Source organism: Lithobates pipiens, unplaced genomic scaffold (assembly GCF_037356315.1).
Source record: "Lithobates pipiens isolate NorthernLeopardFrog02 unplaced genomic scaffold, aLitPip1_a1.2 Scaffold_30, whole genome shotgun sequence".
NCBI lineage: Eukaryota > Metazoa > Chordata > Amphibia > Anura > Ranidae > Lithobates > Lithobates pipiens.
Genome location: NW_027507791.1, coordinates 69,441,468 through 69,729,825, shown reverse-complemented (window position 1 = coordinate 69,729,825; position 288,358 = coordinate 69,441,468). Strand labels below are relative to the sequence as shown.

General features: G+C 43.7%; 2 protein-coding genes across 6 annotated transcripts in view; one reads left to right on the top strand and one right to left on the bottom strand.

The window, feature by feature from the left end:
* Positions 1-14,712, bottom strand: part of RTN1 (reticulon 1) — a 279,807-nt gene extending 265,095 nt beyond the window's left edge. The window contains exon 1 of the mRNA XM_077464393.1: positions 14,404-14,712. Coding sequence (XP_077320519.1) covers positions 14,404-14,563 — 160 coding nt within the window. The 5' untranslated portion in view covers positions 14,564-14,712. The remainder of the gene's footprint in view (positions 1-14,403) is intronic.
* Positions 14,713-75,004: 60,292 nt separating this feature from the next.
* Positions 75,005-287,079, top strand: LRRC9 (leucine rich repeat containing 9). 5 transcript variants are annotated; one of them, XM_077464390.1, is made up of 34 exons: positions 75,009-75,185; positions 89,620-89,708; positions 95,163-95,253; positions 99,414-99,632; positions 107,148-107,288; positions 134,054-134,117; positions 139,254-139,324; positions 139,619-139,801; positions 144,608-144,763; positions 146,183-146,385; positions 155,689-155,820; positions 158,194-158,370; positions 159,157-159,268; positions 161,909-162,026; positions 164,181-164,327; positions 166,607-166,728; positions 175,304-175,468; positions 180,417-180,536; positions 183,021-183,212; positions 193,810-193,935; positions 211,433-211,573; positions 218,584-218,761; positions 221,850-222,070; positions 234,241-234,363; positions 235,473-235,603; positions 240,725-240,833; positions 247,825-247,958; positions 251,871-252,007; positions 256,239-256,456; positions 257,776-257,844; positions 266,983-267,108; positions 273,451-273,634; positions 283,907-284,054; positions 286,891-287,079. In XM_077464390.1, exons 3-34 carry the CDS (start codon positions 95,200-95,202, stop codon positions 286,928-286,930), a joined length of 4,461 nt encoding a protein of 1,486 aa, XP_077320516.1. In that variant the 5' UTR covers positions 75,009-75,185; positions 89,620-89,708; positions 95,163-95,199; the 3' UTR covers positions 286,931-287,079. The 5 variants fall into 5 exon arrangements, 4 of the variants coding, with proteins under 4 accessions (XP_077320518.1, XP_077320516.1, XP_077320517.1 ...); XR_013264863.1 differs by lacking the exons at positions 89,620-89,708; positions 283,907-284,054; positions 286,891-287,079 and adding exons at positions 275,989-277,854; positions 277,989-278,307 and having other exon boundaries at positions 75,005-75,185; XM_077464391.1 differs by lacking the exon at positions 89,620-89,708 and having other exon boundaries at positions 161,909-162,023.
* The last annotated feature ends 1,279 nt before the right edge of the window (positions 287,080-288,358 follow it).

Below are 288,358 nucleotides of genomic sequence, written 5' to 3'. Positions count from 1 at the left end.
TTGCCTACTGGGCACTTAAACCCCCTTACTGCCCAGGCCAATTTTCAGTTTTCAGCACTGTCACACTTTGAACGACAATTGTGCAGTCATGCAACACTGTACCCAATTTATATTTTATCATTTTTGTCACACAAATAGAGCTTTATTTTGGTGGTATTTAATCACCGCTGGGGTTTTTCATGTTTGCTAAACAAACAAAAAAGACCAAAAATTTGAGAAAAAAAATCCTAAAACCGTTTTCATAGTTTGTTATAAAATTTTGCAAATAGGTTATTTTTCTTCTTCATTGACGTGCGCTGATGAGGCTGTACTGATGGGCACTGATAATCTGCACTGATGGGCACTGATAAGGCGGCACCGATGAGGCGGCACTGATAGGTGGCATTAATGGGTGGCACTGATGGGCAGCTCTGAAGGGCGGCACTGATGGGCATTGGTAGATGACACTAAAAGGCAACAATGATGATGAGGCACTGATTGGCAGCACTGAGCGGCACTGATAGGTGGCACTGATTGGGCACTGGCAGGTGGCACTGGTGAGAACAGATGAGGCGGCAGTGGCTCTCTGTTCAGGACCGATGTCTCTGACAGAAGCCGATGATCAGGTTTTGTTTTTTTCCTTACACCTGTACTGGCTCTGTTTAAATCACATGACCAGCTGTCACTGGCTGGCAGCTGATAACGTGGTAAGGGGTCGGGATCAGCCCCTTATCAGCCGAGTCTAATCACAGAGCGCGCCGTGCGCTCATGTATGGGAGGTTATACATGGACGCCCTCCTGCAAATTTAGCCCCACGCTGTAGCCGTCTTTCGGCTATAGCACGGGCACAAAGGGGTTAACAGGAGGGAGTATGCTCGCTAGGCACTGCCGCTATTCACTGAACAGGCATTCTCTGATTGGATGAGGTGGTGAGGTGACATCATGATCTCCATGGCTGGAGGAAGCCTGCTGGAGTGTGGGATAAGGTAAGTATATCTTCTTATAACTGCACCCCTACACATAACGAATATTTACAGTGTATGTTACCCTAAATATTTCTTTGTTTTCCATGTGTGTGTTAACATATGTATGTTTTATAAATCATAGTCTATCACTGTCATGTACATCTTTCACCTGAAGTACCTGGTTGATCCTGTCAGTCACCTTTCTTGTTCAAAATGGAACACACAAAGCTGAGCTGCTCTTGTATGGTCAGTTTTCATCCTTTAGCTGGCCATTCAGAGGTACAGGACACTGTGCAGACACACAGCATTCCTGTATTGGGGTTTTTTGTTCACCCCCCTGATCAATCACAGCCTGCCCCTGCACACTCCCCCCTTCCAATCACATCCTGCCTCTGGCACACTCCCCCCTTCAAATCGCAGCCTACCTCTGACACACTCCCCCCTTCCAATCACAGCCTGCCTCTGGCACACTCCCCCCTTCCAATCACAGCCTACCTCTTGAACTCCTGCTCAATCACAGTCTGCATCTTGCCTGCATTACAGCCTGAACAGACTATGTAATACAGCAGCGGTCCCCAACCTCCTCTGCACCAGGGACCGGCCTCAGCTATTACAACCCTTTCACGGACCAGGGTTGGTTTGGTGCTGCCTGTTACATCTGGGGGAGGTGTGCCCCCTGCTACCTCAGGGGAAGGGGGGCGTGCGGAGGGGGGTTGTGCAGTCTGTCACCCGGAGGGGGGGAATGTAACCTGCCATCTCCGGAGGGTGAGGGCGTATGCAGCCTGTAAGCCTGCTGGCAAGCCCAACTCTCCTCCCTCTTCTTCTCCCCTTTCCTCTCCATAGGTAAGGTGACCACACAGAGGCAAGGTAGTAGTGATGCAAGGAGACAGGGAGTGGGCACTCTCTAGTGGTGGGAGGATGGCAGTGCAGGTTGTACTGGCTAGCTTGCCTGCTGCCCATCCCCAGCCATGCAGCCCAACCCCAACAAGCCACAGCTACAGTACTAACCCTTGTAGGGCAGTATAGATTTTTTTCCATTTTTTTTACTCAGTCTTTAATAATTATCAATGATACAGGAAGTGACAAGGACACTGCATTTCTGACAAAGTCAACAGGTTTCTGTACTAGCTAAAAATGTTCTTTGCATGAAAAATTAAAACAAATGCAGGCACCGCATCTAAGGACTGGTAAACAGCAATATATTACATATATAATCTTAGAGAAAAAAAAAAAGGTACCATAAAGTGGTGCCAGCAGCTGCATTGAACTCTCTTTTCGTATCTTTAGATGTCTGATACATTCATTTTAAAAACTGGAAGAGAAGCTCTATTAAAAGGCCAAGGGCTGACAACTATAAACTGTATTAAAATGTATGTGTCTTCAGTTATGAATACTATCAGCAAGTGGTCTAGAGAACATTTACTTTGTGCTTAGTGGCCCTCTGAAGAATGTACAGGAATGTGAAATGCAATGCTTTGATTACTCAGCTTATATCGAAAAGAAAAGTGAATTAAATGTAACTAATCAGAAATGTATTTTACGGGCTAATAAAAGCTGAAAACACTTTTATATTGCTGAATACTTTGACAGTTTTGCATACTGCCATAATAAAATGTTCAATTTAAACACAAACATTTTTCTTTCAATCAGATTATATTTGTGGTCCTTGTGTGATGTACGTATTAAAATGCATATTTAACATTCTTTTAGTATTTGTTCAATTTAAAGCACTTGTAAAGGCTAAAATATTTTTTTCTAAAACACTTACCTACTGTGTGCAATGGTATGGCACAGAGCCAACCTGATTCTCCTCTTCGGGGGTCCCCCGCCAGTGATCCTGGCCCCTCCTCTTCTGTGTCTGCCCCCATAGAAAGCCGCTTGCTATGGTGGCACACCTGCAGGCTCGCTCTTGGGCCGGGCTGTGTGTGTCCATAGAACATACAGCACAGCTCAGACCTGCCCCCCTCACATGATTTCATTGACAGCAGCAGGGGGCCAATGGAACCCGCTTTAGGCAGTCACATGTGTCCTGTGATTGGCTAAAGCCTTGTACACACGATGAGATTATCGGACGAATGATCATCTGTTTTTGTTGCATGCTAGACTCATATCGAAAATTAAGAGGTTACTCAACATACAAAATTTTCGTACGACAGAATACAGTGATATAATGTGTTGAATTGTTTTATAATGTATTCTTTCATTTCCGAGCATGCGTAGTCTTGATCTGACTTTTTTTTCAGACGAAAACTGTACTAACAACAACAATTCGGACATTGTGTTCACCTACAAATTTTTTTTTATAGCATGTGCCTTCAGGTTTTGTCATCCTGAAAGTCGGAAGCACTATACTAACGATCAGATAATCGACCGATTGTTCATCGTCCGAAATTTTACTTCTGATTATCTTATCATGTGTATGGGTCTTAACCACCTCCCGCCCACCATATAGCAAAATGAAGTGTGCAAAGTGGTTGTTATCCTGACTGGGCATCCTATGATGTCCAGCAGCATAATCTGCGATCGCACGCTCGCAAAAACTGATCTCGGTAAAGAGCCTCTGAGGTAAGCTCTTTACTATGTGATCAGCTGTGTCCAATTACAGCTGATCACAACATAAACAGGAAGAGCTGCTGACAGACGCGAGTAGAGGAGAGCTGATCGGCTGCTCTCCTCAAAGGGGGGGTCTGCGCCCACCCAGAATCACCAAGGATGCCCACCCAGGGCCACAAAGTATGCCAATCAGTGCCCAATAGAGGTCCCCATCAGTAATGCCTGCCAGTGCCTCCTCATCTTTGCTGCCTATCAGAGCCATGAATCAGTGCCACCCATCAGTGCTGCCTATCAGTGGTGCCTATAAGTGCCCATCAGTGCGGCCTTTCAGTGCCCATCAGTGTCACCTATCAGTGCTGCCTATCAGTGCTGCATATTATTGCCTCATCATCAGTACCCATCAGTTCAACCTCATTAATTCCACCTCATCAGTGCCCATCAGTGCTGCCTCATCAGTGCCCATCAGTGAAGGAGAAAACTTACTTATTTACAAAATTTTATAACAAACATTTATTTGTTTAGCAAAAAATAAAAACCCAGTGGTGATCCAATAGCACCAAAAGAAAGCTCTATTTGTGGGAACAAAATGAAACAAAATTAGTTTGGGTACAGTGTTGCATGACGGAACATTTGCCGTTTAACCTCCCTGGCGGTATTCTCAAGTGTGGTCGGGGTGAATTTTCAGTACCAAAAGCGATAACTCTGAGCCACACTCAGGATCGCATCTCAGGATCCACGTAAAATGTTACTTACCTTGTCCCCAGGATCCTGCGATGTCTCCCCGCTGTGTGTGCGGGCTGTGTCCTCCACTCCATCTATCACAATGCCGAGCTCTGTTTCCTGTGAGCGTCCCGACGTGCGGGGACGGAGTACGGCACCAAATTCAAAACGTGAAAAACGGTAATCTTACTGTATCACATTTTTTCACATCCCTTTTGTCCCTAATGCTTTGTCCAATGTCCTGCATACACTTTTATATTATATATACTATTATTTCTGCCTGGAAACTGGAGATTGTCCATAGCAACCAAAAAGTGTCTCTTTACATCAAAATCGGTTTTAGACCAGCTAGAAAACAGCGATAATAAATTAGAATCACTTGCGGAATTTAGCAATAGTGATTCGTGGGGAGATTCGTCATCAAACACTGAAACTAATGACAGCGACAATTCTGCAAATTAGCAAATTTCTGTGTTTTTGATTTGATTACATTATGGAATACATTTTATTATTATTATTATTATTATTATTATTATTATATTTGTTATAATTATTTATAGTTATTTATGATTTCATGTTTCAAACGTTATCATACCCGGGATGTCTACTAGACTCTTGTTTGGACAGATTTAAGTGAGTTATTTATAAGAATTGCAGGCCTACAATATAAAACGCCAAATTTTTATGCAAAATAATGTACCCATATGAGCATCAAAAAATTGACATAATCATACCGCCAGGGAGGTTAAAATGCGACAGCGCTGAAAGCTGAAAATTGGCCCGAGCAGGAAGGGGGAATGTGCCCTGTATTGAAGTGGTTAAACATCTATAAACAGGCCTAAACAAGTGTTCATCCTAAGGACGTTTAGCGCTTGAGCATTAATTCATTTCAATGACCAGAAAAAAAACAGAAAAACTTTCTAGCAAATAAACATCCGGAGCGGACAAGCCTTTAAAATGATATTACAAGAGATGTCTCACAAGATTTCTGGGGGGGGGTCTTATCTTCCCAGCTCTCTCAGTGAGTGCGATACTAAATGTTTTTCACCAGACAGGACCTGATATGCGTCTAAATAAATTGTAATGGGAAAAGTTGTATACAAAACTATATGATTTAAGGGTTTGTGAGGATACCATACTGATGTGGGCTTGTATGTGCCGTGTGTGTGAATGTGTGTGTGTATGGTGTGTTGTGGATCTTCGGGCATATATATCTATGCAGGCTGATTCGACATTCTATGACTTGACTTGACTTGTATGTACTGAAGGTCTGTAACGCTTTTTTTACCTTCATATATAGAATGTTTTTACATCCACTTTAACTACAGCAGGGAGCAGCCATCTACCAACCATGACTGTGTAAATATCAAACCCTTTGGCTGGACAAAAAGGACAAATCCATTGACAGGTTAAATAAATCCCATACATGCATTCAATGTGTGTTTAGCTGTCTGCCTAGAGGTGAACTTAGAACAAACCTGACATCACATTGCACAATGTGTCGGCTTTTGTGCATTCTAGCCATGTTTTTGTGTTATCAATGGTCTTGCAATGCATGCTAAATGTTTTCTGTATTGGTAAGTATCCATAAGTAGATCACCAGTGTAACATTTTGAAATATTGTTAGCAAAGAAACTACAAAGAAACGTGCGTACTTCAAACGTTTATTGCAACATACTTTTCAAGTAGAACTCCTATTTGCTCAAATGGAATATGTTACCATTTATTCAGGTAGTTGTAAAGCAGGATGTGCGCTGTGCATTCTTTTGCAACTGCTGAGCTTCCCCCTGATCTAAGGGGCAAAAGGATATACTGAGAATACAAGCTCTGTAAAAGCAGGACTTATATATATTCACATTGCTTTAGGCTGCACAGCACTAGACTAATTAATGCCTGCCAGATCTGCCCATCCCAAATGTTATTAAGCCATTGCCAGACGCAAAGCTGCACCACTTTAAGGAAAATATCTTAGCGTTCTTTCACACTGTGGCCAGAGGGCAGTAAAAACAGGTGCCTGAGCCACGGTTTTACTACCCCTCATAATTCTGACATTGCAGCCTTACAGGGCTGTACACATGCATATACATATATCATGGCTGCAGCAGCTTATAACTTCAGAGTCTGATAGATGGCACCACCTGCCAAACTCACCCATTGTGATCAATAGGGCCGTTATGCAACCATGAGCCGACTCCAATGCTTGCCTGACAGTTATGCCATGTACACACAATTGGGCATTCTGACAACAAAACCGTGGATTTGTGTCTGACGGATGTTGGCTCAAACTTGTCTTCCATACACACAGTCACACAAATGTTGTCGGAAATTCCGAACATCAAGAACGTGGTGACGTACAACACTTACCAACGAGCCGAGAAAAATGAAGTTCAATAGCCAGTGCGGCTCTTCTGCTCGATTCCGAGCATGCGTGGAGTTTTGTGCGTCGTAATTGTGTACACGCGATCGGAATTTCCGATAAGTCTTCTTGTCGGAAAATTTGAGAACCTGCTCTCAAACAGTTGTCAGAAATTCCGACAGCAAATGTCCTATGGAGCATACACACAGTCGGACTTTTCAACAACAAGCTCACATCGAACATTTGTTGTCAGAAAATCCTATCGGCCCATTATGGTTCAGTATTGCAATGCAAAATTGTCATTCAACAATTTTAAAAAAAAGTAGATAAACCTAAAGAAACAGGCATCAGGAGGCAGCAGTAGTGCCTCAGGAATGACTGCCCGCCACTGCTATACCGCCCTCTGAAAAGTCATTCACCCTGGATCACTTTTCAGAAGGTGGTAGTATTACCGCCAGTGTAAAAGAGCCCTTAGGGCCTGTTGTTATAATTGCGCTGTGGTAATCCAAGTGTTACGTGCCTTGATGTGATGCAGCCTCATTCCTTCTGAATGGCACAACATTGCGCCTTTCCAGCGCACTTGCAGTGCAACACAAAGTGCATTGCAATGTACTGCTGAAAAAGATGCATGTGGAATTTCTGGTTTCTTATGAAGCATTAGTCAAATATGTGGGCACATTAAAATGTTTGTAATCCTCAGACATAAGATATGAACAAAGCATATCCTTCTATAGTGTGTACTTGTCTCAGTCCAGAGCACTAAGTGTCATTTCTGTCTGTTGCTTTGTTCCTTTCCAAGAGAAAAATGGTGTCAGGAAAAGGCACAGCTTGTGATTGGCAGCCTCAGCCCTCTTCCTGTGTGCTGTGTGAAAGGGGGGGGGGGGTGTCCCTTTCCTCCAATCAGCTCTCAGAGCTCTCCTCACTGATGTAACTTCAGCTCTCCGCCCCCTGCTCTTCAAAGCTGAGAGATCCTGTGTAAATCCCTGACTTTGCACGAGAAGAGAATACTGCAGATACACAGGTACAACATATATATGAGGATTTGTTTCATCTCTGTGTATCACCTGAGGCCAGTCATGTCACTGGGTATATGTAAGGCTTTACAACCACTTTAACGCACGTGCTGTTTTTACTGTGGACCAGGCTCGTGTGATTGGACACTTATAAAAACAGCAATTTGATGCAATGTAACGTAACTGTTTCTAAAGTCAGAAAGTTTACTCAAATTACATGAGTCCTGTGCAATCCCCTATAACATAATCACACACATCTATACAACATTGGTATTCGCAGCCTATTGCATTAGGGTGTGCACCCCAGAACACAAACACACATGCGTGTATATCAGCAGTGTCAGTAGGGCAGAGATTGGTGTCAGTAGGGCAGAGTCAGTAGTTTTTATTGCTATTATTTTAGTAATTGATTTTTACAATTTTATTTATTTATTTTTTTTACAATATTTTTTATTTTATTTTTTATTTTAGGAGCCCTGTTGGGGAGCTTTAGTGATGTCACCGCAGCTCTGGCCACTCACACAGAAGGAATCCATGGTGACGTTGTGCCTCTGGAGGGCTTTGTTTTAACCACTTCACCCCCGCAAGGATTTACCCCCTTCCTGACCAGATTCAGCACTGCATCGCTTTAACTGACAATTGTGCGGTCGTGTGACGTAGCTCCCAAACAAAATTGGCGTCCTTTTTTTCCCACAAATAGAGCTTTCTTTTGGTGGTATTTGATCACCCCTGAAGTTTTTATTTTTTGTGCTATAAACAAAAAAAAAAAAAGAGCGACAACTTTGAAAAAAAAACTCATTATTTTTTACATTTTGCTATAATAAATATCCCCCAAAAATATATAAAAAAACATTTTTTTCCTCAGTTTAGGCCGATACGTATTCTTCTACATATTTTTGGTCAAAAAAAAAAAATCGCAATAAGCGTGTATTGACTGGTTTGCGCAAATGTTATAGCGTTTACAAAATAGGGGATAGTTTTATGGCATTTTTATTAATTCATTTTTTTTACTAGTAATGGCGGCGATTAGCGATTTTTATCGTGACTACGACATTATGGCGGACACATTTTTGGGACCATTGTCATTTAATGCAGCAATCAGTGCTATACAAATGCACAGATTTCTGTGTAAATGACACTGGCAGAGAAGGGTTTAACCACTAGGGGGCAGTGTAAGGGTTAAATGTGTCCTGGGGAGTGTTTCTAACTGTGGGGGGTGTGGCTATACGTGACACGTCACTGATCTCTGCTGAGCAGAGATCAGCGACACGGTCACTTGGCAGGACAGGGAGATGCTTGTTTACATTAGCATCTCCCTGTTCTTCCTCTCCGTGAGACGATCGCGGGTATCCCCGCGGCGATCGAGATGGCAGGACCCGCGACCTGACTAACGGAGCTTGTCACCTCTTAAAGGGCAACGTACAGGTACGTTAGTTTGCCTATACGAGCCCTTCTGCTGGCATATATTGGCGTGAGGCCGTCTGCAAGTGGTTAAGGGTTTAAACGGAGAAAAAGGAACTGAGGACAGAGCTTCTGCAGTCACTTTCTCTGCAGCCTCAGCTGCACTGAACAGTAGACGAATGGGAAGTGCTCTGTGCGGCTTCCTGTTCATTCACAAACGGAAGTATAGTAAACATAGTTTACTATGCTTCAGTTAGGAATGAACACAGGAGCAATTGATACAGATCACTTACTTTGTTCATTCATTCACCCATCCTGAATTATCCCCCACAGCAGCAGGTGGGAGACGAGGGAAGCTGGCAGCACTGCAGGGGGGAGACAGGGGGCACCAGGAAGCAGGTGGAATCAGCACTGCACAGGGTGATTACAGTGTGCCCAGGCACACCATGGTCAATACAATACCAGTAGGTGGGCACTGGGAGTGTACTTCTTGCTGTCTTGCTGTCTATGCTGTAAAAAGTTTTTCCCCCTTAATTTCTACATTACCAAGTTCTGTACATTCAAACTTCCGAGGCAGGTTTGAACGTAAATGTTGGCTGTGAGCAACTTCTTAGTACTGCCAGCAGCAGGGAAGGTATTCCAGCATTACCAAAAGATGTGATCCAGGATCACTAGACATGGATGGACATGGGATAGAGGGGACTGTTGCAATTTACAGTATCTATCTAAAAAACTGAACTTCACAGCGGGTGGGCTATGCTTCTTTTATACATTTCAAAGTTCAATGATCAATTTTGCCCGGATTGTACCTTTAGCTAAGTCTGTTAGCAGCAAGATTAAACATTTATGACTATGAGCAAAGCCATAGTACCTTCTAACTTTTAAAAGACAAGAAAGAGGCGCATAATTTAGCACCACCAGACACAAGACATGGGCAAACGCCCAACCATTTCATATAGCCAGGGACGGGAAATCAATATTTAACAACAGCTACATATCTTCATGTGTTTACACAGCAATAGTTTTCTAAATAAATAACAACCCAAAAGTAGCAATCACTTAAATAAACAATAACTTTCTCCAGAAAAAAAAAAAAAAAAACACATTCTCAACCATTGCTGCAAAACTATATAAATATCTATATCTATCCATCTATCTATCTATATTATATTATATTATATTATAATATATATATATATATATATATATATATATATATATATATATATATATATACACATTTTTTTTTTCAAAAAATAAAACTATTTAGTTCTACGGACATCTCTACAACCTCACCTAATTTTTCAAAATCCACAGACTAAGTACTGCCAGCAAATCAGGAATGGTAACAACTGAACCCAAATGTTTTTATTCATATCCAAACGTCATCCAAAAAAGTGCTCCGAAAAAGTCTGATCCCTCCAAAACAGAGGAGCTGTGCGCTACCCGCAGTAAGTTGTGTTTTATCACACCTTTGTACATACCTTCACAAACATATCCAGAAACAACATTTGCCTCATTCTACAGACTGATCCTTCCTACTCTACATTACTTATCCAACTCAGCTTTCTGAATGGCAGTGTTATTTAAACGTATGACACAAGTTCATCTTTAATAGCACTAAGCCACCACTCCTGATATTTTTTATTGTTGCCGTACCATAATTTCTAAATTCTCTCTGCAACTAAATTACCCAAATTATCAGCACTACTCAACTGACAGTTCGAAGACAACCAGGGTGACAATTTGACAGGCTGTGTTCCACAATGACTGTGATTTGCTTTCTTGTATTTTTGGCACTGAACATTCCATACTAAATAGCTGGTTTAAAATATTAGCAGTAAAAAGAAAGAAAAAAAAGACGGTAGAAGCTGATACCGTCTAAGACCTCTTATCTGCATTTAAGGTAGTACAGTGGTAGTTAGCACTTCTACCTTGTAGCACTGGGGTTCCTGGATTGAATTCGGACAATCCCAACAGAACATTATCTGCATGGAGTTTGCATGTTCTCCCTGTGCTTGTGTGGGTCCAAAGACATGCTGGTGGTCTCCTGTCTAAATTGGCCCCAGTATATGAGATACAGACCTTGATCTGACCATACACTAATCTAATTAAACAATTTCCTTTAAATCTATCAAAACTATGTGATATGAGGACAAATCTAATTTATCATATTCAATTTGTATCAAATCAAGCAGGATTTTACACACCGTATAGATCAGGGGTAAGCAACCTCGGTACAATCTACTTTAGATTTACCAAAACTATGTAATATGAAAGTAAACCTAAACAATTCATTGCATTAGTATCAAATCAGGCAGGTCTTTGTACTACATAGCTGATGGTAGATCTAGAGAAGAGTGTACAATCAGATTGTATAGTGCAGTCTTTCTCAATCGCTTTACCACGGTGGAACCGCTAAAATAATTTTCTGGTCTTGGGGGAACCCTACTGAAACCAGTGTATTGGGGGTCAATGGCAAAAACGTCCCTTAGTGGTCACTAGGATTAATGAAATCCTTAGACTGCTTTCAACGCTGGTAAAGAGCCTCTCCTGTGTCTCCCAGTGTGAAAGCCTGAGTGCTTTCACACAGGAGCGGTGCGCTTGCAGGAAGGTAAAAAAAGTCCTGCAAGCAGCATCTTTGCAGCAGTTTAGGAGCAGTGTATACACCACTGCGAAAGCGCCCCTGCCCATTGAAATCAATGGGGCAGCGCTGCCAAACCGCTGGCAATGTGTCACTGCAACGGCCCTTTGCGGGCTCTTTTAACCCTCTTTCGGCCACTAACAGGGGTTAAAAGTGCCCCGCTAGTGTCCGAATAGCATCGCTAAAACAATGGTAAATCGCTGCTAAAAATAGTGCCACTTTACCGCCGACGCCAGCCCGCCACAGTGTGAAAGTAGCCGTAGACCCCTTTCACACTTAGGTGCTTTTCAGGCGCTTTCACACTAAAAAAAGAGCCTGAAAAGCTCACAAAGAACAGTTTTTATTAAAATCAATGAATGCTTTTATGATGGGGAGGTGCACTGGCAGGGTGGTGAAAAAAACGCCCCCGCGCTTCAAAAGTGCCTAAAAAGGTCATCAAAAGCGCCTGAAAAGCTCTTCGAAAGTGCTCAGTGTTTTACTGGCAGCGCCTCAGTGTGAAAGGGGCCTTAGAGTGGTGGTCACAATGTCACCTTTAGGCTGGGTTCACACCTATGTGAATTGGATGTGGGTTTCCATTTCAGGGCCAAATTCAGGCAAACATTTGTCCCTGATTTGTCCCTGAAACGTAGAACAGTGACGCATAGCGTTCCTGTGCGACCCATGGCCGGTTTAGGTGTAAACTAAGCCTTACAGATGTTTAAAAAAAAAATAAACACTGAGGTCATGCCACTGGCCCTGTCAAGTAGTGGTGGACTAAGAATTATCCAGGCAGATGGGAGGTCAGTCAACTACAGCTCAAGGAACCCCAAGCAACCTCTGGTGGAATCTAAGGCTCGGTTCACACTGGAACCGGCTGTGGATCACACAGGAACGCTGTGCATGCCCATTCTCCATTTCAGGGACAAATCATGGCCAAATCTTTGCCTGAATTCGGCCCTGAAACTGAGCCAAATCCGCACTGTGCAGCGTGCGCCGCAGCCACCCCAGAGATATGTGAACCAGCTCCATAGAGAGCCAATAACATTCTCCTGCTATGCGAACTGAATGCGGGGAAACCCACATTCAATTCGCATAGGTGTGAACCCAGCCTTAGAGTTCTATGGAACCCTGCTTAAGAATGGCTGGCCTGGTATAGTGTATAGCAGCTTTTTTCAACCTCTTTAATGCAAAGGATCCCTTGAAATAATTTTCCAGGTTCAGTGTATGGGTAATTGGGAAGCATCCTCCCTTACAGAGAACTAAAAAGGTTAATTGTTGCCAGTTTCTTCTCATCTGAGTGGCAGAAGTTATTCTTGCTCAAGGAACCCCAAGCAACTTTTGGAGGAACCCTGGTTAAGAATGGCTGGTATAGTGTATGGTAGCTTTTTCAAACTGTTTAATATGGACAAACCCTTGAAATAACTTTCTAGGCTTTCTAATGGTCAATGGGAAGCATCCTCCCTTACAGAGAACTAAAAGGGTAATTTGTTGTCAGTGGTTACTCATCTGAGAGGTAGACGCTGATCACTGGTCAAGGAACCCCCAGCAACCTTTGAAGGAACCTTAGTGTTCCTTGGATTCCTGGGTGAGAAAGGCTGCTGTATGGTCAGGAGATTGTATAGTCAGCTTTAGATTGTAAGCTTTTTGAGGGCAGGGACTGATATGAATGTATAGTTTATAAACAGCTGAATAAATTGTTGGATGGAGATATATATGTATATATACACAGCAGTGATTCTCAACCCAAAGGTTCCTCCAGAGGTTGCTAGGGGTTCCTTCAGCATTGGGCCATTTCTGCCTCTCGGATAATTTCCCACCAACACCATTGATCTTTTTAGCTACCCTGTTTCCCCTAAAATAAGACCTAGTGTGATTGTCGGTGATAGCTGCAATAAAAGCCCTACCCCCCAAATAAGCCCTAGTTAAAGTCCTTGTAGGTCTTCTTTTCAGGGTAGGGCTTATTTTTGAGGAAACAGAGTAGGGCTTATTTGGGTGGTAGGACTTATATTGCAGCCAACACCGACAATCACGCTAGGTCTTATTTTAGGGGAAACAGGGTATCTGTAAGGAGGTTATTCTTCCCAATGACCACAAGTGTAAGGACCATTCTTCCCAGTGACCATCACACCAATATATCATGAGTTGTAGATTCCCCGAGACTGGAGAACTATTTGAGAAAGGTTGATATATAGTATAGTAAATGTACATTATGTAAAGAGTTGCGTAAATTGCTGCCGCTGTATAAATACAATGAATTGCCATGTATAAACTGCTTTCCAAAACAAACAATACTCTACAAGTTACCCATTGATCCGTCATCATTTTTGTACCATTTTCTATGGATCTATTCTGGATGGTGGTACACCTGTGTATCTACAGTCCCTGGTAACGTGTTCAATGTAACAAGTTATTAACAAGGCACCTCCGTCAAGTGGCACTGGACTGTAAGGGGGATTTATTGGTTTCCAATTGGCTTCTAGATTTCATTTTCAAAGCTTAACTGAACAAGCTAAAGCTTGACACTGATTGGTTGCCATGTTTTAGTAACCCCTCTGTATGTGTAACAAGGCAAAGAGTTACAAGTAAAGCGCTGTAACCGATAGCAACCAGCAGACGATCGCCTTCAATTATTCTGATTTCTGTCTCACTTCCTCCATCCCTGATGACTGATCATAGCCTTCTTTGATGACCAACTTAATAGGAAGAGCTGCATCAATAGCCCCCCAGGTCAGCTATCAAGGAGGAACTTGCCCTTAGTCCTGGGGAGAAGGTGTGCCCTGGTCCCCCCCTTACCTGTGGATGTTGTCTCCATGGCAACCGATGGATGCCCTGCCAGCTGAGCTTTGATGGTCCCTCTCTGGTCCAGGGAGCCCCAGGCGCCTCCTGCTGATTCCCCGTCCTCCTGAGCCGCATCCCCTTCCATCCATCCGCTCAGCTCCGGATTAGCGGCCATGGCTCGGTGTCTGGCGGCTTGTGTATGGGCAGATATAGGGGGGAGGAGGAGGAGGAGGGAGGGGACCGGTCAGTGCTGCAGTGTCTCCGGGAAGATGCCACAACCACTGGAGCGTTACGCAGGTGGAAATGGCTTGTGTAGTTTCCACTAGTTCCACCCCTACGTCACGGCCCGGGCCGGCCAATCACACGCCGGGGTTTAGCATGCCTAGCTACCGCCCTGCAACCCTTCCAGCGCTGGAAAGATGCGCAAGATGCGCGCCGGGTGCTGGCGGAGGGGGCGTGGCCGGGCTCTCGGGGGTTATGTGCTGGCAGCCCGCACCATCAAACGTGTGAAATATCGCTTCATTAGCGGAGAAACCGTCTGTGTCTGTTACATGCCAAGTCATGGGAACAATAGGAGGCTGGAATGTCTCTATTCACATCGTTCTGTCTTCAGAATCTCAGGGTGTCTGTAGAGAAACATCATTATCACTATAGGCTGTCCCTTTAACGTGGAGGAACCCTTACACTGTGAAAATCAAGAAAAAACTATGGTTAAAAAAATTAATAAATAACTTTCTGGTCTCAGGAAACCCTTCTATTAAAGTGATTGTAAACTCTCAAAAACAAAACAAAAAAAACCCCTGCAAAACAAAGGAATAATGAGCTAGTATGCATGGCATACTAGCTCATTATGAAATACATTAGATCGAGGCTGTTGCAGCAATCCCCATACACCTCTGTGCCCGGTGTCATGTCTCCCCGACAGGGGCATTGCTAGGTCTACAAAAGATCTGGGGCTAGAGCCCATAGCAGCGTGGTAAAGAAAGTCATATGCTTGGCATACACATGTATATAGAGTAATATACGTGTATATATCCCAAGCGAGCCCCCCTTGCATCAGGGTCCCCAGAGAGCCCCCCTTACATTAGGGTCCCCAGAGAGCCCCCCTTACATCAGGGTCCCCAGAGAGCCCCCCCCCTTACATCAGGGTCGTCAGAGAGCCCCCACCTTACATCAGGGATGCCAGAGAGCCTCCTCCTTACATCAGAGTCCCCAGAGAGCCCCCCCCCCTTACATCAGGGTCGTCAGAGAGCACCCACCTTACATCAGAGTCCCCAGAGAGCCTCCTCCTTACATCAGAGTCCCCAGAGAGCCTCCTCCTTACATCAGAGTCCCCAGAGAGCCTCCCCCTTGCATCAGGGTCCCCAGAGAGCCTCTGCCATAAATTAGGGTCCCCAGAGAGCCTCCCCCTTAAATCAGGGTCCCCAGAGAGCTTCTCCTTTAAAATCAGGGTCCCTAGAGAGAGCCTCCTCCTTACATCAGAGTCCCCAGAGAGCCCCCCCCCTTACATCAGGGTCGTCAGAGAGCACCCACCTTACATCAGAGTCCCCAGAGAGCCTCCTCCTTACATCAGAGTCCCCAGAGAGCCTCCTCCTTACATCAGAGTCCCCAGAGAGCCTCCTCCTTACATCAGAGTCCCCAGAGAGCCTCCTCCTTACATCAGAGTCCCCAGAGAGCCTCCTCCTTACATCAGAGTCCCCAGAGAGCCTCCCCCTTGCATCAGGGTCCCCAGAGAGCCTCCGCCATAAATTAGGGTCCCCAGAGAGCCTCCCCCTTAAATCAGGGTCCCCAGAGAGCTTCTCCTTTAAAATCAGGGTCCCTAGAGAGAGCCTCCCCCTTGCATCAGGGTCCCCAGAGAGCCCCCCTTACATTAGGGTCCACAGAGAGCCTCCCCCTTACATTAGGGTCCGTGGCACTTGGTCCGATCAAAATTCTCTACACATGATCGGAGTATGTCCGATCGGACCAGTTTGTCGGAAAATATTTCCAACAAGTTGGAAAATTGGGTCCGACGGATATTCCAACGGAATCAGTCCGATGCATACCACACACAGTCGGATTATCCGACAACGCGGTCCGATAGGACACATTCCGACGGATTCTCCGACCGTGTGTACAAGGGCTTTAGAGCTTTGGAGAGAGACAAGTAAACACAGCAGATATATGTGCTTTGCTCAAATTCAATGACTGAGGTGTACAACCACTTGAAGGGAACCCCCATGCCATTTTTCCTCTTTTATCCTTGGCACCTTTGCTTACATGGCCGGGGATCTCTGGCTATGTAAATTAATGGGGCCGGTGATGTCACTTTGTCAGGATGCACATGCCAGCAAACAAGATAACTACTCTAGACAAACTTCTGCGCACAGGCATATTCCCTTTCGCTCTTGCAAGAATTGGGCACTGGCTAATAAACATGCGCATGTGCGAAATCGTGTGCAAACACGAGCTGTCGCACATTCTCGTGCACGCCGGCGCTTGCGTGCACCTGTGACAGATGCTGGCGCCAAACAGAATAAACTCAGCCATTGCTCAGGATCACTGCTTCTTTGTCTTCTGTCTCCTGTGTACCTGTGATCCTGTGAACCTGTATCCTGCTTCCAGTTGCTGACCCGGCTTGTCTTGACCAATCTCTTAACTCCACCTGCATCAACCTTGGCTTGTCACCTGACCTCCGTTTCTGTCTGCTCCTTTGGCTCTTGTTCCACTGATCGGTTCTAGACCCGGCTTGTCTCCTGACCATGTTCCTGTCTGTGCCCTGTACCCAATCCATCCTGTCTGTGTATGACCAGGCCTGCATGACCTTTCTACTCTGCCTGCTTTCACCAGCACCAGCTGCCTGCCTGCTTGCTGAAGCCATCTGACGACTTCTCCTGTCTAGTAAGGACACCTGCCCTGCTGCTAGCAAGACTTACAGGCACTTGTGCCACTCTGTACTTCTGCAACTCCTGTCTATTCTATCAGGGGCCCCGAATCAGAGGTGTAAGAGAGGCCTCCCTCATCATATCAGGATCTGCTACCAGGTATGTGACACACTGGTTGTTAAGGTTGCAGTGACTGCACCAGTAAAGCTATTATACATGTCATTCAGCTTAAACTGAACGGATAAATGTTTGGGTGCTCGTCTGAACGCCAAAACATTTAAAGCGGAGGTCCACCCTAAAATGGACCTCCGCTCATCTGATCCCTCCCCCCCTCCGGCGCCACAATCGGCACCTTTCAGGGGGGAGGGGGGTGCAGTTACCTGGATAATCCAGGTAACTGCACCCACTTCCGGGCTAGCTGTCTGCGGAACGAGCGTAGGTTACGCCCCCGTTCCGCAATGCCCCGCCCCCTTCAGCAAGTGCCCCGCTGCCTGCTGGGAAACACACAGCTCCCAGAGGCAGCGGGGACCGTCCGGATTGCGCCGCGCGGCTCGCGCATGCGCAGTAGGGAACCGGGAAATGAAGCCGAAAGGCTCCATTTCCTGATTCCCATACCCAAGATGGCGGCGGGACCCGGCAGCCGAGCGAGCGATCGGCTTCGGGTGCCGACATCGCGGGCGCGCTGGACAGGTAAGTGTCACTATTTAAAAGTCAGCAGCTGCAGTATTTGTAGCTGCTGGCTTTTAAAAAAAAAAAAAAAAAACGCGGAGTCCCGGTGGACTCCCGCTTTAAGGTTCATACCAAATTTGTGTTTGGACTAAACTTTGAGCTTATCCATAGTGACAATCTCTGCAGATACTCCATCCTCCTTACGTCAGTTATACTTTCTGAGCCATGCTCCTACGCTGCCTCCCTGCAGCAACAGAGCCCTAGTTAAGAAAGTGGGGCTTCTAGGTTTGAGGGTCTCCACTGGGAGCAATTATTTGCCATTGTGCAAAAAACACTAGTAGGTCTCAGGTTGACAGCAGCCAAATGTAATAAGGAATATGTCAATAAAATGATCCTAAAATCGCACCAAAGTCCTTAAAGCAGCTCCTCCACAGAAACAGGGATATCTGAAATACAGCAGAAGAACACAAGAGGGCGCTTCTAAGTGCAACAGAAAACAAATTTATTAATAAAAGAGTAAATAGTGATTCACATTAGTACAAAAAAAAAAGCGCATGTCAAGTAACCCAAAAGCCATCATCTGTGGTCCCAGGCAGTGTGGAAGAACATCCAGCTAAGCGTAACGCTGAACCGCTTTGGAGAGTGTAAGCCAAGACATGGAAGTCAAACTGCCAAATGTTTGGCAGCGTAGGAACCTGGCCAATGATGTCAGATGACGGGGTGTGTAGGGATGTGGCGTTTCAACGTGCTAACACCTCTTTCTCAAGCCTGTTTATCCCTGCATCCTCTTCCTCTTTATGCACCCTGCCAAACGTTTAAGGAGTGCGGCTTCCATGCCTTGGCTTACACTGTCCACAGAGGTTCAGTTTTCTGCTTAGCTGGATGTCCTACCACACTGCCTGGAACCACAGATTATGGTTTTTGGGTTACAATGACATGCATTTTATTATTTATACTCATGCAAGTGGATATTTACTCTTTTATTAATACATTTTACTAAGCTCTGCTCTGGAGCAGTTGCACTCCGAGTCCTATTTGACTCTAGTAAATCAACATCACTGCGTCCCAGGGACAGAATTGCAGTAATTGTGTAGTGTTGCTTTCCATTCTGAGGCTCAAACTGACCTGCTTTGCATTTTTTTCGGATGATATTGAGGTCTGTTCACACTGAAGGTAAAGGGGTGGATTTACTAAAGGCAAATAGACTGTGCACTTTGCAAGTGCAGTTGGACTCTACAGGTGCAGTTGCTCCAGAACTTAGTAAATGGGGCAAAGCTTCACTTTGCAAAGAATACCCAATTTTTTGTTTGCACATGATTAGATGATGGAAATCAGCAGAGCTTCCCCTCATTTACTAAGCACTGGAGCAACAGTCTTTAGTAAATCCACTCATCTGCATGTCAAATACAGCCCTTGCTGCATCAGTCACTTTAAGGGCTCGTGCAAAGACATGCATGTAATTGAATTCCTGCATTTAGGGGATATGGTCTAAAACTTGGACTGACCTGAATGCAAGTACCATTCAGAAGTGTGTATAACCGCGTCCAGCAGTCACGTATTTCACCCTGTCGTTGATTTTAACAAGGCTGCTGGCAGTGGGCTTTTTGCTACATCTGTGCTGCTGTAGTAATAAGCCCAGTTTTACACTATATGGGCAAAGGGCGCCTATGTGCATGTGCAATAACTGTGTAGTGTGGATGATATGCAACAGGTTCCACTGAGATCTGTTATTGTTGAAAGCAAAGTAGATCAATTGCTGCCTTTGTTGCATCAAAGGTGCTTTAACCACTTGACCTCCACAAGGTTTACCCCCCTTCATGACCAGGCCATTTTTGTGAAATGGCAAACTGCGCTATTTTAACTGACAATTGCACGGTCATGCGACACTCTACCCAAATAAAATATATGTATTTTTTTCCACAAAAATAGAGCTTTCTTTTGGTGGTATTTGATCCCCTTTGCGCTATAGATGAGAAAAAAAAAACTGCGCTATAGACAAAAAATGTCCGATAATTTTGAAAAAAAAAATATTTTTTACTTTCTGCCATAAAAATGTATCCAACAAAAAAATGTAAAAAAAAATTGAATTTCTTCATCAATTTAGGCTAAAGTGTATTCTGCTATACATACTTTTGGTTCAAAAATCCCAATAAAGGTATATTGATTGGTTTGCACAAAAGTTGTAGTGTCTACCAACTCTGGGATATTTTTATTTATGTTCTTTTTTTTTTTTACTAGAAATGGTGGCAAATAGCAACTTATAGTGGGACTGCGATATTGCGGGCAGGCAGCCTAACTTTCACTGACACAGTGACACTAATACAGTGATCAGTGCTAAAAATATGCACTATCACTGTACTATTAACACTGGCTGTGAAGGGGTTAAACATCTAGGATGATCAAAGCGTTTAGTGTGTTCCTAGCCAGTGTTTTTGTGTACTGTGGCAAGTGCTTTTACTAGGGGAAGGCATGAATCTGTGTCCCTGCTTTGCAGAAACACAGGATCCATGCCTTCCTTCCTGTCAGAAAGGTGATCTGCCTTGTTTACATAGGAAGACCGCCATTCCGTCTCTGTGCCAGATGATTGGAGGGTGCCGGTGGACATCGAGTCAACGGTACCCAGAGTTGAGCACTGTCTGTGTTTAATCACAGTGAGAGCGGGCTGCCGGAGGGGCACATGCACGCCCCCTACCTGGAGGGTACGTGATCTGGTGTCACCTTGCCGCCGTATATTTAACCACTTGCCGGCCAGCTCACATACATTTACTGCAGCAGGTCGGCTCTCCTGCACAAACCAATGTACCTGTACGTGGGTCTGTGCAAGGAGGATAGCGTGCGTGCTGCAGGAGCGTGCCTGCGGATCACGTGGACTCAATGTTCGCCGGCAACTTGCGATCGCTGTGTACAGAGACAGAACAGGGAACTGCCTGTGTTCGCAGTGATTTGGAACAGTGATCTCTGTCATGTCCCAGTGAGCCCATCCCCCTACAGTTAGAACACACCCAGGGAACACACTTAACCCCTTGATTAACCCCCAGTGTTAACCCCTTCCCTGCCAGTGCCATTTTTACATTGATCAGTTCATTTTTATAGCACTGATCAATGTCATAATGTCACTGGTCCCCAAAAAAGTGTAATTTGGGGTCAGATTTGTCTGCTGCAATGTCGCAGTCCCACTAAAAATTGCAGATCACAGCCATTACCAGTAAAAACAATAATAAAAAAATATATCCCATAGTTTGTAAGTGAGATAACTTTTGCGCAAACCAATCAATATACACCTATTGCAATTTTTTTTTACCAAAAATATGTAGAAGAATATATATCGGCCTAAACTGAGGAAGAAATTTGTTTTTTATATTTTTTTTGCCGATGTATTTTAGTAGAAAGCAAAAAAAAATGTTTTCACAATTGTCGGTCTTTTTTTGTTTATAGCGTAAAAAAAAAAAAAAACACAGAGGTGATCAAATACCACCCAAAAAGAGCTCTATTTGTGGGGAAAAAGGTAAATCAATTTTGTTTGCGTACAACGTCGCACGACCACGCAATTGTCAGTTAAAGCAACACAGTGCCGTATCGCAAAAAATGGTCTGGTCATTAAGGGGGCAAATCCTTCTAGAGCTGAAGTGTTTAAGTTATATGGTCGGCAAGTGGTTATGGCTCATAGCTAACACAGTTGCCCCTTTGAAAAATGAATCCACGGTGGATTGCTTTTCATAGTCATTTTATGGACAGTAAGAAGCAATATGGTGCCTTTTTACCACCTGTTGTAACCCTCAAAATACCACAGAGCCACATTTATTGCATGCGGTTGCAAAGTGGTTGCAGTGCAGCCCCTTTCACTTGAATGGATGGTGCTCAGAGGCGGTACTGCTGGTAAACAGCCACATGCCATTTAATATTTGCTGTGGCTATAAAGCAAGGCATCGCAGCCAAGGCATGTGTACAGTCCTGAGCGGCTGCATATCCTTGTTTAGTTGTCAACACAGCTACAGCTCAACTGCTTGATTTTGATGCCCTTTAGCTGCTTGTGTGAATGAGCCTTAATTATGTAGCATGAATGACCATATTAAGGCTGTGTTTAACTGCCTCCCGTCTGTTGTATAGACAAATGACGGCACAGCAGGTGGGATCCCCTCTTGTTCTAGGCTGACAACATATGTCGTCGCCCAGTCTCTCCACGATCGCTCGCCCACGGGGAAGCGCAGCAAAGCGATCACAGACTCCCTGTGTTCCTGGGACATGGCGCGACCCTGATCTCAGTAAGGAGCCGCAGCTGTGGCTCTTTACCCATGTGATCAGCTGTGTCCAATCACCGCTGCTCACATGTAAACAAGAAGATGCCATTTATCAGCTCTCCTCATACTGACAGAGTGGGAGGTGAGGAGAGCTGATCAACAGCATCTACAGTTAGGGCCATAAATATTTGGACAGTGACACAAGTTTTGTTATTTTAGCTGTTTACAAAAACATGTTCAGAAATACAATTATATATATAATATGGGCTGAAAGGGTTTAGGAATCATAGCTCTGTAATGCATAGCCTCCTCTTTTTCAAGGGACCAAAAGTAATTGGACAATGGACTCTAAGGGCTGCAATTAACTCTGAAGGCGTCTCCCTCGTTAACCTGTAATCAATGAAGTAGTTAAAAGGTCTGGGGTTGATTCCAGGTGTGTGGTTTTGCATTTGGAAGCTGTTGCTGTGACCAGACAACATGCGGTCAAAGGAACTCTCAATTGAGGTGAAGCAGAACATCCTGAGGCTGAAAAAAAAGAAAAAATCCATCAGAGAGATAGCAGACATGCTTGGAGTAGCAAAATCAACAGTCGGGTACATTCTGAGAAAAAAGGAATTGACTGGTGAGCTTGGGAACTCAAAAAGGGCTGGGCGTCCACGGAAGACAACAGTGGTGGATGATCGCCGCATACTTTCTTTGGTGAAGAAGAACCCGTTCACAACATCAACTGAAGTCCAGAACACTCTCAGGGAAGTAGGTGTATCTGTCTCTAAGTCAACAGTAAAGAGAAGACTCCATGAAAGTAAATACAAAGGGTTCACATGTAGATGCAAACCATTCATCAATTCCAAAAATAGACAGGCCAGAGTTAAATTTGCCCAAAAACACCTCAAGAAGCCAGCTCAGTTCTGGAAAAGTATTCTATGGACAGATGAGACAAAGATCAACCTGTACCAGAATGATGGGAAGAAAAAAGTTTGGAGAAGAAAGGGAACGGCACATGATCCAAGGCACACCACATCCTCTGTAAAACATGGTGGAGGCAACGTGATGGCATGGGCATGCATGGCTTTCAATGGCACTGGGTCACTTGTGTTTATTGATGACATAACAGCAGACAAGAGTAGCCGGATGAATTATGAAGTGTACCGGGATATACTTTCAGCCCAGATTCAGCCAAATGGTGCAAAGTTGATCGGACGGCGCTTCATAGTACAGATGGACAATGACCCCAAGCATACAGCCAAAGCTACCCAGGAGTTCATGAGTGCAAAAAAGTGGAACATTCTGCAATGGCCAAGTCAATCACCAGATCTTAACCCAATTGAGCATGCATTTCACTTGCTCAAATCCAGACTTAAGACGGAAAGACCCACAAACAAGCAAGACCTGAAGGCTGCGGCTGGAAAGGCCTGGCAAAGCATTAAGAAGGAGGAAACCCAGCGTTTGGTGATGTCCATGGGTTCCAGACTTAAGGCAGTGATTGCCTCCAAAGGATTTGCAACAAAATATTGAATAAATAAATATTTTGTTTGGGTTATGTTTATTTGTCCAATTACTTTTGAGCTCCTAAAATGTGGAGTGTTTGTAAAGAAATGTGTACAATTCCTACATTTTCTATCAGGTATTTTTGTTCAACCCTTCAAATTAAATGTTACAATCTGCACTTGAATTCTGTTGTAGAGGTTTCATTTCAAATCCAATGCGGTGGCATGCAGAGCCCAACTTGCGAAAATTTTGTCACTGTCCAAATATTTATGGCCCTAACTGTACTTACTGGAGAGACGTGTACAAGTAATCAGGGCACTGATCATCAGTGCCTTGATTACAGTGCAGCCCCAACAGTGATTCCACTCTGCACTCTGTGCCCACCTGTGATTCCAACCTGAACCCATCAGTGACACCAATCTGTGCCCATCAGTGATGCCAATCAGTGCCGTCTATCCGTGCCACCTATCAGTGCTCATCATTGCTGCATATCCTGTCAGTAGCCTTCAGTGCCACCTGATCAGTGCCACCATCGTGCCCATCAATGCACCCTCATCAATGTACATTAGTGAAGGTGAAAAATTACTTATTTAGAACATTTTCAAACAGAAACAAAGAAAAACTTTTTTCTTTCTAAATTTTGGGTCTTTTTTAATAAATTTTTTTCTTATAAAAAATGAAAAACCCAGCATTGATTAAATACCACTAAAAGAAAGTTCTATTTGTGGGAAGGAAATGATAAAAAGGTTCATATGGGTACAGAGTTGCATGACTGTGCAATTGTCATTCAAAATGTGACAGCTGAAAATTGGCCTGGGCAGGCAGGCGATATAAGTGGTGTGTTCAATATTGAATTGGTTAACCTGCTTTGAGTTTCTTCAGACACAGCAGGTTCTACGGAGTTCGGTTTGTGGTGACAGCAAAATAGGTCAAACGCGGCCCCTGCTCCATTTTGCATTAACACTCATGCATACTGCCCTACATTTTGAGATGGGAATAAGGGACACCTACTAAAAAACATATGTAGGCATAGGAAACGCCCCCTGCCACACCCCCTTAAAGGAGAATTAACCAAAAAAAATGTTAATTAAATCCACAAGGACTTTTTTTTTTACCAGTGCTATTCCTTTATATTTGCTTTTAAAACGTACACATGCAGCAATTTAGAAATTGGATGAAAGGTTTAGCACTGGGAAACACTATTTGAAAGATAAAAAGTGCGATTTATATTAGGGTTGTTAAATTAAAATTTTCATGTACGATTAATCGTTTTTTGTTTTTTTTTATCGATTAATCAACTAATTTTGATTAATTATAACGCACATACAGATCCAACTACTTTTAGCTGATCTCCTTGCATTGCAACTCTGCATTAGTCAGTGGTAAATGTTGTATACACTATATACAATCACCCGACAATAGTTAGTTTCCACAATCTATGACTTAACTTCACAGTTCACACAAATACGTTTTAAATTCAAACTGTAGCATTGATGTAAGTAATTTTTTTTCCCACAGCAGCGGGAGAATCCCTCCACCTCCAGTCTAACTAATCACTCTCACCTTATGGCATGGACCCCTGTGCAAACGGGTGGTCATGCAAGCGGGCATCAAAAGGGTTAACACGGATCATAAACTTCTCTCACGTCTCCTTAGATCTCAGCAAGGATGCCAGGTCATGGGTAGAAAGAAAAGATCTAAGGGCTCACCGCTCAAGTATAACATTTAATTTTTGTGTTCAAACACAAACTACTCACATAAAGATGATAAAAACACAACATGTAAAGCCGACAATCGTGTTAGTTCCTTAGGGCAGCAGCAGGTGATGTCATGTGTAGCTCCTCCCCCGTACGCATTACTTTCAATCAGAACTTCGCTGCCACCGGACTCCTCCCCCCTTCCCTTCGTTAGCAGACGGAGGCACTTGGGGAAGGGGGGAGGAGTCCGGTGGCGGCTAAGTTCTAATTGAAAGTAATGCATACGGGGGAGGAGCTACGCATGATGTCACCTGCTGCTGCCCTAAGGAACTAACACGATTGTCGGCCCTCCCCCCTTCCCTTCGTTAGCAGACGGAGGCACTTGGGGAAGGGGGGAGGAGTCCGGTGACGTCGATGTCAATGATGTCACCAGATCTCCGACAGAAATCCCTGAAGACCCGGAAGCCGGCAGAGAGGTTTGTACTGATCAAAAGAATTTTGATCGATCAAAAAAATTAATCGATGAATCAAGGAATTAATATTTAATTTCCACAGCTCTAATTTATATACAACTATATAGATCATACCAAAATGAGGGAAAAATGAGGAGCAATCAAGGACAGAGGGACATTTCTCCAAATGAAGGACAGTCCTTCGAAATCAGGGACAGTGTGGAGCTATGCTCATGCATTTGAGCAGCACTCCAGTGTTCATAGACAAACCAGTTATCGGTCCCACTGTTCCCACTCAAGTTAATGAGTGACAGTTTATTGGAGTAGAGTGTAAAGCCCCATACACACTATTAGATTTTCTGCTGATTTTTGTCTTCGATTTACCAAAACCATATCATTTCAGGTCAAACCTTAAAGAGGAAGTAAACTCTCCCACTCTGATGCTTCTTTTCATTTAGTCCATTATAATAAGTAATTATCAGACTATAGCCACTGTAATCCAGCCCAAATCACATATTACTTACTGTTTAAAGAAACTTTAAAAAAACTTGTTTCCAGGGGTTAGGCAGCGCCATCTTAAGTATTGTTTTCTGAGTCCACAGTGGAGTGTATTTCCGCCCTTACATTGAGCACTTCCTGTACTGTTAACCAAGCCTCCTTCTCAATCCAACATTTCTATGGCAACCCTGCTTCCCTGTTCATAGCTGACTTGTTTATTTCATAGTATTTACTTGTGCCAATGTCTAATGTTTGCCTTTGTCAGACTTATCAGCTTCAACTGATAAGACTGCAGTAATGGCGAAGTTTAGACTGTATGTGAGGTCACACGGTGTGTAGGAGGAAGCTCTGAGTGATTAGCAGAGTTCAGTGGTGTGCCATAGAAAGTCCTGATAACAGATAGATAAGCACATAGAGAGTGTGCTATAAATCAGGGGAGATCTGGGGATGCTCAGTGACTTCATTCTAAAGAACAAAAAGGATTACAACAATACTAAGCAAGTAAGGAGATATCTACAAGTAGTGTTCATTAGGGTTTTTTATGCTGACATAAAACCCATACATGGGACAAAGTTGTAGGGGAGGGTTTACAACCACTTTAAGAGTTTCAATTTGTATGCAATCAGGCAGGCTCTTGTACCACATGGTTTTGGTAAATCTGAAGACAAAAATCTGCAGAAAATCTAATAGTGTGTATGGGCTTAAGTCACTAATTTGGCCTGTTTATCTGTATCAAGACTCTGTGTATGGCCAACATTATTTGTTTTTTCCCACATACCATCTGAGCCCTTTATTGTCTGCATGGCTTCAGTGTTGTCTTGATGACAAAGCTAGGCTAATAGCAACAGGGTGACAAGTTAAAGCTTTGGCTAGACAATCAGTCTGCAGTATTATGTGTGGGCCACTGTGCAGAAACAGCCAGAGAAAGCAGCGGGGTGGAATCAGCCAAAAAGCAAATGAATACATATCCTCAGACACTGTGCCTGCCAATGTGTTCAGCACGTTATGTTTTAATGAGTATAACCATCTGGCTTCTAGCGTCTAGAAATATTGGATTAGTAACATATTTTTATGTCAGTGTTATGGCCTATTTCGATCTTGGAGTCCTGGGGCGTTAGCACGCGTTTTCGCATTTTAACATTTCTAAACGAGAAAAGAAAAAACGCGATAGGTCCCAAATATTCAACAGTGTGAAGGAGCTAGCACTATACTTAAATACACAGTACTCAAAAATAAGTATTCAAAAAGAAGTGCAGAGATAAGAATCACTCCATGATGATGATAAATAGTATACTATATGAGTATACACATTACACATGTGAAAATAAACATGATCACTCCCACCACAATAAAAATACACAAAGCTACTAATATCAACATGATGATAATAGTAGTAGTAGTAATAATAATATGCAAATTAAATAGATAAATAAGTACCAATGAAAGGCCAAGGGGAAAGGTGAGTCTCATAAAGAAAATCAAAGAGATAAGTGTGGGTCTTAAAAGCCTTCAGAACGCAAAAAGGACAGCACTGGGCACCACACTAGTGTAACAGGTGTTCAAACAGCACTTTATACATTCCACACAATATGGTCTGTTCACTATGGCAGTATCCAGCTTGTAAACAGTGTTGTCTCCACAAACTTTCCCTTTCAGAATGGATCCAACTCACACAAGAACCAAATTTCAATAAACAGGCATCATAGAAGAAAAGAAAGACTGCCCATAGTGAAAAAAACGTAGCATAGAAAAGATTTATTTGGTATATGCACTTACATTGACAAGAGGTAAACCAGCGCTCAATGTATACAAAGGAATTACTAATGCCGGAATCCAAGATGCCATGGCAATTCACGCATTTGGGGTAGCATGTGTTTTGGCTCCGCCCTATGTGTTTCATCATAAGTGACGTCATCAGGGGCATGTTAACATATGTCGCATTGAATGAGTCAAATGAATGGACTGGCAATGCCCCAAATTGTCTGAAAAACAGACATGCACAATTTTTGCCAACGCAGTGCATCACAGCGCACAAAGTGAATTTCTGGGTGTTGTGGTGTGCTGCAATGTATGTGTATTATAGCTGTATTGCCTTAGTGCATTGAGTTGCCATTTGAAAACAAATGGCACTACAATGCGCTTGCACGCAGAACGCAGCAAAAGTGAGTGCTTTGACTCCAAATGTTTTTGTATGAGGATGTGTAATTAAATGCAGTTTTAAATAGAAAAGTGTTTACTAATTAACAACTTCAGTACAGGGTACTTTCACCCCCTTCCTGCCCAATCCAATTTTCAGGTTTCAGCACTGTCGAATTTTGAATGACAATTGCGTGGCCATGCAACACTGTACCCAAACAAAATTTTTATAATTTTTTTCTCCACAAATAGAGATTTATTTTGGTGGTATTTGATCACCACTGGGCTTTTTATTTTTTGAGCTACAAATAAAAAAAAATGTCTTCGTTTCTGCGATAAAACTTTGTAAATAAGTAAGTTTTCTCCTTCACTGATGAGGCTGCACTGATGAGGTGGCAATGATGAGGCAATTATATGCAGCACTGATGGGCATTGATAGGTGGCACTGATATGCAGCACTGATAGGTGGCACTGATGGGCAATCTTAGGCGGCACTGATGGAGACTCATAGGTGGCACTGGTGGGCACTGATAGGCAGCACTGATGGGCACTCAAAGGTGGCACTGATGGGCATGGATTGGCAGCACTGATAGGCAGCACTGATTAGGAGGCACTGATTGGCATCCCTGGTGGGCTCTAGTGGGCACCCTTGATGTGTCTGCACTGATAATCAATGCACTGATCATCAGCGCAGACCCTCTGTCAGGAAAGCAGCTGATCGGCTGTCCTTTACTCACGCCTGTCAGCCCCAGTAGAGGAAAAGCCGAGAAACGGCACTTCCTGGTTACCAGGTGATGAGCTACTATTGGATACAGCTGATCACATGGTAAAGAGCCTACGTCATAGGCTCTTTACCAGGAGCGGAGATGCGGAGATGACAGACTGACACACCACACCTCAGATAGCCGCGATGGGCGCCTCCCACAAGCACGATAGCGGCTTATCCTACTGGATGTCATATGATGCATAGTCAGCATAATACAACCACTTTCTGGCCATCATTCTGCTATATGGCAGGTGGGAAGTGGTTAAAGCATAACAACTTGATTAAAAATATTGTTCTTTAGCAAGGAGCATACATTCCACATTAATAATTCTGCTATCTAAATTAGTGTGTGGTGTAAATTGCCTCCAGCATTGTTCCTGTTTCTTTTTGCCAAAGGCTGCAATTTTGCTGAAGCCCAGAGCCCCTGAGCAACAGTAAATCTTTAGGCTGTCAGCAAATTGGTCTCTAGTGACTTTAATTTTCAGCGCAATGCCAAACATGGAGAGCATCTCAGCATGTCCGGAGCATGGTGAGACAGTATATTACTGGATTTTTCAAACAATATAGGCACTTTTAAAAAAAAAAGAGAAGTATGGGCGTTTTTTTGTTTTTATTTTTAGAATCATGCTTACCTAGATGGATGCAGCATTGGTCCAATCCTGCATCTGTTCCCTGCCGGTGCACTTGCGTAGTACGGAGGACAAAGGAGACGCCGAATGTCTCAGAAGATGCACAGCTGATCGTCAGCTCTACATGGCGCCTGCGCACTTAATACTACATTCTGCCCTGAGTCCAGGTTCAAGCCCCACCATCCAAATGGACATGGACACTAATGGGTATGGGTCTCCTATGTTCTTACTGTCACTAAGATTGTCTATTCTAAATGGGTATAGATTTAAAGTTGATATCTTGGAATATTAGAGGGTTGAATGACAGGGTGAAAAGATCTTTGTTGTTTAAGTTTCTGCAGTCTCATAAACCTCACATTTTGTTTCTTCAAGAAACTCATCTAATGGGCAGCAAAATACTAGCGCTCAAGCAGGCGTGGGTAAAACAAGGGTTCCGTGCCACATACTCCTCCTATGTGTGGGGGGGGGGCGTGACTATTCTGCTTAACAAGTCACTTCCCTGCTCGGTAGAACAGGTTTTCATTGATCCAAGGGGAAGATACCTCATTTGAATTCTTGAAATGTATACCCAACGCTGGGTGATAGTCAATGTGTATATCCCTCCTTCGTTTGACTCCTCCATCCTGTATACTATCCTTACAAAAATAGCCCCCCTCCAGGTTCACAATATTATAGTTGCCGGGGACTTTAACGCCATCCTAGATCACACAAATGACACAACTAATCCCCTTAGATCTACCCCCCCCCCCCCCATTTAGATTTAGCCCTCTGCGCAGACACTTTTGGTCTTAAGGATAGGACTTATTCACCTATATCAGCATCGCATAGATCAGGGTCTCGCATAGACTGACTGTTTGGGTCTGCTTTTGCTCTGTCTCAGGCGGTCTCCTATCTCCCGGCATGTCTTTAAAGCCACTCACCGCTGGAGCTGGGCTTGACTCTTGGTATCTCCCATGAGCCGAGATGCTGGAGGTTAGCATCCCATTGGATAGACAATCCTCAAATCCAGAAGCTGGTGGTGCCCAAACTTTCAGAATGCTGGACGCTTAATGAGGGGTCATCTTCCCTTGATGTGGTATGGGAGGCAGGCAACGCTCATGCCCGAGGGGATTATGTCTCCTCTATCCAGGCAGTGAGATCCGGCTTTGTGTCACAGACCACTCAGTTGGAACAGTGTGAAAGGATGGCATTGGAACTTTTCACGGAGCATCCAACACCTGAAAATTATTTTAATCAGGGGACAAGAATGGCAAACTACATGCCAAACTGGTGGAAGAACCCACGCTCCAAACAATAATTTCTGGAATTCAGACTTCCACTGGTTGCCAAGTTACAGATATACTGAAAGAATTTAATCTCTTTTCTAGCAAATTGTACAATGATCCATCTAACCCAGTTGAAGCCATGTTGGAGGAATTAGGGGGAATCACCTTGCCCCGTCTTTCTGAGGAGGACAGGGATGTTCTAGATAAGCCCTTGACACAACAAGAGATAGAAGTTTCAATTTATTTCTTGCCTTACAACAAATCCCCGGGCCCCCGATGATTTACCTGGGGAATGGTACAAAACCCACGTTGCTTTACTGACCCCCAAGCTAACTCCCAAGCTGATCCCCAAGCTAACTCAGTGATTTGCAGATTACTTGGAATCCAAGAGGTTGCCAGCTAGTATGTATCAGTCACACATAGTGCTGCTGCCCAAACCAGGGAAGGACCTCACTTGCTGCTCAACCTATAGACCCATTTTATTGCTGAATTACGACCTTAAGATACTTGCCAAAGTACTAGCCAATAGATTAATGAAGGTTCTACCATCCCTTGTCAATATAGACCAGACCGGCTTCATGCCTGGCAAGTCCACGGACATAAAGCTTAGATGAGTTTTCATCCATCTCCATCTCCCACCTGAAGAGAATGTCTCCTGGGTCTTGGTATCCCTTGACATTGAGAAGGCTTTCGATACAGTTAGATGGTCCTATATGATGCAGGTTCTGGAAGACTTTGGCCCAATTTTCCAGAAATGGATTGACTTACTATACAAGACCCCCTCGCCCCATATTAAACTAAATGGTATGCTCTCGTCCTCCTTTCCAATTAGGAGGGGGGCAAGGCAGGGGTGTCCACTTCCCCCTGCGTTGTTTGCCCTGGTGATGGAGCATTTGGCTGAGGCCTTGTGGAAATCAAGTGGGGTGTCTGGAATCCGGGTCGGCTCAGTAATCGAGAAACTAGCATTGTATGCTGATGATCTAATTCTCTTCTTGCAGGACCCTGGTCCCTCACTCTCCGAGGCGCTCCGGCTTCTGGGCCACTTTGCAACTCTCTCTGGCCTCCAAATAGGGTTGCCACATCATACCATTAATCCAGGACATACATTAATTACACAGGTTCTGTGGCTGATTAAGGTAATAATTAAACTCACTTGGTGCCTTATGTGCATTAAATCTGCCTCAGAACCTGTGTAATTAATATGTGTCCTGGAATAAAAGGATGATGTGGCAACCCTACCTCCAAACCAATTGGAGTAAATCACTTATTCTACCTATAGATCCCAGGGCAAAGAGGCTGAGTGATCCTGCTTCACTTCTACAATGGGCAAGCACCATTAGATACCTAGGGATCAATAATTCTTCCAATACCCCAGACTTTAGCAAACGTAATTTATCCCCAGTGTTGCAGTGGTGTAAACTGAAGTTGAAGGCCTGGTCAAACCTCGCATTCTCTTATAGGGAAAATGAATTTAATAAAAATGAAAACACTTCCGATGTTGTATATTTTACGACACTCCTCGGTTTGGATACCCAAGACTCTTTTCTGTCAGTTGGACTCCACAGTGGTCTACTTCTTGTGGCAATTACATCTGGCTAGATTCAGTGGGAAAATCTTGCGTAGGCCCAGGACACAGGGGGGACTTGCCTGCCAGTACTTTCATACCTACTATTTGGTGGCAATGCTCACTCATGCACATAACTGTCTGGTCTCGGACGACACTAGAGCATCAGTCGTCCTGGATACAACACATTTGGGATGCTTTGAAACTCTTCGCAACGCCCTCTATAGGGGGTTGAGGGGGGTTCTCCAGTACTTTTAACACTGGCTATGAAAGTGGTTATTAAGGCATGGAGCACGGTAGTGATTAAATCTAATTTAGTAAAAGTCAGATGGTCCCCTAATACACCATTCTGGTGTAATCCAAAGTTACGGGAATTAGACTGTCTACAAGACCCATGCTTGTGGGCCAGTAGGGATATCAAGTATTTGAGGGATATTTGTGATGATTCTGGGATATTTACATTTGATAGGCTGAAAAAACTAATTCCAATGTCTAAACTCTTCTTTTTCGGATTCCTACAGCTCCAACACACCTTTGATTCATAATTTAAATCAGTCCAGCTTCTGCTGGAACATGACCTGGAGACCCTGTCAAATTAATAAAACAATTTAAAATAATCAAAGCAATGTTAGGGATTTGCTGCCCTCTGCTGTTAGCGGCTAATATCACAGTGTTATGTCATTTTATTTATTAGCACTTCCTGTCTCTGGGGGTTGGCTTAAATCCGCTGAAGGAGGAAATGGAGAGAGAGGAGCATTTCCTCATACAGGAGGTACATTACTGCAAAACTGTATTTTATCCAGATCAGAAGCAGAGACTATTAGGTAATTGTTCCTATTTTCTGGCTGTTTAACTGTTGCTGCCCATAATATCTTAATTGGAATCCTAGTGACAGACAAGTCTCTGTTCTTTTCATTATTATCTCACATACCAGCTGCAGATAGCTAGGTCAGTGCTACCATATGTATGTAGTGGTCACCTTCCAGTATATTAGTCGGTGATTCTGTTTATTGCAATAGAGTTTATACACAGCTCCTGTTGTTTTAGCTAACCCTGTTGCTTCTGGTCTGGGATTCTATAGCTAGTTTTAGCTTAGGGCTCTATAACGAGCATAGGCTAGAGCCAGGTTAGGCGTCCCACAGGCACGTCTGATAGCTCGGTAGTTTGAGGTCCAGTTGCTTATCAGATTAAAAACCACTAGGAGAGGACTTAAACACAGAGTAGATGGGCTGCCTCTAAGTTCCAGGGCCACACTACAGTTTGACAATAAAAAGCTGCATTGCAGGCTGGTTGGACCCAGAGGCGGAACTAGAACCTTCAGGGCTCCTGCCCCCCCTTCCATCCAAGCCCCGAGCTTCTAATTTGGTAAGGTTGTCCATGGACATCCTTGCAGAACCCTGCCTCCTGCATGCCCCCTGAGACATGCATCCAACAAAATCACAGCTGCCCTTTACCATGTGATCAGTTGATCACATGTAAACAGACTTGCTAGTTATCTGTAGCCCTTTCCTCCCACGCTGTGTCTGTGTGAGGAAATGACTACCGTTAACCACCAAGAATGTCAGTAAATTATTTACATTGATAATCGGTGCCCCAATCATCTGTGCCACCTATCAGTGCTCATCAATGCCACCTATTAGTGACCATCTAGCCTGCCTATCAGTGTGCATCAATGCCGCCTATCAGTGCCCATCAGATCTGCCTACAAGTATTACCTATCAGTGCTCATCAATGCTGGCTATTCGTTCCCATCAATTCTGCCTATCAGCACCACCTATCAGTGCTGATAGGCAGAATTGATGAGCACTGACAGGATGAGCCCCCACCCCTTCAACCTCTGCAGCAATGCTGGCAGCACTCATATGTCTATTTCCCAAAGACAACCTCCGTATATGATGCTGAGCATGTGCACTCAACTTCTTTGGTCAGCCATGGCAAGGCCTGAGTGGAAGCTGTCCTGGTAAACTGCTATCCGGTCTTGACCACCTTTCTGCAGCTCAGTTTCAGGGTCTTGGCAATCTTCTTATATCCTAGGCCATCTTTATGTAGAGCAACAATTATTTTTTTCAGCGATAACACCAAATTTAACAAACCTGCTCCCCATTCACACTTGAAACCTTGTAACACTAATGAGTCACATGACACCGGGGAGGGAAAAAGTGCTAATTAGACCCAATTTGGACATTTTCACTTAGGGGTGAACTCACTTTTGTTACCAGCGGTTTAGACATTAATGACTGTGTGTTGAGTTATTTTGAGGGGACAGGAAATTTACACTGTTATACAAACTGTACACTCACTATTTTACATTGTAGTAAAGTGTAATTTCTTCAGTGTTGACACATGAAGAGATAGAATAAAATAAGATACGGTAATCTTAATATGGTCCCAGATAATAGAGCAGAGCAGTGTTGAATACATAATCCACATAGAGCCAAGCGGCATAGAATATGTAGAGTTTAGTAAAGTGTATACTGTAAGTGGTATAAGTTGTATAAGTGTGCCCCCCAATAAAGAGGACCTGTCACCAGCCATCAAAGAACCTGTCATCACCCGTCACAGCCCATCTGAGTAACCGAGTACCTGTCCCAGCCCATCTGAGTACCCGAGTACCTGTCCCAGCCCATCTGAGTACCCCAGTACCTGTCGCAGCCCATCTGAGTACCCGAGTACTTGAGTACCTGTCCCAGCCCATCTGAGTACTTGAGTACCTGTCCCAGCCCATCTGATTAACCGAGCACCTGAGTACCTGTCCCAGCCCATCTGAGTACCCAAGTATCTCAGTACCTGTCACAGTCCATATGAGTACCCGAGTACCTGTCACAGTCCATCTGAGTACCTGAGTACCTGTCACAGTCCACCTGAGTACCCGAGTAACTGTCACAGTCCATCTGAGTACCTGAGTACCTGTCACAGTCCATCTGAGTACACGAGTACCTGAGTACCTGTCACAGTCCATCTGAGTATCCGAGTACCTGTCACAGTCCATCTGAGTGCCTGAGTACCTGTCACAGTCCATCTGAGTACCAGAGTACCTGTCACAGCCCATCTGAGTACCCGAGTACCTATCACAGTCCATCTGAGTATCTGAGTACCTGTTACAGCCCATCTGAGTACCCGAATACCTAAGTACCTGTCACAGTCCATATGAGTACCCGTCACAGTCCATCTGAGTACCTGAGTACCTGTCACAGCCCATCTGAGTACCTGTCACAGTTCATCTGAATACCCAAGTACCTGTCCAAGCCCATCTGAGTACCTGAGTAGCCAAGTACCTGTCACAGTACATGAATATTCATCTGAGTACATGAATATCTGTCACAGTCCATCTGAGTACCCAAGTACCTGTCACCAGCCCATCGGAGTATCCGAGTACCTGTCACCAGCCCATCAGAGTAACCGAGTACCTGTCTCCAGCCCATCGGAGTACCCGAATACCTATTTGCAGCCCATGCCTCATAGAATACACGTTGGGGTGTTTGCTTTCCAAAATGGGGTAATTTTGGGGGTAATTCCATTGTTCTGGTGCTCCAAGACCTTCAAAAGTGTGAAATGAGATGTGTAATTTAGGCTCCTAGAACGCCTGAAGGTACTACTTCAATGTTGGGCCTCTGTATATGGCCAGGCTGTGTAAAAGTCTCACACATGTGGTATCGTCATGCTCAGGAGGAGTAGCAGAATGTGTTTTGGGGTGTAATTTTTGCTATATACATGCAATGTGTATCTCATAAATGGATAACACATGCTTTGAGTTAGAAATAACTGACCACTTTGTGTAAAAAAAAAAAATGTTTTCATTTTCTTTCCACGTTTTCCGAAGACTTGTTCAAAAGACTCATTATGCCTCATAGAATAGACGTTGGGGTGTTTTCTTTCCAAAATGGGATCATTTTGTGGGTAATTCCATTGTCCTGGTGCTCCAGGGCCTTCAAAAGTGTAATAGGTCGTTAGGAAATTATAGGTGTCATTTATGCTCCTAGAACCCCTCACAGTGTTCCCTGCATGTTGGACCTCTCTGTGTGACCAGGCTGTGTAAAAGTCCCACACATGTGGTATCACCATACTCGGGAGGAGTTGCAGAATGTGTTTTGGGGTGTAATTAGAAGTATGCTTGTGCTCTGTGCGAGAAATAACTTGTTATGACAATTTTGTAAAAAAATAAAATATTCTTCTTTTTCCCAAGAATTGTGGGAAAAAATTACAACTTCAAAAAACTCACCATGCCTCTTACTTAGACTGTCTACTTTTCAAAAAGGGGTTATTTGTGGGGTATTTTGTACTTTCCTGACATTTCAGAGCCTCAAGAAATGAGAAAGGCCATCAGTGCATCAGGTATGATCAGATGTGATCAATTTTCAATGATTTGCACCATAGCTTGTAGACTCTAATGCCGCGTACACACGAGCGGACTTTTCAACATCCAAAGTCCGACGGACTGAGTCCGTCAGACTATTCGATCGTGTGTGGGCTGCAACGGACTTTTGACTCGCCAAAGTCCGAAGGACTTTAGAATATGGAACATGCTTCAAATTTTTCCGAAGGAACTCCGCCGGACCCGGTCCCTTCGAAAAATTCGCTCGTGTGTATGCTACTCCGACGGACTAAAACCGACGCTAGGGCAGCTATTGGCTACTGGCTATGAACTTCCTTATTCGAATCCAGTCGTACGTCATCACGTTCGAATCCGTCGGAGTTTAGTGTGATTGTGTGTGGCCAAGTCCGCTCAGCCGAAAAGTCTGTCAGAACTCCGTCGGAATTCCAGCAGAACTCCGACGGAACTCCTTCGGAAGTCTGTCGGACATAAGTCCTCTCGTGTGTACGGGGCTTAACAGTCACTCTTTAGTCTGAAAGAGACTAAATATTATCCACTAATTTAGGTTATTTTTACCAAAGAGATGCAGCAGTATAAATTTTGGCCCAAATTTATGAACAAAAATTACTTATTTGCAAAATTTTATCATAGCAACTATAAAAAAAAGTGTATTTTTTTTTCAAAATTTTCGCTCTTTTTTCACTTATGTCGGAAAAAAAAAACCCAGTGGTGATAAAATACCACCAAAAGAAAGCTCTATTTGTATGAAAAAAATGATAAAAATTTTGTTTGGTACAGTGTTGCATGACTGAGTAATTGGCATTCAAAGTGTGAGAGCACTGAAATCTAAAAATTGGTCTGGGAAGGAAGGGTGTATAAATGCCCTGTATTGAAGTGGTTAAAGTTTTACTAAACCCACAACAGTAAAATCAGTCTGTATATTGTATATATACTATACGACCAAAAGTATTGGTACACCCGCCTATACACGCACATGAACTTTAAAGGCATCCCAGTCTTCGTCCGTAGGGTTCAGCATTGAGTTGACACACCCTTTGCAGCTACAGTGCATCCAGAAAGCATTCACAGGGCTTCACTTTTTTCCACATATCGTTATGTTACAGCCTTATTGGATTAAATTCATTATTTTCCACAAAAATCTACAAACAATACCCCATAAGGACAACAGGAAAGAAGTTTGTTTGAAATCCTTGCAAATTTATTAAAAATAAAAACGAAAAAAAAAATTACATGGACATAAGTAGTCACAGCCTTTGCCATGACACACAAAATTGAACTCAGGTGCATCCTGTTTCCACTTATCATCTTGTGGTAAATTAAGTTGATTTGACATGATTTGGAAAGGCACACACCTGTCTATATAAGGTCCCACAGTTATCAGAGCACAAACCAAGCCATTAAGTCCAAGGAATTGTCTGTAGACCTCCATGATAGGATTGTATCGAGGCACAGATCTCGAGAAGGATACAGAAATAATTCTGCCGCATTGAAGGTCCCAATGAGCTCAGTGGCCTCCATCATCCATAAATAGAAGAAGTTTGCAACCACCAGGACTCTTCCTAGAGCGGGTCGTCCAGCCAAACTGAGTGATCTCAGGAGATGGACCTTAGTCAGGGAGCTGACCAAAAACCCAATGGTCACACAGAGCTCCAGCATTTCTCTGTGGAGAGAGGAAAACCTTCCTTAATAATTTAATAGAAACAGTATAGGTAAAATAGAAATGTTTCCAATTGTTTTTAATTTCAACCTTAATTTATCTTTTTAAAATTTATTTTTCAGAATCTTTCCCATTCAGGGCCCCTCTCTTCCTAGTCCGTATATCCCACCCTGGACCCTTAAGGTCTTTCACAAACAAAGTAAGTAGAGATATAATTAGATATAGCCAAATTGAGTTTTTTTTAGTGGGGGCGTGACCGGATGTCAGGGTGAGAGGTCGCGGCGGGCTCAGACCTACCGCTCGCTCCAGAGACTAATGCTGCCAAGGTAGTGTGGAGGAGGAGGAGGGAAGGAGAAGCCGAGCGTTGAGGTGCCGAAACGAGGGGACGCTGTGAAGCTGTGACACCACGAAAGCGAGAGTAACGGCACACTCGGTTGACCGAACGGCGCAACAGTGGAGATATGTGGAGGTCGCCACAGGAAGCTCTCCCATAGAGGAACACCGATCCCCACGTAAGAAACCCTGTGAGAGAGGGAATCAAAGCGAAGGGAGGGATTGAGCGATACCCCCCCCCCCCGGTGGAAGAGACGTAAGACCCGAAGGTATGACTAGGAAAAGGGGGGTGGAGGAGGCGACCACACATAATGGATCACAAACACTACGTAGTTCCAAAGATAAGGCTGGCCACTCGACCGGGCTGACAGGCGTTGCTGCTGCTGCCGCCGCTTCTAAACTGGAGCGATATGCCCATACGCCTAATCAGACCCCAAACCAAACACCTAAAAAGAACGTGCAAGTCGGAGAGGGGCGGCCGCAGAGTACTGCAGCCGTGCAAACGGTCGGAAGGAAAAGCCAGGGCTTGACGACCGAAATAGAGCCGACAAGTTTAAATAAAGCAATATGTATGGCAGTCCGGTCGGACACTACGGGTGTAATGGGTGGAATATCGGAAGCACAAGCGTCCGTGAGCAATCTCTCCTTGGAGAGGGGGACTGGACGGGACACTGAGATAAGTACAGAAGGAGAAATTTGGGCAAAAGGTAAAGAACCATCACTAAAAGAAATTCTTTCTGCGGTGAATACATGTAAATTATCATTGGATGATGTATCAGACCAATTAAAGCAGATAAGAGAAGACGGGATAAATCTTAAAAATGAAGTACAGAAAACTGCGGCCCGTATATCAGATATGGAGGAGAGAGTCAGCCAGGTGGAGGATGATGTACTCCCGCTGAAACAGGAGATGCAAATGATGAAGGGCCAGTTAAATTTGTGTATGGCTAAAATGGATAATATGGAAAATATTATACGCAGGAAAAATATCAGAGTTTTAGGTGTCCCGGAGAAAAGTGAAGGCAATAATCTTGCTGAATTTATGGAAATATGGATAAAGGATAAAGTAGGGAGTGAGCAGCTATCAAGATTTTTTGCAATTGAAAGGGCGTATAGAATTCCGTTTAGGATGGTGGAAGGAAGAAGTCATCCTAGACCCATAATCATCCAATTGCTGTCCTATAGAGATAAAGTTGTTATCCTTCAAAGAGCAAGAGAACTGTGTAACCTTGAATATAATGGGGTAAAGATTTCATTGTACCCGGATTTTTCCCCAGAGCTGCAAGGACAGAGAGCAAAGTTTATAGAGTGCAAAAAGAAATTGCAGAGTCTTAAAGTGAACTATGCATTGCTTTATCCGGCAAAGTTGAGGGTATCAGCATTTGGGGAAAACACATTTTTTAATAGTCCAGAAGAAGTTAAGTCGTGGTTGGAGGAAAATAAATGTCTGCTGCAACAGAGGGGAATGCTGTAATATGAAAACAGAAAGAAAATGGACATTTTTTTTATTAATTTTTTTTTTTTTTCCTTTTTTTTTTTTTTTTTCCTTTTTTTTTTTTTTTTTCCTTTTTTTTTTTTTTTCTGGACTAAGAGGGAATGCCCCCATATTGCTCTGTTTGTCTCCCTCCCTCTCTTCTTCCCCCCTTCCCCTTTTTTTTTTTTTGGTAGTAATGTGGACTATTTTTTGTTATAGAAATAAGAGTTATGGGAGTGGGCGGGTAGGGCGAGTAGGTGGGGAGGATATATCACCCTGGGAGGTAAAAACGGTCATGTTGGAAGCCCCTTAGAAGGGCCCCAAGTGGGGTATGGGAGGGTTGGGGAGGGGAAAGAAAAAAGGGATGGGGAGTATGAATGGATGAATGATAGCGAGAGAAAGGAGGTTGAAAGGATAGGTAGGCATGGTAAAGGATTATTAATTGCACAAAAAAAAAAAAAAATATTTAAGTATAAAGTTGATGGGTGAAATTGCATTGAATACGGTGGTCAGGGAAAAAGGGCACAAGAAAATGAAATTAAGAGAGGCACAAGGAAAGAATATTGCTCAATTTATATAAAATGTGTGTAAAATGTGCATAAGAAATATGGTAAATATGAGATACAAAATATGTGTGGGATTAAAATTTTGGAGCACAAGGAAAAAAGAAAAAAGCAAGGGGGAGATCACGTGTGAAAACACAGAGAAAGCACGTAGAATGGAGAATAAAAGTATGATATTGTGGTTTAGGTTTTAAATATGGGAGTAAGCAGTAAGGTAGGGAACTTCACTAAAAAGGTTAAAATTTGTTCTTGGAATATACGGGGGGTGAAGGAACAGCTGAAGAGACGTGCGTTATTTTCCATGGGGAATATGGGTAATTATGGGATGCTCTGTTTGCAGGAGACCCACCTGGACCATGATACAATCAGTGTGCTAAGACACAGAAAATATAGGATACAATATCATTCTACATACACTTCCTACTCAAGGGGAGTGAGTGTCTTAATAGATCCTGGGTCGGGCCTAACCTGCAGGCAGAGCATCGTAGATGTTAAAGGGAGATATGTGTTCCTTTTTTGTGGTATAGAAGATAGAGTATGTGTGATAGCAACTGTGTATATCCCACCACCATTTAATGCAGAAATATTACATGAACTGCTGAAGTTTATAAAGGATAAGCCTGGAATCCCAGTTATAATAGCAGGGGACTTCAATATGATAATGGATCAAAAAATAGATAGGTTCCCACAGAAGGTCGGTAGTAGGGAGGGACCTAATGGGTTGTTATTTCAATTCTGTGAAGAAACGGGTTTTGTGGATATATGGAGATGGTGGAACCCCTTAAAAAAACAGTATTCTTGTCACTCTAAGACGTACTCCACCTTGTCCAGGATCGATATGGTGCTGTGTAATGAAGAGGCGCTGGGGATGGTGGAGAAAGTAGAGTACGAGCCAAGGGGAATTTTGGACCATTCACCGGTAATGTTTTTAATGACAATAGGGAGAGGATGTAGTAGAAGGGAATGGAAGATAAACCCATTTTGGTTAGAACTAATGGATAACATGGAGGGGGTAAAAGAAAATCTAAAAGAATTTTTGAGCATAAATGTGGGATCTACGCCCCTGGGAATAATGTGGGATACCTTGAAAGCCTTCTTAAGGGGGGAACTAATAAAAAAGATATCACAGATTAAGAAGAATGGGGTAGCAAAGGAAATAGAAGTAAAAGAAAGGGTAAGGAGGTCAGAAGAGAGGTATATAAGGGCCCCCTCAGAAGAAAGTTCCAAGGAATGGGAGAAAAATCAGGTAGAATATAAAAGACTTATATGGGAGAAAGAAGAGAAGAAAAGGCAGTTCCAGAGGCAGTCCTTCTTTGGAGAAGGGGAACAAGTGGGGAGGGTATTGTCAATGATTGCTAAATCAAATAGTTCGTCCCCAATAATACCGGCGATATTGGACAGGGAGGGAGGTATGAGGAAGTCAACACCTGAAATAGTGGAAGAGTTTAGAAAATATTATGAGGAACTATATAAAGTTTCAAACTCTGAAGTAGAGGGGGAGATGCAGGAATTTTTTGGGAAAATAACATTACCCAGGCTGTCGGAGGAAGATAGGGAGGGCTTGGAAGCACCACTGACCCTGGAGGAGCTGCAAAAAGTAACAGCAGAAATGACAAATCAGAAAGCACCAGGTCCGGATGGACTGCCAATAGAGATTTATAAAAAATTTGGGGAGATACTTTTACCGGCTCTCCTACAGGTGTTCAATGGTGCTTTTGAAGCGGGACAGCTGCCGCAATCAATGATGGAGGCCACAGTGGTGGTCCTAGCAAAAGAAGGGAAAAACCAATTGGAGACCGCATCATATAGACCTATATCGTTATTGTGTTCAGATGTTAAAATTTTGGCAAAAGTACTTGCAACAAGGGTAAAAAACATAATACCAAAACTAATACATCAGGACCAAACTGGGTTTATCCCAGGGCGGTCCACAAATATGAATGTGAGACGCACCTATTTAAACATTCAGATCCCTTCAGAAAACAAAGGGAATAGAGCAGTTATGTCCTTAGATGCAAAAAAAGCCTTCGATAGTGTGGAGTGGCATTATTTGAGGAGGGTGTTGGCGGAATTTCAATTTGGTCCGAGATTTATGCAATGGATAAGAGTACTGTATACAGGCCCTAGGGCGAAAGTGAGAATAAATGGGGAATGTTCAGAGGGGTTCCATTTGGAGAGGGGGACAAGACAGAGGTGCCCTTTGTCGCCCCTGCTTTTCGCCCTCTCGATGGAGCCTCTGGCTATAGCCTTGAGAGAGGCGAAGGATATCCGGGGGTTTAAAAGAGGGAACGAAGAGGAAAAGGTTGCCTTGTATGCAGACGATGTATTGCTGTTATTAGGGGACACGGGGCCCTCATTGGTGGCGGCAATGACCCTGATAAAAGAATTCGGGTATTTCTCTGGACTTGAAATTAACTGGGAAAAATCTGCCCTCCTACCAGTGGATCCCCTCGATACCCCACTGCCAGTACAGGTATCCCAAATAGAAATAGTTAAACAAATGAAGTACTTGGGAGTGAATATAACGGCAGACCCAAGGCAGTATATAGCAGGGAATTTAGTTCCACTTATGTCAAAATTAAAACGTAAAATTAGAATATGGAAGAACCTCCCCTTGTCAGTAGCCGGTAGGTGCAACTTAATTAAGATGGTGTGGATGCCTCAAATATTATATGTTATACAAAACTCACCGGTTTGGATTCCAAAATATTGGTTTAAAAAAATGGAAAGTTTGTTTAGAGAGGTGATATGGAAGAACAGTGTGGCAAGAATTAGCTTACAAGTACTACAGAGACCAAGGGAAATGGGTGGGATGGCACTACCTAATATGAGATACTACTTTCTGGCTGCCCAATTACAGTATATGAGGGGAGGTAATCTGGTGGCAGTGACAGGAAGGGGGGGGGGACCCCTGGGGAGGGATACTCCACATAATACGGTCGCGGAAGCCGTGGAAGCCGACTCATTTAGGACCAGCTGCCCCACAGTCCAACTGATGGTAAAGTGTTGGGAGGAGGTAAAAGTAATATTGGGGTACAGAGGATATACAGAATTCTCACCAATATGGGAAAATAAAAACTTAGAGGAAATTAAGAAAATGGGGAGATTAGTAGAATGGGATCGGAGGGGCATACACTTCTTAGTACAACTATATAAGGACGGGAGACTGAAAACATTTCAGGAACTAAGGGATGAATATGGGTTACCGGCTTATTACCTCCTTAATTATATACAAATTAAACATGCGTTAGAGGCACAATTTAGAAACAGGAAGTTGGAATGGAGTAAGATGCCTGCACTCAGGAGAATCATAAGCTATAATATATCGAAAGGAGGTATTTCTGAGATCTATAGGTATCTAAAGGGAACAGAACAAGAAGGGGTAATAGAGGAGAAAAAAAAGGCAAAATGGGAAAGAGAGGTGGGCCCAATATCGGTAGAACAGTGGGAAAAGGTTCTGGCATTGGGGGCGAAAGTTTCCTTATCTCCATCAAATAGTATATCTCAAATGTATTTAATCCATAGGGTATATTACACTCCTCTTAAATTGTTTAGATTTGGGAGTAGACAGGATGCAGAATGCCAAAGGTGTGGGGACCGAAGAGGAGATTTAATACATATGATTTGGCGATGCCCAAGATTATATAGATATTGGGTAGGAATAATAGGGAAAATTAATAAAGTGTTTGGGTTATCATTGGAAGTAGAAGCCAAAATCTGTATAATGGGATTGATAGAAGAAGAGGAGGTACGAAGGGATATCCACACAGCGGTCATTAGATGCCTTTTTCAGGGGAGGAAATTAATTGCGTTTAAATGGCAGAGGAGGGAAGCGCCTACAGTAAAGGAATGGATGGAAAGGGTGAAAGATAACATAAAAAAGGAGGAATACATATATAGGAAAAGAGGTAATTATGGGAAGTTTGTTAAAATATGGGGAAAGTGGGGTGAGCAATGAGAAAGGGTGAGTAAGTTGTAAGAGTGATGGATGAAGGAGGGAATGAATGAGAGGTGGGGAGGGGGATGGGAGAAGGGAATGAGTAATTTGTTTAAGCTTGATGTTATTTAAAAATTTTTTTTTTTTTTGTATAAATTGTGAATGGAATATTATTGGCGGAGGGAATGGGAGGGGGTTGATAGGGGGGAGGGAGGATGGGAGGGGGGGATAAGGGAAATTTGTCTGTAAGGGGAATTATTGTATGTGATTACTTTGTGGTAATATTTGTAAATTTGAATTTAAAGTAAATAAAATAAAAAAGTTTAAAGATTAAAAAAAAAAAGATATAGCCAAATTATAGTTACATTATCCTATCAATTTTACAGACATCAATGAGACTTATCCCTAATACGTGTAAGAACAGCAATTTCTTCTATTCTGATTATTATTATTATTATTACTTCTTCTTTATATTTATTTCTATTTTTATTTTTTATTATTATTTTTATTTTTATTATTATTATTTTTTATTATTTTTATTTTTTATTTTTATTATTCGTATTATTTTTATTATTTTGTATTCATATTTATTTGTTTTTGGATTTATCTTTAGTTTTCATTATTATTTTAATTTTTTAGTTTTCTCCATTATTATTATTCCCTTTTCATCCATGGTCTCCTTACTATGGCATTCAGTGTCCCATTTCATGCCAAAGGCACCATCTTATATTCTCACAATCTTTTTATATTATTTTTATACCATTCGATCGTCCTTTTTATATTATCCGATTGTTAAGCCCACGTCAATTCCCTTATTGCTTTCCATGCTCAAGCAGATTTAGCAGCAATATTCATGTATGCCTTTTTTCTGTTTTATATTTATATACATATTCATGATTATTATGCCATGGCTGTGTTTTCTCCCTCCCCTCTCATGCATGAGGTACAATTCAGAGTTCTTTTTTTCACCCCAATCCGTAAGGTCACTAGGACCCAGGAACTCTGGCAACACAGCATATAACCCCTCAACCAAAATGGCCCCCGTCAGGCCTGAAGGAGAGCATGCTCCGCAAACGCGTCCTCTACATACTGACATTCTGTCCGAACGGAAGTGAAGTCATCCTCCGGCATTCCATGTGACAGAGGACCAGAAAACACCGGCATCCACCGGCTCAACCCGTTTTTCGGCATCCACACTCTGCCCCTGATGGACTTCCTCCTGGATGGCTGATCTCCCTTTCTTCACATTACTATTTTATACATACTCTTAAGTATAATGCATCCTAAATAAATTGTTTTGATCTACTGCACTTAGAGAACAGAGCAACAGAGAACATAGACCTGAAGTGTGCCAGGGTCACGTGGTCAGTATGCCTAAAAGGGGGCAAAAATAAACAGAGTAGGATGAAAGCTTAACAACCAGATTTATTACACACTGAATAAACATATAACATGCCAAATTTGACAAACGCTGGTGGTATCTCGAAAAGTGGCTCAGGGACATACCCAGAGAAACAAGATGACCTCCACCAACCCAAAAAAACAAATCAGGGCCAGGGCCCCCTGGTGCAAAGACACAGAAGCTACTCCTATCCTGAATGAATAGCCAAAGTATGCATTAGGGACCAGACCCTGATTGTCCAAAAAAAGGGGGCGTCAATGAAGTATGCATTGAGCTGCGGAGAGGAGAGCGCTAGGAAAAGGCAAACAGAGGACCATCCCTGGGTTTGACAGATGTAGCACTGACAAACTGAAACCAACAAATGTCAGAAAAAGGTTTAGTGTTTAAGTGGTTAAACTTTTTTCACTTGCACACAAAGTCTATTCCATTGACAAATTGATATAATGTTTATACTTAAGTTCAACTGATAAAGAATGTTTTGATTCTTGGCAGACTGCCCAGTTTTTCTCTTCCTTTCTTTTGACTGCTGTGGCTTCAGAAGAGCAAAGAGATTTCTTTGCATAGAAAGAATTGTGAAACACTTTAGTCAAGATCGCGATAACGTAATTGTGCAGCTCTACTGGTAACCAACGCAAAAAAGGAGACCTTGAGAGCATGTCAGATATGTCACGAAAAATATGACCCACCACGGGAAGTCTGCTGAGCACAGCAGGAGGGCTACTTGTCTGGATCCCTGAAGATTACTTGAATAGAGTGCGCAGAAAATAAAGAAAACCTGCTGAGTCTTAGCCAGATACGCCTCGAAAATGCTGTGGGCCGATATGAGTTGGAAGAGGCAAAAAGAAGAAAAGCAAATAGGAACTGGATGTTAACCATCAGGACTAGGAAATCTTGACAGGAAAGCCTAGAAAACATCCCAAGCAGTTTCATGAGCCTTCCTGGCATTCAAAATAAAGATTTAATGATCAAGGCTGCTGCGTCAGCCAGACGGAAACCCAATTTATCACAAATACTGGAAACTGAAAAGAAGGCGTGACGCCGGCATCTGCGTCCGAGACCTGGGCCTACTGGTACCGGCCTAGGCACAGAGAGGGTTCCGGAACGACTAAAGCCCCTGAGCCAGTAGAAGCTGCCGGAGCTGCAATGGCTGACTTACCAATAGTTCCATACTATTACGCCACTCCTGGCCGGACATAGATAGGAAATTAAAAGGTAGTGTGAATTTGGGACAGGGAAGAAATGACAGTCCGCAGGGTAACCTGCTCCGTGCTCGATGTGCAAGAGAACAGTAACCTAAATAGCTGGGCTTTCCGAGCCGAAACCGGGAAAGGGATCCCCCCTGCGTGTGAACAATGAAGCCTTGGGATGGTCCAGGTTCTGAGAGAGGGTGAGCTACCGAGCTCCGACCCCCCCCCCCCACCCCAGCTGGAGAAGGAGGGATAGAAGCAAAGTCCCCAATATCCGCTGCTTGAGACATGGGAAACGAGAGTAACACGGGAAAATATGAGAGGCATGGGAAAACAAGAGAGACCCGGGGAAACAAGAGAAACATGAAAACGTGAGTTGGCATAGAAAACAAAAAATTGCATGAGAAACATAAATTGCATGAGAAACGTAAATTGCAGGAGAAACATAAATTGCATGAGAAACATAAATTGCATGAGAAACGTGAGCTTGAACTAAATATGTAAGCAGCGTAAGAACAGATGAGAAGACTTGCCACCGAACAAGCCAATTAAAAACGATCACCTCAATCTGTTAAACCCATAGACGTGAAGAAATATGAGAAACATGAAAACAGGGGAAACATGAGAAACATGAGAAACGTGAGAATCTTAAGAAACACAGGAAACGTAAGAAACACGAGAAAGGTAAGAAACACGAGAAACGTAAGAAACATGAGAATTGGCATGAGAAGTGAAACATTGCATGAGAAACTGTAAACTGCATGAGAAACCGGAAACGTAAATTGCAGGAGAACCGTAAATTGCATGAGAACCGTAAATTGCGTGAGAATGTAAAATGAATGAGAACCGTAAATTGCATGAGAACTGTAAATTGCATGAGAACGTAAATTGCATGAGAACCGTAAATTGCATGAGCACTTAAATTGCATGAGAATGAAAAATTGCATGAGAACGAAAATTGCATGGGAAACCCCCAAAGAACATAACGAAAATGAAAGGCGACGAGCAAATGTCATGTAATCTCCACAGCCTGAATTAACCCCTGAAGACCCACACTATTGACCATGTGGAGCGCAGGGGAGGGGACCCCATGCAGAGCTCAGAAGGGGGGGGGAGACCCACCATGTGGAGCTCAGGAGGGGGGGGACCCACCACATGGAGCTCAGGAGGACGTGGTCAGTCCTTTTATTTTTGTATAGGATATGCATAACGGAGGCCAAGGTTTCTATACTATTCTTTCCTCTTGCAACAAAGAAGCAACAGAATGGAATAGTTAAGTAATTTGCAGTGAAGATCAAGACCCCAACATTAGTTAAATAGTGTTCAATGACATGCATCAAGAAATTTTAGACTTAAATGTATTTGACCACCAGCTCCTAAGTAACCTGCACACGTGCACCAGAGACACACGCCATAATAACCTCAGCCCTGATGATGTCAGAACTGACACTGGGAAGCCGGCGGGGCTCTGATCCTGGACCCTGAATGGGGAGAGTAGCAGCATGCCAGTAGATGCCCGGGATAGTCCAGATGGGGGTGGCTGCCCGCCCTGTGCCCCCTGACCAAACCTGTATCCTGCCAGTGGAGACTCGGAGCCCCCCTTGCAGCTGCACATCTTCCTAGCCGAGACGAAAACCCGGAAGTGACATCAGACAGGTTGCACCAGAAATTACGCTATACACGAGAGCCTACGACCAAGAGGGAAGGAGGCAAAGGAGGGCAGGCTTTATGCAGCCTGACTCCTCCTACAAATACAGGCTGACCTGCGGTCAGCCTTACACTTATCTTGTTATCTTGCAAATATGTATGTTGCCATTTATATACCAAGGTGTGTGATAGACAGGTGGATTCCCACCAAGGTTGATGCTAGCGCCAACTTCTTTCTTTACGAGAACCTTCCTTAAGAGTTTCCTTCACTGGAACTAAGGGGCCAAGCCCAACCCCTGAAAAAACAACCCCATACCATAATCCCCCCTCCACAAAATAATTTTAACCAGTGCACAAAGCAAGGTCCATAAAGACATGGATGAGCAAGTTTGGGGTGGGGGAATTTGACTGGCCTGCACAGAGTCCTGACACCATACCAGCATAGTGAACACTGCACACAACAGCACACACCATGCTCGGCACAAAGTGCAGTGCTCAACAGATACAGCTCCACATATGAGCACACAGCACACCAACTGGATCTGTTGAGCAGTGCCCTTTGTGCTGAGTATGGTGTGTATAATGATTTGTATGCTGGGTATGGTGTGTGCTGTTGTGTGCAGTGTTCAATATGCTGGGTATAGTGTGCGCTGTTGTGTGCAGTGCAGTGGCGGCTGGTGCTAAAATACATTTTTGGCGCAAACAAATGGAAAGATTCTGAAAGAAAACATCAATTGCAGCCTCACTGTGTCATCATCAACTGTGCCCATCATATGCAGTGCCTGGCCCATCATATGCAGCCACTGTGCTGTCATCATATGCAGCCTCTGTGTCCATAATATGCAACCTGTGTCCATTATATGTAGCCTGTGCCCATCATATGTAACCTCTGCATTTATCATAGGCAGCACATGCCCATCATATGCAGCCCCTGCCTATTATATGCAGCCTCTGAGCCCATCATATGTAGCCTCTGGGCCCATCATATGCAACTTGCGAGCCCATTATATGTAGCCGATCATGTCACAGATCAGCTGCGGAGCTGATCTGTGTCTTACCTTTACTGCTGTGGGTTGGCTGGCACCTGTTGTACCACTAGCTTGTGTTCAGCTCTGCTGCACTCTGCAGCTATGGGTGTCGCCGGCTCCACCTGTTGCTTAATTATATAATTTCTTCCTGCTACTTCCTGTCCAGTCCCCCATGTGCGTCTCTATTTAAATTCCTTTCATACCAGCATCTGATTGTTTGAGCAACACTTGTTTCTGAGCCCCTTTGTGTAACCTGCTTTAAACCTGATCGCTCGTGAACTGATCTCTTGTGTACCGACTTGGCTTTTCCTGATTACGTTGTCTGCAGCCCACCCTGACCTTGGCTCGCTATCCTTTGCTTCATCCATCCATCCTTGTCTGAGCAAGGTGAACCCAGGGGCTGTGACCTGGGGTCAGCACGCAGCTAAGCCCAAACTCTCATGAGGGGGTCCCTGGCAGAATACCGGCTGGCCCTTAGACTCCACGCCCTGGGGGATCCCGTGTCAACTACTCGCCTGTGGGCTCACTGTAGTAGTACCGTGACAGTTTGGTCAAGTCATGAGTGCCTCTGAGAATCGGCCACTGACTGAGGATCAAATTCAACATTTAGTTCAGAGGCTTAACTCCCAGCAAGCAAATCAAGAGCAACAGATCGCACCAAAGTTGCGTATATCATCTCTCTTCTCTCTGGTGATGCTCTAGCTTGGGCCTCCTCATTCTTGGAATCACACGATTCTATCACCTCCGACCTCCAGCTCTTTTTGGATACATTCCGGAAAACTTTTGATGAGTCCAGCAGAGTCTTCGGCTGCTGGGGCCCTCCTTTGTCTTCTTCAGCAAGGAATGACAGTCGGCCAATACGCAGTTCAATTCTGTACGTGGCCGGTGAACTCAAATGGAATGATGAGGCCCTTACTGCTACCTTCTGGCAAGATCTATCTGAGCGCATCTAAGATGAACTCACTGGATGCACCATTCCTACCACATTGGATGATTTAATCGCATTGAGCATTCAAATAGACATTCGCTTCCAGGAGTGGGTCCTGGAGAAATCCAGATCCACTCATCCCCCTGCTGGCCATCCAGCGCAGGTAGTCCAAAGGTCTGTGAAACCCTCTCCATCTTCAACCTCTCACACGTTGGAAGAACCTATGCAGCTTGGGCGAACTCGCCTCACTCCCGCGAAACGTGCCCGACGCATGGGATTGGGCATGTGCCTTTATTGTGGCGATAAAAGACCTCTTTTGAACTCTTGTCCAGTCCGTCTGGGAAACTCCAGGGTCTAGGTCACTCAGAGGCAGGTGATCTAGACCGATCCTTTAATCTTGTCCACTTCCCTTGTTTCACCCTTCCCGTGGCTATCCACTAGGCTCAAAATGCCTATCAACACTCCGCATACGTGGAATCTGGTGCTGCCGGGAAATTCATTGAAGAATCTTTAGCTTCCGAGTTGGGCATTGCCTTGGCTAAACCCTTTTCTGCGACCGCAGTAGATGGCTCCTTCTTGTCTATGAGCCCCATCCGGTTTAAAAAAACCCTCCTATTGTCTTACGCATTGGAGTTTTGCATGCTGAGATCTCTTTCCTAATTCTGCCTAAATCCTCCAGTCCCATCATCCTGGGCCTTCCATGGTTGCAGAAACACTCCCTGCATCTAGACTGGAATTCTGGACAAGTATTGGTTTGGGGTCCTCCGTGTCAGCAATGATGTATTTCCAAGGTGCTACCTCCTCTTTCCATTCCACTGGCTCCACAACTTCCTTGTTGCCTTCCCAATATCAGTCTTTCCGAGATGTTTTCTGCAAAAAGTCTGCTGATTGCCTTCCTCCTCACAGAGACTATGACTGCTCCATTTATCTGTTACCTGGGACCTCCCCGAGGCCGAGTCTACCCTCTACCTATCTTTGAGACGAATCACCTAGATCCTGGTCCTATCATCCCTCTGAATTGTATTCTAGCCACTACTCAGCTCCGGTCTACGCAGCCTCCTCCAGGTAAAACTTTTGTAGTTCCCGCACTTCGTCCCAGACTCCTTGCTTGGGCACATGACTCCAAGTTCCCTGGACATCCTGGCATACTTCGTACTTGTGACCTTCTTCAGCTTCATTACTGGTGGCCTTCTCTTTGTAAGGATGTTAAGGAATACGTTCAAGCTTGTACAGTTTGCGTACTATCCAAATCTTCCACATCCACCCCTGCTGGGTTGCTTTTGCCCTTACCAGTTCCCAATATACCTTGGCATTGTATTTCCATGGATTTTATCTCAGATCTACCCCCCTCTACAGGTTCTACAGTCATCTGGGTAGTGGTGGATCGGTTCTCCAAAATGTGTCACTTGATTCCTCTCCCAGGCCTACCTTCTGCTCCCAGTCTTGCCACAACTTTCATTAAGGAGACTTTCGCCTTCATGGGATGCCTTCACATATCATCTCTGACAGAGGAGTTAAATTTACTGCTCGGTTTTTAGAGAGCCTTGGCCAGCTCCTTTGGGATTAAATTGGATTTTTAATCTGCCTTTCATCCCCAGTCCAATGGGCAAACGGAACGTGTCAATCAAAATGTAGAACGTTTTCTCCATGCCTTCATCTCAGCTCAGCAAGATGACTGGGTGGATCTTTTGCCCTGGGCAGAGTTTGCCTTAAACCATTACTCCAATGCCAGTTCTGGAAAATCTCATTGGCAGCATCCATGTGTTCCCTTTCCTGTTTCCATTTCTCCTCTTGTACCAGCAGCAGCTGAAACCCAAAAGTCTTTCAACTCAATCTAGAAAGAATCTTCATCTAGCTGCTTCCAGACATAAAACGGCAGTAGATCGTCATCGCCGTCCAGCTCCTAAGTTCCTGCCTGGCGATAGAGTTTGGCTCTCTACTAAGCACATCCGACACCGGTTGCCCCCAATGAAATTCACCCCTCGCTTCATTGGTCCATTTCTTATTCTCCATCAGATCAATCCAGTTGCTTTCAAGCTCCGTCTGCCCTCTCATCTCAGGACACCCAACGCCTTCCATGTCTCCCTGCTCAGGCCACTGGTCCTCAATCGCTTCTCTCACCAATGTCTCAGCCCCACGTTTGATGACCAGATGCCATTGGAAACTTCCCTCCAAGCCAGCCCCCAGATGTGTAGGGGGACCTGGTAAGCTGCGGAGCTGATCTGTGTCTTACCTTTACTGCTGTGGGTTGGTTGGCACCTGTTGTTCCACTAGCTTGTGTGCAGCTCTGGGTGTCACCGGCTCCACCTGTTGCTTAATTATATCATTCCTTCCTGCTACTTCCTGTCCAGCCCCATATGCTTCTCTATTTAAATTCCTTCCAGATCAGCTTGAGCAATGCTTGTTTCTGAGCCCCCTTCGTATAACCTGCTTTAAAGTTGACCTCTCGTAAACTGATCTCTTGTGTACCGTTTCGGCTTGTCCTGATTACGTTGTCTGCAGCTCGCCCTGAGCTTGGCTCGCTATCCGCCTCTCCTTTGCTTCATCCATCCACCCATCCTTGTCTGACTGTGTCTTCTGGTACTCCCCAAGCAAGCAGGGTGAACCCGGGGGTCGTGACCTGGGGTCAGCATGCAGCTAAGCCCAAACCCTCGTGAGGGGGTCCCTGGCAGAATACCGGCTGGCCCTTAAAGCCATGCGCTGGGGGATCCCGTGTCACCTGCTCGCCTGTGGGCTCACTGTAGTAGTACCGCGACACATCATATGTAGCCCCTGTGCCCATCATATGTAGCATTTGTGACCTGTGCCTTCAGCCAATCAGGTACCAGGAATTAGATACGCCCCTCCTGATTGGCTGAGAAGCGGTTCAGTGTTAGCAAAGCAAATATTAATTTGCTTTGTAACCCACCTATTTTGAAGCCTATGCTTTGTGCTCACAGTTTCACAGTTCACCTATTTTGAAGCCTATTAGTGCCTATGGCTCTAATCAGGTGCTTCAAAAACACCCCCCTGCCGCTGGAATTCAGGCGCCCAGCATCCAAAAAGGGGCCAGGCACCTGAATAGGGGGTGTCTACAGTGGCCATGAATAGATTTGTGCAATGCATGAATCTATCCATTATACACAGAGGTGGGTGGCTGGAGAGAGGGGGCAGCGCCCGTGCGCCCTTATACGCACCACCACTGGTGCAGCGTTCACTATGTTGGGTATAGTGTATGCCGTTGTGATCAGTGTTTGCTATGCTGTGTATAGGGCATGCTGTTGTGTGTAGTGTTCACTATGCTGGGTATGCTGTGTGCTGTTGTGTGCAGTGCTCACTATACTGGGTATGGTGTGTGCTGTTGGGTGCAGTGTTCACTACGCTGGGTATGGTGGGTGCTGTTATGTGCAGTGTTCACTATCTTGGGTATGGTGTGTGCTGTTGTGTGCAGTGTTCACTATGCTGGGTATGTTGTATGCAGTGTTCACTATGTTAGATATGTTGTGTACTGTTGTGCGCAGTGTTCACTTTGCTGGGTATGGTGTGTGCTGTTGTAAGCAGTGTTCACTATGCTGAGTATGGTGTGTGCTGTTGTGTGCAGTGTTCACTATCCACGTGGGTGCTGTTATGTGCAGTGTTCACTATGTTGGGTATGGTGTGTGCTGTTGTGTGCAGTGTTCACTATGCTGGGTATGTTGAATGCTGTTGTATGCAGTGTTCACTATGTTAGATATGGTGTGTGCTGTTGTGTGCAGTGTTCACTATGCTGGGTATGGTGTGTGCTGTTGTAAGCAGTGTTCACTATGCTGGGTATGGTGTGTGCTGTTGTAAGCAGTGTTCACTATGCTGAGTATGGTGTGTGCTGTTGTGTGCAGTGTTCACTATGTTAGATATGGTGTGTGCTGTTGTGTGCAGTGTTCACTATGCTAAGTAAGATGTATGCTGTTGTGTGCAGTGTTCACTATGCTGGCTATGGTCTGTGCTGTTGTAAGCAGTGTTCATTATGCTGGGTATGGTGTGTGCTGTTGTGTGCAGTGTTCACTATGCTAAGTAGGGTGCATGCTGTTGTGTGCAGTGTTCACTATGCTGGGTATGGTGTGTGCTGTTGTATGCAGTGTTCACTATGCTGGGTAGGGTGTATGCTGTTGTTTGCAGTGTTCACTATGCTGGGTATGGTGTGTGCTGTTGTGTGCAGTGTTCACTATGCTGGGTATGGTGTGTGCTGTTGTGTGCAGTGTTCACTATGCTGGGTATGGTGTGTGCTGTTGTGTGCAGTGTTCACTATGCTAAGTATGGTGTGTGCTGTTGTATGCAATGTTCACTATGCTGGGTATGGTGTGTGCTGCTGTGTGCAGTGTTCACTATGCTGAGTATGGTGTGTGCTGTTGTATGCAATGTTCACTATGTAGGGTATGGTGTGAGTGTGCTGTTGTATGCAGTGTTCACTAAGCACTATCAGGTGCATGTGTTGCAGAGAGATACCAGAGAGCAGCATGGAGGGTAAGTCACAAAAGTTATGTGTGTGCTGCTGTGCCCCCTGTGCTAACAAGCTGGCATGATTGAGTTGAATTGTGGAAAATGGATGAGGATGACTTATGTAACTCATCCCCACCCAGAGTCATCCATTTTCACAATGCAACTCAATCACCTTCATCCCCACCCAGCACCAACCATTCATCCATCCATCCCTCTCCACCATGCATCCTCATTCAAGCCCAGCACCATCCATCCATCCCTCTCCACCATGCATCCCTATCCACATCCAGCACCATCTATCCATCCCTCTCCACCATGTACCTCCATCCACGCCCAGCACCATCCATCCCTCTCCCCCATGCATCCCCATCCACGCCCAGCACCATCCATCCCTCTCCACCATGCATCCCCGTCCACGCCCAGCACCATCCATCCCTCTCCACCATGCATCCCCATCCACACCCAGCACCATCCATCCATCCCTCTTCACAATGCATCCCCATCCACGCCCAGCACCATCCATCCACCCATCCCTCTCCACCATGCATCCCCATCCACACCCAGCACCATCCATCCATCCCTCTTCACAATGCTTCCCCATACACGTCCAGCACCATCCATTCATCCCTCTCCACCATGCATCCCCATCCACGCCCAGCACCATCCATCCATCCCTCTCCACCATGCATCTCCATCCACGCCCAGCACCATCCATCCATCTCTCTCCACCATGCATCCCCATCCACGCCCAGCACCATCCATCCATCCCTCTCCACCATGCATCCCCATCCACGCCCAGCGCCACCCATCCCTCTCCACCATGCATCCCCATCCACGTCCAGCACCATCCACCCATCCCTCTCCACAATACATGCATTGCATGAATCTATCTATTGTCGCCGCTGCCGCCCCCTATTCAGGTGTCCGGCCCCTTGTCGAGGACCGGGCATCTGAATTACAGCGGCGGGGTTTCTTTGGAACTGCCTGATTAGAGCTGTCGGCTCTGATAGGTGCCGTGAGCTCTAATCGGCTTCCAAAAGGGTAAACAGCAGGCGCACTGCTGTGCATTCGCTGTTTATACAGTTTTCTGTAAGCCCTTGTACACACGGTCGGAGAATCTGTCAGAATGAGTCTTATCGGACCGCGTCGTCAGATAATCCGACTGTGTGTGGTATGCATCGGACTGATTCCGTCCGAATCTCCGTCCGATCCAAATTTCCAACATGTTGGAAATATTTCCCGACCAACTGGGCCGGACGGACCTAATCCGATCATGTGTAGAGCATTTTGATCGGACCAAGTGCCACACATGCTCAGATCAAATTCCTACATCAAAGCTATTGGCTACTAGCCTGAATGTAGTCCCATCATAACGAAATTACGTCATCACGTTCTGAAAGATCGGATTTTTCGCCAACTTGGCCCGACCGTGTGTATGCAACAGTTTCGGACACAATCCGTCAGACTAAATCCGACGGGCAAAATCCAACGGATTTGGTTGGCAAAATCTCCGACCGTGTGTACGTGGGCTTAGAGAAGCAAATACATCGCTTCCCTAACACTGACCCGCCTCTCAGCCAATCAGGTTGCCGGGTCTGTGTTGCATGTCACCTGATCGGCTGAAATCACGGGTGCTGTGATTGGACACCTACCAGGCGTCCAATCATTGCAGAAGATGAGAAGAGGAGCACAGGAGAAGACATCAGGGTAGGATTTGGAGGACACCGGACACCACTCGCCGCTTGCTGCCATCACCCGCTGCACAGTAGAGACAAGGTAAGTGCCGGGCACAGTGGCAGCACACAAGGGACACAGTGGCATCACATAAGGGGCACAGTGGCAGCACACAAGGGACACAGTGGCATCACATAAGGGGCACAGTGGCAGCACACAAGGGGCACAGTGGCAGCACACAAGGGGCACAGTGGCAGCACACACGGGGCACAGTGGCAGCACACATGGGGCACAGTGGCAGCACATACAGGCCACAGTGGCAGCACACGGGCACAGTGGCAACAATTGGGGCACAGTGACAGCATTTGAGGCACAGTGGCAGCATTTGATGGGCATAGTGGCTACATTTGATGGGCAAAGTGAGGCTGCAATTGATGGGGTTTTTTTTGTTTGCGCCCCCCCCCCCCAAATTTTTGAGCACTAGCCACCACTGGTGCTGGGTGTTCACTATGCTGGGTATAATGTGTGATGTGTGTGCTGGGCTGTATGTGCTGCTCAGTGACATATATACTGGGTAAAATGAATGATTGTGCCCAAATCCCTTCCTATGTGTGGCCCTCCTCAGTCAGTGTCTGTCTAGGAGGATGGCGGGGGGGGGGGGGGGGGGGACAAAGACAGGAAATAATCTGCGCTGCCCCTTAAAATAGACTAAGGAAATTGAAAAGAAAATTTCATTTTTCTTCTACAAATAAAATGGCAGTTTAATTTTATACCTGTAGGAAATAAAAATAGACATTGACATTCAACAATTCACTGATTGGATTGTATAAAAAATGATAGCGCAAAATTTAGCATGTATAGACTATAATGTATAATTCAGTGAGTCACCATTTAGAATAATCATCTGCTGCGTCTATGCTTAGAATAATATAGAAAGCCCCCAATTCCTTAGCGATTTCTACTATGAGGTGAAATTTAAAGCAGAACGCCATGATTTAAAAGTGAGTTCTTGGAAGATATAATAAACACAAATATATACAGCTTGGTAACATTAAAATATCATTAGCTGTATTCTTTCAAAAACAAGCAGTGTAAGTACCTGTCTTTGACTTGGTATCAGCCTCTTGCAGTCTACTGTATGGCAATACAGGGCACAAAGCAGGACAAGGAGCCAATCAGTTTGTGCGCTGACAAGCATGCTGATAGAGGAAGAATAGAGTGACCTATAGAGAAGCTCATCGGTGTGCTTGTGCCTTCAATGTCCAATCACAAGTTAGGGCGGATCCAAGACAGTCTGGGCTTAGAGGAAGTGGCTTGAATGATGCTAGCCATCAGACTGAGGACATCTTGTGGTGTAAAAGAAGTACTAAGGGAACGGTTCTGTTTTTAAAGGGGGAAAAAAATACTTTTCTAATTAAGAAAAATGATGTAACATATATACCGTAACTGCTGCACGTCTTGTTATTAATATGACCTATCATTTTCCAACTGTTTGTCTGACAGCTGGCCACCCATTCATCAGTTCTATTGTTGGTTACCTGATTGTTGTCAGTCAGTCATCTGACAACCAACAAACCTTCTTGTTTCTTGTCTGCTAGCAGTCAACTGTTGGACAACAGCCTGGTGCTCATCCCTCTGTTGTGCAGTCACTCCTTATTTGCTTCTATGTGGCTGACTTAGCCTTTATTCCCGCTGCTTCCTCCTTTAGATTTTCTAAGAAAGGTGCTCTATTCCCATAGATATATCGAATCTTGGCCAGTCCCTGCTGAGCCGGTCAAGATTTAATCCATCAATGGCTTGCTTTAGTTTCTGGTTCACATCAGAATTGCACAGGAAAGCGCACTGCGTTCCTGTGCGATTCAGTGCGATGTGACATTCAGCCCATTTATTTTAATGGGATGGGATTGCACTGGATCACACTAAAAGTCCACTCCTCTCCATCTCAATAAGGCTAAAGCCATACCCTGTGGTTGGTACTTTTACTGTGCTAGACACAGCTCCTGTGCCCCTCCAAAAGTGACAGTGCAGCAGCCTGATGATTGGCTGCTCAGACACTGAACACTGCATTACGGGGCAAGAGGAGCACTACTATGTGTTCCATACTCAGAAGTAATGGACTTTTCACAGTTAGTACAGTACAGATCAGGGCAGCAACCAGGACATGAAGGGTAAGCAAAGGCACTGGAAGGTAAGGCTGAGCTGTAGCCTTCCCTTCAGTCTTGCTCAGTTGTATAGGCTCCTTTTCTGTACTGAAAATGTTTACTTTGATTTCACTGAACACTGTGAGCTTTCCACAGTGTGCATTAGACTATACAGCAATTAAAGCGGTTGGAAACCTCTGACAGGAAAAACGAACAAAGCATATCCTTCTATAGCATGATTTCTGTCTGTAGTCTTGTTCCTCTGCTCTCTGCATGAGTCATTTATGACACCGAAGATCAAGGGGGACGGGGAAGGGAAGCTCCAGCACACAGCATGTGACTGACAACCTCAGCTGTGTATAGGGCTGCTGATAGAAATCACGGGGCCCCATACAACCTACCTGATGGGGCTCCCCTTCTCCGTAAATATCAAATTATATTTTTGCCAAAATGCTAATGCCTGCCATGCTATGCTTATCGGTACTGATCACTGTGTTCATTCAGGGCGATGTGTTCATTCAGGACAGTGAGCCCCCCCCCCCCCCCCCCACTCACCATCCTGAAATAACCTGCCTGTGTGCCTTCAGCAGCTGCCAGCAGGAGAGAGGGGAAATTGTCAGTAATGCGGGGGGAAAGGGGCACCCGGCAGGGGGAAGGGGGCGCAGATATTAGAATTGCTCCTCCTACAGTGCAGCCGGAGGTAGAAAAGAAAAATAGAAGCCAGCAGCACTGCACAAAAGTCACAGCATCAAAAAGTGTGCTTGGCTGGTGCCCGGGCCCCCCTTTTGAACTTATAAGGCCTGGGCCTACTACAGGTGGGCTGGCTGTACTGTCTTATCAGCAGCCTTGGCTGTGCCTGTTTCCCTGTGAGATTGTGTAGAGAGAGGTGTGCCCCTTCCCTTCATTCTTAGATTACACTGAGTTTTCCTCTCTGAGCTGTGCAGAGTGTGACATCAGATCTCCAAACCTTGTCCCTGAAAGCTTAGAAAAGCTCAGAAAAGCTGTGTACATACTAAACTTTAAATGGATATAGAGAAAAGAGGGCTGCAGGTAAACAACCTATGTACAAGGATTTGTTTCATCTTTGTGTATCACTTGAACCTAGTCACTTCACTGGGCAGTACTGGAAAAGGGTCATCTAGGCCCAGGGCAAGGATTCAGAGCGGTGCTAGTGAGAGCTGACAGGCAGGGGGGGAGAGGATGGGGGAGAGGACAGAGGAGAGCTGTGGATGATGGAGACACGTAAAATGACCACAGTGTCAGGGCTCAGCAGTCATGATAAATAAATAGGTGCCAAATGGTACACCCATTCCTCTGTATACAGTCGGGAAGAGAACTACAAGCCCCAGGGAGATACCATGGCTAGCGGGCACCATAGAGCTGCTGATCACCACCCACCTCCCCCAGGTGGGGTGTCCAGAGATGTGCTTGGGGTTAGAGGTACACAGCAGAGACCAGCCAGGTACAAGGGAACCCCTGAAAGGGGGGACAGCTGTCTGGGGACCCTGATGTAAGCAGGGGCTCTCTGGGGGCCCTGATGTAATGGGGGGCTCTCTGGGGATCCTAATGTAAGGAAGGGGCTCTCTGGGAACCCTGATGCAATGGGGTGCTCTCTGGGGACCCTGATGTAAGGGGGGGCTCCCTGGGGACCCGATGTAAGGGGGGTTCTCTGGGGACCCTAATGTAAGGAATAGCTCTCTGGGGACCCTGATGTAAGGAAGGGGCTCTCTGGGAACCCTGATGTAAAGTGGGGGCTCTCTGGGGACTCTGATGTAAGGAGAGGCTGTCTGGGGACTCTGATGTAAGGAAGGGGCTCTCTGGGAACCCTGATGTAAACTGAGGGCTCTCTGTGGACCCTGATGTAAGGGGGGCTCTCTGGGGACCTTGATGTAAGAAGGGTCTCTCTGGGGACCCTGATGTAAGGGGGCTCTCTGGGGACCCTGCTGTAAGGGAGGGGGGCTCTCTGGGGACCCTGATGTAAAGAGGGACTCTCTGGGGACCCTGATTTAAAGGGGAGGCTCTCTGGGCACCCTGATGTAAGGGGGCTCTCTGGGGACCCTGATATAAAGGGGAGGCTCTCTGGGGACCCTGATGAAAGGGGGGACTCTCTATGGACCCTGATTTTAAGGGGGGGCTCTTGGGGACCCTGATATAAGGGGGGCTCTCTGGGGCCACTTATGTAAGGAGGGGCTCTCTGGGGCCCCTTATGTAAGGAGGGGCTCTCTAGGGACCCTGATGTATGGGGAGGCTCTCTGGGGACCCTGATGTAAGGGGAGGCTCTCTGGGGACCCTGATGTAAGTGGAGGCTCTCTGTGGACCCTGATGTAATGAGGGGGTCTGGGGACCCTGATATAAGTGGGGGATCGGCACTCAGATATGTAACGATTATATATATATAAATATATATATGTAGGAAGGCCAGTATGGTAGCCTGAATTTATGGGAGGAGCCCGGGGGGTATTTAACCAGCCCGTTCGCCTGTGGTAGTTGTCGGTTTCCGGTGCGCAATATCACGTCACTAGGCCGACAGCTCGTGTTGATCACCATTGATTACCATTCGGATAGACGTCTCTCTTCTAGAAAGTCTCGTGGTTCTCGTGTTCCGTCCGGTTTTGTACAACGTCGCTGGCTCGACTGCCACAGGTAGGGGTCTCGATTGACCTTCCTTTCTATTTTTGTTTGAGTGTCGTTAAAACCTGAAAATATCGTGTCGTTCGTTATGATACCGGGTTGTTATCACTCAAACGCACCATGTTCGCAAACGCCATTCATTTCACGGGCGTCGTTCGGTAGATATTGCTTGTAAATGCACTGTTTAGTAGCTGGTTGTATAATCTTGTTATTCGTGTTCCGCAGTCAAATCGTTGCCAGTCGTATCTCACGGCACAACGGCTCGTACCTCTGCCACAAGCTGGCTCACGTAGGTCATTCCTTCATTTCACCTGTCACTTACTGCGCTCCGATTCGAATCCAGTCGCATCCGCTAAATGCGCCGATTCGTTCCGGTGTGCCCCTAGTTGCTCGGCCTCATTTCGGTACATGCTCCAGAGCCCGCTCGTTCCTAACCGTCCGGGTCTCTGTCATGGGAATCATTTCACGTCACCTACTACGTTCGAATCGATACCAGTCGCGGTTTCAAAAATCGCACAGGTTCGATCGACGTATCCCAGTTATCTTGGCCCCATTTCGGTACATGCTCCAGAGCCCGTTCGTTACCAATCAACCCGGGTCTCTGTCATGGGAGTCATTTCACGTCACCTATTACGTTAGAATCGATGCCAGTCGCTTTGTCAAAACGCACAGGTTCGATCGACGTGTCCCAGTCACGTTGGCCTCATTTCAGTACATGCGCTAGAGCCCGTTCGTTGACGGTCACAGGTCGCGTCCTCTCCGAGTCGCAGCTCTATCATGGGAAACATTTCATCCTCATCTAGTACGCCCAGTTCGAATCCGGTTGCATCCACATGCATCGATTCGTCCGGACGGTCCCAGGTTTTTGTTGGGTTTTTTCGGCCTCATTTCAGTGCATGCTCCAGAAGACCGGGTCGGTTCCAGCCTCAGTCTGTGGCCGGCCGTCCCAGGCCTCTGTCATGACAGTAGTTCTTCAGTTCATTTCACTGTCACGTTCCGCGTTCCGGTTCGAATCCAGTCGCACGGTCACATGCACCGATTCGTTCCGGTTCGCCCCAGGTTATTTCCCACATTTCAGTACGTGCTCCAGAGTCCATTCTGTTGTCAGTCGCACTTGCGACACGACCAGTTGTGCCTCTGTCACGGCAATCATGCTTCATTTCACGGTCACTTATAGCGCTCCGACTCGAATCCAGTAGCATCCACGATGCATCGATTCGGTTCGGCGTGCCCCAGAGGGAACAGCCACATTTCATTCGTTTTTCTCCACAGGTTGCCTGGTCGTACGGCCACAGTTACAACACTTACTTATGCTCCCGCATTGGACATGAGTCGTCCCACGCTTCGTCCTTTACGCAATAAAAACTTCGGATTGGGACCAAAAAATATATAAAAAAAAAAAAACGGCCAAAGGAAAAGACAGGGAAAATGAGGGAAGTAGAGGCGTGATGATTTAGAAGTTGTGGCGAAGAAATATCTACTCACCGGTGCACTTCGGTTGTATTAGCCAGCCGCTTACATCGCTTGTCAGTTTACTTGTTAGGCTCCTCAACAATTGTCATCTGTTGTTTCTCTCTCCAGGTCAGTCAAGTTTAGTAGGTTCACCCTGCACCAGCTTGGACGTTATCTCCCAGGTAAAAAAAAAAAAAAAAGAAGAGGGGTAGGAGTGGAAAAGGCGGCAGCAAACCGGACTGGTACACATATATACGTACGCTAAGGCACGCGCCAATATATATTTATGTGTATACACGTTCGCTCCCGCCTTAGTACCCAGCAACAGGTGGGTTCGCTTGGAAAATAGAGAAACAGTCTTGACTTTGTCGTCCTCTATAGGTTCCGGTCGTCCATCTGTCTTCCCCAAAGAGATAGGACATCACTCCTAGGGCGCGATTCACCGGGAGCCATGTCCCAACTCGGCAGCGAAGACCTTACTGCCCCCTTGTCGCCTCGCCCACCTTCAGTGAGCGACAGCGTACAGTCTTTCAGGGGCTGGACTATCCCTAGGCTGACAGCGGAGCTCAGACGCAGGGGCATTCCCTTCCCAGCCACAGCTAGGAAGGCAGAGCTTTTTAGGCTCCTCTCTACCCCCCCAGCTACCGCCGGGCCTAGTACCCCGCCTCAGGCTACTCTTCAGTCCATCTCAACGGCTATAGGCCAGCTGCATGCTATGGTGTCGTCCCTATCCAGCTCGGTCACGGATGTCCAAACCAGAGTGACCCTCTTAGAAACACTCCCAGCCACAGCCACCCCTGTTCCGGCCTCAGTCCCGTCTCCACTACCAACAGGTATCGAAGGAACATGTCCCGTGGTCTGTCCAGCACATCTGGTGCCGGCCGGCATTAGGAAGGACATCTTGGACGGCAAGGATGTTAACCTTGCCTCCCTGCTTATTTCAGTACACGACCTGGCAGAGAACAAGGCTTACACCTGGGGGGATGTATCCGTGGTCCTCAAAGCTAAGGACCCCAGGCTGAATCGTAAACTTTCCATCCCAGAGTTTACCCTAGCCTTTGGGATGCTGAGAGACGTCGTTTGCTCAGCTTCCCCTGCCAGGAGGGAAGAACTAGATTTGTATCTCCACACGGTGGTGGACCTAGGGTACAAGTACGGTGGCTTTGCATTTTACGATTACCATCGTTCCTTCTCAGCTAAGGCAGCCGCCAAACTGGCACAGTTCCAGTCACCCACAGACTGGAGCCTTATGGATACTGAACTATTCTGCCGGCATTTTGCCGGCCTTCGTTCACCCCTGTGTGCCATCTGCCAGTCCTCCACCCATACCGCTCCCTAGGCCCATCAGGCCCTGCACCTAAGAACCAAGTGGACAACCGAACCGTAGGGGGTGCGGCCATCTGCAATAACTACAACTATGGTTCTTGCAATTACAGCCAATGCCGCCTACTGCACATCTGTGTTATATGTCACAGAGCGCACCCCAGAAATTTGTGCGAGGTCAAAGCACACAAAGGCTCATGACTAAGTCGTATAGACGTCCTATGCCTGGGCTTCTATCTCAATACGCACCCCACTCCTTCACTAGCCACCTTCCTCATCGGTGGCTTCACGACAGGTTTCCACACCGGCCTCATCTCCCTACCCCACCAAACCCACGAGTGCAGAAACCTCCGCTCAGCAGCCTCTGACGAACAGGCCATCGACCTACTGCTGCAGAACGAGGTGGAACGAGGCTTCGTCATAGGCCCCTTCACTCAGCCCCCCTTCAATATGTGGAGAGTTAGCCCTATTGGGCTTGTCAAGGGCAAGTTTTCCAATAAAAATCGTTTAGTGTACGACCTGTCTGCGCCTCGTTCTTCTCACATTCCCAGCTTAAACTCCTTGATTCCTTCCGAAGAGTTCTCCTTAAAATACTCCTCCGTGGACATGGCAATTCAGGCCATCCTTAAAGTAGGCACAGGTGCGTGGCTGGCCAAAGCGGACATATCCGACGCCTTTAAACTGTTGCCTATCCACCGTCCCTCTGGTGCTGGCACGGGATTAAGTGGAAGGATCAATATTACTTCGCCACGAAGTTGATGTTCGGCTCCAAAAGCAGCCCGTGGCTGTTCGACATATTCGCTCAGTCTCTCGAGTGGATTCTCCTGCACAAGGTCGGCTGTCAGCAAGTTATCCACTACCTAGATGACTTCTTGTTGATTGAACAGCCAGGCACACCTCCTAGGGATCTCGACAAATTAAAGACCGTCTTTGGGAACCTCAATGTTCCCATCGCTGAACATAAGGTGGACGGGCCCGCACATTCAGTCACCTTCCTCGGAGTGAATCTAGACACCAGCTCCATGAAGGCCAGCCTGCCCCTTGACAAACTAACCCGCATCAGGGCGGTGCTCCATGAGTTCACTCGGACCAAGGGATGTACAAGGAGACAGCTACAGTCGCTGTTGGGCATGCTCAACTATGCCATGCGCATTATTCCACAAGGCCGCTCCTTTGTCTCACGCCTGTTGGTCTACCTTTCTCAGGCACAAGACCCGGATCAAATCCTCTGCCTAGATACCGCAGCTTTAGCAGACCTAGCAATGTGGGACGAGTTCCTGTCCGCCTGGAATGGTATCTCTCTCTTCATCCCGTGCATCTCACCTCTCTCACCACAGGTAGTCACAGATGCCGCGGCCTCTACAGGGTTTGCAGCAATTTTTGGCCACCATTGGTTCGCCGGACCCTGGCCTTCTCAAATACTTAGGATCCCGGGGTTTAGTCAATCCTCATCACTCTTCGAGCTCTACCCCATGGTAGCAGCCGCCCAGCTCTGGGGCCCTACCTGGTCAGGACAAACGGTAGGCTTCACCACCGACAATCAGGCCACAGCCGAAATTGTCAATAAAGGCAGGTCTAAATCTCCCTCCGTGATGTCCTTCCTACGCAGGCTGGTGCAGCTGTCTCTACAGCACCAGTTTAACGTTGTCTGCATGTTTATCCCAGGGAAATATAACCTTGCAGCTGACGCCCTGTCCCGCTTTAATTTCCGGTCCTTCTTTCAACAGGTTCCCAGTGCAGATACCGCGTCAGCTCCTATCCCGCATTGGTCGCAGTTGACCCTGGACTAGAGCCGCATCTACTGGGAGCCACGCAGCTCATCAACCGTTCTCTATCGGACAATACTCTGAAAGCCTACCGGGTAGCCTGGAAGGCCTTCAATACATTTCTGGTTGCCCCCACAGTAGGCACCCCCACAGATGCTAGGCACATACTAGCCTTCACCTCGTACTGCCACAACCAACTGGCCTTGTCTTTTAACACCATCCGCTTATACTTAGCTGGCGTACAACACTTCCTCTCAATTCAGGATCCTACCAAACCCTCTATTTTTTCGTCCCACGCAGTCCGAGCCATCCTACGCGGCATCCAGAAGCAACAGCCGCCAGTGAAAGTGCTTCACTCGGTACATCCCTAACCCACAGGTAGAGATGTCTCGGGCATTCACTCAACTGGCCCAATAAAGATTAACCAGGAAACAATAAAACTCTCTTATCCCTACCTGAGTGTTTTGCCCCCTTATTTTGGTATACCGTACATTAGACCAGGGCACACTTTCAGGTCCATTTCATATAAGGTGTCTCATGATAAGTTTGTATTGTTCGGATACGTATCGGCCATAGGGCTCCAGCCATAAGTAGGAAGTCCAGTATGGTGGCCTGAATTTATGGGAGGAGCCCGGGGGGTATTTAACCAGCCCGTTCGCCTGTGGTAGTTGTCGGTTTCCGGTGCGCAATACCCTCCCTCCCATCCCCTTTTTTAGGGCATTTATCAAAAACATTTCTCTTCAATCACATTCATTCTAATTACTGGGTATGCCCCCTTATTTTGGTATACCGTCCATTAGACCAGGGCACACTTTCAGGTCCATTTCATATAAGGTGTCTCATGATAAGTTTGTATTGTTCGGATACGTATCGGCCATAGGGCTCCAGCCATAAATATATATATATATATATATATATATATATATATATATATTCACACACACACACACACACACACACACACATATATATTATATACATGTGTATGCTCGTCCAAAAGTATGGCTTTCTTTACTTTGCTGCTATGGGCTCTAGCCCGAGATCTTTTGTAGACCTAGCAACGCCCCTGGTGGAGGCCCTCCATGGTTTCTTGCACCAGGGCCCTGAAGATTATAGTTACATATCTGTCACATACAGCACATACAAGCACGTGGGCTGGATATGAGAGGTGGATCAGCAGGATGAGTGTGCCAGGACAGGTAGATGTGTCTCATCCCTGTTTCCTTTCACCACTCTACATATCATGCATATTATAGATGAGAAGAGGGTACAGCGGTGGAGCAGATGTGCAGGAGGGTACAGTGTGGGGAAAATGAGCAGAGAGGGACACTGGTGGAAGAGATGAGAAGGGGGTTCAGCAGTGGGACAGATGACCAGGGGGGTACAGTGATGGGCCAGATGAGCAGGGGGGGCATAGTGATGGGCCATATGAGCAGGGGAGTTCAATGTTGGGGCAGAAAAGAAGGGGGGTAGAGCAGTGAGGCAGATGTGAAAGGAGGTGTATTGGTGGGGCAGATTAGCAGAAGTTTACAGTGGTGGGGCAGGAGAGCAGGGGGTACAGAATGGGGCAGAAGAGTAGGGGGTACAGAGGTGAGACAGATGTGCAGGGGGTACATTGGTGGGGCAGATGAGAAAGCAGGTTACAGTAGTGCAGCATATGAGCAGATGGGTTCAGTGTTAGGACATATGAGAAGGTGATTCATTAGTGAGACAGTAGAGCATGGTGATATGTCGGTGGAGCAGATGTGCAGGGAGGTACAGTGGTGGGGCAGATGAGAAAAGGGGTACATTGATGGGACAGATGAGCAGGGGGGTTACAGTGGTGGGACAGAAGATCAAGGGGGTACAGTGGTGGGGCAGATGTGCAGGAGGTACAGTGTTGGGGGGGGGTGAGAAGGGGCACAGCGGTGGGACAGAAAAGCAGGGGGTACAGTGATGGGCCAGATTAGCAGGGGGTTACAGTGATGGGGCAGATTAGCAGGGGGTTACAGTGGTGGGACACATGAGCAGGGGGTTACAGTGGTGGGAACGATGAGCAGGTGGGTTCAGTGTTGGGGCATAGGAGAAAGGAGGTACATTGGTGGGACAGAAGAGCAGGGGGTTACAGTGGTGGGACAGATGAGAAGGGGGATTTACAGTGGTGGGGCAGATGAGCAGATAAGTTCAGTGTTAGGACAGAAATCAGAAGATGGTTCAGTGGTGGGGCAGGTGTGCATGGAGGTACAGTGGTGGGGTAGATGAGAAAGGGAGAACATTGGCGGGGCAGATGAGCAGGGGGTTACAGTGGTGGGACAGAAGAGCAGGGTGGTACGGTGGTGGGGCAGATGTACAGGGGGTTACAGTGGTGGGACAGAAGAGCAGGGTGGTACGGTGGTGGGACAGAAGAGCAGGGTGGTACGGTGGTGGGACAGAAGAGCAGGGTGGTACGGTGGTGGGGCAGATGTACAGGGGGTTACAGTGGTGGGGCAGATGAGCAGGGGGGACAGTGATGTGAGGTGTGAAGGTGCAGGAATTGGGGCTGATCTGAGGCGTGAGAGTGCAGGATGTTAATTTCTCCCTACAAAAGTAGTTTACAGCATTTACATTATTAAAAAAATATTTTCTCTGATTGAGTGTGTGAAGTTGACATTTGTTTTGTTATAAAATCGTCGTGCTCAATTTCTTTGAAAATATTTTTCAGCACACTTTGATCAAAAGGTTGCCTACCCCTGCCTTAGAGAGCAGTATAGAAGATTACTTCTTGCTACTAACTTGCAGTAATAGGCTTAGGTGTCATAATCTGATTTGTTACTAGCTAATGATCATCTAGTGTAACATGCAACATTGTTGTTTCATAACATGGCTGGATAGCAAGAACTTGTGTAGGTACAGTTTGCCTTAGGCCCCTTTCACACGGATGTTTTTCCTGCATTTTTATCTTGCAAGAAAAATGCAAGAAAAATGTTTCCCTTTAAAGACTATGGGACTTTTCACACCACTGTGCTGTGGGTGCAGGGTGTTTAGAAAAGTCCTGCCTCATCTTCAGTTTGAAAACCGCACCAAAATCGCAGTGTCCCATTGAAATTAATGGAAAACATGGCTAAATCATGGTAAAGATGGAATAAAACATAGCGCGATTTGCATTTTTTGAGTCACATGTCCATTTTTCACAGGCAAAGGCAATCAAAAAGCACACCAGAAACAAATAGGAAAGCATCTAAAACACAGCAATATCATGGTAAAAACGCATATGCATTTTTACCAAAATTCTGCTACAGAGCAATGTGAAAGGGCTCTTAGGATGCATAGATGGAACATGTAGTAACTTGAATCTACCCAAGGTTGGAGCAGAAGACATATTTGTAAAGTTTCTCTATTTCAGTGGGAAATCCATGATTTTATGAGTCTAATAGGGATAATGCTAAATAAAGCGGTTACGGGTTTGTCCAAATATAACAATTGGTTATTGATTTCTAATAAGGCCAGTGTCTTTGTTTTGTACTCCATCTCTGCCTCCATCTTGGCTTTCTCGCTGGGGGTCTTTTACTCTTCTGTTTTAGCCTGTTTTATGAAAACCTAACTAGGGAGGTGCAATGGAAGAAGATTATCAGTAATCATGAGCATGTTCTATGTCTCCAGGACCAGTGGTTCTCAACCAGTGGTGGCTCATCCATTAGGAGCGCATGGGCACTGCCTCCTATCCATGTGTCCGGCCCTCTAATCTACATTCAGGGCACCAAATGCATGGATTCCAATGTATCTATCACTCTCAGTGCCATCATGGAGTCCCCATGGGCTCAATGACCAGCTGCTTTGGGGAAAGTGTAGGAGCTCCCCATGCAGCTGGGGCCCCTGGGCAGTGCCCAGGTGTGCCCACTCATTAAGACAGCCCTGCCCATTTCCTGTCACAGAGCTGCCCGTAACCTAGATGGGGTAAGTGCTGGATGACTGACCATGTGACCCGCCCGAGTGGGGGCGGGGGGGGGGGGGCTTGGTTATTTGCCACCCCCTCAAAAAGAAGGAAACACCAGCCGCCACTGTTCTCAACCTAACTGGGACCATTGGAAAAATTCTTCCAAAGCTTCCTGTGCCCCCAAAAGTTAAAAAAATAATACTCACACAATTGTAGCATACCCTCCCACCTATAATGTTACTAAAATATATTAATTTGTTATATTTCTTGCATGTCTTTGGTCAGCTCTGGGCACATTTGTGTCAATCCAACAGCATAACTGAAGCTGTAGGGATGGATAGTCCCCTGTAGTCACAAGACTCCTTGTAGATCTAGTAGCAAACAACAAGTTTCTCTCTCTCTTGCTCTTCCTGCATGCTGTAAAATGATATGATGTACAATAAATAATGACAAGATAATGTGGATAATCTCTAGACAAGGCAAACTGCATCCTTCATCAAACAACATATAATGGTTCAGTTTACAGAATTATAATCTCATTTCATGGCTGGTAACAAATGAAGAGGGATTTATATGGAAAAAAGCAAATGAGCAAAAAAGGGGGGGAGGATTTAAATCCTCTGGTGCAGGTTAGAAAATAGTTATGTTTCTTAGAACAAATTTCCTTGAGTAAGTTATAAAATGAAAGAATTATTAAGCCATTCATCAGTTTTCATGCTTGATTTAGAAAATAAATAATATACATAGGCATGCGCACAGGGTGTGACGGATGTGCCTGGGCGCACAGGGTGTGCTGGATGTGCCTGGCCACACCCTAATCACCCCATGCTGTGCTGCTTCCCATCTCCCCCATGCCGTGCTGCCAGCTTCCCTCCTCTCCTCTCAGGAGTGGGAAAGGGGCTGCTGAATTGTTCATTAACCTCCCTGCGGTATGATTAATTCTGGTTTTAGGTGCTGAAAGCGGTACAATTATTTTGCATGGAAATTTGGCATGTTATATTGTAGGCCTGCAATTCTTAGGAATAACTCTCTTATATCTGTTCAAACCAGAGTCTAGCAGACATCCCGGGTATGATAAAATGTATAATATAATAAATAATGATAATAAATAATAATACAAATTATTCAATAATGTAGTCAAATCCAAAAACACAGAAATTTGCTCATTTGCAGAATTGTCGCTGTCATTAGATTTAGTGTTTGATGATGAATTTCCCCACAAATCGCTATCGCTCAATTCTGCAAGTGATTCTAATTTATTATCACTGTTTTCTAGTTGGTCTAAAATCACTTTTGACATAAAGGGACAGTTTTTGGTTGCTATGCACAATCTCCAAATTCCAGGCAGAAAAAACAGTATTTATAATATAAAAGTGCATGCAGGGCACTGCACAGACCACTAGGGACAAAGGAGGTGTGTATTTTTTTTTATACAGTACCGTAATCTGTAAGATTACAGTTCTGTATGTGTATTGTGTGTTTTTACTTTTTTTGAATTTGGCGCCGATCTCCGCTCTGATGCGTCGTAACGTTGCAGGGAACGGAGCTCAGCGGCACTAGGCACTGTGTGAATTGAGCGGAGGACAGCTCGCACACACAGCGGGGAGGACATCGCTGGATCCAGGGGACAAGATAAGTAACCTCTCCCTGTATCCTCCCTGTATCCAGCGATGCGATCCCGAGTCTGGCTCGGGGTTACCTCCCGTGGTACTGAAATCCCAGCCCGAGCCAGACTCGGGATCACCACTAGGGAGGTTAACCACCCTTCCTTTTCTGAATGAGCACAGTGAGTGATCTGAACCGATCGCTCTCGTCTTCATTCTTAACCGAAGGATGGTAAACTACAGTATGTTTACAGCAGGCTGCAGAGAACGGGACTGAGTAATCTCTGTCCTCAGTTTCTTTCTCTGTCCCAAAAGTGAGACATCTGTTTTTTTTTTTAGACCCTTGATATTTCACCAAAGCCCCATAATGGGGCTCCTAAAAAAAATAGTAAAAAAAATTAATAAAGAATAAGATTGTAAATTTTTTAAAAAAAATACTGACACCAATCTTTGCTCTACTGACACCGCCCACTGCTCTGCTGATATACAGGCATGTGTGTTTGTGTTCTGGGGTGCTCAGACTAATGCAATTGGCAGTGCACGGCAATGATAATATATTTTTTTGCATTTAAAAATTGTGTTTAAAACCCCACACCAGGCTCAATCCCCAGTCCCCAAACGATCCCTCAGGGGGTGAGTCTATGACAAGCTACACTCCTAGCATGTTTTCAGCCTTTTGACATTGGTTATCATTGAACCTGGAAGACCAAAGCTGGCCATAAACTAGTAGAATTTTAGTTGAAACTTTTCATTTTGAGAACGTTCATTTTATTTTACAATCATTGGTCGGGTCAAATTGACGTTTGTTTTCAGCTACAGTGATAAAAATGTTCAAAGGTGCAGGATGGAAAGTTTTTCTTGAATGAATACGGGTGGGGGGGGGGTGTACCTGAAGGGCAGTTTTGAAATGTGGTCACCCTAGTTCCTGATCATGTGACCACTGTGATTGGCATGAGATCACATGGTTGGAAACCATTCGGAGCGTGCTCTCATAGCACAACAATGGAGCCCCATAGACACAAATGTGTTAAAAATCCACCAATCATGCTGCCACAAGTGATGCCTGCAGGGACAGGTTAAAAAAAAAAAAGCAAACACTGAAATGTGTTTTAACAATACATTGCAGCACACAGCAATCACACTGCACACCAGTGCAAACACATTATGTGTACAATGATGCAATCTGTGGTTACAATTATTATTATTATTCAGGATTTATATAGCGCCAACAGTTTGTGCAGTGCTTTACAGCATGGGGGCAGACAGTACAGTTACAATACAATTCAGTACATTGGCGATCAGAGGGCCCTGCTCGTTAGAGCTTACAATCTATAAATGAGCCCTGGCAGATGTTTTATCCCTTCCATTGATTTGGCTATAGATGTCATTTAGAAGGATCTGTTACATGGCTTTTGGTCTCCAGGTAGGCCTGGTTCACACCTATGCATTTTCTTGGTGCTTTTTTTGCAGAAAGGCACTGCAGTTCATTTAACATGGCTTCCTATGGGACACGTTCACATCTATGATTTTTTTCAGCAGCTGCATTTTTGGAAAGAATGTAAAAATAAACAATCAGCGCACACTATAATCGAATATACATACAAACAAATTGCAAGCTGAACACCACAAGGCAAATCACAAATCCTTAGAAATAAATATGAAACAAACAAAAAAGTGCAGCGCAATAAATATGTATTCAATTCATTGGTGGGGAATTTACCACTAAGACAATATAACACAAAATTGTGGTGTGCAGCGGGTGTCTATCTACAGTACTATCCAGCTTCTCATCAGCCTATGAACTGTATGAATTGTACTTATTGTGCGACAAGTTTTCTGCACTGGGTGTTTATCCATAGCGTCTTCTGGCATCTCATCAGTTTATGAACTTTATGAATTGAATGAATTTTATTTATTGCGCTGCACTTTTCTGTTTGTTTTGTGTTTTTGGAAAGAGCCAGGGACTTGTTTTAGCCCCTGTTCACATTGACTGTGGCTTTGAAATCGTGTGAAATCGTGTGACTTCATCTGAAATGGCCCAATTTCAAAGCTGCATGTCAGTGCGACTTCGGGTGCAACTTGAAAGACATCTGCTCTGATTCATGTACAGATGTCTATGCGAGTCGCACCCGAAATCGCCAAGGAACTACTTTTTTCAAACCGATGCATTGCACCGATTTGAACAGTGCGATTTCCGGGCTGCAATAGACTTCAATGGAGAAGTTGCAGAAAGGTATTTAGTGCATTTTTGCTGGCATTTTGCCACGATTTTACCACAATTTGCATTTTGTGTTTTTTAATCCACCCAACAAAAAATTGGCCAAAAAGAAAGCATAAAAAATGAAAAACGCATCAAAAAAATGTGTCAAAAATGCACTGCAAAAATCATTGTAGAAATGGATCAAAAGCAAGCTGTATAGGTGTGAACCGAGCCGTATTATACCATCACAAGACATCTGCAATCCCCAGCCACAGCTATAGGGATGCGGGGATACCGCACTGTGTGTCATGGCTATAGGGATGCGGGGATACCGCACTTTGTGTCACGGCTATAGGGATGCGGGGATACCGCACTGTGTGTCACGGCTATAGGGATGCGGGGATACCGCACTGTGTGTCACGGCTATAGGGATGCGGGGATACCGCACTGTGTGTCACGGCTATAGGGATGCGGGGATAACGCACTGTGTGTCACGGCTATAGGGATGCAGTCTTGTGTGTGTCACAGCCCCGGTGGAGAGGGCAATATCTATAGAACAGTTGTTATTCTTTTATACCACGCCCCCTTTTCCCAGTCTCAATTGTATTCTATCCTGGGAAACGGTTGCTGTGACAACACCGCCCTCCTATGGCGAGTGACAGAGAAATGCACCAATGGAAGTTAGAATATTAGTTTTCCGTGATTGGTTAGGAGGGATTCCAGGAGAGAACGTCTGACAAGCTATAGGCTCTGCCGCTTGCCCATTAAAGTGGGCGGGCGGTGTTGTCTCGGCAACTGTGTCCAGGGCAACGAACGCAACCTGTGCCCGGAGGTGTGACGGGTGTGTGAGCCCGGGAGAGGGACACCCGAGATGCTGAGTGACTGGCCCGGGATACCAGAGCAGGTGAGGCGGCTTCCGGAAACTTCCCACAGGCGACCTGTGGCTTCTCTGTGCCTCCTCCAGCCGTGGCCGGGGGTGTGCGGTGCAGCTGGCAGCAGTGCGGTGTGCAATGCATAGGCGGGGTGTGTAGCGCTGACATAGGAGTGGAGGAGTATGGTGCTCAGCTGTAGAGTTTATGGCACTTCCCCGAGCACTGACCGCCATTAATACACCTACCGCGGGGGAGGAGTGCAATATGGGTGCTAAGGGGGCGCTGATTGGGCGAAAAGTAGGCGTTACTGGGGCGCAAGGTGACGCTAAGGAAGTCCAGTGAAGTCACAATGGAACAGATGTCAATGGCAACCAATCAGCTTCCATCTCTAATTTTCAAACCGAGCAGAGCTGACTACCAAAAAGAAATAAAAGCATATTGACTGTTTATTGTAGAAGAGACACATAGAGAGGGGCTCATTTACTAAAACCTGGAGAGAGCAAAATCTGGTGCAGCTGTGCATGGTAGCCAATCAGCTTCCAGATTTTTTTTTTTTGGCAAATCTTAATTGAACAAGCTGATTGGCTACCATGCACAGCTGCACCAGATTTTTCTCTCTCCGGTTATAGTAAATCAACCCTTTGTCTCTTTTGTACTCTGCAAGTTGAGATGCTCTAGCACTTAGTAAATGAGGAGGAGCTCTCTTGACTTCCATCATCCAATCATGTGTAGTCAACAAATGCTGTTTTTTTCTTCTTCTTCTTCCTTGCACGTGATTGGATATTCTTTGCAAAGTGAAGCTTCATTTCATTTACTAAGCTCTGGAGCCACTGCACTTGAAAAATGCAAATTTATTATCCTTTAGTAAATCTACTCCATGACCGTCTGCAATAAAATCCACCTACCTGCCTGCTCACAATCCCCTGTAGAAGGTACACTGTGCTGGGTGCGTTTACGTCAGTACTGTGCTGGAATGAAAGACTTGCATGGGAGTGATCATCATCCCACACCGGCCAATCAGGACATCCGAGGACCAGTACCCAGAAGATGCCATAGAGAAGATGCCAACACAACCATACAGATGTTGGATCATTGGTGAGTATTTGTGGCTTTAGTTCTTAATTTGTTCTCATTTGCTTTGGTCTCTGGAGAGCGATCTGAGTGTGGATGTTTTGACAGGCAGTGAGGAAACGTTGTATCATCTTCTCACCACTGGCTATTTTGTTTTTTATTTAACTCAAAGAAGTCATTTTATTGAAAGAATTAACAAATACAAATCAGATATTCACTCCAGAGAAGATACAACATACATAAAGGTATCACAATACCATATCCCTGCGATGTCCCTACCGTACTCATTCAACTACGCAGTCAGTTTTTGGTACCAGTATATATGGTACATGCCCAGCTTGTGTTATATTCATAATTATACCACACATGAAACTTCATTCACAAAATTCTGTCTAAAATTAAATCGACAGGTGATAATCCAGGTGTGTCCAGCCAGGGAAACCACACCGCTTGGAATTTGAAGAGAAGAAATCTGGACAGCCGCACTCCAATATGAACGCCTTTATTGTGAGAAATATCAAAAGTTCATGACAGCAGCAGGGTACAGGATAAGTACTGATGCGTTTCACACTCTCAATAGTGCTTAATCATAACGTACTGGAGGGCACAAATGGATAGAACATTTGTTATTCTTATATACCTCGCCCCCTTTTCCAATTCTCCCATTCATCATAGCTATGATTAAGCACTATTGAGAGTGTGAAACGCGTCAGTTATTTATCCTGTACCCTTCTGCTGTCATGAACTTTTGATATTTTTAACAATAAAGACATTCATATTGGAGTGCGGCTGTCCTTCATTATCACATGTTGAGCCTGCACCTGCTACTTCCACCTTGAGGAGGGTGTTACCTTCAAGACACCTACCTGCAGCGGTAAAAATCTTTCTTACCACTTGGAATTTGTTTGGGTATCCCCTATGCTGGAAGATATATTTTTCTAGATGTAATGTATCTCTCATTGTGGCCACCCACTCTTTCCACGAGGGAGAATCAGCTGCCTTCCAGTGTCAGAGAATTTGTTTCCTGGCCTGGAACAAAGTCCAGACCAATGCCTGTTTGGTAACATCCTCCACTGGAAGATCATCCAAGACACCCAGGAGACATGGTTTAGGGTCTCCTCTAATGGTGACTTGAAATACCCTATTTAGGGTATCCAGGAATTTCCCCCAGTAGAGATGTAATTTGGGGCATCTCCATAATACGTGGATGAGGTCACCACGGTCCTTAGAGCATCTGGAGCAGATAGGGTCCTCTCTTACCCCCATTTTGTGTATTTTCTGTAGAGATGATATACAATGTAACTTTTCAGCAGTTCCTCGTTTTGTCATGCCAGCAGAAGAATTTGGATTTATATTTAGAAGGCAGTTAACCAGCTCTGGTCATCCCATCACACATACTAAGATTCGATACGGTATAAAGAGACAGGGTTTAGAGCAGTGATGGTGAACCTTGGCACCCCAGATGTTTTGGAACTACATTTCCCATGATGCTCATGCACTCTGCAGTGTAGCTGAGCATCATGGGAAATGTAGTTCCAAAACATCTGGGGTGCCAAGGTTCGCCATCACTGGTTTAGAGTCTCGTCTAATGGTGACTCGAAATACCCTATTTAGGGTATACAGGACTTTCCCCCAGTAGAGTTGTAATTTGGGGCATATCCATAATACGTGGATGAGGTCACCATGGTCCGTAGAGCATCTGGAGCAGATAGGGTCTTCTCTTACCCCCATTTTGAAGAGTCTTGCTGGGGTAAAATGAGTCCTAAAAAGGATGTACAACTGTGACAATCTTTTGTACAGCCTGTAGAGCCTCCTCCCATTGTTCCTCCTCAAATTCCCCCACATCACGTTCCCATCTGGCCTCAGTCCTCCAAGGGAAATCCTTCAAGAAGATGAGCAGTAACATATAATAGGATCGTTATATGAAGCCCTTATAGACTTCAACCTCAGACATATAATTAAAAATGGGTGTCGGAGACTGTACCCAGGGTTCAGAGCCGGTCTGCACATTAACAGCGCCCTGGAGCTGAATATAATAAATGTACATATTCTGTGGAATTTAGCCTGTGGAGTGGAAAAGGAGCACAATTTGCCATTTTCAAGATATGGGAAAAGAGCGTAATCACCACTGGCTTTAATTCCTCGATGACTGCACTAGCATACCACAACCACATGGATTGCACACAGTTGCAGGGCACTTGCTGAGCAGCTCAATTCATTTAAATGGGTTGCATTCAGTGTGCTCTACAAAAGCTAAAGGGGAGCAGTTGGGGGGAGGTAAAAATGCAGATCAACCATGGGGTTTTACTAAACCCTTAAATCCTTGTGTGAATGAGCCCTAATAGAAAAAGCTGAGGATAAAAGCTGATTGTTTGTTTGCCATGCACAGCTGCTCCAGATTCTGTCTTCTCTCTAGGCTTGATAAATTCCCTACAAAGTGGCCACCAACATGGGTGCAGAGTATGCGTTAATAGTGTGGAAAGTAGGCACTAACAAAGCACAAAGTGAGCAATAATGAGGTACAAGGTAAGTGCTAACTAAGCGCAAAGTGGGCGCTGATGAAGGGCATGGTGGGCACTAATGGAACTCAAGGTGGGTGCTAATCGAGGGCTAGGTGGATGCTAATGAGGGTCAAAGTGGGTGCGAAAAAGTTGCAAAGGGCACCGATGGGTTGCATAGTTGGCACAAAAGAAGATGTAAGGTAGATTTTTTTTTTTAACACGGGAAGAGGGGAACTTAAAATAATCATCATAAATAACGAAAATTCCACTTTAGTGATGGATTCCTTAAAGTCATGACATTTTATTTTCTGTAGAGATGATATACAATGTAACTTTTCAGCAGTTCCCCGTTCTGCTTTTGTCATGCCAGCAGAAGAAGTTGGATTTATATTTAGAAGGCCGTTAACCAGCTCTGGTCATCCCATCACACATACTAAGATTTGATACGGTATAAAGAGAGATTTTCCAATCATATGCTGCTTTTATGTGAACAGTGGAAGCCTGTTGAAGAGGATGGCACAGAGAAGCCCGGGCCAATCAGCCGCTATCAAAGGATCTGCAGAGAAAGAGGAACAGGATTTCAGCGGGTTTCTGGAAAGCTCCAAAAGCACAGGCGGTCCCTTAGATATTTCCCCCCCCCCCCACAAAATCCCCATTGGGATTGAAGGGAAAAAAAACTGATGTTCAGGTGGTGGCAGGACCATCTCCTGAACACCCGCTAATTGTTGATATGCAACTCTCTGAAAAGCAATCCAGTGCTGTGCACATCTCCAGGAGCTCTTCTCCCCTCTCTCCTGTCTCACAGGCTAGGCTGAGAGTAGCGGGAGTCACACAAGTGCCCCCATAGCCAGCGGCTTACTATGGGGCACTCAGCAGGAGGGAGAAGCCAGGAGCGTTGGTGAGGGACCCGAGAAGAAGAGAATTGGGTCCGCTCTGTGTAAAACCACATGTTTCTTATTTTAATGAGAGATAATTACTTTAAAGCGGAGTTCCACCCAAAAGGGAAAGCTCCGCTTGTCTGCCTCCCCCCCCGCTTCCACATTTGGAACCTTTTGGGGGGGGGGGGTGCGGGTACCTGGTTTTGACGCTCCCACTTCTGGCTGAGTTTGCTGCAGTGAAGTGAGTTGGAAGTTCGGCCCCCTCTTTCCTAGTATTTGTAACTGCTGACTTTTTATTTTTGGAGGGGGGGGGGGGGCGGAACTCCTCTTTAAGGCTGTAATGAAGCTGGTGAATTCTAACAGCATGCAAACAGGTGGCTGTTTTTAACAAATATTTAAGACCAAATGCGGCATCACAACCATCCGTTCCCAGAAAACAATCAGCCACACTGCTAATGTAAAACTTATATTATTTATTAAATAGAATATGAGGCAACATAACATCGTAACCCCTAAAGACCATTGAAAATTCCTTATGATTCACACAGAAGTCCATTCAAAATGTAGATATCAGTTGAAGTTGGTGTATAAATCAACAAGCGCATAAAAAGAGAATTTTTATTGTGGTTGTGATAACATGTAAATTGATTGATTTTGTAAACTCCAAATGGTGCTTTGCAAGGGCACCTACCTAGGAAGAACCTGGGTGCTTTAAAGCAGGGGTCTCCCGGGCCTGTTGATGACCGGGCCGCACAGCGGGGGGTGAACGGCGACTGCAGTCTGCACAATACTATCACAGATTGCGGTCGCCGCTCACCAGATGCTGTGCGGCCGTGTCCTCTTTAGGCTCCTCCGCCTTCCCCACCCAACAATGTCATCCTATCAGCAATGCAGGGGGTGGGAGGAGCTTCAAATCGGAATGGAGAGCTCCTCCCTCCCCCTTGCCCTGCTGATAGAATCAGGGCTCGAAACTAGGTGGGGGGGGGCTGCTGCACCTTGAAATTCCCAGAACGGAGTGCAGGTGTTTCCCTGGCCATGCCCGTCCAGCACCAACCTCACCAACACTCCTGCTCCTCCCTCTTAGCCACCAGTGGCTGACCTTCCCATGGTACCACCACTTCCTTCTCCTGGTAGAGCCGGGCCCCTGCGGTGTCACCAAGAACCGGTCACCCTTCTTCTTCGCTGCCAGATATGTTAGATCAGTCTGAAGTAGGCCACCATCATGTTTAGGCAGTGCGACCTCTACTTATGTGAGCTGTGCCGCCAAAACTGACATTATTCCCGGAGACCACTGGCTAAACACCATTTGCTACCACCTGCCCAGGGCTAGGTGACCAGAGACACAGCTCCCTTAAGATTTCCACCTGTACTGACCATGAGCAATAACAACTACAGCATGTACTGTACTGTGTCCAGTACAATACTCCCATGATTAGTCACAGCAGAAGCGGATCAGGGGGTGTCGGCCAATGGATGACCGCTGGCACCTGCTAATCTGTAAGGAGATAGCCTATGTAAATCAGGCAGAGCTCTGCCCTGTCAGCAGGGATGTGGGGTGGATTTTGTTTTCCTGCAGAGCAGGGAATAAAATCCAGCACATTCCTTAGTAAAAGCACCACATAGTAAAAACAGAAACACTGGTAAGGCACACACTTAACCCATTCATCACCCTAGAAGTTTAACCCCTTCCCAGCTAGTGTCATTAGCGCAGTAAATGTGGTAAAGCTTCTTGTTGTAAAGAATATCAAATCAGGTGCAAGGAAAGTAATAAAAAAATGATTGGATGATGGACATCAGCAGAGCTTTACCACATTTACTAAGCACTTGGAAAAATGAGTGCAATTGCACTTGTAAAGTGCATAGTCTCCCACACTCCAAAGACATGCTGGTAGGTTAATTGGCTCCTGTCTAAATTGGCCCTAGTATCTATATGTATGAATATGAGTTAGGGACTAGATTGTAAGCTCCTTGAGGGCAAGGACTAATAGGAATGTTATATGTGTGTGTGTGTGTGTGTGTGTGTGTGTGTGTGTGTGTGTGTGTGTGTGTATGTGTGTGTGTGTGTGTGTGTGTGTGTGTGTGACACTGCATAAATTGTCAGTGGTATGTAAGTACCTATAATAAATAAGTACATTTGCGTTTAGTAACTCTACCCCATTATGTACGGCTGTCGGTTACATTCTGGTAAAGATAAACCAAGCTCTTTATCACACACAGTTTTTGAATGTGTTGGCAATTCCCAGTATAACTAAGGCTCCATTCACACTTGATTTGGAATCGTGGAGGAGATGATCTGATTCCGAATCGTGTGGCAATTGCCACAATACAAGTGTTTGGGTGCCATTCATTCTAAAATGCACCCCAAATGCGGTGCAATTTTGCTGTGATTGTCATGAGGAAATTGTGGAAAAACACCTCTTTAAAAATCACGTGAAGTTTGTCACCCAAAAAGGAGCTGGAGCTTCTTTTTCTCGAGTGACAAACACATATAGGGGAAGCCCATTGAAGCGAATAGGTTGCTCCATGTGTGACATGCAGAATTTAGTGAAAATCGCCCACACAAAACCGCAAGCTGGCACGCAAGTTCCTGCTGTGTATAGAGTGAATAGGGTCTAAACATCTCCTTTCATAAAGAACCCTTTAGCAAACGTGCAAAGAAGATCGCTGTGGGCTCCCATACATGGCGGTGCAAATGAAGACAGATCTCTGTATAACTGCCCACCACTTTGGCCAGACTTAGGGCCATGCCATATGGGAGCTTTTATCAATGAGGATAACTCACCAGCAATAGGATCTCTAGGTTACCACTTACCTGTTTTAACGGCTCCCTTACTATTTGGAACCTTGAGATGTTCATCCCTCCTGAGCGAGGTACCTTTTAACTGTGTTCCAGGCCAGTAAGGGAGCGATTCCAAAAACGCTCTTTTTTTGAGGCACAGATTGGCACAAACGCGGCACAAACAAATGGTATCATTTTAATCAGGTTTTACAAAAATGGGGTGCCAACTTCACACAGCTGCAGATTCCCTGTGGCATCCACCTTAGTTTCCAGCCGTCAGTTCTGTTTTTGTATGTAGTATGTAGATGTGACAAAACAAGGCAAAATAAAAGAAACAATTAAAAGATACATTTCTAAATCTTATGTGTCAATGCTGGGCAAAGTCACTCTGTATCCATTCGGTGAAATCATTCCCTATGTGGCCATTGTACAGCAAAACCTTCTCATGGTAACAGAATTTGATGACACCTTTTTGACCAAAAAAATGAAAGCATGATCTAGAACAGGGGTCTCCAAACTTTCTAAACAAAGGGCCAGTATACTGTTATTTGGGGGGCCGTAGTGTAGCCAGTGGGAGTAGAAAATATCCTGGCATCAATGGGAGTAAACAGTGCCCCATCTTTAGTATTAGAGAGAGAAATGGTGCCCCATCATTGGTGTCAGTGAGAAGAATATTGCCCCATCAGTGTCAGTGGGAGGAATAGTGCCCCATCATTGGTGTCAGTGGGAGGAATAGTGCCCCATCATTGGTGTCAGTGGGAAGAATAGTGCCCCATCATTGGTGTTAGTGGGAAGAATAGTGCCCCATCAGTGTCAGTGGGGGGAATAGTGCCCCGTCAGTGTCAGTGGGAGGAATAGTGCCCCATCATTGGTGTTAGTGGGAGGAATAGTGCCCCATCATTGGTGTTAGTGGGAGGAATAGTGCCCCATCATTGGTGTTAGTGGGAAGAATAGTGCCCCATCAGTGTCAGTGGGAGGAATATTGCCCCATCATTGGTGTCAGTGGGAGGAATAGTGCCCCATCATTGGTGTCAGTGGGAAGAATAGTGCCCCATTCTTGTCAGTGGGAGGAATAGTGCCCCATCATTGGTGTCAGTGGGAAGAATAGTGCCCCATCAGTGTCAGTGGGAGGAATAGTGCCCCATCATTGGTGTCAGTGGGAAGAATAGTGCCCCATCAGTGTCAGTGGGAGGAAAAGTGCCCCAAGGGCCAGCTAAGGGCCACAGTTTGGAGACCCCTGGTATAGAACATGGTGTAAAAAAAGAAGGAATCCTGTAAAAACATTTGATTGACATTATTATTCTACTGGATTTATGCAGCACCAACACCCAACTTCGATGTAATGTAACTGAATGGAATTTAGTTTGATAAAGCATTATTACATCAGTGTTGCATCTTAGCACCACTTATCTCCTGCAGCCTTTTACAGCTACTTCCTTTGTACATGTACTCCAGAGATGGCTACATGGAATTTCTTGGGGCGGATTTCCTAATGGAGACAATATTGGATCATGGCTATGCATTGAGTGTTGAAATGGCCACTTGTAGTCTCCATTGGGGGGAATGACAGGATGACAACACACAAACTGGCAGACAGTAATAGTTGTCCCCTGTAGCAGTACCTTCATGAACAAGTGCCTTTATTTACAGCTCACATGGTATTGATTTAATGAACATTGTTGTATCAAAAATAATGATTTTAAAGCTTATATGAGATTTTAGTTGGACCCTAAATGTATGTTCTAGTGAACTTTAAGGCTGGTTTCGCACTAGTGCCAATTGGATGCACATTTCTCTACATCGAATTCGCATGGCAGGAGATTGTGACTGGGGCTGGTTTACATATTTTTGTTGCGCCTGCGGAGCGGATTTCATAGGAGTCCTGTGTATCTTTGGCTCAGTTTCAGAGCCAAATTCAGGCAAAAATTTGCCTCAGATTCGTCCCTGAAATGAAGAACAGGGACGCACCGGTCCCCTGCTTCAAACCACATTGGGCAGCAGTGTGAACTCAGCCTAAATAATTCCTTTGGCCTAAGCTGGCCCAAGCTACCCATTTCCTTCACTAACACATGCAGTGGCTGTTTGCTCTGTATGAATGCTATGTATCCTCAGCTACATACAATATACAGCATTGTGTTGCAGTAGGTATGTCTGTATGAATGAGGCAAATGAAGGAGAAGCTCCACTTATTTGCGCCCTCCGCTGCCACATTTCGCACCTTTCGGGGGGGGGGGGGGGGGTTGGGGGGAGCAGGTACCTTTTTTTTTTTTTTTTTTTTTTTGACAGGTACCCGCTCCAACTTCCGGCTGACATTGCCGCAGTGAATTAATCTGGAAGTTCTGCCCCCCACCTCCTTCCTCTGCCGCCAGGTCATTTACAAAACACAGCGCACTTTGCGCATGCGCAGTAGGAAACCAGCTGTGAAGCCACAAGGCTTCGCTGCCAGTTCCCCTTACCCGAGATGGTGGCGGCAGCACCCAAGAGCCAATTAAACATCGCCTCAAGTGAAGACACCAATGGATTTGTGGACAGGTAAGTGTCCTAATAATAAAAGTCTACAGCTATAGTATTTGTAGCTGCTGACCTTTAATTTTTTTATAAAGGAGCCTGGAGCTCTGCTTTAGGAGCCAGGTGGAAAATTGTCAGTAAGCAGCACTTGCATCCAATCAAATGCACCCACTGTTCAGGTATTTTTACAGGCTGTCAGAATACAATAGCCAGCAGGGGGGAGATTCCTTTATCTATGCTGTTTAGTGTAGATGGAAGTATCTACTGATTTCTCTCATTCTGCCCACTAAATCGAAGCGTGTATGGCTACCCTAAGACCCCTTTCACACCAGGGCGTTTTGCAGGCGCTATAGCGTTAGAAATAGCGCCTGCAAAACGCCCTAAAGAAGCTGCACCATTGTGTGTAGTGTGAAAGCCCCGAGGGCTTTCACACTACAGCGGTGCGCTGGCTGGACGTCAGAAAAAAGTCCTGCCAGCAGCTTCTTTGGAGCGGTGAAGGAGCGGTGTGTTTACCGCTCCTCCACCACTGCTCCCCATTGAAATCAATGGGGCAGCGCTGTAATGCCGCCGGCAAAACGCCGCTATTGCAGTGTATTGCCGGCGGTTTTAACCCTTTCGCGACCGCTAGCGGGGGGGTAAAAGCGCCGCAAATCCGGCGGTAAAACGCCGCTAAAAATAGCGGCGTTTTACCTCCGACGCAAGGTGTGGTGTGGTGTGAAAGGGGTCTTAAGGCTTCCGTTTTATGGGCTATTCTTCGCTTCAAATAGATTTTGCATTCCCATAAAAGTCTATGGAATTGCAAAACCTGCAGGAAGCAGGCCAAATGATAAATTCACCTTTTGTAAGATGTCGCACCCAAATTTAGGGTGTGACATCTTACAAATGTACCAGCCCCCGCCTCCCCTCCTCGATCCCCTGATTTGGTAGCAAGCGGGGGATCTTCTCCCCCCCACTCACTGCCCCAATCTAAAGAACACACGTGGAGCCCCGCCCAGCCACACCATTCATTCGTTCATTCATGAATTAATGGATTACAACTACCAGCATCCTTAGCAGCTGTTATACCCAAACATAAAGATAATATATTGTGGATTACCAGTTCTTAGATGTGATGTCTGCATTTGTTTTCTGCTGGCTTTTCTCCATTTATTTTATTTATTGGTAATTCGACCAATAAAAGCAACGATACACTATACATGGGATCGAAGGCCGCATAGCCCCTCCTCCCCCAAGCTTACCCCAAATAAAACACTGAGAACAAACATATGGCTTGAATAATGGCTGCAGAACCTTTATTGGTAATAATATACAAACATTTTAACCACTTGACATCCGCGCTATAGATGAATGACGACCACAGCGCGGACCTGAATTTCCGGGAAGCTGTCATATGACGGCCTTCCCTGTGCAAACTCCCTGCGCGCCCCCTGCACGGTGCGCTGTGATCACTGAGTCACTGAGACTCGGGTGATCACCGATCCGTGTAAGGGGGCGGTCCTGGCCCCTTACCATGTGATCAGCTGTCAGCCAATGACAGCTGATCACATGATGTAAACAAAGGCTCGGTAATCATTTTTTTCTTCTCAAGCTGACAGCATGAGGAGAAAGCAAAAAAGCGGATCACTGGCTCATCTGCAAGGGAGATTGGACCCAAAGAGGAAGAGGCAATTATGCCTCATCTGTGCCCACCAGTGCCACCTATCAATGCCCATCAGTGCCACCTAGCAGTACTGCCTATCAGTGTAACCAATCAGTGCCCATCACTGCTACCTATTGGTGCCCATCAGTGCCGCCTCATCAGCGTACATCAATGAAGGAGAAGAATTACCTGTTTTAAAATTTTATAACAAAATATAATAAAAAAATTCAGTCGTTTTACATTTTTTTTTTTTAAACAATAAATAAAAACCACAGAGGTGATCAAATACCACCAAAAGAAATCTCTATTTGTGGGAAAAAAAATGATAAAAATTTCATTTGGGTACAGTGTTGTATGACCGCGCAATTGTTATTCAAAGTGCGACAGCGTTGAAAGCTGAAAATTGTTCTGGGCGGGAGGGAGGTTTAAGTGCCAGCAAGCAAGTGGTTAATCATCAGTTAACTTAACCACACATTGAATGATGAGTACATTTTCAGGAAAAAACCTGCTCAGTCATAGGACTCAAGCAAATATCAAAAAACTTCAACTGTAGTCCTCCCATTGATCCAAAGATGACATACCACAAAAAGTGCGTGCGACAGGGGAGGGTCAGTGTCCAACCAGCAGCAAGAGGCCCGGCTATGTGCAGTCTTATGTACCCGGCCAGGTGTGTTCTAGAATATTCTGCAGGTCACATTTCACCTGGACCTTTCAGGTAACACCTGTACAGGTAACTCAGAAAAAGATTTAGGCTGGGTTCACACTGCTGCGGCTACGTGAACCGGATGTGATTCGCACCGCACTGCAGTGCAAATCACATCCGATCTCTGTGCGATGCGAGTTCAGCCATACAGATAGTATGGCTGAATTTGCATCGCAAACTTGCACAGGACCCTTTTTTTTGGTCCGCAGCAGAATTGGATCGCATGGGTGTTCACACCATGCGATCCGATTCCTGTCCGAGTTTGCAGATCGCACTGCGATATGCGAACTGATCTGGGGGTGTCATTAACATTTCACTGACACTCCCAGCAGTTCGCATAGGGCAGTGTGAACTGCTGCCGGGAGGCATGCGATGCGGGAACCCGTCGCGGATTTGCGGCATTCCTGCACCGCTGCAATGTGAACCTAGTCTTAAAGAGACAGTACCATACATTACAGCGAGCTGTAATATGTATATGTATTTAAACAAAAAGGCAGGGGAGGGGGCAGCGGCCGCAAACCCATGCATGTGGGCACAAATAAATTGCACCCCCTTAGATCATTCTGAATGTACAATCAGCTTTTGATCCAGCATCCACATTGTGGTGCATGGACGTTCAAGATGTGATACTATTGTTTGCCCTCATGTTACATAGTTTTGGTAAAGCTAAATCTGATTGTACGGTGAGCCTACAATCAGATTGTATAGTTTATGGGCAGCTTTAGTATGTTATTTTTGACTTTAACAAACCAAACTATCCAGAAAAAGTGGCAGAGTTGAGGCAAATCATTGAACACTGGCAGGGGTGTTTACAATGATCAGCTTGTATTCATTTATGTAAAACCATTATCCCAAAAGGTAAAAAACCACCTGGTTCTTCCAGGTGTCGGTCTGTGCACATTTTCATTGCCTGGAGTGGAATGATGTCACTCCTGTGCATGTGTGGGGAATGCAGTCATTCCAACACTTAGGCTGGCCATACACTACTGTATACAATTTTCTTATTCAATTTTCTTTCGATTTACCTTCAAATATGTAGTGCAAGGGCCTGCCTGACTGAATACACATTGAAAGTGTTTAGGTTTGACATCATATTATATGGTTTTGGTAAATCTGAAGGAAAATTGAATAAGAAAATTGTATAATGTATGGGCAGCCTTACACACTGAGAAGTCTGCAGAGGATTGTGAATAGGCAGTAGAAGTGTACTTTATTACAAAATAGACAATGGGGTTGATTTACTAAAGGCAAATAGACTGTGCACTCTGCAAGTGCAGTTGCTCCAGAGCTTAGTAAATGAGGTAAAGCTTCCCTTTACAAAGAACACCCAATCACATGCAAGGAAAAAAAAACAGCATTTTTGCTTGCATATGATTGGATGATGGAAGTCAGCAGAGCTTCCCCATCATTTACTAAGCTCTGGAGCAACTGCACTCGCAAAATGCACAGTCTATTTGCCTTTACTAAACCAACGCCATTGCATGTCTCTTTACAAATAAAGAACCTACCTGTTCGCAGTCTTTTTGCTTTTAAATTTAGTTTTAAAAATTTTAGCTGGAGCTCAACTTTGATTTGTTAGTTGAGTTCATCTCAACTGTCTGCTAGTTCATTTAACACTTCCCTCTCCCCTGGCTGACAACGCTACTGTCCAAAGGTGTTTTTGTTGCGCTTCCATCCAGAGTGGGGACACCCTAAAGCAGGGATATGCAATCAGCGGACCTCCAGCTGTTGCAAAACATCAAGTCCCATCATGCCTCTTCCTCTGGGTGTTATGCTTGTGGCTGTCAGAGTTTTGCTATGCTTCATGGGACTTGTAGTTCTGCAACAGCTGGAGGTCCACTAATTGCATATTCCTGCCCTAAAGCCTTGTACACATAGGCGGAATGTTGGGCAGCATCGGCCGGTTCAATAGAAACCGGACAACATTCTGCCCGTATGCTTGGCAGCCGGTCTGACAGAAACCAACCGTTTGAGCATCCCCCTGTCAGAACACAATAGAACAGCAGGGGAGATCACTGTACTAACAATGCATAGTTAGTACAGCAGCTCCTCCTGAGCTGACGGTTTGTTTTTTTGGTTCCACCCTGATGGGTTGACGAAAACAAAAAAACAGTGGTGTGTACCAGGCTTAAGACAGGGAGTGTGTTAGTGGCCAGATTTCCAGGTGAAATTAAAGGGGGGGGGGGCTTAAAAAAAAAGAAAACGAATGCAACCACCACATTTAAGGATTTAGAATTTGCAATATATTACCTTTTTATTTATGCCTTTAATACCTCAGTTTTTATTTTATTTTGGTATAGATTCCTAAAGTTATTTTGTGCAAAGTTTTGGCATTATTGTGCGGTGAAGTATGTTTGTTTTTTTTTTGTTTTTTTTTCTTTTTAAAGTAAGATTCTGAAATGATTGGAGAATATTTTGACAAATTATAGGAGGAGAATATTCACATATTTCCTGAAATCATTGGGACGTCAGTCAGGTATGCTGAATTCTTCTTCTGAGTTGTCCAGAAATAACCCCTTCATGTGTCATTACCTACAGGGAATCAGCCCGATGTGTACATGAAAAGTAAAATGTCTAATCAGTGGTATGGGACCATTCAGAAGTGATAAACCCTGACCAACCTACAAATGACCCAATGTAATCATAGGCAGCTGGTAGGAGCAATGGCTTGTCACATCCCTAAAATGATTACATCTGCTTTTTATTTTTATTATTATTTTTTTTTTTAAGCAGTATTCAACTCACCAAGTTGCAGACAGGCAGGCTGAGCATACATCTATGGCACTCGCTCTGTGCCATATGGATGTGAGTCCTGTGCACATGTGCGAGAGTGACATCATCGCGGCCTGGCTATTCAAAGACAGAACCCGGAAGGAACAGCAGGCAAAGACAGAAGCACATGTGACCAGAGGGAGAAGTGACAGCTCAGTACTGGGGGGCTTTATTTGACAGCTAAATCTGTCATAATGTTCTAATGGACAGTAGATACTAGCTCATCATAGCTCATCATGGCATAAATCAGCAGGGGGCCCATTTAATAATAATAAAAAAAGTTTATTACCACTTTCATATTGTTAAATTCATTTGTAATCAGAATGTCCTTTGTATTTAGGCAAATTACAATTGTGTCTTTCCTATGTGTTATACTTGTGACTCTGAGAAGACCTAGATCTGTACTTCCAATGCTCACATTGCGTATTTTACTTTTTATTTACAAGTATCTGCAAGGACATGCTGTCTCGTGGTCAGTCTTCCCAGGACTGCTCCATTTAAGTCAACCTGATGTTCACTGAGCCTGATGAAAAGCATTGTGGAGTTATTTTTAGTGCAGTCATGTAGCCACCTGGTGTCCAACCGTCTGTACTGCGCCATTACTGTCACTTGCAAAACATTTTGTGCAGTACAGGGAAACGAAGATCTGTGCTGTAGTATACCTTGTACTGTATTATGCTTTTCAAGTTTCCTTTTATATTACACTACTGGAAAAAGACAAAATTTGCATTAATAGTGTGTGTGTGTGTGTGTGTGTGTGTGTGTGTATTTGGGGATTTATCTGATCGCATTTAGAAGTTAAGGGCCCTTTCACAAGGGCTGACCTCCTGTCAGTTTTTCAGGCGGACCTAATTGGACCCTCTGATACCTGGATACCTGGATGATACCTGGATAGCTGGATGCCCGCTGATACCCCCGACCTTCTGATAGTGCCCACAAAAAACAGATGGATGGTGGTCCTATTTTCCATCTGTCTGATGGATCAGATGGAAACACATAAGCGGTCTGGTTCCAACCGATTTTCCATAGAGTAGAGTGGGACTGTGTCCATGTCTGTCCTGCACAACGCAGCAGACACGGACCTGTCATCCACCTGCTCAACAGGGACCAGCAGAGGAGTCCCCCCACTGAGCAAGTGGATTCTGTTAGATGGAGGCACCCGTGTGAATTGTTGCACCCAAAATGGAATAACACCAAATTTTTACATTTGTTACATTTTTTCCCTTTCGCATAGCAGATCTTACTGGGCATTCCTCTTCTGTGTAATGTTAAGAAGAAGGCTGTGGAGTCATGCTTATTATAATTAACCCTGTCTGTATTGTGCTGGCAGAGCCCTTTATCAGTTGTAAACTAGATGTGAAGGACTGCTTGTCCTAACAAAGAATGAAAGATCTTAGGGTTATGTGTGGTACATTTTATGTTAACACATTTGATTGTACAATCATCTGTTATATGAGAAAAAATTTATAAAACTATTAAATAAGAAATAACCCTAAGTTCACATCTCTGCATTTTTGCGGGCAGCATTTGCTCGGGCACGGCAGCCCAATCATTTCAATGGGCTGCCATGCCTGTGTTTCCACAAAAAAAAAAAAAAGAAGATGCATGTGCCGTTTCAAAAACACGGCCACAGAAATCGCATGGTCTTTTCTGTGGTTCCTGCACACGCACTGCGATATTACATGAGTGGGGGTGTCATTCAGAATGAATGGCAGCCCCGTGCGTTTCTGCAGAGCAGTGCATTTTCACTGCAGGTGGTTTTGGGTGCGGTGATTGCTGCGATACCCGCAGCCATGCGCAGACATGAGATTCTAGGGTTAAAGCCGAGTTCACCTTACAAAAACATAGAAAATGTAACGTAACATAAGGCCCCTTTCACACAATGTCAGACTGGGTCCGCCTGTCCATATTTTAGGCGGATCCAATCAGACCCTCCATTCTCCTCTATGGGCATTCACAACAAACTTGTGTCCATTTACACCCAGCTATCGCTGATCCGATCTGACAAAAACAAACGGAAGGGGATCCTTTCCCCTCCATCTGGCCGGATTGGATCGAAGAGAAAGGACAGCTGGTTTGTTTACATCCGATTGCCCATAGAACAGAGTGGTCTGTGTCCATGTCCATTCTGTCGGACGAAACCTCTGTTGATAAAAACGGGATCTGGCTCATGTGGGCCTACGCCATATCAAACACATACTGACAGTGCTTACCCATTAGCTAAGCTTGCCATTTAGTTGAAAATTAAAAATATCTATAAATCTCCTTTTATTGTCATGTGACTACTCTGACTGCCCTCTCTCTCCCCTAGCCCCAAGGCCTGTGGGTAGAGTCTTAAAAGGATGATTGGATCTCAAGAGCTCTTTAACCCAATGGAGACAGACAGAAGCATCCTCCAGGTTGTAGGTGGGGAGAAAGGGCTAAGTGACATCCATTGACACTCCCTGCCTACAGACATGTACAAACTCTCCACGAAAACTGCTGTAAGTCTCCAGCTAGGGTTAGGTTGAGAAGGGCGTCTGTCTATATAGTCACAGGCAGACTATTGGAGTGTACAAGATGATGTACATCCTTACAACATCCTCTACACTGATACTGCAGCACTGCTGGACAGCTCGATGGGAAACCCAAGAAATACTCTGGACATCTTGTTGTTGTCCTTAGGAAGGAAGTTGAAGCTGCTGACAGGATCAGCATGGTAACATAAGGAGAAAGAATGGGCACATATGGAATACTTATAGCTGATAACCAGAAACCATGAAATGAACAAGATGTGCTTTAACTGTAAACTTGCAGCTTTAATTTGAGGGTATTTACATCCAAATCAGGTGAATGGTGTAGGAATTACAACAGTTTGTATATGTACCTCCCACTTTTTAAGGGAACAAAAGTAATGGAACAATTGGCTGCTCAGCTGTTCCATGGCCAAGTGTGTGTTATTCCCTCATTATCTCATTTACAAGGAGCAGATAAAAGGTCCAGAGTTAATTTCAAGTGTGCTATTTGCATTTGGAATCTTTTGCTGTCAACTCTTAATATGAGATCCAAAGAGCTGTCACTATCAGTGAAGCTAGCCATCATTAGGCTGAAAAAAACAAAACAAACCCATCAGTGAGATAGCATTAAACATTAGGTGTGGCCAAATCAACTGTTTGCAACATCCTTAAAAAGAAAGTATGCACCGGTGAGCTCAGCAATACCAAAAGACCCGGAAGACCACGGAAAACAACTGTGGTGGATGAATGAAGAATTCTTTCCCTGGTGAAGAAAACACCCTTCACAACAGTTGGCCAGATCTCCAGGAGGTAGGTGTATGTGTGTCAAAGTCAACAAATAAGAGAAGACTTCACCAGAGTGAATACAGAGGGTTCACCACAAGATGTAAACCATTGGTGAGCCTCAAAAACAGGAAGGCCAGATTAGAGTTTGCCAAGCAACATCTAAAACGGCTTTTATAGTTCTGGAACAACATCCTATGGACAGATGAGACCAAGATCAACTTGTACCAGAGTGATAGGAAGAGAAGAGTATGGAGAAGGAAAAGAACTGCTCATGATCCAAAGCATACCACCTCATCAGTGAAGCATGGTGGTGGTAGTGTCATGGCGTGGACATGTATGGCTGCCAATGGAACTGGTTCTCTTTTGTGATGATGTGACTGCTGACAAAAGAAGCAGGATGAATTCTGAAGTGTTTCCGGCAATATTATCTACTCATATTCAGCAAAATGCTTCAGAACTCATTGGACGGCGCTTCACAGGGGAGATGAGCAATGACCGGAAGCATACTGCGAAAGCAACCAAAGGGTTTTTTAAGGGAAAGAAGTGGAATGTTATGCAATGGCCAAGTCAATCACCTGACCTGAATCCGATTGAGCATGCATTTCACTTGCTGAAGACCAAACTGAAGGAAAAATGCCCCAAGAACAATCAGGAACTGAAGACTGTTGCAGTAGAGGCCTGGCAGAGCATCACTAGGGATGAAACCCAGAGTCTGGTGATGTCTATGCGTTCCAGACTTGAGGCTGTAATTGACTGCAAAGGATTTGCAACCAAGTATTAAAAAGTAAAAGTTTGATGGATGATTGTTAATCCGTCCCGTTATTTGTGGTCCCTTAAAAAGTGTGAGGCACATATACAAACTGTTGTAATTCCTACACCGTTCACCTGATTTGGATGAAAATAGCCTCAAATTAAAGCTGAAAGTCTGCAGTTAAAGCACATCTTGTTTGTTTCATTTGAAATCCATTGTGGTGGTGTATAGAGCCAAAACGATTAGAATTGTGTCGATATCCCAATATTTATGGACCTGACTGTATACCTGCAGAAGGGGCCAGCCTGAAGTGATCTAGCAGCATGTAATTTTCTGACTATGTTTGCGCTTTAATGAAAATTGAAAAAAAACTTTCATATGCAATAACTTAGAATGGACAATAATATTGTGTCCTCCTTGGGCCCCCCCCCCCCCCCGTCTGTCTCTGAGCCGCCTAGATGATAGAACAGACTGACCATTGGAGGAACCGCTCCAACACCTCACAAACAAGCAGTTGCCTATGAGAGCTTGACTTCCCTAACCATGCAAATGCAGTCCACTCTCCGCAGTAGCGGATGAACTCCATATTCAGAGAAAGTGGACTACATGTGCGTGTTAAGTTCTCGTAGCAGAGTGCACGTTTATGAGATCCTGGGGTTGTGCATCCAACAGTAAGATTGAGAGGGGGGGCCCACAGTAAACTCCGCTTCAAAAGGAATGATAATATTAAAAAATGGGGGACAGCATTTTAATGTACAGGCAAAGCTGTACTGCATATCATTTTTGTTTCATTAAAGCTGAACTAACCTTTAAACAAGAACCTTCATGAAAGGATCATAAGAAAATGATGAAAGCTCCAGATTGGAGAAAATTAGTTTTGAAATTGTATTAACAAGGTAAAGCTTGCATGAGACTTTAGCAATTGAGTTTACAAAGGACACATTCTAAATATTTAAGCCATGGGGTCATCAATAGCAACCTCCATGTTTGCACTTATTACTTGCATGCTTGAATAATACTGGTCTTTTAGGAAAATTCACCTGAAAATTGTAAATTCAATTTAGCACCCTTACATTCTGATTATAACAATTCCTGGTGTGCATTTTTTGTTCCCCCTTTTATACAGGGACACACGCATACTATGATCACCAGACATTGATACTATGAAAATGGTCTCCGTTGACAATCAGAATTCAGAAGAAATATTGAAAGAACTGGTAAGAATCTGCATTTTAATTTTACATTTTTGCTGCCTTAAAAGGTGATTTTACAGCATCCACAAATCTGGAAGTACCATAAAAAAATGGTGTACTCTTGAATGTAGCAACTAAAAGTTCATAGGGTGCATTGAGGGACTACAAGGAGATATGTGTGTATATAAAAGTACACTTTAGTTTGCCTGTGTATTTCTAATAACTAATTGGTCAATTTTCAGACTTGCTGCAGATCGGTCTGTGCTTTAAATTGATGGGTTGGTGGATGAAAGAAGTATTTAGGTAGGCTAACTAACATAAGTGTGAGAGCTTACACTTGGCCTTATTGTGCTGATATTCACTGGCAGACTGAGAAGCAGAAAGGAGTTCAGTCATTGGCATGGAGATTGTAGATTTGCAGGCCTAAAGTGATTGTAAATCTATATTATTAAAATAACAAAATATAATACTGACCTGCTCTGTGCAATGGTTCTGGTCCCACCCCCATTCCCAACTCAGTGGCTGTGACTGACAGCAGCGGGAGCCAATGCACTCAGAAGGTTTTTTTACCTTAATGCAGAGGATGCATTAAAGTGGAGGGCCACCCTGGAAAAAAAATGACATTAACATTCACAAAAAATATTTAAAAAAATGTTTTTTACTTAGCAGAAACCCTTGTTGCTAGGCAATCTTCTTAAATTTGCCTCTTCCTATTCTAAGGCACTTCCTCCTCTTCAGCGAGCTGCCCCATTGTCTTATGGGACATGTGTGTGTGTGTCCCCCAGAAAACAACAGGGCCATTCACAAAATGCTGGACGACTCGCGCATACCCAGTAAGAAATGGGCAGTGAAGCCGCAAAGCTCCACTGCCTGTTTCCCCTCGTTAAGATGGCGGCGCCGGCACCCCGATCTGATGGACGGATCGGCCTTGGGCACCCAACATCGCGGGCTCGATGGACAGGTAAGTGTCCTTATTAAAAGTCAGCAGCTACAGTGTTTTGTAGCTGTTGACTTTAAAAAAAAATTAAAATCATTGCCGGAACACCGCTTTAAGGTGAAAAAAAAACTTTGACCTTTAGAACCACTTTGGGTTTTCGAGACTTATGCAGATCAGAACCATTGGCTATGGTTTTGCTAATAGTAGGGACAATGTGAATTGTGTTCATCCAACCATGAGCACCACTAATTATACGATAAGATGTTTAGCTAAAATCATAGTTACTCCCATCACTTTCCTGCATGTTCTTTTACTTTGACATTCCCAACACTGGGGTGAACTACATCAACACTCTTTTTAAGACTTTGCAATACTTTGTTTTAATTTCTGGGTTGCATCAGTTATAAGTGAGGTGCTGTCTCCTCGCACCTTTGCCCTGCCACAACCAACAGGGGGCAGGTGTAAATGGGGCAGACAATAGACTTCCACTGCAGCTGAATTGATCCATAAGATGGGAGTGGCACACATCCAGAGTTACTGCCATTCCCTGCTCCCTTACGCTCATGTAAAGCACTTGAATCTGACAAACCCAGTCCTTATAGCCAATCCCTATCATCAGTTAAAGATCTGACTTTCCTTACATTTATTGTTAAAATTCCAGAAACTATTCTTCTTATAAACATGCTGTGGATTCAGTCACAGCTGTCCCCCAGATTTTCAGAACTGCAACAAGAGCTGCCCAACAAGAGCTGTAAAGCTTTCCAAGGTTATATACACCATTTTTCTTGGGGGGGGGGTGAGTCCATTTCATTGTGCCCTATCTTTCACAAAGCTTCCAATGGCTGTTTCAGGATGGGTTGCTAAACCAGATACCCCAAGAGTGCCAAAAATGTAGATACTTTTTTTTGCAATGTTGATATTACGTAGAAAGTTATCATTTTTGCTTGACCCTTTGTTTCTCCCTCTCCATTATGTTGGCTGTTAAATGGGATAGGCAGACACCCATATTGTATGTGAGGTCATTATTGGCATATTAGCATTCCAAGGGTTTCATAACTCTTGGGCACTCTAAGCCCTTGTACACACGGTCGGACATTCCGACCACAAAATCCGTCTGATTTTTTCCAACGTATTTTGTCCGAAACTGGTGTTGCATACATATGGTCAGACAAAGTTGTTGGAAAATTTGATTGTTCAGAACGTGATGACGTTCATTCGTTACTACGTCCAGGCTAGTAGCCAATAGCTTTGGTCTCGTAATTTGATCTGAGCATGCTTGGCACTTTGTCCAATCGGAATTCTCTGATCGGATCATGTTGTTGGAAAATTTTATATCCAGCTCTCAAACTTTGTTGGTCGGACATTCCGACGGAAAAAGTCTGATGGAGCCCACACACGGTCGGATTATCCGACAATACGGTCCGATCGGACATTTTCCGTCAGAATTTCCGACCATGTGTACAAGGGCTAAGAAAACTAAAGTCTCCTGCAGGTATCACAAGGTGAATAATCTAGGATCCTATCGAAACATTAAGGTGGCTCTAAAGCCCAAAATTTTTTCACCTTAATGCACTAGCTGTTATCTCCATGCCCCTCCCTAAATAGGACCCCAGAAAAGGAGGTAAGAGACCACTCTGTGCAGTGTCCGTGCACAAAGTATGTACATATAACTTTTTTTATTTTAGGAAAACAAAACTGAGACTTTAGTATCACTTGAAGTGCAAGTCACTACAGGTTTGCTTTAAGGGCAAGTTCATTTTTTTTACAGAAACTTACCCATGCAGACAAGGGCCCCAATAGTTGTAAAATACCAATTTTGAAGCAATCCTATGATAATTTGATTTAGTACAAAGCTTTCGGAGCAGAACACGACAATTCATGCAAAATTATTCCAATGGGACAAGCATGCAAATTTACATAACTTCCAAATTTTTATTCTGTGAATTTTCTTAACTTTAGTAACTTATTTGTTTTCAGTATGAGATTAGCAATGCAAAAAAAAAAAAACAGTCGATCATTCGTCCGATAATCTCATTGTGTGTACCAGGCATTCGGGTACACACTGCTGAAATATGACTAAATGACGGTTGACCCCTGTGGGAATAAATACAAATGCAAGGAACCAAACTCCTATAATAAGACTGGTAAATTAATGGAAAAGATGCTAAAAGAAACTAAGAAACCAAAATGTTTTAAAAAGACTAATTGTTTAATAGAATAATTAATAACAAAGCTCTAAAGCCGCGTACACACGGGCGGACTGTCTGGCCAACTAAGTCCGTCAGACAATCCGACAGACAGTCCGTCCTACTTTTGAATGAACGGACTTGACCACACACGATGAACAGACAGTCCGTTGAAAGCTTGCGCGATGACGTGTACAGCACGTACGACGGGACTAGAAATAGGAAGTCCAATACACAGCAATGCAACCTTCCGCCGTGTAAATCCTTTCTGAGCATGCGCCATACTTAGTCCGTCCAACTTGCCTACTCACGAGCGGATTGTCCGCTGAAACCAAAGTTGGACGGACAATATTACGGAAATTCCGAAAGACTTAGTCCGCCAGACAGTCCGCTGAAAAAGTCCGCTGAAGCCCACACACGAGCGGACTGTCTGCTGAAATGTGTTTCAGCGGACTAAGTTGGACAGACAGTCCGCCCGTGTGTACGCGGCCTAAGAAAGCTGTTGCAATAAAACTTATTAGCCACTAGGAAAAAAACAAAACTAAAGTTCACATGAATCGAAATTCCAGCAGTTCAGCAGGGACCAGCTGAATTTCTGTTCATGTATGGGGTAGCTGGGTTTACACAAGTTGATCTATCAATCCAATTGCGTACAACCAGCCTGTAAGATTTTTCCAAAATGATTAGTGCCACTGGCTATAGTTGGCAACCCTAATCATTGTATTCTGCCGATGTAGAAGAATACATCAGCAGAACACATAGCACTGCAGGAGTGATTTCCCCTGATTCATATCAAATGTGTGGATGTGGAAATCATTTTTTTTTTTTTTTTTTTTATCAAACTCTTATGCCGCGTACACACGATCAAACTATCCGGCGGAAAAGTCCGGCAGACCAGAGTCTTTACCCAAAAGTCCGGCGGACTTAGAAAGTAGTTTTGACTCAAAAACTGTCCGCCGGACTCGCAATCCGGCGAGTAGTGAACGGTAGTGAAAACCATATATGTATGTTTTGTATTCATATTGTTATGTTATGAGCATGGTTTGTATCTTTGCTTACAGTGTGCGTGCAATGGCGTCAACTATGAGAAGATTGCACAAGAAGGACCAGCAAATAAAACACTTGAAATGTTCTTTTCTGGTTATCCGAAGATGGTGGGACTCTCTTACTTTCCAAATCTTACAAACCTGACATTAGTTGGACAAAACATAGAAAACATCGCTGGCCTAGAATCGTGTCCACTGCTTCAGAAACTTTGGATTGTAGAGTGTCATTTGACAGTAAGTGAAAAAAGAACAGAGCTCTTTAAAGGTTATTCAAATCAATAAATATATGCAGAAAAATATCTTCTTTGCAATGAAAGGGTAGCTAATCTGCAAATTACCATCTCTAAAATCCATTAGACCCCCACAAACAATGTTTTTTTTCTAACCCAACAAAACCTGTTGCTAGTCGCTTAAAGCTCAATTCAGGGCTGCAAGCTCCTGTGAGCTCCTCCAGCCTAAGCCCCTGTACACACGGTCAGACATTCTGCCAACCAAATCCGTTGGATTTTGTCCGACGGATTGTGTCCGAAACTGTTGCATACACACGGTCGGACCAAGTTGTCGGAAAATCCGATTGTTCAGAACGTGATGACGTTATTTCGTTACGACGGGACTACGTTCAGGCTAGTAGCCAATAGCTTTGGTGTAGGAATTTGATCTGAGCATGCGTGGCGCTTTGTCCGATCAGAATTCTCTACACATGATCGGAGTATGTCCGATCGGACCAGTTTGTCGGGAAAATATTTCCAACAAGTTGGAAAATTGGGTCTGACGGATATTCCGACAGAATCAGTCCGATGCATACCACACACAGTCGGATTATCCAACAACACGGTCCGATAGGACACATTCCGACGGATTCTCTGACCGTGTGTACAAGGGCTGAGACCCTTACCAGCAGTATTTTAGGTAGGGTTTTAATAAGCTCTTGGAATACTGTCTTAAATAGTTTAGGCTAAAGTCCAGGTAACAACTGAATACAGATTCAATGTTTATATACCGTGCATGCAGCTCTGAATGTGACTTCTACCTCTAGTAGCTAGGAAAGAAGCTGATCTAGTAGCAATGGGCAGTTTTATCTGGCCCTTGGGACATTATTTCCCCAACTGTTAGCAACAGTGGGGCATAGTTCCTGCCACTGACACCAACGATGAGGCACTGTTCTTCCCACTGACACCATTGATGGGCCACTGATACCAATTATTACTCCCCCCTAGAACCAATGATGGGGCATTGTTCAATTCCACTGGCGTCAGGACATTTTCTTCTCCCACTGGCCACAGTCCAGCCCCTATAAAACTTGACGGACAGTAAAGTGGGCCTTTGTTTATAACATTTGGAGACCCCTGCTTCAGACCATTTGACCGGAAGGCCTACACAGTAATAGAATGACACAGATTATTCACCTAAAGCTGATATCTTTTACACATTTAGCTTAAAAAAACATTTTATGGGGCCTAATGGTTACATAGTTGGTGAGGTTGAAAAAAGACACAAGTCCATCAAGTCCAACCTTTGTGTGTGCTTTTATGTTAATAGTACATTGTAAATCCCTGTATGTTTGGTCGTTTAGGTGCCCATCTAATAGTTTTTTTTTTTAATTATCGATGCTCCCTGCAGAAACCACTGCTTGTGGGAGAGAATCCTCCCCCAGAGGTTCTCCCCCTACCACTCTTACAGTAAAGATACAGTAAAGAAACCCTCTACGCAGTTTAACCACTTTCAGACCGGACCATTTTGCTGGTAAATGACCAGAGGTCTTTTTACACTTTGGCACTGCGCTGCTTTAACTGGTAATTGCGCGGTCATGCAATGTTGTACCCAAACAAAATTTGCGTCCTTTTCTTCCCACAAATAGAGCTTTCTTTTGATGGTATTTGATTGCCTCTGCGATTTTTATTTTTTGCGATATAAACGTAAAAAGACCGCAAATTTTGAAAAAAAATGATATTTTCTACTTTTTGTTATTAGAAAAATCCAATAAACTCAATTTTAGTCATACATTTAGGCCAAAATGTATTCAGCCACATGTCTTTGGTAAAAAAAAAGTCAATAATTGTATATTTATTTGTTTGCGCAAAAGTTGTCACATCTACAAACTAAGGTACGTTTTCTGGAATTTACGCAGCTTTTAGTTTTTACGACTGCCTATCTCATTTCTTGAGGTGCTAAAATGGCAGGGCAGTACAAAACCCCCCCAAATGACCCCATTTTGGAAAGTAGACCCCCTAAGGAAATTGATAAGAGGCATGTTGAGCCCATTGAATATTTTATTTTTTTGCCTCAAGCGATTGAATAATGACAAAAAAAATTTTTTTTTTTTTTTTTTTTACACAAAGTTGTCACTAAATGATATATTGCTCACACATGCTATGGGCATATGTGAAATGACACCTCAAAATAAATTCTGCTGCTTCTCCTGAGTACGGGGATACCACATATGTGGGACTTTTTGGGAGCCTAGCCGCGTACGGGGCCCCGAAATCCAAGCACCGCCTTCAGGCTTTCTAAGGGCGTAAATTTTTGAGTTCACTTCTCACTACCTATTACAGTTTTGAAGGCCATAAAATGCCAAGATGGCACAAAACCCCCACAAATGACCCCATTTTAGAAAGTAGACACCCCAAGCTATTTGCTGAGAGGCATGTTGAGTTCATGGAATATTTTATATTTTGCCACAAGTTGCGGGAAAATTACAAACTTTTTTTTTTTTTTTTTTTTTTTCACAAAGTTGTCACTAAATGATATATTGCTCATGCATGCCATGAGCATATGTGAAATGACACCCCAAAATAAATTCTGCTGCTTCTCCTGAGTACGGGGATACCACATATGTGGGACTTTTTGGGAGCCTAGCCACGTACGGGGCCCCGAAAACCAAGCACCGCCTTCAGGCTTTCTAAGGGCGTAAATTTTTGAGTTCACTTCTCACTACCTATTACAGTTTTGAAGGCCATAAAATGCCAAGATGGCACAAAACCCCCACAAATGACCCCATTTTAGAAAGTAGACACCCCAAGCTATTTGCTGAGAGGCATGTTGAGTCCATGGAATATTTTATATTTTGCCACAAGTTGCGGGAAAATTACAAACTTTTTTTTTTTTTTTCACAAAGTTGTCACTAAATGATATATTGCTCACGCATGCCATGGGCATATGTGAAATGACACCCCAAAATAAATTCTGCTGCTTCTCCTGAGTACGGGGATACCACATATGTGGGACTTTTTGGGAGCCTAGCCGCGTACAGGGCCCCGAAAACCAAGCACCGCCTTCAGGCTTTCTAAGGGCGTTACAGTTTTGAAGGCCATAAAATGCCAAGATGGCACAACCCCCCCCCCAAATGACCCCATTTTGGAAAGTAGACACCCCTAAATTTAGGGGTACACTAGTGAGACTAGGTAATAAATGGCGGGTGCCCTGAAACTATAAAAAAATAACTAACCAACCAGCGTCACCTGTAACCGTTATATGGTGATCACTGGTGAAAGGGTTAACTAGGGGGCAATCAGGGGGCTTTATGCGGTAGTATATGGGGGTCCCTGGCGCTATAAAAAGCTGCGGCGAACCTAAATACCTACCTGCCTAACTAGCGTCACCTGTGACACTAATACAGCGATCAGAAAAACGATCGCTTATTAGGCTGGGTTCACACTGGAGCGATGCGGGAACGCCACGAATCCGCGGCGGGTTCCCGCATCGCATGCCTCCCGGCGGCAGTTCACACTGCCCTATGCGAACTGCTGGGAGTGTCAGTGAAATGTTAATGACACCCCCAGATCAGTTCGCATATCGCAGTGCGATCTGCAAACTTGGATCGCATGGTGTGAACACCCATGCGATCCGATTCTGCTGCGGACCAAAAAAAGGGTCCCGTGCGAGTTTGCGGCGGGTGCGGCGGGTGCGACACGAATTCAGCCATACTATCTGTATAGCTGAACTCGAATCGCACAGAGATCGGATGTGATTTGCACTGCAGTGCGGTGCGAATCACATTCGTTCTCATAAACCGCTGCAATGTGAACCCAGCCTTAGTGACACTGGCGACGGGGGGTGATCACGGGGTTAAACCTTTATTGGGGGGGTTAGGGGGGTACCTTAGAACTAAAGGGGGCTAACCCTAACTGCCCTAACAGTTATTACAGTCACAAATGACACCCGCCGGGTGATCAGGGGGTTAAACCTTTATTAGGTAATAAATGGCGGGTGCCCTGAAACTATAAAAAAATAACTAACCAAACAGCGTCACCTGTAACAGTTATATGGTGATCACTGGTGAAAGGGTTAACTAGGGGGCAATCAGGGGGCTTTATGCGGTAGTATATGGGGGTCCCTGGCGCTATAAAAAGCTGCGGCGAACCTAAATACCTACCTGCCTAACTAGCGTCACCTGTGACACTAATACGGCGATCAGAAAAATGATCGCTTATTAGGCTGGGTTCACACTGGAGCGATGCGGGAACGCCACGAATCCGCGGCGGGTTCCCGCATCGCATGCCTACCGGCGGCAGTTCACACTGCCCTATGCGAACTGCTGGGAGTGTCAGTGAAATGTTAATGACACCCCCAGATCAGTTCGCATATCGCAGTGCGATCTGCAAACTCGGATCGCATGGTGTGAACACCCATGCGATCCGATTCTGCTGCGGGCCAAAAAAAGGGTCCCGTGCGAATTTGCGGCGGGTGCGGCGAATGGCTGAACTCGAATCGCACAGAGATCGGATGTGATTTGCACTGCAGTGCGGTGCGAATCACATTCGTTCTCATAAACCGCTGCAATGGGGGGTGATCACGGGGTTAAACCTTTATTGGGGGGGTTAGGGGGGTACATTAGAACTAAAGGGGGCTAACTCTAACTGCCCTAACAGTTATTACAGTCACAAATGACACCAATGCAAAAAAAAAAAAAAATGACATTGGTGTCACTGTGACTGGGGGGCAGGGGTAATTGGGGGGGTGATCGGGGGGGTGTGAGTGTGCCTGGCATGTTCTACTGTGTAGTGACGTGTTGGTGCAACTCACCGATCCTCTCTCCTCGGTGTCGGAACGAAAAATACCGACACGGAGGAGAGAATACATCACTTCCTCTCCTGTGTTTACATTACAGGAGAGGAAGTGATGTCACGAACGATTCCTATTCGTCGGAAGCGATCGCGAGGGGGTGGCCATGAACGAATGGCCGCCCCCTCGTCCGGGATCGCTCCCGCACGAAAACCGACCGCCGCAGGCACGCCCATATGCCTGCCCGTGCCATGCTGTCGACGTACATCGTCGTGCGGCGGTCGGGAAGTGGTTAAGGTTAAATTGCCTCTCTTCGAATTTTAGTGAATGGCCACGTGTCTTATTAAATTCCCTTGCATGGAAACGTTTTTTCATCCCTATTGTGGGGTCACCAGTATGGTATTTGTACATAGAAATCATATCCCCTCTCAAGCATCTTTTCTCCAGAGAGAATAAGCTCATTGCTTGCAGTCTTTCCCCATAGCTGAGATCCTCCAGTCTTTTTATTAGCTGTGTTGCCCTTCTCTGGATCCATTCCAGCTGCAGCACTTCCCTCCTGAGGACTGGTGCCTAGAACTGGATGGCATACTCCAGGTGCGGCCGGACCAGAGTCTTGTAGAGTGGGAGAATTTTTGTTTTATCTCTGGTGTTAATCCCCTTTTTAATGGATGACAATATTCTGTTGGCATTGTATGTATCAGCCTGTCATTGCATGCCATTGCAGAGCCTGTCATCTGTCCTAGATTCCCCCAGAGGTTCTCCCCGCAGTGAGTAGATTGCATTCATATTTTTGGCACCCAAATGCATTATTTTACATTTTTCAACATTAAACCTCATTTGACATGTAGTTGCCCACCCCATTAATTTGTTTGGATCTTCTTGCAAGGTTTCCACATCCTGCATAGAAGTTATTGCCCTTCTTAACTTTGTATCTTCCGCAAATACTGAGATTGAGCTGTTTATCCCATCCTCCAGATCGTTTAATTGTAAGCAGATTCCCTTCATCATCCTTTATGGAGCTTATGGGGTTCTTTTTATAAAAACAATTGAAGATTGTAAGTTGAAGGGAGGGACCTTGGTATATTTTCCACTAAAATGTTCTGTGCCAAACACAACACAGCCTAACTTAGAGTGGATCCAATAGTTGAACACCTAGATTGCATGGAACTGATGTGATGTGTTGATGTATGGTTAAACCGTCATTCTCAACCAGGGTTCCGTATTTTTTCACCCAGTTATTTGGCCAGTAACACACTTCCTGCCCCCCCCCCCCCCACTCTGGATGAAGGAGCACAGTAGCACCTTTGTTGGATGTACTAGCGGATTTAGATACACTAACAAATCAAATCCAAACTCCAGCTCACACTTTTTTAAGCAGTTACAGCAACAGCCCTTCCCCCCTTTTTAGGAGCAAGCTTATCATTGTAAGCACGCCTGTCAGTGTTAAATGAATGTAAAATATGTATGTAAAAGAGCTTGTTCTTTTGAAAAACAACAGACTCAATGGCCAGGTTACCAAATGAAAATAAGTGAAAGCCTAAAAAGAATTGGTAGGCTGCAATATAATAAATGCTTGCCCTTGGGTTTAATACTACTTTAATCACTTCTCGCCCCCACTATAGCTGAAAGACGTGCGGGTGGCACGCTCTGCGATTGCTGAGTCCTCTGGACTCAGCTGATCACAAATCAGGGTAAAGGGCCAATCACAGTGGCCTTTTACCACGTGATCAGCTTTGTCCAATGACAGCGGATCACAATGTAAACACAAGCCATTTATCGGCTTTCCTTTTCTCACACTAACACCGTGAGGAGGGGAGAAGAGAGCCGATAACCGGCTTGTTTTAAAGGGACATTGACACAGGGCACCACCGACTTTCAGTGTCCTGATTATCGGTGCAGTCCCAACAGTGCCCACCAGTGCTGCCAATCAGCACCCATCAGTGTCACCTGTCAGTGCTGCATATCGGTACTGCCTATTAGTGCCACCTATCAGTACAGCCTCATCCATTCCTCCTCATCAATGCCCATCAGTGCAGCCTCATCACCACACATCAGTGAAGGAGAAAAATGACTTGTTTGCTAAATTTTATAACAAACTATGAAAAATTATTTTTTTTCTTCTTTTTTTTCAAAAATGTCATGCTTATTTCATTTGTTTAGCAAAAAATAAAAAAATCCAGTGGTGATTAAATACCACCAAAAGAAAGCTCTATTTGTGTGAAAAAAATGATAAAATTCATATGTGTACAGTGTTGCATGACTGCAATTGTCATTCAAAGTGTGATAGTCAGGGGGTAAAAGTGCCCATTGGCAAGTGGTTAAATTGCATGTATAGCCAGTATCTAAGGGGCGCCACAAAGACACAGGAATCAAATTGAAAACGAACACCGGTGCTTATTGGCCAGTACCAGCCAGTTCAAAGGTAACCGGCCGACATTTGGCCTGTGTGTACACCAGCCCTCTCCCAAAGACATCGGCTGAATGGACATGCTGAAAAACCAACATCTGATCAGCACTGACTGACGTGTACTGGCAGGGGGAACACAGTAGCTCAGAGGGGTGATTGCTGTACTAACATCAGATAGTCAGTACAGTGAGTTGCTCTTGAGCTCATTAGACTTTTTTCGTTCAGCCCGCTGTGTTAAATGAAAAAAAAAAAAAAATGATAGAGTGTACCAGGCTTTAGAAATATTTGGGCCAGGTTTACTTTTAATAAAATTATATTGACACTATTTTTTTTCCTTACAGAAAATTGAAGGTCTAGAAACGTGCCTTAATGTGAAAGGGCTTTTCCTTTATTGTAACAGTATTAAGGTCATTGAGTCTTTGGAAAAGCTGACCCAGTTAGAAGTACTCTGGCTAAACGATAATCAGATTGAAGTAATAGAGGTAAGTACAAAAAATTTTAATTTTTCAACTGGATTTCTCTATTTACAATGTATAGTAACAACTAAGGTGTCAGTTTATGAAGCAGGGCGAAAATATTCACTGCTCAGTTCTCCGGCATTCACAGGGGAGATCACTCTCCTCTGGATGCCTGTTTACGAATCGGTGAAGATCACTTCTCCTTTTGAGAAGTGGAGTGATCTACAAATGCTTCGAACAGTGGAGAACGAGAACGCCCCCTGATACTGTAATCTCATGAAACATGGCGAGATTAAAATACCAGAAATTCACTGAAAGTCTCAAGGTTTCCGTTTGTTAAGCAGCGGTAAATTATCACTGCTTAGTACACGGACATTATTAGAGGAGATCGCCCACCTCAAGTATAGGGATGGGCCGAACGGACCCCTGTTCGGTTCGCACCAGAACTTTCGAACACCACGAAAGTTCAGACCCGAATAACGAACCCTATTAAAGTCAGTGGGACCCGAATGTCAAAAATCAAAAGTGCCCACTTTGAAGGCTTATATGCAATAATTGGGCATGCAGTGGTTATCGGGATCCAGGTCCTGCCCTGGGGGATATGTATCAATAATAAAAAAAGTTTGTGAAAAACATAATTTTTAAATGAGCAGTCATTTTATTTTTTATTTTTTTTAAAGTGAAAGCATAAAAATGAAAAATTTCTTCCAATATAGTGGGGTCCCCTTAGTCTATCTGTAAAGTGGCAGATTCAGTTCAGATCTGTACCATGTCTAGAATCTGCTGCAGAAAAAAATGCATTTATAAAGCCAAAAAAAAAAAAAATGTATGAAAGCAAGAATTGGCCTTACTGTAAAAAATTGCAATGATATTGGTCTTTGGGTGTTAATTGTGCCCATGAAACCTATACCAAAAACATGTTTCCAGATGTATTGATTGAACACCCTCAAAGCTAGGCAGTCTCGAAGTCCTGAAAAGATTCTACATCCCAAAAAGACTTAATCAGTGACATTGGGGGCTTCATAGCTGGTAATCCAGGACTGATTCATTTTTATACAAGTCAAACGGTCCACGGAGTCTGTGGACAGACGCAATCTATGTTCAGTAACATAACCTCCTGCAGCACTGAATGCCAATTCTGAAAGCACGCTGGATTCAGGGCAGCCCAACAATTCAATAGAATACTGGGCAAGTTCTGGCCAGTGGCCTATTCTCATGACCCAGTAAGTCAGTGGATTGTCAGCTGGAAAGTTCTCCATCTCTGTTTTGGCCCCCGAGGTAATCGCCCACCATGTGATGCAGACGCTGCCGATGGGATGTGGAAGCTGACAGCCCTAAAAACATCCAGAAATGCCTCACTTAGGCGGATGCCTTCTCCAGCGCTCCTCTCTTGACCAACAGAACACTCAAAACAACATTTTTCACCACACTGTAACCTACTGGAGTCAGAAAAAATGTTCAATCAAATCCTCTTTAAAGTGTCCTCAAGAGATTTTATCTTTTGCGCTCTCTGTGAGGACAGGGAGAGTTCTGAGATCTTCCCCCTTATAACAGTGGTCAAGGAGGGTTGCCAACCAGTAATCATCCTGCTCCTTTATGCAACATATTCTTGGGTCCTTTTGCAGACTTTGAAGCATGAGGTTGCCCATGGGCCTCAAATTTTCTGAGGCTTGAGAAGCAGACTCTCTGGGTCGCTTAGGAGGACAGCATCTGGAACTTCCTCCTCCCAGCTACGTACTACTCCCAAGGGTCCTGGGGTTGGAAAGCCATAGCTTACAGATTGACACATGTCTTCCTCTTCTTTGAAGACAATGAAAGTGCCAGAATCCTCCTCCTCAACCTTCTCTACTCTCTCCTTCTGTGGATTTTGTGACATAGGAATAATGGTGTCTGAATAAAGTGGGCCTTGAGAGGAAAGGAAGTCCTCCTCTTCCTCCTGCTGCTCTGCCTCCAGTGCCCTGTCCATAATGCCAAGCAGAGTCTGCTTCAGTAGGAACACAACAGGGATTGTGTCACTGATGCATGCACTGTCACTGTCAATGCATGCATCCTTAATGATCAACCATTGGCATGGAGAAAAAGCCAAGGCGGCCTGAGCTTGTCGTCGTGTCTTACTGGCACATGTATTCGTTGACGGCCCTCTGCTGCATATATAGCCACTGCAGTATTCCCAAAGTTAAGTTCCACATTGTGGGCATGTCACAAATCAGGCGGTTTACAGGCAGGTGGAATTCCCTCTGAATTTCAGCCAACCGAGCACTGGCTGTGTATGTCTGCCTGAAATGGCTATAGACTCTTTTCCGGGATGTTTTAGTAACATCTTGCAACCCTCGGTACTTAGAAAACTCGGCACCACCAAATTGAGGACATGTGCCAGGTATTGCACATGTGCCAATTTTCCCTGTCTAAGGAGTGGACAGGAGGTTTGAGCCATTATCGGACACCACCATTCCTGGCTCCAGCTGTCATGGTGTGAACCATCTTTGGGCCTGTCCCTGCAGCGCTGCAAGAATCTCTGCTCCGGTGTGGTTCCTGTCCCTTAAATACACCAGCTGAAGCACTGCATGGCACCTTTTAGCCTTACTCTGGGAAAAGCCCTTTGAATGCTTAGCAAGTCTGCAGAGGAGAGCATGGAGGTGGCAGAGGAGGAGGGGTAGAGCTCACAGGTCTGGCATCACCACCAGCTATATGGAGACGTGGGGGCACAACAAGCTGCAGCACCAAGCCCTGTCCTGCATCCTTTCGAGTTGCAAGCAGCGTGTGCTGTGAACAAAATATATCATCCCTGCCCATGCTTGCTGGACCAGGTGTCAGCAGTAAGGAGACTTTTACTGCTGGCTGCCTTGCCCAACGATGTCAGAACATTCCCTTCCATGTGATGGTAGAGAGATGGAATGGCCTTGCGTGAAAAGAAGTAGCAACTGGGAACCTGCCATTGTGGTACAGCACATTGTGCGAATTCATGGAAGGGGGCAGAATCCATCAGGCTGAAAGGCAGAAGTTGCAGAGCCAACTGCTTTGACAAGCTTGCATTCAGACGCTGGGCATGTGGGTGGCAGGGACTGTATTTTATTTTTCCCGCTGCAGAAGATGGGCCAAAGAAATATGTTGGCCATAGTCTACAGCTGGTGGTGTGCTGCTGGCAGATGTGCTGCTAGGACCTGGGACACCCTGTGCTATATCATCTTCCCTGTCAGTGGCAGCTGCTGAAAGGTAATGACTCGGTATTGCAAGGGCAGACTAAAGTGGGTAAGGAGGAGGAGGAGAGACAGATTTGTGCCCCTTTTGTGTGGCTTTTAGGTGCTCTTGCCAATGGGCTGAGTAGTTGGATGTTAAATGGCTTGTTAGGCATGTGGTACCCAAATGGTTGGTGTTTTTGCCATGTTTGATGTGCCTAAGACATAGTTTTTGCAGATAGAAACTGCGATATGCTGCAGATGTGCTGAAAAAGGCTAGACAGCTGAGCTTTGGGGAGTGGGCCTGGAGATAACAACTGCAGAATGTGATGGAATAGGGTCGCTGCTCTCTACTCTTTCTTGATGTCGGCCTCCTTGGGGTTGTGCCGCCTCACCTTCAGTTTCCTCCTCTGCTCTACCTGGCACCCAAGTCGCATCAGTGATCTCATCATCATCATCATCATCATCTCCATCTCCTCTATCTTCATCGTTACCACTGGAGACAACTTGGCAATACACTGTGGCTTGGGGAATATGAATGCCAATTTGTCTACCAGTTTTCCTCCCTCTCTCTAGGGTCATGTTCCTGTCATCCTCATCCTCAGAACCAACATCTGAATCCAGTAATGGCTGGGCATCATCAAGGAGCAAGTGGCTGACGCTGTGGTCTCAAATAACTCAGCTGACTCCTCAATGGCTGATGTTGGGGCTATGGCAGGAATAGATGTGGACAAGGAGGAAGGTTTATCCACTCTGGCAACTGCAGGGGACTGCACACTTGTCTCTGCTTGCGTGACAGAGGATGAGGAAGGTTTAGTAAGCCAGTCCGCCACCTCCTCTGCATGCTGTGGCTGGATAGCACGGGAAAACACACTAAACAGAGGAAATGATGCCCTGCCTGAGGACTGACCACCATATCCACCTTTGCCTGAGCACACATTTGTTGCTGGACCCCTTACAGTGCCAAGGGAACTTCTGTCTTTCCTTGTTGTCTTCCCAGACATTATTGGGAGTGAGGGGGCGGTGCTTATAAGCAAATGTAAAGAAGAAGTTGAAATCTGTACATAGATGCACTTTAATAAATGTCAATCGTCACTACACTGACGCTATCGGAACCGCGTCTACTCTAGCTATACACTAATGTCAAGATTACTGACACGGTCTCACTAAACTACAGTGAAACTATCTGAGCTGTCCCTACTCTGGCTGCACACTATGCAAAGCTGAATGATGGTCCTCCTCACTACACTCACACTCTCCCTAGACTGACACTAAACTAATATTCTACATTGAGAATTGAAGCAAAATAGCACAGTATAGCACACTAACTGATCACACTGAACAGAGCCCTATTCTATCTCTTGCCACGCCAAAATCACACTGAAAATTGTCTGCCATTGAAAAAATACTTTTATACTGTGGGGCAGGAATGAGCCATGATTGGATAAAGTCATGATGACAGTGTCCAATCATGACAGTGCTCTGTGCCCTGATTGGCTGAAGCTTTCACTGCTTCAGCCAGTCAGGGCTTGAAATGTACTGTTCAGCTCCGCAATGCATTTGTGGTCAGTTTGGGGGCCGAACAAACGGTCGAACGACCTGTTTGCTCGGTTGTTGACCGAACAACAAAAGTTCGGCCATCCCTACTCATGTTAATAAAATAATTAGTCCCCCTGCATAATAGAGAGATTTTTATTGGGACCAAAGAGGTCATAATTGTGAAGTGGAAGGAAAATGACAAGTGGTTTTCAAAATTTTTTACAAATATCTGAAACGTGTAGCGTGCATTTGTATTCAGCTGCCTTTACTCTGATACCTAAAATCTAGTGGAACCAATTGCCTTCAGAAGTCACCTAATTATTAAAGTCCACCTGTGTATAATTTATTCTTAGTATAAATACAGTTGTTCTGTGAAGACCTCACAGGTCTGTTAGAGAACCTTACAAACCACATCACAAAGGCCAAGAAACACACCAAACAAGTCAGGGATAAAGTTGTGGAGAGGTTTAAAGCAGGGTTAGGTTATAAAAAAAAATATCCCAGGCTTTGAACATCTCACAGAGCACTGTTCAATTCATCATCTCAAAATGGAGAGAGTATGGTACAACTGCAAACCTACCAAGACATGGCCGTCTACCTAAACTGACGGTCTGGGCAAGGAGGACATTAATCAGAGAAGCAGCCAAGAGGCTCTGGAGGAGTTGCAGAGATCCACAGCTCAGGTGGGAGAATCTGTACACAAGACAACTATTAGTCAAGCACTCCACAAATCTGGCCTTTATGGAAGAGCAGCAAGAAGAAAACCATTGTTGAAAGAAAGCCATAAGAAGTCCCATTTTCAGTTTGCGAGAAGCCATGTGGGGGACTAAGCAAACATGTGGAAAAAGGTGCTCTGGTCAGATGAGACCAAAATTTAACTTTTTGGCCTAAAAGCAAAACTCTTTGTGTGGCGGAAAACTAACACTGCACATCATCCTGAACACACCATCCCCACTGTGAAACATGGTGGTGGCAACATCATGTTGTGTGGGGATGCTTTTCTTCATCAGGGACAGGGAAGATGGTCAGAGTTGATGGGAAGATGGATGGAGCGAAGTACGGGGCAGTCTTAGAAGAAAACCTGTTTGAGTCTGCAAAAGACTTGCGACTGGGGCAGAGGTTCACGTTCCAGGAGTACAACAATCCTAAACATACAGCCAGAGCTACAATAGAACGGTTTAGATCAAAGCATATTCATATGTTAGAATGGCCCAGTCAAAGTCCAGACCTAAATCCAATTGAGAAGACTTGAAAATTGCTGTTCAGATTCTCTCCATCCAATCTGACTGAGCTTGAGCAATTTTGCAAAGAAGAATGGGCAAAAATGTCACTCTGTAGATGTGCAAAGCTGGTAGAGACATCCCCAAAAAAACTTTCAGCTGTAATTGCAGCGAAAGGTGGTTCTAAAAAGTATTGACTCAGGGGGGCTGAATACAATTGCATGCCACACTTTTTTTCACATATTTATTTGTAAAATAATTTGAAAACCATTTATCATTTTCCTTTAATTTCACAATTATGTGCCACTTTGTGTTGGTCTATCACATAAAACCCCAATAAAATACATGTAAGTTTTTGGTTGTAACATGTCATAATCAAGGGGTATGAATGCCTTTTCAAGGGTGTGTGTGTGTGTGTGTGTGTGTGTGTGTGTGTGTGTGTGTGTATAATAAATCTAGCAAGGTCCCAGGCCTCCTTTGGCCTAATGAGAACCTCTAGGGCCAGAGATAGCTGACATCCTTCCGTATATGGTGGGTTGCATAACATAGTGGGTGTAATAAGGAAATCCACCGCTCCAGGCTGATCCACCGGAAAAATGGTTGCTCTTCCTCCAAACAGATAGGGGTCCCAGGTGCAGGCTAATTGCACTAGCCAAATGGAAAAGAACAGAAGAACTCTGGATAGCCGCACTCTGGATCAGATAAAGTGAATTGTGCCTTTTTTGTTTTCCACTAAAAAACCTTCACATCATACAAGTCACAACAGCAAAGGGAAAAAGAATATAGAACAAAAAAATGCTGACGCGTCACTTGAGCTCCTCCAATATTTCATGGTAGTATCTTCCCCAATCTTTACCTCGCCTCTCTGCTGGGTCCCTAGCTTGGCACTCAAGATACTTCTCAAGCTTCACCCCACTGGCCTGCTCGGTCCCTGGCTTGACACACGAGGCTGCTCTGCAAGCGTCACCTCCGCTGGCTGGGTTCCTGGCTTAATACCCACTGAAGTTTCCCGATTCTCCACCATCCCTGGTTTGTGAGAATACTGCTCCAGTACTTACTTTAGCTACTCACTGTGGCCCTTGGTAATAAGGTGGATGGTCCCTTAGTGGCGACAGCTTCCCCTCTACCTCCGACTATGACAGGTTCTCAGGCCGGCAGAACCGTCACTTCTGGTTGGACTGCAAACTACAATCCCAACCCTACGCTGCTCTCTTGCTTCTGGATAGGCCCTCAGACAGCCTAGCAACCAGATGTGCCCAGGATAGGACCAAACTCTGGCCTAGCAGCCCGAGCAATACAACACACGTCCACCCAGACAGCCACCCAGGTGGCACAGAACCCCGATCTGCTGACTCCACCCAAATATATAGGTTCTCCCAGCAGGCCAAGGGATCCAAGAAAACACCTGTCCATTGGCTTGGATGCCCCTTATACCCATAATCTGACCTTGCATTGCCCTTCTAATATCTAATGCCAGCAGGTACATGGCCATCTAGGAGCAGAAGAGAAAAGTGCAGCAAGTATAGACTTAGGGATCAATTGATTTCACTCTAACAATAGACCAAGGTAGCTATACCTGGCAGGTAAATTTAGGCGCAACCCTGCCTAAACACCAAGGTGCTAACACACACACACACACACACACACACACACACATTACAGTATCTCACAAAAATGGGTACACCCCTCACATTTTTGTAAATATTTTATTACATCTTTTCATGTGACAACACTGAAGAAATTACACTTTGCTACAATGTAAAATAGTGAGTGTACAGCTTGTATAACAGTGTAAAGTTGCTGTTCCCTTTAAAATAACTCAACACACAGCCATTAATGTCTAAACCGCAGCAACAAAATGAGTACGCCTCTAAGTGAAAATGTCCAAATTGGGCCCAATTAGCCATTTTCCCTCCCCGATGTCACGTGACTTAGTGTTACAAGGTCTCAAGTGTGAATGGGGAGCAGGTATGTTAAATTTGGTGTTTATCGCTCTCACTCTCTCATACTGGTCACTGGAAGTTCAACATGGCACCTCATGGCAACACTCTGCAGATCTGAAAAAAAGAATTGTTGCTCTATATAAAGATGGCCTAGACTATAAAAAGATTGCCAAGACCCTGAAACTGAGCTGCAGCACAGTGGCCAAGACCATACAGTGGTTTAACAGGACAGGTTCCACTCAGAATAGGCCTCGCCATGGTTGACCAAAGAAGTTGAGTACATATCCTCAGTGTCATATTCAGAGGTTGTCTTTGGGAAATAGGTGTATGAGTGCTGCCAGCATTGCTGCAGAGGTTGAAGGGGTGGAGGGTCAGCCTGTCAGTGCTCAGACCATACGCCACATACTGCATACTGCATCAAGTTGGTCTGCTTGGCTGTTGTCCCAGAAGGATGCCTCTTCTAAAGATGATGCACAAGAAAGCCCCCCAAGCAGTTTGCTGAAGACAAGCAGAATAAGGACATAGATTACTGGAACAATGTCCTGTGGTCTAATGAGACCAAGATAAACTTATTTGGTTCAGATGGTGTCAAACCTGTGCGGCAGCAACCAGGTGAGGAGTACAGAGACAAGCGTATCTTGCCTACAGTCAAGCATGGAGTGTCCTGGTCTGGGGCTGCATGAGTGCTGCCGGCAGTGGGGTGCTACAGTTCATTGAGGGAACCATGAATGCCAACTTGTACTGTGACATACTGAAGCAGAACATGATCCCCTCCCTTCGGACACTGGGCCACATGGCAATATTTCAGCATAACAAGCCCAAACACACCTCCAAGAGGACCACTGCCTTGCTAAAGAATCTGAGGGTAAAGGTGATGGACTGGCCAAGCATGTCTCTGGACCTATACTCTATTGAGCATCTGTGGGGCATCTTCAAACGGAAGGTGGAGGAGCGCAAGGTCTCTAACATCCATCAGCTCCGTGATGTCGTCATGGAGGAGTGGAAGAGGACTCCAGTGGCAACCTTTGAAGCTCTGGCAAACTCCATGCCCAAAAGGGTTAAGGCAGTGCTGGAAAATAATGGGGGCCACACAAAATTTTGACACTTTGGGTCCAATTTGGACATTTTCACTTAGGGGTGTACTCAACTTTGTTGCCAGCGGTTGACATTAATGGCTGTGTTGAGTTATTTTGAGGGGACAGCAAATTTACACTGTTATACAAGCTGTACACTCACTACTTTACATATTTACAAAAATGCGAGGCGTGTACTCACTTTTGTGAGTGTGTGTGTGTGTGTGTGTGTGTATGTATATATAATACACACACACACACACACACACACACACACATAAACATGGTAGGGGGACATGCTTACTGTCTTGGGGAGTCTGCTCGAGGAAGAAGGAAGTCAATAATCTTCCCCGGGATTCTCTCTTCTCTCCCCGATTCACCACTTCTGAGCTGGTGAATTTGGGAGGGTGCATTCTGACAGAGATCGCCAGTGAATCATTGAGATCGCACCTTCATAAACTGGCCATTTCTGTGTCAGTCGGTGACAGCTTTGCAGAAATGATCGGGTGAGAAGGTGTTTTTCCCGATCATCTCTGTTTCATGAACCGTTAATGAACTGAGATCAGCAGTGAAGGGGTAACTCAAGTGCTTGATGCTTCTTTAAACTTTACAGGAATTTCCTATGTAGTATTTTTGTCTTTGCAACCTGCCCTCTTGAGACAAAGAAGGTCTGTGGCCTGGAGTTTGTGAAGGATTCCTTTTCTCTAAATCGCAGGAATTGTAGCAGAGAAAAGAGATCACTATGTGATTGATGGTTCAGTTGGATTTTATTTGTCACAACAGTATGGACAAATAGCCAACACATGATATTAAAAGCACCTTTATATGTTGCCAGCACTGGTTGGCCCCAATGAAAGGCATTCAGTGAAGCCCCCAAAACCTGTTCGCTATTTGTTTATACTGTTGTGATTAATAAAATCTAATAGGACCATCACTCACATTTTTAATGCTCTTTTCTCTCCACTACACTTAATGCTGTTGTTCTAATCTTTTTGGCTCTATACACCACAACAATGGATTTGAAATTAAACGAACAAGAGCTTTAACTGCAGACTTTCAGCTTTAATTTGAGGGTATTTACATCTAAATCAGGTGAACGGTGTAGGAATCGCAACAGTTTGTATATGTGCCTCCCACTTTTTAAGGGACCAAAAGTAATGGGGCAATTGACTGCTCTCAGCTGTTCCATGGCCAGGTGTGTGTTATTCCCTCATTATCCCATTTACAAGGAGCAGATAAAAGGTCCAGAGTTCATTTCAAGTGTGCTATTTGCATTTGGAATCTGGTGCTGTCAACTCTCAATATAAGATCCAAGGAGCTGAAACTACCGGAAGCATACTGCGAAAGCAAACAAAGAGTTTTTTAAGGGAAAGAAGTGGAATGTTATGCAATGGCCAAGTCCATCACCTGACCTGAATCTGACTGAGCATGCATTTCACTTGCTGAAGACAAAACTGAAGGGAAAATGCCCAAAGAACAAGCAGGAACTGAAGACAGTTGCAGTAGAGGCCCAGCAGAGCATCACCAGGGATGAAACCCAGGGATGTCTATGTGTTCTAGACTTCAGGCTGTAATTGACTGCAAAGGATTTGCAACCAAGTATTAAAAAGTGAAAGTTTGATGGATGATTGTTAATCTGTCCCATTACTTTTGGTCCCGTTAAAAAGTGGGAGGCACATATACAACTGTTGTAATTCTTACACCGTTCACCTGATTTGGATGTAAATACCCTTAAATTAAAGCTTAAAATCTGCAGGTAAAGCACATCTTGTTTGTTTCATTTCAAATCCATTGTGGTGGTGTATAGAGCCAAAAAGATTATAATTGTGTCAATGTCCCAATATTTATGGACCTGACTGTATTTGGGCCCATTGGATTACAGAGAGATAAAAAAGTAACAGTACAGCGCAAATAAATAATAATATAAAAAGTCCATAAAATGAAAAATAGATGAATAATAGATGCAGTGATCAAGAAGAATCCGCTTGTGCAGTGTGTCTTCAATCAATATAACAAGTGACGATGTGATCCCTTCACCATTGAACAAGTTGGACTCTCACCTCAACTAATGGACCCCTGATATATCAGACAGGTCAAAAACACATGTTCCCATCAAGGGTAGATCATAAGATTTCAGCAGACCAAACGGAAGTACTCCCAGGAAAGATCCTCCTCCGTGTCATCAGATCAGTATGATTTCATGTATAAATATAAAGAACAAGCAAATCTAGTGCTCTCCGTTGATATAAATTTATTTTAAAAGCAAGTAAAGAGAAATTACACTCACATTTGTAAGCACTGATCTCCAGTGCTGAGTGCTAAGCAAAGAAACGAATACCATGCGTGGATCAGTGTGTTAGCCTGCGGATGACGTCACGGCGCGAGTCACGTGGTCCGTACGCGTTGCGTCCCAAAGAGTAGGCGGGACTTCATCAGCGGTGACAGCATGACGTCGAACGGCCGCTTTTAAGCCAACACACTGATATTAAGCCAATAAGAAGCAGAGTTATGCGCAAGGCAAGTGCCAGGGGAAGCACGTATCAAACGTGACACCGGAACACAGATCTGCGCACAATAACACTGTAAGAGAGAGAGGAAAGATGTATTTAAAAACAATACAGATAAAAAACAAAAAACAAAACCAGAGGTAAGCGCAAGTGTTGCCTACTGAATAGCAACATGCAGCAATCCTCTAGTTGTTCCCACATGAACTATGTGAAGAAAAAATATAAAAAAGTATTATTGCCAAAAAAGCAATGCGATATTATAGCACTGAAATAAGGCCACACATGTGTATATCTCCTAATCAGTCCAACATTACTGGCAATGAAAACATAAAATGTAAAGCAACGTAGCCGCTGATATCATCAGCAAGCTACACTGATCCACGCATGGGTTAATGCAAAATAATGAAAAATAAATAAAATATAAATATAAAAATATAAAAATACAAAAATAATAATAATCATAAGAGAATATATATATATACAAAATATATATAAAGAAATATATATAAAGATATACTAATCAAAAAAATAAAATTTTAAATTAAAAAAGAAAAATTATTATCTGTCCGAAATGAAGCAATTTAAATCAAAATCCACGTTCAAGCCTCTCGGGGCTAGAACCCTTGTTTCATGGATCCAATAAGACTCACGTTTACTTAATTGGCGTATGAAGTTACCTCCACGCCAATGTTTGGTTACCTTCTCAATCCCCCAAAAACTCAAACTCTTAGGCCGCGTACACACGGGCGGACTGTTCGCCCAACCTTGTCCGCTGAACAGTGTTTGGGCGGACAGTCCGCCCGTGTGTGGGCTTTCAGCGGACAGTTTCAGCGGACAGTTGGACGGACAAAGTCTTTCGGAAATTCCGAAAAACTGTCCGCTGAAACTGTGTTTGAGCGAACAGTCCGCCCGTGTGTAGGCTACTTTCGAAATGAGCAAACTGTTCCCGCTCGGAAAGTCCGCCCATTTCGAGCGCGTGTACAGGTAGGCGGGGCCCGCGAAGGAGACGTCGCGGGCTCCGCCACCTGGAATGGGCTTAAAGGGGAACCCCAACGGCGAAAAAAATCGGCGTGGGGGTTCCCCCAAAGTCCACACCAGACCCTTGTCCGAGCACGCTACCCGGCCGGCCAGGAAAGGGGGGCGAGCGAGCGCGCCCCCCTCCTGAGCCGTACCAGGCCGCGTGCCCTCAACATGGGGGGTGCCTTGGGGAAGGGGGGGCCGCGCGGCCCCCCCACCCCAAAGCACCTTGTCCCCATGTTGATGAGGACAAGGGCCTCTTCCCGACAACCCTGGCCGTTGGTTGTCGGGGTCTGCGGGCGGGGGGCTTATCGGAATCCGGGAGCCCCCTTTAAGAAGGGGGCCCCCGGATACCGGCCCCCCACCCTATGTGAATGAGTATGGGGTACAATGTACCCCTACCCATTCACCTGTGAAATAAAGTACAAAAAAAAACACAACACAGGGAAAAAATATTTTATTGCACAGCTCCGGGGGTCTTCCGTCTTCGGGGGTCTTCTCGCCGGACTCCTCCGCTATCTGTGTGTAGCTCTTTTACTAGCGGAGGAGTCCGGCTTTCTTCCTCCCCGCCGCCGGCCTCTTCTCCCGACTTCGGGGGTCTTGTCCCCCTCTTCGGTTCTTCTGCCGGGCCACCGCGCCTTCTTCTAGCTCTTTTACAGGCGGTGGCCCGGTCTTCTGTCGCCGCTGCCTTCCGTTCTTCTGTCGCCGCCTTCGGTTCTTCTGCCGGGCCACCGCGCCTTCTTGTAGCTCTTTTACAGGCGGTGGCCCGGTCTTCTGTCGCCGCTGTCGTCGCCGCCGCCGCCGCCTTCCGTTCTTGTTCTTCTTCTTGTTGTTCTTCTTCTTCTCCTGGAGATGTTGACTCGACGAGCTCTCCGGCCGGAATGCCAGAGCCGCGCTGTGCGGTCACTTATATAGTGACAATGGGGCAGTGTCACATGGTATATGTCACATGGGTTGGTCACATGGTGACCCCGCCCCCTTACGATGTCATAGTCCCCATGTGACATCAACCCATGTGACCAACCCATGTGACATATACCATGTGACACCGCCCCATTGTCACTATATAAGTGACCGCACAGCGCGGCTCTGGCATTCCGGCCGGAGAGCTCGTCGAGTCAACATCTCCAGGAGAAGAAGAAGAAGAACAAGAAGAAGAACAAGAACGGAAGGCGGCGGCGACGACAGCGGCGACAGAAGACCGGGCCACCGCCTGTAAAAGAGCTACAAGAAGGCGCGGTGGCCCGGCAGAAGAACCGAAGGCGGCGACAGAAGAACGGAAGGCAGCGGCGACAGAAGACCGGGCCACCGCCTGTAAAAGAGCTAGAAGAAGGCGCGGTGGCCCGGCAGAAGAACCGAAGAGGGGGACAAGACCCCCGAAGTCGGGAGAAGAGGCCGGCGGCGGGGAGGAAGAAAGCCGGACTCCTCCGCTAGTAAAAGAGCTACACACAGATAGCGGAGGAGTCCGGCGAGAAGACCCCCGAAGACGGAAGACCCCCGGAGCTGTGCAATAAAATATTTTTTCCCTGTGTTGTGTTTTTTTTTGTACTTTATTTCACAGGTGAATGGGTAGGGGTACATTGTACCCCATACTCATTCACATAGGGTGGGGGGCCGGTATCCGGGGGCCCCCTTCTTAAAGGGGGCTCCCGGATTCCGATAAGCCCCCCGCCCGCAGACCCCGACAACCAACGGCCAGGGTTGTCGGGAAGAGGCCCTTGTCCTCATCAACATGGGGACAAGGTGCTTTGGGGTGGGGGGGCCGCGCGGCCCCCCCTTCCCCAAGGCACCCCCCATGTTGAGGGCACGCGGCCTGGTACGGCTCAGAAGGGGGGCGCGCTCGCTCGCCCCCCTTTCCTGGCCGGCCGGGTAGCGTGCTCGGACAAGGGTCTGGTGTGGACTTTGGGGGAACCCCCACGCCGATTTTTTTCGCCGTTGGGGTTTCCCTTTAAGCCCATTCCAGGCGGCGGAGCCCGCGACGTCTCCTTCGCGGGCCCCGCCTACCTGTACACGCGCTCGAAATGGGCGGATTTGCCTCCTCCTTACGTGGGCGAGTCCGTTCATTTCAAAAGTTGAGCGAACTGTTTGGCAAACAGTTCGCTGAAACAGTCCGCTCGTGTGTGGGCAAGTCCGCTCATGCAAATTTTGAGCGGACTGTTTGCCGAAACTGTTTGACGAACAAGGTTGGGCAAACAGTCCGCGCGTGTGTACGCGGCCTTAGGGTTCTGAGAGTGTACCGATTTGAAATGGCGAGACACATTATGAGTCTTGAGACCCTTTTTGATATTATTCACATGTTCGCCCAACCTCACATGTAGGGGTCTAGACGTTCTACCGATATATTGGAGACCGCATCCACATTGTAACATATATACCACCCCTACAGTAGAACAGGTGATAAGTTTGTCAATCTTATATTCCCTGTTATTACTAGTGGCAATAAAAGATTTTCTCCTTTTTATATTGCATCTGGAGTGTCTGCATGCCGTACACCTACCACATGCATAAAAACCAGATAGAAAAGAGAAAAGTCTACTTTCAGTATGCACAGGAGGATCGATAACACTAGGTGCTATCTGGTCACGTAATGAAGGGGCTTTCTTGTATATGAAAGAGGGCCGTGCAGGTAGGAGAGGACCCAACACACGATCCTGTTTCAATATGAACCAGTTTTTAGCAACCACTTTTTCAAACTTTTTGTGCTGTACATTATAATCCAGAACCATTCTGAAGTTAACCCCTTCCACTTTTGATTCTTTTACTTTATCTCCAACTAAGAGAGATCTGTCCATCTGTTGGACCAAAGCTATTTCATGATCAAGGGCAGATCTATCATATCCTTTTTCTTGAAATTTAGAGGATAAGGTATGGGCCTGGAGCATAAAATCATCCACACGAGAACAATTCCGCCTCAGTCTTACATACTGTCCTCTGGGGATATTGCATAACCACGACTTATGGTGGCAGCTCCCCAGAGGAATGTACGAATTCCGATCGGTTGGCTTGAAATGATTTTTTAATACTAGCCCATCATTCGCTTTAATGATCTCCAGATCCAAGAACACCATACGCTCTTGGCTGATGTTCCATGATAACTGGATGTTTTTATCATTAGCGTTCATGGTGCAGATAAATTTATCCAAACCAACCCGATCACAGGGCTGGACTGGGACAGAAAATTGGCCCTGGACTTCATTCAGACCGGCCCACTTTAATTTTGCAAACACGCACAAAAACAGTATGTAAACTATACACAATTGCGCAAAAAAATAAGATAAAATTATTCATCAGTTACTGTGACCAGTGCCATTAAATTATTCATCAGTTACCGTGGCCAGAGCCATTAAATTATACATTAGTTACCGTGGCCAGTGCCATTAAATTATTCATCAGTTACCGTTGCCAGTGCCATTAAATTATTCATCAGTTACCGTGGCCAGTGCCATTAAATTATTCATCAGTTACCGTGGCCAGAGCCATTAAATTATACATTAGTTACCGTGGCCAGTGCCATTAAATTATTCATCAGTTACCGTTGCCAGTGCCATTAAATTATTCATCAGTTACCGTGGCCAGAGCCATTAAATTATTCATCAGTTACCGTGACCAGTGCCATTAAATTATTCATCAGTTACCGTGGCCAGAGCCATTAAATTATTCATCAGTTACCGTGGCCAGAGCCATTAAATTATACATTAGTTACCGTGGCCAGTGCCATTAAATTATTCATCAGTTACCGTGGCCAGAGCCATTAAATTATACATTAGTTACCGTGGCCAGTGCCATTAAATTATTCATCAGTTACCGTTGCCAGTGCCATTAAATTATTCATCAGTTACCGTGGCCAGTGCCATTAAATTATACATCAGTTACCATGGCCAGTGCCATTAAATTATTCATCAGTTACTGTGGCCAGAGCCATTAAATTATTCATCAGTTACCATGGCCAGAGCCATTAAATTATTCATCAGTTACCGTGGCCAGAGCCATTAAATTATTCATCAATTACCGTGGCCAGAGCCAATAAATTATTCATCAGTTACCGTGGCCAGTGCCATTAAATTATTCATCAGTTACCGTTGCCAGTGCCATTAAATTATACATCAGTTACCATAGCCAGTGCCATTAAATTATTCATCAGTTACCATGGCCAGAGCCATTAAATTATTCATCAGTTACCGTGACCAGTGGCATTAAATTATTCCTCAGTTATTGTGGCCAGTGCCATTAAATTATTCATCAGTTAACGTGGCCAGTGCCATTAAATTAATAATTGACCAGTGGCATTAAATAATAATCAGTTACCGTGACCAGTGACATTAATATTAATTTAATGCCACTGGTCAATTATTAATTTAATGTCACTGGTCAATTATTAATTTAATGTCACTGGCCACGGTAACTGATCAATAATTTAATGCCACTGCTCACGGTAATTGATGATCAGTTACTGTAGCCAGTGACATTAAATTAATAATTGACCAGTGGCATTAAATTAATATTAATGCCACTGGTCACGGTAACTGATTATTATTTAATGCCACTGGTCATTCAGGGACAGCCCCCCCCCCCCATAAAAGATGATTTTTTAGCCAATTTTTGGTGCAGGGGCATATGAAATCAGCAAACCTGTGTGCAAGATCAAAAGCGGGCCCTAGGCATTAAGAACAACAACACATGTCTTAAATTGCACTAAATATTGGCTTAAAGGGGGTGTTGTTTAGGGCTGCAACTAACAATTATTTTCAGAATCGATTAGTTGGCCGATTATTGTTTTGATTAATCGGTTAATAACCTTAAAAAAAAAAGTGGGTCAAATTGACGTTTAATAAATAGGGAATGCGGAGTGTATGGTGGTGAGTAATATGTACAGGAGAGGAGTGCGGAGTGTATGGCGGGGGGTGATATGTACAAGAGAGGAGTGTATGGCAGGGGGGTAATATGTACAGGAGAGGAGTGCGGAGTGTATGGCAGGGGGGTAATATGTACAGGGGAGGAGTGTGGAGTGTATGGCAGGGGGGTAATATGTACAGGGGAGGAGTGTGGAGTGTATGGCAGGGGGGTAACATGTACAGGAGAGGAGTGCGGAGTGTATGGCAGGGGGGTAATATGTACAGTGGAGGAGTGTGGAGTGTATGGCAGGGGGGTAATATGTACAGGGGAGGAGTGTGGAGTGTATGGCAGGGGGGTAACATGTACAGGAGAGGAGTGCGGAGTGTATGGCAGGGGGGTAATATGTACAGTGGAGGAGTGCGGAGTGTATGGCAGGGGGGTTATATGTACAGTGGAGGAGTGCGGAGTGTATGGCAGGGGGGTAATATGTACAGGGGAGGAGTGCGGAGTGTATGGCAGGGGGGTAACATGTACAGTGGAGGAGTGCGGAGTGTATGGCAGGGGGGTAACATGTACAGTGGAGGAGTGCGGAGTGTATGGCAGGGGGGTAACATGTACAGTGGAGGAGTGGGGAGTGTATGGCATGGGGGTAACATGTACAGTGGAGGAGTGCGGAGTGTATGGCAGGGGGGTAACATGTACAGTGGAGGAGTGCGGAGTGTATGGCAGGGGGGTAACATGTACAGTGGAGGAGTGCGGAGTGTATGGCAGGGGGGTAACATGTACAGTGGAGGAGTGCGGAGTGTATGGCAGGGGGGTAACATGTACAGGAGAGGAGTGCGGAGTGTATGGCAGGGGGGTAATATGTACAGGGGAGGAGTGCGGAGTGTATGGCAGGGGGGTAACATGTACAGTGGAGGAGTGCGGAGTGTATGGCAGGGGGGTAACATGTACAGTGGAGGAGTGCAGAGTGTATGGCAGGGGGGTAACATGTACAGGAGAGGAGTGCGGAGTGTATGGCAGGGGGGTAACATGTACAGGAGAGGAGTGCGGAGTGTATGGCAGGGGGGTAACATGTACAGTGGAGGAGTGCGGAGTGTATGGCAGGGGGGGTAATATGTACAGGAGAGGAGTGCGGAGTGTATGGCAGGGGGGTAACATGTACAGTGGAGGAGTGCGGAGTGTATGGCAGGGGGGTAACATGTACAGTGGAGGAGTGCGGAGTGTATGGCAGGGGGGTAACATGTACAGTGGAGGAGTGCGGAGTGTATGGCAGGGGGGTAACATGTACAGTGGAGGAGTGCGGAGTGTATGGCAGGGGGGTAATATGTACAGGAGAGGAGTGCGGAGTGTATGGCAGGGGGGTAACATGTACAGTGGAGGAGTGCGGAGTGTATGGCAGGGGGGTAACATGTACAGTGGAGGAGTGCGGAGTGTATGGCAGGGGGGTAACATGTACAGGAGAGGAGTGCGGAGTGTATGGCAGGGGGGTAACATGTACAGGAGAGGAGTGCGGAGTGTATGGCAGGGGGGTAACATGTACAGTGGAGGAGTGCGGAGTGTATGGCAGGGGGGTAATATGTACAGGAGAGGAGTGCGGAGTGTATGGCAGGGGGGTAACATGTACAGTGGAGGAGTGCGGAGTGTATGGCAGGGGGGTAACATGTACAGTGGAGGAGTGCGGAGTGTATGGCAGGGGGGTAACATGTACAGTGGAGGAGTGCGGAGTGTATGGCAGGGGGGTAATATGTACAGGAGAGGAGTGCGGAGTGTATGGCAGGGGGGTAACATGTACAGTGGAGGAGTGCGGAGTGTATGGCAGGGGGGTAACATGTACAGTGGAGGAGTGCGGAGTGTATGGCAGGGGGGTAACATGTACAGTGGAGGAGTGCAGAGTGTATGGCAGGGGGGTAACATGTACAGGAGAGGAGTGCGGAGTGTATGGCAGGGGGGTAACATGTACAGGAGAGGAGTGCGGAGTGTATGGCAGGGGGGTAACATGTACAGTGGAGGAGTGCGGAGTGTATGGCAGGGGGGTAATATGTACAGGAGAGGAGTGCGGAGTGTATGGCAGGGGGGTAACATGTACAGTGGAGGAGTGCGGAGTGTATGGCAGGGGGGTAACATGTACAGTGGAGGAGTGCGGAGTGTATGGCAGGGGGGTAACATGTACAGGAGAGGAGTGCGGAGTGTATGGCAGGGGGGTAACATGTACAGGAGAGGAGTGCGGAGTGTATGGCAGGGGGGTAACATGTACAGGAGAGGAGTGCGGAGTGTATGGCAGGGGGGTAACATGTACAGTGGAGGAGTGCGGAGTGTATGGCAGGGGGGTAATATGTACAGGAGAGGAGTGCGGAGTGTATGGCAGGGGGGTAACATGTACAGTGGAGGAGTGCGGAGTGTATGGCAGGGGGGTAACATGTACAGTGGAGGAGTGCGGAGTGTATGGCAGGGGGGTAACATGTACAGTGGAGGAGTGCGGAGTGTATGGCAGGGGGGTAATATGTACAGGAGAGGAGTGCGGAGTGTATGGCAGGGGGGTAACATGTACAGTGGAGGAGTGCGGAGTGTATGGCAGGGGGGTAACATGTACAGTGGAGGAGTGCGGAGTGTATGGCAGGGGGGTAACATGTACAGGAGAGGAGTGCGGAGTGTATGGCAGGGGGGTAACATGTACAGGAGAGGAGTGCGGAGTGTATGGCAGGGGGGTAACATGTACAGTGGAGGAGTGCGGAGTGTATGGCAGGGGGGTAACATGTACAGTGGAGGAGTGCGGAGTGTATGGCAGGGGGGTAACATGTACAGTGGAGGAGTGGGGAGTGTATGGCAGGGGGGTAATATGTACAGGAGAGGAGTGCGGAGTGTATGGCAGGGGGGTAACATGTACAGGAGAGGAGTGCGGAGTGTATGGCAGGGGGGTAATATGTACAGGAGAGGAGTGCGGAGTGTATGGCAGGGGGGTAACATGTACAGTGGAGGAGTGCGGAGTGTATGGCAGGGGGGTAACATGTACAGTGGAGGAGTGCAGAGTGTATGGCAGGGGGGTAACATGTACAGGAGAGGAGTGCGGAGTGTATGGCAGGGGGGTAACATGTACAGGAGAGGAGTGCGGAGTGTATGGCAGGGGGGTAACATGTACAGTGGAGGAGTGCGGAGTGTATGGCAGGGGGGTAACATGTACAGTGGAGGAGTGCGGAGTGTATGGCAGGGGGGTAACATGTACAGTGGAGGAGTGGGGAGTGTATGGCAGGGGGGTAATATGTACAGGAGAGGAGTGCGGAGTGTATGGCAGGGGGGTAACATGTACAGTGGAGGAGTGCGGAGTGTATGGCAGGGGGGTAACATGTACAGTGGAGGAGTGCGGAGTGTATGGTAGGGGGGTAACATGTACAGTGGAGGAGTGCGGAGTGTATGGTAGGGGGGTAACATGTACAGTGGAGGAGTGCGGAGTGTATGGCAGGGGGGGTAATATGTACAGTGGAGGAGTGTGGAGTGTATGGCAGGGGGGTAACATGTACAGTGGAGGAGTGCGGAGTGTATGGCAGGGGGGTAACATGTACAGGAGAGGAGTGCGGAGTGTATGGCAGGGGGGTAACATGTACAGTGGAGGAGTGCGGAGTGTATGGCAGGGGGGTAACATGTACAGTGGAGGAGTGGGGAGTGTATGGCAGGGGGGTAATATGTACAGGAGAGGAGTGCGGAGTGTATGGCAGGGGGGTAACATGTACAGTGGAGGAGTGCGGAGTGTATGGCAGGGGGGTAACATGTACAGTGGAGGAGTGCGGAGTGTATGGTAGGGGGGTAACATGTACAGTGGAGGAGTGCGGAGTGTATGGCAGGGGGGGTAATATGTACAGTGGAGGAGTGTGGAGTGTATGGCAGGGGGGTAGTTAGTGGAGAGAGGAGGAAGAGGAGTGCACCTCCTGATAGTCTGTCAAAGTTCCAAGGATACCAGACAGTACAATTATCCCCGTGATAGCAGCCAGTTTGTCTTTGAAGATGGGGAAGGGGGCAAGTTGTGAAAGAAGAATACTTGCAGTGATTTGGGGGTATAAGAGCATGCTGGATGTGCTAGGAGGACACACTTTGGGAGGGGAGAGAAATTGTGCAGGAAGGGGGGGGGGGGGGATTGAATAAAAAAATCTGACCCCCCCCCCCCCAGCACAATTTCTCTCCTCTGCTAAAGTGCCTCCTAGCACATACAGCATGCTCTTATCCCCCAAAATCGCTGCAAGTATTCTTTTTTGACAACTTGCCCCCCGTCTCTGTGTCTTCTCCTGCAAGTGCCAAGCACAAACCTCAGATCAGCACATCCCGTCCTGTTGTGTCCGTTCTCCTCCCCCTCCTTCTCCTGTCTGTGAGCCGAGGAAAAGGGGGAGGGGACTTCAGTCCATGTGTTAGTGTGAGGTGGGAGGAAGGGAGAGAAGCCGTGCAGTACACACTGTAATCGCAGTGTGTGGGAACAGAAACACCCCACACAAGCTGCAAGCCAGTCACTGGAGCCAATTGCGGAGGTAAAAGAACCAGCAGTGACTCCCAGCAGCACTAGCGCGGAGGAGGAGGATGTAAAATCCTCCTCCGCATTCAACGCTGGGCTGTGACGTCACTGGTTGCCAGACGCAAGGCGGCTATAGCAACCAGTGATCAGGAGGAGGTGGAGGCGGAGATAGAGCCAGCGCTATGGCAGCTCGGTCCGCCCCTGTTCCCAGATTGTCAATTTCATTCCGGGACAATTTATGCCAGCATCACGAGGGGGTGGTGCTTGTGTGCCGGGTGCAGGAGCGGAGCTGCCGCCGCCAGCCTTATTGTAACACAGGACAGACACGGAGAGTCCAGGGAGAGTGTAGTGATTCAAACACATAACACACTGTCTGACAACCGGCCCACTGAGCCAATCGGCCCACCGGGAAACTCCCGGTAGTCCCGATGGCCAGTACAGGCCTGCCCGATCACCATCCCATATAAAGATCAGGTCATCAATGAATCTATTGTAGCAAATTAGTTCCTTGGGGCGGTTCCGAAAAACAACATCCTCCTCCCAGTGGGCCAATTGAGGTTTGCTCCCAGTGTGGCCAATTTATTCATGGCCCACTGGGAGGAGGATGTTGTTTTTCGGAACCGCCCCAAGGAACTAATTTGCTACAATAGATTCATTGATGACCTGATCTTTATATGGGATGGTGATCGGGTTGGTTTGGATAAATTTATCTGCACCATGAACGCTAATGATAAAAACATCCAGTTATCATGGAACATCAGCCAAGAGCGTATGGTGTTCTTGGATCTGGAGATCATTAAAGCGAATGATGGGCTAGTATTAAAAAATCATTTCAAGCCAACCGATCGGAATTCGTACATTCCTCTGGGGAGCTGCCACCATAAGTCGTGGTTATGCAATATCCCCAGAGGACAGTATGTAAGACTGAGGCGGAATTGTTCTCGTGTGGATGATTTTATGCTCCAGGCCCATACCTTATCCTCTAAATTTCAAGAAAAAGGATATGATAGATCTGCCCTTGATCATGAAATAGCTTTGGTCCAACAGATGGACAGATCTCTCTTAGTTGGAGATAAAGTAAAAGAATCAAAAGTGGAAGGGGTTAACTTCAGAATGGTTCTGGATTATAATGTACAGCACAAAAAGTTTGAAAAAGTGGTTGCTAAAAACTGGTTCATATTGAAACAGGATCGTGTGTTGGGTCCTCTCCTACCTGCACGGCCCTCTTTCATATACAAGAAAGCCCCTTCATTACGTGACCAGATAGCACCTAGTGTTATCGATCCTCCTGTGCATACTGAAAGTAGACTTTTCTCTTTTCTATCTGGTTTTTATGCATGTGGTAGGTGTACGGCATGCAGACACTCCAGATGCAATATAAAAAGGAGAAAATCTTTTATTGCCACTAGTAATAACAGGGAATATAAGATTGACAAACTTATCACCTGTTCTACTGTAGGGGTGGTATATATGTTACAATGTGGATGCGGTCTCCAATATATCGGTAGAACGTCTAGACCCCTACATGTGAGGTTGGGCGAACATGTGAATAATATCAAAAAGGGTCTCAAGACTCATAATGTGTCTCGCCATTTCAAATCGGTACACTCTCAGAACCCTAAGAGTTTGAGTTTTTGGGGGATTGAGAAGGTAACCAAACATTGGCGTGGAGGTAACTTCATACGCCAATTAAGTAAACGTGAGTCTTATTGGATCCATGAAACAAGGGTTCTAGCCCCGAGAGGCTTGAACGTGGATTTTGATTTAAATTGCTTCATTTCGGACAGATAATAATTTTTCTTTTTTAATTTAAAATTTTATTTTTTTGATTAGTATATCTTTATATATATTTCTTTATATATATTTTGTATATATATATTCTCTTATGATTATTATTATTTTTGTATTTTTATATTTTTATATTTATATTTATATTTTATTTATTTTTCATTATTTTGCATTAACCCATGCGTGGATCAGTGTAGCTTGCTGATGATATCAGCGGCTATGTTGCTTTACATTTTATGTTTTCATTGCCAGTAATGTTGGACTGATTAGGAGATATACACATGTGTGGCCTTATTTCAGTGCTATAATATCGCATTGCTTTTTTGGCAATAATACTTTTTTATATTTTTTCTTCACATAGTTCATGTGGGAACAACTAGAGGATTGCTGCATGTTGCTATTCAGTAGGCAACACTTGCGCTTACCTCTGGTTTTGTTTTTTGTTTTTGTTTTTTATCTGTATTGTTTTTAAATACATCTTTCCTCTCTCTCTTACAGTGTTATTGTGCGCAGATCTGTGTTCCGGTGTCACGTTTGATACGTGCTTCCCCTGGCACTTGCCTTGCGCATAACTCTGCTTCTTATTGGCTTAATATCAGTGTGTTGGCTTAAAAGCGGCCGTTCGACGTCATGCTGTCACCGCTGATGAAGTCCCGCCTACTCTTTGGGACGCAACGCGTACGGACCACGTGACTCGCGCCGTGACGTCATCCGCAGGCTAACACACTGATCCACGCATGGTATTCGTTTCTTTGCTTAGCACTCAGCACTGGAGATCAGTGCTTACAAATGTGAGTGTAATTTCTCTTTACTTGCTTTTAAAATAAATTTATATCAACGGAGAGCACTAGATTTGCTTGTTCTTTATATTTATACATGAAATCATACTGATCTGATGACACGGAGGAGGATCTTTCCTGGGAGTACTTCCGTTTGGTCTGCTGAAATCTTATGATCTACCCTTGATGGGAACATGTGTTTTTGACCTGTCTGATATATCAGGGGTCCATTAGTTGAGGTGAGAGTCCAACTTGTTCAATGGTGAAGGGATCACATCGTCACTTGTTATATTGATTGAAGACACACTGCACAAGCGGATTCTTCTTGATCACTGCATCTATTATTCATCTATTTTTCATTTTATGGACTTTTTATATTATTATTTATTTGCGCTGTACTGTTACTTTTTTACTTTGTAATGTGGGATTTGGTATTTTGACCTATAGTATTCTAGCTGCATTTTTTTCACTTTTTTCACTTGTTTTATTGTGTTTAGCGCTGGTTGATTCTTTATTTTAGATTACAGAGAGATGCCTGTGATCACTACAAATAGGATTACCTACTTGTGTAAGGGTCCAATGCATTACCAGTATTTCTTTATTCTCTGAACAGGTCTTGGATGATCAAGCCTGTTATCGTTTTCCAGACTGTAGTCTTAAGTACTTGGAGTAGGGAAGAATTATATTTTTCTTTGTTTTTTGAAGGATAGGGCCCAGTGACCGTAGCCAAAAAGAACAATTAAAATGATTGTAAACAATCGCCTTGTAAAACATCCCAATCGGGTTAAAATAGAAATGAAAGACAAACTATTTCTGTACAAATATAATATAATATAATATCCCCCACCCTCAGCACCAGCCAATCCGCTTGCACTATGGTCCACCCCTCCCCACCAATCCCTGTGTGCAGCTCCAGAGACAAGCAGGGAGGTGAGCAGAGTCCAGCCCACACAGCATGCCACACATCACAATACACACACACCACAAACTCCAGCCCCAACAGCCTCAAGTGTCAAATCTCCACACCCTGAAAGCCCCAAAGGGACACGCATCCCCTGAACCCACCCAGTGAGAAAGCTGTCCCACCCAGCAGCACTGAATGAGACAGCTTCCTGACCCCCAAATTAATCAAATTTTTTTTTTTAAGTTTAAAAAAATGTCTACTAACTTTTTCTTAGGTGGCTCCTAGATTCAAACCAAATTTGTCAAGCCCTGTACTAGTTTAGAGCCACTTTAAGTGTAACTATAGTCAGAAAATAAAGTTTTGCTAGATCACTTCAGGCTGGCCCCGTTTGCTGGTATAGCTATGTAAAACAATAAAAAGAAGTGTCTATACTATGTAAAATCCAGTAATACACTGTCTCACCCTGCTCTGCACATGCTCAGTTGCTCTCCATTTTTAGGCATTTTTAGGAGGTTTGTAGAGGCCGAGCTGCTGACAGCCTTAAAGCTGAATTAAACCCTTCTATCCTTTACAGCCAAGGAAATTGCTTCTGTTTGATCTGTAACTGCCATGGTGCTGCACATGTGATCAGTTATGACACCAGCCATCTGATCGTTTGACAGTTTGGTTGAGGACAAAAGCAAATGTGACAGCAATCTTGGCATTCCAGAAATGTAACTGTTTTTTGAAACTGTTAAATCGATGGGTTTAGTTACGCGTTATAATTTAGTGCTGTTCAGGTGCTCTGGGCTTCAGCACAATGGCAGCCTCCAGCAGGAGGAAACTGGTTTTGGTAGCATAAAAATTAATGTGGAATATATGTTCCTTGCTAAAGAACATTATTTTTTATCACATTGTTATGGGTAAAGTTCCACTTTAAATACATTTTCAAGACTTCAGTGTGACAGTAAAGCAGCCAATCCCCAAGCATCTGAACCATCAGGTGGGAGGGAGGCAAATGAGAAGTATTGGACTTTTTTTCTCCACTTCCAACGATGAGTAACTTCTGTTTATAGTGAACCTTTTTTGTTTGCCCCACGTTGGCAAAGCACAGGTTCATTTTAAGTCATTTAAACAAAAAATAAATAAAAATAAATTATATATATATATATATATATATATATATATATATATATATATATATAATGTATATGTGTGTGTGTGTGTGTTTTATAATGGTTTAAAGATGTTCTAGCTTGGAAGGTTGACAAAAGGGCATTTTTCCTGGTTTTCTAAATAATATACCATAATGGCATCAAGACAGCTGATAATGATGGTGTATTGTACAACGTATCTTCTTTTATGGGAGTTACATAATAGGCGTAGTTATCACCTCTATGCATTTATTCATCGCTGGAGTCATGGGCAATGCTCTGCACATTTTTGGCTGCTTATAAAAAATAATTACTTGCATTGCCTCATATTATTTGCCTGTATTTCATTAGCAGAATAAAAGCCGATGTTGTTTTTCAGGGACTGGAAACTCTACAGAATTTAAAAGAGCTTAATCTGGCTGGGAACCTAATACACTCTGTAGGTATGTAAATATATACTCTGCTAGACTGTGCTCTGTATTCTTATCAATCACCTTTCTAGTGATAATCATCTAATCCATTTAATCCTGCCTCTGGCAGAAGTGTAATTTGGTATGGAACTGAATTAGTAAATGCTATTAGCATTCTATAAAATCACCCTGGTAAATGTAATTTGTGGAGATGTGTCACACATATGCTTTCTCGTATATCGCTGCCTGTGGCCTCCATGGTGGGAAGACCTATTCCTCACTGATGGCAGGAGATAAAATCTGTCCAATGTTACTGTAATCATGCATAGTGTAGTGGTAGACCTCATCTCAAACATTTGCAGATTTTCATTTTATTTTTTTTTATTTTTTTTTGGATTAAGCTTTTAAAATAATCATACTTTTTCCTGGAAATGTAAAGTTTGCATACTCAGATTTTAACCCCATCTCTGGCAAATTCCTTTTCGGGTCCTCACAATAAAAGAAACACTAACTACTATATAAAGAAATGCTACATATCCTTAAAATGCACCCGTGCCCAGACAATTAATAAGTACAATAAAGACAATAAATATGTACAATAAAGATTTTATATATTCTTAACAAGCAGCAAAAAAACTTTAAAAAGCCCTCACAGAGTTATCTAGCTGCATGTACTCTGAATTCATTCTCAAAAAATCCTCAGTGATCAAAATGAAAGACTGTAATACACAGTTTCAGTCAGTTTCTAACAGTTTTAAGACACCTGATATTTGTTTATGCCTGTGTTGTGATTTTAGAAGATTAATTTCTCCATAATGCCTATATCTACAAAGGAAAACGAGGGCTTGTTTTAAAGTGCTTTTACTGTGTGTTCAAATCATGTAAATAATATACCTTTCTCAAAACGTGCAGAGCTTATAGTGAACTGAAAATATCTGTAAAATAGGGATGCACCGATACCATTTTTTAAACACAGAGTACGAGTACCAATACTTTGTTTTAAGTATTCACCGATATCTATCGCCTAGGAAGAGTAGGTAGAGGGGTGGTTTGGAAGGTGGGGTGGGGGTGGGGGGGTGCAGGGCAGCTGAGTGAGGCTGGGCAAGAGCAGGGTGGGGGTGAGGGCTGGTTGGGGGGAGTAGGGGGTGAGGACAGGATGGGGGGGAATAGGGCATAAGTGAGGGCAGGGTCTGGGGATTGCAGATTGTCAGAGACTGCGGACATGGTGCAACCTGCCACGTTGCCTGTCACCAGATGCAGAATGTCACTTGCCACACTGCCTGCCACAAGATGTAGAATGTCACTTGCCAAATCACCTGCCACGCTTAGTGCCAGAAGATGTGGATTGCCACGTTGCCTGTCACCAGATGCAGAATGTCACTTACCACGCTGCCTCCCACAAGATGTAGAATGTCACTTGCCACATCACCTATCACGCTTACTGCCACAAGATGTGGATTGCCACCTGCCACGTTGCCTGTCACCAGATGCAGAATATCACTTGCCACACTGCCTGCCACCAGATGTAGAATGTCACTTTCCACGCCACCTGCCACGTTGCCTGTCACCAGATGCAGAATATCACTTGCCACACTGCCTGCCACAAGATGTAGAATGTCACTTTCCACGCCACGTTGCCTGTCACCAGATGCAGAATATCACTTGCCACACTGCCTGCCACAAGATGTAGAATGTCACTTTCCATGCCACCTGCTACGTTGCCTGTCACCAGATGCAGAATATCACTTGCCACACTGCCTGCCACAAGATGTAGAATGTCACTTTCCACGCCACCTGCTACGTTGCCTGTCACCAGATGCGGAGTGAGTAGAGCGCCTCTTGTGGTATGTCAGGCAGACAGCTAAGGGGTGAACTACAAGTCCCAGCACACATCACCTGTACTCTCACACACAGATCACCTGATGTCACATCTCTGTGGGATGGCCCCTCTGGATGTAGCAGGGTGTCTCCTTCCTCATGCTGCAGCCGGTCTCACCTGGCAGAGGGAGGGTCTGGGACTCCTTCGGCTGTCACTCTCTGCTCTTTGGCTTTCCTGATTAGCTGTCTGGCGTTTCACACAGTGAGGAGCCGTAGGAGAGTGGTGATGCGGGGCAGGCAGTATGAGATGATGTCATCTCTCTGCTCCCCGCCACACCTCCGACACTGAGACAGAGCACTGGCTTTGAGGGCAGAAGAGCGGTGATGCAGGGGGCCGAGAGAGATGATATCATCTCTGCCTTCCCGCCCGCTCGCTTCTTACATCCATCCTGCGCTCTCATGCCGGCAGCCTAGCATTAAAAAAACAGAAGGTATCTGTACATTTCCACGAGTACCGGTACCCTTAAAAATGCTTAGTATCGGTACCGATACTGGTATCGGTGTAACCCTACTGTAAAGTTATGTGTAATTTTCAAAACAAAATAAAAAGGTATTAAAAAATAAAAAATATACTGCGTTACTGACCCTGAGCAGGTGACAAGTTTAAACCTTCTCTGTTTAGTGTTTATTTAAAACATTTTTTTAACCCAGGTATAACTGTATTGTACCAGAGTCCCCTATTCCTTTTTGTATTATGATCTGGGAAACCCTTTTGCTTTCTTGTGTGCCATGCAGGAAAGTTATATTCATACACACTAGCTGCAGGCTCCTTGATATCCCTTTTAAGACAAGCCAGATGTAAGAGTGTTGGTAATGAGGAAATTTCTCACAACCCTATATTCAAACTTGCTTGGGGAGTATAAATCCGATTGGTGATGCAATTGATGGCAAAACTTACAGATAAAAAAGGATTTTTAAAGCACCCTTCAACTGATAATGTGAGGTTGTGTGTAAAAACCTGGTTGCAGCTAATTACAGAAAACCAAGATTATTGTAAACAGAGTGAACTTTCTGAATGGGCCATTTACTGCCTTCCAAGTAACTTCAGTTCTAATTCACAATGATTAAATGTGTGAAGTGACAACATTATTACCCTATTATAAGGAGAGTGCTCATAGTTTAGGCAGTTTCCTTGACCTGCCTCCTTTGTGGGCAGATACATTTGTACAGATTTGCCCATAAAAGTATATACCTATGTTCTAGAACCATATTTTGAGTTCTGGGTTACTTTTGTGGATGAATGAAGCATTATACAATACCTACATGTACAGTACATGCAGATACTTTTTTTGTAGATCTGGATTTTTCATGCAGACAAGAAAATTAAAATATCCATGTGACAAATATGCTTCCGGGATCTCACATTCTTTAGAGATTTTCCAGCTTGCTGGACCATATTCTTATCACCTGTGAACTGAGAGTGATGGTCATTGGGGCAGGTTAACTAAGCAGTTAGGGACGTCCCAGACAGAAAAGTGGCTACAGGGGCAGCAAAAAGACACTACTGTAATCTGAAGTAAGTATACAAAAATATGTTTATTCAATATACAGATAAAAATATGTTAAATAAAATGAAAGTTAATCAATATACATACTAGTTAGACGTTTGTTGAATTCCACACTACGGGAAGAGTGGTGGAACTAACACAATGGACAAACAAACAAATGAGGAAACGAAAAAAACATGTAACATCGTTGGTGATGGTCCTATGATGGTGGCCTGCAGAGCAAAAAATCTCAGGGATATTTTGATTCATTCTGAGTTTACAAAGCACTTAATCCCCACATGGCTTTCAGAATATCCTCGTAGCAAGGGAATGTTCCCCTGCACAAAGTACCAAATCTGCCCCTTTGTTGATAGGACTGATGTCTTCATGGATGCGGCAGGACAGAACAAATTTGAGATCAAGGATTTAATAAATTGTTCGACAACCAGGGTTGTCTATATGATTACCTGTCTCTGCCCTAAGTTCTATATAGGCAAAACCAAGAGATCCTTAAAAATCAGGATAGGAGAACATCTACGTAACCCTAAGAAGGAGAAAGAGAGACCCTTAAAATGGCCAAGAAACATTTTGCCCAGTTCCATGAGGGCAAAACTGATGGCCTAAAGGTGAAGGGGATCTACATCCTAAAGTTGCCACCTAGAAGGGGTGATTTCAACCGTATCCTACTACAAAAAGAGAAGTAGTGGATATTCCCTTTGAAATCTCTTACACCTCAGGGTTTAAATACCGAATTAAATTTGCAGTCTTTCCTCTAGTTCTATATTGGTCCTACCACTGTTTTCCTTCCAGCCCTATTTCTATTTACATTTATTATTTTTTCCTTTACTTTATTCTATATTTATTTTTATTTTTATTTACTTTCATTCTGAAATCTCTTACATCTGCACTTGCACTTTGTTCAATGTATCTTGTGAGTCTGTGACCTCCCTTGTCTTAGTAAACTCCTACCCCTGCATGTGGTATCTGGGACCTGCATGCATGGTGATTCAATACCCCATATATGCATGCCCCTATTATTTAAATATATATATAGAGAAAAAATGTATCTGTTCAGATATGGTTGTTGTTTGATTTAAAAGAAATAGAAAGGGATTTCCCTAGTGGTGGACTTTAGAGTTCGCAACGGCAGGTGGTGTAGCTTCTTTTGGATGGGGAGGAGGCTAGTGCACACCATATCCTTTATCTATTATTGTTTTGTGGACTAGCTCAGTCTCTTTTAAAATCATTATATACAGGGGAAAGGAAAGAAAGTTTCTTCAAAACATTGCATCCATTGTGTATGTATTTTTGTTCCTGGGGTATTAAATCACATTGATAGAATTCATAGGTTATTGTAGAATTAAATCAAACAAAAAAGATGGGTAGAACGGCCAAGTTTAGCGATTTTTGTTGTGCCACATCCAATAATGAAAGAACTTGAAAGGGATTCCCCTAATGGTGGACTGTAGAGGCACGTACACTAGTGAATATAATAAAATACAAAAATGTATTAATTGAATGAATAAAATCATATCATGAAAACATTGGACAAAATATATACGATACAAACAATTGATGAATTAATTATCCATACATAATCCAATCAATCATAGCATTTATTGCCCTTTGCATTAATTGAATCTGGTTGTTTTTGTCACTGACTTGTGACTGTTGGGGGAAATAAAGGTGGCACATTGTTCAGTACTATTTCCCCCATTCTCTGAAGTTTGGGTTCATCAGATCTCTGTTAAGTTCACGGATAAGCACAACATTAAGTTCTTTCTTTGCTTTTTTTTTTTAACAGGACATTGCTTGGATCCAAATGTCAGTCTTGAACGGTTAAACTTGTCGGGTAATAATATTGCTTCTTTTAAGGTATATATAGCCATTTTTGATGCAAATATGTGATTGTTAGCTACGGTACTTAAAACCTGTATGAAGTGTAATTTATCAGATGGTTACTTTCAGTTGGAGGTCTTCTCAGTAGTTGTGTGCAGTAACAAATGTCAACTAATCAGCTTTTGGCTTTCAGTTGCTTAGATATTACCACTATAAACATTTCTCACTTCATTTTAAATAACTTTCTCATTACCTTCTTTATCAAAGATAAAATATTGTATGGCTATGTTTTATGAATGCTTTATTTACCTCTCTCTCATTATTTTTTAGGAACTCACAAATTTAGCACGACTTAAAAATATAAAGGATTTAGGCCTGAATGATCCACAATACACCCCTAATCCAGTGTGCCTTTTCTGCAATTATGCTACCCATGTATTATACCATGTACCACAGCTTCAGAGACTTGACACATATAATGTGTCCCAAAAAACAATCAAGGATTTAGCAGAAGTGAGTTATGTTATTATAAATGGTATACTTTCTCTGGCAAGCATTTGGTCAATTTTTGGTTATATTCCATAGTGGAATTTGTTTTTGTGTAAAATACTCAGACCTAGTTGAAGCTAAACAACTCCAGGCAGATATGAAAGATACAGTGCTTTGAAAAAGTATGCATACCCCTTGAAATTTTCCACATTTTGTCATGTTACAGCCAAAAACGTAAATGTATTTTATTGGGATTTTATGTGACAGGACAGACCAACACAAAGGGGGTTATTTACTAAAGGCAAACCCACTTTGCGCTACAAGTGCACTTGGAAGTGCAGTTGCTGTAGATCTAAGAGGGACATGCAAGGAAAATAAAAAAACAGCATTTTTGCTTGTACATGATTGGGTGATAAAATCAGCAGAGCTCCCCCTCATTTCAGAGCTCCCCCTCAGATCTACAGCGACTGCACTTACAAGTGCACTTGTAGTGCAAAGTGAATTTGCCTTTAGTAGATAAACCCCAGTGGCACATAATTTTGATGTGGAAGGAAAATGATAAATGGTTTTCAATTTTTTTTTTTTTACAAATATCTGAAAAGTGAGGCGTGAATTTGTATTTGTAGAACCACCTTTCGCTGCAATTACAGCTGCAAGTCTTTTTGGGTATGTCTCTACCAGCTTTTCACATCTAGAGAAATTTTTGCCTATTCTTGTTTCTGTCAGAGTGGATGGAGAGCGTCTGTGAACAGCAATTTTCCAGTGTTGCCACAGAATCTCAATTGGATTTAGGTCTGGACTTTAACTGGGTCATTCTAACACATGAATATGCTTTGATCTAAACCATTCCATTGTAGCTCCGGCTGTATGTTTAGGGTCGTTGTCCTGCTGGAAGGTGAACCTCTACCCCAGTCTCAAGTCTTTTTGCAGACTCTAACAGGTTTTCTTCTAAAATTGTCCTGTATTTGGCTTCATCCATCTTCTCTTTAACCCCCCTGGCGGTATTCCCGAGTCTGGCTCGGGGTGGAATTTTCATACCAAAAGCGGTATCCCCGAGCCAGACTCGGGACTGCATCGCTGGATCCAGGAGGAGGTTTACTTACCTTCTCCCTCGGATCCAGCGTTGTCTCCCCGCTGTACGAGCGAGCCGTGTCTCGCTCGATGCATCACATCGCCGATCTCCGTGCCCTACGAGCGTTGCGACGCACGGGGACGGAGAAATCGGCGCCAAATTCAAAAAGTGAAACAAACAGTAAACATACAGTATAATGTAATCTTACAGATTACATTGCTGTATGTAAATATTTCACATCCCCGTTGTCCCTAGTGGTCTGCCCAGTGTCCTGCATGCAGTTTTATGTAATAAAAACTGTTCTTTATGCCTGGAAACTGGAGATTGTCCATAGCAACCAAACTGTCCTTTTACATCAAAAATGGTTTTAGAGCAGCTAGAAAACAGCGATAATAAATTAGAATCACTCGCAGAATTGAGCGATAGCGATTTGTGGGGAGATCCGTCATCAAATATTGAAAAGTAATGACAGCGGCAATTCTGCAACTGAGCAAATCTCAGTGTTTTTGATGTGATTACATTATTGAATAATTTTTATTATTGTTATATTATTATTTGGTACAATTATTTATAATTATTTATTATATTATAATTTATGATTTCATTTTTCAAAATTTTATTATACCCGGGATGTCTGCTAGACTCTGGTTTGGACAGATTTAAGTGAGTTATTCCTAAGAATTGCAGGACTACAATATAAAACGCCAAATTTTCATGCAAAATAATGGTACCGCTTTTAGCACCTAAAATCCGAAATAATCGTACCGCCAGGAAGGTTAACTCTGACCAGCTTCCCTGTCCCTGCTGTAGAAAAGCATCCCCACAACATGATGCTGCCACCATCATGTTTCATGGTGGGGATGGTGAGTTTAGGGTGATGTGCAGTGTTAGTTTTTCGCCACACATAGCGTTTTGGATTGAACGGTGCTCCGTGTTCAAAGCTTTGAATATTTTTTTATAACCTAACCCGGCTTTGAACTTTTCCACAACTTTATCCCTAACCTGTCTGGTGTGTTTCTTGGCCTTCATGATGCTGTGTGTTCACTAAGGTTCTCTAACAAACCTTTCAGGCCTTCACAGAACAGCTGTGTTTATACTGAGAATAAAAGAATAAATTACACACAGGTGGACGCTATTTACTAATAAGGTGACTTCTGAAGGCAATTGGTTCCACTAAATTTTAGTTAGGGGTATCAGAGAAGGGGGCTGAATACAAATGCACACCACACTTTTCAGATGTTTATTTGTAAAAAATTTTGATTTCGATTTTTTTTTTCTTTCACTTCACATTTATGTGCTACTTTTGTGTTGGTCTATCACATAAAAGCTCAATAAAATAAAATACATTTACGTTTTTGGTTGAAAATGTTAAGGGGTATGAATACTTTTTCAAGGCACTGTATAAATGAATGCAGCTGTGTAATCTTTAAAACCGCATTCATTGTAACGTATTTAATTTCAATTTAATAAATACATTAAACGCAATAGGTGTAAGTACTCAAATTTGACCTAGTATCAGCCTCTTGCAGTCAAATCTTCAGTCTGTACACCAGAGCTCAGATAAGGAGAAGGAGAAGCAGCACAAGGAGCCAATTGAGTGTGCTGCAGTGCAAGGAGCATGCTTCTACAGAGAGAGAGCAGATTGAGTGAGCAATGAGCTCATCTATGTGCTGCTTTTCATTTCATTGTCCAGTTACAGGGTGAGGGTGGGGGGTTGGGAGATGACCTGTAAGTGAACATGACGCTAAATCACAGGTGCCCTATCCTACTAAATAGAACTGTGCAGTGTAGCAGAGATGTGTACATCTCAGGACTAGATAAACAGAATAATTTTTTTTGGCAGTTAAAACAGACCCTTTTTGATTATTTAGCTGTTTGCCTGGAGTTCAGCTTTAATAAATGACTTTAAGTGTCTACAGTACCTACATATATATATATATATATATATATATATATATATATATATATATATATATATATATACACTACCGTTCAAAAGTTTGGGGTCACATTGAAATGTCCTTATTTTTGAAGGAAAAGCACTGTACTTTTCAATGAAGCTAACTTTAAACTAGTCCTAACTTTAAACAAATATACTCTATACATTGCTAATGTGGTAAATGACTATTCTAACTGCAAATGTCTAGTTTTTGGTGCAATATCTACATAGGTGTATAGAGGCCCATTTCCAGCAACTATCACTCCAGTGTTCTAATGGTACAATGTGTTTGCTCATTGGCTCAGAAGGCTAATTGATGATTAGCAAACCCTTGTGCAATCATGTTCACACATCTAAAAACAGTCTAGCTCCTTCCAGAAGCTACAAAACTGACCTTCCTGTGAGCAGATTGAGTTTCTGGAGCATCACATTTGTGGGGTCAATTAAACGCTCAAAATGGCCAGAAAAAGAGAACTTTCATCTGAAACTCGACAGTCTATTCTTGTTCTTAGAAATGAAGGCTATTCCATGCGAGAAATTGCAAAGAAATTGAAGATTTCCTACAACGGTGTGTACTACTCCCTTCAGAGCACAGCACAAACAGGCTCTAACCAGAGTAGAAAAAGAAGTGGGAGGCCGCGTTGCACAACTAAGCAAGAAGATAAGCACATTAGAGTCTCTAGTTTGAGAAACAGACGCCTCACAGGTACCCAACTGGCATCTTCATTAAATAGTACCCGCAAAACACCAGTGTCAACATCTACAGTGAAGAGGCGGCTGCGGGATTTTGGGCTTCAGGGCAGAGTGGCAAAGAAAAAGCCATATCTGAGACTGGCCAATAAAAGAAAAAGATTAAGATGGGCAAAAGAACACAGACATTGGACAGAGGAAGACTGGAAAAAAGTGTTGTGGACGGATGAATCCAAGTTTGAGGTGTTTGGATCACAAAGAAGAACGTTTGTGAGACGCAGAACAAATGAAAAGATGCTGGAAGAATGCCTGACGCCATCTGTTAAGCATGGTGGAGGTAATGTGATGGTCTGGGGTTGCTTTGGTGCTGGTAAGGTGGGAGCTTTGTACAGGGTAAAAGGGATTCTGAATAAGGAAGGCTATCACTCCATTTTGCAAGGCCATGCCATACCCAGTGGACAGCGCTTGATTGGAGCCAATTTCATCCTACAACAGGACAATGACCCTAAACACACCTCCAAATTGTGCAAGAACTATTTACAGCAGAAGCAGGCAGCTGGTATTCTATCGGTAATGGAGTGGCCAGCACAGTCACCAGATCTGAACCCCATTGAGCTGTTGTGGGAGCAGCTTGACTGTATGGTACGCCAGAAGTGCCCATCCAACCAATCCAACTTGTGGGAGCTGCTTCTAGAAGCGTGGGGTGCAATTTCTCCAGCTTACCTCAATAAATTAACAGCTAGAATGCCAAAGGTGTGCAATGCTGTAATTGCTGCAAAAGGAGGATTCTTTGACGAAAGCAAAGTTTGATGTAAAAACAATGTTATTTCAAATACAAATCATTATTTCTAACCTTGTCAATGTCTTGACTCTATTTTATATTCATTTCACAACGTATGGTGGTGAATAAGTGTGACTTTTCATGGAAAACACAAAATTGTTTGGGTGACCCCAAACTTTTTAACGGTAGAGTATATATATACATATATATATATATATATATATATATATATAATGTGTGAAGAAAAGATTATAATGCCACTTCCTTTGTTTTTATAAATGTGTTCTATTTATTTTTTCATCTTATTAACCTATGCGATTCTATATTTCTCTCTATATTGCTTAATAGTCTACAGTGATGAAGAAGATTATGTACTACAACATGAGGGTAAAGACTATAAAAAGACATCTAAGGGAAGAATTGGAAATGCTAAAAGAGCAGAAGTGCACATTGGAACAGCTGCCAAGGGAAAGAATGAAACTGCTTCTCTTCCAGGTGAAAAGTGTAAGTATTAGACATTAGGAGTTAATTTACTAAAACTGAATTGTGCAAAATCTGGTGGTGCTGAACTGGCCCACAGCTATATCCGCAAGAGATGGGAGCTGCTGAGCAGGAGGAGTTCAATAGACTGAGTCAGGCAGCACTACACTGGAAACCGTCGCCCAGAGGAGAGACTGTACAGGACATGGCTTCCTCTTGCCATGAGGGAGCCTGGAGAGTGCACATCACTGTCCAGTGTGCACTACCACTGCTGCATATTGGTAGTTTGAGCAGCATCCAGAGTGCTGAGTCCAGATGTGCCAACAGTCAGAGACACCTGGATGCAGAGCAGTGAATGGACTAATCACTTTATGTGACTGGATGGTGAGCTGCAATATTGCTGAGATTGGTGAGCTGCTGTGGGGATTTACTGTTGGCTGCTAGAGAGAATGAGCCGTTTAGGAACTGACCACACAGCCATATAGTAGCCTTATTGCTACCCCCAGGCTCGACTGTGGCTATTCCCATGTGCACCAATAGTACAACTGGGCCCCAACACTAGCCAACTGAAGAGTTAGGAGTAAAGATTTTCCCTTTATAGCTGCTACACTGAGACCTTATATTATTGCTTATGCTAAAAGGTACCTCTCAGGAAACATTGCACCATATCCTAACCATTCTCCTAGAGTGCACTCTATACTAATTCTAGTATTATTATTCACATTGCAGTTAATGCTTACAGTAACTTTCATTCAAGCGGGTGTGTCAGAGAGGCTGTGGTTGTACTTGGAGTTGAGGCGCAGAACAGAGAACCCAAATTACCAAGTAGCTCCTGCAGGGGTAGTGCTACTCATCTTTTTTTAAGAGTAAGCAAAAAGTAATACCAAAGTGAGGGCCTTGGCATGAATATCTTCCCCTCACATTCTGCTTTCTGAGGTAGGGGAACAATATCCATAGTCTCCATAGCTGCCACTTGGGTTACTATCACTACATTTACATCACTGAGCGATCCATGCTTATTGTGCAGAAGGCCTTTCTTCATCGTGCAGTATAACCTATGTTTTTAGGGTATACAACCACACTCAGTGTCCTGATCCCATCTAACCTTAAGCAAGACCCCCTTAATGCTATGGGGCATATATATTAAAACGGGTGCACTCAGAATCTGGTGCAGATGGTAACCAATGGGCTTCTAACTTAAGCTTGTTTAAGCTTCTGCAATAAAACCTGGAAGCTCATTGGTTTCTGTGCAGAGTTGCAGCACCAGTTGCTTCTTTGGTCATAACATGCCATATGAATGTTCTTTACAGTGTTATGATTTATTTTTCCCTTTTAAGACTTGTGTGTTTAGTGTACCTACTTTTTTTTTAGGAAGTATCCACATGTTTTCATATGTCTTCATCCTTAAAATATTTCAGCATGCTCAAATTGTTTTTGTTTTAGTTAGAATGGGACCCACCTCCAGAAAGTCACCAAAATGTTCTGAAATCTCCTGAAAACCGTCATTGCCACACAGATCAGGAAAACTCTGATTTATGGGCAGAAGGGGAGAGCAACAAAGAAGAATCAGACATGGAGGAGGATTTTTCTCAAAAGATTCATGCATTAAAAGAGAGAATACACTTCTGGACATCAAAGATGGATGAGTATGTTAAGCTTCTAAGCAAATACTAAGATCTATACAAAGTTTCTAAACTATGTATGTTGAGTTATTTTTCCATTTATGTGCACACATATCACATCTTTGAACAAGCTGTATCATGTATTTGCACATGTACCTTTGTACTTTCTAGGAACATTTCTCTCTAGCGCTGTTCCCTGCAGAATCTCTGCTGTGTGGTCCAGCACCAGTCCTCTTCCTGGATGAATGATGCTTAATTTCATTCAGCCCACTTGCTGTGATCCAGAGCTTCAAGGATCTTCCCCCTTTAATCAGTTCACCCTGGGCTTATAGAATGTTGCAGAGAATGGTGCCATGCCATTAAAGGAGAAACCCAGCCTAAACCTACTTAGCCTTAAAAATGTCCCCCCCCACCCATTTTAAGCTCAGTCATGTGATCCCCTGTGTCAGCCAGCAGTGGCTGCAGGGAGAAGAGAGCACTCCATAACAGCTGGTAAAGCCTGGAGCAGTAACCTCGCCCATAGACTACCATGGCCCATCAGTTGTCACTGCGCCTTTCTCTCCCCTGCAGCCACTGCTGCCTGACAATGGAGAGCCAGATCACGTGACTGGACCAGTGCAGACGTAAAATAGGTAAGTAAGTATATGCATCTTTTTTGCATCTGTTAGCATAGTTGTTTTGGAGTGGGGTGGGGACATTTTTAAGGCTATTGAGGTTTAAGGAGAAATTCTACTTTAAGTCATACAGTTCCTTGCAGCATTCAGGACCCGCTCATTGTGGGAGAAATAAGACCTGCAAAATCACTTCACTGCAGTGAAGAACAATGTAAAAAAGGCATGTAATTGTACACACACCGTTTTTTATTGTGTGTATGTGTATAGTGTGTGTGTCTATATGTATACATATATGTATGTGTGTATGTGTGTATATATATATATATATATATATATATATATATATACATACATACATACATACATACATACATACACACACACACACACACACACACACACACACACACACACACACACATATATATATATATATATATATATATATATATATATATAGTGGATATAAAAAGTCTACACACCCCTGTCAGGACTTTTTCCACCTTTTTAACGTGACCTACAAACTGTACATCTCAATTGAAAAACTAAAATCTTTTAGGAGGGAAGAAGTAAAAAAATAATGTGGTTGCATAAGTGTGCGCACCCTCTTATAACTGGGGATGTAGCTGTGTTCAGAATTAAGCAATCACATTCAAACTCGTGTTAAATAGGAGTCAGTACACACCTGCCATCATTTAAAGTGCCTCTGATTAACCCCAAATAAAGTTCAGCTGTTCTAGTAGGTCTTTCCTGACATTTTCATAGTCACATCCTACAGCAAAAGCCATGGTCCACAGGAAGCTTCCAAAGCATCAGAGGGATCTCATTGTTAAAAGGTATCAGTCAGGAAAGGGGTACAAAAGAATTTCCATGGCATTAGATATACCATGGAACACAGTGAAGTCATCATCAAGTGGAGAAAATCTGGCACAACAGTGACATTACCAAGAACTGGACGTCTCTCCAAAATTTATGAAAAGACAAGACGAAAAGTGGCAAGAGACTTACAGCAACATTAAAGGAGCTGCAGGAATATCTGGCAAGTACTGTCTGTGTGAGAACAATCTCCAGTATTCTTCATATGTCTAAGCTATGGGGTAGAGTGGTAAGACAGAAGCCTTTTCTTACGAAGAAAAACATTGAAGCCAGGCTAAATTTTGTAAAAACACATCTGAAGTCTCCCAAAAGCATGTGGTATGGTCTGTTGAAACCAAGCTTGAACTTTTTGGCCATAATTTCAAAAGATATGTTTGGCGCAAAAAACAACATTGCACATCACCAAAAGAACACCATACCCACAGTGAAGCATGGTGGTTGCAGCATCATGTTTTGGGGCTGTTTTTCTTCAGCTGGAACAGGGGCCTTAGTCAAGGCAGAGGGAGTTATGAACAGTTCCATATACAGGCAGTCCCCGAGTTACAAACACAATAGGGACTGTAGGTTTGTTTTTAAGTGGAATTTGTGTGTAAGTCAGAACAGTGCATTTTTAAGTGTAACTTCAACCTGTGAAGGGATGAGGGATGTTCCAGGCACTTCTGGGCATGCAGTTATGTCATCTGGGGCTCTTCTGGCCATGCAGTACATGTAGTACTGCAGTGTGGAATGTGTTCGGCGCTGCTAGATAGCTGCTCGGAGGTATCCAGGACCAGCGTGGGGCACAAGCAGCCGGCATTGAGGCCCATTCATAACTTGGGTGTTCGTAACTCAGGGACTGCCTGTGGTAGTCAATATTGGTACAAAACCTTCAGGCTTCTGATAGAAAGCTGAACATTAGGAGGAACTTCATCTTTCAGTGTGACAATGACCCAAAGCATACATCCAAAATCAACAAATGAATGGCTTCACCAGGAGAAAATGAAAGATTTTGAATGGCCCAGCCAGAGCCCAGACCTGAAGAGGGCTGTGCACAGTTAAGGCTGTATTCCTGGGCACTGGTGAGGCTGAGATGTGGGCACAGGTGAGGCTGCTTTCTTGGGCACAGGTGAGACTGCTTTCCTGGGCACTGGCGAGGCTGAGATGTGGGCATTGGTGCGGCTGAGATGTGGGCATTGGTGAGGCTGCATTCCTGGGCACGGGTGAGGCTGCATTGATGGGCAGCGATGAGGCTGCATTTCTGGACACTGGTGAGGCTGCATTTCTGGGCACTTATGCGGCTGCATTTCTGGGCACTGGTGAGGCTGCGATGCTGGGCACTGGTGAGGCTGCGATGCTGGACACTGGTGAGGCTGCTATGCCGGGCATTGGGGGGCTGCATTTCTGGCCACTGGTGAGGCTGCTATTTCTGGGCACTGGTGAGGCTGCATTTCTGGGCACTGGTGAGGCTGCTTCCTGGGCACAGGTGAGGCTGCATTTCAGGGCACAGGTGAGGCTGCATTTCTGGGCACAGGTGAGGCTGCATTTCTGGGCACTGGTGAGGTTGCATTGCTGGGCACTGGCGAGATTGCATTCCTGGGCACTGGTGACCCCTGCATTCTTTATGTAGCACACTCCTGAGCCCTGCATTCTTTATGTAGCGTGCTTCTTAGCCCTGCATTCTTTATGTAGCATGCTTCTTAGCCCTGCATTCTTTATGTAACTCGCTCCTGAGTGGAACTTTACTGGCTTGCAGTCCTATCCTGTCCTGGGCTGGCCACACCTCCCCGGCTCACTGTCTTCTCAGTGGTTGGTTGCTACCAACCAACCACAGTTTTTCTAACTCCGCTCCCTGCCAGTGTGGAACCTTCTCATTTAGACCTGGCTGCTGCCAGTGCCCACCTCCCCCTTCACACATTGTGAATTTAAAGAAGGTAAGAAACTTTAGGAGACTGTCCAGGGGGCCTTCCGTGACTTTTCTGTTGCACTGCTCCCGTCTCCACTCGCTCCCGTTGTTAGCAATCCAGCTTTCAGTCCGGGACTCAACAACCTTAGATTCCTAGCGTTGAAGCTGGTCGATGAGTCACAGACCCGGCACTTCCTCACTAATGGACAATGGAGGAACAGGCAACAGATCCTGGACGACCCAGCCCTGGTGGGGCTCTCTTTTTGAGAAAAAGTACAGTTGTCCTATTGGTGCATTGCCTTCCCTGGCCTCCTTCGGGAGGCAACTGACCTCCTTTGAATTACTAAGCCTGGAGCAGTCTCCAGTGAGGCATGCGATTTCCCTGACATATCAACTACTGATATGCCAACTGCCGGACTTACTTACAGAGAAACAAGTCGATCGGCTCATCCTCTTTTCCCACAAGATTTCTATCCGTGCCAGACACCAGGAGGTGGGATTTAAATTACTGTCCCGATGGTACTACAAACCGGAAAGGATCCACAAGTTGTTCCCTCAGAGCATGGACCTTTGTTGGAGATGTGGGGAGGAGGTTGGAACGCTCCTTCATGTCTTCTGGTCTTGCCGGATCCTACAGCCCTTCTGGATAGAGGTACACCGTAAAGTTCATAAGTTTACAGATCGGGAGTTACCGGCGACCCCCGAGTTCTTCCTTTTGCATCACCACGAGATTCTTAGTAAGATCTATAGGAGATCCATATTGCCTCTCCTGCTCACTGCGGCAAAACGCTTCATCCCCCCGTGCTGGAAGCAAACACAGCCACCGTCAGTGGCCGTCTAGTTGAGGAAAGTTGCGGACATTCACGCAATGGAGGACTTGGTGGCCACGGAAAAAGGCCTAAGTGAGAAATTTTCCAAAAAGCTTGCACGAGTTCATCTACTCTGAGGAGTACAGAAAGCTGGTGGCTTAGCTCCCCTGAAGTGGGACGACCTTGGAGGCTCCCCGGACGGAGTTGGTATGACTGGATGGTGGTACTATCCCTCCCCCCCCTTTTTTTTTTCTCTTTTCTTCTCCTCTCTTTCTTCTTCTTCAATCTTCTTCTTCCTATTTTTCCTACAATTTCAGTATAATGCCCCATACACATGGTCGGACATTCCTACCACAAAATACAGATTTTGGCCAAAACTTGTGTTGCATACACACGGTCGCACAAAGTTGTCAGAAAGTCTGATCGTTGGGAATGAGGTGACGTACAAAACGTACGATGGGACTACGTAGAGACTAGTAGCCAATAGCTTTCATCTCCAATTTTTTTTCTGAGCATGTGTGGCACTTTGTGCGTCGGAATTCTCTACACACAATCGGAAAAAGTCAGATCGGATTTTGTTGTCGGAAAATTTTAGATCCAGCTCTCAAACTTTTTCCATCGGAAATTCCGACAGAAAAAGTCCAATAGAGGAGCCCACACACAATCGGATTTTCTGACAACATAATCCAATCTGACTTTTTGCGTCGGAGTTTCCAACCGTGTGTATGGGACATAAGAGTGCCACGACTTTAGAGCCAGTTGGTATCTGGCTTTAGTCCTATTCCTTAAAAGGGCGACGCTGGGTACAAATGACCATACGGGGTACAGAGGACTCCTGGTCCCTTGAAGCTAAATGTCTCTCTGGGGTCCTGATGTAAGGGGAGGCTCTCTGGGGACCCTGATGTAAGGAAGGGGCTCTCTGGGGACCCTAATGTGAGGAACGGACTCTCTGGGGTCCCGGATGTAACGAGAGGGGGGCTCTGGGAACCCTGATGTAATGAGGGGCCATCTGGGGACCCTGATGTAAGTGGGGGGGTCTGCACTGAGATATGTAACAAGATTTTATATATAATCTCTCTCTCTCTCTCTCTTTCTCTCTCTGTCTCTGTGTGTATATATCTATTTCTATATCTATCTATCTATCTATCTATCTATCTATCTATCTATCTATCTATCTATCTATCTATATAGGTATATGTATAGATAGATAGATACATATATATACACACACAATATCTCACAAAAGTGAGTACACCCCTCCCATTTTTGTAAATTTCATGTGACAACACTGCAGAAATTACACTTTTCTACAATGTAAAATAGTGAGTGAGTGAGTGTACAGCTTGCATAACAGTGTGACTTTGCTGTCCCCGCAAAATAACTTAACACACAGCCTTTAATGTCTAAACCACTGGCAACAAAAGTGAGTACGCTCTTGAAAATGTCCAAATTGGGCCCAAATTGTCAATATTTTGTGTGGCCGCCATTATTTCCCAGCACTACCTTAACCCTCTTGGGCATGGAGTTCACCAGAGCTTCACAGGTTTCCACTGGAGTCCCCTTCCACTCCTCCATCACGACATCATGGAGCTGGTGGATGTTAGAGACCTTGCGCTCCTCCACCTTCCATTTGAGGATGCCCCACAGATGCTCAATATGGTTTAGGTCTGGAGACATGCTTGGCCAGTCCATCACCTTTACCCTTGGCTTCTTTAGCAAGGCAGTCATTGAATTGGGGTGTGTGTTGGGGTCATTATCATGTTGGAATACTGCCCTGCAGCCCAGTCTCCGAAGGTAGGGGATAATTCTCTGCTTCAGTATGCCACAGTACATTTTGGCATTCATGGTTCCCTCAATGAACTGTAGCTCCCCAGTGCCGGCAGCACTCATGCATCCTCAGACCATGACACTCCCACCACCATGCTTTACTGTAGGCAAGACACACTTGTCTCTGTACTCCTCACCTGGTTGTCGCCACACATGCTTGACACCATCTGAACCAAATAAGTTTATCTTGGTCTCATCAGACCACAGGACATGGTTCCAGTAATCCATGTCCTTATTCGTCTTCAGCAAACTGTTTACGGGCTTTCTTGTGCATCATCTCTAGAAGAGGTTTCCTTCTGGGACGGGAAGGTGAAGTTGCACCACTCCTTAAGATCACCAAATAAAGTCCCATACTACTGTCAATTGTCGGGTGCCTGCCTGGTCCGCAACCCAAAGTTTCATGAAGCAGAAAGAAAGGTGGCAGCATTTCCAGCATCAGAAATCCAAGTTTATTAAAATTCTGGACAAGACATACATGAATACTTGCTGTGATGCAATGATTAAGTACAGTGGTGTGAAACACATTTTCTGTTGCTCCTAGAGCTGTGTTTGTGCATATCTTGTCCAGGATTTTATTCAATAAACTTGGACTTCTAATGCTGGAAGTGCCATCACCTTTCTTTTTGCTTCCTTCCAACAGCCATGCAGACCAATTTGATGCAGTGTGCAGTGTATGGTTTGAGCACTGTCAGACTGCCCCCCCCACCCCTTCAACCTCTGCAGCAGTGCTGGCTGCACTCATCCATCTATTTCCCAAAGACAACCTCTGGATATGACGCTAAGCACATGCACTCAACCTCTTTGGTTGACCATGGCGAGGCCTGTTCTGAGTGGAACCTGCCCTGTTGAACCGCTGTATGGTCTTGGCCACCGTGCTGCAGCTTAGTTTTAGGGTCTTGGCAATCTTCTTATAGCCTAGGCCATCTTTATGTAAGTATGTAATATATATATTACATACATGTATATGCCTGCCCAAGCGCTTGACTTTTTTTTACTTCACTGCTATGGGCTCTAGTCCCAGATCTTTTTTAGACCTAGCAATGCCCCTGCAGGGAAGTAGTGTTGCATCTCTTCACATGATAGCAGAAAGTCCAGCCTTATGTCCAACCGGGGTGACCATGTAAGGTGATACATGATATATGCTGACAGGTCCCGCAGTCTGCCAACTGGAGACAGATTCCACAAGCAGTTTGCTGATAACAGAAGGTAACAATGAGAGGGCACCCTGTGACATTGGGGAATGGAGATCCAGGTGTCAACCCGACAGTAAATAAGGCTGAGCTCTGGTGAAGTGAACATTCTCTTATCATGTTTAAACACTTTACTTTCCTGCACTTGTCTTTGGGCTCTGTAGAAAAATAAGGAGAAGGGAGCTGCTGGAGCTCCTAGTGCTCCCCCTGCCTCTACACAGAGAAGCTCTGCCCTGGGCAGGTGCCCCATCCACCCATGCCTTTTACCAGCCCTGGTAAAACATGTTTAGGCATCGTCCTCCCCCCCCCCCTTTTACTTACCTGAGCCCTCATTCTATCCATCACTGTGCAAGTCTGCAGCTCCTCTCTCCCCTCACTACCGGGTCTTGCTGGCTCCAGCTACTGTCAATTGAAGCTGTTGATGAGGAAGTGGAGGGCGGGGCTGAGTGTTTCCATGGGAATCGGCTTCCCATGGGAGCACTGGACAGAGAGGAGGGGCCAGGAGCGCCAGTGGGGGACCCGAGAAGAGGAGGTTCGGGGCTGCTCGGTGCAACTCTATTGCACAGAGTAGGTAAGTATAGAAATGTCTGTTATTAAAAAAAAAAAAATAATAATCTTTACAATCTCTCTTTAAATACATGAAGGGGGTGAATAAGGTTCAGGAGGGCAGTTGTTTTCAATATAAAAACTAAAATCAAGGACACATGGACTATAACCACTTAACGTCCGCAATATAGCAAAATGATGGCGGCAAAGTGGTTTCAATATCCTGACCAGACATCATGCGACATGTTCAGAATATTAAGTCGCTGTGCAACCCCGGGAGCACGCATCGCAGCGATCGTTGTTTTAGTGTGTCAGTCTGACACCACAACCCCGATCTAGGTAAAGAGTCTCTGAAGGAGACTCTTTACCACATGATCAGCCGTGTCCAATCACAGCCGATCACGATGTAAACAGGAAGAGCCGTTGATCAGCTTTTCCTCACTCACTTCTGGGACTAGAGCCCATAGCAGTAAAGTAAAAAAAGTCAAGCGCTTGGGCAGGCATATACATGCTAGTAGAGGAGAGCAGATCGGATGCTCCTCTGTCAGGGGAGGTCTGCGCTAATCAATTATCAGCGTAGCCCCCCGAGGATGCCCACACTTGATCACCAGGAATGCCACCAGACCACCAGGGATGCCCACCACCAGGTATGCCACCCTAGACCATCAGGGATGCCAGTCAGTGCCCACAATGGATGCCAATCAGTGCCCACAATGGGCATCACTGATTGGTAGGCATTATTGTTTGGCATCAGTGCCGATCCATGCCGCTTAGCTGTGCCCATCTGTGCTGACTATCAGTGCCGCATATTAGTGCTCATCATCGGTGCCCATCAATGCCACCTCATCGGTGCCCATCAGTGCCGCCTTATCAGTGACCATCAGTGCAGCCCCAACAGTGCCCTTCAGTGAAGGAGAAAACTTACTTATTTATAAAGTTTTGTAACTGAAACCAAAAAAGTTTTTTTTTTTTTTAATTTTCGGTCATTTTTTTTATTTGTTTAGCAGAAAAAAAAATCCCAGAGGTGATCAAATACCACCAAAAGAAAGCTCTATTTGTGGGAACAAAATGATCCAAATTTAGTTTGGGTACAGTGTAGCATGACCGTGCAATTGTCATTCAAAGTGTGACAGCGCTGAAAGCTGAAAATTGGCCTGGGCAGGAAGGTGTATAAGTGTCCTGTATTGAAGTGGTTAAACTAACTGTAGGAATATTCAAAACTAATCTTAGAAAGTATTATTTTACTAAAAGGGCATTTGATGCGTGGAATAATTTTGTACCGTCACTTTTTTTATGTATCTAAATCTGGACATATTTTTTACTCGTGCTGTACTCAAAAGCCCCATACACACTATCAGATTTTCTGCTGATTTGTGTCTTCAGATTTACCAAAACCATCTAGTACAAGGGCCTGCCTGACTGCATACAAATTGAAACTCCTAAGGTTTGACCTCATATTATATGGTTTTGGTAAATCTGAAGGAAAAAATCAGCAGAAAATCTGTGTGTAGTTCTGGAAGTTGAAAAGATAATGTTAATTTTTCCATGTCTCTCTTTTTTTTTTTTTTCTGTTGATGTATTAGCATAGAGGTTTTTCATGAGAAAGAAGTTGAAAGGACGAAAAAACGCTTTGATCTCTTGGTCCAGTTCTTACAGACAGAACTTGAAACCGTAGGGAATGTTCGCTTTGAAGAAGGCACTCCATCAGATTCATGGTAAGCTAAGTTCATGACAGCATTTAAAGTGGTTGGAAACCCATAAAATAAAAAATAAAAATAAAAAAAAACAACCTGCAAGACAAAGGCATATAGTATGCATCGCATACTCGCTCATTATAAAATACAGGCCTACCCCACTTTTAAGTACACAATGGGGTTTATTTACTAAAGTTGTAAAGTGCAAAATCAGACTCACTTCTGCATAGAAACCAATGAGCTTCCAGGTTTTATGACCAAAGCTTAATTGAACAAACAGGAGTTAGAAGCTCATTGGTTTCTATGCAGAAGTGAGCCTGATTTTACACTTTCCAACTTTAGTAAATAAACCCCATTGTGTACTTAAAAGTGGGTTATGCCTGTACTTACCTTAGATCAAAGCTGGTGCAGCGGTCCCCGTACACTGCTGTGACCTGTGGCATGTCTCTCTGGAGTTATTTCTGGGTTTGTGGGCTCCGGTGCTGTGATTGGCCAGAGCTGGCAGTCTTGGCACAGCAGCTGAAGAAACGGCATGAGCGAGCCATTTCTTCAGTGCGCATGGGCCAATGACATTGGCACATGTGGACACAGTAAATATGTGAATATTGTGAATATCTCCTAAACTTGCACCATTTAGGAGATATTCACGATACCTACAGGTAAGCCTTATTATAGGTTTACCTGAAGTGAAAAGTGGTGTGCAAGGTTTTACAACCACTTTAAGTACTGTAGATAATTGACGCAATGGGGGTTATTTACGAAAGGTAAATCCACTTTGCACGACAAGTGCACTTGGAAGTGCAGTTGCTCTAAATCTAAGGTATAGATCTGAAATGAGTGGAAGCTCTGCTGATTTTATCATCCAATCATGTGCAAGCTAAAATGCTGTTTTTTTTTTCCTCGCATGTCCCCCTCGGATCTACACTGACTTTAGTTCCAAGTGCACTTGCAGTGCAAAGTGGATTTTCCTTTAGTAAATAACCCCCAATATCTCTTGCGAGTGACAGAATGATGCTCTGTGTGATTTTGAAGTTGTATTGCATGTAAATCAGCTTGTGATTGTTTCAGTGTGGGTTTAAAGCCTAAGTTTGGCTACAATTGCCATAAAATATAATAAATAATCAGCACAAGGGAACTTAGTCAGTAGGATGTGTCTGTTGTACTGCTGGCTCCTCTATTAGCTGAAATCCTCCTCTTTCGATTCTCCCCTCCAACCCCGCCGGAATCTTTCATTGCAGCGCGGGCTAAAAGAACCAATGGAGCTATGACAGGCTGTACTATAGCTTCTGTGAACGAAACATGATGGAGGGGGCGACTTTCAATTATCTGCCTATCCTCTATTCATAAATCCTGTTTCATGCAAAGAACAGTATAGAACAGTTTCTATGAATAGAGTAGCTGAGTGAAAAGGGCAGGCATAATCAAACCTTTTGACATGTGCCTGTCACAGCTCCACCTGCACTATTGACTCCAGCCACACCAGAAGATTACGGAAGTAGATGAGGGAAACAATGGAGGAGGATTTCTGCTAATAGTGGAGACAGCAGAAGAAGGGACACAACCTATTGACTGTAAGTAATGTCCCTTGTGCTGTTTTTTTTTTGTCTTCCATTAGTGACTAAACTTAGGCTTTAAAGTCATTCTGTACATACAGGAGATGTTTGATTGATAAAGTTGTTTATGAATTCTCGTGTGGTGAGTTTATGTTATGAGAATCAGGGGATTGATATCCTTTCTGATGTGCAATCCACATACTAGCGAATAGGAACACACAATGATCTTATCTGCTATTGCACATCATTAAACTGTTTGCTAAACTTAGGCCAGCCATAGATGGAATGGGTAGGCTGCTTGTACTCAAGTAGATCTATCTTTTTTTTTTTTTCATACGATTACTGCCTCTGGCTATAGCTGGCAACAGTAATCATTGTATTCTGACGATGGGGAAAGCTCCCACTCTCAGAATACAGTAGCTCACAAAAAAAGAAACATTAAAATGGCTTATAGTATCTTTTTGTGAAAGAGTCTCTGGCCTCTGTCTAGCCCCTACACACAAAGTGGTCTTCGTCCTCTCTTAAGGCCCAGACCATTGCTTTCAGCCATTACTTAGCTCCATGTTTAAGGTACATAGATAAAAATGGACAATAAAGAAAAGAAAACATTTAAACTTTGTTCAGAAGTTGTTAGTCATTGATAATGACCATGTGTGTTTCAACTTTTATTTGGGTAGTAGGTATAGTATTAGGGAGCAAGTACATATTTGGTGATTTCAAATGGACTGGTGGTAGTGGTGGTTTCCCTAGCGTGTAAGACATATTTACTTATTCTGTATTCAGCATATCCTGTTTTGTGCTCAATAATTTATGAAATTACGTTATTTTCTGCACCCACCAGGTTCAAATCCTGCTACGACTTGATTTTATCCCGTTTCTGTGCCTTAAATTTTAAAACATTTGGAATCTCTGGAGTGAAAATAAACAGAATAGTCAGAGTGCACAACAGAATACTTCGATCCAAGTTTGAGGATAGAGTGCAAGACTATTTGGATGGTGAAGACAGTCCTGCCAATGAGTATGTTAGTTTCATCAGTGCAAGTAGTTAGATAAAATGTTTTCTGTATCATCTACTCTACATTTTCATTTGATATATTTTGAAACCGAAAGTTAGGGAGACAGTGTTTTTTTTTATTGTTTTTTTTTTCCCCCTTATTTATTAATAAAGAAATAAAAAACCCGTAGACTAACATACATCACTCTGCATTATTGAAGAGTTGTACTGCATATGTTTTTTTTTTTAATATGTTGCTCAGGTTTACTGCAAAGTACAAGTTAGCTATTCCTGATCTATCATATATTAAATAAAAAAAAAAAACGGGGCTGTAAATACACTTTAAAGGGGGATGGGAACAAGACTATAGGTCAGGGACTGTACTGCTTGTACACCTATACTTGTCTTTTAAATCAGAATGTCAAAAAGTCTAGGCCATAAAATGCACAAGCTTACTTGGATTATCTAGAACAGTGATGGCGAACCTTGGCACCCCAGATGTTTTGGAACTACATTTCCCATGATGCTCATGCACTCTGCAGTGTAGTTGAGCATCATGGGAAATGTAGTTCCAAAACATCTGGGGTGCCAAGGTTCGCCATCACTGATCTAGAATATGTTTTTTGTATAATTCTTTGTGCAGTTGGCTAGGAAGAGCAGTTGTCTTTTAGCTTTTTAATAAATCAATTGGGAGAGCCAAAAACATATGTAACTTGTAAACACACAAATGTCAGGACTGAATTCATCTAGTAATGCCATTGACTGTGCTGTTAGGATTTCAATTGTTTGCTTATATTTTCTATTTCCTAGAAACTACAAGAAGATGTTGGAATATCTTTTTTACACATTTGACACTAATTTTGAGAAGAAAGATCTTTTGCAAATTCTTGAGGATGGCTTTAATTTCACAAAAACGTTTAAGGTATAGATTGCTTTTGCAATCAATGGAACTGTGTGAGATGAACACAAGATGTTCCTCATAAATGTATTTGCTGATTGATTAGTATTTGAAAAATATTGTACCTGACCGACTTAATGCAATAAGTAAAGAACATTATTTTGCTTTGTTTTATATGTTACTCAATATTAAAGGGTCAGTCCAAGCAAAAAAAATATTTCAGTTTATGGTAGATGCTGAAGAGTTAAACAACATGACAACTTCTTACAGGCATACCCCACTTTTAAGTACACAATGGGGTTTATTTACTAAAGCTGGAAAGTGCAAAACCAGACTCACTTCTGCATAGAAACCAATGAGATTCCAGGTTTTATTACCAAAGCTTAAAGCGGGGTTCCACCCTAAAGTGGAACTTCCGCTGATCGGAACCCTCCCCCCCTCCGGTGTCACAATTGGCACCTTTCAGGGGGGAGAGGGGTGGAGATACCTGTCAAAGACAGGTATTTACACCCACTTCCGGGCATAGACTCCAGTGGGAGTCTATGCCTCTTCCTGTCCTGCCGCGCTGTCTGCTGGGACACACACGGGTCCCAGAGACAGCGTGGACAATTCCTGTTGCGCTGCGCGACTCGCGCATGCGCAGTAGGGAAGTGAAGCCTATTCGCTTCACTTTCTGATTCCCTCACCTAGAATGGTGGCGGCAGCAGCCGAGAGCCTAGCGATCGATCGGCCTCGGCTGCCGGCAACGCTGGACCCCGGGACAGGTGAGTGTCCATTTATTAAAAGTCAGCAGCTGTAGTATTTATAGCTGCTGGCTTTTAATATTTTTTTCCCCAGTACAGTCCCGCTTTAATTGAACAATCTGGGGTTAGAAGCTCATTGGTTTCTATGCAGCAGTGAGCCTTATTTTGCACTTTCCAGCTTTAGTAAGTAAACCCCATTGTGTACTTAAAAGTGGGGTACGCCTGTATATCTCTTTGGGAAGTCATTGGTGGCACACCTGGTATGTATGACCACTATGAGGGTTCATACTCTCCCCGTTTCATTTTTTAATGTATTTTACATTATTAAAATTACAATAGGAGGTGCTGGAACACACAATGAAAACCTAAATTCCCTGGTAGACAGGAAGAGGGCCAGGAATTATGGCAGGGAGAGCTCACAGTTTAAATATCTGAGACATTATTATTATTATTATACAGGATTTATATAGCGCAGACCATTTACGCAGCACTTTACAACTTTAGAACTTGAGGGTAGACAGTACAACTACAATACACTTTAATACAGTAGGAATAAGAGAGCCCTGCTTGTTAGAGCTACAATATAAGAGGGAGGGTCAAGAGGTACAAGAGGTAATAACCCTGGGGGATATGCTGATTTGATAAAACAAATGTACAGTTGTTAGGTGGGGGAGAGATAGGCTTCTCTGAGGAAATGAGTTTTCAGGGATCGTCGGAAAGTGGACAAAGTAGGAGATAGTCGGACAGATTGGGGTAGGGCATTCCAGAGGATGGGAGAGGCTCGAGAGAAGTCCTGGAGGCAAGCATGGGATGAGGTGACAAGGGAGCTAGAGAGCAGGAGATCTTGGGAGGAACGAAGAGAACGATTTTGTTGGTATTAGCAGGTTAGTGATGAGACTTAATTATTTCCTTAGTTATTTCAACATTTGCTAATTTTAGTACATTATCCTGCATAATCATTGGACCAGAATTCTTTCCTAAAGTGGAACTCCACTTTTGTTGAGAAAAAAACAACCCTATTGATATCTGTTGTATAGCTATATAGGAGTTCAGCAAACTTCAGTATAGTCTCTGAACTTCTGCTGTCCAAACCTCACATATGATGTCCATCCACTTTATTCTTCACATTATCAGATCTGATGTTAAGAAAAATGCCTAAAAATAAAGTAATCCAATTATATGAGCAGGAAATGGCATTTTATTGGGGAGTTCTGTATACACCCAATGTACAGAATGCTCACAGTTATGGTTAGAAAAAAACAGTTTAGGTGTTTTAAAACATCATAGCTGGGTGTGGAATACCAAGTGAAGATAAATGTTAAAGTGTGTGTCAAGCTAAAAATCTTTTTATAGTTTTGGATGGAGTATGGAAAGATTAGAATACAGGCATACCCCACTTTTAAGTACACAATGGGGTTTATTTACTAAAGCTGGAAAGTGCAAAATCAGGCTCACTTGTGCATAGAAACCAATGAGCTTCTAACCACAGCTTATTCAGTTAAGCTTTGGTAATGAAACCTGGAAGCTCATTGATTTCTATGCAGAAGTGAGTCTGATTTTGCACTTTCCAGCTTTAGTAAATAAACCCTATTGTGTACTTAAAAGTGGGGTATGCCTGTAGTGTTTTTTCTACTACCCAGATCTCCTCTGCTAGAGAGATTTCTGTTCATTTCTTTTGCTGCTGGCAATACTTTCCTCGGACAAGAAGTCAGGGGCAATCTACCACAGGGATATAAACCTGACTGTATTTTTTACTCTTCTTCACTCTACCCAAAACTAACATTGCATTACAAATTAGCTCTTCTTACCATTGCACATATGTTATATGATCATTTTAATGAAAGTGGGGTTACCCTTTAAGCTTCTTTGCTTTGTGCACAATTGTCTTGGTCCTTAAAATGTCATGTTGTGTTTGTCACAGCCGCATGAACAAGAACAAGGCATTCTTCTATCCAACAGTTTGGGATTTCGTGAGACTTTCACATCGGAGCAAGCAACAACGGTGGAGACCAATTATGATCCAGAGCATTTTAAATGTGGTAACCTAATTACAGTGCAATGTAGACAATATAATAAATTACAGATGACAGTTGGGTCTAGCTCTATGTTTGTAGTGATTTAGCGTAACACGCATTGAATGTACCACATTCTAGAGAACTGCTTTGGGAATCATGGCGGAAATCATGGGTATTTCCACACAAGGACATGGTTCAGTGAGCTTATTTAAACTGATAAAATAACACTTTTATCTATTTCCTTGAAACGGGATACTTGCTGTCAATGCCAATTTTTCCATTCATTTATTGCCTGCAGCATTACTCTGACACTAAAATTATCATGAAAAAAATGATTGTGGTGTGATCAGCAGCAATATGCCTTCTCTATCTGGTTGGCTGAACACAGAAGCTGCAGTTTATTATGCCAGCCATACAGGTAATGCTACAATTGTTTGAGTTGAAGCTTAACTGCAAGCAAATATAAGGCACACTGTAACTATTAATACATCATTAAAAGGGAAACTGTCATGAAAGAATAACAGCGGCTGTCACTGCTGACCACTGCATATAAGAATGCTATTTTCATGACCGCCGTATCTAGGCATGCTTGTTCCTGGTCTGTGACTCAAAAATGCTGAAGTGAGACACAGCCATCAAATAGCATTTTCCAGATGAGGCAACTACATGCAGCCCCCATACATTCTCTCATGGCAAAGTCGCTTTAAAATTTAGATTTTTTTTTTTTACTGCAAACAATGCAAGTACCTGAATTCAACTTTGCATTAGCCTCTTGCAGTCCCTGTACAGTATTTCAAGTGTACACTATGTAAGCAAAGCTTAGAGGGAGGTGGGGTGGTAACAGCAGAATGGCCCAGTTAGATGTGCTGCAGTGCAAGGTGCCATCATGATAGGAGGAGAGAACAGAGTGACAGAGAGTGTGCTGCTTCTATCAGTGTACTGCTTCTCCTTTCACTGTCCAATCACAAGGGGTGGGGATGGGGACTGGACCTGTATATGAAAGTAAAACTGCAGCAGAGAAAGGTCAGATTCCTTCCCCTGCTGAACAGATCTTTTGTACATCTAAGGACTGGATAGACAGAAATACAAATACTTTGGCAGGTAAAACATCTCTCATGCATCTATTTAATTTTTTTCCTTGAGTTCATTATGATAAACTAATCATATTTTTCATGTATTGATTGCACTAATTTGGATTTGAATCGACCAATGATTGTTTTGATAAAAACAATCTCGATCTATTGAAACAGAATAAAAACATACTAAAATTTGATCAAATCAATATTTTTTTAATTGATATGGTCAAACAATAAAATTTGATCAAATCAGCATGTTTTAATTGGGTAATGAATGTTTTCAAAGAAAAGATTGTTTTGAAACATTGCAATAAATGACTGATTGTGCATATATTTTTCATTCACAGTGAAGGTGGTGGTGGGGGGGAATTCTCTTGTCTTACAGTATCTAAAGCTGGCCATACACTGATTGAAATTCAGCCGGGGACAGGCCAAATTTCAATCAGTGTTTGGGTTTCCCTACTCAACAGAAGTTGATTTTTTAATCAACTTCTAAAGCCGCGTACACACGGGCGGACTGTATGGCCAACTTAGTCCGTCGAAACACATATCAGTGGACAGTCCGCTCGTGTGTGGGCTTCAGCGGACTTTTTCAGCGTGCAGTCTGGCGTACTAAGTATTTCGGAATTTCCGTAATACTGTCCGTCATACTTTGGTTTCAGCGGACAATCCGCTCGTCAGTAGGCTAGTTCGACGGACTAAGTATGGCGCATGCTCAGAAAGGATTTACACGGCGAAAGGTTGCATTGCTGTGTATTGGACTTCCTATTTCTAGTCCCGTCGTACGTGCTGTACACGTCATCGCGCAAGCTTTCGACTGACTATTTGTGCATCCGTGTGTGGTCAAGTCCGTTCATTCGAAAGTATGACGGACTGTCCGTCGGATTGTATGACGGACTAAGTAGGCCATACAATCCGCCCGTGTGTATGCGGCTTTAGGAACATAATGGAACATTTTCCATTGATGAGTTGCTGGAGCCCGTCAGCTGCAGATCAGTGTATTTTGACAGCGATGGGTTAAGATTGTTATTGAATAAGAAAATGTATATTTGTCTCTTTCATTACATTTTGGTGTTATGTGTTTTTTTTTATATATGCTTAGGTAAATTGATCATTGCTAAAGTTTTCCTGGGCCGTAGTGTTCAAGCCCAAGAAGATCTTGCGATAAATCCAGATACTTACCCTGACGCCAATACTGTATTCAGGCCATTGAAATTTAGGAGGAATTGTGTATATTATTCAAAAAATGGTATGTTGTTCACTTCAATGTTGCATTCTTACTATGTAAAAATACCTATATTCATAAGCTTATGCAATCATATAATCGCCCAGAGAGAGCTCTCCCGATGTGTCGACAGGCCTAGGCCTGTTTTTCCTTGATGTATACTGCAGAGATGTAGGGGATGGTAAAAGGAATCACAGCTTACAGAGGGGAACCAGGCATAAAAAATTACCAGAAGTGTCAAATGCTGAAGATTTTTCAGCCAGTGGGTTTAAAAATAGCAAGAGTTGCTTCAAAGTGGGAAAATAATTATAGGAAAATATGGCAATAGAAATCTATCAGCTTAAAGAGGAAGCATATTAAAGTGTATATCCGTGCAAAAAAAGCCTTAAAGAGTAACCCCACTTTTGAGAATAAAACAGTCCTATCTGGATTATCTATGTCAGAGGCCTTACTAGAAACTTCAGGGTGCCGGTGCAAGAAACCATGAAGGGCTCCCTTGACCACCAACCGGGGCCCTTCCCACTGATCCCAGGGCCCTTTACTCCCATCGTGGGACCTTTTATTATTGTCCCACTAGTTGCAAGTGCAACATTTGTGACCCTGGTAGTTCTGCCACCGATGTCATTAGTTTTTTAGTTTTGTTATTTTATTATTTATAATTTTTATACTATTTTGTTCTATTTCATTTTCTTTACAATTTTCTTTTTTATTTTATACATATTTTTTTAGGACCCCCATTGGGGGCCTTTGGTCAAATATCTGTGGTCTAAACAGACCCCTGATGTCTCACTTTTGAGACCGACAAAGTCTTCAGTCCTTTTTCTCTGCAGTCTTGGCTGCACAGAATGAATGAACAGGAATAGCTCTGTACAGAGCTTCCCGTTCATTCATAAATTAAAGCACAGTTGTTTACTATGCCTCAGCTATGAATGGAAAAAAAAGTTAGTGATCAGTGATATGCATTAAGACAAGAAAGGGGCCAGTGAATGGCTCATTTACCAGCCCCTTTCCCATTCTCCATCCTGACAGATCCAACTCAGCAGCCAGCGGGAGGTGGGAGGGGGTCAAAGACAGCAGGACAGGGCTAGGAAGGGGTTGGGAGTGGCATGTAGAGGAACTGATGCCCTCCATTTCCCTTTTTCAGCCACTGAATGTGTGTGGGAGAGAGAGAGGAGGAGAAGTGGGCATTCACTGGCTACATGGACGGATCGGTTCCTCAACATGGCACCACTCTCCTATCCAGGTGTACAGGGGGGCTGCACAGGCCCCCTGAAGCATGGGGCCAGGTCACAATGGCGACCCCTGTAGGTATGCCCCTTTGTTGCTGATTTCTATCTTTTGTTTTTCTGAAGGAATAGCTGTTTGCCTGTGTCCATGTACAATGTGAATAGGAGTGACTTTATAATTATCAATCAGCTGCTGCACTTGTAGGCTTCTGGTGAGGAAAGGGGCAGGGTCTGAATACATTTAGACATGATTTCCCTTTGGGAGTATTCCACTAAAAACGTTTTATTGCAGTGGATGCTCAAAATCGGACTTCTATCTTTGTGCAGACTTTGTGCGGGGGTGGGGAGGGGGGGCTTCCGTACACCATCTGTGTACAGAATGCCTCCAGGTTGCCATATTCTATTGCATTTTACAGAAAATTACAGCAGTAAAGATTGAAAAAGAAAGGGAATTTTTATTATTATTTAATTACAATATGACTTGTGTAGCAATTGTATATGCTATATATTTTTTTTTCCACTAAAATGGAGTTATCCTTTAACCTAAACAGAATTTTCCTAGATAGTAAACTGCTGATTTATGCACTATTGAGTTCAGCTATGTGAATGCATCCTATATTTCATGAAATTATCTTTTATTAAAGTGGCTGTAAAAGCTGAAGGTTTTTTTACCTTCATGCATTCTATGGGTGAAGGAAAACATTTTCAGTGTGCAGCTCCCCCCTCAGCTTCCCCTAACAATTACCTCATTGGCTCCCGCTGCTGTCAATCACAGCCTGCGAGGGCGGGGCTGAACCTCACTCTGTGCCTTATGGATGCAGAAAGCCAGCTCGGGAGCAAGCACATGAGCGCCCCTACAGCAAGCCGGTTGCTATGGGGGCACTCGGCATGGGGGAGGACCCAGAGCGCCAGCGGGGGACTCGAGAAGATAAGGCTGCTCTGTGCAAAACCATTCCACAGAGCAGGTAAGTATAACGTGTTTGTTATATTTTGTTCAATACAATTTTTTAATGTACAATTACTTTAAGCATATTTATTATGTCATACTGGAAATTTGACTGCTTTGTCTTTTTGCAGAAGCACATTCTTCCGAGGAGCATGGGAACTGTGACTGCAGCCTACACCGGTGTGATTGGTTTGTGTTTGATCCTGAGCTCATCCTGCCAGAGTACATTGTTGAGTTTGAATATATTCCGCTGGTACATATCTTATTACCCTTGTTCATCTTTCTCCAGATATTATTGATTAGGCAGTGATATATTGACACAATTAACATGTAAGGCCTCTTTCACACGGACGGTCTGTTCAGGTCTGCCTGTCAGTTTTTTTTAGGCGGACCTGAACGGATGTTCCATAGACCTCTATGGAGCAACGGATGTCATCGGTGACATGTCCGCTGACATCCGATCCGCTGTGATCCAAAAAAGTATGACGGAGGAAAACCCTATTTTTCCATCCGTTATCGGATGAAAACGGACTCTACGGTCCGTCTTCATCCGATCCCCCATAGAGGAGAGCGGCGCTCCAACAGGTCCAACCCTGCACAGTGTGCAGAGACAGACCTGTCATCTGCCTGCTCAGTGGGGATTGACGGAGCGATCCCCCGCTGAGCAAAGCGGAGCCCGTACAGGTACATGTCCATGTGAAAGGGACCTAACTTTGCTAAAAAGAAAAAATTCATGCAGAAGAGTTACAATATATACATTGTTAAGGGCCACCACATCTAAGGATCTACTTTAAAGTGGTTGTAAAGGCTGAATGCCTTCATGCATTCTATGCTTGAAGATTAAAAACCCTCTGTGTGCTGCTCCCCCACAGCCCCCCTAATACTCACCTGAGCCCATCTCGATCCAGCGATGTGCATAAGAGACTTGGCTGTCCTGGGACTCCCTCTGCTCATTGTCTGAGAGAGCAGTGGCCGTCCATTGGCGCCCACTGCTGTCAATCACAGCGAATGAGCCAATGAGGAGAGAGCTGGAGATGGGGCGGAGCCGTGGCTTTGGGGCTTATAGATGCATAGAGCAGCAACTCGGGAGTGAGCATGCAGCAGTGCCCCCAGGGAAAGAAGCTTTCTCTGGGGTCACTGCTTGAGGGGGGGAGCCAGGAGTGCCTGTGAGGGACCTGAAAAGAAGAGGTTTTGCTCTGTTCAAAACCACTGCACAGAGCAAGTAAGTATAACATGTTTTTGTTCAAAAAAAAAAAGCTTTACTATCACTTTACATGAAGTAGGTTTAAAACCTCTTTTAACAGTTTTTGTGTTCTCATTAGTTAGATTGCTGCTCACTCTTTGTGCAGATGACTGATGTCAAAGAGAATGAGAAGAAAGGGGAAATTTCCTCAATGGGAACAGAGACAACAGTTAAACCCTGATAGAGATTATAGTCAATTTTCCTAAAGATGGGCTTTACATATAGAGCTGGTGATGCCTGAAATTGTACATCAAACTCTGTGCAATGTACTTAGAAAAGCAATGAAACATTCACACAATGCGATTTCAGATTTTTTTGTATAAATAGTAGTTAAAATACATTTGTAGTATCTGCATTAACTGCCAAAAGAATGTGATTTACTTAGCTATGGCTCTGAATCAATAGGGGCTGTGTCAGACCTCTGCAGAGAGGTTACTATTTCCACACAACACAAGGACCGGTTTAGTATTTTTTTTTTCTTACCTTTGTTGAAATGTCAAAGTGACATTTAACTAATTTCTATCAACTGCAGCTTAGCTGTGGTGCATAGAATCAAAACACAGAGCTTGAGGAGCGGTGCAGTGAAATTCAGACATGTTGCATTTTTCCACAATTCTTAGTAGCTGGCGCCTGTGTTCTACTGTGAACAAGACACATAGAAAACAATTGTTTTGTGGTGCAAATAAAAAAATGCTGATCTCTGCATAAGTGTGGACCAGTCCTTAACCCCCCTGGCGGTATTCCCGAGTCTGGCTCGGGGTGGAATTTTCATACCAAAAGCGGTATCCCCGAGCCAGACTTGGGACTGCATCGCTGGATCCAGGAGGACGTTTACTTACCTTCTCCCTCGGATCCAGCGCTGTCTCCCCACTGTACGAGCGAGCCGTGTCTCGCTCGATGCATCACATCGCCGATCTCCGTGCCCTGCGAGCGTTGCGACGCACGGGGACGGAGATCGGCGCCAAATTCAAAAAGTGAAACAAACAGTAAACATACAGTATAATGTAATCTTACAGATTACATTGCTGTATGTAAATATTTCACATCCCCGTTGTCCCTAGTGGTCTGCCCAGTGTCCTGCATGCAGTTTTATGTAATAAAAACTGTTCTTTATGCCTGGAAACTGGAGCTTGTCCATAGCAACCAAAACTGTCCCTTTACATCAAAAATGGTTTTAGTAAAAATCGAAAAACCGCGCTATTCACCACCGGGAGTGGCTTAAGCCAGACAAATAAAGATAAAAATAAATAAAAATAGAAATAAAACCTCTGTATAAATGTAATAAGCCTGTATGTAAGACACTACATAGGCTGCTGCCGCCCGGAGAAAAGAGAATCCCTTAATGGGGTTCCTTTGAGAGTGGATTTGCTGAAATAGTGTTGGCTTAAGTGGCGCTGCCTAAAAACAGGTTTCCATTCCAAAGTGGACTCAAAGAGTATAAATGTATAAAAATAAATACAAATAAGAATAATAATAAAAAACAAGATCTTTTTACCAAGAGCCCAATAGTGTCTATTGGGGCTCCATATTAGTAAACCCAGAAAACTAGAGGGAACCTCAACTTCACCCTAACAAAATTAAAATAAACAGTGGGTGTAATAAATCTATAGGCCACCGGGGACAGTGGACACAAAACCTGGAACTCTAGTATTGAGGACTACTAATCACATCCGTTGCGCATTAAATCTCCAAAACAGCAGGGGTAACAAGAGCTTACGATGTTAGAACAGGTTAAAGTATTATCTTATAGGGGGTAAGACAACACTCAATCTCAAATAAAATATAGCTTTAGCCAAAAAACTGAAAATCACGTGTCGCAAACTACATGTGCAACCTGATGCGATTATGAATCAAGTTGCAACAATACAAAAAATTTTTTTGTTGCTCAATGTTAAACCTACTAACAAAAAGTACCAAAGTACCATAGGTACCCCAACCAATATATAGTAATGGAAGTATCTATGTATATTTGGTATAACATACAGTAATGGTCAAACTAAAATCCCATATGTATACTCAAACAGTGTTAGGTGACAAACATTTTTTTACCAGTGTCTAAGTTGAACCTGTGTGGTGTAACACAGATATATATATATAAACTTAATGATTAATTGTAAAAAATATGTAGACACTTTACATACCAAAAATCGAGACAATTATAAATAAGAAAGAAATGTGTATGTGTTAGTGCACACAAGGGGTGAAAAAACGATAACAAACCCTTTTTGTGATAGAAGGTTTAAAATATATATATATATATGAAAAAGTGCATATACCCGTAAAAAGTGAAAAAAATTATGAAGGAAAATAAAAATAAATAAAAATATAAAAATAAAAATGCAAAAAATTGTACACAAAAAATATATATGTATATATACGTAAAAAATGCAGGACAAAATATATATGTGAACTAAGGTCCCAAATAAATGTTCAATAGTGTTAGTTCAAAAGGTCCTTAAAAAATCCTTAAAGTGACTTTGGTGCTTCCTATGCAGTCTTCACTGTGACTTCTGTGCTCCCCCACCAGGAATCCTACTCACCAAAAGTAAGTACCCCTGCAGGGGTTGTGCGCCTTAAGGATCAATCTCCAGATGTCCCGTTCTTTACTTTGTAGTAGATGACTGAATATGCATCAGTATGGATTCCATAAGTCCTCATGGGAAAAAAATGGAAGCCTCCATAGTGTAATCCGTAAAAAATGATTTATTGACACAATATAAAAAATGTTTTATATAAAACATAAAAAACACAACCCATAAGAGGCAAAAAACAGCACATCAAAAGAAAAAACAAAAGAAAAAACAAAAAATTATTATATTAAAAAATAGCCACAACTCTCGTAAAATGAGTTATACTGCGAGACCACAGTCCATCAGGGGGTTGGTAAAATAATCTCCCCAAAAAGGGGTACCGGGTTGCCCCCAGAAGATACCTTAATAAGTGTATGTTAATGCTATGAACACAGCGTGAATAAAAGGCACTATCTATGGGGATCCGAAAAACAAACCTCCCTATAGGGGTGATGAATCTCAGCTGCGTCCCCCTTGGGATAGAACCATTCCCGTAGTGTTCAAAGCCAGACAGCACAATTGTTCCTCGGGATCCGTGTGGTGTATACGCGGTTTGCGTTCCACCTGCGTGTCAAACACCAGCGGCGACCCGGAAGTGACGTAAAAGCGTAGCTCCGTCGGACGCGTTTCGTCATAGACGTCTTCAGCGGCGGTCGCCGCTGAAGACGTCTATGACGAAACGCGTCCGACGGAGCTACGCTTTTACGTCACTTCCGGGTCGCCGCTGGTGTTTGACACGCAGGTGGAACGCAAACCGCGTATACACCACACGGATCCCGAGGAACAATTGTGCTGTCTGGCTTTGAACACTACGGGAATGGTTCTATCCCAAGGGGGACGCAGCTGAGATTCATCACCCCTATAGGGAGGTTTGTTTTTCGGATCCCCATAGATAGTGCCTTTTATTCACGCTGTGTTCATAGCATTAACATACACTTATTAAGGTATCTTCTGGGGGCAACCCGGTACCCCTTTTTGGGGAGATTATTTTACCAACCCCCTGATGGACTGTGGTCTCGCAGTATAACTCATTTTACGAGAGTTGTGGCTATTTTTTAATATAATAATTTTTTGTTTTTTCTTTTGTTTTTTCTTTTGATGTGCTGTTTTTTGCCTCTTATGGGTTGTGTTTTTTATGTTTTATATAAAACATTTTTTATATTGTGTCAATAAATCATTTTTTACGGATTACACTATGGAGGCTTCCATTTTTTTCCCATGAGGACTTATGGAATCCATACTGATGCATATTCAGTCATCTACTACAAAGTAAAGAACGGGACATCTGGAGATTGATCCTTAAGGCGCACAACCCCTGCAGGGGTACTTACTTTTGGTGAGTAGGATTCCTGGTGGGGGAGCACAGAAGTCACAGTGAAGACTGCATAGGAAGCACCAAAGTCACTTTAAGGATTTTTTAAGGACCTTTTGAACTAACACTATTGAACATTTATTTGGGACCTTAGTTCACATATATATTTTGTCCTGCATTTTTTACGTATATATACATATATATTTTTTGTGTACAATTTTTTGCATTTTTATTTTTATATTTTTATTTATTTTTATTTTCCTTCATAATTTTTTTCACTTTTTACGGGTATATGCACTTTTTCATATATATATATATATTTTAAACCTTCTATCACAAAAAGGGTTTGTTATCGTTTTTTCACCCCTTGTGTGCACTAACACATACACATTTCTTTCTTATTTATAATTGTCTCGATTTTTGGTATGTAAAGTGTCTACATATTTTTTACAATTAATCATTAAGTTTATATATATATATCTGTGTTACACCACACAGGTTCAACTTAGACACTGGTAAAAAAATGTTTGTCACCTAACACTGTTTGAGTATACATATGGGATTTTAGTTTGACCATTACTGTATGTTATACCAAATATACATAGATACTTCCATTACTATATATTGGTTGGGGTACCTATGGTACTTTGGTACTTTTTGTTAGTAGGTTTAACATTGAGCAACAAAAAAATTTTTTGTATTGTTGCAACTTGATTCATAATCGCATCAGGTTGCACATGTAGTTTGCGACACGTGATTTTCAGTTTTTTGGCTAAAGCTATATTTTATTTGAGATTGAGTGTTGTCTTACCCCCTATAAGATAATACTTTAACCTGTTCTAACATCGTAAGCTCTTGTTACCCCTGCTGTTTTGGAGATTTAATGCGCAACGGATGTGATTAGTAGTCCTCAATACTAGAGTTCCAGGTTTTGTGTCCACTGTCCCCGGTGGCCTATAGATTTATTACACCCACTGTTTATTTTAATTTTGTTAGGGTGAAGTTGAGGTTCCCTCTAGTTTTCTGGGTTTACTAATATGGAGCCCCAATAGACACTATTGGGCTCTTGGTAAAAAGATCTTGTTTTTTATTATTATTCTTATTTGTATTTATTTTTATACATTTATACTCTTTGAGTCCACTTTGGAATGGAAACCTGTTTTTAGGCAGCGCCACTTAAGCCAACACTATTTCAGCAAAAATGGTTTTAGACCAGCTAGAAAACAGCGATAATAAATTGGAATCACTCGCAGAAGGGATATCGATTTGTGGGGAGATCTGTCATCAAATACTGAAAAGTAATGACAGTGACAATTCTGCAACTGAGCAAATTTCAGTGTTTTTGATTTGATTACATTATTGAATAATTTTTATTATTGTTATATTATTATTTGGTACAATTATTTATAATTATTTATTATATTATAATTTATGATTTCATTTTTCAAACTTTATTATACCCGGGATGTCTGCTAGACTCTGGTTTGGACAGATTTAAGTGAGTTATTCCTAAGAATTGCAGGACTACAATATAAAACGCCAAATTTTCATGCAAAATAATGGTACCGCTTTTAGCACCTAAAATCCGAAATAATCGTACCGCCAGGGAGGTTAATGAGCTAAATACATTCCACATGCATCAAACAAACGGTACTCACAAATTATAAAAAAACATACAAAAAAAAAACATACTCAAAGTCTTATTGGCCATACACAGGATAGGATTTTTCGACATGGATGTGAGCTTGTTGTCGGAAAGTCCGACCGTGTGTATGCTCCTTAGAACATTTGTTGTCGGAATTTCCGGCAACAAATGTTTGAGAGCAGGTTCTCAAATTTTCCGACCACAATGTGTACACAATTCCGAAGCACAAAAGTTCACGCATCCTCGGAATCGTGCAGAAAAGCCGCACTGGCTATTGAACTTCATTTTTTCCAGCTCGTTGTACGTCACCGCGTTTTTGATGTTCGAAATTTCCAACAACATTTGTGTGACCGTGTGTATGCAAAACAAGTTTGAGCCAACATCCTTCGGAAAAAAATCCACGGTTTTGTTGTATGAAAATCCTATCGTGTGTACATAGCATAACAGTTGTCTTTAGAAAGCAGCTGAATAAAAAAAAAAACCTTGCGCCTTACAGCATGCTGCTGAGAAAGACCCTTTCTTTCTCTCTGTATGGAAGCAGTAGGTTCTCTGTAGCAGTCTGACACTAAAGCTTTCCAATCAACATGGAGTCTAAGCTTTTCTGATTGCGGAGTTATTTTTCGGTGGAATATATCCAGTACATAAAGTATGACATTTTATATAATTACCTGTTTTTTTATCACATTTCCGCATCTGTCCATCTAATGCCAGTGGGTTATAGTGCAAAAAACTCTTTGAATAAAGCATGTTTATCCAATTAACACACAGAAGTTTCAGAGTTGTTAGCAATCATAAATGCAAGTTATGCAAGCTATATTCTCTTTTTACCAGACCTTGATTGCAATGACAACTAGAAAAGCTACAATTTCTGGGGAAATTGTGTGAAGTGTTCTTGCCTCCACCTACTGGAGTGGGCAGAATAACTGGGGGGGTCACGTTTTGGCTGGGCATAATATTTTGGCTGGTCATAATGTTTTGGCTGGTCATAATGTTTTGGCTGGTCATGGGGTTGTCAGCTTTTATCACCTCTCACTCTAGTTTTGAACATTTCGCCATTCATTTCTATGGGATAAATTTTGCCACAAAAACGCTGATATTTTGTGAACCATTCGGCGAAACGTTCCACAAAGTAATAGCACACCAATCGGGAACAGTCTGCACGTTTTGGTAAATTACTGTCTATGTAGTGTAAAAGCTCTGGGATGAGTTAGGGTGGTAAATTTGGCTATAATAATAATAATATATATGTGAGATAACAGTAAGTGCTCTTGCTATGCAAGAACACTTTATAAAGGAAAAACCTTTGAACAGTGTTACTTTAGGTCTTCAAAGATGTGGCTTTTACCCCCATCAGGGGGGCACAGCTGTTACAACTGTAAGGGCCCACCTGGTCCAGAAGAAGGCAGGATGGGTGAAAGGGATCTGTGCTGTGCAGTATAGAAACGATCTCACAGTTTCTGCAGTTCTCGTGTCATTGATTTTAGAGCTCTTATCGAGCTCACTTATATACAGATGTGTGTGTGGGGGGTGTTCTGACATATATAGAGGTGTGTGTGTGTGGGGGGGGGGGGGGCTGCCATATATACAGGTGTGTGTGGAGGGGTCTCTGACATATATACAGGTATGGGGGGGGGGCTGCCATGTATACAGGTGTGTGTGTGAGGGGTGCTGACATGTATACAGGTTTGCAGGGGGCTGATATATATACAGGTGTGAGGGGGCTAACAAATATACAGGTTTGGGGGGGCTGACAAATATACAGGTGTTAGGGGGCTGACATATTTACAGGATTGAGGGGGGGGGCTGACTGCAGGTGAGGTGGCCGTTGTGCGGATTCGGTAGGATGGCCTGTAGGCAAGCCCTGGGGAATGTTGGTGGTCAGGCTTGAGGGGCGGGATGGCCCAGGTCTAAAGCTGTTTAAGGGGCCCTAAAATTTCTGATGGCTTCCCTGCTCCCAGTGCTGAATTCTCCATTTTCAATAGAAGTATCCATCAGAACAAGTATTTTCCATATGTATTTCCTATATATGTTAACTAACATTTATTTCTTTGTTACCAGGTAGAGGCCCCAGCTTCTAGTCTTCACGATAGTGAGGCTGAAATTAAACTGGATGAAGACATTATTTCCAAGCAGCCGACTGTCAAACCTAGGCCCAAAATAATTAGTTTAGATGAAAACACTATCCTATCTGTAGCAAAAGCCAGTGCTTTCAGTCAAATAACAGTAAGTTTTGAAAATCCTGAATGCTGGGACATCATCATACAGTGCCTGGTAGTTCATTTTGTAGATTGTCCTTGAAGGAAAGCATTAAGGTCACATACACACCTACACACAGATAATCAAATAACTGCCAGTATACCTACAGCTGAAACCATTTTTTTTATAGTTTGAATAGAGTAGAGAAGGGTTAGAACCTTTGTTGGAATCCACACTTTTGAGTTGTCACCAGAACTGATAGGGAGGGGAAAACTTCCAATGAAGAACCCTGTTCCTGTCCAATTGGGGAACCGTTGGATATATAGTATTAAACACGCTGACACTAGGTAATTGCTCCCTGCCACTTGTTGTAAATAGGTGTACTTGATGTCCCAATGAACAGAAGCACCTAAGCACCTTAGCTTTGGTTGTTTTGTAAAAGAAAAAGGACTGAAGAACCTGTCCTTGTTTGATGCCACAATCCTGTTCATTTGTAGTTATGGACATCTAGCCCGCCTCCCTAAGCTTAGAAAGTTGTGGTTACATTATATTTTCCAATGTTCCAAGCCATATTTGCAGGCATGCCTTCTGTTTGGGGGGCACTTAAAGCGGAGGTCCACCCTAAAGTGGACCTTCCACTCATTGGAACCCTCCCCCCCTCCGGCGCCACAATTGGCACCTTTCAGGGGGGAGGGGGGTGCAGGTACCTGTACAGTACAGGTATCTGCACCCACTTCCGGCGTAGATTCTGCAGAAGGTACGCCCCTTTCCGCAGAATCTACACCCCTTTCCGAAGGTCCCCCGCTGCCTGCTGGGAAACACACGGATCCTAGAGATAGCGGGGACCATCCTTATTGCGCAGCGCAGTAGGGAACCGGGAAATTAAGCCGAAAGGCTCCACTTCCTGATTCCCATACCCAAGATGGCGGCGGCAGCACCCGAGAGACGATCGAGAGACCGGCTTCGGGTGCCGACATCGCGGGCGCGCTGGGCGGGTAAGTGTCATTATTTTAAAAGTCAGCAGCTACAGTATTTGTAGCTGCTGGCTTTTAAAAAAAAAAACGGCGGACTCCTGCTTTAAGAGATGAGTTTTTGATCAATGTTAAAAAAATAAATAAATAAATATATATATATATATATATACAGTGGTGTGAAAAAGTGTTTGCCCCCTTCCTCATTTCCTGTTCCTTTGCATGTTTGTCACACTTAAGTGTTTCGGAACATCAAACCAATTTAAACAATAGTCAAGGACAACACAAGTAAACACAAAATGCAATTTGTAAATGAAGATATTTATTATTAAAGGTGAAAAAAAATCCAAACCATCATGGCCCTGTGTGAAAAAGTGATTGCCCCCTAAACCTAATAACTGGTTGGGCCACCCTTAGCAGCAACAACTGCAACCAAGCGTTTGCGATAACGTGCAATGAGGCTTTTACAGTGTCCTGGAGGAATTTTGGCCCACTCATCTTTGCAGAATTGTCCTAATTCAGTTACATTAGAGGGTTTTCGAGCATGAACGGCCTTTTTAAGGTCATACCACAACATCTCAATAGGATTCAGGTCAGGACTTTGGCTAGGCCACTCCAAAGTCTTCATTTTGTTTTTCTTCAGCCATTCGGTGGTGGACTTGCTGGTGTGTTTAGGATCATTGTCCTGCTGCAGAACCCAAGTTCGTTTCAGCTTGAGTACACGAACAGATGGTCGGACATTCTCCTTCAGGATCTCTTGGTAGACAGCAGAATTCATAGTTCCTTTTATCATGGCAAGTCTTCCAGGTCCTGAAGCAGCAAAACAGCCCCAGACCATCACACTACCACCACCATATTTTACTGTTGATATAATGTTCTTTTTATGAAATGCAGTGTTCCTTCTACGCCAGATATACTTGGACACACACCTTCCACTTTTGTCTCATCGGTCCACAGAATGTTGTCCCAAAAGTCTTGGGGATCATCAAGATGTGTTGTGGAGAAATTGAGACGAGCGTTGATGTTCTTTTTGCTCAGCAGTGGTTTTCTCCTTGGAACTCTGCCATGCAGGCCATTTTTGCCCAGTCTTTTCCTGATGGTGGAGGCATGAACGCTGACCTTAACTGAGGCAAGTGAGGCCTGTAGTTCCTTGGACGTTGTTGTGGGGTCTTTTGTGACCTCTTGGATGAGTCGTCGCTGCGCTCTTGGGGTAATTTTGGGCGGCCGGCCACTCCTGGGAAGGTTCACCACTGTTCCATGTCTTCGCCATTTGTGGATAATGGCTCTCACTGTGGTTCGCTGGATTCCCAAAGCTTTGGAAATGGCTTTATAACCCTTTCCAGACTGATAGATCTCAATTACTTTCTTTCTCAATTGTTCCTGAATTTCTTTGGGTCTCGGCATGATGTGTAGCTTTTAAGGATCTTCTGGTGGACCTTACTGTGTCAAGCAGCTCCTATTTAAGTGATGCCTTGATTGTGAACAGTTGTGGCAATAATCAGGCCTGGGTGTGGCTAGAGAAATTGAACTCAGGTGTGGACAACCACAGTTATAGTATGTTTTAACAAGGGGGGCAATCACTTTTTCACACAGGGCCATGATGGTTTTGATTTTTTTTCACCTTTAGCAATAAACACCTTCATTTACAAATTGCATTTTGTGTTTACTTGTGTTGTCCTTGACTATTGTTTAAATTGGTTTGATGTTCCGAAACACTTAAGTGTGACAAACATGCAAAGGAACAGGAAATGAGGAAGGGGGCAAACACTTTTTCACACCACTGTATATATATATATATATATATTTATAATATATATAGAAAATATATAGAAAATGTCCATGTATATAAAAAAGAAATGGTGAAGCTGAAGTAGGGATGAATCCCGTATGCCCCGTCACCACTTAGGAGTTTCCCATCAAGGTTGGCAGTTCCCTAAACCTGCTAAAGCTTTACTCGACCTTCCTTTTAAACAAAGGGGTCAAGGTGAGTCGGTGAGTAGGCTGCTTACAATAATTCACCTGGTTATGTGTTTGTGAATTTCTCCTAAGCGGTGACGGGGCATACGGGATTCATCCCTACTTCAGCTTCACCACTTCTTTTTTATATATATGGACATTTTTCTATAAGTTTACTGTTTGAGTTGATTTTATGTATTCAATTTATATTGCAGCATGAATGAATGAATGAAATACTTGTATAGCACACAATGTGAACTGAATCGCCTCTAGGCGCTGGCATGTATTGACTAATAAGATACCTGCGGTACTATTAAGCACCAGAGCACTTTATTGTAGTTATTTAACATTTACTATATTCAGCACCCCCTTATCACTTACAACCCACATGGAACAGGAAGGACCAACCCCAAACTGTTCCCACAAAAATGGAAGCATGAAATTGTCCAAAATGTCTTGGTATGCTGACACCTTAAGAGTTCCCTTTACTGAAACTAAGGGACCAAGCCCAACCCCTGAAAAGCTACCCCACACCATTATCCTCCTTCCACCAAATGGTTTGGAGCAGTGCACAAAGTAAGGTCCGTAAAGACATGGATGAGCAAGTTTAGGGTGGAGGAACTTGACTGGCCTGCACAGAGTCCTGACCTCAACCCGATAGAACAGCTTTGGAATGAATTAGAGCGCAGACTGCGGGCCAAGCCTTCTCATCCACATCTGTGCCTGATCTCACAAATGTGCTTCTGGAAGAATGGTCAAACATTCCCTTAGACACACTACTAAACCTTGTGGACAGCTTTCCTACAAGAGTTGATGTTGTTATAGGTGCAAAGGGTGGGCTAACTCAATAATGAACCCTACGGACTAAGACTGGGGTGCCAGTAAAGTTCATGTGTGTGTAAAGGCTGAAGTCCCAATACTTTTGTAAATATAGTGTGTGTGTAAAACAAATCCAAAAACCACCTGTATTGCGGCGCTTCGGAAGCGCTGTTCATTCATTTTAGGCTGCATTCACACCTGAGCGTAGCGTTTTCAAGCGTTTTTTGCTGCGTTTTTTACCGCGATTCGCTGCGTTTTTTACCACGATTTGCCGCGATTTTGTGCAGGGCAAAAGGTCACCAATGTTAAAAGAAGAAAAACACCCAAATCTGCTAAATTCCAGCGACAGAAAAGGGTCCGGAACTTGTTTGAGCTTCAGGCGTTCGGCTTCAGGCGACATGGAGTGGAGATGTGAACCATCTCCATTGAGAATAATAGAATTTTTCCCCTCTAGCGTTTTGTAGCTTCAAGCTTCAAGCTACAAAACGCTCAGGTGTGAATGGGGTCTTAATGGGCAGGGGCATTTTTGGATTGCTTTTTACAGCGCTCCAAACCCGTCCCAAAGATGCTGCTGTTTTCAGGCGCTTTTCAGATGCTATTTCTAGCGCTAAAATGCCTGAAAACTGCCTCAGTGTGAAAGGGGTCTAAGTGTGGTAGTGTGGTTCGTTCCAGTGGATGGTTTTTCACATTCTAGCTGAAAGCAGAAAACATATTATGCCAAATATACCCAATAAATCATGTAGTATTTAGCCGCAGGTTTCTTTGGATAGTGTATACTATGCCCTAAGTCAGGGATCCTCAAACTACGACCCTCCAGCTGTTGCAAAACTACACATCCCATGAGGCATTGTAAAACTCTGCCATTCACAGACATGACTAGGCATGATGGGAATTGTAGTTCCTCAACAACTGGAGGGCCATAGTTTGAAGACCCATGCCCTAAGTCATAATCAGGATTATCTAAAGTGACCTATAAGGGCTGAAATGGGAAGTGCCACAGTACATTGGGAAAGGCATCTAAGTAGGGAAGGCTACAGGTACCCATTTGGCTATCACCAACATGTCATTCTTAAAGATATATTATTAGGCTTTGATATGTATGCTGATTTTTTAATTACTTTCCTCATGATTATATTTTAGGTTCATTGTCCTATTTTTTTCAGCAAAGAAACTCTCTGATTTAATTATTGCATGTGAAAGTCATACTTAAAGTATTTTTTCGTAAACAGGTCTTGAACTTACATGGTAACAGTTTGAGCAAACTGAAGGAGATTTCCAAACTACGTGGACTTCAAAAGCTTATCTTAAGTTTTAATGAATTCTCAAGTCTAGAAGATGTTTCATGCTTGGTAAGTTAGATTTGCCTTTGGAATATATTCTTGTGACTAGCTACTGCTTCATATTAAGTTGCCTTTAGATTTGAATTTTATGTACAAATGTAGTGGGTGACATTATTAATTGGTAATGGGCATTTATGTTTTTACAGTTCTGTACTTTTTATCCATTACTATAACAAGTTTTACCATAAAAGATAAGTGGATTTTTAATTGCCCAATACAGATTCTGTCCCCACAAGTGGCAACTTTTCAAATAATGTTAAACAACAAACGTTGCTTACACTGCTTGGCCTGCTCAGGGCTACCATGAGTGTTTAACCACTATAATGCTGGGCACTTTGACCCCCTTCCTGCCCAGACAAATGTTTAGCTTCCAACACTGTTGCACTTTGAATCACAAATGCGCAGTCTTGCAACACTGTACCCATATGACATTTTTATCATTTATTTGAGACAGATAGAGCATTTTTTGGTGTGATTTTATCACCACTGGGCTTTTTCAATTTTTGATAAACAAATGAAAAAAGACCGAACATTTTGAAAATAAAAAAAGTTTTCTTAATTTTGGTCATAAAATTTTGCAATTAAGTAATTGTTCTTCACTGATGTGCACTTATGGGAACTGATAGGCTACACTGATGGGCACTGATGGGTGGCACTGATGGGCACCAATAGGTGGCATTGATGGGCACTAATAGGCTGCACTGATTGCCACTGATAATCAGGGCACAGATGAAGCTGCCCTAGGCGGTAGTTCCATAATAGCTTATGCTCAGAAGTGAATTGAATGAAACTTATTATTCAAACCTCAGAACTGGTGGCATCTAGTGGTAGAAATGATTTACTGCGGCTGACAGCTTTGGGTTGAATGTGAGTAAAAGAGCAAAAGACCTTTTTTATTTTTACCATTTCTGAGATATTCATTTTTATTTTTTGATGGAGCTTTGAAATAGTTTAATACCCTCAGCATTTTCAACTTAACACATTGAGCACAATAAAATAAACATTCCCCTGTAAAATATTTGTTCAAATTCTTAATCCTGGTATCAACAACAAAAAGTAAATACCTGAAATATGGACTCAAAAATCACATTACATAAATAACCACTAAGTATACTGTGATTGCTGAGTCTGCATTTCAGGTCTTTGATATCTATCTAAAATCTGATGGGACAGTGAGGTTTTGGAGGACTTGAGTCAGCTCATACCCCTCTTGAGTTTATCATTGCTGAAAATTTCTACTGTACTGTACCAGACTGTAAAATCATCCACTATGAGGACCTTCCAGTATTACAAAGTGAAGGTATGTGTTACTGTATCAAAAACACTCATTTTATTGAGGGTTTCTCATTAATTACGTTGGCCTACAGGTGCATCCTATGTACAAAGTGAGTAGTAACCTCTTACTTTAAGGTTTACTATATGTTTTTGGGGGTCAGTAGGACTAAAAAGACAATTCCTGTGAAGGTGTACCTTTTCATTCTGTTAAAGTAAATTGCCAAAATTAGCTTTGGTTTGGGTAGTCACTGTCAAGTTGAATGGGCAGCTTTTTTTGTGTTCCCACCTTCTACTCTAATCTCATGGGACTGTAATGCTTTCTGTTGGATTTTTGTTTTCAACTTGCTTTATATTACACAGAATACAGACATAAGACTCTCCTTGTTGCAACAGGAGATGCCCAAGGTGGTGGTGGTAATAGAAGTGTGTGAATATCTATAAATTACAGTAGAGAGACATTATTGTTGGAAACTTTAACTGGCCCTACATTGCAGGCTGCAAAAAAAAAAAACCAAAAAACAAACAGATTGCTCCATCCAAACGAGGTGGATCGAGGAATCCTTCCTGCTGGAACATTGTATTCTGACAGTGGGGACTCTCTACTGTCAAAATACACTGTTCAGTGGCTGAAGTCACTGATTGAGACCAGTTTTCCAACATTCCTGCTCAACAGAAGTTGATCCAACGATAAACTTCTATTGAACAGGGATGGCCACACATGGATCAAAATTGATCCGGCCCCCGCTGAACCAGCCGATTTTTCAGTCCATCAATGGCCAGCTTTAGTTTACTAAGTAACTGAACTTGTCAGCATCTACTAATAAACTGAAGCACCAGTTTCAGATAGACTTACCCTTTAAAGCTTTAGAAATAGATTATTTTGTGAATGCAAATACTAAACCTTTGCCAAATGTATCAAAATAAACTTGATTTAATTAATTCAAAACCAACCATAGAATTACCAAAGCAAAAGAATAAATAGTTATTGTGGTATAAATGTATTATTTGTTAATTTTATTAATGTTGGGTATATTGAATAAACATATACAGTACTGCAGTGGTTGGCCTTTATTTAATAAACACCTTGCAATATGCAGTTTGGCTGTCATTCTACTGGGCACTGTGGGCAATACTCGTTACTGTATTATGTTACTAAATTAATTTTCAAACTACCAGAACATTATTCATCATATGACTTCATCTCCAACTTCACTGTAGCCGAATCTGGAATACCTTGATGCCAGCCATAACAATGTGACAACTCTGGAAGGTGTTAAAGGACTGGCAAAACTGAAGCATTTAGATGTGAGCTGGAATCAATTATCAAGAATCAGGGAAGATATGAACATTTTACGAACACAAACTCCACATCTTCTGTCACTGCGTATAGCCTACAATCCCTGGGAAAAGGTTAGTGTGACTAAAGAATCCATTTTCCTGTTGTCAACCATGTAAAAGCACCAATCAGTTCTTTCAACTCTATTCCAAATAAAGAAGTCCCAATGGATCCCATTTTGTTTTGCCCCACCCCATAGTAATTCTACCCTATGTGCCCAACAAGCACATACTTGCTGGCACCTGCTGTCCCTTGCTGAACATGGCACACCACAAAATGAGTCTCAGTTTCCAAGAATTAAAGTGTTACTAAACCCACAACCGTAAAATCAGTCTGTATATGCAGCATAGCATGCTTGCTATACTCACTGTGGATCTTAAGGGGTTAATCCTCTGCATTGTGTAAAAAGGCTGTTTTATCCTGTATGCACAGATCCTACCCTTCCTGCATTGTCTATCTGGGGAAGGCCAGCTAACACAGGCAGAGTAGCCAACCTGCACATGCTCAGTTGTGTCTTTTATGCTGGAGAGAACAGTTTCTTGTTTTCAGAACTAGCCAGGTCACATGATATTGACATCACACATTTAGTGAAAATATCCTCCTTACTGGACTCTCAGCACTGGAGAAACTGTGCAGTTTATCACTGACCATGGTATACAGATCATCCAAAAGGGTATATAGTGGCAGTATTTTAATGTAAAAAGAAGATTTTTAAGCTGTGGGCACTGTAGCGGAGCGGATGAACTATTTTCATATTACTGGGTTTAGTAACACTTTAAAGTGGTAGTATGGTCAATTTTTTAACTTTTACCTACAGGAAAGCCTATAATAAGGCTTACCTGTAGGTAAAAAAAATATCTCCTAAACCTGTACGGTTTAGGAGATATTCCCCTCGGTATGCGCCGCTGACTGCAGCAGCGCATGCGCACAAGGGGGTTCTCTCCGTGAAAATCCGGCAGCGCTCGTGCGGCCGGACTGAAATCTCCCGCGCGCATGCGCGGGAGTGACGATATCGCGGCTCCGGCCACTCACAGCGCCGGAGCCGCGATACCCGGAAGAGACGCAGAGGGAGCATGTCGGCTCCCTCGGCGTGGATCGGGCCAGATGTCGGGGCCTCGTTCTAAGGTAAGTATTTCATAATGAGCTAGTATGCGGTGCATACTAGCTCATTATGCCTTTTGCTTTGCAGGTTTAAAAAAAAAATAAATAAATTGCGGGTTTACTACCGCTTTAATGATGAACTTTGTTTAGGAACAGTATGCTCATAACATCCTTGAAACCAAACAGCTACTGGCTACAGTAAAATTAATCATTGTCCGAATGTATTGTGTGATGTTATTCATATATCACAGTATTGAAAGCAGTGGTAGTGAAGTTTGTAAATACAGTGGGTCTCAATTTGGCCACCAATATGTCCAAAGAGCTGCAAAATGACATTTGTACTGAAAATCAGAGCTGTACGTTTTTTTTCAAGTCAGCATGCACACAATGCACAGATGGTTCATATCTGTGCAGTTTTATACACAAAAAGAAACAGGCGTGTTGTAGTGCATTGTTTACGCACATTGTAGTTTCATTCAAAATGAATAGCACTAGTGCTGTGTGTTGCAGCAGTGCGTGGCAAAATGCACTTTTTAACATGTTACTGCAACTCACTAGTCTGAAAAGGCCCTAATACAGAAGATTGTTTAGGCCAGTGTTGGCGAACCTTGGCACCCCAGATGTTTTGGAACTACATTTCCCATGATGCTCATGCGCTCTGCAGTGTAGGTGAGCATCATGGAAATTGTAGTTTCAAAACATCTGGGGTGCCAAGATTCACCATCACTGGTTTAGGCCAACTTTACAGATATGTATTGTGGACAATTAATCGTGTCTGTGTAGCACCCCAATGCACAGATGGAGACAAAGTTAGTTTTTCCCTCAGCTGCCTTCCAGATAGTTACTTGGAATCATGGTCACTTCTGCAGGTGTGATCTGCAACGGCAGTCTGGAGACTCCTTATCAGTGGGCAGAGAGAGGAAATGACAGGCAGAGCATAGGAATCCACACAATAAGAGTAAGCTACTACCAGTTGTTTGTAATGATGCTGTCAAAATGGTAAAGTAAATTTTAAGAAGAGCTGCATTCACAAAGGGAGCTGCCTCCTTAGCTAGCTGGTGACCATGAACTAAGAACTACCTCACAAGATCAGGCGGTTTGACAGTTAATGCTTTATCATTGCACAGATGTACCACTTCCACCTTTCACCAATTAAAAATAACAACTTTGTCATAAAAGCCACAGTTAGCAGCTGCTCACACACAACAACCGATTCACTGCAAATAGAGGTTGACTTACTAAAACTGGAGAGTGCAAAACCTAGTGCAGCTCAGCATTGAAACCAATCAGCTTCCAGATTTTTTTTTGTCAAAGCTTAACTGAACAAGCTGAAGTTAGAAGCTGATTGGCTACCATGCATAGCTGCACCAGATTTTGCACTCTCCAGTTTTAGTAAATCAACCCCAAAGTATAGCTGGAGGAATGTTTTAGCAAAACGCACATTGAGACAGAAAAGGGGTTCTCATGTGGACCCAGGTCAACCTAGCCATGTAGGACTTGAAACAAGTGGTTACATTTGTCCAATCACCGGTAGTGCTCCCCTGGGGTACTTCTCAAGTAGAACTGGCTATATTGGCTCATTGACTAGCTGCACACAAGAGGTGAGCAGCATCTGTCACTGAGTAGTTTGTATGGGTGGCACTCTGAAAAGTAGAAGAATAGAAGGTGATGGGCAGCAGAACAGAAACAGCTGCTGCAGTTTTTCATTCTAGCTTTCCCCGTTGCCAATATGTCAAACTCTGAAAGACAAATCAACCAGAGCTGAACATATAAAATAAAATAAAAATATATATAGAACTCGTAATTAGATACTGCAGCTTGAATACTATAGGTCAAAATACCAAATCCCACGATAAAAACTAAAATACAACAGTACAGCGCAGATAATAAAACATAATACACAAAATTATAATATAAATAAATAAAACGTAATGCAGAATAGGTGAGGTAAGCATCAAGAGTCCACAAGTACAGGGTGTCTCCTTCCAGCAAAGCAAAGTGATGATGTGATCCCTTCTACCAATGGATAAGATGGACTCTCACCTTAAGCAATGGACCCCTGACAAGTCAGACAGGTCAAAAAGGCATATCCCCACCAGGGGTTAATCACCGACATCAGCATTCAAATACAGGTGCTCCTGGAGTGTAATCCTTCTCATATCCCATATACCAGCATAGTTACGTAATATGTAAAAACATAAGATGACAACATCTAGTGCTCTCCGTATCAAAATTTATTAGAAAAGACAGAATAAAATAATGCACTCACATAATTTGTCACTGCTCTCCAGTGCCAAGTTACAGGCAAAAGTGAAACCAAATCGACACACATCCATGCATGGATCAGCGTTTGAAACAAGCGGGTGACGTCACGGCTAATGTCATGTGGTCCATACGCGTTGAGTCCCCGAAAGTAGGCGGGACTTCATCAGCGGCGACGGCGGGACGTCGAACGGCCGCTTTATACTAATAACGCTGATCGCAATAACCAATAAGAACTACTCCCGTGCGCAGGTCAGATCACAAGGAAAACATTACAAACGTGGCCCCGGAAGTGAGAAATACACGTACGACCAGGCACAGGAGAGAAGAGAGAGGATAATTGGTAAACCTGCCGGAGGTGCATATTATGCTAAAATAGGACACCGCTCCCTACATCCTTATCAATTAGCAAAGCGGGACAAGAAAAGTCTCGAATGGAAGCTGTAAATCAAAAGTACAAACTGCACCTCCAGCATTTCCTGAGGAAAAAATAACTAATAACTATAAAAATATCCCCCAAAAAAAACTTACCTAAAAAGTCAATAATAAATTAAAAAATAAAATTAACATTTAGAAAGTAACAACTTTCTTAAAATCATACATGTATTCACTTAATATAAATTCTACTCAAGGAAATATATATTCCTCATCTGATCCATACCTGAACCCAAGGAGAACTTATACCAAAATAAGTGAATTTTTCTAAAAATACCAAATAAACCAATAACTAATGACGTCACCCGTAGCAACCCTGATCCGTGCATGAGAAAAAAAAAATATATACACACACACACACACATATATATATATATATATATATATATATATATATATATATATATATATTAAATACATAAAAATAAATATAAATCACCTGTCAGATATGAAAACAATTAAAATTGAATTCTACGTTCAGGCCCTGGGGGCCAGAACTTTAGTTTCATGAATTCAATAGGATTCTCTCCGACTCAATTGATGTATAAAGTTACATCCACGCCAATGCTTAATAACTTCTTCTATACCCCAAAAGCTCAAACTTTTCGGACTTTGTGCGTGAACTAATTTAAAATGCCGGGATACATTATGTGTTTTAATGCCTTTTTTGATGTTATTAACATGTTCCCCAAGTCTGACATGGAGGGGCCTAGAAGAAGGCTGCAGCCACACTGGAGCATGTATACGACCCCCACAGTCGCACACGTGATTAATTGATCAATTTTATATTCCCTGTTGTTGGTTGCGGCCACAAAGGACTTTCTCTTTTTGATATTGCATTTAGACTGTTTACATGCTGTGCATCCTCCACATGCATAAAAACCTGACAGGAATGAGAATAGCCTACTCTCTGCCTGTACTGGGGGGTCAATAACACCAGGGGCTAATTGGTCTCGCAATGAAGGCGCTTTTTTATATACAAAGGAAGGACGTTCAGGTAGAAGTGGCCCTAGTACACGGTTCTGTCTTAAAATAAACCAATTTTTTGCCACCAATTTCTCAATTTTTTTATGTTGGACACTGTAGTCTAATACCATCCTAAAATTAGCCCCATCCATGTTAGATTCTTTCACTCTATCAGAGACTAATATGGACCTATCCAGCTGTTGAACCCTAATGATCTCATTATCGAGTTCTAATTTGTTGTAGCCTTTCTCTTGGAATGTAGAAGTCAAACAGTCAGGTTCGAAAAAGAAAAGAGAGAGAGGAAGGAGAGGGGGTAGGAGAATTCAAAAGACAAAGGCCCCAATAGGAGCTGGTATCTATAATTTAAGTGGCTGTTCACTGAATGATAATGAGCTGAAAGTTTTGGATAGGGGACTTAAATTTGCTCCTGCTAGGAATTTTAATAAATTCCATACTTACGTTAACATTCAGAAATTTATTAGAAATTTAAACATGAAAAAATATTTTCTCTCTAATCCAGTAAGACAGGTGAGGACGTTTGAGAATCATCACTAAAATCTTCATAATACATCCACCTTCAATCCCCTGAATACCGATAATAAGTTTTTGGAGGTCTTTAAAAATGTGGTACTGAATGATCTAGATAAAATGAAAATACGTAAAGTTAAAGATCCCCAGTATATCAAACAGGGTATGGAGTCTTTGAAGAACAGGAATGATATTATCATACGTCCTGCCGACAAGGGAGGGGGGTTGGTTATTTTGGTCAAGACTAAATATATGTCTGAAATGAATAGACTTTTAAGTGATGTTGACACCTATCAGGTTTTGAGTAAGGACCCCATGTTAATGTTCAAAGATGAACTGCATTGGTTGATAGAAGAGGGGAAAGGAAAGAATATTCTTAATAAAAAAGAGGGACTATATCTGGATCCTCTGTTTTGTAGGACTACTATTATATATAGCCTACCAAAGATACATAAGGATTGTGTCAACCCCCCGGTAGGCCCATAGTAAATGGGATTGATTCCATTTCCTCCAGGGTGGGTCAATATATTGACAGCTCCCTACAACCGTTAGTGTCTAAAACTGAGGCGTTTCTCAAAGACACTAAACACATTATCCAAATCCTTGAGACTTTGAAATGTTCTAGATCATGTATACTTGTTACTGCTGATGTAGGCTCACTGTACATAATCATTGGGCATAATGATGCTCTTGCTTCCGTACAGTGGGCCATGTCTAAATTCTCTGATCTTTCTGAAGGTCATAAAAGGTATCTTCTCAAGTGTTTAGAATTCTGTTTGACAAGGAATTATTTTTGGTTCAACCAGCAGTTCTATTTGCAGACAAGGGGGGTTGCTATGGGGGCTAGGTTTGCTCCCAGTATGGCCAATTTATTTATGGCCCACTGGGAGAAGGACGTGGTTTTCCATAATCGCCCCTCGGAATTGATCTGTTATAAGAGATTTATCGATGATTTAATAATGGTATGGGAAGGTGATCGAATTAGTTTAGATAGATTTGTGAGCATCATTGACGCTAACACCAAGAATATCCAGCTCTCCTGGAATTTTAGCCAGGATAAGATGGTATTTTTGGACCTTTGAAATTAGGAGGGAAGGTGATAAATTGTGTCTAAACAATCACTTTAAACCAACTGACCGTAACTCTTATATTCCTCTGGGGAGCTGCCATCACAAATCTTGGTTGTGTAACATCCCTAGAGGACAGTTTGTGAGACTTGGACGAAATTGCTCTAATGTTGAGGATTTTATAAGTCAGTCACAAATTTTGTCTTCTAGATTCCAAGAGAAAGGCTACAACAAATTAGAACTCGATAATGAAATTGTTAGGGTTCAACAGCTGGATAGGTCCATATTAGTCTCTGATAGAGTGAAAGAATCTAACATGGATGGCGCTAATTTTAGGATGGTATTAGACTACAGTGTCCAACATAAAAAATGTGAGAAATTGGTGGCAAAAAATTGGTTTATTTTAAGACAGGACCATGTACTAGGGCCACTTCTACCTGAACCTCCTTCCTTTGTATATAAAAAAGCGCCTTTATTGCGAGACCAATTAGCCCCTGGTGTTATTGACCCCCCAGTACAGGCAGAGAGTAGGCTATTCTCATTCCTGTCAGGTTTTTATGCATGTGGAGGATGCACAGCATGTAAACATTCTAAATGCAATATCAAAAAGAGAAAGTCCTTTGTGGCCGCAACCAACAACAGGGAATATAAAATAGATCAATTAATCATGTGTGCGACTGTGGGGGTCGTATACATGCTCCAGTGTGGCTGCGGCTTTCAGTATATAGGTAGGACTTCTAGGCCCCTCCATGTCAGACTTGGGGAACATGTTAATAACATCAAAAAAGGCCTTAAAACACATAATGTATCCCGGCATTTTAAATTAGTTCACGCACAAAGTCCGAAAAGTTTGAGCTTTTGGGGTATAGAAAAAGTTATTAAGCATTGGCGTGGAGGTAACTTTATACCTCAATTGAGTCGGAGAGAATCCTCTTGGATGCATGAAACTAAAGTTCTGGCCCCCGGGGGCCTGAACGTAGAATTCGATTTAAATTTTTTTATATCTGACAGGTGATTTATATTTATTTTTATGTATTTAATTTATTTATATATATATGTATATATATATATTTTTTTTTCTCATGCACGGATCAGGGTTGCTACGGGTGACGTCATTAGTTATTGGTTTATTTGTTATTTTTAGAAAAATTCACTCATTGGTATAAGTTCTCCTTGGGTTCCGGTATGGATCAGCTGAGGAATATATATTCCCTTGAGTAGAATTTATATTAAGTGAATACATGTATGATTTTAAGAAAGTTGTTACTTTCTAAATTGTAGTTTTATTTTTTAATTTATTATTGCCTTTTTAGGTAAGTTTTTTTTGGGGGATATTTTTATAGTTATTAGTTATTTTTTACTAAGGAAATGCTGGAGGTGCAGTTTGTACTTTTGATTTACCGCTTCCATTCGAGGCTTTTCTTGCCCGCTTTGCTAATTGATAAGGATGTAGGGAGCGGTGTCCTATTTTAGCATAATATGCACCTCCGGCAGGTTTACTAATTATGCTCTCTCTTCTCTCCTGTGCCTGGTCGTACGTGTATTTCTCACTTCCGGGGCCACGTTTGTAATGTTTTCCTTGTGATCTGAGCAGCGCACGGGAGTAGTTCTTATTGGTTATTGCGATCAGCGTTATTAGTATAAAGCGGCCGTTCGACGTCACGCCGTCGCTGCTGATGAAGTCCCGCCTGCTTTCGGGGACGCAATGCATACGGACCACGTGACATTAGCTGTGACGTCACCCGCTTGCTTCAAACGCTGATCCATGCATGGATGTGTGTCGATTTGGTTTCGCTTTTGCCTGTAACTTGGCACTGGAGAGCAATGACATATTATGTGAGTGCATTATTTTATTCTGTCTTTTCTAATAAATTTTGATACAGAGAGCACTAGATGTTGTCATCTTATGTTTTTACATATTACGGAACTATGCTGGTATATGGGATATGAGAAGGATTACACTCCAGGAGCACCTGTGTTTGAATGCTGATGTCTGTGATTAACCCCTGGTGGGGATATGCCTTTTTGACCTGTCTGACTTTTCAGGGGTCCATTGCTTAAGGTGACAGTCCATCTTATCCATTGGTAGAAGGGATCACATCATCACTTTGCTTTGCTGGAAGGAGACACCCTGCACTTGTGGACTCTTGATGCTTACCTCACCTATTCTGCATTACGTTTTATTTATTTATATTATAATTTTGTGTATTATGTTTTATTATCTGCGCTGTACTGTTGTATTTTAATACGTCAAACTACCAATGTTTCAGGCAGCTATTACAGCCACAGACACAAAAGGTCCACAGGACATATATTGCCCACTGGCTGTGTGTTGGACACCAGGGGTTTAAAACCTTTATTTAAGGTTTTAAACCTAGCACACATCTCCCATGTAAGGGGATACCGTGGAGGACTCCTTGCTGCGTCTGGAGTTCTTCAGGGAAAACAGAGGTTCATTAGACCCCGCAGAGAGCTAAATCTGCTGGCGTATAAGACCTTGCTCTTTAGGGGGTCCACCAGTTCAGATAAAGGTTCCCCCACACAGAGTGGGGTTTGTTGTTTTTTGATTCGAGGATCTTTCTCCTCCTTCTTGTCTCCTCCCTTTTTCCCTCCTTTGGTGAAGGTGGAAGGATTTGGGATTTTACTACACCTTGGAATTATCTTTTTTCCATGGACTCAATTGTTGTTGTTATTTTTATTACTGTTGATGAAGAGTTTTTCATACAGACTTTCACATACAGATGTTCATTTACTGTTTGTTCACTCAGAATTTGTTTTATTTCAATAGTGCACCTTTTTGTGTTTTTTTTCATTTGTTACACGGGATCACTTACGGTATAAGCTCAACTTATTTGTGTATAATTTTTTGCATTATAGAGTTATTTGATAGATTTTGTTGCAGCTATACATATGTTTGAAACTCTAGTGCAGTATAACTCTACATTTTTTTTCAATGATGCAACATGCATTATACTTACCAACCAATCAAAAATCACCTTTAATTTGTGTAATTGCGTTAAACTGGAAGCTGACATCCTGCTATTTGATGTGAATTACATCAGTGACCTGGATGTCTGTTATTGTTGCTACTGCGGGGCCCTGTTATGAAAGCTGACTGCTATGGGATTGTCTCTTTAACTGTCCTATGTACAACCTTTACGCTATTACAAACCCCCCTTCCCTTTCTTTAACAAATTGAATACTCTCATATAAGTTTCTAATCAATCAATTAATCAAGCTAATGGCATTTAAAGGTAACCAGCAATCGAGTAGCTGTTGCTGATCTCCCTCTGAAAATGGAATGGAATGAATGAAAACAGCTGAATGCCTCAGTTTGTTGCAACCTCTGGGCAGGAGTGTGAAGAGCCGAGTACACAGGACTCCCTATCAGTCTGTACTGGGAAGCACACTAAGGACTTTTCTCTTGTTCACAGTAGAAACCCCTTCAAAATTATTTTAAATAGTTTATTTTTTATGTTAGAAACTATTAGAAAATGTCAGTACAGTGTATTTTAAAAACTGCTCAGAAACTTCACTTCATAATACTGATATGGTTGAGGAACGGTAAATCACCTTAACCTCTTTTACAGCATAAACAGTAAAAATGTATCCCATGTCTTATTTCAGTGATTACTCTTCCTACAGTGTTAGCTGAACAATACTCCATTACATTGGCTGCAATGATTTTAGCCCATAAAACCAAATTACACATGATTATAATTGGCGATATTGTATGTTCTAGCTGGGAATGAAAAGCCGTCAGTTGATGGGCTTGCTAATATCCAACGCTGTTTGTGTGTCTTTTGTTAGTCTGTGTCACAATACAGAGTTCATCAGGCTGTGAACAAAACCTCAATTACTTACCTTCATCTTTTCCCATACCAGTTGCAGAAATCTAGTATACTTTGGAGGCTGATGTTTTTCTTACCACTAGATTTTCAGTCCCTTTACTGTTTTTTTACAAGCTTTTCTAACATCCTTATTGTGCAAAACCCAAGATTGGACATCAAAAAAAAGAAAATTCTGCCTTTTTTTTTTAAACTTTAATAAGGATGTCATCATTTAGCTGAGGCTAACAATTGCAGCATTTCCTTTCAGCAGTTTTCAATGAGCCATCTTGAATACATGACCTAGTTTTCTGACGCCCCTGAGAGCCAGTACAATGCACGTTGTTACTCCTGTGCTTATGTGTAATAAACATTTTCATTACTCTCACTGAACTGCCAGGCCATCCATCATGCAGGAAAATTTTAAAAAAAAAGCCTTATTGACAGAACCCAATAGCTGACATGACTTTCCATTCCTTTCCTAGCCAGCTTCTGTGCGTATGGTAGCGATTGGAAGGTTAAAGTCGCTGATTCATTTGGATGGGGTCCTGAATACGGAAGAGGAAGTTTCACAATCTTCAAAGTTTTTTCCTGAAGGCCGGATTACACAGGTTACATTTCAGTACTTTTTAATAGAGTAAACATTGATGTTGATATATAAATTGTCCAAACACACTGGGGTTCATTTAAAACTGGAGAGTGGATAATCTGGTGCAGTTGTGCATGGTAGCCAATTAGCTTCTAACCTCAGCTTGTTCAGTCACCCTTTGACAAAAAAAGACTAGAAGCAGATTGGGTTCTTTTTGCACGCTCTAGTTTTAGTAAGTCAACCCCACTGTGGGCTTTTTTTAGGCTCCATTCTCACTTTCGCGACCCCACGACTTTGATCCAACTTTACACTCTCTGGATCAAAGTCAAATCAAAGTAGTGCAAACATATTTTCCAAGTCACTGCAACATTAAGTCACACCTATTTAAACGGTTGTAATTAAAAATTATGGGCTACTGATGTCCAAAGTTGCATGACAAGTCGCACAAGTGTGAATGGATCCTAAATAATGCAATATACCTTTATTTTACCCATTACCAATTTTAACCAATCGTGTATATGTCCGAAGCTAAACACAAACATAGGAGAGCAACTGAACTTTTGAGCACAATCTTCAAGGCAGAAAATCTTACTTGGTAAGGATGCAGAGGATAGTAGGACCATGCTGTATCACCAACTGCAATCCAAGATGTTCTTTTGAAGTCAAAGACTGGTTTAAATTTACACAAAATAAGCAAAAGGTCAAAGGATTTAAAGTAGATGTAAACCCAATGACTAAAGGTCCTTTCTAGAGGGAGATTGGATTAAAACGGACCGCAGTCTGTTTTTATCTGATATCATCTGATCTGCCAGACGGATGAAAAATAGGGTCACCATCCATCTGGATTTCACGGACAGGATCGGATCGGATAGCAGTGCGTGTCAGCGGAAATGTCACCGCTGACATCCACTACTCCGTAGGAGTGAATAGATGGTCCAATCAGGTCCACTTAAAAAACTGCCAGGAGGACCTGATCGGAAAGCATGTGTGAAAGGGGCCTAAAGTCTTGTAAAATATTTAGCATCTTAATGTAACTTAAAAAATCCTCATTAATATTTTTAATTCCGCAAACCAAACTTCAAGAGTAATATTTGTTGCACTTACATTGGACCAGCTTGGCTCAATGTAAGTATGCATATCTCATATTTGGAGGGCAGCTGGGTATGTTGTAAATCTCTGTAGCAGTCCACACTACATACAGTGATAGCCGTGATCTTCTGGGTGCTGTGTGAGCAGCTTCCTATCTGCACACTAAAAGCATTGGGTCCCTTGCTCAGCATCTCTGACATTGATAGAATGCATTATGTATTTCAATGAATACAAGGTGCTCTCTGATTGGCCAAGGGGAGATCCACACATCATCGCCCCTTTCTCATCACCTCATCCAGCCAGGGACATCTGGTAATCCTACCATGATGTTCCTTGTTCATGCACGTGCTGTTGTAAGGTGACAAGGCTATCTCCCTGTCTTCCAATTGTTCTCTTGTGTTGTCACCTTGTCACACAGGCTTCTAATGGAGCCTATAAGTGGCTGTCTCAGCATGTCAAACAGGCACAATTCACTGTTGTAAGGAAAGGGATGGTCGGCACTCAGGATGACATTGAAAATAGTATTCCTTTTATTAAATACATGTGCAGAGCTGTAAAACAGTCTACGCGTTTCGGACGTTAGTCTTTTGTCATGGCATGGCACCTATGCGTTTTGGACATTAGTCCTTGGTCATGGCATGGTGTGTAGGCTGTTTTACAGCTCTGTACATATATTTAATAAAGGAATACTATTTTGAATGTCATCCTGAGTGCCGACCATCCCTTTCCTTATTCTGGTACGTTGGAGGTGTCAGCAGCCTCAATGTCTGAGCACCGGGCGGAGCTTTTATGTGGGAAGGTTCCAGCGCCTATACACCTGTTTTCCTTGACAGTTCACTGTTGGCACTTTCAGTAAATCCTCCTTGAGTAATGCCATGCAACCTCTCTGAAGTACATGTCGATATAAAGCAGTGGCAAACACAGCCCCTCCTATCCATACATCCAGCCTCCTAATCTACATACAGGGATGCCGGACCATGGATTCCAATGGAGGGGGGGTGTTTTTTTTAAGCATGTGTGATTAGAGCTAGAGGCTCTAATAGGCTTCATAAAAGGATGGGCTCCGGGCGCAAAGCACTGCACCCGAAGCCCACTCAGTTGTGTGACAATAGCAAATGACAATTTGCTATTTTCACAATAAATCTCATGAGACCCGTTTCCTGATTGGCTGAAAGGAGAAGCAACTTTTTTGGCCCTGGGGGAGGAGGAGTAAGGAGACGCATGGAGGGGAAGGCCAACCCAACAGCTACCACGATGGCTCGCATATAGCGTCTCTCTCTAAAGTGGGGGGGAGTCATTGGTTTGCCACCCCAAATTTTCGAGCATTGGCCACCACTGATGGGAAGTGGCTGCAGGAGATCAGCGGAACAGAAGTTCAGCAAAGGGTGTAAAAAAGGTCAAAATAAGTATTTTACTGCAAAAAAATGTAATTATTTTATATGTGATACATAGGGGTTGATTTACTAATACTGGAGTGCAAAATTTGGTGCAGCTCTGCGTAGAAACAAATCTGCTTACAGGGTTTTTCGTTAAAGGTTTCGTGAACAAGTTGAAGTTAAAACTTATTGGCTACCATGCACAGCGGCACCAGATTTTGAACTCTCCAGTTTTAGTAAATCAACTCTACAGTGTTTTTGCAAATTGTTATTCAGCTATGGTTTAAATCTACTTTTTATTAACTCAGATGCGTACAGAGTTTCAGCAGATACAGTTAGGGCTATATATATACGGACATAGGCACAATTTTCATACTTTTGGCTCTGTATGCCACCAGAATAAAAAGTAAAATGGAACAATCCAAAGTGCAGACTTTCAGCTTTAATTCAAGGGGTTGAACATAAATATCAAGTACAAATTGTAGGAACTGCAACCATTTTTTACACAGTACCCCAGGGGCTCAAATGTAATTGGACAAATGAATATAATCATAAATACAATTTTCATTTTTTATATTTTTTTTTGAGAATCCTTTACTGACAATGACTGCCTGAAGTCTGGAACCCATGGACATTATCAAAGACTGTTTCCTCCTTTCTGATGCTTTGCCAGGCTCTAACTGCAGCTGTCTTCAGTTGTTTTTTGTGGGTCTTTCTGCCTTTAATTTTGCCATCAGCAAGTGAAATGCTTGCGCATTTGGGCTGAGGTCAGGTGATTGACTCCGCCATTGCAGAATATTCCACTTCTTTTCCTTCAAAAGCTCCTGGGTTGTTTTTGCAGTGTGTTTTGGATCATTGTCCATCTTTACTGTGAAGCGCCGTCCAATCAACTTTGCTGAAGTTGGCTGAATCTAGGCTGACAGTATATCTTTAAACACTGCAGAATTCATCCGGCTGCTTCTTTCTACTGTCACATCATCAATAAACACCAATGACCCAGTGCCACTGGAAGCCATGCATACCCATGCTATCACACTGCCTCCACCATTATTTATAGATAACTTTGTGTTCTTTGCATCATGAGCTGTTCCAAGCCTTCTCCATACTTTTTTCTTCCTGTCATTCTGATACAGATTAATCTTAGTTTCATCCATCAAAAGAATGCTTTTCCAGAATTGGTCCAGCTTTTTTAGATGTTTTTTGGCAAAGTCTAATCTGGCTTTTCTATTCTTCAGGCTTATGAAGGGTTTGCACCTTGTGGTGAACCCTCTGTATTTACTTTCACAAATTATTCTCTTGATTGTAGGCTTTGACAATGATACGCCCACCTACTGGAGAGTGTTCTTCACTTGTCTGGATAAAAGAAGCAGACGGAAATTCCATAACATCAAGCGCATTTATTTTCAAGCCTTCACAGTGAGTACAGTCAGCAGCAGACTAGTTTCAGTGATAAGCCTTTTTCACAGCACAGGAGTGCTGTAAACAAGGCTTATCGCCAAAACTAGTCTGCTGCTGACTGTACTCACTGTGAAGGCTTGCAAATAAATATGCTTGATGTTATGGAGTTGCCGGCTGCTTCATTTCTTCGATGACCGCTTGTCTGTTGGAGTGTGGGAGGACACCTCAGCTTGGACACCCTGACTGCAAATCAATGTAAGACTTTGTTTCCCATTGCTCTGAGCCATACAATCTTTGATCAAATCACTTGTCTGGATGTTGTGAATGGGTTTTTCTTTACCATAGAGAGGATCCTGTGATCATCCACCACTGTTGTCTTCTGTGGACGTCCAGGCCTTTATATTGCTGAGCTCACCAGTGCATTTTTCTTTCCTCAGAATGTATGAAACTGTTGATTTGATTTGGCCACTCTTAAAGTTTCTGCTATCCCTCTGATGGATTTGTTTCATTTTTGAAGCCTTACAGTGGCCTGTTTCACTTGCATGGACAGCTCCTTTGAATGCATGATGTAGGTTCACAGCAATAGATTCCAAATGCAAATACCACTTAGAATCAACACCAGACCTTTTACCTGCTTCATTGATGAAGAAATAACACCCACACCTGGCCATGACACTGCTTTTGATTCAATTGTCTAATTACGTTTTGTCCCTTGAAAAGGGAGGGAGGGCTATTCTAAAGAGCTGTAATTTCGAAACCCTTCCTCCAATTTAGATGTACATACCCTCAAATTAAACTCGAGAGTGTGCACTTTCAGCCCATATCCTTTATATAACTATAGCTTGAATAAATACCTGTGTCCAAATATATATGGACCTAACTACATTTCAGCTAACCTCCAGGAAATGCCTATTTGGATAAGCATGCTAGGGAACCTTCCCAGCTCTGTTTTAAACCCTAATTCCAGGAAATATTAACTATTTTAATGTTATGTGTTATTTTGAAACCCAGCAATGAAACCATGAAAACCCACAGTGAAATAATGAAATGCAAAACTAACAGTAAGTTCTTCTTTAGATATGTTTAAAACACTATTCAACCTTAAAATAGAAATAAAAACCCCAAGCGGTCATTGGAATTGTTACAAAAATGTAATATAAATACAACGTTTTCACAAATGTGTCTTTAATAAAGTCTCTTCCACAAGTAAATGTGTAGCTTCTCTGTGTATAATGATTTTCAAACCCCTTCACATATGAACATTTCAAATCCATGCTGCCCCACAACTGTGTTCTTAGACAAACTCACCAGAGGTAAATGGCCTTGCTCAGTTTTCAGGTCTATATGCACCTTGTTTAAAAAATCATCCCATCCACAAATTGATTGCTCTTCCAAGTACTCCATATCTCAGCCAATATTAACCACTTGCCTACTGGGCACTTTTACCCCCTTCTTGCCCATGCCAATTTTCAGCTTTCAGTGCTTTGAGTGACAATTGCGTGGTTATGCAACACTGTACCCATATGAAATTTTTATAATTTTTTTTTCACACAAATCAAGCTTTCTTTTGGTGGTATTTAATCACCACTGGGTTTCTATTCTTTGCTAAACAAATTAAAAAATTAAAACATTTTTAAAAAAAAAGTTAACATTTTTCATAGTTTGTTATCAAATTTTGCAAACAGGTTATTTTTCTACTTCGCTGATGGGCACTGATAGACAGCACTGATGGGCAATAATGAGGCGGCACTGGTGGGTACTGATGAGGCTGCACTGACAGGTGGCACTGATAGGCTCTGATAGGTGGTACTGAGAGGTGGCAGTGATAGGTGATACTGATAGGGGACACTGATAGGCAGCACTGATAGATGACACTGATGGGCACTGATTGGCAGCATTGATAGGAAGCACTGGTGGACAATGATTGGCAGCACTGGTGGTCACAGTTGGGACTGCACTGATTATCAGTGCACATGTCCCTAACACAAACCAGTTACCAGCTTGTGCTTACATCCTGTGATCAGCTGTCATTGGCTGACAGCTGATCAAGTAATAAAGGGGCACTGTGATTGGCCTTTTACTCTGATCTGTGATCAGCTGAGTCCGAAGGACTCGATGATCACAGAGCGTGGGGGCAGCGCGATTATGGGAGGACGTCCATTGGAAGCCCATGCTGTACCTGTCTTTCGGCTATAGCGTGGGCGGCAAGTGGTTAAAATGGGTACAACTCTCCATTGTGTTATACTTTTAAAAACACTTAATGTTATTATAGCCAACAAATTGCACTTATATCCTATAGTGCTACAAACTACACCAGTTATTATCTGTACAGTGCCTTGCGAAAGTATCCCTTGAACTTTTCAACCTTTTGCCACATTTCGGGCTTCAAACATAAAGATATAAATTTTTTATTTTTTGTGAAGAATCACCAACAAGTGGGACACAATTGTGAAGTGGAACGAAATCTATTGGATTTTTTTTTTCAAATATAAATTTTTATTAATTTCAAACAATGCCCAACATGGGCATGGACATAACATATAACATAGAAATGTGATACACAAAGGGGAAGAGAGGGAAAGGGAAATACATATTAAATATATTACCGAAAGCAAGAGGAAGGTAGGTATACAGTACACACTTACATGGCATACTAATCATAGCTCTATGGAAGATCGAATTCAATCTGCCATCCGGTGATTACCGCTTATCCAAGCATAAAATCTCCATTAAGAAGCCAGAAGTGTATCCAAGAGCCTAAGTCCGTTCAGTTCCCTCAGCTCTTGCCCTCGTCAGAATCTCATTACCCCGGCAAAAACCCAGTGCCAGAGGGGAGAGGCCATTGGTAATGGGGGAAAGGGACATTGAAGGGGAGATGATGAGGGAAAGGAAGGGAGAGGGGGAAGAAAAAGAAAAAAAAAAAAGGGAGGGGGGGGGGGGAATTCTGGTTGAATCAGGACTGCCCCAACCCATACGTAGTCTATAACGCTGACCATATTACACGGTCCTTAATGATACTCCTTCGGATGAGAATATGAACTGGTGCCAGAGTGCCCATGTTTTCCTAAATTTTTCCTGCTGTTGCCTCCCCGTAAGCACCAGGTCTTCCAATTTACTAACTTCCTCCACCCTACGAATCCAGGACGCCACCGATGGAGGGGTCTGGCTTTTCCAGTGGAGTGGTATACATGCTCTAGCCGCATTTACTAGGTGACGTAGGATGGATTTCTTGTATCTTTTAGCGGACATGGTATTAACGTGCAGTAGGAAGAAAGCCGGGTCATTGGGGACATTGTATTCCGTAAACTTTTGAATAACGGTCCTGACCGTGGACCAAAAATGAGACAACTTCGAACATGACCAAAATATATGTAACAACGTGCCCTGCTCTTGTCCACATCTCCAACAAAGCGCAGAGACGCTCGGATAGAAGGAGTGTAGAGCCTGAGGGGTTAAGTACCATCTCGTTAGGAGTTTGTAGTTAGTTTCCTGTATGTTCGTGCAGATGGTAGACTTTAGGGCCAATGTTAGAATACTTTGAGTCTGGCTCGGAGTAAATTTACAGTTCAGTTCCCCCTCCCATTTTGTCAGGAAGGTCAAATGAGCGTCGTCCACGGGTGTGATAAGAAGGTTGTACATTGTGGACAGCGTTCGCGGAAGCACCCCGGTACCAGAGCAGTATTCCTCAAAGTCGGTCAACGATTCGTCAAATCGCAGGGGGTTCTGGAGAGCCCTAAGAAAGTGTCTAAGTTGGACCGCGGTCCAAAAGGCTAGTTTATAGGGTCCCGATGTGTTACAGAGCGTCTCTATGGACGGCCAGTCCCCATGCGCCCGGAAGTGTCGTGCTTGTGTGCACTGTCTACTGGACATGGCCTGCAAAAGTTGGGTGTCTAGCCCTGGAGAGAATTGCGGGTTCCCTATAATAGGATATAGCGGAGAAGTAGGTGTGGACAGTGACTCTTTTGAGTATAGCTGTGATCCCACCCGGAGGGTCGTCCCCATCAGGGGATGTCTCTTCATGTGGGCTGGGAGATGTTTATAACACCAGGCAGCTCCCCGTAGTGGCACCTGCGTCTGGGCCTGTTCCAGACGTATCCACAGCTTCAGATCTTGGTGTCGGCACCAGTCTATAATTCTACCAAGATGAACCGCTTGATAGTATTTTTTGACATCCGGAACGGCGAGGCCGCCATAGAGTTTGGGCATGGAGAGTAAATTCCGGGCTAGTCTCGGTTTTCTATGTGCCCAAATAAAGCCGGCGAACAGAGCATGTACCTGTCTAAAAAACATCGTAGGGACCGAAATAGGAAGTGCTTGCAGCAAATATAAAAATTTGGGCAAGATGCACATCTTAAGAAGATTACACCTGCCAAACCAGGAGTGAAGGCCCATACTCCAGGATTCTAATAGGGTCCTGGTTCTGGCCAGCAGGGGAGGGAAGTTAAGTTTAAAAACATGATTTAGATTTGCAGGGATAAAGGTCCCTAGGTATGACAGAGCCGTGGATGTCCATTTAAAATTAAAGTTGGAACGGAGCCCCCGTATGGTCGCTTGCGGCAGTGCTACCCCCATGGCCTCCGATTTAGTGTAGTTAATTTTTAGATTGGAGATCTGCCCGTATTCCTCGAATTCCCTGAGGAGATTTGGTAGGGATATCCCTGGATTGGAGAGGGAAAACAGCAGGTCGTCCGCATATGCAGAGACCTTGAACTGGGCATCACCCGCGACAATGCCGCGGATATCGGGGTTATTCCTAACTTTACATAAAAAGGGTTCTAAGGAGAGGGCAAAAAGGAGGGGTGACAATGGGCAGCCCTGCCTGGTTCCATTTGTAATTGGCAAGGGTTCCGACAGGATCCCATTCACCTTAATTTGTGCCGTTGGGGCAGCATATAATTGGGCTATCCACCTAGTCATTTTCTCACCTAAGCCTATATGGCGGAGGACAGTGAACATATACTCCCAGTTAACCCTATCAAAGGCTTTTTCTGCGTCTGTATTTAAGAAAACGGAAGGGGTCTGAGTCTGGTTCGCGATGTGGATCAAGTTCAATACTTTAGTTGTGCTGTCTCTGGCCTCCCTAGTAGGGATGAACCCCACCTGATCTAAATGGACTAGGGATTGTAAGTGTCCGGTCAATCGGGTTGCTAATATTTTGGTGAATAATTTAAGGTCAGTGTTCAACAACGAGATCGGTCTGTAGCTACTACAGGCCATGGGGTCCTTGCCCTCCTTAGGAATGACCGCGATATGGGCTCGAGTGGTATCGGTGGCGAAGGTGGCTGTGTTCCCTATGTCATTAAAAAAGGTCACCATATGGGAGCTAAGGGTGGGGAATAGGGTCTTATAATACGGGAGAGTAAAGCCATCCGGTCCAGGAGCCCTCCCGGGTTTAGCCGTATTAAGTGCCAACTCTAACTCTTCCGAAGTTATTGGGGCTTCTAACTCGGCTACGCCGTCAGGTGATAATGTAGGGATCTGGCTGGAAGCTACATACGCCTCCATCAGAGGTCGTCCTCCCGGTGGGGGTGGTAGGTTGTAGAGGGTATGGTAGAAGGTTTTGAATTCATCCGCTATCCGATGCGGGAGGCCGACATTCACATTCGCCGCCGACCTAATTTGGGGGACATAGGTCCGTGTCTTAATGTCCTTGACCGCCCGCGCCAGAATACGTCCGCACTTATTTCCGGATTCATAGGCTACCAATCTGCATTTTTGTAACGCTGCCTTGGCTTTGTAGCCAAGGAGGTCATTAACCTGGCTCCTAAGAGAGGAAAGTTCAGCCTCCACGGATGGATCCAGGGAGGCTTTGTGTTGCAGCTCCAAAACCTGGAGTTTGGCCAGGAGCGAGTCCAATTGTTTCCCGGTCGCCTTCTTAATGCGCGAACCGTGTTTAATCAGGACACCTCGAATAACTGTTTTGTGTGCTTCCCATACCGCCCCCGGAGGGGAGTCAGCCGTTGTGTTTGTCTGAAAATAGAAAGTAAGTTCCCTATTCACCTCGTCCAGTATCTCCGGTTTCTGTAACAAACTTTCATTAAGACGCCAGAAGCGTGCCCTCCGGGATAAATCGGCGGACAGCTTGTAGGTCAATATAGTGGGGGCATGGTCCGACCATGTCCTTTGACCTATAGAGGAGGCCTGAACCGCATGCAGTTGTCTATGGGGTATTAGAAAAAAATCTATTCTCGTGTATATTCTATGGGGAGGGGAATAGAACGTATAGTCCCGTTCACCCGGGTGTTGTAAGCGCCAGATATCTACCAGTTGTGACTCATGGAGACACTTGGTGATACGTTTACGGGCACTAATAGGGAAGGAGGACGAACCCGCCGAAGTGTCCACGTCAGGGGCCAGAGGCACGTTCCAGTCCCCCCCCAGTAGCAGTTGGCCCTCCTGAAAGTCAGTCAATTTAGTCAAAACACGTCGCACAAACGCGTCCTGGCCTTCGTTTGGGGCATAGACATTCGCTAGCGTCAACCGCACATCTCCCACTAGACCTTTAAGAAAGACATAACGCCCTTCCGGGTCTATCCTAGAATCCGTAAGAGTCCAGGGCACTTTACAGGAGATGAGGATGGAGGCTCCCCGGGATTTCGTTTTATTAGTGAATGGTATGACAAAGGAAAGAATCTGTTCTTAAGAACTGGCAACCTATCCTCTTTAAAGTGAGTTTCCTGGATATAGGCGATATCAACTTTTGCTCTTTTCAAGTCGTGTATCAACATACGGCGTTTCTCTGGAGTGTTAAGACCTTTCGCATTCAAGGAGTATAGAGTTAGGCTGTCCATCCTCAACCAGAGAGGGAGAGAAAAAAAAAAAAAAAAAAGGGGGGGGGGGGGAAGGAGTTGGAAGGGAAGGTCTGAACAACGGGGGGAAAAGGGAAGGTTAGAAACTAAAGACAAGCAAGATGCTTGTTTGGCAAGTCTCTACCAGAAAAGGCAGAGAGCCTGCCGGCCTAAGTGGGGAAGCGACCTGGAACAGCCAAGGAGGGGAGCCACCGCCTCCCCCCGACCTCCCGGAGCCCGTGGAGATGTATGGGCATGAGCCGCCAGTATCCGCAGGCCCCCCCATCCCATCCCCCCGACCCCAAAACGGGGTGGCAGGGGGGAGGAGGGAGGGCAAACGGCAGGAGCCGCCCACTCCGCCCCAGAAACAGCCAACCATGCCCCCCCATCCCAGGGGTCACTCAGCCGAGACCAACCGGGTCTATGTCATCAGAAAACCTGGAGGACCACGGCAAATTTCCCACCTCTAGCCCCACAGTGAAAAATCCCCCGTTCCAGCAACCGAGAATTCCCCTCTCGGTCTCTCAGCAGGCACGGGGGGGAATAATTTGCAGCGGCGTGGCAGGTACCAGGCGCAACGCACCCGCATCTGCACCTACCACCCCGCTCAGTTGGGCTTACAGCCTGGCGACCAATCCCCCCCAGTCAAATATAGAGCAGTATCCGGTACATTCAGGGTTATAAATATGCGGAATCAGAACCCAATAGAGATCTATAAAAAACAGAGGCAAAACATAGAGGAAAACAATATAACATTAGGCATGTAACAGTAACAATCAGTTAACCAGGGGAACGCCCCAGCCAAAACATCCCCGTCCCCCACCAGCCGGGGGGGGGGGCAGTCATCCCACCCGGAAGGAGGAGGGGGACCAAAAATGGCCCCCCCACCACCCCAGGAGGGCCGCCCCCCCCCAAAGGCAAGAGAGGGGGAACCCGCACCCCCGGCACCCCGCATGAACAGTCACAAAGTCGGGGCAACCCCCATAGTACATCAGCAGGTCCAGCATCCGGAATGTCACCTCAGTTGGACGCAGCCCGGCAGTCCCTCCAAGGCGCCGGAGGCAGTGAGGGGGAACATCCCACGGTCAGGGGGGGGGGCCCACAAGGCAATCCACAGAGCACAGGGGGAGAGGGACTCCCCCCCAGGGGCCCAGGTCCTCCAGGGAGGCGGGGCGGTGGGCGGATGGGGCAGGGGCGATCCACGGCACCCCGCCCTCTCGTGACGGGTAGCTACCCATAGACAGTGGTATCACCCGGCCATCTAAGAAAAAATGTTGAGGAAAGTCTGGAGCCAGCCCCCACCCCCCCCCCCAGCAGTCATACATAGTCAGGACTCCAATGCATCCATGCCGGTATAAATGAAACCATCTGTGGGAAACGTAGACTGGGCTCAAGGGGGACCGAGCCCTATCCCGGCAAGGCTAACACCCGTAGCGAGGGTCCGGTCCGCAACCTAGAGGGAGAATCCCTCACAACTCACGTGTCCCCTCCGGAGTAGCCGCCCGTGACCTCCGGCGCTGCCTCTGAAATCTCGGCTGGATGCCTCCCCGCGCAGGGTGCGAGCCTGAATGCCCCCCCAATGGAGGCAGAAACGCCAGCCAGTTCTGCACTCTGATGGGCTCAATGTCCAGAAAGGTGAATAAAGCCGGCAGGTCCCGCGGCGTCCGGAGATGAAACGACCGTTGATCCCTCCGGAATATAACAGACAGCGGATATCCCCAGCGGTAGGTAGCACCTCTCCGGCGGGCCGCTTCTAGCACCGGGCGGAGCACGGCTCTAGAAACATCAGGTAGAACCTTGACCGTTGCGCCGTCAAAATCCGTCTCCCCGCCTCCCATGCTCTGCGAATAATCAATTCCTTATGCGAGTAGTGATGGAGGCGGCAAATGACATCTCTCGGTCTGCTGGGATCCTGTGACTTCGGACCTAGCGCACGGTGAATCCGATCGAATTCCAGGGTCGGGGGTAGGGGATCACCCGGGAGCGTGCGGAAGATAGCAGTGGCAGAGGCCGCGAGGTCCTCCGGTCCGGTCGCTTCTGGAAGACCACGCAGACGGAGGTTGTTCCGCCTGCTCCTGTCCTCCATCTCTTCCTGGTGCAGCTGGAGCATCGTCGCGGCGTCGATATGGGCATCTTGCAGGCGTTCCAGCGCGCTGACTCTGGTCTCTAGGTCTGCTGCAGTGGCCTCCCCCGCCGCCAGCCTAACAGTCACTGAGCCCAGTTCCTCTCGCACCTCCTGCATGTCCTTGCGGTGCTGTGTCTCAAGGCGGCCGATGAGGGACTCTATGTCAGTCTTTGTGGGGAGAGCCCTGAGAAGCGCCCACATCTTGGCCATACCCTCGGGCTCCAGGGAGCCCGCCCGCGGGGCTCCCGATCCCGATTGCAAGGCAGGGGGGATATCAGTAAAAGAATCCGACTCCACGGAGGCCGCTGGAGATGCCGGCTGACTCCGCCGATCAGCCCCGCCCACTCCACGCGGGTCCGCCATTGTAGGTGCAGCGGGGGGGGTCTGGGATCGCCGCAGAAATTGGTCAAGGGAGCCTCCAGAGTCCCGCAGTCTCACCTGTCCGATCTTCCCCCCCGTTCTCCGCTTCTTAGCTGGCATGCCGTGATCAAAGTCAGTAGTTTAGAGCATGGTAGGCTCCGGTGTTCAGGAGGAGGACGGGAGCTCGAGGCAAAAGCGTCCTCACTCAGCCATGTCCAGGCCACGCCCCCCTCTATTGGATTTTTTAAACTTTTTTAACTAATAAAAAAATGAAAAGTGGGGTGTGCAAAATTATTCGGCCCCCTTGTGTTAATACTTTGTAGAGCCACCTTTTGCTGCAATTACAGCAGCAAGTCGCTTGGGGTATGTCTCTATCAGTTTTGCACATCGAGAGACTGAAATTCTTGCCCATTCTTCCTTGCAAAACAGCTCGAGCTCAGTGAGGTTGGATGGAGAGTGTTTGTGAACAGCAGTTTTTAGCTCTTTCCACAGATTCTTGATTGGATTCAGGTCTGGACTTTGACTTGGCCATTCTAACACCTGGATACGTTTATTTGTGAACCATTCCTTTGTAGATTTTGCTGTATGTTTGGGATCATTGTCTTGTTGGAAGTTTTCATTCAGAATGGTCCTGTATTTGGCTGCATCCATCTTCCCCTCAATTTTAACCATCTTCCCTGTCCCTGCTAAAGAAAAGCAGACCCAAACCATGATGCTGCCACCACCATGTTTGACAGTGGGGATGGTGTGTTGAGGGTGATGAGCTGTGTTGCTTTTACGCCAAACATATCGTTTTGCATTGTGGGCAAAAAGTTGGATTTTGGTTTCATCTGACCAGAGCAACTTCTTCCACATGTTTGGTGTGTCTCCCAGGTGGCTTGTGGCAAACTTTAGACAAGACTTTTTATGGATATCTTTGAGAAATGGCTTTCTTCTTGCCACTCTTCCATAAAGGCCAGATTTGTGCAGTGTACGACTGATTGTTGTCCTATGGACAGACTCTCCCACCTCAGCTGTAGTTCTCTGCAGTTCATCCAGAGTGATCATGGGCCTCTTGGCTGCATCTCTGATCAGTCTTCTCCTTGTCTGAGCTGAAAGTTTAGAGGGACGGCTAGGTCTTGGTAGATTTGCAGTGGTCTGATACTCCTTCCATTTCAAAATGATCGCTTGCACAGTGCTCCTTGGGATGTTTAAAGCTTGGGAAATCTTCTCCACAACAGTATTACGGACCTGCCTGGTGTGTTCCTTGGTCTTCATGATGCTCTCTGCGCTTTCAACAGAACCCTGAGACTATCACAGAGCAGGTGCATTTATACAGACACTTGATTACACACAGGTGGATTCTATTTATCACCATCAGTCATTTAGGACAACATTGGATCATTCAGGCCGCGTACACACGGGCGGACTGTTCGCCCAACCTTGTCCGCTGAACAGTGTTTGGGCGGACAGTCCGCCCGTGTGTGGGCTTTCAGCGGACAGTTTCAGCGGACAGTTGGACGGACAAAGTCTTTCGGAAATTCCGAAAAACTGTCCGCTGAAACTGTGTTTGAGCGAACAGTCCGCCCGTGTGTAGGCTACTTTCGAAATGAGCAAACTGTTCCCGCTCGGAAAGTCCGCCCATTTCGAGCGCGTGTACAGGTAGGCGGGGCCCGCGAAGGAGACGTCGCGGGCTCCGCCGCCTGGAATGGGCTTAAAGGGGAACCCCAACGCCGAAAAAAATCGGCGTGGGGGTTCCCCCAAAGTCCACACCAGACCCTTGTCCGAGCACGCTACCCGGCCGGCCAGGAAAGGGGGGCGAGCGAGCGCGCCCCCCCTCCTGAGCCGTACCAGGCCGCGTGCCCTCAACATGGGGGGTGCCTTGGGGAAGGGGGGGCCGCGCGGCCCCCCCACCCCAAAGCACCTTGTCCCCATGTTGATGAGGACAAGGGCCTCTTCCCGACAACCCTGGCCGTTGGTTGTCGGGGTCTGCGGGCGGGGGGCTTATCGGAATCCGGGAGCCACCTTTAAGAAGGGGGCCCCCGGATACCGGCCCCCCACCCTATGTAAATGAGTATGGGGTACAATGTACCCCTACCCATTCACCTGTGAAATAAAGTACAAAAAAAAACACAACACAGGGAAAAAATATTTTATTGCACAGCTCCGGGGGTCTTCCGTCTTCGGGGGTCTTCTCGCCGGACTCCTCCGCTATCTGTGTGTAGCTCTTTTACTAGCGGAGGAGTCCGGCTTTCTTCCTCCCCGCCGCCGGCCTCTTCTCCCGACTTCGGGGGTCTTGTCCCCCTCTTCGGTTCTTCTGCCGGGCCACCGCGCCTTCTTGTAGCTCTTTTACAGGCGGTGGCCCGGTCTTCTGTCGCCGCTGCCTTCCGTTCTTCTGTCGCCGCCTTCGGTTCTTCTGCCGGGCCACCGCGCCTTCTTGTAGCTCTTTTACAGGCGGTGGCCCGGTCTTCTGTCGCCGCTGTCGCCGTCGCCGCCTTCCGTTCTTGTTCTTCTTCTTGTTCTTCTTGTTCTTCTCCAGGAGATGTTGACACGTCGCTCTCTCCGGCCGGAATGCCAGAGCCGCGCTGTGCGGTCACTTATATAGTGACAATGGGGCGGTGTCACATGGTATATGTCACATGGGTTGGTCACATGGGTTGATGTCACATGGGGACTATGACATCGTAAGGGGGCGGGGTCACCATGTGACCAACCCATGTGACATATACCATGTGACACCGCCCCATTGTCACTATATAAGTGGCAGCGGAGCGTGTCCCTGGCATTCCGGCCGGAGAGCTCGTCGAGTCAACATCTCCAGGAGAAGAAGAAGAAGAAGAAGAACAAGAAGAAGAAGAAGAACAAGAACGGAAGGCGGCGGCGGCGGCGGCGACGACAGCGGCGACAGAAGACCGGGCCACCGCCTGTAAAAGAGCTACAAGAAGGCGCGGTGGCCCGGCAGAAGAACCGAAGAGGGGGACAAGACCCCCGAAGTCGGGAGAAGAGGCCGGCGGCGGGGAGGAAGAAAGCCGGACTCCTCCGCTAGTAAAAGAGCTACACACAGATAGCGGAGGAGTCCGGCGAGAAGACCCCCGAAGACGGAAGACCCCCGGAGCTGTGCAATAAAATATTTTTTCCCTGTGTTGTGTTTTTTTTTGTACTTTATTTCACAGGTGAATGGGTAGGGGTACATTGTACCCCATACTCATTCACATAGGGTGGGGGGCCGGTATCCGGGGGCCCCCTTCTTAAAGGTGGCTCCCGGATTCCGATAAGCCCCCCGCCCGCAGACCCCGACAACCAACGGCCAGGGTTGTCGGGAAGAGGCCCTTGTCCTCATCAACATGGGGACAAGGTGCTTTGGGGTGGGGGGGCCGCGCGGCCCCCCCTTCCCCAAGGCACCCCCCATGTTGAGGGCACGCGGCCTGGTACGGCTCAGGAGGGGGGGCGCGCTCGCTCGCCCCCCTTTCCTGGCCGGCCGGGTAGCGTGCTCGGACAAGGGTCTGGTGTGGACTTTGGGGGAACCCCCACGCCGATTTTTTTCGGCGTTGGGGTTCCCCTTTAAGCCCATTCCAGGCGGCGGAGCCCGCGACTTCTCCTTCACGGGCCCCGCCTACCTGTACACGCGCTCGAAATGGGCGGATTTGCCTCCGCCTTACGTGGGCGAGTCCGTTCATTTCAAAAGTTGAGCGGACTGTTTGGCAAACAGTTCGCTGAAACAGTCCGCTCGTGTGTGGGCAAGTCCGCTCATGCAAATTTTGAGCGGACTGTTTGCCGAAACTGTTTGACGAACAAGGTTGGGCAAACAGTCCGCGCGTGTGTACGCGGCCTCAGAGATCCTCGCTGAACTTCTGGAGTGAGTTTGCTGCACTGAAAGTAAAGGGGTCGAATAATTTTGCACTCACAACCTTTCAGTTTTTTATTTGCTAAAAAAGTTTAAAATATCCAATAGATTTCGTTCCACTTCACAATTGTGTCCCACTTGTTGGTGATTCTTCACAAAAAATAAAAAATGTATATCTTTATGTTTGAAGCCCAAAATGTGGCAAAAGGTTGAAAAGTTCAAGGGGGCCGAATACTTTCGCAAGGCACTGTATATATGTGTAAGAATCTCCTGTCGCTGGCAACATATCGCTATTCATCGTCTCTCACCTGCCCTGTCCTGGGTAAGATGTATTGTCTCCAGCACAATAACCAGCCCTTTAGTGATTCTGTCAAATGTACGAGGGGGGCTTGAGGACCAGTAAGCTGAAATATATACAATTTTTGTTCCTGGTTTATAACATAGTGTGATTTATTTTTTTATTTTTTTTAACATGCATGTCTATTATCTAAGTATGCTATGTCTAAATAAATTTGTTGTATAAGTAGTGTAGATCATATTGATATTTTCTATATCTGCAGGCATCGCTGCTATTGAGTGCCAGAACAGACCATGTGAAACCCCGATGCCTTAGTCTATTACCTTCTGCTCAGATACTCTCTCATATAAGCAAGAACTGTCTGGATCCATATGCTGATTTTAACAACAGCTGGTATCTTAGGGTAAGAAAAATATTAAAATAGACATATGGCAGATTATGTAATAATAAATCTGATACGCAAAGGAAGTAAAACATATTTTGATATTTCCCTTATAAATATAACATTTTACATGTCTGTTTAAGTAAACATGTAGGCAAATAACGAAATACACAATTGAAAGACAAGTGGCTTGCCTGCCAATAAATGTGTAATTTTGTTCTGCCAATTTTCTTCCAGACACACCTGATATGGACTGTAAAAGTTTCTTGGCATTTAATTCTCTCTAGTACAGTCAAAGCAATACATCTTGCTCACAATTGTGATTGGATAATGAAGGAACAGTCGTTTACTGATAATGATATCTCTGCCCTCTCCGGTTATTAAGCTCAATTTGTTAGCTCAGTAGTATTGTGCTCTGCAGCAAAGCCTGACAAGTATCAAGTGAGGCCCCTTCTTCTCTAAAGCTAGCTTTAAGCCTGGTGCACATGGGCCAAAAATTATTTTGGACTTTTAATCCGTGTGTACAGCTGTCTGTTCAACAGAAGCCGGCCATGCTGGGTAACCAGCATTCGATCAACGTTTACAGCCAATGGCTGTAAACAATGATCAGGGTATTCTGGTGGGAGAGGACTCCCCCTGTGAGAATACAAATGGGGGTTATTTACTAGAGCTGGAGCGTGCAAAATCTGGTGCAGCTCTACATAGAAACCAATCAGCTTGCCAAAGCTTAAAGCGATATTAACCCCCCTGGCGGTATTCCCGAATCTGGCTCGGGGTGAAAATTTAGTACCATTAGCGTTAACCCCGAGCCACACTTGGGACCGCATCCCAGGATCCAGGAAGAGGTTACTTGCCTTGTCCCCTGGATCCAGCGGTGTCTCCCCGCAGTGCGAGCGAGCTGTCCTCCGCTCAATGTATCACATCGCGGGGCTCCGTTCCCTGCGAGCGTTGCGACGCATGGGGACGGAGAACGGCGCCAAATTTGTCCGACCGTGTATATGCAACACCAGTTTCGGACAAAATCCTACGGATTTTGTTGTCGTAATGTCTGACCCTGTGTACAAGGGCTAACTGATAATAATGGGGCACTATTCCTCCCATTATACCTAATGATGGGGCACTGATGCTGGTATATTATCTACTCCAACTAGCCACAGTCCGCCCCCCCCCCCCCCCCCCGAAATCCTGAAGGACAGTAAACAGGCTCTTTGCTTTGAAAGTTTGGAAAACCCTGAATTAGGTTATTTAAACCTGCATATACAGTATCTCACAAAAGTGAGTACACCCCTCACATTTTTGTAAATATTTTATTATATCTTTTCATGCGACAACACTGAAGAAATTACTTTGCTACAATGTAAAGTAGTGCTTGTACAGCTTGTATAACCGTGTAAATTTGCTGTCCCCTCAAAATAACTCAACACGGAGCTATTATTGCCTAAACTACTGGCAAGAAAAGTGAGTACACCCCTAAGTCAAAATATGTCGAAATTGGGTCCAATTAGCCATTTTCCCTCCCCGGTGTCATGTGAATGTGACTCGTTAGTGTTACAAGGTCTCAGGTTTGAATGGGAAGCAGGTGTGTTAAATTTGGTGTTATCGCTCTCACTCTCTCATACTGATCACTGGAAGTTCAACATGCCACCTCATGGCAGGAGGATCTGAAAAAAAGAATTGTTGCTCTACTTAAAGATGGCCTAAGCTATAAGAAGATTGCCAAGACCCTGAAACTGAGCTTAAGTATGGTGGCCAAGACCATACAGTGGTTTAACAGGACATTTTCCACTTAGAACAGACCTCGCCATATTTGACTAAAGAAGTTGAGTACACGTGCGTGATATCCAGAGGTTGTCTTTGGGAAATAGATGTTTGAGTGCTACCAGCATTCCTGCAGAGGTTGAAGGGGTGGGAGGGTCAGCCTGTCAGCGCTCAGACTATATGCCGCACACTGCATTAAATTGGTCTGCTTGGCTGTCGTCCCAGAAGGAAGCCTCTTCTAAAGATGATGCAAAAGAAAGCCCACAAACATTTTGCTGAAGACAAGCAGACTGGAACCATGGATTACTGGAACCATGTCCTGTGGTACTGATGAGACCAAGATATACTTATTTGGTTAAGATGGTGTCAAGCGTGTGTGGCGGCAACCAGGTGAGGAGTACAAAGACAAGTGTGTGTTGCCTACAGTCAAACATGGTGGTGGGAGTGTCATGGTCTGGAGCTGCATGAGTGTTGCGAGGACTGGGGAGCTACATTTCATTGAGGGAACCATGAATGCCAACATGTACTGTGACCTACTGAAGCAGAGGATGATCCCATCCATTTGAAGATTGGGCTGCAGGGCAGTGTTCCAACCTAACAACCCCAAACACACCTCCAAGACGACCACTGAGTTGCTAAAGAAGCTGAGGGTAAAGGTGATGGACTGGTCAAGAATGTCTCCAAAACTAAACCCTATTGAGAATCTGTGGGGCATCCTCTAACTGAAGGTGGAGGAGCACAAGGTCTCTAACATCCACCAGCTCAGTGATGTCATCATGGTGGAGTAGTGGAGGACTCCAGTGGCAATCTGTGAAGCTCTGGTGAACTCCATGCCCAAGAGGGTTAAGGCAGTGCTGGAAAATAATGGTGGCCATACAAAATATTGAGACTTTGGGCCCAATTTGGACATTTTCACTTAGGGGTTTACTCCCTTTTGTTGCCAGCAGTTTAGACATGAAAGGCTGTGTGTTGAGTTATTTTGAGGGCACAGAAAATGTGTATGGTTATACAAGCTGTACGCTCACTACCTTACATTGTAGCAAAGTATAGTTCCTTTAGTGTTGTCACATGAAAAGATATAATAAAATATTTATAAAAATGTGAGGGGTGTACTCACTTTTGTGAGATACTGTAGGCAGTGACGGCTCATCCATTAAGGGTACCCGGGCGCCGCCCTCTCTCTCACCCCACCCCCCTATATGCATAGCATGAATCTATCCATTGCTGCCATGGCCGCCCCTATTTGTGTGTCCGGCCCCTTTCGGGGCACCAAATTACAGCAGCAAGTGATTTTTGTTTAAGCACCTGATTAGAGCCAGAGGCTCTAATAGGCTTCAGAATTGTGTGGGCTCGGGTCGCAGAGCATGCGACCTGGAGCCCACCCTGGTGTGTTGCAACAGTGAATGAATATTCGCTTTTGAAACACTGATCCTCAATCCGGCCAATCAGGTGTGAGACCCGTTTTTCTGATTGGCCAAAAAGAGAAGACTCCCAATTGACTGCCAAGGAGGAGGGAAATAACGGACGCCCTGGCCGTGGAGAGTAGGAGAACACACAGAACAGTGTAAAGATTGGAGATTTACCATCAGTTGCAGGAAACCTATTTGTGAATGTTAAAGTGTTTGTAACCCTAAAAAAACAACTCGGATCCTGTTCCTTTAAGGCATGAATAACAGCACATTGTTTGTGCTGTGCAACTCTTCTCTTCCTAACTTATAATTAAACTTGGTTGATCCTCCCAGTTCCTGTGTGACCACGACAATCATGGCTGCTGAGCCCTAATTACCGTGGTCAGGTTACATGCTTCATCATCTGCAGCTCTCATCTCTCCTCTGACAGTCTTTCCTCCCTTCCAGTCAGCATGAGATCGCTCTTCCTCTATTCAGCTGCATAATGCAGCACATATTAATGTATGCCATGCAGATATGTTGCCATTAATGAAAGTGTAAGTGTTTTTTAGAAATGAAAAGGCCAAATGCAATTTCTGACACCGCAGCTGTGTAATCACGTGATCCCCTATGCTGGCCGGCTTTGATCATCAGAGAGAAGCCAGAGGGGCCGAGATTCCCCTCTGCTGGCCGGCTGACGTCACAGGGGAATCTCGGCTTCTCCTGCTTCTCTCCGTAGATCGAGGCCAGCCAACAGAGGGGGATTCCGTGACCGCACAGCTGCGGTCAGAAATGGTATTTAGCCTTTTAATATTCAGAAGCAAATCCAGCAGGCTGGTTGTACCCAGGTTGATCAATTAATCAACTTGGTATACAGGCATACCCCACTTTAAGTACACAATGGGGCTTATTTACTAAAGCTGGAAAGTGCAAAATCAGACTCACTTCTGCATAGAAACCAATGAGCTTCCAGATTTTATTACCAAAGCTTAATTGAAGAAGCTGGTGTTAGAAGCTCATTGGTTTCTAAGCAGAAGTGAGCCTGATTTTGCACTTTCCAGTTTTAGTAAATAATACCCATTGAGTACTAAAAAGTGGGGTATGCCTGTATTCAGCCTGCCCATTGGTTCAAAGGAACCGGCCAAGATTTGAACCATGTATGGCCGACCTTAGGGTTCCTGAAGAGATTGCTTGGGGTTCTGTGAGCAATGAGTAATTTCTGCCTCTTGTATAAAGTCCCACTAACACTATTGATCTTTTTGACTATCTTTAAGGGGGTAAATCTTCCCAATTACCACAGGTGTAAGAAGCATTCTTCCCACTGATCATCCTACACATTGTGTATCTTGAGTTGTAAATATAATATTTTTCAGTAGGGGTTCCCTGAAACTGAAAAATTAATTCAAGGGTTCCTCTGTCAAAAAGGTTGAGAAAGGCTGGCTAAGGCCGCGTACACACGGGCGGACTGTTCGCTCAACTTTGTCCGCTGAACAGTGTTTCAGCGGACAGTCCGCTCGTGTGTGGGGCTTCAGCGGACAGTTTCAGCAGACAGTTTGACGAACAAAGTTTTTCGGAAATTCCGAAAAACTGTCCGCTGAAACTTGGTTTGAGCGGACAGTCCGCCCGTGTGTAGGCCACTTTCGAAATGAGCAAACTGTTCCCGCTCGGAGGAAAGTCTGCTCATTTCGAGCGCGTCTCCAGGTAGGCGGGGCCCGCGAAGGAGACGTCGCGGACCCCGCCGCCTGGTATGGACTTAAAGGGGAACCCCAACGCCGAAAAAAATCGGCATAGGGGTCCCCCCAAAGTCCACAACAGACCCTTGTCCGAGCACGCTACCCGGCCGGCCAGGAAAGGGGGGCGAGCGAGCGCGCCCCCCCCTCCCGAGCCGTACCAGGCCGCGTGCCCTCAACATGGGGGGTGCCTTGGGGAAGGGGGGGCCGCGCGGCCCCCCCACCCCAAAGCACCTTGTCCCCATGTTGATGAGGACAAGGGCCTCTTCCCGACAACCCTGGCCGTTGGTTGTCGGGGTCTGCGGGCGGGGGGCTTATCGGAATCCGGGAGCCCCCTTTAATAAGGGGGCCCCCGGATACCGGCCCCCCACCCTATGTGAATGAGTATGGGGTACAATGTACCCCTACCCATTCACCTGTAAAATAAAAGTACCCAAAAAAAAACACAACACACGAGATAAAATATTTTATTGCACAGCTCCGGGGGTCTTCCGTCTTCGGGGGTCTTCTCGCCGGACTCCTCCGCTATCTTCTTGTAGCTCTTTTGCTAGCGGAGGAGTCCGGCTTTCTTCCTCCCCGCCGCCGGCCTCTTCTCCCGACTTCGGGGGTCTTGTCCCCCTCTTCGGTTCTTCTGCCGGGCCACCGCGCCTTCTTATAGCTCTTTTGCAGGCGGTGGCCCGGTCTTCTGTCGCCGCTGTCGCCGTCGTCGCCGCCGCCTTCCGTTCTTCTTCTTCTTCTTCAGGAGATGTTGACACGTCGCTCTCTCCGGCCGGAATGCCAGAGCCGCGCTGTGCGGCCACTTATATAGTGACAATGGGGCGGTGTCACATGGTATATGTCACATGGGTTGGTCACATGGTGACCCCGCCCCCTTACGATGTCATAGTCCCCATGTGACATCAACCCATGTGACCAACCCATGTGACATATACCATGTGACACCGCCCCATTGTCACTATATAAGTGGCCGCACAGCACGGCTCTGGCATTCCGGCCGGAGAGAGTGACGTGTCAACATCTCCTGAAGAAGAAGAAGAAGAAGAAGAACGGAAGGCGGCGGCGACGACGGCGACAGCGGCGACAGAAGACCGGGCCACCGCCTGCAAAAGAGCTATAAGAAGGCGCGGTGGCCCGGCAGAAGAACCGAAGAGGGGGACAAGACCCCCGAAGTCGGGAGAAGAGGCCGGCGGCGGGGAGGAAGAAAGCCGGACTCCTCCGCTAGCAAAAGAGCTACAAGAAGATAGCGGAGGAGTCCAGCGAGAAGACCCCCGAAGACGGAAGACCCCCGGAGCTGTGCAATAAAATATTTTATCTCGTGTGTTGTGTTTTTTTTTTTTGGGTACTTTTATTTTACAGGTGAATGGGTAGGGGTACATTGTACCCCATACTCATTCACATAGGGTGGGGGGCCGGTATCCGGGGGCCCCCTTATTAAAGGGGGCTCCCGGATTCCGATAAGCCCCCCGCCCGCAGACCCCGACAACCAACGGCCAGGGTTGTCGGGAAGAGGCCCTTGTCCTCATCAACATTGGGCCAAGGTGCTTTGGGGTGGGGGGGCCGCGCGGCCCCCCCTTCCCCAAGGCACCCCCCATGTTGAGGGCATGCGGCCTGGTACGGCTCGGGAGGGGGGGCTCGCTCGCCCCCCTTTCCTGGCCGGCCGGGTAGCGTGCTCGGACAAGGGTCTGTTGTGGACTTTGGGGGGACCCCCACGCCGATTTTTTTCGGCGTTGGGGTTCCCCTTTAAGTACATTCCAGGCGGCGGAGCCCGCGACGTCTCCGTCGCGGGCCCCGCCTACCTACACACGCGCTCGAAATGAGCGGACTGTTGCCTCGTGTGTGGGCGAGTCCGTTCATTTGAAAAGTTGCGCGGACTTAGTACGACAAACAAAGTTTGCCGTATTTGTCCGCTCAAAAAGTGCCGTGTGTGGGCGTGTTCGTTCATTCAAAAGTTTGAGCGGACTGTTTGACGAACTTAGTTTCGGCAGACAGTCCCCGCGTGTGTACGCGGCCTTAGAGTACTTACATAATTTTTTCTGTGACTTTCTAGGTGTTCTGTGCAGATATTAAACTACCACTTAGCTAAAAAATAAAAAATCTTTCCTAGAGTAGGACTAACATGTACACTAAATATATATTTTGTACCAAATTTTTCCAGATAACATCTATAAATTTTGATGGACAAAAACTCTCCAAAATCACAAACTTAGAAAAGCTTGAAAATGTACGTTGGGCATCTTTCAGCAACAATTATCTGACCAAAACCGGAGGCCTGGAAAAATGTACCAAGTTAGAGGAGCTTTGTCTTGATGGAAACAGCATTACAAAACTGGAAGGTATATTCTATAGCTTAATATTCTGTTCGCTAGGTGGTGCTCTACCATTTTGCAGAGTGGAGATAAAATTCAACATGGCCATTCAGCTACTACATAAAACCGATCAAGTGAATAAAAAACATCTGCTAATAACAATAATACAAATACTATTCTTGAGAAAAGGTCCTAGAAAAATGAATTTACTTTAACTCCTTCAGAGATTCTTTTGCACTTCAATTTCTATAGGAAGCAAACAAATGGTGACTGATTTCTATAGGGTGAAAAGCAGTTCCAAAAGAAAGTAACTACTCATGTTCTTTGTTCATTTGCATACATTAGCAAGGGTAAAACTGCTTTAGTCTGGCTCCTCGTTGATTATGGTCATTCAGAGACCTGCTTCGCTCTAGATAATGAAAGCTTGAACAGCCATTAAGCACCAATAACAGTGCAATAATATATATATAACTTTTATTGTTGTTTGACGTGACCTTGAAGAATTAATTAATGCAAGTGGCTTTTGTACTTCTATAACAGCATACGTTTTGGGAGAGAAGTTTAAGTGCCGGTTCAGACGCGATCCAAAAAGCATAGAATCGCATGTCATCTAAAAAAGCATTATCTTGAGTAAAGGCTGTTTGCATATATGTAGTGTGAATTTGATCCAGTTCAAAAAAGGGCCCTGTGTGAGTTTAGTGTGGGTTTGGTGCAAATTTTATCTACAGCTATTCCAAATCACCTTCAGAATTGCATTAGAATCACACCTGTCACAACAGAAATAGCACTGTGAAATCGCATCAGATTTGAAGCTCATCAGGGTGAACCAAGACTAAAGATGTAAAAAGTGGCAGAGCCAATCAATTTGGGTTTTCGTCTGTGGAGAATGATGACAAACTTTCTATGGTGCACTATTCATGATATATTTGTATCTTGTTACACCTTGTTTTTGATAACAGTGTGTATTAAATTGTACTGGCTGTAGCAATTTTGTGTAATTATCTGTTCACTTGTTCTTTGGAGCAAAGATACAATAAGGCCTATTTCACATGGGATTCAGCTTGTATAAGCCCCTGTACACACGGTCGGAGATTTCCACAACCAAATCCATCGGATTTTGCCCGTCGGATTTTGTCCGTCGTATCTTGTCCGAAACTGTTGCATACACACGGTCGGACAAAGTTGGTGAAAAATCCGATCTTTCAGAACGTGATGACGTAATTTCATTACGATGGGACTACATTCAGGCTAGTAGCCAATAGCTTTGATGTAGGAATTTGATCTGAGCATGCGTGGCACTTGGTCCGATCAAAATTCTCTACACATGATCGGAGTATGTCCGACCGGCCCAGTTGGTCGGGAAATATTTCCAACATGTTGGAAAATTTGGTCCGACGGAATCAGTCCGATGCATACCACACACAGTCGGATTATCCGACGACACGGTCCGATAGGACACATTCCGACGGATTCTCCGACCGTGTGTACAAGGGCTAAGAGCAGTGTGACAGCAAGCATTTCTGAAACTTATACACAGCTCTTAGTGGGAGCACTTATTGTCACTTTAAACAAGCTGCAAACAGGCTTCAAGTAGTGCTGAAGCCTTCTAGCAGCACTTTCATTATTATTTGTGTTCACCATTTACAAACTGGAGCTGAATGGTAGTTTTAAAAGCTTCAACAAAGTTTGCTGAAAGCTCTGCAGATGCTTTGCTAAAATGATTGTAAATGCATTTTTTTCTTTGTTGAATGTGGAATTGCACAGAGTGGCCCTGAACCTCCTCTTCTTGGGCTCATCGTCAGTGCTCCTGGCTCCTCCTCTCCGGCAAGTGCTCCCATAGAAAGCCACTTTCTATGAGGGGACTCATGCGGGCTTGCTGTCTACGTCTATAGACACAGACAACGGGACTGAGAGGAGGGGAAGGGAGAGGAGAGCTGAAGAGGAGCGCAGTGCTGGGTCGAATGAGGGCTCAGGTAAATAATAAGGGGTAACGGGGTGATACTGATGCCTAAACATTTTTTTACCTCTATGCAAGAAATGCATTAAGGTAAAAACAGTTTAGAGAAGACTTTATAACCACTTTAAATCCTGCTATTTACACTGATCTTATACAAACTGAAGCCTGTGTGAAACAAGGCTAATGCCAATCTTGTGTAATAAGACCAAGCCAAAGTTCTGGAAGCTGGCATGTAGGCAGGCACAGTCTATTTTATCAACTCCACTGCGGCAATGCAAGTGGAGGAGAAAGTCGAGAGGAAACTGGCTCCTCTATGGTTTCCTTGGTCACAGAGAGGCAGTATGCAATTGGATATTGGTACCCCAAGTGGCTTTGGGGACCATCTTGGGTCAGGCAGAGTCGCTATTTATGACCCTGGCTCCTGGGTTTGGTGCACATGTGGCTAGAGTAGAGACAGGTCATCCAACTGTCAGGGACAGTATTTAGAGGTTCCAGATGAGTAGGGAAAGTGCAGGGACACGACATCCATCCTGGAAGCCTTCCTACTTGAGTACAGACTAGCCAGGCCACGGTTCGCCTCTCAAGACGGATGTTGTCGGCTTACCCAAGACCTTCCCCGGCTGCTCATTGCTGTTGCATTTTGTGAGTGTTCCTGGTAAGGTGCCCTCCCATTGGGCTTGTTGTGTATTGCTGAACTTCAATTTCAATACAGTTCTGTTGTCTGCAACTGGACTCTGAGCACCTACCCACAGGCAGACTTCATATAGTTGCAATATTGCCAAAGTTCAGTCCAAAAGCCTTGATCTTGCTAGTTTATAGAATGTGCTCACTAAAAGCAGGAGCCTCAGGAACATTGAAAAATGATATGCTGATCTACACATTTATGTTTACATACTTTGCTTTACTTCTCCAAAGAAACACTAATGTATTGTGCAGAAAAGCCCTTCTTTCCTTTCCTCATTCTTGCCTGGCTTCTTCTGACGGACGAGCATGCTGGAAAACCAGAATCCGACCAACTTCCGATCAACGCTCTCAGCCAATGGCAGAGAGTGCTGATCGGAGGATTCTGACGGAGGGGCCGTTCATCTGTCAGAACATAGCAGCACAGTGGTGGAGACCGGCTTTACTTTGTAACATGAACATCATATTGTTTTCCAGGCCTTTCAAATCTTGTCAAACTCAGACGTCTCAGTATAAATGACAATAAGCTTACAAGCATTGATAAGGAGGTTATTGATAACCTGTCTCATCTACACTTTCTCTCTGCTGAGAACAATATCATCAGCTGTCTGGCAGGACTACAGAAAGCCTACCTATTAATAGAACTCTACCTGAGCAATAATCGGATCAGTAGCAACCAAGAGATCTACCACCTCAAGGTACGTCACTAATTGTCTATACGTGTACAAAGTAAAAAAATATATAAAGCTGTTGTTTTTATAAGTGCTTACAGTTATTATTTACAGTAGAACTCGTCTAATTGGGTCTTCTGATTTAAAGATTTTTTTAAATAACAAACATGTTATGCCGTATTTATCAGCGTATAACACACACTATTTTCCCCTTAAAATCAGGGGAAAATCATGGATGCGTGTTATACGCCGATCCCCCGGCGATTGTGAGCCTTTCGGCGGCTCTCGGCCGTTCTCGGTGGCTTTCGCCCGCTCTCGAAGTCCCGCGTGAGCCGCCGAGTGTGGCCGAGAGCTGCCAAGAATGTCGAGCGCCGCCGAGATACACAGGACATCCAGCTCTGTATCTCGGCGGCCCATTTTTAAACGGCAAGGCTGCAAATGACACTGACAAGGCTGCATGACAAGGCTGCAAATGACACTGTCAAGGCTATATGACAAGTCTGCAAATGACACTGTCAAGGCTGCATGACAAGGCTGCAAATGACACTGACAAGGCAGCAGATGGACACTGACAAGCGTGCAATGATGAACAAGCCTGCAGATGGACACTGATAAGGCTGCATTGATGCGCATTTAAATGTAAGTTTTTTTTCCTTAAAATTCCCTCCTAAACTTGGGGTGTGTTATACAACAGCGAATGTTATACCAAAAATATATAGTATACCGTATCCGTACCCTAATTACCCCGCATATACTATATTGACAGCGCTAAAACAAAAAAGGGGAAATAATCAAAAAATAAAATATAATAAATATATAGAGGATAAAATATAATAAATATATGGAGGATAATAACTCAGTGTCTAAAAAAAGTCACTAGCAAGTGTCCATAATATCTCCAAACATATATGACTCAATATTCAATTGAGCTATCACACTTTGGAAAAAAGTTCAGAAAAGCAGATCCATCTCCGAAGAAGAAAACACCAGTGTGCGAAGGGTCTGACGGCCGGTGACACCCCTTATGGTAATTCACTCACCAGAACCCAAAGGGTTAACAGGCACTTCACTACGGCTGCAGAAGTAGTCCCACTAGTGTCCCTCCGGAAAATCGTCTTATCATAACACCATAGGTTCCTCTCTCTCGGGCTCCCTGCTCTCTCACCGATAAGAGTTCACTTAATTCTCATTCACAGCTCCAGATCCACATATAGAAAACAATAAAATATAGATTCCATAGTGCAACACAGCTTTATTCATTAAAAACACTCATGCGCTTAAAATCATACGTACACAATGTGCACAGCAAAATGTCACATTTAAAATGTCACTTGCAGCGATAACGAGGTGGTCTCACCGCAGTCCTGAGCGCGTTTGGTCGAATACTGACTCAGCTTCCACGGCGGGTCCCGGGTAACCACTCCGAATAGCCTGCTCTGGTGACGTATAGCTGCCTGGTCACGCCCATACGCGTTTCGTCATCACGTCTTCGTCCGTGGGCGTGGCCAGGCAACGCAGCTAGTCAATTTAAATACCTTGCGGGGCGGGAAGCCAGATCAAAATAACGCCCACGTCCGGCCCCCTCTCCTCGCATTCGATGTGACAATGTAATGACATCGCCGTATAAGCGATCGTCATAACAACGGCCTGCTAAAAATCACTATCTAGCTTAAGGGGAAGGAAATGAAGAAAACCTTCTGCTTTGTTTATTGTTACATGATTAGGTCCCGCCGTGCAAGCCATCAGCATACCGGCCAGGATACTAATAACAAAACCTTATCCTTATTGCCTATCTAAAATACCTGTATGCCTACCCCATCACCTATATTAGTTTAAACAGGGCATATCATTACTATGATATAACAAATCCGGGGCATACTGCTGTAGATATTATGAGTCTACACTAAACCATATTACAATATGCCAAAGTCACCTATGTGCAAACTATAAGTGATCAAAATTATCATTCACTGATCGACCAATAAGCACAAAATCCCAATTATCCAGTCTAGATGACAGAGGTGAGAAAAAATGAAAATGAAAATAAAATAATATGATAGAAAGAAAATATAAGACAAATAAATAAAATAAAAAATAAAAATAAAAATAAAAATAAATAAAAATAAAATTAAAAATGAAAATAAATATAAAAATAAATATGAAAATAAAATAAAAATAAAAATAAATAAAAATAAAAATAAAAATAAAAATAAAAATAAAAATAAAATACACTCAAACTCAAATCCCAACTGTTCTATAATAGATAAAATCAGTAATCACTAATAAAGCAGTTATACGCCCATAAATACGGTACTTGCCTGCTCTGTGCAGTGGTTTTGCACTGAACAGCCCTGATCCTATTCTCGGGTCTCTCCGACGTCGCCCCTGGCCCCTCCTTCCTGCCAAGTGACTCCATAGCAAGCAGCTTGCTATGGGGCATCCAAGCAGGCTCACTCCTGAGCTGCTGCTCTGTGTGTCCATTCACACATGAAGTGTGGCTCAGCCCTGCCCTTACTCGGTAACAAGGAAGTCATTTATGTTATAGTGACTAGGAACACGGCATGGACAAAGAGGGAGGAAACGGTATTTAAATGAAACACTCTGTATGTATGACTGTTTAGTCACATGGGCTGCCTTGATAGGGGAACAAAGAGTAGGTGAATGGCTTGCCTGGTCCTTGATACCGTAACGTGTGTAGTAAAAACTGGCAACAATCCATAGGATCTTATGTTGCAGCAGACAAGGAGACAGCCCCTGCATATGGCAGGATCAACCAGGTATTTGTTACTCTACGTAAAATGAATGAACTAATGCTTATGTCAGAATATATACAATGCAATGTAGCATATAAACACATTTTTAAATGTTTTGAGTTTAACCACTTACAGACCACCCGCCGCAAGATCACTTTTATCGGCGGCTGGATAGGGGCCCTCCCGCAAACACTACAGTGCCCTCTGCTGCTTACCGGAGCCGCCGGGAGTGGTGCAAGTGATCGCATCCTCTCCCGTCTGGTGTGAAGCTGAGTGAAGGGAAGATGGCCCCCACCTGTCTTCATACCATTGCAGGGCGGAAGCGCTGTCAAAGCGTCACTTACACCCATAGCTCTTAAAAATATATATATATATTTTTTTTTTCAAACTACATTTTTTTTTTTAAATGTATTGCATTTTAGTGTAAATATGAGATCTGAGGTCTTTTTGACCTCAGATCTCATATTTAAGAGGTCCTGTAATGCTTTTTTTCTATTACAAGGGATGTTTACATTCCTTGTAATAGGAATAAAAGTGTCACTATTTATTTATGTATTTATTTTAAAATTGCTGGGGAAATACGGTGCGACGGAGTATTGCAACGACTGCCATTTTATTCTCTAGGGTGTTAGAAAAAATATATACATAATGTTTGGGGGTTCTAAGTAATTTTCTAGCAAAAAAAATGTTTTTAACTTTTAACCACTACAATACAGGGCACTTTCACCCCCTTCCTTCCCAGCCCAATTTTCAGCTTTCATCGCTCTCGCGCTTTCAGTGACAATTGCGCGGTCATGCTACACTGTACCCAAATGAAATTGTTATCATTTTGTTCGCACAAATAGAGCTTTAGTTTGGTGTTATTTATTCACGACTCCGTTTTTTTTTTTTTGCGATATAAGCGCAAAAATAGCGGAAATTTGGAAAAAAAACAATATTTTATTTTTTCTATTTGAAAAGAAATCCAATAAAATCAAATTTTGTCATAAATTTAAGCCAAAATGTATTCTGCTACATGTTTTTGGTAAAAAAAATTCCGTTATGTGTATAATAATTGGTTTGTGTGATCACGGACATATGTACGCAAATGATCATGTACATATGTGTGCAGGTGATCACGTACATATGTGTGCAGATAATCATTGGGACATGTGATTTTAGTGGGACATATGTGGGGGACATGTTTTTATTATTAGGGACATGTGTTTTTATTATTTGGGGACATGTATGATTTGGGGACATGTGTGTTTTGGGGACATGTGTGGGGACTGTGTTTGTACTGTGTGGTGTGTTGTGTGTGTACACTACACTGATGATCAGTGAGTAAAAAGCTGTAAAAAGCAGCCCATACTCACTGATCATCAGCCGGCTGCAGCGTTCTGCTCTCCTCTCCTCAGCGGTGACTTCCGTGTGAGGAGAGGAGAGCCGATTGCCTAGCAACCGGCTGTTTGTTTACATCACATGACGGCCGTGATTGGACACGGCCGTCATGTGATCAGGAGGGCCAATCACAGAGCCCTCCTGCCGATCTGAGATGTGCCGTGTCCGGGTGACACGAGCACATCGGGATCGCGCCGCTGCGCGGGCGCGCGCGCGCAATCCCGCTACTCCTGAATGACGTTCCTGAACGTCCTATCAGGAGTAGACGGCTCCCACCCGGCCGTATATATGCATTGGCCGGGTGGGAAGTGGTTAAACACCAAATCTCAAAACGAGGCTCGGGGCTAAAGTAGTTAATGACACTTTAAATGTGTATCTTTTGTCAATAGTCAGGCCTGTAGGGAAACAGGATTGATTTGATGACTATTAGGATTTTTCCTACAGCTTACCTGTAAAATCCTTTTCTTGGAGTACATAATGGGACAAAGAGCAGCTACTGTATAGTAACTACTATCTGGTTTATACAGCAACTATAGGTGAATGGACACTGGCACACCAAAAAGACAGGAAGTCCCCCTCTATATAATCCCTCCCATACAGGAAGTACCTCAGTTTTGTAGCAAGCAATTCCAAAAAGGGGAGAGGGACCACTGTGTCCTGTGATGTACTCCAAGAAAAGCATTTTACAGGTAAGCTGTAGGAAAAATACAGTTTTTTTTATCGTACATCACGGGACACAGCGCAGCTATAGTAATTACTATGTGGCATGTCCCGCATGTCCCAAAGCATTGCCCCTGAGGGGAGGGAGACACTATCATAGAAACTGCCACCAAAGAAGGACCTACTCTGCTACAGTGAAACCTTGGATTACGAGCATAATCCGTTCCAGGAGAATGCTTGTAAACCAAAGCACTTGCATATCAAAACGAGTTTTCCCATAGAAGTCAATGGAAACTAAGATAATTCGTTCCACATTCACTTCTATTGCATGCAATACCAGCTGTGTCCAGAGATCGGGGGCGCCAGAGAGACTCAAATACTCGGAAACCGCTTGGATGCACTCAGAATTCCTCTAAAAGGCTTGGAAACACTCGGGAACAGAGTGTTTCCAAGTATTACCGAACGGCTCAGAGTGTGACTGGTGCCCCCGCTCCTCTGGCCAAATGCAGTTCTGCACACCATAGAGGCTTGAATTCTGCTCGTGTTGTGAGACAACACTCACAAAAAACAATAGCTCGTCCATTGAATTCTTATAGTTCTATCTTTTTGATGGCTTATTCTCCTATATCTTGGTTCCGGGCCTGTGACTAGCACCAGCTTGGAAACAGTACTGTAGAGTATTAGCTATCTGTCTGTGAAGTCAATAGTAATAATTATTGCAAGGTTAACTTTCTATTTGTGTTTCTTTTATTTTCCCTTGTTTTACTAACTTTCTACTATGTACATCTTTGCACCTGATAAGCATCTTCTGGTACATACGGTCCAGGCTGTATACCTTAATCACCTTTTTTTTAAAAAAAGCTCCTTGTTGGGCCTGGTCCGCTGCTGTGCCAGCAACATTGGTATGATGTGTATATCTATTATGCTTTCCATTGATGCTGTCATGTACTTGTGTCTGTTGATCTACTTATGTTTCTTTTACCACCAATAAAAACGTTTGTAATCAAAAAAAAAAAACAATAGCTCGTATTGCGAAACGCTCGTTATCTGCGTTACTTGCAATCCGAGGTTCCACTGTATTTGTAATATGCTGAGACCAAAGGCAGTATTTTCTACGTGATTGACATCGACCTGGTAAAAACCCTGTAGATGTATAAACAAAAGACCGAATAGTGGTCTTGTACACCTGGGCCACTGACACCCGATGATGGATGGCCCAACATACTCCCACACCTGGTAGAGAATCTCTCCCCAAGCAAAGAAAAAATGTTCAAGTCCTGCATTTGAAGTTCCCCCAAAGCTGGCTTCCAGGGAGCTCAACTGTCCTGACATACAGGACTCAAGACCATCAGGTCTCGCCGGACTGGAAGTGTCCAAGGAGCAACCTCCTGCAAGACTTGCTATGTCTGTGTACCAAGCCCCCCTGGGCTAATTCGGCCAACACTAATCTCAGTGTTGCCACCTCACGGATTCTTCACAAAAGATGTGGCAGAATCCGAAACGGGGAAAAAAACGTAAAATAAGGGAGAACCAGACCTTAAGGTGCTACCAGTACATGTACCCCTATTGGCAGTGGGAATCTTGTCCCGAACACACCTGTTCCAAACGGTTGTAGAATTTGGAATTTAGTAGATTCCCTGCAGAGTTCCCCTTGCCACTTGTACTGTCCCAGACAGGATGTGGTACACCTTCCTGAGTCGCATGACCTCAGGTGTCACCCTGGTGATTGATATATATGTGCCTGCAGAGGCATTTCCAGATTGAATTTACAACAGGATTGTCCTATAATCCAGAGCAAGGCATACTGGCCAAAAATTCCAAGCTATTGGACAATATTCTCTCCTGTGGAGATCAAGCCCACTGAATTGTAGCCAGCCTCAAGTCAACTTATAGAGACTGGCATCCGTGGTTATTCTTTTCCAAATTCCTGAAAAGAAAGAATATCAACCACCAGTTTTTGCTCTGCAACACCCCGGAAACAGAGCTTTCCAGCAATGCAATGCCTGGATCTTCAAGTTTCAGACAGAGAATGAACCTCTACCTGGAGTAGGGCTGTATGTAGGGAACAGGCTTTGTCCTAAACACAGCTTCCTCCTGTAGAAATATATTGAAGGAACTCCTGGAATTGACTGCTTCCTGAGCAAAGATTATTGAGGTAGAGTATTGAGGTGTCTTCACCAAGCCCAGCACTGGGGCTAGACATTTTGTGAACCCTCTGGAGCTGTGGCCAACAAAAAGTGAAGATTCACCAAAAAAAACGGCTTTCCACTGCAATTACAGAAATCTTTGAGCCTGGAAAAAAACGCCACATGAAGATGTGCATTTACAGATGATTATGGACCCCGAAATCTACCTCATGCAGAGAGGTCATCACTGAACAGTCTAGCCTCTCTGAAACAGAAGGATGTTCAGAGAGGCTTGAGATCTTAGGATAGACCTCATGTCCCTATTTGGCTTTGGAACTGCTACCATTTAATTGTCTCACAATAATGAGCCCATAACTTCTGCTCCAAGGGCAAATGCAAGGCAAAAGACTGACAACTCTGTGGTAGACCCAGACAGTCCCAAGAGGTGCACTTAACCTACCAGGTTTTTGCTGCCTAAAGATGGAACAAACCACCTCAGAGTCTGGCCTAAGATTTTCTGGCCTGAGATACTCTCAAAACACGGCAGCCTCAGATGCTTCCCTCACCCAGGTGGGGAAAGCCTACAGCATCTGGTATCCCTGGGCAGTCTGCCATCTATATACTAACCAGGCTTGATCCTGCTTAGGCTTCGATCAACCGAGAGCAGGCATGATCAAGGTGATGCGGCCGCAGTCTGATGAAAAATGAATGTCACAGGAAACACTGCAATGCAAAACACCACAGTGGCTCAGATGCACCCGACACCAATGTCCAACGGGAGATGTGGACACTGTCAAATTCCTGAACCTGAGACTTGTGTAACAGGTAAATAACGCAGCAACTATATTGGCCAAACGAATATACAGTCCTCCAAGGATGCAGGTCTAAAACAATGTTGGTTTACCTCTATGCAAACCCTTGGGTATGCAAGTACCAAGGTATGCAAACATGCAGGTATACAAGTATTCTTGGCATTCATGCATTTATGTATGAAGTACAAGGTCAATAAGCACACATGCAAGTACCCCCAGGCAAACAAGCACATATGCATGTAGCCCCAGGCAAATAAGCCCATATGCATGTAGTCCTATGCAAGTAAGCACATATGTATGTAGTCCCAGGAAAACAAGTACATATGTATACAGCTTAATGTAAATAAACATACGTATTGTCAGGGCTGGGCTCAGCCCTTCCTTCTCTGAGCTGGTTGCTCAGCTGTCGGCTAATTGCCAGCTTCTATCTCTCCAAAGTTACGCAGCTGTTGATGATATCCTGCTCGTCAGTCCTGCCTACTTAAGCCCTTCAGAGGATTTCTGCCTTTGCCTTGGTCAACATCACAAAAAATCTCCTGCGATCCTGTTCAAGACTTGCTTTGCTTGCATCCCTTCTGGCTCCAGATCCTGCTTGCTGTTCCACTACATTGATCCTGACTTCTGGCTTGGCTGACTATCTGTTCCGGTTACTGAACTTTGGCAATGTTTTGACTACTTTTGACTTTTCTTTTTACTTTTATTATTAAACAAGTCTGATTTAACTGTACTTCTGTCTCAGCCTGATTTCATGGTTTCTGAAACGTATGCAGTACAAATTAAAACATGCCAGCATGTGTTTAAGCACTATACATCTATGGAAGCACACGTTTATGGAAGTATGTGCTTATGCAACTATGCATTTAGGCAAAATGTAAAAAGCGTGCACTGTAAACACGCATTCATGCAACATGTGCCCATGGAAACAAACATTTACGCAATAAGCAAGCATGCGTTTATGAAAAGTGTTTATGCAATATTGTGTATCTATGCAGACATGTATAAACATGCATCTTTCTGCAACCATGTATCTTTATGCGATCAAGTATCTTTATGTGACCGTGTAAAACCATGTATCTGTACAAACATGTCTAAACATGCATCTTTATGCGACCATGTATATTTAAGCAAACATGCATGAACATGTATCTTTATGCGATCACGTATCTTTATGCGATCATGTATAACCATGTATATTTATACAAACATGTCCAAACATGCATCTTTATGCAACCATGTATATTTATGCAAGCATGAATAAACATGCATCCTTATGCAACCATGCATTCTGTGCAACCATGATCATGTATCTTTATGCAAACATATATAACCATGTATATATATGCGAATATGTAAAAACATGCATCTTCAACAACCATGCTGTGACGAAACGTCCCTACACTCCCCTTGAGTGTTTTTGACATATACCACTTCCTCCCAGTCTGAATGTAGATATCAGATATTCCAACCTCTCCCAAGCACAAAACAAGACGAGACTTGTTTCACTGCTGGCATGGACTCTTTATTAGAACCAGAATACAGTCTTTTTATACACTTTTAACACAAGGGGTTAGATAATGAGGATACTGGATACTCCCCCCTCCCCTCTAGTAAACACTTAGCAGACAACTATATAATTAGCATGTTAATTAACACAAACAACAATAGTCCAAATACTCTGTGTCAAGCCAGACTAGACTCATTTACATTATAGAAGACAACAGACAGTTGGCTGGAGTTAATGATATTAGCATCTAACAGTTTGTGTCCCAACAGTATGATTCAGTCACCATTGCTAATATGGCATATACATATCCAGTCTGTGTGTCTTGGGGGGGACATGGACCTGAAACCAAAGTAACACCACATCAGGGGTCCCCAAGCATACAGCTCCCCAGGCATACAGCTCACAAAGAGCACCGTTCCCCCAAATGCCAGGGACCATAATCACAAGGAAAGAGGCTGGCATTCAGCCCTCTCCAAAATACTCTGTCCCTGGTGAGTCTGTCACACATGCGTTCCAACAACCGTGTATTTCAGCTAGTTTGCAAGCAAGTACCTGCTTAACTGCAGTTGGCCCCATACTAGTCCTGCAGGATTTAGCCAAGCACATATGCCCTATACTGGAGATACAGCTCCTTAAAATGCACCCATGCTCATGTTTTTCCAAACATGTATATTTAAACATGCATTTAAGCAACAAGTTTGCAAGCATGTATACTATGCTGCACCTGCCTACAGAGCAGTCAACAACACTTTAAAGTGAATTGCTAACCATCCAGGGCTGTATCAACTTACAGTTGTACAGTCCACCTGGATAAGCAGTAAATATGCAGCATATAATAATGGCTTGTCTGTCACACAGTTCTCCCATAGTAAGTACTCACACTTTGTTAGTATCCATAGGCTGCTGCTATGTCTACTGAACCTGTCACCACATGGCATGGCCGCCCTTCCTGCCTATATAAAAATAGGCCATACTGAGCGAGCCTGCGCCCTCTAGTGGTTGGAGGAGTAACAGCAGCCCACATGAGTAAGAAGTACATTGCATGATTAAGCACACTGCGTCCAGTGGCTACCGGGAGAGCAGACATGTTTTTTTTTATCCTTTAAAAAAAAAAAATGAGAAACTTCAAACAAATGCAGACTATCATTCCTGCTACAGGAGTCCAATCTTCACCCATCACAGCAAGGTTTGTCATAAAAGACCTTCAGAGACTGGGTCCCCCCTTAAACTGGGGTCCACTCCCCTGGACCTGTATAGCACCCTGCAGGAAAGCACCTTGGTAAGAACAAACACTGCACAAGATTACATTACATCGGGTCCAGCGCTGTAAGGCTGCATTACAGGCAAACCTCAATCTTCTCTCCTTCCAATGAGACTCGGTTACCATCCATTTTGGCTGATAACTTTTCGAATGAATCATATTGAAGTCCATGATTCTAAATAGAACCGTCCAGACCTCCAAGTATGCTCCAAGAGCACGTGTATCACATTAGTGACCACCACCTTGCAGACACTGGCGCAAAAAGCTGAGCTACTTCCTGTATGGGAGGGGTTATATAGAGGGTTGCTGCCTGTCTTTTTGGTGTGCCATTGTCCATTCACCTATAGGTGGCGTATAACTCAGATAGTAATTTCTATAGCTGCTCTGTATCCTGTGATGTACGATAGATAAAAAGGTACTGGCACATTAGCATTGATGTTACCCTGGATATTTTTAGGCCAGAAAAGCCAATAGTAGCCTACATATTTCTTAGTATGGAAATAGCTTATACTGTCTACAAGTACTTTAAATTTCAACACCACCCAGTGGTGCCCTGAAGTCTGTCTACTTCTGTGTAGTGAAACTGAGACACACTGGGGGTTATTTACTAAAACTGGTCAGTGCAAAATCTGGTGCAGCTCTGTATAGAAACCAGTCGGCTTCCAGGTTTTAGACCCCTTTCACAGTAAGGTGTTTTGCAGGCGCTATAGCGTTAGAAATAGCACCTGCAATCTGCCCTAAAAAAGCTACACCATTGCCTGTAGTGTGAAAGCCCGAGGGCTTTCACGCTACAGCGGTGCACTGGCAGGACGCCAGGGAAAAGTCCTGCCAGCAGCTTCTTTGGAGCGGTGAAGGAGCGGTGTGTTTACCGCTCCTCCACCGCTGCTTCCTATTGAGATCAGTGGGGCAGTGCTGTAATACCGTCGGCAAAACGCCACTATTGTGGCGTATTGCTGGCGGTTTTAACCCTTTCTTGGCCGCTAGCGGGGGTAAAAGCGCCCCGCTAGCGGCCGAAATAGCGGCATTTTACCGCTGACGCTATTGGCGGTGTGGTGTGAAAGGGGTCTTATTGTCAAAGCTTAATTGAATAAGCTGAATTTGGAAGCTGATTGGCTACCATGCACAGCTGCAACAGATTGAGTGCTCCAGTTCTTGTATATCTCCCCCACGAAACAACATCTATGTCGTGAATGGCCTATTGGTAGGCCACAGTTCTTTTGTAGTATTTGGAACTTTGGTAATGCAGATAGTGACTTTGTACACCTGGTTATTTGTATATATGGATTAGTAGTGCTTCTGGCAGTGCTGGATGAAAATAAGCTGGAACCAGACTTTGGGAACATGGTATTTTTGCATTTTCTGTGTTTTATTACCATCCCTATGTTCCTGTATCTCTTTTTCTTAATTGACATGACTATACTCTTTATCGCTATTTGTAATAATTAACCATGATTTAGCGCCTGCGTGGGCGATTCCTATGCTGACTTGAATTTTTATGCTCATTTTCAAAACAATAAACAATAAACATATTGAAACAGAAAATAAGCTTGAACCAAATGTATCTGCATGACAGTTATTTGCTAGCGCTGTTATTTGGTATTTACGGTTCTCCAAAAACATAATAGATGACTATCTTATTGTTTTTATTATACAGGATATAGCAATGTCTCTCTGAAAACTGGGGTCTATTTTTTTCAACAGGGTTTAAACAATCTTGTGATTCTGGACTTGTGTGGTAATCCAATCTCCCTGAAAAATTACAACTATCGATTGTTTGTTATTTTCCATCTTTCATCGCTAAAAGCTCTGGATGGATCTGCTGTGGTAAGTAGTAAACAGCAAAAAACAGGTAAACTATGTAAAAATGCTGCATGCTTTGTGTTTGCTGTATAATATAACACATTTATTATTTCTATTAGAAAAATACAATTTTATGTCCTGTTGGATCTATGCGACTCTCACCATGTTGGAGTGTTACTTTTTCAATAACATTGCAGGAGCCATAGAAATCAGAATTACGTTTTTAGTGTATTCTTAAAATCTGATTGGTTGCAGTGGATTGTTGCACCTATCATTTGAATATTTGTCAGTGCATTGTCCTCTCATTATATCATGCTCTTCTCCCCTATTGGTCTAGGAACACCTACGCTTTCCCCAGGAACCACTTAACTTTGTAGCCAGCATTGGATGGTCTATTCAGTATTCAAGCCTGCTCATTCTGCCTCCCCCTTAGGCCGCGTACACACGGGCGGACTATCCGTCCAACTAAGTCCGTCAGACAATCCGACAGACAGTCCGTCCTACTTTTGAATGAACGGACTTGACCACACACGACGAACAGACAGTCCGCTGAAAGCTTGCGCGATGACGTGTACGGCACGTACGACGGGACTAGAAATTCGACGTCCAATACACTGCAATGCAACCTTCGGCCGTGTAAATCCTTTCTGAGCATGCGCCATACTTAGTCCGTCGAACTAGCCTACTCACGAGCGGACTGTCCGCTGAAACCAAGTTTGGACGGACAATATTACGGAAATTCCGAAAGACTTAGACTGTCTGCTGAAAAAGTCTGCTGAAGCCCACACACAAGCGGATTGTCCGCTGAAACACGTTTCAGCGGACTAAGTTGGACGGACAATCCTCTCGTGTGTACACGGCCTTAGTCTACAATGGAGATAAAAGAGAAGACTATTTATGCTCAGATTACACTGGAAAATCTCTGCCACATAAATGATTTAATCCAAAACTTTAAATGGGAAAAATAGAGAGGTTGACTCTTTCCAGCAGAGGCCCAGACAGCAATTATAGACGTAAAGAAATTTGGCCCCTCCCTTGAAAATAAAAATAAGTTTTAATTTTAGATAAGCTTTCCGATCTTCTAATCATTTTTCCAATATTTCCAATATTGTTTTTGTATACCTTTTTTGAAGGATCAGCTTGAGAGTGAAAATGCAAAGGATGTTTTTGGTGGAAGACTCAGTTCAGATATGATTGTTGAAAAGCTTGGACATCAAAACTTTACAGAACTGCAAGAGCTAAACTGGAGGTCTTCCTCGATTAGGTAACATTACATTACATTACATTGCTTGCATCTCTGGTGTTCTTAAAGTATCTCTTCATATAAAATAATTTTGCAAATAAACATTTAATGCAGTGAAATGGGATTTCCAGAGCACTATGGGCTTTCTCGGAAAGCGTTCTTTCAGACTGTGACTGTCTCATTGAAAGTTTGAAGGGACACAGCTAAGCAGCCATCCGGGAAGGGGGGATAAGGTACTGATTGGACCCATTTACTTATGTGTGCAGAGCCAAAACAAAACCTGAAAAAAATGAATTATTTATGAAATATTTCAAATATGAGCATATAGTAAATATGTTGACAATACTAACTCCAGAAACATGATGATTCGCTTAAAGGACAACTGCACCATTATAAAATAGTGGGCGTGTGAATGCTGTTAAAGCTGCACAGGATGTTCACCAATCAGCTGACAGGTGGGCAGGAATATGTTTTGCTGGGTGAATTGAATGCTGGGACTTGTAAATCACAGGATAGTACTACCTGTGTATGGATCCCCCCAAAGGAGCCTGGATGTTCAGTTAGTCAGTTAGCAGCCACTATTTTGGTTCATTTTAGCAACAGATTTAAGTTAGGCAGACAATGGAAAAATCTAAGACTATATAAAAAATAGGTGGAACATTAATATTTAGAATTGAGTGATATTACAGTGATATTACAATATTGCTTTTTAACCGCTTGCTGCCCGGTGGTGCAGCTCTTGTTCTGGGCCGTCATCATATGGCGGCACAGGACAGCCACTCTCCCACGCCTGCAGGGGCACACAGCGCGGCAATCGCTAGGACACAGTGCGACCCTGATCTGTGTAAAGAGCCGCGTCCATGGCTCTTTAACCATGTGATCAGCTGTGTCCAATCACAGCCGGTCAGTCCGATCAGCGACATCTCCTCACAAGGGGACAGCTAGGATAGTAATCAGGGCACTGATCATCAGTGCCCTGATTACAATATATAAAGTGTAAAAATACCATGCCCACCAATGCCAGCATACAGTGCCCGCCAATGCCAGTGATCAGAGCCCACCAGTGACAGCAATCAGTGCCCACACTGGCCACAAGTGCCACAAATCAGTGCCCATTAGCCATGCCAGTCAGTGCTGGTAATTGGTGCCGCCTATCAGTGTTTCCCATCACTGCTGTCCATCAATGCCCATCAGTGTCGCCCATCAGTGTCACCCATCAGTGCCCATCTGTACCGCCTACCCGTGCCCACCAGTGCTGCCTATCAGTGCCGCCTATTAGTGTCCAACAGTGCCACCTAACAGTACCCATCATCAGTGCCGCCTATCGGTGATCATCAGTACCACATATTCGTGCCACCTATCAGTGCCCATAAGTGCAGCATATTAGTGCCTCCTCATCAGGGCCACCTCATCAGTGCCCATAGGTGCCACCTCATCAATGCCCACCAGTTCAGCCTATCAATGCCCATCAGTGCTGCCTCATCAGCGCACATCAGTGAAGGCGAAAAATTACTTTGTTACAAACATTTGATGATCTACCATTTTTTCCATCCATAAGGGCAAAATATAACCAAGACTGGCAAGGAAGTATCTTTTTCCTAACCATTTTTCTCTAAACCAGGGGTGTTGAAAATTCACGGAGGTGTGATCAGTAAAATTTTCTTCCAGCAGAGGTCTGAATCACATGTTTGTCCATTAATTCAAGTTGTTCACATCAGTCCCCCTCTCCTCTTACAGTGCCTTGCAAAAGTATTCACCCTCTTGGCATTTTTCGTGTTTTGTTGCCTCACAACCTGGAATTATTTGAGGATTTGCATCATTTAATTTACAGAACATGCCCACAACTTTTGAACTTTTTTTTGTTTGTTTTTTTATTTATTGTGAAGCACACAACAAATAGGACAAAATAACAGAAAAAGTCAACTATTCACCCCCTAAAGTCAATACTTTGTAGAGCCACCTTTTGTAGCTCTGAAGTGACTTCAAGCTCTTCGAGTGACTATGAAGTCACTTTGAAATATGCCCTGTACACGGTTGGACATTCCGACAACAAAATCCGTCGGATTTTTTCCAACAGATTTTGGCCCAAGTTTGTCTTGCATGCACATGGTCACACAAAGTTGTCGGAAAATCCGATCGTTCAGAACGAGGTGATGTTAACCACATACGACATGACTATAAAGAGGCCAGTAGCCAATAGCTTTCGTCTCGTAATTTATTCTGAGCATGCATGGCATTTTGTGCGTCGGAATTGTATACACTCATGATCGGAATTTCCGACAACATAGTCTGATGGCACATTTTCTGTCGTGTGTACAGGGCATAAGTCTCTATGAGCTTGCCACATCTTACCACTGGGATTGTTGCATTGTTGCCCATTCCTCCTTGCAAAACTGCTCCAGCTCCTTTAAGTTGGATGGCTTGCACTTGTGAACAGCAATCTTTAAGTCTGACCACAGATTTTCTATTGGATTGAGGTCTGGGCTTTCATTAGGCCATTCCAACACATTTACATGTTTCCCCTTAAACCACTCAAGTGTTGCTTTAGCAGTGTTTTTGGGGTCATTGTCCTGCTGGAAGGTGAACCTCCGTCCTAGCCTGAAATCACAGAGTGGTACAGGTTTTGCTCTAGAATATCCCTGTATTTAGCACCATCCATCTTTTCCTCAACTCTGACCAGTTTCCCAGTCCCGGCTGCTGAAAGACATCCCACAGCATGATACTGCCTCCACCATGTTTCACAGTGGGGATGGTGTTCTTTGGGTGCTGTGATGTGTTGGGTTTGTGCCAGACATGGCGTTTTCATTGATGGCCAAAAAGTTACATTTTAGTCTCATCAGACCAGAGCACCTTCCTCCATACATTTTAGGAGTCTCCCACATCCCTTTTCGCAAACTCAAAATGTGCCATTTTGCTAAAAGTAATGTCTTTCTTCTGGACACTCTGCCATAAAACCCAACTCTATGGAGCGTATGGCTTATTGTCGTCCTATGTACAGATACTTCAGTCTCTGCTGTGGAACTCTGCAGCTGCTCCAGGGTTATCTTATATCTTGGGTCTCTGTGCTGCCTTTCTGATTAATGCCCTCCTTGCCCGGTCCGTGAGTTTTGGTGTGCGGCCATCTCTTGGCAGGTTTGCTGTTGTGCCATGTTCTTTCCATTTGGTTATGATAGATTTGATGGTGCTCCTAGGGATCATCAAAGATTTAGGTTATAAAAAAATCAAAATCTTTGATGATCCCTAACTCTGACTTGTACTTCTTAACAACATTGTCCCTTACTTGTTTGGAGAGTTCCTTGGTCTTCATGGCAGTGTTTGGTTAGTGGTGCCTCTTGCTTAGGTGTTGCAGCCTCTGGGGCCTTTCAAAAATGTGTGTATATGTAATGACAGATCATGTAACACTTAGGCCGCGTACACACGGGCGGACTGTCCGCCCAACTAGGTTCGTCAAACAGTTTGACAAACAGTCCGTTCAAAATTAGCATGAACGGACTTGACCACACACGACGAACGAACAGTCCGCTGAAAACTTGCGCGATGACGTGAACGGCACGTACGACGGGACGAGAGATTCGAAGTCCAATACACTGCAATGCAACCTTCGCCGTGTAAATTCTTTCTGAGCATGCGCGAGATTTAGTTTCTCGAACAAGCCTACACACGAGCGGACTGTCCGCTCAAACCAAGTTTCAGCGGACAGTCTTACGGAAATTCCGAAAAACTTTGTTCGTCAGACTGTCCGCTGAAACTGTCCGCTGAAGCCCACACACGAGCGGACTGTCCGCTGAAACACTGTTCAGCGGACAAAGTTGGGCGAACAGTCCGCCCGTGTGTACGCGGCCTTAGATTGCACACAGGTGGACATCATTTCACAAATTATATGACTTCTGAAGGTAATTGGTTGCACCAGAGATTTTTATGGGCTTCATAACAAAGGGGGTGAATACATACGCACATGCCAATTATACGTTTTTTATTTGTGAAAAATAGTTCTATGTATATATTTTTTCTAATTTTACTTCAACCAACTTAGACTAGTGTGTTCTGATCCATCACATATAATTCAGATTAAAAAAAATTGAACTAAAGGCTGTAATGTAACAAAATAGGTAAAAAGCCAAAGGGGGTGAATACTTCTGCAAGGCACTGTATATCATAATCCTATTCTTGAGCTGGCTGCACATTATACAATTTTCTTGTACTAATTTTCCTTTAGCTATACCAAAACCATATAATATGAAGTCAAACCTAAACACTTTCACTATCCACCCCCGCCCCCCCCCCCCCCAAAACATGCACACACTCATGCACACAGCACTGTTCTGCACAGCAGTGTATTCTGCCCCCTTCACATACACCCACGCCCCACAGTGGTGTTCTCTGCTCCTCTCAGATTACCTCCCATAGTAGAGCTCTCTGTCTCTTTACATTTACATCACTGACCCCCCATCTCCAGTAGGGTTTTCTGTCCCTTTATATCACCCCACCCCCCCCAGACACACACATACAGTAGAGATCTGACTCTTTAAATCACCCTCCTCCCCCAAAGTATGTTCACATCAAGCATCTCCCGCTCTCCCATCCTGCAGTGCCAGATCCTCTGCCTCCCTCACTCCGCTACCTGACAGATACAAAGAGCAAAGCATGGAAGGCAGGAGTGATCGTGAGTGAGAGGCAAAGTAGCACTGCATGGAGGGTGGGAGCTGACAAATTTAATTTGGCATAATAAAGAGTTGATGATTAGTTGCTAGGACCACTCTGTGTTATAGCAACCAAGCACCTGCTAGTTAATCTGCAAATTTATCTCGACCAGCTCCCGCTCCTGTCCTCCATGCAGTGCTACTGTGCCTCTTGCTCTCTAACTTTCCTGCCTCACGCTCTCAGCTCTGCTGTGATAATGACAATGGCAGAGGCTGGGGGACAGAACTAGCTCCTAAATGGCATGACTGTGGGTCCAGATGGAAGAGTGACTTGTTTAGTTATGCCTGCTCAAAACAAGGTCTTCTTTTATCCCCTATCAGAACATTGTAATGCTGTTAATAGCCCCCTTCTTACACACCAGTCTGAAATTTTTCAGTGTTGTTGTCAATTAGGTACAAATCTAATATATGTAACCGCCTAATCTTTCTTTCATGTTTCCAGATCTGTTGACCTTATTCCACCTGACCAGTTTAGGGGAATCCACACTGTGAATTTAGAAAACAACAATCTGACTTCTTTTAGTGGTTTGATTTTTCTGCCACACATAAAGGTAAAATTGGATTATTTGTCTGTTGCTAATATTCAATGTGACAGGTCACCTTCTTTTTAAACTCTATATTTATTTAAGAATTTTATAGCGTATGACAATCCAGGTAACAAAGTAGAAAACATGCAAAACCCGGGTACATATAGTCGGCCTTGTATGTCTCGTGAAAAAAAAAACACATTGGAGGATAAATCTTTCAGAAGTGTCGGGAGTTTGGGGGATGAAATACATCCCATGCAGCCAAGTATTTCCACCAACCGTCGCCACAGGAGACCAAGCTGGGATGGAATGGTACGTCTGACACCAAACCCAAAAGCGTATATAACATTTTATGTTTAAAACAGATCTGCTCCCGGGGCATTAAGACAGTAAAAAGCCAGAGGGAAAAAAAAAAGAATAAAAGAACTGCACCCTATCCCACTAGTCAACTGTCAGAAAGACGGTGGTTAAATCGCCTTCCTTAATTGTTCTATTTTTAATCTCATATGTGGCACCCCAATTTTAAATATTTGTAGGCTATTAGAAGTTAGAACTCTTCAATAGGAACAATGGAGAAAAGGGGTCTGATATTGCTACACATTTCTTAGCTTTTTCTTTTGACATTGACTCTGAAATGCTGTGTATGTTCCTGGGACTGCATACCAATGATCTTTTCATAATTGAAGACTATGTAGTGTACATATGCTTTAATTTATGAATAAATCAGAAGCACGTAGTATTACCTCTTAAGGAGCTTCATGACCAGGGAGGCCTGCTAAAATAAGTGGATTGTTCCCCTGGTGTCAGGCCTGTGTATTATCAATACTGCGGTCCGCTGGTTTGTTAAGAATTGATATAGTCCAAATACACAGGGACTGGATGCAGAAGCATCTCCAAAAAATGTGGCTACAGGGCTACCATCAGCCTGGTTTTCATACTTTTCTTCAGAGAGGAATCTGGCTGTTATATACAATCTTCCAGCAGAGTGAAAAGTGGTGACAAAGGAATATACTGAATAAAAATGGACCTACAGCAACAAAACTGGAAAGACCATACAGATAATCTTTTTTTATAACACAGCAGAGAGAGTACACTGAGCCTTTCTTTTTCGGTTCAGTATGTGGGTGAGTGTAAGGAACGTCCTGTTCCCTCTACTACTACCATTCAAAATTAGGTACAAAAAATAATAGAACTATATTTAGCTTGTTCTCCTTCATGGGTTTTCAGAACAAAAAGTTCAGTAATGTCATGTATAGCAGCTTCCTGTTATCTTAGATAAGTGGACCTGAGCTCAAAAAGTGAAGATTCGCTATGTTATTCTGAACATCTAGAAACATTAATTGTACTTAAGCTGTTTCCTGAAGAATCTGCCTTTAGGCCGTTGGACCAGCATACAGACAAACGGTTTTCCCGATAGGAATTGATTCCGTCAGATTTGAAACATGTTCTATTTCTAGGTCCGTCTGATTTTTTTATGTGAAAAACTATTGGATTAGCCCACACACTATCAGATTGTCCGATGGACTGATTCCGTCGGACCTAGTCTGACAGAAAGTCTGTTCATGCGTACGTAGCATTAGTAATCTCAGATGACTATTGGTTAACACAGACTACTGGTTAACACAGTGTCTGTCCTTGAAACCTCAAACTGAGATATCTGATAAAGAATGAATATCTCAGCTTGAGCCACTGAATTTAGTTATCAACAGACTACTACAACTTTCAAACAAATGAAAAGGAGCTGAGAACCATATCTGCTGGCTGTGAATTAATATGATATGATAAATAAATAATTTAATAAATAAAATATAAAAGCATGCTGAATACGGGTCACAGAAGTGCAGAACAATGTGCACCTCTGTGACCTATATGAGAAGTAGGCCAAAAGAGCTTTGCCCTACTTCTCCTTTAAAGGGTGCATTTAACATTGATTAATGGATGTATATAATATGAAAATGAATTTGCAGTATGAACATTTTCCACTATTTCTATTGGATTGTAATGCTAAACTTAAGACAAACCGCTAAATACATAGATGAATTACATATTCTAGATCTGTTTTACCTGCCAAAGGATTTGAATTTCTGTCCATTCTGTCTGGAAGTTTACACAGCTCTATCGCACAGCACATCCCTGTCTGGCAGGGCAGGAGATCAGATTTTTCTCTGCTGAAGTTAAAGCGGGAGTCCGCCGGGACTCCGCGTTTTTTTTTTTTTTTTTAAAAGCCAGCAGCTACAAATACTGCAGCTGCTGACTTTTAAAATAGTGACACTTACCTGTCCAGCGCGCCCCCGATGTCGGCACCCGAAGCCGATCTCTCGATCGTCTCTCGGGTGCTGCCGCCGCCATCTTGGGTATGGGAATCAGGAAGTGGAGCCTTTCGGCTTAATTTCCCGGTTCCCTACTGCGCATGCGCGAGTCGCGCTGCGCAATGAGGATGGACCCGCTGCCTCTGGGATCTGTGTGTTTCCCAGCAGGCAGCGGGGGACTTTCGGAAAGGGGCGCCTTTCCGCAGAGAGCTATCCAGGAAGTGGGTGCAGATACCTGTACTGTACAGGTACCTGCACCCCCCATCCCCCTGAAAGGTGCCAATTGTGGCGCCGGAGGGGGGGAGGATTCCAATGAGCAGAAGGTCCACTTTAGGGTGGACCTACGCTTTAAGTAACTTCATACAGGTTTTGTCATCCTCCAGCCTGTGACTGGACAGTGAAATGAGAAGCAGTACATTGATGAGCTTGTCTCTGTCCCCCTATTATCTGCTTGTCCTGGTTAGCAGATTATTACTGTCACATGACTAATTTGGCTTCTTGTGCTGTTTCTCCATCTCCCACTCTGAGATCTTCATACAAGAGATTGCAGCAAACAGATACCAAGATATCTGTCTAGAGTTTAGCCTTCATTTTTTTTTTCTACATTCCAGAGAATGCATCAAGATTAATAATACTGCTGCTGTTTTGACTAGGAAGAATCAGATCTTATGGCAAAGAAGGAGATTTCTAGAAACTCTGGCAGACAGAGGAAGAGATCACAGTTGAGTGGTCCAGCTCACCAACATTTATTATTGACTAAAGTATCCATTATAGATGAATGATCTCTTTAACACACAATAGGCACCAGATTTTCATTTATATTGCATCATCTTTCTGTATTGTCCAGCCATTGGTGTATACGGTGCCGTGAATCAATAATGCTGAATTTGTTTATTTTTTTGACAAGTATTGGCAATGTCGTCAAATAATGTGTGCATAATGTAGACTTTACCCATGTAGCGGCCTGGAAATAGTTGAGCAGACATTGAATCCGCTGGCTGTTTTGAAGTGGTTAAATAAAAGAGTAGATTTTTGCACAGTCTATTAATAACACATCTCTTAAGAAAGAAATTTCAGCGGTAAGACTGGCATCGCTATAAATAAGTAATATTAATGTAGAATATGTATATCCATCGAACCCAGCTCTGTAGTTAAGTGCACTATGAATAATACAAGAGAGCACATTTCAATGTGACTTAATGTGTATATTTACAATAATGAGAGGAATGTTGGTGGATTCATTTGTGTTCCATTAAAGGTAATCAAGCATATATTTATACTACATACTGACACCTCCCTCATAGAGTACAATGTTTAGACCGATATTTATGAAGACAAAGCCACTACCTTTATCTGGAATTATATAATACCAATGAAAATGTGTCCATTTGCTGAACGGTACATATGTAGAAAAAGGAACAAAATATATGTGTGACAGCCAAGTGAGGGATGAGTATTGCAAAACAAAATATTCATGGGGGGCATATGAAATAACTGTATAAAAATAATAAATTGATACATTTTTTGCGAGCTCTACATAGAACTATAATTCCAAGAAATAATTGCATAGAAGGTTTGTAAATGGATGTCTGCTGTCCTTGTGGCCTTGATGTCATTATTCCAAGGGGTAGATGTTGTCTGAGAGAATTGGGTTGTTTTTTTGCGGGTGATCATGGATTAAGAGTTGGGTAAGGGAAGAGAATTTTGAAATAAATATGTAATATGATGAAAGAGTTGGTTGTTGTGAGTCATCGGTTTAGATAATTGGATAGGGAATGGTTGCATAACATGATTTTAGGGTGGGTGGAGATCTTGGATTAGGAGTTGTTTGTTATGGTAGGGTGTTGGTTATTGTGTGTTATCAACCTAGAATGATGGTTGGTGTGGGCTTTTATTCAGGGTATGATCATATGACATCACCTTGCGGGAGGTATGGGTTAGATATGTTTGGTACAGGCAAAAGCAATGTTGTGCCTGTAGTAAAGGGAGTATGGTTTCTCTTGTGGGTCACCAGTGGTGGGTTTGATAATTAGTTGGCGGGGGTAGGTGCCCAGTTATGGTAGGGATGCAGGCTGCTGTCCATCAGATATTAAGGTTTACTTGGGGGGGGGGGGGTTAGGTCATAGCTTGTTTTGCTATTGATGTTCATTAAAAGCCATTCACAGGAAACTTTGTATTTGCTGCATGAATACGAGACTTCCTCTGATTGGCTGAGGTGGGCTGAAGACATCACAATCACCACCTCAGCTACTCAGAGGAAGCCTTGTACTCATTCAGAAAATACAAAGCTTCCTGTGAATAGCTGAGTAGTGCTCAGCCTGACTCAGTTTTGTTCAGAGAATGGGATGGGATGTCTCTGTACTGCTGCTGAAGCATAGTGCTTTATACTGTATGTAGCTGATGCTACACACAGTTTATATAACACTCAGAGTTGGCTTATTTGTTTGTTTGGACCACTGAAGATAAAAGTTTGTTTGGATAAGCTTGGCCCAAACAAACTATTTGAAAGTGACAGAAAGCTGGAGTTTGGCTTCAAGTGCAGATCAGGGTGGATAAAAATCAATGATTTAAATAAAAAAATTAAAAAAAATCATATATTTTTTTTTTATTTAAGTCGATTTTTTAGATTTTTATCAAATTTATTTTAATAAAATGCTTTTGGAGTAAAAGTCTATCTAAAGATAGTTTTCTATTTAAAATACATTAACAATTTAGTTTATTCTGCATGAAATGGAGCTTAGTAATGTAGCATGAGTCTGTATATTCTGCAATATTTACATTTTTTGGTAAACTCATTCAATGAATCCAAGCTCTGCAAGCTGAGATAACATGCAATTTCACAGTAACCACGGGAAAAAAACAAGGTTCAGGAATATTCCTTATATCGCTGTTTTACTAACCTGACAGCTTATTAGTCTAAATATGAAACTTTTAGTTTGTTTGCAAATATTAAAGATTCTAACTACCAGCAAGAATAAGTCCTTACATTTAAAGAGCACCTGTCATTTCAGATCCATTATGGCAGTGTCTCTTAGCGGGCATCCACTCACCTGCAGCCACCACATCCCTCACCTTGTTGTATCACTGCCACATCACCAGTCATCCTATTAAAGTGAATGGGACTGTCGGTGAGTCAACAGTGGGTCAGAGGAGGAGCCACTGCGGGACAGAGATTGTTGATTTAAGTTGATTTAAATCGAGTTATTTTACTAGTGATTTAAATTGACTTGATTTAAATCGAATCCACCCTGGTGCAGACTATAATTTGGGATGTTATGTCCATTATATTACATCCGCAATGTGCTCTAAATAGTAAGATGTGTGCTCTATATACAGTTTGATGGAATGTAGTACATTTTGTCTTGTCTCATAAAGGGGCAAATGCCAAGGTATGCCTGGGGAACATTCTGTAAAGGTGGCTGAATCTACTTCATTTTTACTTCACCATTAAAGGAGTTCTCTTGTCACAGCATACCCTTTCTTTCTATAACATCAACATTGTAATGGCCATACAAATATCTCATGTTATTTTGCTGCCTGTAAGCAGTGATTGCTGGGCTGACTCCGCCTCCTAAAACGTTGCCTCCTCTCAGCACCTCTGTGGTGTGATTCAGAAGGTAGGCTCTGTGAAATTGTATAGATGGGCATCTCCTATCCTCATGTTGATCAGTGGTTCCAAAATAATAACTACCGCAGTAGGAAACAAGCACAAAAAAAGATAAACTCAGCATCTTCCCAAATAATTGAAGTTTTTATAACGGTGCTTTCATAGGTATCACATTAATAAAGAAAGTCTAGTCAAATACTAACTATACCTAAACCTGTTCCCACCCCTGTTCTAAGCCTATTCTAATTACCCTGTAAAGGAAAGTTGTCTATATTTGCTTAATCTGAGGGCTGTCCAGTCTAGTCACATGATCTCGCCAGATGCTGATTTCAGTGAGGAGGAGATTTGTCAGTACTTCCACTTTAATATTTCAATATTACTTTTAAGGTAACATGAAACATAACATAGGCAGACTAGCTTATTATCAGGACTCTATGAATATGACTAATTGCAAAACATTATCACCCCTTTCACACAAGGGCATTTTGCGGGCGCTATAGCGTTAGAAATAGCGCCTGCAATCCACCCTAAAGAAGCTGCACCATTGTCTGTAGTGTGAAAGCCCGAGGGCTTTCACACTACAGCGGTGCGCTGGCAGGACGTCAGAAAAAAGTCCTGCCAGCAGCTTCTTTGGAGCGGTGAAGGAGCGGTGTGTTTACCGCTCCTCCACCGCTGCTCCCCATTGAAATCAATGGGGCAGCACTGTAATACCGCCGGCAAAACGGCGCTATTGCGGCATATTCCCAGCAGTTTTAACCCTTTCGCGGCCGCTAGCGGGGTTAAAAGCGCCCCGCTAGCGGCCGTAACGCGCCGCAAATCCGGCGGTAAAACACTGCTAAAAATAGCGGCGTTTTACTGCCGACGCAATGGACGGTGTTGTGTGAAAGGGGTCTTAGAGTGCCATGCGCACAATGAGTGCAGTGCAAAGTAAAATATACAAAATGAAAAACTGTTTATTCAGAATTTACAATATCTTTCTTGATCACAGTAGGCTAGAAATAATTGAAATACAATCTAGAGATGTAGATGAATATATGAATTTCAATTTTGACCATAGATGTGCTGGAAGTAACCTTCAAGCTTTCTTGTTTTTCTCTAGAATTTGTATCTAAATTACAATCACATTGAGTCAATCCTGCCCAAGCAAAAGCCTCAGAATCCCTTAACAAACAGGCAGATACTGCACCAAAAAGTCAACTCCAGTGGATATGGGCAGCAGGGCAAGGCTAACAGGTAAGCTTGGTCTTTGTTTCCATATAATGGTATGCATCTTTATGCATTCATAATTCATATGTAAGGCTCCCTGGTTATGCATGCCTCTACTCTAATGTATATCTGTGATGCTTACTGAAGCGGTTATGGAAAATGTAGATGCAGAATGTAGCTCAACCCTTTAAAGATGAATTCTAGGCATGGTATATTTGGTCCAGCTTGGACCCAATGTAACTATGTATATCCCTATCTGACGTATGCCCCTGCAAGCTGGAAATTGCAGAAGTACACACCGTTAGTTCAGTGAACTCCACTTGCTTCCAGATCCCGTGCTGAGTGGCAAACCTGTATTATTGTGAACACAGGAGATCAGTTGTATAGCACAGACACCATTTAGACAATGCTTTTCAATTTCTGAAGGAATGAAAGGTGTTCTCTGATTGGACAATGTGGAGAGTGTCGTGTCACCACCCTGCCTCTCCACCTTATTCACTCAGAGAACGCTTAGCATGGACATTGGGCCTGACAATCACCGACATACCAGTAACAGTGTAAATGGCTTTATTTAAAAAATAAATGAAAGGGACGTTTGGGTTAAAAAATGCAATAAAGGCAGCATTAGATATTGGCTGATAAAATGGATGACAATATAACAAACAATTGACTGTAAAGGAGAATGGCCTAGCTATTACTATCAACTACTGACTACAACACTGACCAGTGGAAGATTTAACTACAGTCCTGTCAGCATTGGGCCCTTTAACACTTTCAGAGGAAAGCTCACTCTCAAGCTCTAATTGACAGAGAAAATAAATGATCCGGTCCTCCTTGGCAAAATTTCACTCTCTGTAGCACAAGATAACAATGACAACCAACACAAGGGGGTGACCCTTAAGCCTCCCAGCACACCGGTGCTCAAATGAGATCCTTGCAGGTGTGGTCTGTTTCTTGATGACCATTCTACTGTCTGAATGCACAGGACATGGAGATAGGACACAGCTTCTAGGTGAGATCAGGCGAAAGGCAGCCCGCCCTTAACCTTAACAGGTAACTCCACTTTTGTTGAGAAAAAAAACATTCCCCTCTGGGGATTTGCAAGGATTATAACAACCTTTGTTGCAGATTCCTACCTTTTGCTATTCAGAAGAAATCCATGTGTGTTTGTCTGTGAATAGGTCTAATGGGAGTAGTTTCATAATTAACTGTCAGATGGGCAGCTGCAGGGCACTAATGAGGAAATCTGCTGGGCCTGCATCCCTTTAGACGTGCTCCTATTAAAAGTAGTAATTTTGTTGCAGGGATTCCCTGAAATCTGACTTTTATCTTAGGCAGACTTCTGGGAAAAATTGGTGAGCCAATCACACATTCAGGAAATTATGTTTCTGGGGAGTGTTAAGTACACACTCTGCAGCCACATAGCCATATTTAATGCATTCTCAGAAAATTACTGTGGCTGCAGATTGAAAAGGAAAGGTAATTTTTAATAACATTCAATTACAATATGATTAGTGTCGCAATTATATGTGCTATATTATTTTTTCTTCATTTGCAATTTTTTTTCTCACGAAAGTGGAGTTACGCTTTAAGTCTGCACCTATTTGGGGATCCCTGTGGGTCTATCCTATATTGCTGTGTGAGAGTAGCTCCCTGGGGTCAGTCTGTCTTTCTCCTGTGCAGTTTTGCCTCGCTCTGCAGCTTTGTACCTCAGCTCACACAGCATCAGCTCCTGGCAGCCAGAAGCATGTGTCAGCTGAGTACAGCTCACCCCCACATTTTTGTGGCTTCTACCTCTTCATCTGGTCACAACCTGGGCTTGCTCCATTTTCCCAACTTCTGTGGGTGGGGCTAAAATCAAACACTGCAGCTGCAACCAAGCAGAGTTTTTCTTGGTTTCCACGAAGATAACTGCTAGAGACACTTGCCCTTCATGGTGCTGGTTGGTGGAATTAAAAATAGGCCAGCTATTCAGCATTCCTCATTCTGTTCCTTCTCACTGCAACTAGAGCAAAACATCCTGTTTAGTAGCTTAAAGTGGTTGTTAAGCCACTCTAACCTGTACACACCATCAGCACTGCCTCCTATTGTAGTGTCCCTCTAGGTGTATAATTTATAAAAATAAATGCTGCAAATACATAATTTCACAGCTGAAATTGTGATCATATGACTGGCCAGCTTTCTCCTTTCCTCCTCTGAGAAATGCAGCAGGCGGGGCTGAGATTCCCCTGCTGATGACAGTCTGGAGGGAAGGAGGAGGAAAGAGCTGGCTGGTCATGTGATTGCAATCTTGGCACTTAAATTAAGTATTTACAGCATTTATATTTATAAATGATTCACAGAGGGGGACACTGCAATAGGGAGGCAGTGCTTATGGTGTATACAGGTTGGGAGTAGCAGGAGGGAGAGGGGTGGCTTACACACAGACAGAGGGGAGGGGGGAGAAGGACGCAGTAGCAGAGAGGAAAGCAGGATGCTGATAACAGAGGCAGGTAAACTGACTACGGTGTTTGGTTTCAGCAGCCCTCATGCACCGTGGTCAGTTTACAGAGGGGTGGGGAGAAACTGGCAAGATCAGCCAGGTTTTTTAGGTGTTACAGAGGGCCAAATGACACAGAACAAGCGCTGTGTCATATAACATGCTTTAAAGGAGCAGGATACATTTTTTGTGGTGTTAACAAATGCTTTAAAGAGCCGATAGACAACTCTACACTGAATATAGTAAGACAGAAAAAGTTACTTTTCCACATGCAATAAATTGCCATTAACAGTAACAAAGCTGGGATAAATTGGGATTTCTTCTTTACCTTAGTGTTTATCCAATCCAATTTTGAATTATGAGACCCTGAATTTAAATGTAAAAGTCACATAGCGCCGATAATACCAGTGAAGGTAAAAGTTTGTTTGGATAAACTTGGCCCAAACAAACTATTTTAAAGCAACAAAAAGCTGGAGTTTGGCTTTAAGTACAGACTGCATGTACAGTTAACTATGATTTGGAATGTTATGGCCATTATATTATATTATATGGGCCATGTGTTCTAAATAGTAATTTAGTTTGATGGAATGTAGAACATTATGCTTTGTCTCATAAAAGTTACAAATGCCCAGGTAAGGAAATGCCTTTAAATAAATTACATTTGGTTTACTAAAGCACTAAATATTATAAACAATTGTAATTTCTTAAAAAAAAAAAAAAGATACCTTTTTTCACCTTGCACTCCTAGCATATACCGTACATTTTTCTTGGATGTTTACATTTTTCATGCATTTTGTTATAACTATGTTATCACATAAATGCTAGCAGTAGTTCTGAATTTCTGGTCAATGAACGACTTTTATAACCGGATTAGTGTAAATGTATCTAAAACGTTTTAAATTTTGAGTGAGGAAGGGCAAAACCTAATGGCAAGATTCTCCCTCATTTCCAGATAGCATTACAAACCTAATGGTGGTTATAGCCTCCCCCTAATTTTTTTAAAAAAGCAGTGCTTTAATGCTGTCCTTTTAACTCCTAAAGATTTCCTTCACTTCCTGTCCTGGTGAGACATTTGGGTTGATTTACTTAAAACTTTTATTTACAGAAGAGTGCAAAATCTGGTGCATCTGTGCATGGTAGCCAATTTGCTTCTATCTTCAGCTTGTTCAGTTAAGCTTTGACAAAAAAACCTGGCATCTGATTGGTTTCTCTGTAGAGCTGTGCCATATTTTGCAAATTTTTGAAAAATCAACCCATTGTCACAAGAATGGGAAGTGAGTGGATATCTTCCCATGGAAGCCACAGAGAGCAATAAAAACTAACAGAGGGTCCGCCGTTCCCCACTCTAACCAACAGTAAAATGGATGCACTGCAAGACGACATATTGAGACATGTATCTAATGTTTTTTGTAAAAAAAAAAAAAAGTATTTCAATGTTGTTTTATTTCTTTATTTTACAGGGATACATATTTTGGCGAGACACTGACCCCAATAATGCCGAGTTTAGAAGTTCTTCACCTTGGTTTCAATGGAATCAGTAATTTGCCTCAGCTGCAGCTCAGTAGACTAAAGAATTTGAAGTCCCTTTTTCTGCAGGGTAAAACAATAAAAATAAAATGGTGTGGAGCAATTAATATATAGGAACTTGCTTTTTCTAATTAGCAGTATGCAGAGAGAAAAAAATACACACTAAAACTGGAGAATGCAAAATCTGGTGTAGCAGTGTATGGTAGCCAATCAGCTTCTAACTTCAGCTTGTTCAATTAAGCTTAGACAAAATCCTGGAAGCCTGATTGGTTGGTTTACAGAGCTGCACCAGATTTTGCACTTTCCAGTTTTAGTAAATCAACCTATGGTTTAATGAGTTTGGTGTGAGTTCTTTCATGCGGCCTGCACAGAGCCCTGGCCTCAACCCCAGTTAAACCCCTTAAAAAAAACAAAAAAACAAAGCCAATTGCTAGCCAGATCTTCTTCTTTTCCAACATCAGTACCCGAACTAACAAATGTTCTGTTGTCTATATCAGGCATGTCCAAAGTCCGGCCCGCGGGCCAGTTGCGGCCCGCGGTCTGGTTTTGAACGGCCTGTCTGGTCTTTCTCAATTTATTGTGCTGCGGGATCAGGGCTGTCAGATGAGCCGATCCCCGGCACTGTGAGAAGCTCCATGAGCTTCAAAAGTGAAAGTAAAGCGCAGAGGATTGTGCTGTGCTCTCTGCTTCCCCCTACAGTGCAGTACCCGGCTGAATGAGGAAGCTGCAAAGGTACTGTACTACAAGCTAGATTAATGTTAAAAAGGCCTTTATTCATGTGTGTGTATGTATGTATGTGTATGCATGTGTCTGTATTTGTGTGCATTTATGTCTGTATGTGTGTGTGTATGTGCACATGCGTCTGTATGTGTGTGTGCACGTGTGTCTGTATGTGTGTGTGCACATGTGTCTGTATGTGTGTGTGCACATGTGTCTGTATGTGTGTGTGCACACATGTGTCTGTGTGTGTGCACATGTGTCTGTATGTGTGTGTGTGCACATGTGTCTGTATGTGTGTGTGTGTGTGCACATGTGTCTGTATGTGTGTGTGTGCACATGTGTCTGTATGTGTGTGTGTGCACATGTGTCTGTATGTGTGTGTGTGCACATGTGTCTGTACATGTGTGTGTGTGTGTGTGCGCACATGTGTGTGTGTGTGTGTGTGCACATGTGTCTGTATGTGTGTGTGTGCACATGTGTCTGTATGTGTGTGTGTGTGCACATGTGTCTGTATGTGTGTGTGTGCACATGTGTCTGTACGTGTGTGTGTGCACGTGTCTGTGTGTGTGTGCACATGTGTGTGTGCGCACATGTGTCTGTATGTGTGTGTGTGTGTGCGCACATGTGTGTGTGTGTGTGTGTGCGCACATGTGTGTGTGTGTGTGTGTGTGCACATGTGTCTGTATGTGTGTGTGCACATGTGTCTGTATGTATGTGTGTGCGCACACATGAGTCTGTATGTATGTGTGTGCGCACATGTGTCTGTATGTGTGTGCACATGTGTCTGTGTGTGTGTGTGTGCACATGTGTCTGTATGTGTGTGTGTGCACATGTGTCTGTGTGTGTGTGTGTGCACATGTGTCTGTATGTGTGTGTGCACATGTGTCTGTATGTGTGTGTGCACATGTGTCTGTATGTATGTCTGTATGTGTGTGCATTTATGTCTGTATGTATGTGTGTGTGCACATGTGTCAGTATGTATGTCTGTGTGTGTATGTGTATGTGTGTGTCTGTATACATGTCTGTATGTACGTGTGTGTGCACATGTGTCTGTATGTCTGTATGTGTGTGCATGTGTGTCTGTATGTATTTCTGTATGTGTATGTGTATGCATGTGTCTGTATGTATGTCTGTATGTGTGTATGTATGTGTGTGTGCGCACATGTGTCTGTATGTATGTATGTCTGTATGTGTGTGCATATATGTCTGTATGTATGTGTATGCATGTGTCTGTATGTGTGTGCGGCATGCATTTGTCTGTATGTGTGCCTGCATTTGTGTGCTTGTGTCTGTGTGTATGTTACTTTTAATCCGGACCCCCTCCCCCTATTCTTATACCATCAAAACTGCTTTTGTAGGGCTTGTGTGTGATATTAGCCAGGACTCCTGCTCCTCTGAAAAGCAATCCATGCACAGATCTCTTTGCAGAGGCATTTGAATGGCGGTAAAGAGGCATTATGTTGCCTCCTCACCACCTGTTTTAAGCCCGTAAATGCAACATCTGCGTGGCTGCATACTGTGTGTAGGGCAGCCCATTAATTTCAATGGACTTCCCTACTCACAAAAATGCAGGGAAAGAAGTTCCCGAGCTTTTTTTTTTTTTTTTTTTTTTTTTTTTTTTATTGCACTGCACCAAAAGCACCCTACATTTTCCAATGTGTGGGGTACCATTAAGAATTAACGGTGCCCCCTAAAGTGCAGAGCATTCGTCTGTGTGTTGGGAACGAGTGCGACAAAGGCAAGAGAATTCTTGTTGGGCAGTGTATTCGTGCTCAGATGGACACACTTAGACCGAATTTTAAACGGTTCAAAGAATGTCAGGCAAAATGGTCGGCCCTCAGGCATGTTCACTTCATCAAATCCGGCCCACTTTGAAAAAAGTTTGGACACCCCTGGTCTATATAGATAAAAATCCCCAAGAAAAATCTTGAAGAAAGGCTTCTCAATAGAGTGCAGTGAAGGCAACAGCAAACCCTTGGCCATACAGTTTATAATTTATATCCACAAGTACTGTTGTTTGCCTTAACACATATGCTTTAAAGGGAAAGTAAAGTGTATTTGCAGTAAAAGCAAATTTAAATTAGTTATTGTTGCAGTATTTGCCAGAGCTGACATAGTGATCACATGATCGGGAACCACTCTAGTTGTTTCTAGAGGAAAAGAGGAGATACCGGTATATGAACTACCAGCAGAGGAAGGGGGAGGGGGGGAGTGTAAAAGATTACGATATAAAATAAGTGAAAAGAAATATAAGACTTTGAAAAAAAGTAGGAGAATGTTAGAGTAATACATTGGCAGAAACATTAGGAAATAAAACAGGAACTCAAAAGCGAGAGAGGGGAAAAAATGTAAATAGAGATACTGCTGGCGGAAGTTAATTAGACTGCAGTGTTGTTATTACAGCAAAACATTGTGTGGGAAAGAAGAGCAGATTTAAAAAAAACAACAATCGATTAAAAAAAAAGCCTATTGCTAGCCAGATCTTCTTTTTCAACATCAGTACCCAAACTAACAAATGTTCTGTTGTCTAAATAGACCAAAAATCCCCAAGAAAAATCTTGCAGAAAGGCTTCTCAACAGACTGGAGTGAAGGCAACAGCAAACCTTTGGCCATACAGTTTATATGTAATGCATTTAAATAAGTATTACTAAAGTTACTTTGGTATTCTGCAAGTAGGGTGCTAAATGCATCTTTTTCATGATGCATTTGATGTTTTTATGCCACAAAGATTGAATTTAGTAATTTATGAGAAGATTGTGTATATAGAGTATGTGTTTCATTGTAATCCAGTTTGAGCTCTATTCCTCAACATCCTTCGTTGCCTGGATGCACTTAGGGGAACCTCTGCCATGGTCAATGCTGTCTAGGTTGTGTGATCAGTTACCTGCTAGTAAACATGCACAGCTCTGACTGTGACAGAAGTTCTTCTGTCTAGACCTCGAATGTCTAGACGAGCCTCTAGACCAGAGGTCTCAAACTGGTGGCCCTCCAGCTGTTGAAAAACTACAAGTCCCATGAGGCATTGCAAGGCTGACAGTTAAGAGCAAGACTCCCAAAGGCAATGGCATGATGGAACTTGTAGTTTCGCAACATCTGGAGGGCCACCAGTTTGAGACCCCTGCTCTAGACCTTATCCAAACTATTCTACCACAGTCATTGAGAGCTGTAACACTGCACACAATTCATTTTACTGATAGAAAGGTCAGTGTCTACAGCTGTGGACCCTCCTTAGAAACACCCACAAATTGGGTTTCAGCTGGAGGTAGAGCTGCAGCCATCATTAACAGAAATAAAAATTGCTTTTAATCCACAGTGGGGCCATAGTTAGGAATGGAGCCAAGTGCTATATGCACTTGGTCCCCTGAGGTATCCAAACATATTTTTTTATGTTGTGCTGATATTTCTTTAAACCCTGGGGCCACAAAATAAGCACCAAAAAGCCACGACACGAAGGCTTTACATTATTAAGCGTAGCAAAGCATTGGAGTTGCCCTCTAAATATAAAAAAGGAGTGAAATTTATTGCTGTGATAATCCTTCGTTTTCACGCATTCATTGTCCTGTATTTTCTCTCACATCAGGAAATGAGATCAGCCAAGTGGAAGGACTTGAAGGTTTACAGTTTCTCAAAGAGCTTGTCCTGGACCATAACCGTATTAAACTTATTACCGAGACTTCCTTTGCCAAGCAAAGTTCTCTGGTGTCTCTACGACTGGAAGAAAATAGACTGAGAGAAGTTAGCAACTTGCTTCATCTTATCAAGCTAAAAAAACTCTATATTGGATTCAATAAAATTCAGGTACCACATGACCTCAGTATTGTCTGTGATTGATTGCTTCATGGATTTCTAATCTGGCAAAACACAGTTTAGGTTAGATTTTTAAAAAGGAGTTAAAAAGCTGTTAAGGTAATTTGTTTAGTAACAAGATTAAAGTGATTGCAAAACTTAAAAAACAAAAAAAAAACAAACATGTCATACTTACCTGCTCCTTGCAATGGTTTTGCACAGAGCAGCCCTGATCCTCCTCTTCTGGGGTTCCCTGCCGGTGCTTCTGGCTCCACGTCTTCAGCAAGTGCCCCCATAGGAAGCAGTTTTCTATGAAGGCACTCGTGCGGGCTTGATCCTGTCTATAGACAGCATGGCTTGGCTCTGCCCCCCTTGTCACAGAATTTGATTGACAGCAGCAGGAGCCAATGGTTCCTGCTGCTATCGATCTGCCCTGTGAGGAGGGAGAGAGCTCTCTGGGACAGTACTGGATCAAGATCAAGCTTTGGGTAAGTATAAGGGAGGGAAATAGAAAAAGAAAAGAGGACGCACTGATCTAGTGCATTAGCCAACAGATTTATTAAAAGATTTGAATATAATCATAAAGATGTTTACTCGCAAAGTTAAAAACATGCTCGTCGGGCCATCTATGAAACTTGCCCCTTGCCACTTTCTAATTCTACATCTGTTTAGAAGGAAATTCTGTCCCATTATTATTGTTAAATCTGTTGTAGACCTGTGCAAATATGCCTCAGTTGGCTCCCTGATTTGTTTGATAAATGTTCCCCTATGCGTATCTAAAATTGCCACATCTGGGTCTTATGAGGCTATGTAAATGAATATCATAAGCTGGATTTCAGACTACCTATACTGATTATTCCCCATACAGATGACACAATCTCTCCAATTTTGAACGCAAGAATAATTGTATATGACTCTTACCAATTCTCTGCTATTGTCTATGATATATTTTTATTATGACTGTTACCTACTGTGCTTATTGAAAATGTAATAAAAGCATACTGGAAGTAAAATTGCCACATCACATAACCCTAGTGAAATAAGCAAAAATTATAACTGTGGAAAGAACATGTTGTCACAGAGGTCAAGCTTCTCTCAGATACATGTGCAACCATTTTAGGCCCTGTGTGTGGTCACCTTCATGTTAGTCTACTAGGCTAAAGCAGAGTATTGTACATCAACATCAGTTGCATTCTGCATTAGCTTTGGTAGAATCCTACTACTGAAAAAACCTTCATGAACAAATACAGGTTGTAAGCATGAAGCTTTTTTTTTTTTTTTTAGAAAAGAATATTAATATATTTAAATCTTCTTTTTATATTGTTCACCAGGAAATTTCAGAAGTGGAAAAGCTAGAGGTTCTCCCAACACTATTAGAGCTATCTGTGTCTGGAAATCCAGTAAGTATCCTCTGTTAAAAATAATTTCCTAAATCCTTGGAAGGAATCAGATTACTGAAGCTTAGAGTCTTATAATCAGCGGTAGAAATACAAGCATGTGAGGCCTGGGAACCACAGGCTGGTAAGATCTCAGTTTGATTTCATCACTTGCCTCCTTGCTTTTTCAGAAGTCTCCTCTGGAGCCCTAGGCTATGCTGGAGTGCTACTATTGCTTGTATTAAGTCAAACCATAGGGATTTTTAAAAAAAAAAGGTCTTGCTGTATATGATGCAGCCTGTGATTCGCATTAATATTGCTGGTTTTGTTTTACGGCCCTGTAATACAGTTTTATTACCTGTGCCTGCCAGTAGATTGGTTATTTTTACACTTCCTGTAACAGGCTGTCCAGCAAGAGTAACAATTACAGAAGTTGGGACAAGCCACCTAACACTGACTAGGGTGATTACAATTGTCGGCTTTTATTTGTATGTTTTCAAATGTTAGCTGGATTTAAAGTATAACTAAAACCATTTGTGAGCCATTGGGAAGTGGATACTTTCTAGAATTATATTTTTTTTCCATAAATGTGTTAATTAAAGTAAAAGAATGGGAGTAACAAAAAGCATCTCCTTTAATATTCCCGTTTCTAGCAGCACATACTTACCTTCACCTTCAATTCTATTACAATTCAATAGATATATATATATATTTTTTTTTATTCTTTTATTATGGCAAAGCATCTCAGATATAACAAGTCAAATCATTTTCACAAATAAGGCAACACTTAACTGGCATATACCAAGTATCAAAAAAACAAGACTTATGAAAACGTTTGTTGAAAGTTTATGTATTACTTTGCATATACTGTAGCACCTATAAACAGTGAAGCTAAGGGGCCTAAAGGGCCGTAGGTACACATACCATAAGAATCAAATATTGAAGTATCATCAACTGAGAATGAATGAATCTAATGAAGAAAAAAAAAAACAATAGATATACTAGCATTTCTAACTTTGTGCATTGTTGGTTCACCTACAAGTATTATCACATAACACACATTTGTTGGGAAGTCCACCAGTTGTTCCGATCACTATGATTTTATAATTGCCGTAATAACGGCTAAGTAGCAGGAAGTTAGCAGAAACAAAGGAAGAGAAGAAAGGGGGGGGGAGCAAAACAAAATGAACGGATCATACTCCCGCAAAGTAAACAGAAGCCCTGGCAAGCCACTCTGTGCTGCTAACAATTTTAGATCAATTGGGACTCGGAACAGGCCACTTCCTGCAGGTAAGCATCCGTGCAAGTGAAATGACTCCATGGCCTCCACTTATCTCAAAATTGTTCTTCCGTATTATGGAGTCGCTGTCAATTCCTCCATATGCAAAATATAATTGATTTTAGAGTGCTACAGGACCCTGGTCGGTGGTTGAGACTGCCTCAACAACGCAGGGACACATGCCCTAGCTGCATTGAGGAGCTGCATCGTAAGATTATTCTTGTTTTTCCGGAGAGGTCTTTCTGTCAGGTGTAGAAGACATGCGGCTGGGTTTCCTTTCAATTCTACTGAGGTCAAGTGTTTAATAGTTGTTGTTTCAAGGTGGGGCAGGACCAAAAGATGTGAAAAAACATACCACCTTCCTCATTGCACCGCCAGCACTTATCTGGGGAAGCCTTATCCATCTTGTGAAGTATATAAGGAACTCTATACCATTGGGATAAAATTTTGTACCCGACTTCCTGGTACTGGTTCACCATGGAGGATTTATGTGCCAAAAGGAGAATTTTTCCATTTGTCATGGTGTGACCTGGATATCTAAGTCCACTTCCCGATGGCAGACAAATGTCAGAATTGGTTCATCAGTCTTGGTTGTCAGGTAACCATATAGCAGAGACAAGGTGTGCCTAGAAGGTTCCCCCAAACTGCACAGTGATTCAAAGGGAGTGAGAACACGTGGGATATATTTTGCCTTCTGCAGGGACTGCAGGAAATGTCTAAGTTGGTTAGTGCTCAAACTATCCAGTGGTGGATCTGAAAGCCTGGAGATGGATGTCAGAGAAGGGAGTCCACCCTGTGGCCACATATCCACTAAACAATATTTCCCTAACAGAGCCAGGCTCCTCATCCCTCAAGTCCGGGGATGAAATCAGGATTTCCTATAACGGGAGTCATAGGGGAAGGCAACGGTAAAAGACCCGTATTGCGAAAGGTCGACCTAAACACTGCAAGAGTGGCGCAGATCAGGGGATGACCCCTCATGTCCTCTGGAGGTGGGGAAGTAAGCCATGGTGACGTCAATAGAGGAATGGAGGCATCCTCAATCTCCATCAGTACCCACTGTTTGAAATCTGCATTACAATGCCAATCCACAACCCTCAAAAGGTGCACCGCCCTATAATACTTGAAAAAATCAGGAAGGCCGATGCCCCCTTTTTGCCTTTGACAAAGATAATAATTGCATTTTTATTCTCTGTGACTTATGGGACCAAATATAGTCCCTAATTAGCGCTCGAAGCTGTTTGAAAAATACCAAATGGACACGGATTGGCATAGCTTGGAACATGTACAATATCCTTGGGAGAACTGTAATTTTTAAGGCACTGTACCACCCAAACCACATCAAGGTCAGGGTATGCCAGTGTTAGAGTTCAGTTTTCAATCCATGCAGCAAGGGTAGCAAATTTGAAGAATACAGGTGCGCCAAGTTAGAGGTGATGTTAATACCCAGATACCGTATTGATTTGTCCGCCCAGTGAAACATAAAAGACAAGCGCATATTGTGGACTTCAGAATCGGGGACAGTTAAGTTCAGCACCGCGGTCTTAGCAAAACTAACCTTAAAGTTTGACCGTTCCCCATATGCTGTAAGGCCGCTAGAATATTGGTAAGTGAAACACATGGGTTGGAAACAAAAAGATGAAATTGTCTGTGGAGGACGTGATTTGTATGATCCCTGAGGGCTTCTGTACGCCCATGATATTGGGGTCATCTGTTATGGAACACAGGAACGTGTCAAGAGTCAAAATAAAAATAATCAGGGAGAGGGGGCAGTCCTGTCTCGTCCCATTCGCTATATTAAAAAAGTCAGAGCGCCATTCATTTACCTGTACAGCCACAAAGGGTGTGGAATAGAGAGAAAGGATCCATCGAAGGATATTGGGACCTAGTCCAATGTGATCCAGGATGGCCAGCATGAAATGCCAGGCCATCCATTGAAGGCCTTCTCCGCATCTGTTGAAAACAAGGGAAAGGGGCTTCTAGTGCAGCGGACCATATGGATAAGGTTGATAACTCTGGCAGTGTTGTCCCTTACTTCCCTCAATGGCACAAAACCCCCTGATCTAAATTATCGATTTCGGGATGTGTGGTAAAAGTCTGTTTGACAAAATTTTTGAGAAGAGCTTTAAATCTACATTGAGGAGCGTGATTGGAGATTGGACGGTAATTCCCAAATTGGGATGGGTCCTTCCCTTCTTTGGGTATAAATGATATATACTCCCTTGGTGTGTCCGCTAGCATGGAACCTTCCCCCTTCAGGAAATTATTTGCTGCAAAGAAATGAGGCGTCAGAGAAGTCGAAGATGATAATAAGTCAACGTGAAACCATCAGGCCCCGGCGCCTTCCGATGTTTGGTTTGACCTAAGACTACATTGAATTCCTAAGCTGTAATCTCAGACTCCAAGGAGTCTCTTATTCAATCCGGTAATGTGAGCATGCCAGAGGCTCTGATGTATTTACTAACTGACTCTGTCCTGACCGCAACTGTCTCTGTGGTCTCAGTAGTGTATAATTTATACAATTTATAGTAAAAATCACAAAATTACCGTGCCATATCCTTAGAGGTATTTACCTTGGTCCCCTGTCTGGTTGTGACTGGAATGAAGGTGCACTTCCATGGGCCACGAAGGACTCTAGCCAGCATTGCCCCCAGTTTGTTTAAAAAGTCAAATAAGGAACGCCTAGCCCAGGTCAAGCTTTGAGCGGTCTTCTGGTAAAGCAGATCTTTCAGTTCTTCCCTGGCCTTCAAGGCAGCCGTGAAATGGGCTTCTGCCAACAGTCGTTTGTGTATTAGCTCAAGAGAGTGCACCTTAGAAACGAATGAGTCAAACTGACGAGACCTTTTTCTGATTCTTTTGGGCCCCTATTCGGATCAACGCGCCCCGCACTGCGCATTTATGTGCTTCCCAAATGGTTGCCGGATTCAAAGAGGGGGCAAAGTTTCGGACAGTACCTTGTCTAGTTCAAAACGCACCTCCGGGATTTGTAACAAAGACTTGTTGAGCTTCCACGTTGGGGAATGAGGGGGTAGCTTCCCATTGCAAGGTCACATGAATCGGTGTGTGGTCAGAAAAGCATATGAAGTTGATTTGGGGGAGGCTACAAGAGGTAAATCTTTATGCTGAATCAGGAAGATGTCAATTCTGGAATATGTGCAGTGTACCGAGGAAAAATATAGTCCCTATCTTTCGGGTGCATAGTTCTCCATGGATCAACCAGAATTAGGTTAAACAATTCTGCTTTTAGTTTAAGATAGGAGTAGGAAAAGTGAGACGCCCCTCTTGAGATCAAGTAACGGCTCCAGGAAGAAGTTAAAATCCCAACCCAACAGAAAGGTACTCTCACAGAATTACAATAAAATTGGGACTAGGGACCTCAAAAAGGTAAGGTGAGCCGAGTTTTTTGAAAATAAACGTTAGCCAGGGTCACTGAGGTAGATATAATTTCCCCCCTTTAGTAGATCCGCACGCTCCTCCAAAAAGGTCCAGGGGACCGACTTCGCTATCAAAATACTGACACCCTTGGACCTCGACAAAGGTAAGGGTGCATGGTATGCATTAGGAAAGTCACGATTATAAAATCTAGGAACTGCCTGCTGTTTGAAGTGGGTTTCCTGCAAGAACGCCACCTGGGTACGGAGCTTTTTAAGATCAGAAAGAAGTCTGGACCGCTTCTCTGGAGTGGCCAGGCCACAAACATTTAGGGAGGTGAATTTGAACCCGTACTCTGACGGGAGTTAGAATTCACAGGGGTTGCCACGCTGTCTGCATACTGACCCCCAAAAAAAGGGGGGGGAAGTTAGAGAAGGGGGGAGGGGAGGCAGGGAGGGGTAGGAGAGGGGAAAGGGTGACCAATCTCCCTATGAAGACAGGGGTTGGAGCAAAAAGGAGAAAATCACCACAGGCGATAGGTGCAGCTTATCAACCCCCGTACAGCTGCCGAGCAAAAATGGTCAAGACATATCAAACATGTTATCTACATGACAAAACATGTAGATAACATATCTCATGTAGATACATGAGGTATGTTCTAGCAGCTCAGAGCAGAGCAGGCCACCTTTTCTGGTAGCATCCCACTGTTCAGTCTTATGAGGACAAATATTGTATAGGACCTGTCCAGTCCTTTGGATCTCGTGCCCGCAGTTGTCTCAACCCGAAGGCAACCCAGAAAGCTGGTTCCAGTTAAGGCTCGGGTGAAGTCGGGTGTCCCTGGATTCAGCCCTTGTTCTGGATTGCTGCCTTTGTCTCCTGGATCTTTGGGGCCTTGGAGATGCAGGATGATTGCTACCAATTGTAGTTGGGAAATCCAGCCAGTCTGGGATGGGGTCCTCCGGAGTCCCCAAGAAGGCAAAGAGATCCTTTAGCTGATCAGGCCAGCACAAAATGAAGGAGTAATTTCCCTTCAGGACTGCGAGATCAAATAGGTCTCCCCATCGGTATGTGCTCCCTGCACTCCTAATAACCACCAGCAATGGACGTAGCACACCCCTCATCCTGAGGGTAAGTCGTGAGAGATTTGGAAAAAGTCACACAGTTACACCATCAAAGTCCACAGGGCCCTTGGCTCATGCTTGCTGTATTATTTACTCTGACGGTATTAAAATGGACCCTGGCGAGAACATCTCTGCGAAAGGGGGCATCCCTGTACTCTGTGCAGTCGATCCAACTCCTCAATGGGTGACTTTTCCAGCAGGCGATTAAAGATGGCAGTGACTGTGGTTCCGAGGTTGCCCCCAGAAGTGGCCTCCGGTAAACCCCGCAGCCTTATATTGTTTCTGCAATTGCTGTTCTCACCATCGTCAATTGACAGCTGTAACATAGTTGGTAGTTGGTATGCTCCAGTGCCGCCACTCTAGATTCCATTGCATTTGAGGATGTTTCAACTGCGGAAACCTTCGAGTCCACAGTGTCATTTTGTTGCTTAAGGTCATGAATTTCTCTAGAGAGTGTACTCACTATTGAGGCTGCCATCTCTGAAATGTTCTGCTTAGTAGGAAGAAGGGAAATGATGTCCTTCCATGCAGCTGCAGACGGCTGTCCCTGTGAACTGACATTCTGCAGGGTTGAGGGAGAGTCTGCCCTAGGAAATTTCGGGGAGTCCAGGTGATTTGAAGGCTGCTGTGCCTCAAGAGCAGGGACTGGTATTACCTTGCCCACTCTCTTCTGTGTAGTGGAGCCGGGCGGTGTTATTTTGCGTTGGTGCCATCTTCGAATTTGGGGCCGGGACCGGAGTTGCAGAATTCCTGAGTAAATAAACAGAAATGTCTGGTCCTCTGTGTGTGGCAGGTGTCCCTAGAGCTTTGGCTGCTGCGGACATGAGAGATTTGTGAGGTCTGCATACTGGAAACGGCTCTCTCCCCGAACGCTGCACGGAGCTCCCTGTTACCATTACTGAGCAAGCCCCCCCCCCCCCCCCTCATTCTCAATAGATATCTAAACATAAACAATGAATCAACTGCTGTGAATATATATATGTGAAAAATACATAAAATTATAAAATTATTACTAGCAACAATGCTAAGGTGCTAAGAAAACTGAATAATTATGATAGCCAATGATATAAATCTAAAAAAAAGGAAATCTAGTGTAAAATGACTCAAAAGAATATAAAAAATGAAAACACACAAATTATCAAGTAAACAAAAATCACCATATACTCCCGCAAATAGATAAAGTCCTTTTATCAAAGTGTTAGATCAATATAATCCATGTGACCAGCACAAACTTCTTCAATCAAGTGGATCTTCTTCTTTTATTGTTTCTAAAACACCTTCTGTGCAAAAACCTATGCCTACAATGAACTATTGCAATGTCAGCAGCACGTTTTCTTTGTAAAATAAACTCAAACACACGATCACTCTCCGATGCTATAGATGTCTCAGATCCTCAGAAGCTCATCATGTAGAGGTGAGAGAAAAGAATTAAAAATTAGTGCACTCACATTTTAAGGTATCTATCCTGACAAATAAGCAAAAAAAAATCCAAAGCCAAGTTCCTCCCGACTTTAACAATCACACTAATGGATACACATCCAGCTGAGCTTGCTGCCCCAGGAAGCCATCAAACAAGGAAATGTATGTAGGGCAGGTATTTGATGTGCTGCTATCAAGCTCAGCTGGCTGTGTATACGCTAGTGGCATTGGTAAAGTTGGGAAGAACTCGGCTTTGAATTTGTTTTTATGCACATTTACCGGTGTGAGGATAGACACCTTAAAATGTGAGTGTGCTATTTTTTAACAAACATTCCCCTGTTTTTTTTTATTTTTTTTTTTATATTACACTGTGCAAGATTCTTTTATCTCCCCTCTATATGTTAAGCATCTGAGGCATCTTTAGCATTGGAGAGTGATCGTCCATGTATGGTCTCTGTAGAGTCTATTTTACATAGAAATTTGCTACTGACATTGCAATTTTATTTTATTTTTTTTATAATTTTTTTTGAGGAGTTTTACTCTATGTTTACCTTTTTTAGACTTAGATCATTAAATATTATAATTATTCAGTTTGCTTGGCACCTTAGCACTTTATTGTTGATTAGTAATAATTTTATGTATTTTTCACATATATATTCACAGCAGTTTCACAGACACATTTAATACTTTGTTTATGTTTAGATATCCATTGAATTGCAATAGAAATGTTCACAGCTCTGACACTTTATAAATACACATTTCGAGTTGAGGTAGCCTCCCTGGCGGTATTCCCGAGTCTGGCTTGGGGTAAGATTTAAATACCATAAGCTGTATTCCTGAGCTAGACTCTGGATCGCATCACTGGATCCCTGGAGGGGTTTACTTACCTTGTCCCCTGGATCCAGCAATCTCTCCCCGCTGTGATCTGTGGGCCGCCGTGTCTCGCTCGATCTGTCACATTGCCGGGCTCCGTTCCCTGCGAGCATTGCGACGCGCGGACACAGAGTTTGGCGCCAAATTCAAAAAGTAAAATACACAGTATAGATACAGTATACTGGAATATTAGAAATTACAATACTGTATCAAATAATTACACATCCCCTTTGTCCCTAGTGATTTGTCCAGTGCCCTGCATACAGTTTTATATTATAAATACTGTTCTTTATGCCAGGAAACTGGAGATTGTCCATAGCAACCAAAAAGTGTCCGTTTACATCAAAAGTGGTTATAGACCAGCTAGAAAACAGTGATAATAAATTAGAATCACTCGCAGAATTGAGCGATAGTAATTTGTGGGGAAATTCATCATCAAACACTAAAAGTAATGACAGCGACAATTCTGCAACTCGGCATATTTCAGTATTTTTGATTTGATTACATTATTGAATAATTTTTATTATTATTATTTTATTATTTGTTATAATTATTTAGAGTTATTTATTTTATTATATATATATATATATATATATATATATATATATATATATATATATAAATTATATTATAATTTCATATTTCAAATTTTATCATACCAGGGATGTCTATTAGACTCTTGTTTGGGCAGATTTAAGTGAATTATTAGTAATTGGTCAGTACTTTCATGCTTTTTAAAAAGAAAGTTCTTAAGGCCTACATAAAGTTCTAATTTCAGCAACTTGGAACCTACCTAATGTCTTCATTCTAGGCTCCTGATGGCAACTGCGCAGCTGGCAAGGGGTGAAGTGATGATGTTGATTTGCTCTGCATGGGCAAGGCACAGGTTCACGTCAAGGTGTGTTGCAGCTTGCCTAAAATGCAGAGCTCTGAACAGGCTAATAATGCTCAGTTGCACTCCTTTGCTTTTGGATCAGTAAACAGGATATGTGTTTGTTTTTATCATTTTATTTTTGTCTTGTGATGAAGCATATATAGAAAAACGGGGCCTTATTTTCACTGTAGTGAAACTAATGGTCTGGATGTTCTTCCATTTAGATATCCCGAAAAATGTTCCATCGTCAGTTGCTTGTTCTTCGGCTGCAGAACCTTCAGATATTAGATGGCATTTCTGTGACCAATGAGGAGAGAACAAGAGCAGAGATGTATTCCTTGGAACAGCAAGTAAGTTTCCTTTTTTATGCGTATGAAATTAGAGTTTTCATGTACCAGACCCCTGATTTTGTATGATTCTGGCTTGTACACAGTTTTCAGCTCAATATCCTTTGATCAGTTTTCACCAACAACCTTTTCCTTGTTTCCAGTGACAAAATGATCGAATGTGCATTAGAAATCTTTTAAAATCACCTGAACGTCACTCAGAAAATGGCATTGTAAATAAATTTTCACCCCAAATTTCATTCTTTGGCTGCTTGAAACATGAAATCCTTGGTGTAAAAAGGCAATTGAAAGCTGCAAAATTGTCAAGTATATGGCCATCTTAATAGTTATCAAGTTTGTATATTTAAAGGAAGCTTGCATTTTCATCAAACTGGATAAAGAATAAATCTGCTATACAAGCCATTTTGTAATGCTATTCTTATTAAAGGGAACAAATAGCGAATTTATACATATCATCTTTTTATTTTTTTAAAGTTCAGTTTAAAAATGTTGAAAATATATATTTTTTTACCGAAATGTTGCATATAAATACCATGTAGTACTGCATTCATCCAATAGTTAGAGCTTTCTTTTCTTCTTTTTTTGCAATCTCTCTCTCTCTCTCTCTCTCTATTATATATATAATATTATTATTCACAATTTATATCGTGCCAACAGTTTACGCAGTGCCTTACAATCTAAAGGGGGGACAGCACCATTACAATACAGTACAATACAGAAGGGGTATATATATATATATATATATATATATATATATATATATATATATATATAAAAATACGTGTCTCATAGAGATTGGGAGCTCTGATGTCTCGAATATAGTGTTGTACACTGATAATAGCTTACGGATTAGTAAATCCGCATAAGTGGAGTAAAATTCCACTGGTAGGCCATCCGAGCCCGGGGCTTTAGACCTAGGGAACTGTGCCAGGGCTGTAGTGATCTCATCCTCCGTAAGCGGCACCTCCATCTCCTCGGCCTGCTCTCCCGTTAACTGAGGGAAAGACAGGTCAGCAAGAAACGAGTCCATAAGAGCCGTGTCTTCCCCTTCAACACGCAGTCGCCCAGGAAATAGAATGGCATATCTGACATTCTTTATGCGAAGGCACCTTTTTTAACTTCAGTAAAAGATTTCCGTCTGCGTTGAACCTCCGCTGAAAAATCTGGGAATATGGCAATCATTTTGTTTCCATGGGGAATATTCCCCTTCTCTCTACTGAGGAGCAAAATGGCATCTCTGTCCCTGAAGTTGAAAACTTTGCAATGAGGGTGCGGGGGGTCTGCCAGACATACGGTGTGCTTGTTCAATAACAAATGTGGGGGAGAAGGTCTCTCTTCCATATGTGTCACACAACAGCTTTTCAAGAAATGTAGGGGGTCTCTCACCTCTTCCCTCTCAGGCATGCCAATGAACTGGAGATTACATCTGGGCAATCTGTTTTCAATGTCATCCTGTTTCTGCAGGATCTGAATTACCTGTAGCTGCATGGAGTTCTGGAGGGGGGGGGGATAAATCCTCCACGCTGCCGAGGCGAACCTCTGCCTCTGTGACTCTTTCCCTCAGCTTCTGAAAGTCCAGGCGCACTAAGGATATATGAACCTTCACCTCCTCTATCTTAGTGGTGAGATTTTTTTTGGCAAGCAATAACCACCACCTGGCAGGCTGTGATAGCTTCTAGTACCTTGGCAATGTCTGGCCTCAGGGATGTGTCCTCCTCTGGCGGGTCGCCACCATCTTGGTCTGAGGGGTACTGTTCCAGTCGTCGTTATTTCCCCAGTTTAGCTGCTGCATCTGTACTTTTTTTTGTGGGAGACATGTTCCAGATAGGTTCCCCTCGCTGTGGCTGTGATCGGTGGGCTTTTAGCGCTGTGTGGGGTGTCAGGATCTGTGATACAGGATGTGTTTCCAGTGGAGCTCAGGTCCCTAGCGTCCTATCTCATGCTGCTCCAGGCCACGCCCCCACATTGCATAGATTTTAGCAAATCTATTAATTGGTAACATGCTGGAATTGCTTCAAGCCAAGCTTTAATTTTAATTAGATCAGTCTTAGTGTACAAATAGAAAGCTGCACCCCAGTAGCATATACAGTAGCATACACTTAACACTGAAAATGCAGTAACTATAATGTCTCTCTAAAGAACTAGGTCTTAATTTCAGTGTACCAACTTGCTTTATACAGATCTTAACGATGTTGAAAACCTAGCAATGTTATGTGTATTGTGACACACCTACAGTATACTTCTTGTTAATGCAACTGCTGGCTTAGCTACACCTCAGCCAGCCAATTCCTTTCCTAGGGCAAATGTATATGAAACTGATTGTCCCTTTTCTAGTGCAGGGCCATAAATAAGAAAAAAAACAGGATTGTAGCAAAATGTAATACATGAAAATATGTTATCAGCTTAATAGAAATCCATTAGAAAGAAGACAAACACAACCCTAGCCCAAAAACAATTAAAAGAATTCCTAGTTCCATACTATACAGGCATATATGATCAGAATACATGTGCACATTTCAGAGTGTGCAACTGCAAAGTGTGGTATAGATTACCCTCAAAGAAAAAGGTCTGAGACTGCTAGAGATCACTGCTATTACAATCTTTTATAAGTCAGCACTCCCTACAGCCCTCCTTAAAAAATTATGACACCACATTTAATGCAGTGTCATAATGTAGCAAGATGTTTTTTTTTTTTAATGGTTGAACAGTAAAAATAAGCAGAAATAAATCAGAGGCATAGAAAGGGTGAAAAAAAAAAAAAAATCATTTATGTTGTAGAAATTAGTTTAATGACCATTTTCCTTCACTGTTTCTAGGTAAGTACCAAGGTAAAGAAAATAAATTAAATACTGGCTGCCCATTAGGTACCAGTGGACCACATGTGGCTCTCAAACCCAGGCTGTGGAACCAATATTGTAGTGTATTCAGTCTTGGTTAAATAGAAATATACTTAAAGCTGTACAGAGATTCAGCCACTTTTTAAACTGTTCAGAATTATTAGGGGCTAAGTCCAATGAGGTGTATGCCAACTCATTGACTTATCACTATACTTCCAGCACTCTGACACTGGACTTTCTGCTCTCAACTCTTGCAGCTTCAGAGTCATATGCAGCCACTCTGCCCACCCCTCCTTCCATCCAAATACAGAGCATTTTGTATTATCTGAACCTAGTTTCAAAATGCAAAGGCTTCTGAGAATGGGCAGCAAAGGAAAGGGAAGGGTAGAGCTTCTTCTGTATGAGAAGAAAGTGTCTCTTCTGGGAAAGAGCTGTGAATGTAGTGAAAGCTGTACTCCTTGGAGCTCACGAAAACTGTAATGCCGCGTACACACGACCAGACTTATGTCCGACAGACTTCCGAAGGAGTTCTGCCGGAGTTCTGACAGAGTTCTGACGGACTTTCCGAATGAGCAGACTTGGCCACACACAATCACACCAAACTCCGACGGATTCGAACGTGATGACGTACGACTGGACTCGAATAAGGAAGTTCATAGCCAGTAGCCAATAGCTGCCCTAGCGTCGGTTTTAGTCCGTCTGAATAGCATACACACGAGCAAATTTTTCGGTAGGAACTGGGTCCGGCGGAGTTCCGTCGGAAAAATTTGAAGCATGTTCCATTTTCTAAAGTCTGTCAGACTTTTGCGAATCAAAAGTCTGTTGCAGCCCACACACGATCGAATAGTCTGCCGGAATCATTCCGTCAGACTTTGGATGTTGAAAAGTCCGCTCGTGTACGGGGCTTAAGATATAAGTTAAAGACCTAAGTCCACAAGGTGGCACATACTTTGTTGGACTTAACCCATAGTAAGCCAGCAGGTTTTAGAAAGTGGCTGAATCCCTGTAATTTAGCTTTAATTATGCGATCCTACATAAAAAAACAGACCATTAAGCTCCATAACCACATAACGCACAAAATGTATATAAGAAATTTTCCTAACAAAGAGAATAATAGTAAGACAATATCCTAACGTATAGATTGAGGGAACAGTGGAACTGAGATCATTTGTAGAATAATAGAGCAGAGGAAAAAGGTAATACAAACACTGCGATACTGGATATGAAAGCAGATAAATGGTAGACTTGTATCGAGGTGACTTGAGATGCTTTCCCAGGCACTCATCAGAGCTTAGGGCAGTGAACTCAAATCATTGCTGCAGCTGACTTCTACAAACATGAGGGTTTTCCATAGAGAACCTTGTCCCCAACTTCTAGAATAGTGCAGTTCAGACAGCAATGATGTAGTGCAAAGTGAAGAACCCAGTACATCCAAATCTATTTCGCCTGTCATAACAATTGCAGATGATTGCTACTTAATTGCTTTGGTTTTCTGCAGTGTGCTCTATAAAATAAGGCTATGGGTTCTTGCCTGCCCTCATTTATATACCGTAAAAACTTAATTTAAGAGAAAAAAAATTACAGAAACTGGTACATGTAAAAGGTATTTTTAACCCTAACAATGAACTTCTGTTATTTGCTTCCTTTTGGCCTGTTAAAAATATGATTGAAAGTGATCAGTTGTAATTAAAAATATATATCTATTGAGAAAATCGATTGATTCTCATATCAACACACGTATTGTTGACGGGGGAATCCCGCCCGCTGAACCATTGTGTTCTCCAGGCAGGGGGAAACATCTGTGCCAGGAGTACACAGTGATTACTGCTAGAAGCTATAATAGCTGCTAGCAACAATCGCATGTAAAATTTGACAGGCTGATTGCATCCAAGTTGATCGATTGATCAACTTGGGTACAATCAGCTTGCACATACATGGTTCAAATCTCGGCCGGTCGCTGCTGAACTGGCCAAGATTCGAACCGTCTATGGCCAGCTTTAGTCCTCCCAAGTTTACTTGCAACCAAAGAATGATTAGTGTCTACATTGTAATGATAGGAGAATGGGCAGGTTTGAGTAGTTCAGCAAGACAACTGAGCAGGGCTCATACCACTCAGTCTCCCAAAAACTCAGTGTTGTCAGTCCACGACAGGACTTAAAATATTACTAAACCCAGAACCCTGCATTCACTATATCTAGTCTCCCGCAGTACACAAAACATGGAAATGCAATTATTTTTGTAAATATAAACTGATAAATACTTTTTCTCATCAGCAGTATATAGCAGTCTTGTATCTTCTATCAGTGTCTGGTTAAAGCTTATAGGAGGATTTTTCATTCTACTCTGACTATCCTATGAGGCTGCAGGGCCCCTGACCCTTTGTCTGGACAGTGCTGCTTGGCCCTGTGTCGATCACAAGAGAAAAAAAAACTCTCTAGCAATACACACCAAACTGAGCATGTGCAGAGTGACTACAAAGGCTCTGTACTATCAGGAGGTGGATTGGAGACAGTGGAAGAAGGGGGGAATCAAAGAAAACAGGATCAAACAACCTTTATACACAATGTGGAGGATTAACTCCTTAGGTTCCATAGCGAGTATAACAAGCATATTTGAATGCATATAAAGACTGATTTTACTGTTGGTTTAGTGACACTTTAAGAGCTAAGTACATTTATGCAGGGCCGTCTTTAAGGCAGGGCAAAAGGGACAGCTGCCCAGGGCCCTGTCATTGTTGTGGGGCCCAAAGCAGCTGCCTCATATTTGCCAACTATCCCAGTTTACATTCCCTTGAAGTTTTAGTCCTGTGCTGCTACTAATGCTGCCCAGCTGTGCCCTATTGTTGTGTACAGATGACTCACCTGCAGATCCTGTGTTTACATGTAAATAACCGGCATTCATATGTAAACAGCAGTCACATGCATATGTAAATAGCTGAGGCCAACGGCATTGATATGTAAATAAAGGCAGCATTCATAGGTATATCATGCCCCCCCTGCAGTGAGCAGATTATGTGCTGTAACCTATTGCAACCAGTGAGCAGTATTACTGTACAGTAATCTCTAGCAGCCAATCAACAAGCAGAAATGTGCTGTAGCCTCTAGCAACTAATCAGTGAGCCTTAAGTAGTGCTGTAACCTCTAGCAACCAGTCAGTAAGCCGTAATAATATGCTGTAACCTCTGGCAAACAATCGCAATCGCTGCCTGATCTGATACAGTAAACTGATTTTAAGTCTTGCTGCTATTTATTGTATGTCTCAGAAAAAGTGGAGAGCGAAATTGCATGGGGGGAGGGGGGCCCTAAGAAAAATTTTGCCCAGGGTCCAATCAATATTAAAGACGGCCCTGCATTTATGGCACCTCAGCATATTTTTTTTTTCTGTACTTGCAGTTTCTTTAAAGGGATAGAACATGAGGGAATGGTCATTTATTGCAAATATGTACTGGTTATATATGTATGTTTTTTATTTTGCTCTTTATACGTTTTTTTCTTTTGATCTGACCTAGGCATTCTCGGGTCCAAATCCTGTTCTAGAGACAGTGCATCCAGTCTCCCCATTTATCTTGACCAAACCCCCGCCATTACGCATTACAAATGTCTGTCTGCCAGGAGGTTTGCACCCCTTTGGTAGTCCGAATCTCCATTTAAATAATAGACAGGACGACTTCCTTCCAAATGACTCAGATAAATGTAAGTAAACAGCGTTCCATTCAGCCCATGTTTTTTTTTTTTTCTAAATCACATTCAAGTGCTCGTATACCACACATATGTTAATGGATGTTAAACATGGCAAATCGTAATCATGGCACTAATTCAGGCTTTCATTCCAGCGACTCACTCGGAGCCCTGCGGCTGGCTCAGCGCTGAGCTGGGTGGCTCTTAAGTGCTAATTTCTGCACAAATTATTTTCTGCCAAGAGTTGTTGACATAATTGAGCAAACCTAAACATAGCTTTTTCTTTTAAGCACCCTGTATTAAAATCACAGAGACTAATTTCTAAACGTATGCTTAATGCTTAGAAACAAAAATGTCAATCAGCAGCAATTAAAGAAGGACAAAGATGTCAGCCTGCAGCAATTAAGCAGACATCCAAAACAGCCTTGCTGGGTATTAATGAAAATGTGTTTTTATAGATGCTTCATCAACACAGACATAGCGTGTGCTATACACGCACAATGCTTTCCTGTGTGTTTCACATACACACAGCCGGTAGGGTAGCTGAATAAACACGGCTTTCAGAGCAGCAGGTACCAGAAGAACGGTACTCAGGGAATTGTTTGTGTCAGGTACAAAGCTAGCAGGGTTCTGCCTTCTATATTTGAGACCTGGGGCTTATTGTTTTGTTATTTGCAGCACTTCACGCTTTCAATATCACATGTAAACAATTTTTTTTTATGCTGATGTTTGTTTCAGAATACCATACATAAGCACTTTCCTTTCCCATCTGCAAGTAAATATGCAGTGTCATTTTTGCTTCTGGAACACAAAATTGAGTCCTCTACACAGACATAAAGGATATGACAGCATTTCACAAGAGTCAGCATGCACATAGCCACAATATAGAATGTTTTTACAGATCTGAACGCAGGTGAATTGTTTCCTTTGGGCTCATGTGCACCTTTCATAAGGATCAGTAATCCTGCATTGCTTCAAAATCTGTGCCTGAGGTCAGTCATTTATGCATATAAACACATGTACATGTAATGCATACATGTGTATATGCATGCATTCTTTAATCCTGCCAAAAATAACGGCAGTGTGAATATTCATATACCCGGAAATAGGGACTTGCAGTGAGGTCACTCGCTGGTGAGGTACTGGCTAGTATCAGAGCCAGATACACACAGGTTACATACGCCTCGATCATTATTGCGAGAGCAATAATTCTAGAACTAGACATCCTCTACAATTCTAAACATGTAATCTGTAAAAAATTAAAGCGGCACCTATGGTACTGAAGTTTGGCGCCATTGCACGAGTGTGTGCAATTTTAAAGCGTGACATGTTCAGTAACTTTTTACTTGTTGTAACATCATCTTTCGTATTGTACAAAAAAACAGGTTATCTATAGTGTATTTTGTTTATTTATATATATATTCATGAAACAATTGTTTTAAAAAAAAAAAAACAAGTTTGAAAAATTGCTGTGCAAATACCGTGTAGCATAAAATGTTGCAACAACCATCATTTTATTCCCTAGGGTGTCTGCTAAAACAATATATATAATGTTTGGGGGTTATGTGTAGTTTCCTAGCAAAAAGTATGGTTATTACATGTAGGAGAGAAGTGTCAGAAAGGGCCTGGGTGGCAAGGGGTTAATTACCATAAGTAATATACAAATAATTATTATATATTGTTTTTAAGGTAATTTACTATATTTTCTAAAACTGTACTCAAGCAAGTGGCTTAACGGACAAATTACTGAAGTTTGGAGTTATATCTTCAAACCAGTAATTTCACAGTAAATAAATAATAAATTATTATCATATAGCATAATCATATATGATTTAGCTTGATTATAACAGTACCTTTTTAACAGCAGCAGATTCTTATTCTCCCTCTTAACTGTGTGAGTAAAACATGAGATTGTGGGTAAATATTATTTCCTTGTAGTTAAGAAGCCTGGGCTGGAAGGGAGCATTTGTCTTTTAGACACATGCCCCTTCTATGACACTGCAGTGAGAGGCGTGTCTCCACTGCAGCATTTTTATTGGACAGCTAAGGACTAATGGTAGTTTACCATTGGTCCAAGACTCCAAGCTGTCCATTGAGCTCAGTGCCTCTGGCAAGAAATGAGGAGAGGCACTGTGTGTTCAACCTCTCAGACTGCTGCAAACAGTGTGCCAGCTTGTATTTAAACTGGCCGCTCTGTATGTAGCTTCTGACAGGCTGTGCAAGGAGCCCCGTATCACCAGAAACATGGGTCTTAGAAACCCCACATTTTTACCAGTGGTGGGGTAGGACCTAGGCTATCTACCCCTTACCTCAGGTCGCCGAGCTACGACCCTCAATGCTTTTTTTTTTTTTTTTAATGTTCATGCCAGGTGAGGCTCTGCCTCAACTGCCTCCCCTGACTGTACGTTCCTGGAAACAGTATAGCACATTGCACAGGTCAAAAGCCACTTCTCTGTACCATATGCACTGTGCGGGACAATATTTTACAAAGCTGACCAGATGCTGCGCAACAGAGATGTGAGCCAAAGTGACCTCATCGATTTGGTTGAGCAGTACCCTGAACTGTGGGACATCAAGCATCTAAAATATGAAGATCTCCTTAATAAGAAGAGGGACCACCTACGTCGGAGTGCAGCGGCTAAGAGGTACTATTTATCTGTACGTTGACCTGTAATGTTACATTTAAAAAGTAGAGAATTTATTGAAGAAAAGAGTAGAATACTGGTGACCTGTGCTTAACATGTCCCTGTTCAGTTGCATGGAAAACCGCATGTGCCTGTCCTCCTTCATATGGATGGGGCATTCTCTCACTGTTTGACCTGCATTCAATGCTGAAAGTAGTATATGTTAGCACATAGCAGGGACATACACATGTTCATGTCTCTTAATTGTAAGGTAGCTAGCGCAACCGCCATTCACTTAGCATATTTTGCATCCACAATCCAGTGTAACATCGCATGGCACAGCTTTCCTCCCTGCAGAAATCAAAAGTTTTCACATTATGGCTGACACAGAGCAGAAATGAAACCACACATAGACCATGAACTTGATCATGCAGCTTGTAAGTTTTCTCATGGGGTGCGACAATGTACTGCAAGCACTAAAACGTGTTTGTGGGGATTGAGAGTTTGTTTCTGGGCATTCTGTTTTGACATATGTAAAAATTTCAGGTGAGGGCTCGGGGTTCACCAGGCATTGGAGGTCGCTGTGTTTTCGCATTGACATCACCAATGAACAGCTTGCCCGGAGTTGGGCCCCAGCAAGAGGATCACATCGCAGATGTCATCCTAATGCCAGTTAACTGATGTTTCTCAAAAGGCCAATTGAGTCCAGGCCCTCCAGCTGTTGCAAAACTACAAGTCCCATCATGCCTCTGCCTGTGGGAGTCATGCTTGTAACTGTCAGCCTTGCAATGCCTCATGGGACTTGTAGTTTTGCAACAGCTGGAGGGCTTCCAGTTTGAGACCCTTGATTTAAAGTATTAAGTTATTGATGTTAGGCTGGACCATGCATGAATGAAGATTATATTAACTGCATCATAAATAAACAAATAAAATCAGTGCAAAGAGAAAGTAGACAAAAATAAAATGCAGCTGGACACTTAAAGGTTTTTCACATAATCCAAAAGTCAGTCTTATACAAAGGAGTGCAGCACAATATCAGGTCTCAATAAAACATTTAAAATGTAATGAAAATAAAAGACAAAGAGTTTGCTTTTCTCTTACCATTATACCCCTGGAATGCCGATCGGTGGATCCGGATCTTTTTTGGAGGTTACACCCATATGGGACATGCACTGTTGACCATCTGTTAGTTCAGTGGTCCACACCTAGAGGTCAGTGAAGCAAGTGTGCTGGAGGTGGAGGGAAAGTCACCCTTACATTGAAATTTCTCACGGGGACTCTTTTGCTTACTGGGACTGTTAGTCCACCTTCTGTTTTTTTAGCTTCATTTTGGATTTATATGGACTTTTTTTATTACAGTTGAAATGTTTTATTGAGCCCTGATATTGTGCTGCACTCCTTTGTATAATATTGTATATACATCATCCAATGTAAATGTAAATGCAAGTGTTTAGTGCTCTTCATTTACAGTATATATTTTTATCTAGATGCACAACAGGCACTTAGATTAAATAGGAGGAAGGCAAGGAGAGTGAAAAGAGGCAATCACATCTTTTGACACCAGTAGACTCCTAGGAGGCAGTAGCACACCCATCTCCACAGAGTATGCAGGTATGTTTCTCTCTCTATTAAAGTCTAACATTCTATATGTCAATTGATACATGTAGGTACATGTCTGTGTCTATCACTCTAGTCTGGCCTTATGACTTGATGATAAATGTTCAACGATTGTTCTAATTCTCTAGGGTACTAAAGGAATAGAAGAAGGCACCAGTGTGACATTGAAGGTAACCATGACGTGTACGTAGATATTGGGCTATATCATTAATTGATAAAGGCATCCTATGAATTTTGAGAGAAATTCAAATTCCTACATGCCAGAAGATGATGCAGCCACCCCAGGATACCTTCCTTAATTATGCAAACTGACATGTATCGTTCTGCCCCAGAATCCTGCCCATGCTGAAAAATCTCACAGATGGGCAGGCTATGTAGACCACTGATGACATGTACTGCTTGCTGGCAGCCTACAGTTCTTGCAATAAAGTTTTGTTGAACTCTTTATGTCCTGTCTTTTATTTATTCTTAATGGAAGTTTGTGTTTCTGCTGAGATTAATAGCAGGGAGATGAATCTCTGGCTGTCCATACTATGTGTTAAAGAACTGTAATTGCTGGGGGTAACTACTATAAATGTTGGCCAATATCTGACTCCTGGAGAACATGTGGTTTTCCCATTTCACCTAAACTTATATGCTCTCTAGCAGCCAGCTAATTGCCCTTGTGAAGGGTAAGGTTCACAATCACTGGGAATGATAGCAATGCCTGTCAAACAATGGCTGCATCCAAGGGTGCATGCACTTTGCAGGCAGACACATGCAGACTAACCTCATGTAAACAAAAATATTTGGATGGCTGCACTCCCACACGGCGTAATACGGCTTTATTAAAGTAAACAAAAATCCATAAAAACAACCAAGCACAGACAGGCAGGGGAATAACAAGGTTGATGCGTTTCACACGGAATCCGTGCTTGATAAAGCATGGATTCTATGTGAAACACGTCAACCTTGTTATTCCCCTGCCGGTCTGTGCTTGTTTGTTTTTATGGATTTTTGTTTACTTTAATAAAGCTGTATTGCATCGTGTGGGAGTGCAGCCATCCCAATATTTTTGTTCACATCGATCTCTGCTAGCAGTGACAGGGTGGGCACCCCACCGCCTGCATTACACCATGTGGATTATAGCCATAGTAATTCACCTGTGAGCAGCGGATCTTTTCTACCACACTAACCTCATGGTTGGCGCCAAAACATTGGTGGGAGGGAGACATAGCACACAGCTAAAACACAAGCATGTCCTTGCTTTGCACAAACTACTATGTTGATTGAAGTCATTTTATATTTTGTATCAGAAGAGTAGTAGAATAGAAGAAAATTTGTACGGAATTTAAACACATATAAATGCAAATGCTATACGGACCAATAGTTATTGTGCATGAGCCCTACTGACTGCCGGGGCACTGTGTGCGCATTTTCCCAGCATAAACCAGGGGTAGCTGTAGCTGTATGCAATATGTGTTATGGTCCACCGTGCTGACATACTGTATGCGTATGACAAGCATAAAGGGATTAACCAGGTATTATTTTAGCTGCAAATTTAAAAATCCTTTAACATGTTAACTTAATTGAAATTTTGGTGATTGGGTTTACATGTGTTTATTATATTTATTATTGTTATTATTCATTTTCAGTTTATTTTTGAAGTAGTTTTATGTTTGTTTTTTACCCTAACGCATTCTCTGCATTAAGGTAAAAAAAACTTTCATGTTCAGCTTGTCCCAGCCCCATCTAAATACTTACCTGAGCCTGATCTTGATCCAGCATTGTGCCAGAAAGCAGCAGCGCTGCTCTATCTCCTCAAAGAACTCAGTGAGAGCAGCTCTGGTTCCTGCTGCTGTCAATCAAATCCTGCATGTTTTTTATCTATAGAATACTATATACATGTATATCTCCCCCATAGCACCCCCGATGAAAGGTTTTTTCCTGAAACGCATCGGGTGAAGCAGAGACAACATGTGAATCACATAAGTATTTTCCTAGCATGTAACTGAAATTGTATGTTTTTATCTCCTTTTGTGCAAAACCTATTTATTGGATTTTATCATGTACCAATAAACAATTATATTTTATTGAACTCTTGGGTGATGTGTTGCCATTAAAGTCCCACCAACCTAAGGGGGATTTTTCTTACTTTGTACTTACCTGGGATGTGGGCAACAGTCACCCAAATCTTACATGGTGGATACAAAATTTCTGAAAGCAGGTAAGTATAACATGTTTGTTATTAAAATAAAAAAAAGAACCTTTACTATATAAGCAAATTTTGTACTTAAAAGATTTTTTTCAGATTGGAGATATTTCAGGAAAAGCTATGTTCAATGTAATAGCAAACAGAAAGCTTTAAGAAGAAGTGTGGGTAAATAAAAAATAAAGATCCAATAGCCAGCTGACTCTGGGTCACAGGAGAACAAAAGTAAGTCCACTGTTGTGAGACACAAGAGCAGTATGGCCAAGAAAGTCATGGCCATACTTCTCCTTTAATAGACATCCTTAGTGTAACCAGTTTGGCTCTAGAGCTATTTTTTTCATTTTTGCACACATGTAAAAATTTTAATTTTTGGCAATAAAATTACTAAACCCCCCCTCCCACCCCCCAGGCCATTGTAGATTTTCTGAAAGCAGAGGCCCTGATAGTAATTTTCAGGAAAAAATATAATAAAATAAATTTTAGTGCAAACACAGGCAATATAATACCAATTCTTTGGTAGTATATAAAAGATGAGATTGTGTCAAGTAAATAGATACCCAACATGTCAAATCTTAAAATTGCCCAAAAATCTCCATAGGTGACACTTTAAAAGCCTTTACAGCTCAGCAGTTTGTGCCGGCATTTTTTCTCTCTCTCTGATATTTGTGGCATGTGCGCTCTGGGAGTTTATTTGTGCATCGGTAACAGCTATTTTTTTCGCTTTTTTCTTTTTTATGTTTTTTATCATTTTCTTTTTTCTTACTTTTTTTTTTTCTTATCTTTATTTATTTTTACTTGATTGCTATTATAAGGGGTTAATAAATGTTAATACAGGGGATAATAAATGGGGTAGCATGGGACAAGTACTCTTTTTGGATACTAATATAATAGACCCCAATGTCTCCCTTGCCCTTCGCTCCATCTAACTCAGGGGTCTCATACTGGCGGCCTTCCAGCTGTTGCAAAACTACAAATCCCATAGTGCCTCTGTCTGTGGGAGTCATGCTTGTATCTGACAACCCTGCAATGCCTTATGGGACTTGTAGTTTGGCAACAGCTTGAAGGCCACCAGTTAGAGACCCCTGATCTAACTCAATCCAGATCTGCTCGGTTAGATGTGGCCCCTGGCTGTAGTGGCCAGTAAACTGTGAATCTGAAACCAGAAGTGATGAAAGTATTGTCGATTCCGTTTTCTTTCTTTACTTCTGAGATCGAGGCATGGATATGTCTTACTCTCGCATTGCTCTCCATCCTGAGGCTGGCAGTTGTGATTCCAGGCTCCGAGTAATAGAGGAAGAGCCTGGGAACCATGGGGACTGACGCCGGTGTGAGGGGGGGGGGGGGGCACCTGCACCGCCCACTTTATGAAAGTGATAATTGGCTATACAACCACCCCATCACTTTCACTTTCAAGCTGGGAGCCGAGTGAATAAGCAAAGCACAAGCTGATTGCTGCAGTAGCAGCCATTGGCTTCTGATCAACAGTTCAGTCTTTCGACATACGTATTACATCCAAAAAGTTGAACTAGTTAAAGCTGAACTCTAGGCAGATATAAAAGATAATAATAATAATAATATTAATTCAGCACCATATCCAATAATACATCATTGTATTTTACAAATGTAAGCAATGTATCTATCTAAAACTGACATGGTACCAGTCTCTTGCAGTTTCTATACAGCAGAGCTAAAACGGAGAGAGAGAGAAACATTAAAAGGAGCCAGTCAATTGTTCTACAAAGGAATATGCTGATGTTATGGGATAGAGCAGAGTGCTGGAGAGCTAAGGTTATCAGTTTTTTGCTTCTGCTTTCCTTGTGCAGTCAAGAAGTGAGGGAGGGACAACACCTTTAAGCGTTTAAAGGGTATGAAAATGAAATGACAGGGAAACATATTGGAAAAAAATCTATCTTAATCATACAGTACAGGACTTGTATTCATGGACCACAGACAGGCAACCTTTTGGTGATAGGACACTGGCAAACTTGACACCCCTGGAGTGCATCCATGTGACCTGCCCACTCTGTGAGACTCTCTGTTGTTTTTTTGTTAGAGGCCTTAGGTGATGGTTCTCCTACTCCGAAATGTTTTTCTTTTGTAATCCTTTTTCTCAGTGTGTACCTTGGGGACTGTTTCTGGACCCCACTACCTGGGCTCGCTGGTTTCATGCACTGGATCCTGCTTCAAGGAGAGCTTGGTTGTGATGAGAAGAGAGCTAGAGAGATTTGTAATGAGGGGAGAGCTGGAAAGATTTGTGATGAGAGGAGAGCTGGGGGGATTTGTGATGACAGGAGAGCTGGGGGGATTTGTGATGACAGGAGAGCTGGGGGGATTTGTGATGAGAGGAGAGCTGGTTAGGGATTTGTGATGAGAGGAGAGCTGGTTAGGGATTTGTGATGAGAGGAGAGCTGGTTAGGGTTTTGTGATGAGAGGAGAGCTGGTTAGGAATTTGTGATGAGAGGAGAGCTGGTTAGGGATTTGTGATGAGAGGAGAGCTGGGGGGTATGTGTGATGAGAGGAGAGCTGGGGGGATGTGCACAGAGAGGAGAGCTGGGGAGGGAATTGTAAAGAGAGAACTGGGGAGGGATTTGTGATGAGAGGAGAGCTGGGGGTATTTGTGATGAGAAGAGAGCTTGGGGGATTTGTGATGAGAGGAGAGCTGGGGGTATTCGTGATGAGAGGAGAGCTTGGGGGATTTGTACAGCGAGGAGAGCTGGGGGGGGTATTTGTTAAAAGGAGAGCTGGGGAGGGATTTGTGACGTGAGGAGAGCTGGTGAGGGATTTGTGATGCAAGGAGAGCTGGGGAGGGAATTGTGATGAGAGGAGAGCTGGGGGGGATTTGTAACGCAGACACCTCCACGAGCGCCGGGCGATCTCCCAGCTGCGCCTGTCACTCAGTCACACACAGTGGTCGGAGCTGAGTGTAAAAAAACTTTGGCCGCGCTGTGACAAAAGTCCCGCCCTCCTCCTAGACCAGCTTGTGTGATGGACAGAACACTGCGTCTATCACACGAGCTGGTCTAGGAGGAGGGCGGGACTTTTGTCACAGCGCGGCCAAAGTTTTCACACTGAATTCCGAGTCAGAGCGGGAGATGCCTGCTGTGTGTAATCCAGGCACTGACCATAGTAAGGCTGCGATTATGGGCACTGTAAGGCTGCGATTATGGGCATGGTAAGGCTGCGATTATGGGCTCAGTAATTCTGAAATTATTAGCACAGTGAGGCTGCAATTTTGGGCATGGTGAGGCTGCGATTACGGGCACTGTAAGGCTGTGATTATGGGCATTTCTAAGCCTTAACTCATTACAATTTTTTGGCGCCACTGTACTTCTCTCCTCTAAGGTAGGTGTGGCTGGGGGTGGGGTTTGGGTGGGGTTTGGGTGTGGCTGGGGCAGAGAGTTGGACAGAGGGTGAGTTCCTGCACCTATTCTCTGAGAAAAAAGCCCTGTGCGGATCTGAACCTCATGTCACAAATGAGAGTATATCACTTATATTTATGATGCGCTTTCTACACACAAGTGAGGCTGATTTCAAACCCCAGAGAAGAAAAAAGATATGTGATTTACAAATGTATTTATTTTTTATTTTTATTTTTTTACATTAAATGAAAGCCAACATATAAATGGTTGGTAGCAGCAACACATTTATAACATTTTTCCAAGGTGCTGTTCACTCCTCCATTGAATAAATAAATGCTCAAATAGGTTACACAGTGGAATGTTGTAACAATTTACATGCTCATTTTTTTATGTTTGTTTCCTTTTTTTCCTATAGCAATATTTTATTATAGGAAATGACAAGCAGGTTGTTATCTGACAATTGATTGCAGGCTGAATAGACTGTTTTATGTTTCAGACAAGAAATCCAAGAATAATCCCCGCAGTGTAAATGCTGAAATTGCTTTCAGACCGCTCAGAGCACCAGCAAATATTTCTATATCACACTTGGCACAAGCTGGTCCAAATCGGGTAGCACAAGGCAGCAATCTGGAGCATGAAGGAAGGTGGGTACTATATAGAAACAACTAGTAGAGTATTATGCCCCGTACCACCTGATCGGATTTTCTAACAACAAATTCGATGCGAGCCTGTTGTCAGAAAGTCCGATCGAATGTATGCTCCATCGAACATTTTCTGTCGGAATTTCCACCCACAAATGTTTGAGAGCAAGTTCTCAAATTTTCCGACGACAAAACTTGTCAGAATTTCTGATTGAGTGTACACAAGTCCATCACACAAAAGTTCATGCATGCTCGGAATCAAGCAGAAGGCAGCACAGTGGTGTAGTGGTTAGCACTCTCACCTAGCAGTAAGAAGGGTCGCTGGTTCAAATCCCAACCACGACACTCCCTGCCTGGAGTTTGCATGTTCTCCCTGTGCCTGTGTGGGTTTCCTCCAGGTACTCTGGTTTCCTCCCACAATCCAAAGACATGCAGGTAGGTTAATTGGTTTCCATTCAAAATTGGCCCTAGTATATGAATGGGGACCTTGGATTGTGGGCTCCTTGAGGGTAGGGACTGATGTAAGTGTGCAATGTACAGGGATAGGGACAATTGTAGACACTCACTCAGGTTGAACTAGATAGACTGGTGTCTTTATTCAGCTCTATATAATCACTAATACTGACCATTGCATACATTTTTTGTGGAAGCGGTGCAAGTACCTGAATATGACTTAGTGTCGGCAGAGTAGTACTGATAAAAATACCCACTTTACTACATATATAATATATTCACAACTATCTCAAGGTATACACAAGCAAAACACGTCTTGCTGTTGTACACCGGTGGGCGTAATGACATCATAGTCTGTAGGCCTCACCCTGCATTGTACTGCATTGCTTATGTGCCTAAAGGAACATGCTGGTAGGAGGAGATAGTAGATTTACAAAAGGAAGAGCTTTTTGCTGCATCACTGTTAAGTCACAGGCTGAGGGGGGACATGACATTTAACATTTTGATATAAATATACCTTCTACCCTGCCAGACAGTGCTGTTCGGCACAGCCGTGCAAATCCTATGGCAGGTTGAATGGCTTTCTTGTATGTATTTCATCTTTGTATTTAAGTTGTTTGCCTGGAGTTCAGTTTTAAACAACAATGAATCATATCCCACTGTTGGTGCCTATGCTTTGTGGATTGGTGTCCAACCCTAAAAATACACAGGTTGCTATTACTTCCACAAAGTATGTAAAAGACACAAGTTTACCTAAGACTGCAATTTCTTGCATCAGTAGCTCTCTCATAGGGGTAGCAGCCCCAGGAGAACTGGAATCCTCCCTGAAAAGGAAAGAGCACTCTTCCCAGGGCTCCCAAAAATGTATCACCTCCCCAGCCACCTTTTGGGCGTCTTCCAGGAATTGGCTGTAGCATGATAAATATTTGTGCTATTTAAATCTTCCTGCCCTATATTCTGGAAGCTTCTTCCAGAAGCAGGGAAGAGAAATCAAACAGCGCAGGAAACCCTGAATAGACAAAAACTGCTGTACCACTGATTTACAGTAAAGCCAGACACAAAAATTAACCTAGCACCCTAACTAGAGGTTATGCTTTATTACCAATTTTATTTTTCTAGTGAAATTCTTTGTCTATTTTCATATTTTTTCAGTTTGCTGTGTCCTTGTTCACAGTTAAAAAAATTGAAGGTTGCTAAGAGTGACCTAATAGGTCCCTATGTGTAGAATACAGAATGGTTGTTGGATCTAGCCTAATTGTAATGATGGCAGCATCATCATTTCATTGCTAGCATTCCTCCTCCCCTGACTGAAGAAATCCTTTGTCCAGGCACCCCTCTGCACTTCTTAAAGTGGTTCTAAAGCCTTAAGGGTTTTCACATTAATGCATTCTATGGTTGAAAAACCTTCTGTGCTGCAGCTACTCCCCAGTCCCCCCCTTTTCCTTACCTGAGCCCAATCCGATCCGGCGATGTGCACAAGCACAGTGGCTCCTACAGCTGTCTCTCTCCTCTTTGGACAGATTGATACCAGTGGGATTGGTTGGCTCCCGCTAATGTCAATCAAATCTGGTGACTTGGGAGAGTAGTGGAGTCCTGCTGTCTGTGTCAATGTATGCAGCAGCAGGACTTGGGAGCAAGCTTGCATGGGTGCCCCCAGGGAGAGCAGTTTTCCCTGAGGGCCGAGGTGAAGAGGATGGGCCTGGAGAGCCAGTGGGGGGCCCTAGAAGAAGAGGATTGGAGCTGCTCTGTTGAAAACTATTGCACAGAGCAGGTAAGTATAATTTTTGTTATTTTTACAAAAAAAAAACAAAGCTTTAAAACCATTTTAAACATTTCCTCCCAATTGGTAACTTTATCTGTGTATTTTAAATTACTACATCTCTAACAGCATTTTCCTGAAGGTAGAGCAAAAATGCAGACTGATTAGCTGACATAAACAGACCGGAAGCTAGTATAGACACTTGCCATGGGGTGGGAATTTTTAACTCAACATAGAGGGCAAGACTGATTTACATGAGAGCTGTAATCGTACCTGGCCGGCCATTGCTGCTTATGGGTGGTTTTGTAGCTACTGCGATGGTCAGCCAAGCTTCATCTTTGTAATCCCCTTCAAATCTGATTTCTTTAGTATTGAATTACAGTTGAACGCTTTGGCAAACATAGATAGCTGCATGTCATCTGGAGGTTTTGTCCCTTTTTGCTGTTTGCGAAGTACAGTTATTTTGTGAATTTGAGACAAGTGTCAGTCTTTCTTCCTCATATATAATAATGACCTTAAACTATAAAAGGTTATTAGGAAGTCACTATTCCTATATTAGGCAACCTTCATTGCTTTCAGATGCATGGCAGTGTTTTTCACGTTTTTATACCTTTTGTTTCATTGCAGATTGTTTGGGAATGGGAGTCTCCGTCAGAATCGGATGTAGTACAGAGACTGGCGCTTTTCTTACAGTTCTGTTATTTTATATTGTTAATTTATTTACAGTTCTACCTCTCCCAGCATATATAAGAAAAGATAGTTCAGTTGTATCTACTTACACCTGTATTTAATAAAAATTATTGAAATTAAGAAGGACATCTGGTTGTATAAGTGTTTTTATGTTTTCTTTCTTTTTATGTTTTCCTGTTATATGGACTCTGTGTGGCCGTATATTTCTTGTTTCGATGTAGACGCAGAGTTCTTTGTCACTGTTGCTCTACTATCTCTTCAAAATAAAAAATAAACACTTTTTTATGCATAATAATAATAATAAAGGCATAATGCAGTCAAAACACAGGGGTTATAGAGGAAGTAAAGTCTTCCTATTTAATTGTACCTACAGGTAAGCCTATAGTAAGCCTTACCTGTAGGTACTGTAAATATCTTCTAAACTTGTACTGTTTAGGAGGTATTTACTATATACGCTGCATAGAAAACAATCAGCTTCCAGGGTTTATTGTCAAAGCTTAATTGAACAAGCTAAAGTTATAAAGTGTATGGCTACATGCAACGCTGCACCAGATTTTGTACTCTCCAGTTTTGGCAAATCAATCCCAAAGTCTGCCTAGAGTTTCTGCACCTTGTATTTTCTGCTAGCTACAGTGCCTTGAAAAAGTATTCATACCCCTTGAGATTTTCCATATTTTGTCATGTTACAACCAAAAATGGAAATGTATTTTATTGGGACCAACACAAAGTGGCACATAATTGTGAAGAGGAAGGAAAATGATAATGGTTTTCATATTTTTTACAAATAAATATCTGAAAAGTGTGTACGCTGATATCCCTAACTAAAATCTAGTGGAACCAATTGCCTTCAGAAGTCACCTAATTAGTAAATAGAGTCCACCTATGTGTGATTTAATAAATACAGCTGTTTTGTAAAGCCCTCAGAGGTTTGTTAGAGAACCTTATGCCGCGTACACACGACCAGACTAGGTCCGACGGGATCAGTCCATCGGACAATCCGATTGTGTGTGGGCTAGTCCGACCACTTTTTATTAAAAAAAAATCAGACAGACCTAGAAATAGAACATTTTTCAAATCTATCCGACGGACTAAAAATCGGGAAAACCATTCATCTGTGTGCTAGTCCAACGGACCAAATACAACAAAAGGGCAGCTATTGGCTACTGGCTATTGAACTTTAGTCCCGTTTACGTCATCACGTTCCGGTCGTGTGTGGCCAAGTCCGTTCATTCAGAAAGTCAGTTGGACCTCCGCCAAAAGTCAGTTGGGAAGACCGTCTGACCTAGTCCGTCGAAAAGTCTGGTCATGTGTACTTGGCATTAGTGAACAAACCGCATCATGAAGGCCAAGGCACACACCAGACAGGTCAGGTATAAAGTTGTGGAAAAGTTTAAAGCAGGGTTAG

What these genes read in the sequence shown, in the direction of transcription:
- LRRC9 (XM_077464390.1), top strand. Translation starts at nt 95,200, where the DNA reads ATGAAAATGGTCTCCGTTGACAATCAGAATTCAGAAGAAATATTGAAA. An exon ending in TTGGATTCAATAAAATTCAG is followed by an intron (nt 256,457 to 257,775) that starts GTACCACATGAC and finishes ATTGTTCACCAG; the next exon opens with GAAATTTCAGAAGTGGAAAA. An exon ending in TCCAAATGACTCAGATAAAT is followed by an intron (nt 273,635 to 283,906) that starts GTAAGTAAACAG and finishes TTTATGTTTCAG; the next exon opens with ACAAGAAATCCAAGAATAAT.